The sequence below is a fragment of the Balaenoptera physalus genome (assembly GCF_965194825.1).
Source record: "Balaenoptera physalus genome assembly, chromosome: 7".
In the NCBI taxonomy this organism is placed as follows: Eukaryota; Metazoa; Chordata; class Mammalia; order Artiodactyla; family Balaenopteridae; genus Balaenoptera; species Balaenoptera physalus.
Window position 1 is genome coordinate 94,054,824 of NC_138886.1, and position 288,358 is coordinate 94,343,181.

Below are 288,358 nucleotides of genomic sequence, written 5' to 3' on the forward strand. Positions count from 1 at the left end.
GCACACACCCCTGGGCCTGCCTGCCTGCCTTCCTCATCTAAACAGAGGGCAGCTCTTCCTCCTGTCACATAGATCCACTGACTTTTCCCAGAGCAGCTAGACAGCCAGAGTTTTAGGGGAGTTCACTTACTCTTTTTTCTTTTTTTAAGGCCTTTTTTTTTTTAAATTAATTTATTTTAATTTTTTATTAATTTTTATTGGAGTATAGTTGCTTTACAATGTTGTAGTTTCTGCTGCACAGCAAAGTGAATCAGCTATACGTATACATATATCCCCTCTTTTTTGGATTTCCTTCCCAGTTAGGTCACCACAGAGCACTGAGTAGAGTTCCCTGTGCTGTACAGTAGGTTCTCATTAGTTATCTATTTTATACATAGTATTGTATATATATCAATCCCAATCTCCCAGTTCATCCCACACTCCCTTCCCCCCTTGGTATCCATACGTTTGTTCTCTCCATCTGTGTCTCTATTTCTGCTTTGCCACTAAGTTCATCTGTACCATTTTCTAGATTCCACATATATTGCTTACTTTTTTAAATGTTAGTAATCAATTAAAAAAATTTTTCTTTGGCTGCGCCATGTAGCTTGTGGGATCTTAGTTCCCAGGCCACAGCAGTGAAAGCACCAAATCCTAACCACTGGACCGCCAGGGAATTCCCAATAATCAATTCAAAAATTAATTTAAAAAAATAGAGTCGAGGTCAATCCATGAGCTGGTGGTTTGTGGCCTCTGCTCATACATTCTTTTTCGGGAACCGTGTTTGTTACCAGCTATAAAGCGGGGTTCTACAAAATCTACATGCTTCAGCCTAAAGCTTCCCACTTTCTTCCAGTCTTCTAATTTGGAAAGAATACAGGACGATGATAGGAGTCCTGGATTCTGACTTGGGCTCTGTCTGTCGCTGGCCGTAGGATTTTGGTTGAGTAGTTTCCCCTCTGTGGGCCTCAGGGTGACCCTTGGAGTCAATGAGTTTGAGAGCCCTACAAGCTCTATTAGCTCATGAGGCTGCTAGATCCCCATCCTCATCACCCTCTTTCTTGCCCTTCTTAGTCTCAAAGATCAATTCCCCATCACGATCAGTGACCCAAATATTTTCCAGATTTTCTCAGCTTAGGAGTCAGTTTTATTTGTAATTCTGCTTCTATCCAACACCCAACCAATTCCCTTGCTGCACATCCCTTGAATCTCCTTTTTTTGTTCCAGTGTTAACTGCCAATATCATTTCCTTACCAAACCATTGCATTTGCTCCCATCCCTACTCCAGCTTCTCCATCAAGCCTCAGCTCTAGAACTCTTTCTCCCAAAACAACAAACACAAAAATAATCTAAAAAGCAATTTGTGCGGAGCTTTTCCTTGGATGAGAATTTACAATGGTCACTTGTAATCCCCATTACTTATCACATCCAACCCCCAAGTTGCCTGCTGCCCTTGCAGATTAAGGAGTCAACTCAAGCAGTCATGTTTAATTCACTAGCTGGGCATGGAGGGAGGGTGCAAAGCTGAGCATCATGGTCAGGGGTGTGTCTCTCAAGCAGCCTCTTATCAGGATGTTAGGCATTCATACTCCAGGAGGAGCTGTAAATATTTAGGCAGTAGCTCAAATATGATAGTCTAATATATTACGGCTAACAATGATACCAATGTCAGGGGAGGAAAAAATGTCTCTATTTTTTTTTCTCATATCCAAGAAACAAACTGGGCAAATTCCCATTTATCCTTGGGGGATTTGAACCTTGGAGGCAGGACAAAATTCTCAAGTTTCAAACTTCTTGCCTTTATTTAGTTTTCCAGTGGTGAATGTATTGGTTTCCTAGGACTGCTGTAACAAATGACCACAAATTGGAGGCCTTAAAACAACAGAAATGTATGCTCTCATAGTCTGGAGCCTGGAAGCTGAATTCAAGGCATTGGCGGGGCCATGTTTCCTCCAAAGTTTCTAGGAGAGAATCTTCCCTTGTCTCTTCTGCCTTCTGGTGGTTACTGGCAATTCTTCACATCCTTTGGCTTATGGCAACACAAGTCCAATTTCTGCCTCTGTCTTCACATGACCTTCATCCTTCTGTGTCCAATATTCTCCCTTCTTTTAAGAACAGCAGTCGTTGTATTCGGACCAAACCTAATCCAGTATAACCTCATCTTAATTTGACTACATTTGCAAAGACCGTATCTCCAAATAAGGTCACATTGGCGGATAATGGGGATTAGGACCTGAAGGTATTTTTGTGGGGGACACAATTCAACCCAGTACAGTAAACAACCAGCACAGACTTTCCCCTAAAAGAATCACCCCTTGTACGGTATGTCCGGCATGCATAACCAACCCTTTAGAAAATATCTTCTACTGGGTTATAGCATAGCTGCACGGTTAGGATGAACTTTACACATCCTCTGATGCATTCTAACTCTAAATGCAGGCGTGAAAAGGGCAGGAGAAAGCAGAATTGATTTTTTTTCCTTTTTTTTAATTGAAGTATAGTAGATTTACAATGTTGTGTTAGTTTCCGGTACACAGCAAGTGATTCAGTTATATATATATTCTTTTTCAGATTCTTTTCTCATATTGGTTATTACAAAATATTGAGTGTAGTTCCTTGTGCTATATAGTAGGTCCTTCAGAACTGAATTTTTTTTTCCTCTGCACAACCAGAGGGAAGTTGTTCTATGGAACTTGGAAGTATATCTTAGCCACAATAAATGTTCTGCTACACAGAGTCTCACTGAGCATTGAGGAAAAGATCTAAATGAAGGATCCCAGCAATACACTGAGCTGAGCCATGAGGGACCTTATAAGTGAGAGACACCAAATGTAGGAATCCATTTGGTGCTTTATGGGAAGGTAAGGAATGGTGAAAGGCCGCAAGTGAGGAACAGGATGAGCCTCTGGACCAAGGACAAGCCTACCCACACTGGTTACAAGTGGCAGGTGTGTGACAGACAGTTCTTCCAGCAGATGTGAAAATCCGCCTTGAAAAGAAAAGACGAGGTGATCCTGAACCGGCATTAGTGGGTCCCATCTGAGTGTTTCTTAAAATAGTTGACAGCTGAGAAAGAGACTAAGGTCAAGACACACTCTGTAAATTGACCAAGATGGATTCTAAGAACAGATTAGCTTGATCTTTCTTCATTAAAGTGATGAAAACCATGTCGGGAGCCTTAAAACACAAATGGACTGGTCTAATAAAAGTGACACAATAAAATGAAATTAAATATGTACTGTGACTCTTGTGCCTACATTTTCTTGGGATGGTGTTCAGATCTTCTTCAGTACCAAGGGAGAGATGGCTGGTGGTCTGACCATGGCAGTGACCAGCAGGGGGCAGAGTCCGCAGATGTAGGTGAAAGTTTGAGAGCCATACATTACTTCAGGAGCCAGATGCTTCTCCTGGAGACTCTTTCCAGGGCTTTAAAATATGCATGGAGAAAAAAGTTTTGAAAAGAGTCAGTGAAAATGGCTGACAAGGGAACTTGTTTCTTGGCAAGGAAGTTGTGGAGAAAATTTATATTTCTAGTTGGAAAAAAAATCATGCCATAATGTGTTTAAGTGCAATTTTTAAAGTTAATTTTCTGAGAAGACAATGTTCCCTTAATGTAAGACATTCTATATCAGACAGGATGTAAACACGGCTGGGAACTGACAGGGTTAGAAATCTGAATAAGATACGGCAATGCCTGGTAATGAGAGGCAGGGTGAGTGTGGCATAACGAAGAAGCAAGTTGCCAAGGAAACAAGCCGCTAAGTGGAACGTGGCCATATCAAGCACACCTACCACGTAAAGAGAAGGGAAGGAGACACACTGGGTGGCCAAGAGTTCTCAGGAGGGACCGTTAGGGTGGTTCCACATGAACTATCTGGCACTAGAAAGAAAGCCAAAGGCTGTCAAAAGCCACCAGAGGGAGGAATAAAATTCAAAGCTTACTGGGTATTTTGAACTTGGCCTTATTCATTTGTCATTCATTTGTTGGTTCATTCCAACGAACACTGATCAAGTGCTTTCTGAACACCAGGCACTGTGCTAGGTAGTGAGGCTACAGAGAGCGATGAGACATAGTCCCAGGCCACAAGCAGCCTGCTGTCCCTAACTGCTCTCTGGGGGAGCAGGACCTAAACACTGTCCTCATGTCCCGCTCTTAGGAATCAAGCTTCTCTCTGCCCTGTAGCTCTGGTCCTAATCTAGGGTGTCTGCCAAGTCTCCTTCCTGACCAGGTAGCATCCTTGCCACCCTGCCTAGGATTCCAGCTCCTTCTGAACTGACCTTCTTGGCTTCCAACCCATCCCCATGGCAGGTCCTTACACCTCCTGGCAGCCTTCGCTGCCCAGATATCCGTGCGTTCGCTCTGAACTCCTCCCACCGCCTCCTGCTGAGCTTTCTCAGAACTTGCCTGGAGTGTCCAACTCCTTTCACCACGCTGGTCCCCCCAGCTCAGTGCATCTTCTCCATGGGTTCTTGAATGCAGTCCTAGCCTTCACTTGGCATGCCTGTTCTTGGCTCTGGCTTTTACATGTGACACTCAATAGGGATGGTACAGTGACTCACAGTAAATGCTCACATTCTAAGCTCTTCCCCAGCCCCATTCCTCTATATATCAGTGAACAAAACTTCCAGCTTCCTCCAGTGGGACCCAGCAACACTTCCTCCTTCTCTGTGGCCCCTGTTAAACATCTTGTTCAGTTCTCAGTTATTTTCTCCTTTTCTTGTCACCCTCCCCTTAAAAGTGCCCTTCTGTAATTACAGTGATCTCACCAGGCTATTTTAAAATCTCCCATGGCCTTTATAATCTCTCTCATTCTGAATCTTCTTTTTACTACAAACCAGCTTTCCAGAGTAACTGACTTTTTGAGCCTGGCATTGATATTATCATCATATTATACTCATAACACTCATAATGTTTTATTGTCCACAAACTTCATTCAGTTCAAAGCAGTAAAGTAAGCAGGGCAGGTATCATCATTTCCATTTCATGGATCAAGAAATGGAGGTTCAGAGAGGTTAAGTGACTTTCCCCAAGCCACACGTTGAGAAGTGATGAAAACCACCTTCTCATTCCAAATCTCAGGCTCCTTGCCCATGTCATGTGTCCTCTGGTGCATGAAGCATAACTTCTGGGGCTCTGAGTCTTTGCCCACACCCTTCCCATCTTAGTCTAAGAATCTTTCCTTCTTAGTGTTAGACCATTGTCCTCCAAAGAATTTCAAGAAAAAGAAATACCAACTCATGCCTTCAATTTCCCCTCTTTCATTAGCTCCATGGCATAAAGGTAGATTCTAGGATCCTACAACTAAGATTCAGAAACCTTCATTTTTTCCTTCTTTGCCTACAAGAAAGAGGAGCAGGGGGGAGGAGGAGGAGGAGAAGGAAAAAACAACACAAAAACCACAACAAGAAAATCCTTTTTTCAGGAACTCCCTTGAAATCCCACCACTGCCGGCATAGTTCCACTCCTAAGAATCTTAGGAACTTTTTGACTCCTCTCCCTGTAACATTTTTATTATAAGCTCCCTGAGGGCTGTGTCTACATCTTCTTAACGTAAACCTCTCTCCCTCTCAGCAGACCTAGAGCCAGTAAATATTGATTGGAGGGGACGGGCCGTGCTCTTTTAGAAAAGAGAAAGCAAGCCGTCTTGTTACTAGAACTCCCCAGAGAAGAGAAGCCTTAAGAGCGAGTTGCATATAAGGTGTAAAGCAACTCAGAGTACTGTAAACCACTTAAGAAAAGAATGCAGGCCTTGGGAGGAGGGGGAGTGGAGAATAAAGAATTCCCAAATGTCTGCCTGCAGAGGGGTGAGCAGTCTCCTGGTGCGCGGATGGGAGGAGATGCCCCGTTGGAGTGGGTGGGGCGAGCGCTCACTCAGCCCCGCAGCCCAGTGAGGGCCGCACCTGCGCAGGACGAGGGTCAGTGACACGCCCGTCGGAATCTCGCTGGGTGATGAACAGGACAGGCACAAACACGGGGTTCGGGGGAGGTTCCAACGCTGCTCTAGACACCTAATAATGATGCCGAAATCTCGGCCTCTGTGTACCGGTGCCTAAGCGCATCTTGGAGACAGAGTTTTGGGTGAAGTAGAAAAGAATAGCTTTACTGCTTTGCCAGGCAAAGGGGGACATCACAGGCTCAGGCCTCAAAAACCATGTGTCCCAACCTGGGAGGATTTGGTGAGGAGTTTTATAGCAATGATTTAGGGGCAGAGTTGCTGATAAGGATCAGGGTGTGTGCAGGGCCTGCACTCCTTTAATCTGGCCTCCGGTGGTCTCCCGATGAGCTTCTCTGGTTCCTTTGATCTGGCCTCAGGTGGTCTCCTCCCTTGTCTCTGCATCCCCTCCCTTCCCTGATTAGCAACTGTTCAAACCTGCCCTTTGGAAGGTCATGGAGGCTGGAGTCTATTCCCTACAAACAAGAAACAGGGGACACAGAAAGGCTTCCATGTCCAGGAGCCCCAATGGGTCCTGCTCTGCTTCAATAAGGGCCTAATAAATGTTATATTAATGATCTATTGTGCACATTTATAGAAATCATTAAAGAAAATGCCAAAGGTTCTGTGTTCTTGTGGAGACTACATCCTATTCTAAGGCAAATACTGTTAATACTTCCTTACCCCAACAGCTTGTTTTGGAAAACTCCGTTGGCCCATAGAGCCACAATGGCCAGTCCCCAGTGAACCTCCACTGGCTGATGGCCCTGGCTGAGCCAACCTCTGCTTTTGCTGCGCTGTTCCTTTTCCTAGAATATACTTCCTTCTCTCCTCTGCCAGGTGTGACTGTCTTCATCAATAGGATTTTAAATCCTTTTCTTTCAGCGAGCCTTTCCAAATTCAGACGCTTTCCTTTAAATCCCCTCAGCCACGGTACATTAATTTCAATTCACCAAGCCCATCGTGAAGGTCTGCCCTGTGTAAATCATTGTGCTGGTGTTGTTTGGGGCACAAGCTGTTAAGAAACTGTCCCTGCCCTCAAGGAACTTTCAATCATAATGCAGTTGCAAATATTTTGTATAACAAATATAACATAGTTATTTTATCGTGTTAGATTATTGTATAGGCTGAGTTAAAATGTGGGCAAATATATTTCACAACTGGCCATTTAGATTTTTACAAACTCCCCTGACACGCTATGGATAGCTCCTGAGATAAATGCCGTCCTGACCCCTGAACACAAATAATGGTTTGCTGTAGTGTTGATTTTCATTCGTGAATTATTTCTCTCTTCTTCCTCCATCACCATAATCTTCTTTGTCTTCTCTTCCCAAGATGAATTCATTGAGCACTTCTTTGTGTTACTCACTGTACTGTTGAGGGACAGTGGCAGCCAAAACTGAGGGGTTTGGTTTGTGTTCTATAAACAGTAGGTGTTTAATAAATGATAGATCCACTGCCTTTATTTCCTTTTAACTTGTCCGCAGATATTCTCCAAAAAGAAGGAAAGGGAGTGGGTTTGACACAAAGAAATCTAATGAATCTATTGGTGGCTTCAGGGGGGTTCGATAGTAGGTAAGTGAGAAAGAAGGCAAAAAAAGAGTAAAAGCAGGTGTAGGGGAGGGCCACAAGAAGAGGATGAATCTGACCTTCCATATCATCTCAGTTAATCCTTTCGCCTCTTCCCTGCCAAGGAAGTATTAGTAATTGTTCCCACCTTACCAGTAGGGAAACAGGCTCAGGAATGTCAAGCATCCAGATCACCTGGTTCAAATCCAGCTTTGTGATTTTAAAGGCAGTGACAGGCCGACACTCTTTCCCCCACAAGATGCTGTCTCCTCTCCAGTGGGCAGGCAGAGGGGAGAGAAAACACTGAGAGAAGAGGGTCCCAGGTGTAGCTGGTAGATGCTGCCATTGGGACCTGCTGGATCTACAGGCGTCACTTGAGAGCCAGGCTCTGCTCATCCCCCGTATTTCTGCTTGTGCCCCTGCTGACTGCTCACATGTGCCAGGACCCAGGGCCACCATGCCCACTGAGCCCTCCCCAGGCCCGTGCTAATCCCTCACCCTGTGCCTGCTCTCACTCCGCCCTTCCGGTCTTGGCTTCCATGCTCCTCCAGCTGCCAAAGGAGCTGGCATTACCAAGCCTGGTGAGCTTTGCCACAGAAGGAGAACAGTCAAGACTTCGGCAGTCTCTGGGCAGCACACTGTTTATTATTTCATCATGACACTGTTAGCAGTAATCTTAGCTAGCCCATGCTGACCACACAGTATGGGCTTTGTAACCCTCACAGCATCCTTGTGCATTAGGAAGATACTATTATTCTCATCTTATAAATGAAGACGCTGACGCTTAGTAAGATCAATTAAACTGCATGATAAAAAGGAGCTCAACTTCATTAGCACCCAAGAAAATGCAAATTAAACCTCCGATAAGATAACTTGGAAAAGAATCAAATTAGCAAAGTTAGTACGTTGGACAATATCTCATGTTGGTGAGAATCTGGAGCAACAGAAACTCTTCCACTCTGTTATGGAGGGCATACATTTCCACTTTGGACAAGAATTTGCCAGTATCTAACTAAGGGGAGAATGCGCCCACCTTTGGACCCGTCAGTTCCACTCCCCTTCACTCAAGGCATATACGTTAGGGAAGCACTCAGTGAGCACAAGGAAATAGGTACAAAAACGCTTATAGCAGTGTTGTTTATGATAATGGAAACGACCTAAATGTCCATCAACAGGAACATGGGTAAATAGATTACGGTGTGGTCATACAAGGAAATACTGTATAGCAATAAAATGGATAACTAGAGCTAGACCTAGCAAAACAAATAACTCCCAAACATGTTGACTGCAAAAAAGCAGAAACCAAAGAATACGTACCAACAAACAAAGAAAAAACCAACACATACTATATAATGCTTTTATGAGATTTAACCACTACAAAACAATGCTTAGAGATATGTACACATATAGCAAATATATAAAAGATGTATTGTACATGGGAATAAAACACCAGATTCCAGACACTGGTTACCTTGGGGGAGGAAAGGGAAATGAATAGAGAAGCACACAGGGCTCTTCAGCTGTACTGGTAAAGTTTTCTATCTTAAACAGGATAATAGGTATATAAGTGTGATTATGTTAATTTTTTTGCTTTTGGTATGTTTTGATAAATTCATAATGTATTTTAATTTTAAGAATTGTTTAAGGCCTCACAACTAGGAAATAGAAGTTTAGATCCCACACTTTTTTGCTTCCCAGTACATCATACTGCCCATCAGAGGAAGGAGTGAATATTTAAAAAAAAAAAAAAAAAAAAGCTACTAATTCCATCTAGTCTTTGGACAGACCTTGAGAATGCAATTGTTTAGTGACAAAGGGACCCTTACTTTGTATACCAGAGGCAATCCTGAAAAACAAGGTATTAAATATTAATAGCTTGAAATCATGTTTTTCCATTGCCTTATGTCATTTATTTAGAACTATGTTTCTACAAACATTTTCATGACAAAGCCTAAGGAAAGCAACAAAGGGATCCCCACATTCATTTCAAATGATTTTGTTCATGTAGAGTCCTAAGGCTATTTCATTCTCCCAAAGAGATCCATCAAATACCAGATAATGAGTCAGTAGTCTTCATTTAAAGCCCCTTTACACTAAAATACTCCACAAAATTTATCCTTATTTTGTTGAAAGTTCTCACTTAGTTCATCAGTATCAATTCAGGAACTTAGCAGGAACTCCTCCATGTCCTCTGATAATTATCCATTGAATGCCCATCAGTTGGTGCTCTGATAGATGCTGGGGAAATAACAGTGGACCAGACAGCCCTGCCCTGAACGAGCTTTCAGTTTCCTGGGGGAGGCCAACAAGTAAAGCAGGTAGATATAGTACAGTTGGGTGTGGTGCTGTGATGGGGTACGTGGTGGCCTTGATATGGAGGAACAGAAAGTGGGACTTAACCCTATGGTGTTGGGTCTGGGGAAGCCTCTGAGTGAGGGTGATATTTAAGCTGAATTCTAAAGGATGAGTGAAAATTGGCTTCTAGATAAAAAAGTAATTTCATTCTTTCTTTTCAGAGGATTCAGTCATCTTATTGTCGAATTTTTTCATCAACCAAAGTGGAGGAGAAAAGTCGTATTTTAAGGTATCTCTTACCTGAGAAAAAAGACCTGTGATTCTTCCGTAGATGTATTTCATCATCCTTTTTACTGTGTGTTCAAAACGAATCACAACTGAGTAAACTAGATTCCTACCATCCTTTGTCAAAAGTGTGACTACACCCCAGATCTAAGTGAGTAAGTCGGGGCAGATGTGTCTGCAGTGAGAACATAATTGCCCTGATTTTACTGCATGTTTTAAAAATCCCTCTTGGCCTAGTTACCCAGGAGAAGGAATATAAACTCAGCTTCTCTGCACACCCAGAAGGTTCAGAGCACAGACCAGGAAGCACAGGGGCCGGAAGGTATCACTGCAGCATCTTTCAGCCACGTTGACTCAAAACAAAGCCATAGAGGCTAGTGAAATTGCAAAACTGGCAAAACATGTAGATTTCATGAAGTCAGTGGAAATGATGTTAGAGAAATGTTGAAATCACAGGAAAGCCATGGTGAAATAGGTACCTGGCAGAGCAGGACCAGAAAACAACTGGAAAAAAAACCCCCAAAAAACCCAGAAAAAGAAAAAGAAAATTGACAAGGATGATGATAATATGTGTTTCAAAAAGAAAGATTTGAATGTCAAAAGACTAAGAGAAAACTGTTGAAGCACTCAAATGTTTTTTAAATGACCATATCTATATTATTCTAAAACTATGTGAAATAAGCTATCAAATAATTTTCCTGAAAAATTATACCCAAAGCAACATGATTCATTTTTCATTCCATTCTAAGTTCTAGAATATGGTTGCCTTTACAATACATAGATTCATTTCTTCCAGATAAAGTCCTAATCGGTTTATCAATTTTGACTATAAACTTGCACTCTCAGTTTTAAGTAGTGCCAACCTTCCTCAATAACAGCCTCCCTCTGTGTTACCAGCCTCTTGCTCAAACTTGATTCTCTAGGCCTCTGTGCAATGTTTCCTGACGCCTCAGAGAATAAACCTCCAGCTAGCCCAAGGCCTGCTTCAACCTGGAAGGCTCATCCAAGTGTTCTGCGTCAAGAGGTCTTTTATCAGCCTGCCCTTTGGCTGAACTGTCCTTGAGTCTGAGGTCACTTTGAAGTCTTTGACCTTGACCATGGACTCTTTAAACACTAAGGAAGAAAGAGATATGCTAATTCCATATGCTGTCAGGGAGGAAAACTTTCTCTGCCCACTATCCCTTACTGACAGCACCGGGTTCAGGAGGGGGCCTGTTTCCTGGTCCCATGTGTGGAGTCTTCTGTTGTCCCTCTGGATTTCAGTGTGATGACTTCTCCCTTATAGGGTTCACGCTCCACGGGGGTAGGCGTGCAAGTCTGAAACAGAACATTTCATTTTTCTCTTGTGGCTTATTGACTTCTTGAATTCAAAGCTAAGTTCTGCTCCCTAAGTGAATTGTGAGACCAAAAATGAGCCTTGTGAATTTATCATGTGCCTCCCATGCCCTGCCCTTTCACAGAAATTCCCGGCGACCTCGGGTACCGGCATTGCCCCACTCTTTCACTGGGGTTGATCTGCATCAGACAAAGGCCCAGGGAACACTTCCTAACAATCATTCCTTCCAGTGCAACTTTCACTGGGGCCTCTGCCATATCCTCACACATTGTGTTCTATAACCACCTTACAGGCTTTTCCAACATTCTACCTTTTCTTGTAGTTTCAATTCTAGGTGTCTATATTCCCAGAGTGCTTTGTTGTACGTCTCCTAAGACTTTCAGCTTTTTGTTTCAGATTCTAGCAATCTGTGTGTGTGTTTCCTCATTTTCCTGATAGTCCCCGCTTGTAACAAGCCTTCTACAGAATCTCCCATCTGGAACTATACCTCTTTGGTGGCCAACTGTGTAGCAGAACCCTGGATTCAGCTAGAGTTAATTCAGTGCTTGAGCAGACTTTTGAAATCAGGACTTTCTAAACAAAGGGATTCATAAGAAGTAAGTAAATCCTACTGTTTGTCAATGTGGACACAAATTCACTGGCAAGTCAAGTAATTGTAAACCACAGTGGTTAAGGGCCTGGGCATGTTACTTAAAACTGTGCTTCAGCTATAAACTGGGGATCGTAATAGCTCCTAATTTATAGGGGGGTTGTGAGGATTAAATATATGTAAAGCATTTAGAATAATGCCTAGCATATAAAAGCTCTTAAAAAATAAATATGTGTGTGTGTACGTTTGTGTACATCTGTCTTATTTTGACCACCAAAACTAATATATTGTAGTGATCAACCGTGTGGGCTTTGGAGAAAGGTAGGTCTAAGTTTGAATTCTAGCTTTGCCATTTACTGGCTGTAGGAAACTGGCAAGTTAATAAGCTCCTCTGAGCCTACTCACTCACTTATGAAATGCAAGGAATAAAACCTACCTCACAGGCACATGAGATTTCCCAGATACAAAGCATTTCCTTCGTTCATTCAGTAGATATTTACTGAGCACACACAAGCCCCAGGTATTTTGCCAGGCACAGAGGATAAAGCAGAGAACAAGACAGAGACCGTGTCCCTACAGTGGAATTTGAAGCACACTGATCACTTAGTGACTAGGAAGACCCCTGCCCTCTGTGCACAAGTCCAAGCCTCTGTCCACTTTCTGTGTCTGGTTGGATGCTTTGCTGGACTTGCATCTTGGCTCGCTATCGACTCAGTCCTTTCCTTCGCCCTGGATCCTGCCATCACCTTGAACATCGACACGGGGTAATGAAGCACCAACTTCCCTTGGCTGCCACCCAGCCCCTGGACATTGTAGTTACCTGGAGCCAATCCACACCTGAAACTTTAAATTAATTTAATACCCCACTCTCTGACCACATCCCCCGTTTCAGGTCTTAGTCTCATTGTTTTTTCTTCTCCTGGTTTATTTTTCAAGCCCAACTATATGTATGTACTTAAATCTAATGTGACCATATAATTTATCATCCAAACTGGGACACTTCTGAGAGTGTAAAGGGTACTAAACGTAATTAACAGGTAAAATTCAGGACCATCCAAGCAAACCAGGATTTGTTTCCACTTTCCTTCAACCCTTCTCTTGCAGACAACGTAAAGAGTCTTGCTTTTCTCTTTTCCTGTTGGTATTTGCACTCGGCAAAACCCGTGGCATATTTCAGTTCAAGCATCAGCCTCTTCTGCAGCCCCTGGAGAAAGTGACACCAGTGGGCAGATATTTGTGCCATCTGCCTTTGTGCTGCATGTCCCTCATCAGCACCCCCATCTCCCTGTTCCAACAGTTCCTTCGAAACCTTTCTGTTTGTGGCTTTCATCTGTACTTGTTTGTCTCTCCTGGACTCCTTCCTGGGGACTGATGACTAATACCAGTGATTTAAGCGGGACCGTCAAGCCCGGGCCCCCCCCTCCTCATTCAGGGGGTGGGCTTGCTCCACAAGCCGGCAGGTCCCTCGGAGGATCCCTTCCCTGAACCCAGCTGCAGGCTCAGGGGTGACTCAAACCAGGTGAATCGGCATCCTTCCAAGCATCCTTCTGCCAGGGCCATGCCTTCAACCATCATGGCATGCCCACCCTCTTTTTTTTAACCTAAATATCTCCAATGGATCTTCGGTAACTCAGCCCAGGCAATCATTAGCCCAGGGAGCTTTAGACCTCTCTGCCACATCCAGTATCGTGCTTACCATTTTCTGTAATTATCTGTCTATCTCCTCCAGCAGACTCAGGGTTGGTCTATTGCTCTGTTTCTCCAAAACAAGTACTCAGTAAATACTTGATAAATTCCTATTAAGGGTGGAAGGATGCTGGTGGGAAGGAGATCTCTAGTTGAGCTCCTCTCCTCTTTGTGTCAGTTATCCTGGCCAGAGCTGACTCAGTTTCCCTCATCCTCTTTTGTTCTGCTTCAGCACTGATCTGCTCCCCAGGTTGCACCTGCCCTTTGCACTTGTCTAAGAATCCCTTTCCGGCTGCTCAGTCACTGTACTAGCAATGCCACGAGGCCCCTCTTAGCCTGGCTGGTCACTCTGGTCACACTGACCGTCAAATGTCTCTGACCTGACTGGCCAGGTCTCACGTGCACACAGCCTTCCTCTTCATCTGCTGCTGAGGCTCGGGACGGGCAGGGACCGATTTCCTGCCAGGATGGCTGTGGGCTGTTAACCACTCCTGCCCACACCGCCACCTCAGACACAGACTGACCCTCTCTGGGGAGGCTTTTGCTGCCCCACACTTCACAGTCTTCCCCTTTATAGACAAGTTGACAGGAATCAAAGACAATTTAAGTTCTGGTCTCAAGCCTTGCAGTACTTTCAACCTTCTAATCTTTTCTTATCCTTAGATGTGGTTACATAAGCTCTTTAATGCTAGACCCAGGTCTTGTCCATCTTTGTACTGTCTATTGCCCCTGGCACTGTACTCTATATACATTTTAGAACCTCAGTAGATGTTCACGGTGACGAAATAGAAAGGTGACGGCACTCGTTCTGCAGAATGTTAAGCCTTCCCTGCATTATTCCAGAGTTTGGCTGCACATGTTTTCTAAGCAGACTTACCCTGCAGCTCTCAGGAAAAGTAGTCACGTGGCTTCTCTCTAGTGGCAAATGGCAAACTCCATCTCCAGTGTGACGTGCCCAGCCCTGACACGGGCATCAGCATCTGGTGCAACCAGTGTATAATGCTCAGAGCTTATCCTAGTGGTTGGGTCCAAAGTGGGCTTCTTTCCCAGGTATCCAGGATGAGTACAGTGATGACAGGGACACCATCCTGAGTTTCCCAACTACATGCATACCTATTTCTTTTTTTTTTTTTTTTTTTTTACTTATTTATTTATTTTTGGCTACGTTGGGTCTTCATTGCTGTATGCGGGCTTTCTCTAGTTGCAGCGAGCGGGGGCTGCTCTTCGTTTTGGTGCGCGGGCTTCTCATTGCAGTGGCTTCTCTTGTTGAGGAACACGGGCTCTAGGCGCACAGGCTTTATAGTTGTGGCATGCAGGCTCAGTAGTTGTGGCTCGTGGGCTCTAGAGCACAGGCTCAGCAGTTGTGGTGCACGGGCTTAGTTGCTCCACGGCATGTGGGATCTTCCCAGACCACGGCTCGAACCCGTGTCCCCTGCATTGGCAGGCGGATTCCTAACCACTGCGCCACCAGGGAAGTCCCTGCATACCCACTTCTTAGAGGACATTAATGCAGCATAAAGCTCACAGGAAGACCAGGATGAAGTATCAGAGGGTTCTGGGTTGAACAAAGTAAGCAGGTCTCTTATCTTCTCCGTGTTCTCCTACTTTTCTTCTGATCTCACTGGTCAGCTTTCTCAGGCTCCTTGGCTGGCTCCTCCCCTCCACCTCTCCTCAGCCTCTGAAGGTTGGCAGCCCCAGAGCTCTTTCTCAAGTCCCCTTTCTTCTCTGTCTACAGTCTCTCTGGTGGCCTCAGACTTGTGTTTTTAAATAAATGTAGATGCCAGGATTCCTAAATTTTACGTCCAGCCCCAATGCCTCCCAATTTCCGCACTCCTTTATCCAAGTGGCTAACTGACCTCTTCACAGGGAGGTGTAATTAGCATCTCAAACAGAACTAGAACTTAAGCACCCACAAACTATAGTTGAAAGAGAAGTAGGATTAAAGCTCTTTGAGCCCAGGGACTGCTGTCTTAGTTACACCTATATCCCCAGCACCTGGAATATGGAATTGTATCTGGTCCTTAACAAACATTTGTTAAATGAAAGATTTCTTGACTGTAGGACTTTTTAGAACTTTTTAGATGATATTGGGCAATAGAATCTCCTGAGGGTAGCATTATCTAAAATCACTTGAAAGCTTTCTTAAGGAGCACCTAAAAGAGACTAGGATCCTGAGCGCACACCTTTGGAAGACTGATCTGGGTGGGGACATCTTTTTCCCCCAGTACAGGCTGGCCAAAATTAGACGAGCACACCCCGCCAGCAGTTCTTCCCATCTTGGTGGGTTCACAATCAAATAGAAAGGTTTGAGGGTAAAACACTGTGAGAGGCTATCCTAAGTAAAACAGGAAACATGGATGGCACCTCACCCAGCAGGGTGCTGGTGGTTTACTTAGGTAGATGGGAGCTCAATTTGAGTTCATAGTACTTAATGATGATTGTCACTGTGATGAGTTTATAGACAAAAATGAGAATTATATCGCGATATGATGTGCTATGAATAAATATTAATTGCAATCACTATACCCGCATGATTGCAGAAATGTTTTTGGTTAGCTGGTCAGGGAAAAGAGGAAGCTTAAAATTGATAGAAAATTTACCTGTATTGTCTGCAGAGAGTAAAATGCTAGGATGCTAGATTTCTCTGAGATTTTTAAGACCATAGACAAGAATCCTGAACCCCAAGAAGTTACTAATACAATGTTGATCATGGAGGCTAAGATACTAACATAGCGATAAAGACAACAGAACTTCCAAATACCAAACAGCAGACACTGACCTAACACCAAACGGTCCAAATGAGCAGCGACTCCCTGAGAATGAAATCCATTCCTGGCTGGTGAATTTAGAGGTAGGTATTCAGTACCTGGTGAACTTCAAGGTTCTTAGAGGTCCTCACAGGACTGAGCTCTCCAGGGGACTATGAATCACTAGATTCAACAGAGGTGATCTATAACATGGACATTTGCACTTTGATAATGTTTTACTATCCACCAAATGTTTCCATTTAATCCTCAAAATACCCTGTGAGCTATTTCTCAAGAACAATGTGAGCACATAATTGGTCATCAATAAGTATTTACTGGATGAACATTGAATGGTTAGATAAAACATGAAAAGAGAGTACTTAACAAAGTCCCTGTATACAGTGATGTACTGGTAAATGTTGACAACCCACCTTCCCCTTTTCTCATCACTCCTAAAGCCCTGATTTATAGCACTTGCCTATTTCTGTTGTGTAAATGCTCTCACCATGGCTGATTTCAAGCTACTGACACCACTGAAGGAGGAGTTGGGAAGGGATACATAGAAGTGTCTCTCATAAGCCAAAATGAGCTGGCTCCAACATATGTATCGCTTTTTGCAATTACTAGCAATCAATCCGAGGAAATCAGAATTACATGGCAGCTGATGATATGAAATTATTTTCTCTGAGCTACCACATTGAGAAAGACATTGACAAACTGTTATTTCGGAAATGGAGAACACCCGTTTCAAGGACTAGATCAGCCATCCATTTAATTTTATCTTATCTAAAAGGCAAATTATGCTTATGGTTGCAAAGGCACAAGCCAGTTTAAAAGCTTTGGCAGCAGTATTCTGAAACCATGCATTACTCCATGAAGTTATCCCTGCTTCTCTAGAAAATGCAATGTGACCCTAATTTTCCAAAATAGATTGGGTTGCTTATTACTGAAAAAAGAGAAAAAGGGATGACTTGAAGAATGTCTGTGCTTCCAAATTTTGGTAAAAATTATAATACCCTAAACAAACAAAAATTCTAGGAATAATAAACCATTTGAGTTTAAAAAGTTTTTGTTTTTGTTTTTTTTGGTAAAGAATGAGTAGTATGTAAGTTGATTTTCTTCTTTCAAAATGTACTTGAACACCCAAGTTGCTGTTACCGTGGCCCTCCATGTGCACAGCTGGTTGAGTACATGGATAGAGAGGGCCAACAGTATAAGGGACTTGAGCAGCTGTGGGTTTTGGTATCTGCAGATACTGAGCACCAAACCCTATGGATACCGAGGGGCCATGTCCTTTTTTTCCTTCCTCTTTTATTTTTCTTTCCTGAATCCCCCAACCCTCTTCCTTAAGTGACTTTTTATATTGAATTGAAATACGTATTTTATTATGTAACATTTATCAAATAAATTTTGAGGTTTCATCTTCTGATTTAAATTTTTTCCCTTAAGGATCCCCTGTTTAAATATTAAAATAAAGTAAACAATTCCCTGAAGCTGTCAAATTGCATTACAATGTCATTTCTGTCCTTTGAAATTCCTCACAATATCCGTTAACAGTGATAGCTGCACAGCATGATGCCAAGTTTCACTAAGTAATAAAATCGTGGATAAGAATCAAGTTCACAGACAACCCCACTGTTTGGGACGAGGCAAGAGGCAATCTTCTGTGTAAATTTATTTCAAGTCCTTTCTATGACCTCTGAAACTATAGTCTTTGCTCCTTCCATTTGCAATTTGTTTATTTATCAAACGCCTACTACATAGGAAGTACTGGGAATAAGGAAGTAAGTTCCTCAAAGAACTAAAATTCTAGCCAGGAGACCAGCTGAGTTCTGGGACTGACAAACACTGGCGTGTCTCTACAATCTGTGCTTTGGAGTCCAGAGTGGCAAGTGATTAATTTTCTTGGGAAGGATAACAGAAGAGCAGGAGAAATGGTATGGGCCTTTCCTGCTTGCCTTCAAACTCTTCTCCTCACTTACAAAGAAATCTGAATATTTCAAATGAAAACCAAAGTAAGAGCTCTAATTACCTCATGTGAATTTAAAATCTAGGATTCCTAACAACTCTTTTTAACTTTAGCGTAATATTTTCCTTCTATGAAATTATCTTCGCCTAATGGAGAGAAAAAAGGTCTGAAACATCTCCACACAGTCCCCCAACCTCATTTGATTCATTTTATTTGATACTTTTTCCACATCAACACTTTTTAAAATAATGCATTCCCCATGATTTGAGTTTCACAATCATTTTCTTCTCTTTTCTTGCTCTACAGAGGTCTCATGTACAGCGGGAATCAGAAAGGTCTTATCACACACCCTGGCTCTTACGTTTACTTACCGCTCAGCCCAGGTAAAGTTACTTAATCTTGCTGAGAGTCAGTTTCCTATTCTGTAAAATGGGGATGACAATATCTCCCACATGGCTTGTTGTGCAGGTTAGGTAAAATAATGAATATAAATTACACCAAATACAGTGCCTGGCAGATAGTAAGTGCTCAGAACAATATATTATAATGCAACTATTATTTATTGTTATTGTAAAAACAATAATGCACTAGAATACCTAAAAAGTTGGTATCAGAAGAAAATATTGAGAAACTAAAATAACTCACAAAATTGATAGTGAACTCCTAAAAAATGATGTTGGCATTAATTTTGCCAATAAAATACCCAACAACAATTTGAAAAGGAGAACTGATGAAGCCAGTCATTCGGTGATCTCGGCATATTTTCCCTACAAGAGGAAGACTTAGGCAAAGTCAGTCCTTTAAATACAGTCTGTCAGGGGTTCCCAGTTAGTCTAGTGTCCCTGCTGGTGGGCAACTGGTACTGACAGCCTGGAGCAGGCTGGTCCTGGATTCACTTCAAGTGTCACATGATTCATCACCCAGTTCTGTCGGTACTATCTCTCCTAAGTCAACGCTTATCTGTTCCTCCCTTGGATTACTACTACAAGTGTCATGAATAAACTAGCTGCCATCAAGGCCTCTCATTTAGATTTTTTCCCCAAACCTAGTTCAGAATAACTTATCTCCCATTAACTCATTTAACTCAATCTTTATGGTTTACGTTATATGGTTTATTGCTTAAGCATACAGCTTTTGTAGTCAGATAACCGGAGTTGATGTTTTGGTCCTGCCATATACTAGCTATGTGACATGACCAAGTTGTTTAATTTCCTGAAGCTTCAGTTTCCTAATACTTAAAGTGGGGAAAATAATACTCCCTCGCTCACAGGGTTGTTACAGTGACAGAGCCCCTAGCATTGTGCCTTGCCTTCAGTAAAAGCTCAGTAAATGTTAGTATTGCTGTTATTTACCATGTGATGTTTAGAAATACATGGAAACCTTATAGCCTCTACCTACCTGTCACCTGTCAGTGTCAATATTTACAAATTAACTCCCAGCAAAATAAATTGCAACCTTAAATATTTTGACTGAAATACAGTATATAAAGAATTGTGGCATCCTGAGAATTTAAAGCATTCTAGAGCACTTGTTTACTTAATCAAAGCTTTAGGAAGTGGTTAAAAAGGATGAATCTTATCTAACAAACTCTGAGAATCCACAAGCAAAAAATTTTCACAAGACATTAGAGGAGAAATCAGAGACTACAAGACCCAAACGAAATGAATCGGAAAACAGCCAGAGAACTTTGGAAAAAGAGAAGTATATTTTAAAATGGAAAGAAGACACAGAAGCCTTAGAACTAACCCAAGGGTTACAAATTCTAATGGCTACACAGCCGGTTTGGGAACATTAATGAGTGAAGCCTGTAGGTGAAAATCAGAAAGGCTGCCTCTGTAGGGCTTGGCCATCCAGCTCCGGCCTGTTCTTACCATGTGGGATTGAGGGCACACGGTGCCCCGCCTCTCTCCAAACCCAGCAATTTAGATGGTTTTAGTCTGAAAATTCTGATATATTACTGTATGTAGTAAAGTGAATTTTTAAAACTGTTTAAAACACTGCATGAGCTAAACAAACACTGGAAAATGCAAGACATATTAAAAGAACAAACACCTCTTTTTTAACAACTGGATTATAACAAAGACTTGGAGGCCTTTATTATAAATTCGGTCATCAAAGGCGGAAAGCAAAGAGACTGAACTGATGTTTATTGACCTCCTACTGGTGCCTTACGTTTTAAAATCTCATTTGACTCTTGCAATCTGTTGGGGAGAACACACTGTTGTCATTTTCCAGATGAGGAAACAGACCAAGGATGATAGAGAAACTTGCTCTTGGCCACACAGCTAGGAAAAGGGAAGCCAAGGTAGAATTCATATTTACCTTGACCTCAAACTCCGCCATTGCTCTGGTGGTCATTAGAATACACCTTGCAGACCTTCAACGACAGGGAGCTTGATGTTTCAAGGGACAGTAGTTGAGTTCGAACTCCATCCTTTTGTCCGTTTGAGGACATGCCTCCCACTGCTGTTCTCAGCCAATGACAGCACGCCACATGGCTGGATGCAGGAGATGGCTCAAGGGCTGCTTGTAGGCCTTGCTCAACCTTTCTTGGTCTGTATAGTACTCTAGGATGTTTCCACCACTTGCTTTTCTCCCTCTCTCCTTCACTGGGGCCAGGCTTGAACTGCAGGCTGAGGGCTCTCCCAGCCTTTCCCGGGCTCCCACCCATTTTCTCTCCCAGGTGTTTAAAAAAGTCACACCTTTATCCATCTGGATGGCTGCTTCTCACAGGACCCTGACTAACAGCAATTGTCAAAAGGCCCACAGGGGCCCTACACTTGCCTGGGAAAACCTGACTTGGTCCATTAGGAAACCTGATAGACACCAATCTTCAAAAGAAACTGCATCCATCCAATAATGACTTTTTTCTTTGACAGCTGTATTTGTTCATAACCTCTTCTAACACCCTGTGAATATGTTAACCAATTGTATGTGACAACGCCATCACCAGCATCCAGGAGCAAGTGACAATCCAGCCCGTGTTAACAGCCCACTTAGCCCCAACTCACCTGGTCCTGCTGCTTGATCCGTCTGTAAATATATTCAGCAAATGGTTTACGAGGAATAAACTTCCCGTCTCCTGCTGTGACATTGAAAACTCCAGCTTCATACACCACTTTGCCTCTTGAAATAGTCACCAGGGGCACCCCATGGCACACCATGCCCTCAAAGATGTTGAAGTTAACAGCCTGATGATGAGTTTTTGCCGAAATGGTCCTGACGTAAAAACAAAGATGTTCCCGATCATTACCAGCTCATTTGACAAATATGAAATATTAAAAGAATGACTTAGAAGAAAATTTAGCAACTCTATTAAGCCATAGCTTTATCACTGGAACAAGTGACTTTAAGGATAGAACATAGCATTAACATTTTATTGCAAAGTAATTACATTTTCTGAGAGAAAAACCCAGTAGATCACTCTTTACGGTGGTTAATAAGGATGGAGCGAGTGGAAGAAGGGCATTGTCTCTCGTTTATAATTTTAAGTTATTTTTATGTATATGTTTAAAGAACAAAATATTAATTATAAAATATTTCAAACATAGATTAGTATGATGAACACACTGACTCAATACCCACTCCACACAATTTTAACTTTTGCAGACACAGTGGAGGTTTCCTCAATACCTCCCTGTCCCTCAAATTCCATCCCTGTCCCTCCCTTCCCAGAGGCAATCGTTAATTGGTAGTTATCGTATATGGTCTTTATTGTGTTGAGGTAGGTTCCCTCTATGCCCACTCTCTGGAGAGTTTTTTTTTTATCATAAATAGGTATTGAATTTTGTCGAAAGCTTTTCCTGCATCTATTGAGATGATCATATGGTATTTATTCTTCAATTTGTTAATGTGGTGTATCACATTGACTGATTTGCGTATATTGAAGAATCCTTGCATCCTTGGGATAAATCCCACTTGATCATGGTGTATGATCCTTTTAATGTGTTGTTGGATTCTGTTTGCTAGTATTTTGTTGAGGATTTTTGCTTCTATATTCATCAGTGATACTGGTCAGTAATTTTCTTTTTTTGTAGTATCTTTGTCTGGTTTTGGTATCAGGGTGATGGTGGTCTTGTAGAATGAGTTTGGGAGTGTTCCTTCCTCTGCAATTTTTTGGAAGAGTTTGAGAAGGATGGGTGTTAGCTCTTCTCTAAATGTTTGATAGAATTCACCTGTGAAGTCATCTGGTCCTGGACTTTTGTTTGTTGGAAGATTTTTAATCACATTTTCAATTTTGTTACTTGTGATTGGTCTGTTCATACTTTCTATTTCTTCCTGGTTCAGTCTTGGAAGGTTATACCTTTCTAAGAATTTGTCCATTTCTTCCAGGTTGTCCATTTTATTGGCATAGAGTTGCTTGTAGTAGTCTCTTATGATGCTTATCCCACTACCGGGCATATACCCAGAGAAAACCATAATTCCAAAAGACACATGCGCCCCAATGTTCAATGCAGCACTATTTACAATAGTCAGGTTATGGAAGCAACCTAAATGCCCATTGACAGACGATAAAGAAGATGTGGTACATATATACAATGGAATATTACTCAGCCATAAAAAGGAACGAAATTGGGTCATTTGTAGAGACGTGGATGGACCTAGAGACTGTCATACAGAGTGAAGTAAGTCAGAAAGAGAAAAACAAATATCATATATTAACGCATATATGTGGAATCTAGAAAAATGGTACAGATGAACCGGTTTGCACGGCAGAAATAGAGACACAGATGCAGAGAACAAACGTATGGACACCAAGGGGAGAAAGCGGGGGTGGGAGGGGTGGTGGTGGTGGGATGAATTGGGAGATTGGGATTGACATATATACACTAATATGTATAAAATAGATAACTAATAAGAAACTGCTGTATAAAAAAGTAAATAAAACTTTAAAAAATTCAACATAGAAAAAATTATACCTTCAAAAGGAAAATTATATCTTGAATTTCTTTCCCTTGTCTGTGGCAAAACTGGAAATTTGAGGACAATAAAAATAACAAAATATGTTGAATATAACCTCAGCATATTTTGTCATGTATTTGCATAGTCATCAGTATTCTCAGTAGTTTATTAATACTTTTCAATCTTACACAGTATGAAATGACTTCTAAGCTGGATATTTGGAAATACTGGGTGTTCGCCTTTCCCTAAATCACATTAAATGGAAAAGGAAAAAGAAAATCTGGCAGCAGTGGATCAGACAAGCATACTCTGAAGTTTCTACAAGCGCTTGCTCTCAGGAATGGATTAAAGAAAAGTGCTTTGCTAAAAATCCCAAGGCTAGGTCAAAGGAATAGCAGCTAAAAGCTCCCCTGAAACCCTAATCTGGAGGGGCGGAGCTGGGAGACTCACTGTGGCGCCTCCAGTGGAAATGAACGACACAACGCTGACCTGGTCCTGGGTTCCAGAATCCTGTACCCAATTATCTGTTTGGTTTCCACTCCTTAACACATCCAAACAGAATTCTTGATTTTCCATGATGACTCCAGCCCACACACTCGAGTTTGCTCCTCCCTTGAGTTTCTCATCTCAGTAAATGACACCCCCAGCCACCTTTCCTCACTCCTCAAACCATCATCAAGCCTGTTGGTTCTACCTCCAAAAAATAAATAAATCCCAAACCTGCCCATTTCTCTCCCCCTCCATCGCTCCCACCGAGTCCACGCCACCATCATCTCTCATCTGGACGACCCCCAACACCTCTTACTGGCCTCCATGTTTCCATTCTTACCCTCCTACACTCCTTACCACCCCCCCACAAAGCTGCTCAAATGATATTTTAAAAATGAACATCAGATCAGGTCACTTTTCTGCTTGAAACCCTCCAGTCTGTTCCCCAAGAGACAAATAACTGTAAAAAAGCCCAGGTAATAATAATCATGAAAAAGAATCTGCTCCCAATGAGAAATACCAGCATGGAAAAGAAAAAGAAGATTTTCCTGTATGTCAGGTAGATACTTTATGACATTCTAGTTCATCTTTATGACACCTCTTCAAGGTAGAGAGTATTTTCTACACTTGACAAGTAAATAAATTGAGATTTAGAGAGGTTAAATAACTTGTCAAAGGACCTACGACTACTTTGATGAAACGGGAATCTTTTCATATTTTTTAAGTTAACATACAATAAAATTTACATTTTTAGTGTTAGTTCTATGACTGTTGACCCCTGGATAGATTTGTTATCCTCACAACATTCAGGACACAAACAGTTCCATCGCCCCCCAAAACTCATACCATCCCTGTGTAGTCATAACCTCCCCCCACGCATAACTCCTGGAAATCCTTGATCTGTTCTCTATCTCCAGAGCAGTCTCTTTTCAAGAATGTCATGTAAATGGAATCATAGAGTATGTAACCTTTTGAAGCTGACTTCTTTCATTTGGCATAACTATTTTGAGATTTATCCAAGTTGTTGTGTGTATCAATAGGTCATTCCTTTTTAATTGCTGAGTAGTATTCCAATGTATGAATACACCACAGAGTGTTTATCCATTCACCTACTGAAGGACATTTGGGTTGTTTCCAGTTTTTGATGATTATGAATACAGATATTATAAAGATTCATGTATATGTTTGGTGTGAACGCTTTTCTTAGTGTAAATTCCCATGAGTGGCATCACTGGGTCCCATGGCCAGTGTATGCTGCACAAAAAGAGCTTTCAGTATCCTTAGGAACCAACTTACTGGTACAGAGAAACATTTAAAAGGTTAACAAATAGGAGGCAGGTACAAATACAACAACAATCATTTCAAACACTAAGGAGGAGGGAAGAGTACTGATCAAATAGTAAGTAATGTCATTAAAGTAGGAAAATGAATAAAATAGTTAAAGGGTTACTAGGTATAGAATGAGTTATGATAAGTTATGAGTTGGTGATGAAAGATACAAACTTAAAGAAAATAAATCTAGGAAACAACATAGAGGAGATTTAGACCTTCAGGCTAGAGTGTCGTTTTATGACCATCACAATCTCTCTTCGATACTTCCATAGTCTGGGCTACTGCTTTCCTGCATATCACAGTTACACTGATGGCAGAAGCTCTTGGGCTTATACTGTACAGTGTTATATAAGCATGTCTGGACAGATGTATTAGTAAGGCTGCTATACAGAGAAAGTAAAATGCATAATAATTCATGCTGAAATGGTTATTTACATACAAGAATGGGAGGCAAAAAAGGGAAAACCCTAAGACATAAAACTTTATTTTTCCAAGCAGGAAGTTAAGAGTTACAGATGCTGTTAGGAAAATAATCTAACAGAAAAAATAAGTTCTATACACAAAAATTGCCATTACGATACCTAAACTTTTGAAAAACTGAAGCATAACAATTTCCCAGTGATTACTCAATGGAACATTGGGCTTCTGTGAAAGACTAGAAATAAGAATACACTGGGGAAGCAAAGAAAATGATAATTATATAATTTAAATGGAAAAAAAGTTACAGAAAGCATGGGAAAATACATATGCATGTGGACAAATGCAAAAGGAAATATACAAATTAAAGTGCTTGGGTGGCCTAGGAAAAAACAAATAAATATGAAAGCAAAAGATCTGTGACAACAAAATATCAAATCAGATTTCTCTGCCGCAGCCAAAACAAAGGCCATTTTTTTGACTTTCTCAGCATTGGGGTTAGCAAGAGAAAGAAGGCAATTAGGCAACATCTAAGTGATTCTCTATAATAAGGTATTATGTCAATGAGGTCAAATTAACACAAAATGTAAATTCTCGGCATTATCACCAGCAGCAAAAAGAATGTGCTTCCACTTTCACATTGGAAGGTGTCTGACAGGGTGTCATTCCTCACCCAACTTTTTCCTTCCAGCCAGAGCTGCGAGTCTCCAGTTCTTTAGGAACTTCCACACTTCTGAGTCTTCCTTTTCCCTGGGTGCCCTTCTCACTGCTCAGATATGCCCCCTCCCTGCCCCAAGACTCTGCTCAAAAATCCTGGTCCCATGTCAATCATATCTCAATAAAGCTGGAAAAGAAAAGAAGAGAAGAAAACAGAAGAGAAAAGAAAGGAAATGAAACAGAAACGAAAGGGAAGGGAAGGGAAGGGAAGGGAAGGGAAGGGAAGGGAAGGGAAGGGAAGGGAAGGGAAGGGAAGGGAAGGAAAGGGAAGGGAAGGGCCAGCTTCTGGTTCCTAGAAGCTGACCCTGACAACCCACGGCAAAACCTTGCATTTTCCTCTGTGTTGTAGCATTATCTGAACCAATTGTAATGATCTCTTGATAATTACAGTGTTTTGGAAATAACAGAACACTAACTTACATGGAATGTAAACATCCAGTCCTAAAGTTCTGCTGTGTACTTAGCATTTCTGGTGAACTGTACAAGCTCATTAGTAATAAATAAATAAATAAATAAAGGAACATTGTTATAATTATCATTCTTAGTTGTATCTTATCCAGTTAGATGAAACATTTGTTTATTGATACCTAAAAATACTTAGCAATACCAATATTATCAACACGATTAAGTCCGCAGCTAAGTACTATTACACCATGTCCTGGATGGTAATGCTCAAATACAGCTGTGTAAGAGTTTGCCCAAGGTTCATACAGCTTGATATTGAAGGAACCTCTGACAGGTTGGAATCACTGCCACTTTTTGAGCATACTGGTGTATCTGTAACCCCGTCATAAGAAGATGAAAAAAAGTGTGGTACATTTTCAATATTTGTTTTCAACAAAAAATAGAATGCAATATCATCATAAGGTTTATAAAATTATTACAAAATGTATTTAACATCTATTCATTACTAGTGCTGTATGGGAGATGTGGTCCATTAGTGGAATGAACACAAGTTCAAAGTCACACAACTGCCTTTCTAAGGACACTTGCTGTTCCTTTGAACATGCTTCCTCCAAGGCAGAGGCCTTCTGTTCTAAGGCAGAAGCCAGAACATGCCTTCCCAGGCCCCTCTGCAGCTGGGGCCCGGTCATGTCGCCTGGTCTCCTCCAAAATGGTGCCCCAGCACCGTACTTTGCAGGGCAAGCTGGTGACTCAGGAAGCAGGTGCTGCAGGATCCATATTGGTGAAGGTAGAGATGGGTCAATCCTGTTTTTCAGGCCAGCTGTGACAGGGGTTCAGCACTAGGGTCCAAGCCCCGCCTCAGTGAAGCGATCCATGGCAACTGAGCCCAGGGGCAGCGCTGGGGCTCTCTACTGCCCTATGGTAGGCCTGGGGCATTGGCCCTGGCTACACAGCCTCTCAGCCTGGTCTTCTGGCCCTCTTGGAGATCCTCTGAGTCACCCAGTTCTTTTAGTACATTCCTCTTTTGTTTAACCACCTAGCGCAGATTTCTCTTGGTTGCAGCTAAGAACCCTGCCTGATCCATCTTTTTCTTTCAATCATCTTAGAAGAAAGCAGAACACACGTCTGGGCTCTAACTAGAAGGGATTCAGTCAATGGGCTAACAGGTCACCGTCCTAAGGTTCAGCAACACTGTGAGATAAATTGGAGCAGGTGACATGGAGCTTTGCAGTGCATTTCAGCCACACACGTGATCCTATTCTGAGGGATGCAGTGTAGCAAGCTCTGTAGTTCCATCCCTTAGCATACACTCTCCCTTCTTCTGGTTTCAGCATTCCCCCAGTTTTTCTTTAAGAAACATCTCTCCCCCATTGGAGATATCTGGCAAGATGGTTAGGCATGGTGCCCTATTCTTCCCTAGCCAAGAGAGGGGGAACTGCATTGTTTCCCGGGAATTTGAATCTTTGGTAGAATGACAAAAAGAAATGTTTTTTTAAGGGATTGGAGGGTGCATCCCTGAACACAGAGCAATTCTGCTGCAGGCTGTCCAGGGCTGCCTTGGACTCTGTCCTTTCAAAGCCTGGAGCACTGACTATTCCTTTGATCTGTGGGCACCCCATGGCCTTCCCACAGAGTGTGGTTTTGCTCATCTGCGTGGAAGTTAGTTGCTATGGTTTGCAACCAAAGATGCTGACTGATGAAGACCTTGTCCTCTGGAGAGTAATTCCTGTAATGAAGAGCCCATGGATGTCTCCAAGGCACAGGTCAAAAGGTCTGCGACTCAAAAAGAAACCAGAAACTATTTTCCACCAAATCTGTCCACAGAACAGATGCGAATGTGGGGCGGTGCTCTGATTCCACTCATCAGTCAAACCAAAGAGCTGTGAGATTCATCATCAAATAGTTTTCAAATTTAACAATATGACAGTCAGCTCAGGAGAGTAGAGAAATACCTTCTCTCTAATTATTGACTGGATGGCTAGGCTGTTGGCCTGTCCTGGTGGTGACAGGAAGGATAGGAATGATTAAAGCCTTCCCGTCTGGTAAGTGAAGCTGGGGTTCCTGGGCCATTAACTCTTCATTAGCAGATTCTCCGTGGTCACCCTGCCCCAAGGGAAAAGCTGCTCTTTGTCAAACTCGCTTTGAGCCTGTATCAAACGGGCACATTTCTCTGCAGAGGGGTGTCAAGGTTGTCTTACTGAGTCCCAATTATACACATCTCCAAGGCTCAAGCCGACAGGAAAGCGGAAGCCTTGAAGATAACATTAAGCTATTTTTCACTGTGTCAATAACTTTGATACCACTCACATCACAGCTGCAGAAAAACATTCTGTCCCTTTGCAAATAGCTTCCTATCAAAGAGCTGCGTGCTCTTACAGATGAGAAAATCACTGAAGCAAAATAGCCTGTGGGAGACTGCCCGTGTGCATTCAAAGAGAACACTGGGGAAAGGAAGATAATTTCTTAAAACAATGTGGGTCTTCCTGACCCCAGAGAAATGACTTGTTTAGGTATTTTGTTATACTGCCTCCAACTCAGCCACTTTGTCCATGGCATGGATGGATCCTTACCAGGTTGCCATGAGAACCAAAAAAAAAGGTTGAAAGAATCATATCAGGTCTATTAGTGGCTTCTTTAAAAATATACCTCATCTCTCTACACTGTGTTATATGACATCTTGTATATTCAACATGAAGGAATAGTAACCATTTAAAGCTTCCCAACAGCACCATGCAATAGACAAGGATGATGAGACACAAAAAGGTGAATAACTCACCCCATGTTACACAGCTAGTAAGTTCATGCAGCTCAGATGAGATAAAAGGCTGGGCTCTTAAGCACTAGACAGTGTTGCCCCTTGAAAGCTCTATGAGAAGCTACTTGGAAAGCATGCAGTCAGTGAAAACATTCTTCATCCACCAGAAAACAAATGGGAAGCAGCTCGTTCCTTACTTCCTAGTGTTTCTTAGTCTGTCTTCTGTTTAGCGGCAAGGGATTTAGGATGCTATTAAAAATTCCTTAAACTGAAATTGGTCATTCTCCATGTGATCATGATGGAAAATATTTTTTTGACGTGTGCTCCCACTGTCTATTTCAGACTACTTCTTCTGTCAATTTCTTGGATGTGACAAGTTATATAAATGGGGAGCAAAGCAACCACATCTCTGGAAATGCTAAGTGGTGCTACTTCAAGTACATTCTCATTATTAAGCAAAGTTGCTGCTCACTGCACCCATCAATCTTCCATCCTCGATGCAGACTTCTGCACCGCCTCCCACAGAAGAGAAAATGGGAACTGCTTCAGCCACATTATTAAATCTAAATTGGACAATAACTTGGAACTCTACTGGTGCTACATGGACAACAAAACACTTAATACAGGTTCATAATAATGCTGCCCAAGCACTGACTTAAAGAAATAAACCCATCGGGCAAGCCGGCTATTTCGTCCTTGGAGTTATGTCATCCAGGTCATGGATGGTGGTGCAGACCATGGTTAGATAAACTGGATTTAGATTCTAGAAAGTTGACCTTGGAAATAGGTCTCACATCTTTCACCCCCTGTGCCTTGCACAGCACTGAGCAAATAGAAGGCATTTTAGATACATATTTGTTTATCTAAAAATAAGTTATTAGCAAATTTTGACATTACTACTTAACATAAATATTTCATGTTCTATATACCAGTTTTCAGAAAGTGGGGAATTAAAAATAATTTAGTGTCTTGAAGGAAGAGGAGCTGAATGGGAATCAGCAAAAGCTAGCATGATACTAGGATGTATGTCCTATGAATATTAAACAGATAAGTTCTTATAGGTGAGGTATGATTATTAGCTTTCGGAAGGTGAGGTTGTTGGCCTAACATATTGGTAAGAGTTAGAAATCACTTTCTGGGATGGGGTGTGGACTTGGTCTTGTAATTACATTGTCACCCTTCCTGGGAGGCTGCCTTGCCCTTGGCAAGATGACATTGTTTGACAGACTATCTAGGGGCACAACTTGGGCAGAAAAAGATGTGCGTTTTCTACACAGGAATACAATGGGTAAAATTCACACACTATCCTTCTTGCAAACCAGAGTCGGCCAGGTATTTATGATTATGTTCAGCTCTAATACCATATTTCAGGAAGAAAGAAGACTTACTGGACTATAAAGGGAAGTCAGTAGGGTTCTCAATAAAGGGATGGAAAAGAGAACGCTGGATCACGTAAATGTCTGGGGCACTTCTAAACTTTACTCTTTTTTTTTGAAACGAAAAAGATGACCTATTTTCCTTCCATCCCTGCTGAGGAAAATAAAAAGAGGTAGTGAGCAGAAATGCTGGCAGATGAAATGTAGTTTGACACTGGAAAATAACTTCGTGACAATCGGGAGTGAGGTGTGTTAGTGAAGAACAAGAGCAAAGTCTGCGGCCAGGAAAGAGATCCGTGGACACAGGCGGCCAATGAACTGTGTGAAATCCACCAGGATGGGCTACAGCACCTCCTCAAAAGTCAGAGAGAATTTCCGGCTTCGCAATCCTAAGAACAGAGCCCTGGCCTCCAGCATTCCCGAGAAAGTGATGAGGCAAACAGAACGTCACATGATTCTATTTCCAAGTCACTTCAATTAGGGGCCCAGCAAGTTCCAGGTGTGGTCAATGTCCATTAAGCTATATTCTGGGTTCTTCCATGTGCACGCCTCACCTAATCTCTCAAGCACTCATTATCTCCATTTAACAGACGAGGAAATGGAGACTGAGAGGGGTTGAGTAAATTGTCCGAGTTACACAGGAAGTATGCGGTCGGGAGGAAATAAACACGGGCAGGCTGAACCCCCATTCCACCCTCCTTCACCACACTCCACCATCCGTGAGCACCCCCTGCTCCAAGGATGAAAGCACTACATTCTTAACTCATTAAAAAGGTTACCAGAGACAACATGTTAACCGCTGGGCGGTAGGTATGCCTTCCTTCCCTGCCTTTTGGGGCAGCTGTAACTTTGCAGTGTTTAAGAGATTAGTCAACAAGTCAACCAGGCCTGCTCTGGATCCCAGCTCTGCCCTCTGCAGCTGTGTGATTTGAAGCAAATGAATAACCTCTCTGTACCCCTCAGTGTCTTCACCTCAAAACAGATAACCACGTGGATAATGACACCCAGGCCTCAGAGGGTGGAAGTGAAGCAGCGGCCAATGTGCAGCTCCAATTATCTGTGGGCTCATCTGGCGTGAGGAGCCACTGGGGCTGAGCCTGGGCCCAGTGTGTGTTTGGGTCCATGACCAAAGTTTGACATCCACGCCACACCAGCAAGGGCAGAGGCAACAAGAACAGGCACTGGTGTCACTCCGTCCACCCTGTCGGGCCCAGCTTGCGCTTGTGGTTCCACCTTGTCTCTGCACTTCCCACTGGACCTCCATCTTCCCCTCCCGATGGCCTGACCGCTGGACTTCAAGCTCCAGCATCAGATGCAAAGACAGCAGCCTTGCAGACACTGATCAACCAGCTCCTACAGTTGTGAAAGGTCAAATCATATATACATACATGTATGTGTATACCTATGTATATATACATGTGCACATATATCTACACATACACATATATGTATATATGCATGTGTGTATACATCTGTATCTGTATCGATATCTGTATCTCCAGGTGGTTCCACTTCTCTGTTTGAACCCTGACTGATATATCCTGGATGGGGTGCTTCTGGGATTGTTCCTTGCAGGCATCTATCTCTCTTTCCTTGTCTCTTGCTTTGACATTTTCACTTGCTTTTCTTACATTTGCTAATAGCACCTCAGTGGCTAAGAGCCATGGCCCAGCCATCTATGATGAACATGACAATAATAAATAATAATATTCAGTTGCAGCCTCTATTTCCTGCTTGCTTATTTGTCAAACCCTATGCTAACATCTTTTCACACATTATTTTATTTAATCCTTACAATCCAATGGAAGCAGGGTTTTTTAAATACCTATTTTATAAATGAAGAAATTGAGGCTCAGGGAAGCTGAGTAACTCACCTAAGATCATAAATAAGGTTCTGTGTGCCTCAAAAACAAAGCACTTAACCATCATGTATTGCCTCCCACTGTAAGTGATCCATCCAGAACATGAGTCTGGAGCAAAATGCACATTTATATGAAATTTTACCCCATCTTCTTCCAGAAACACTAAAGCACCTTAAAAGGAAAACAATGTGAGGTAGGATAATTAGGGATAAAAACAGAGCAGAGAAACTCTAGAAAAGAAGCTGGTACCAGGCACCTGTGGGTAGTTGAATTTAAGTCTATATAGGAGATTAAACTCACTAGCATAAATTTCTATGCAAAACCTTTCCCACAAAATAGGCAACCAAAGAATGAATCAATTTTAAGGCATACTGTCATGTTTTATTTTAGACCTTGGGTACAATTTATTCTCATAATTGCCAGAAACCACAAGTGAGGCATGGACAGACTAGGAGGCTTGTCATATATTTAGGAATTAGAAATGCTCTTATATAAAAATAGAACAACAACTTGGGTCTTCTATCATACTGCTGAAAGCCATGCTTGGGTCACTAAACTCTTCTTGTCTCTGGTTTATCACTTAAATAAATGAGGTAGAATTACTAATTAGGCTTACAATGTTACCATAAAGAAAGTTAGGTTCTAAGAAATGAGCTTCCTAAGTCCAGAATGATAAGAACACTATTTCACAGCTCTGACCTACCAGCCATACACAACTCTATTTGCTTCCAGCTTGAGGCAAAAAAGAAAATGAAATGAAGTCAACTTGGTGGAACATTGTAGAAAATCTCTATCCATCTATGTGTTTATCTCATATTCCATTCATTTAACATGTATTTATTGATCACTACTCCATGCCACACACTGTTCTAGGCACTGGGGATGCAGCAGTGAATAAAACAGACAAAAATCCCGACGGGAACTGACCTCACACTCTAGTCAAGTCTATTTCTGAATTTGCAAGGACCTCTTTGTTATAAATATGACTCTAACATATGAACAAGGTCAATTTTTCAATAATAATAACATGCATATAGGTCCTTACAGTTTATGCAAAACACTTTCATGTAACTATAGCATTTATTTCTCAAAAGAACCTGGGGAGTTTGCAAGAAATAAGACAGACCCCTTTAAATGAAGAGACAAATAATAACACTTTACCAAATGAAAAATGAACAAAGGACATGAACCGATATTTCTTCGTAAGGAAAAAAACCCAATGACTAATAAACATGGAAAAATATTCAACTTCCTTAGTGCTCAAATATATGCAATTTGTAGCTGAAAGGTAAAAATTTTTACCTGCAAAAGTAACAAAAATCAAAGGGAAAAAAAAAAGATTGTACCCAGAGTTGGTGAGGAACCATGAGGAGGTAACCACATACGCAGAGAACCCTTAAATGCATATACCCTTTGATATAGTAATTCTGCTCTTAGTAACTCATCCAATAGAAATAATCAAAAATTTGGATTTAAAATAGCAAAAGAAAAAAAAAATTTTAAAACTGTAAAAAGTAATCCAAGTTATAACTAAAATAAAGAAATTAGATAGAGACCCTTCTCTGGAGACCACTGCCCCACAGGGTCAGACATCCAACACTGATTAATGGCCCTTTGCAATGTGACATCTAAGGGGCATTTTACCTAAATTGCAGGTACAACTGCACCCCACTGACACGCCAATCGCAAACTAAATGTGCAGAAGTGGATATGCATAAACAGGAGTGAAACTATGATTGACAAAACAAACTGGAATTCTGGAACTATTGTTGATTCGTCTAAGCTTTTTTTTTTTTTTTTTCTATAGGTTCTCACTTTATAAAAGTCATTTAGGGCTTCCCTGGTGGCGCAGTGGTTGAGAGTCTGCCTGCCAATGCAGGGGACACGGGTTCGAGCCCTGGTCTGGGAAGATCCCACATGCCGCGGAGCGACTAGGCCCGTGAGCCACAATTGCTGAGCCTGAGTGTCTGGAGGCTGTGCTCCGCAACAAGAGAGGCCGCGACAGTGAGAGGCCTGCGCACCGCGATGAAGAGTGGTCCCCGCTTGCCACAACTAGAGAAAGCCCTCGCACAGAAACGAAGACCCAACACAGCCAAAAATAATAAATAAATTAATTAATTAATTATTAAAAAAAAAAAAAAGTCATTTACTTTGACACCTCCCTGCTAGGTAGTAAATCTCTCGTGTCTTACCACTTTGTATGTGATAATGATATTAATGTTGCTTAAAGTTTTACCATATGCCATGCACCACGTTGAAGGTATTATCTCCTTCCAACAAGGCCCAGAGCTTGGCACTATGATTAGCATATCTACATTACTGTGGGTCTGAGGGGAAACTGAGAATTGAAAAGGTAACTTGTCCAAGGTCATGCAGCTAGTATTTGAGATTTGAATCTAGTGACCCACTTCTGCTCTGAATCCCATGCCCCTTAACTACTGTGCCACACACCCTGACCTTTTACCTTATATTATAGTTATTTGAAGAGTTTTTAAAAAAATTTTATTTAATGTGTCCAATCAGGTCCTAAGTTATATAAGGGGAACACATTTCTCACTCAACTCTGAGTATGATATTTTGCACCCAGTTGGCACTCAATAAATGCTTGGGTCATAAATGAACAAAGCTGCAGTTGTTTTGAAGTCATTTCTGACTCCTTTACCTCATTCAATTTTCAATCTTTCTCCTGGTTGTTAGGAGAACTTTTCCTCCCTGGGGGAAAAATGTCTTAAACCAATTTTTTCCCCCCATTTTCCTTGCCATCATCTTGTTTGAGGCCTTATCCCCTCAAGCCAGACTCCACCAATAGCCTCCTGACCATGCTTCCAGACTCCAACCCATCCTGCCCACTCATAACCCTAAAATACTATTTAATCAAGGTTTCCCAACTGATGAGCCCGGATGCAAGATTGAAACTCTGAGATCCCAGGGTGACCAGGTGTGGGCAGAGCTCATAGGCTAGTCACCTTTGACCAAAAGTATTCTCCCAGGTGACAAGCAGTCATTGAGGATTTGTCTGGACATGAGACTTTCAGTGCTATGGGAAAACTGGGAAGGTTCCAGGCAAACCAGGACAAGTTGCTTTTGCTATATTCTCCTCCCAGTCTCCAAATCCCTTTCTCTTTAGTGCCGTGTACTCTACAAATAACCATTTTCCACTTATGCCATGTAAAAATAGGGAGGTACAGATTTAGATCAATTCAAATCCTCACACAAAGACATTCAATAGCTCGTGCTGCCGAAGAGAAAAATCTTCTGTACTCAAACTACCATTCAAAGCCCTTGGCAGTTTGGCCAGGACTAATCTTGTCTCCAGCTGCCTGCCACCTTGACCCCTCTGCCCAGCCTCCTGGGTCTCTTGATTGCCCACTGAATTATCTTTTCCATTTTCCCTCATTTATCCCTGACTTCTCCATCTGGAGGGCTTTACTGCCCCCGTCTACTTATCCAGAACCGTCCCCAAGGATTCAGCTAGGTCAAAGCCCTTTCCCAAGCCCAACCCAGTCTTCTGTGAAGGCTTGATGACCTCAACTCAGGACAATTATTTGGACCACTCATTGGTAGGAGTCAAGCACATGAGACCCTCCCCACTTCTTGAACTGATGTGTTGAGCGCTTCTAATTTTCCTCTTCCAAGAGTTATCTTATCCTTTCCCATGTTTATATCTTGTCTGTCCAACCAGAATGCAGCCTCTTTGATGGTAGGTGTTAAATCTTATATTTATGTCCCTCACAGCACTTAGCAACGCTATTTCTTATACAGAGTGAGCACGCAATAAATACATTTGTAGGTAACCGGTTAATATTTTCTCCTCCCATCCCCACCATGCGAGGAACTCAGCAACCCTTCCGCACAGATAAATGCTCCTATTTTCTGTGTGTGGCTAAACTGCCTTTTCATTTTTCTGCCTCCAGACTCTTAGCTTTCCTTAAATGCCTGGGTAGGAGAATAGAACCAAGAGCAAAGTATAAACATGTCCCTCCTTGGTGATTAAAAAAAAAAAAAAACGGGCAGAATCACATTGGGGTGGGGTGGGAGGAGGGGAGACAGGAAGGAAATATTATATCAGAAATGTAAAGAAACCACCGTTAAGAAATTTTGGAGAGACAGAGAGAATTCCAAATATAGGAAAAGAGATAGAGAAAAGGTAGGGAGCAAAGGGCTTCACAGAAAAGAAGAAAATAAATAAAATGAAGCTGTCTGTGTTAGAATGTGGCCAGAGACGCCTGCAGGAAGGCCTGGCACAGACGCCAAGCTCTGCGTGGAGGGGCAGCCTGCGTGACCCCCTCCAGAAGGCCGCCGGGGAGGTCGCTGCCCAGTCCCAATTACAGGACTGAAGGCAGGCACAGGGAACTGATGGAGATTTTCCTTCAGGCAGCATCATCTCGGCATAAAAAGCAAGACTGATCCATTTCTCTTCCAGCCAAAAAGAAATCAAGTTGGACAAAGGAAATTAGGCAATAGGTTTAATGTGACTCCAGCTGCCGCTGCAAAATCAACTTAATGTACCTTGACTCTCCTTCCCCAGCTCTCTCTGCTTTGCACAGCCCGCTCTTCTGGGAGGGCACCGAGTAGGTGTTCTGCAGGCACAGGAAACCTTTTAAATGGAAAATGTCCACTGTCCTCTGGTGTCCAAAGAATCCCCCAGCCAGCAGGATGTGCTGGGAAGTGATCCAGGAGCACTGGCAGATTTGCAGAGACCTATATGCCAAGTGCGCACTTGTCACCGAGGACAGAGCACGCAGTCTGCTGCCCTGCAGCCCAGCGAGGAAGCTCTGACCTTGGACTCAGGGATGCTCTGCTCAGCACCCCCAGCTCACCACTCTGCATAAACCTACATATATATACACATATATAGATGCGTATATATGTACATATAAACTTCATCTCAGTTTATACATGATAAAGTGGGGAAATCAGGGCCAACATGTATGTTTATGCAAAATACGTGAGGCTGTAACCAGAGGCCCTGATGAATAGGAAATCGTTATATGTCTGTGTTCATGTGTCTTTGGTTGATGCTAATATTCTGTATCTCAGGGATTGGGGATGCAGTTAGAATAAGAAAATAGGTACAAAGCCAGGTGTACAGGTGGATATTTGCTGTGTCACCTCAGGGGACAGGAAGGGATCGGAAGCCCAAGTTGTCTAACCCCACTTCCTACCACCCACACCCCATCTCCACATTCCATCCCACTCTGTTAGTGACAGCGGATCCCTGGAATGTCAGGCTCGCAGCTAACAAAACAATGACTGCAGCCAAAAAGCAAAAGCCACCACCTCTCCACTAACCCTGCCCCTGCCACCCAAGTAAGGAGTGAGATTATGCCTCACTTTTGTTTTCAGCTGCCTACTGTGGTCTTTGACACATGGCAGGGGTCCAATATATGGTTCTTAATAACTGAACAAATGAATGTGGGACAAGATAAGAGGTAATAGAGACAAATGGATCGTTCTGCATTTACTTACAAAGAATCGAGCAATTTTATATCTTTCTACTGGCAAAAATTTGACAGCATTTGATGTCAAACAAATCAGGGACTAGACAGATGTCCTATAGAAACTCTCACACATGTATACAAGGATGTACACACTGTCTGAAACAGTGAAAGACTGGAAACAACCTAAATGTCCACCAGCATAGGAAGATATATAATCAATCATGCTATATTCATAAAATAGAATACGATACAGCAGTAGAAAGGAATGAAACACCTACACACATTTCGACATGGTTAGGTGCCAATAAACATAATATTGAGAAAGTTGCACAATAATATATATGGTACAATACAATCCATATAAAGCCAAAAATACACAAAATATATTTATTGTGTATATACTGTGCTTGGGAATGCACCTATATATATATATCGTACAAATAGGAAGAAATGCATGGGAGTAATAAACATCAAATCCAGGATTCAAGGTATTTATTGGGGGAGGGGAGGAGATGGGCTTGGGAAGGTTAATACACAAATGTTAACTGCATTATTCTTTGTGACTTCTGTTTATATTAAATATTGCATCTTTGAAGAATTATGGACACTGTAAATTACTATCTGCTCAAATGGACTTAAAAGTGTGAAACAAACAAACAAACAAACAAAAACCATTTAGCATAATCCTGTTATCTTAACATAAACACCAGAGAAGGCCCAATATGTTTTTATATTATTGACTGAATAAATGTGATATTAGAACTCCACGCAATTGCTCACATTTCACATTTTTAACCTACAAATGGCAATTTCATAAGGTACATCGCAGAAATAAATGTCATAAAGGAAATGCAAAGTTCTGCATTTAGTTATAAAACCAATCAGCCTCACATGTTCTTGCTCTCGTGCTATGACGAGCAGAATCGGATCCAGTTCTGGGACTTGCATCTTTGTAGGATGTGGACAAGTGTGCGTCAAGAGAAGGGTGAGCAGTAGTGTGGTCAGGACATTGGGATTCTGCTATCATGGACCTAAGGATCCACTGAGGGATCTGAGGATGCTTATCTGGTGATGGGATGACTTATTGGAGCCAATGTCTTTCTTCAAATGTTTGACTGGATGAATGAATGAATGAACAATTATCTGAGAATGTAGATACATTCCTCATAGCTTCAGAGGCCAAATATGTTAGCAGCTGGAAGGAGGGAATTTTTAATGCAACCAAAGTAAGAACATCCTAACAATTACAACCATCCCAGGAAGGACTGAACAGTTTGGTTAGGTAGTTAAGTTTCCTAAAACTAGTACTAATCAAGCAGGGCTACAGAGAACTCTGTTTGGGGAGTTAATTGGACTTTGAGTTCCAAACCCTTCTCTCACACTATGAGAACCAGTGCTTCTTAAACCTGAGTGAGGAACAGAATCCCCTGGGGGGCTTGTGAAAACACAGGTTGCTGGGCTCCACCCTCAGAGTTTCTGAGACAGCAGGCTCCGGGAGGTGCCTGAGAATTAGCATTTCTAATACATTCCCAGCTGATGCTGATGCTACTGGTCCAGGGACCACACTTTGAGAACCGCCCCCTTTTCTTTTTTTTTGGCCGCACCATGCAGCATGCGGGACCTTAGTTCCCTGATGAGGGATTGAACCCGTGCCCCCTGCACTGGGAGTGAGGAGTCTTAACCACCGGACTGCCAGGGAAGTCCCAAGAACCCCTGTTCTTAAAAAAAAAAAAAGTAAATTAGCTTACATTAAGGTTTTTTGTTTTTGTTTTGTTTTTTGAGCTTTGTTCAGGCCATTAGAAAAGACTGTGCTTCCCTAAATTACTCACTGCCTCCAAATAGACTTCCAATTGTGATCGCCCTCTAAAGAGAACAATGCATAGTAACTGATGCTTTCTCCAAAGGCCTTTGTAGGAAGTCGTGCTCTTTGCTGTGCTTTAAGAATATAAGGACACTGGGATTCTTTTCAGGTACTGACACGAAATTTCCCTCCATCCATTTTCATTCCATCTTCTGACCCCTCCATAACCAAGGGCCCATGTTTTTAAGATAACTGGCCAGAATTAGAAATGAGTCTGGGACCAAAACACAGAGTCGTTTAACCCACAAAAGGATCCAATCTGGCTTAAGCCACATTCATGGCCAGGCCAGGTCTGGCAATGTTACTGGCCACTGACTCTGGAACGTATCCTTGTCAAGTACTGCTTTGGGGAAGGAGAAGGAAGAAGTGCCAGAATTCTTTTTTTTTCAACTCAGAGGGAAAAATGTAAAACCTCGATCTTGGACGTGTTTCCGAAGCAGATAAACAAAGCCCAACCAAAATTTTAAAATCACATTTGTTCACTGGCCCGAGACAATTAATATCTGGTTTAGTCACTCAATAAATAATTATTGAGCTGCTATATATTCCTGGCACTGTTTTGGTACCTAGGGATACAGTTGTAAATAAGACAGGCAAATGCCAAAGACAAAAAAATTTATAACATATGTCAGGTAGGAAGAAAAATAGAGCAGGTTAGAAAAGCCTATGCGTTTCATACAACCACCTCCCCTTGGTGCTTATTTGTTACCCAAATCCTAATGCTTAAAATAAACTATGCTTACTCTGGCAAAGGCAAATTGTCAACGATAGAATATGGGTTACTGTGGTCTGTCCCTAAGCCGTTTTTCCTGTATCATTTGAAGAAAATTGCAGCTATTAGTAGTGAAGTCCTTGGAAATCATTTCTAGTTCACTTGAAAGGTTCAGCTGCATAAGAACATGTTTAAATAAACAACCTGGAATAAATAGTGGTTAAAATTTCACCCGTATGTAATCAGCAAGCTAGCTTTTTTCATGCATAGTCCAAAACTTTTTTTTTAAAGCAAATGTCTTCTGAAGGTCACAAAATGGATCTTAGGTGGTTTGTTGAAACTGTTTCACTGCAAATAATTTTTCAAAGGAGTCAGCTCTGGGCGCACATGAGTTCTGATTTAATCAGGTTATCTTAGCCTAAAGAATCCACTAAGCTCCTTAATTTTAGTCATTCTTGCTGCAAGTTGCAGATGTGTAAGAAACACAAGAGATGGAGCGTTACATGAAATATAATTTTAGTCCTGTTTGGTCTGAAGTAAGTCATTACTGCTTTTGAATCACTATTATAGTTAATAATAGCTCCCACTTATTTGATCAATTGATCATCTACTGACACTGACCACCTACTACTACTGAGCATCTACTGCACGCCAGGCACTACTGAACATTATGTACCACACATTTCAGATATTTTGTTTTTTATTACATTTATTATACCAAGCATTTTACGTACACTATCTTAAACACAACAATGCTATCAGATAAACGTCAATCATCATCAACATCCCTATTTTACAAATAAACAGACTGAAATTCAGAAAAATTAAATAACATTCCCAAGGTCACATCCAGTTAGTATGTGGCACACAGAGTAGGAATTGAACCCCAAAGCCTTTTTCTCTTTATGCTCTGGTTCTGCTCCTGCCCCCAGCAGCTGAGAAGGTGGGCTGGATTTTGTGTGGATTAGCAAAAGTCATTTATTCCTCAAGAAACTTTGCTATCATTTGCCAGAAAATTGTCAAAATTACTCTATAAATCTATGGTAACTACTATGTGGCGGGTCCTCGGATAGCTGTGCAAAAGCAGAGCCTTGGTCAACCTTCACCTGACGCCATGCTGCCCCCATGAACGTCTGCAAGACAACCCGGTGAAAAAGCATGGCATCAATCGTCTTCATTTCCAGCCACACACGTGGTACAAGGCCTGGGTCTCTCTCCCCTCCTCCCACATGACGTGATGGTGTGGGTTTGGGGACTGGGAGAGGAGTGAGTTATAAACAGTCTTAGAAACAGGCATTAAAAGCAGAGTTTTCAGGCTGACCAACATTTACAAGCAGAGACACGGTAGTTGTGTTTATGTGCCTGTGTGTGAGTGCGTGCTAGCATGTGTGTGTGCAAACGCTTCTTTTGAGAAGGAAGATGATAGTGTACAAGTTAGTTAAATGATACACGATGTGCAACTTCAAGGGAAAATGCTTAGTAGCTTCCGTGAAATAGTCACTGATAACATAGCTGTAATAATCAGCCACAGTCATCACTATTCACCAAAGGGCACCTTACTCCCTATTTCTTCTTTTTCCCCACGTCCCACACTCCCCACTAGCCAAGGATGAAATAGTCATTCTTCTCCTTTTCACACACAAGGCCCTCTCTAGAACTCAGAGGGGCACTTTCATTAAGCTGCAAGTCATTACTCTTCTCTGAATATAGTTAAATTCATTTATCTCTATCTTCAATGAGAAAGGGAAGGAAATTAAGCAGGAAAGACAGCACAACGCCTTCAAGAATGGTGTATTCAAGGTCGAAGCCTGCCATAATTGAGTTAAAAATAATAAACGAAAATAACTGTGAGCAAAGTATGCCTGCTTTGCAAAATACAGTCCAGCCTAGAAGTCTTCATTAAATGTTCCAGTGCACACAGTGTGTTAGCTGTGTGTCTGTGTGCTTGAGATTCTGTGAGATACCCTACCGCTCACAAATAATGAAAAGGGACAGTTGCCATGGTAACTAAGTGCTATTTAATGAATGCAGAAGAACGGAAGCTCATAGGATAGTCTTCAATTGCCAGAACATGAGTTACTGCTGCTGCTATAGGCTTGCAAGTAACTCACATGCCATCTTCTCTAATAAGGTTTTTAACAAGTTGGCCAATTTGACTGGTCTCTGTATTTACCACCACATGATACCACAAGATTCTGTCTTGACACTACATGAAAATCATAATCCTGATTTTGTCCTCCTGACTCTAAGCTCCAAGATATCCTACAGAAATGGGCCAAACATTTAGATAGGCAATGTGTCCTTAAATTTCAAGCTCTGACCCAAGTAGTGATGTGTTAGGGCACATACCTCTGTCACAAGCAATAGGCACTGGCTCAATGGGCCATCACACTGAATACAGCAGACTCTTTTTACTTCCAAAAAAGGTGAATGCTCCATATGCACCAAATGCAGTTTGTTTTGATTGTGCAATGACACAGAAGAGCTATTGCAGTTGATTTTTGCAGGAACTTTTTACAGGCTAGTAACGTCTTAGGTAACCTTTCAACAGGGTGTCCAAACCTTCTCTACAGACGCCCACTCCCAATCCTCTCTCAGCATCCAGCACCACATGTCAGATCCCTCACCCTGGAATCACCCGGCTTTTTATAAGTTTAAAAGAAAAAGAAACATGGCTGCACTGCCTATCTTTCCCTTGACCTCCTTCAGCAACTTTAATGCAGTCCATTTTTAAGGTTACAGATTGTGTTGCAAGCATACTTCTACATGCCATTAATAAGTAATGAGAATTTAAAAAAAAAAAAAGGAAAACATCTATGTTCCATGAAGCCAAACATCATTAGCAAACGCATCCATCCTCCAAAGGCTGGCTTTTTCTTGCATAACCAGAAGCTCGAATGGCCTGGTTGGGGCCCTTGGCTCAATGTGGGCTGTGGGCGCCCCCTTCAGGCTCTGGGGTGAAATGCACATTGCTGTCATTTGACATACTAACTAGTTAGTCAGCAGGGCAATTAATTGCTTTTGCTAAAAACCTTTCAGGAAATTTCGAAGGAAAATTCTGTTCCAACTCTAATGTTGTGGTCAGACAGAAAGCCTTCACATCACCAGCCTTTAGCTAATATTAAAATTAGGTAAAATCAAAAGGAGTATCTTGCAAGAACAAAAAAACCTACAGATATATCGATTTGTTCATTGGATTAAATGACGCTTCTTCACTAGATAAGCTCTTTTTAAAATTGCCTGTGTCTGTAATGAACAAGATTAAAACTGGAGATAGGCAGCCCGCGACCTCCTCATCCTCCCACTCCCTTCCACAGCCTGAACCTGGTCTTCCTGCTTGTAATCCCCGGCCTTAACTGCCTCCACCCAGACCCTGCTACCAATGCCTCAGTCTACCTCACCTCCATGTTTAGCCTTGACTCTCAGGGTCAGAAGCCTCATTTCCCCTCCTCTCTAATGTGACCCTAGGTCCTATGCCAACGACTGCACTAGTGCAAGAATGATCTTTCCTCGCCGGGCTTCCGTAGCATCTTGTTTCTGCCTCCCACGGGATACCCTTAACACATTCCTCCTGAGGCTGAGACCCTTTGACTTTCTCTCTTATCTCCTCTCCATAGACTGTCAGCTTCCCAAAGGCAGGGCCTGGCTCTTGTACAACCTTGATCCTCATGCCTGGCTCTCAGCGGTGCTCCTTGCTGACTGAATGAAAGAAGCAGGAAGATAGCCCTCTGTTAACTTCATTTTCTTCTCTTATTTATTGTAAGAGCTGCTTAAAAAGCTAATTGCGCCCCAACCTCAAAAATGAAGGGGACAGGGGCTTCCCTGGTGGCGCAGTGGTTGAGAATCTGTCTGCCAATGCAGGGGACACGGGTTCCAGCCCTGGTCTGGGAAGATCCCACATGCCGCGGAGCAACTGGGCCCGTGAGCCACAATTACTGAGCCTGCGCGTCTGGAGCCTGTGCTCCGCAATAAGAGAGGTCGCGATAGTGAGAGGTCCGCGCACCGCGATGAAGAGTGGCCCCCGCTTGCCACAACTAGAGAAAGCCCTCGCACAGAAATGAAGACCCAACACAGCCATAAATAAATTAATTAATTAAATTAAATATGTATTAAAAAAAAAGACAAGTGAGAAAAAAAGAATTAAAAAAAAAAATGAAGGGGACACAAGGAAAAGAAGACCCGTGAAGCAGTTCTTTCTTCTTTCCATAGAGAATCTTTTCTCCTTTATTCATCTTCATTTCAACAATTATTGATAATTTGCAATACGTTAAAAGTGTGAGAAAATGCTATTCTTCTTACTTTTCCTCTCACTATAACTGTCGTTGAATAAAATCTTTCCAATTTTCCTTTATGTCATTCCTTTACTTTTCCTCAGCTTTATTGAACTGTAATTGACATATAGCATTGTGTGAGTTTAACGTGTTGATTTTTTTTAAAAATTAATTAATTTATTTATTTATTTATGGCTGTGTTGGGTCTTCGTTGCTGCGTGCGGGCTTTTTCTCTAGTTGCAGAGAGCGGGGGCTACTCTTGGTTGCGGTGCATGGGCTTCTCATTGCGGTGGCTTCTCTTGTTGCGGAGCACGGGCTCTAGGCGTGCGGGCTTCAGTAGTTGTGGCTCGCGGGCTCTAGAGCACAGGCTCAGTAGTTGTGGCGCACGGGCTTAGTTGCTCCGAGGCATGTGGGATCTTCCAGGACCAGGGCTCAAACCCGTGTCCCCTGCATTGGCAGGTGGACTCTTAACCACTGCGCCACCAGGGAAGTCCCTAATGTGTTGATTTGATACACACTTACATATTGCAAAATGATTACTGACAAAGCACCTCCATCATGTCACATAATTACCATTTCTCTTTTGTGGTTAGAACATTTAAGATCTACTCTCTTAGCAACTTTCAAGTATATAATAGAGTTTATGCCACGTCTTAATCACATCAATCTTCCATGCAGTGTGGAACCTGTATCCTTCTCACTCACCCCTTCAACATTTATTGTGTTTCTACTCTGTGCTGAACTGGGTCAGACTCTGGGGATGTAGAATCAATTAAAACATAAAACTAGAGCATAATACCCCACTCCTTAAGTGTGGGCTGTGCATAGTGACTTCCTTCTAAAAGGTACAATATGGAAAGGGGAAGAAACGACTAATTGTACAGTGGAGAAAACGGATGCAGCTGATCCAGGTCAACAACGACAGTGAGAAGTCACGTTGATAGTAGGTACCCTTGAAAGGTTGTGATGAAAATAGTACTTTGCCTCTGTGGTCTTCCTCCCCAAACCCATAACCCCAGGCTAACATTGAGAGAAACGTCAAAACAAAAAAAAAGAAATAGACATTCTGCAAAATACCTGACCAGAATTCCTCAAAACTGTCAAGGTCATCAAAAATAAAGTCAGAAACATACAGAACAGACTTGTGGTTGTCAAGAGGGAGGGATGGAGTGGGAGGCTGGGATTAGCAGATGCCAAGTGTTATATACAGAATGGATAAACAACAAGGTCCTACTGTACAGCACAGGGAACTATATTCAGTATCCTGTGATAAACCATAATGGAAAAGAATATAAAAAAGAATATATATATATATATATATATATATATATATATATATATATATATATATATATTGTGTATAACTGAATCACTTTGCTGTACAGAAGAAATTAACACAACATTGTACATCAACTGTACTTCAATAAAAATAAAAAAATAAAGTCAGAAAAATTCTCAGAGACCAAAGGAGCCTAAGGAAACATGACGACTAAATGTCATGTGGTGTCCTGGATGAGATCCTGGAATGGAAAAAGAATATTAGGCAAAAACTAAGAAAGTCTCAAAGTATGAACTCTAGTTAATACTAACCTATCAAAACTGGTTCATTCATTGTAGCAAATGTATCGGAGCAACGTAAGATAATCATAACGGAAACCCACTGTGGGGCATTTGGGAGTCTCTGTGCTAACTTTGCAACTTTTCTGTACATCTAAAACTATTCTGAAACAACACGTTTATTTTAAAAAATGGAATTAGACTTCAAGAATGTTAACGAGGGAGAAAGACAGTGAATAAAGGCTGTGACGCAGTGTGGTCGGTGGGCGTGCGGCATTCCAGAGAACGCAGTCTGCGAGGCGAGGAGAGGCAAACCGTCATGGAGGTGGGGGAGTGGCTGGAGACAGGGGGAAGCTATGGGTGACGTGCGGACAGTTAGCGAAGGCTTAAAACATTGTCTCGCACCAGACAGGTCCTCCTTGAGGTCATCAGCATAAATTTTGGCCAGGAACAGCCAGCTCAGATGAGCAACTTTCTCCTAACAAGCAGGCCAAGAGTAGAGACGGCTGGTGCTAGAGATCGACCTGGATAAGGGATCAGCATTCAGTTTCTGTCAAATTCTCTCTTTTGATATGAACTATGATAAATGCACTTTCTCCTTGTCCAAATATGTATTCCTTTTCAAAGGTGAGGGAGAAATGAAAACACTCAAACTGTCCGGTCTAATTCCTAGCAAGGTGGAGAGCCATGGGAAGGCCATTCCCTGTGGATCTTCTTTTTAACCCTACACCTGGGTATCTCCAGCGGTACCAGCCTTAAGTCTCCTCTGCTGTTGTAAAGTCTGAGGACAACACCAGCTCAGGTGTAAAGCATTGTCTTCCTTAGACAACTGGACAAAGAAAAATGACCTGAACTCCAGGTTGTGAATAATTCACTTCCTTTACTTACCACATATATTGTTGCTTGGAGGATATTTATAGGCTGTGATTATGTCTCTTTGAGTCATGTTTTCAGACTATATCAATTTAGACCACTCTCTCACCAGTGTTAGCTACTGATTTCTATAACATTCTTTGTCCTCCTTTTCCTAGTCAGTTGTTTCAGAATAGCCCGTAATGATCCAGATGTTTAGTTCTTATTCTTTTTTAAGGTCTATATATTACCTGCTTAATTTCCTTCATTTCTAGCCTAAGAATAACTAACTTAAGGTCAAGCTAAAAAGCCTCTGTGCTTTTAAGTTTCTATCACTTTCGCTCATCGGTTCTCTAGTATTTCTTATATAATATCTTTCCTTCACTTTGTAACAGTAATGATATCAGAAAATTAAATATTTACATTTTTATATATGTGTCTTTTAGTTAAATGATACATACTGGCATGTGATTACTAGTGCTGAGTCTTCTCTATTGATGTCTGCTTATTGTGTATAACTAAGCGCTAAGCATAAAGAAAACCAGCACAGCCCAAGAGCCTGATGTGTAGATCCTGTTCCCAGCTCATCAGTGCCAAGCTGGAGAACCCAGGCATGTCATTTAAGGTCTCTGAGTGTCCGTCCACTCTCTCATCTGTAAAATGAGATATTAATCATTTTTATGCCTACTTCCGAAGGTTTTTGTTAGAATCTCATGAGAAATGCAAAAATGTTTTGTCACCTTAGAAAGTGTTACACAAAATTACTAAGGTTATTTTATATTTATCTAGTTTGGCTGGAGGCAGATGAACCATAGGGTTCTATTTCTCTGACTCTCGGAGACTTTTAAAAAACTGGAGACCTTTTTGATTTTCTTTTCTTGTTTTAATGTCCTTTTGAAACACGCAGAAATATTATCTTTACTTGGGAGGATGTGTTGAAATGATCTAGCCCTCTTTGGATTTCTTTGACTTATATCTTGCTTCTCCAACCCTTTAAGAATTTTCTCTAAGCCACCGTCAGAATTTTTTACACTATGCTTATTCATCTTTTTCAGTGTGAAAACTGCAGAATGTGAGAAATGGGATAGAAGGGGTGGTTGAAGAGGAGGCTCCATAGAATAATGAATCTGGAAGAATACAGGCATACCTTGGAGATAGTGCAGGTTTGGTTCCAGAGCACTGTAATAAACTGAATATCATCATAGAGCAAGTCACATGAATTTTTTGGTTTCCCAGGGCATATAAAACTTATGTTTATACTATACTGTGTCTATTAAGTGTGCAGTAGCATTATGTCTAAAGAAACAATATACATACTTTAATGAAAAATTATTTTATTGCTAAAAAGTGCTAACCATCATCTGAGCCTTCGGCAAAGTCCTAATGTTTTTGCTGGTGGAGGGTCTTGCCTGAATGTTAATGGCTGCTGACTGACCAGAGTGGTGACTGCTGAAGATTGAGGTGGCAGTGGCAATTTCTTAAAATAAGACAACAATAAAGTTTGCCGCATCGATTGACTCTTCCTTTGACGAAAAAATTCTCTGTAGCATGCAGTACTGTTTGATAGCATTTTACCTACAGCAGAACTTCTTTCAAAATCGGAGGTAATCCTCTCAAACCCTGCCTCTGCTTTATCAACTAAGTTTACAGGATATTCTAAATCCTTTGTTGTCATTTCAACACCTTCACAGCATCTTCATCAGGAGTAGATTTCATCTCAAGAAACTACTTTCTTTGCTCACACATGAGAAGCAACTTCTCATCCATGAAAGCTTTATTATGAGATTGCAACAATTCATTCACAACCTCAGGCCCCACTTCTATTTCTAGTTCTCTTGCTATTTCCACCACATCTGCAGTTACTTCCTCCACTGAAGTCTTGAACTCCTCAAAGTCATCCATGAGGGTTGGAATCAACTTCTTCCAAACTCCTGTGAATGTTGATATTTTGACCTCTTCCCATGAATCACGAATGTTCTTAATGGCATCTAGAATGGTGAATCCTTTCCAGAAGGTTTTCAACTGACTTTGCCCAGATCCATCAGAGGAATCACTATCTATGGTAGCTATAGCCTTATGAAATGTATTTCTTAAAAAATGAGACTTAAAAGTTGCAATTACTCCTGATTCATGAGCTGCAGAATGGGTGTTGGGTCAGCAGGCATGAAAACAACATGAATCTTGTTGTGCATCTCCATCAGAGCTCTTGGGTCACCAAGTGCATAGTCACTGAGCAGTCATATTTCAAAAGGAATCTTTTTTTCTGAGAAGTTGCTCTCATCAGCGGGGCTTAAAATATTCAGCAATATCCACAGATGTGCTGTCATCCAGGCTTTGTTGTTCCGTTTAGAGAGCACAGGCAGAGTAGATTTAGCATAATTCTTAAGGGCTCTAGGATTTTCAGAATGGTAAATGAGTACTAACTTCAACTTAAAGTTACCAGCTGCATTAGCCCCTAACAAAAGAGTCAGCCTGTCCTTTGAAGCTTTGAAGCCAGGCACTGACTTTTCCTCTCTAGCTGTGGAAGTCCTAGGTGGCATCTTCTACCGATATAAGGCTGTTTCATCTACATTGAAAATCTGTTGTGCAGTGTAGCCACCTTCATTAATGATCTTAGCTAGATCTTCTGGGTCACTTGCTGCGTTACCTTGTGCTTTTACGTTACGGAGATGACTTCTTTCCTGAAACCTCATGAGCCAACCTCTGCTAACTTCAAACTCTTCTTCTGCAGTTTCCTCACCTCTCTCAGCCTTCATAGAATGGAAGAGAGTTAAAGCTCTGGATTAGGCTTTGGTTTAAGGGAATGCTGTGGCTGGTTGGATCCTCTATCCAGACCACTAAAACTTTCTCCGTATCAGCAATAAGGCTGTTTCACTTTCTCATCATTCGTGTGTTCACTGGAGTAGCACCTTTAATTTCTTTCAATAACTTTTCTTTTGCATTCACAACTTGGCTAACTGTTGGGTGCAAGAGGCCTAGCTTTCAGCCTATCTCAGCTTTCAACTTGCCTTAATCATTTCTAGCTTTTGATTTAAAGTGAGAGACGTGAAACTGTTCCTTTCACTTGAACACTTAGAGGCCACTGTAGGGTTACTAACTGGCCGAATTTCAATATTGTTGTGTTTCAGGGAACAGGCAGGCCCAAGAAGAGGGAGAGAGACGGGGGAACAGCCGTTTGGTGGAGTAGTGAGAGCACACACAAGTTCACTGTCTTACAGGGGCTCAGTTCGTCCCCAAACAATTACAATAGTAACATCAAAGATCACTGATCGGACTTCCCTGGTGGTCCAGTGGTTAAGACTCCGTGCTCCCAACGCAGGGGGCCCAGGTTTGATCCCTGGTCAGGGAACTAGAGCCCGCATGCCACAACTAAAGATCCCACGTGCCACAGTGAAGATCCCATATGCTGCAACTAAGACCTGGCCCAACCAAATAAATAAATAAATTAATTAAAAAAAAAAAAAAATCACTGATCACCACAACCAATGTAATAATAATGAAAAAGCTTGAAGTATTGCAAGAATTACCAAAATATGATGCAGAGACACAAACTGAGCAAATGCTATTGGAAAACTGGTGCTGATAGACTTGCTCCATGCAGGTTTGCCACAAACTCTCACTTAGTTAAAAACATGGTATCTGTGAAGTGCAATAAGGTATGCCTACATAGACGTCCGTTTACTACAACATAACCCTTAATAGACTTTGAATAAATGCCTATTCAGTAAAGGTAGAAGGTCTTATCGTATCCCTGTTTGCACACGTACGCGTGCATGCACACACACACGCAATGTTAAAGTATGTGGGATTTTCTCCATTACAGCTGCAGAGTTTATGAAAAACAGAAATCAGGATGCAGGTGTTGTCTGTGCCAACATCCTATAAGGAGAAATTAACAAAGCTTCAGCTTCTATTGAATACTTTTCTGAATTGGTGGAATCAGCCAAACCTGCGATACTCACGTAGAATTATGGAAATTGGAAACAAAAAGCCGGAGTCTACTGGGAATGACAGGCTCAAGATGAACTCAGCTGGAAAATTTGGCTAACTAAAAGTGACATCCTTTGTGCTGGAATTTTTCTATCTGGAAGCTGCAAGAAGGCTGTAATTATTTCGAGTTTTCAATGCAGCCCTTTTCAAACTAAGCCTTTCCTTTTCTTCATTGCTCTGCACCTTTCCTCCATGTGAACTCAGGTGTTTGCCAAGCACTGAAGTGGGAAATTCATACTGGTTTTATACACACATGCATTTCCAGGGAATAGGAAGCAACACAACTTTTGCATTCTCTATGCCAAGGAAAACAAAAGAATGTTTGTACATCAAAACCTTTATCTTGTGCATAGGCTCAAAATACCTGAGCCTGGCTAAATAAATCACCTAATAAGAAATGGCTGATTAAGGCCAATGAAAATTTCTTTGCAAGTTAGTGCTTTGTCTCCATGGAGAAGCCAATACAAAAACTTAGACTTACCTTGTGGCTTTTGGGTCCCAAATCACAATGTCAGCATCTGAGCCCACAGCTATTCTTCCTTTTCTTGGATACAGATTAAAGATTTTAGCTGCATTTGTGCTGGTAACTGCCACGAACCAGTTTTCATCCATTTTGCCACTGTGCTGTAAAACAATTCAAGGAAGAAAATACATTTCTTTTCCTGATAAATGATAAAACACTAAAAATCTCCTGTCAATCAAAGTATAAGAATTTTCTCTCTTAGAACCAAATAAAACTGCATCGAATTTCTTATATCGTGAAGCCAAACACATCTGTGAATACTGATAAATCTTAAACAATCATAATGATAATGATGGGGATGAATGGGGTTATATATGGAAGCCTGAAGACAATTTTTCAAAAACCTATCAGCTTAACAAAACAGCCCCATTAATTTTTCCCATTCTTTCCAAAATCACACAGACAAGAGCTAAATATTGGTAACAATATTTCCAATTCTTGTTTAAAGTTTACTACCACCACCTACTACATTTATAATCTGGGCCTAAGATTTATGAGATGATCATGTAGACATTATATGGAATATTATAGAGTTAAAATGAGATGGACCTATAATTCAGGTGACACGCTTTTAGAAATCAACTAAGAGGTTCAATTTTGTGCTACTGAAATTTACATGAACCAACAGTCATGGACAGTCTGCTATAAGAGATTTTAATATGGACAAACTTCAGTGGGATGTGATCCCTCTAAAATGATTTGTTTTTAAATGTTGAGAATTTATCCCTATGTACATTTACATGGCAAGAGCATCCTTAAGGTTTATTTAATTATCAAAGGGTCCCCATCTCATAAAAACATTAAGAACCATGTCCTGAAAGTAATTTTCCCCTAAATAAACCATCTGAATGTTTCAGAAAATAACATAGGCTCCTGTATATTATGAAGAAGTATCTGATCACTTGAAAGCCATTTCTACACTTTATATATTATGAAAATCTGCTGTAATGAAGGTACTCATTGTAATTCACACAAGTTCAAAGTGAAAGGTTGGACTGTTATCAAGAAAGTCTAAGCAGAGAGAAAGAGAAGAAAAGTCATCTGGGATGCTTAGAATTAGGGTAGAGGTAGCAGGGGGTGTAGAGGACAATTGGTAGAAGATAGGGCTGTAGAGATGTTTTGAAGATCCTTGCATGGAAATTAACTGTTCAAATATCATCCAATAAGTAATGCTGAAAATTAAAGGATTTTAGAGAGGAAAGTAGCATGAACAGACCCTGGTGTTTGAAAGGCAACTCTGGTCTTAGAGTATGGGATAGATTGTAGTAAGCCAGAGAGTGGAGGCAGGGGCACCAGCTGTGAGACTACTGCAATGGTCCAAACAAGACATGGGACTCAAAGTAGAATGGTGGACATGATGGTGGAAATAAGGAGGCATTTTGGAAATAAAATTGACAAGACCTGGTAAAATATTAGAGCTAGAAGTCAGGGGTATGTGTAAGGGATTCTGAGGTGTGAGATGTGATTAATGTGCCATTGAAGGGAGGGGTTCTGAGAGATGGGTGAGAATGGCATGACAATGGGGACCTCAGGTCTTACCAGGCAAGTCTCCACTGCTGATCTTTACAACTACACTTGTCAGCTGGCTGGATAGGCTAACATATGAACATTTAGCCATTTGATTCTTCTTCGTCCTCAGGTAGAAAATTTTAAATCATGAAATTTTTTAAAAAATCTTTCTATATTTTGGATTATTATTTATGTAACCTCATACAGCAGTTTTTAAAACATAATATCCAAAAGTTCTTTAAAAGGGATATCTACATTTTTCTATGAAAAGGAGGTATGAACGTAATAAAAATTCTTCATGTCCTTTCAATCATTCCAAGTATTTGTATCAGTGACACATAAGGAACTAGGATTCAAAAACATGGAAATCAAGTCGAAGTGCTATTACATTTCAAAGATTTCAAGAATAATCCTCTAGGTACCCAATCTAAATTTATCCCCTAATGTCTGCATCATGGTGCAAAGCATCCTCTAAACCATGCAGAGAAGAAAATTGTTTTTCATTATTATCTTGGGGGATGGCATGGTGGTGCTGATACTGTTGTATTCCCAGTTTCCACTCTAGTGAAAACAATCAAAAAACTTCTCTATGAAGGCTTTTGCCACTCTGGTCCTAAAATGGGCCAGATTCTGGCTGAAAAATCAGGCAAAACAGACTGAATCCTGTGAAACTCACCACGCCTTTTTCCCATGTTACTGACATCCGGTCCTCAACACCATTCACTCCATTGGGAATCTTAGTAAAATCATCCTTCCCAAGAGCTTTCTGGCAGGTGTTGAAAGTGCAGTGGTCAGACCCTGTTATGGTTAGATCACCACTGTAAAAGAGAAACACACAAGAGCAATAGGGGTGAGTAGATAGAATATGTCAGGAGGAAGCTACCATAACCTTCCCTGGTCTCTGGACCCCATTCTCAACTGATAGTCAGAAAACTGCAATGGAGAATGAGCAGCTTTTTTCAAGTACATATTTCACCCATGCCTGTCTCTATTCCAGGAAACACTTTTGGAGAATAATACTCTTACATGAAGCATGAGGAAGGATCGTGCTTGGGTCAGAAAAAGTGGGTTCTAGGCTCCATCACCTATTGGTTATATGACGATGAGTTTGTCCAATGCTCAGTTTCTCATCTAGAAATTGGTAATTATATATACTTGATGACAAGTATTCAGGATCACTGGCAATAACATAAGTGAACATTTCTTGTGAGTACAGAACTACACAAAGATGAACCAGGGTGATTCACATGAACAGAGGCAGCCCCTGGCCACATGGCAATGTTGTGATGAGCAGAGGTGGGACACTGGCTGAGGATGTTGAGGTCACGAGCAACAGGAATTGTGCTTTGACCTGTGAGTCACCTCGGGGATGTAGAAGGCTGAAGGAGGTAGGAGCCTGAAAGGAAATGGCAAGTGAACTCTTGGACAGTCTGTGGTGAAAAGCTCTTTGTTAACCTGGATCTGAGTATCCGTGAATGGGGAATGTCTGAATGTCCACGAATGGTGTATTTCTCAAGAAAAAATGATCAAAGTGTCTCCCAAAACAGCATCTGAAAATAGTTTGGATGGCCTTTCATGGGGATAACCTGCTCAGAGGGTAGGATTTTGCCTTTCACCTCTCCAGTGGCTCTGCCCTAGATCATCATCTCTTGTATCTATACAACAAGCACATCTGGTTCCTGGGTTATATCAGCATAGAAAAATATTCAAGACTATTCTGTACGATAAAAATGGGGCATATTGAAGAGACCTGGTCCTAGGCAGCAAGAGATAGAAAAGACAACGAAAAAATCAGAGCAGAGGAAAATTTCAGTAAAAATGATCTGATTTCTCTGTGGCCAGGAGAGATTTTACACCACATCATAACACAATTAAGCCAATGCTTTTGGGTCTCCAGATGAAGGATTCCCCAGGGCCTGTGAGATCAAGTAGAACAGAAGACTGGGAGGTCAATGGAAGGTCCAGACCTCCATTTGCAGCAACATGGATGGACCTAGAGATTATCATACACTAAGTGAAGTAAGCCAGACAGAGAAAGAGAAATAGCATATGATATCGCTTATATGTGGAATCTAAAAAACAATGATACAAACGAACTTATTTACAAAACAGAAATAGACCCACAGACATAGAAAACAAACTTATGGTTACCAAAGGGGAAGGGAGGGAGGGATAAATTAGGAGCTTGGGATTAACAAATACACACTACTATATGTAAAACAGATAAACAACGAGGACCTACTGTATAGCACAGGGAACTATATTTAATATTTTGTAATAATCTATAAGGGAAAAGAATCTGAAAAAGAATATATATATATGTATATATGTGTATAACTGAATCACTTTGCGGTACACCTGAAACTAACACAGCATTGTAAATCAACTATATTTTAAGAGAATAAATAAAGATAAAACTTTTAAAAAAGATGAGGTTAAGGCTTATAGGATTAAGTAACTTCTGTACAGTTAAATTACATGCACTCAGCATAGATGGGGTGGAGAAGGTAGGGTCCGAATCCAGGCATTTTGACTTGAGTGGTCCTAACCTCTACACTATACTATCCTGATGACAATGATCATATGGTCATACGGAGTCCAACCACACTATATCTCTGTTGCAAGTAGATTGATCATCTTTGCACACACTTAAGGTATAAACCTCCTCTAAAAACTTATGTTAAATAAAATAACACTCAGATAATAAAATTGTAGCCAGGAATGCATATTTATAAAATCATGCAAATGAGGCCATCAAAAGCACACTATGTTAGAAAAGTTAATAGCTTGTAGTGAATTTGAATTTAAAATCAGGAGCCTATCTCTGATTAGGATTTGTCAGCATAATAGATTCTTTGGCACCAACCTGCTCATATCCAAGCAGTCATGAAGGAGAGTGCACAGAAAGGAGAAGCTGGCATCCCAATTACTTCACTCTGGTTAACCAGATGCCAGACTTTAGTTAAAATCCTGATACACAACTGAAATGCACTGATTTCCTCAGAGTCCTGACCGTGGATGGCCACCAGCTGCCTGAGTCATACTGAGTTGGAACGTAGCACCCTATTACCTCACAGATCATTTCTCCCCAAAATGAGCCATCTTCCTCCAGTGAGCCTAGGGATTTGAAAAACCCTGAAAGCAAGGCTGCTTGAAGCCTAACCAACTTTGCCTCTTATGTAACCTAGCATCAAACTACTGTTAATAAAAGTTCTCCTCCAAGAACTTAGCCACGGCTAATATCCTTCACTTTCACGATATACACACATTAGGTGAATCCCACCCCGTTTCTTACTGTCCTATTCCCAGAAAAGAGGAAATGCCGTTAGTATCTCCTTCTGGTGTACCGAACAAGAAACAATCACTTTTAACATGAACTAAGAGGTAATGCACTATTTACTGGAGAGATAACAGGACAGGCATGGTATTGTATTTGCAGGTACAAAGAGACCTTCCTATTCCAAGAGAACTTCTTATGGATGCTTGGACAATGAAAAACTCAGATTCTTGATCTGCAATCGCTTTACAAGTTGCCAACTCAGGATTTTTCCTGGTACTTCATTACAGAGGAAAGAGTCTAATCACATGTTCTGTTCAATCATTTGGCCCATCAAGGTGGTATGGGAATACAGTTCCAAAATTTCTACAATTTTAATAGCTCTCAGGAAAAATTAAAAGTGTCAGCATCTACCAGGAGTTTGCCAGGACTCTTTTGAAACCAGATGACAGGTAATTTCCTTGGAAGGGCTTAGCACCTTTAAAATATGACGTGCCACTTTTTTGGTATATACAACAATCTCTTCGTTAACAGGGTTATTTTCAACTGTCTCCCCATTAATTATCTGTAAGTACTTAAAAAAATGAAAAAATAAAAAAGTAAAAATTTCTAACTATTCTTCCCTGTATTTCACAATGGTTCTAAGACATTTTTCAAAGGACTAAACAGCATGCAAGCTGTAAAAAGGAAACAAGGGGCCTGGATAATACATCAATTGAAGAATCAAACTAGATTAATTCAGCATAATGGCGGGTTCTGTTAGATTTGGGCCAGAAATAAAGTAGTAATAAACATATCTAATGTATGTATAGCACTCTAGAGTTTGCAAATACAGCTTGAAGATCATATACCTTACTTGACCTTCATGGCAACCCAAACACTGATTTGACAGACAAAGAAACTGACACTCAATAAGACTAATTTCTCTATGACACAGGGGTAGTGAGTGGTACATTAGAATTAGAATCCTAGTATACTGATAACATACCATACATACGCAGTATGTTAGTAGGAAAAGTATCATTTTTCATTTCTTGGTAAAGAGCATGTATTTTTAGAAGTCAACCATAAGATCTGTGGACATGGTTAAGCAATTTTCCAATTTCACTTACTGGTTTGATTTGCTACACTTAACAGGTTAGTAATGAAAAGTCCTAAATCTGTCCTAGTCTGATACTCTCCTGATTACATTCGAGACCAGACGATTTCAGCAACTCCTGGGAGACAGTACATATCCATCATTAATATCCTCCCACTGTCTCAGCAAGTTTCACATTATGTTGTATCCTGTCTCCCCATACGTGTTCTCTCCTTCTTTCTCCATCCTTTAGCTCAAAACCAAAAAAGAGTCTTCACTTATGATGCAATCTCCCAGTTAAAGGAGTTCCGCTCTCTGAGACATTGTTACGACTTCCAAATAGTGAAACATGTCAAAGCAACCAAAACTACGCCCCATCCCTGACCAGACAGCCCATTGTTTATTAGATGAAAGTGACAGAGCAGATGTCAACATCTTGTCTGAATTTGGGAGCAGCATGTAATCAAGTCATGGGATCTTTTAGAAAAGGTTGAAAGATGCAGAGAAGCTGGCATAGGTGCCCAGGAGTGGAAGCACTGCCTGCCAAACAGAAGGCCAAACGCTTTTATAAAAATAATTTCTCCCAGCTAGAAGGATAAAGTAGAACCTTCCTGGGCTTTGCTTGCATTCAAAATATTACACTTACAAAGAAAGAAAATAATTGAGAAGGAAAATATGTAGAAGCAGCATAATAAAGTAGCTCACACAGATTTAGGTTCAAATCCTGATCTTGCTTTTAGTTGGTGACCTTGTGCATGATAAGTCATTGCTCTTGGTCTCAGCTGTTCTCATCTATGAAATGGGATCATAAAGTCCCTCTAGTGTGGCAATTTTGTGAGGATCAAACAACTTAACGTATACGAAAATACCTAGCATCTTCCTGGGATCCTGCAGTCACTTCATGTTATGAGCTGAATTGTGTCCCTTGTCAAAATTCACATGTTAAAGTCCTAACCCCCAGTATCTCAGAATGTGACTGTATTTGGAGATAGGGCGCTTTAAAGAGGTAATTAGGTTAAAATGAGGTCATTAGAAGTGAGCCCTCATTCAATACGACTGGGGTCCTTATAAGGAGAGGAAATCTGGACACACACACACACACACACAGAGGGAAGACAACGTGAAGACACAGGGAGGAGACAGCCCTTCCAAGCCAAGGAGAGAGGTCTGGAGCGCACGCATCCTTCCTTCAGTGCCCACAGGAAAACCAATGTTGCCAACACTTAGGTCTTGAACTTCTAGCCTCCAGGACTGTAAGAAAATTAATTTCCGTTGTTTTAAGCCACCCAGTCTGTGGTACTTTGTTAGAGCAGCAAACAAATACATTCTACAAATGTTAGTTTCCTTATGGTTACACAATTCTTTTTTTTTTTTTTAATCTTTTAAAATGGGCAGTCTTGAACTGCTTTGCAGTTGGACATAAGGTAAATCATCTTGTTCTAAATTTAAAGGACAAGGGATGTTCGGATGTTCATGCACAAGAGAGAAAAAAGGAAGCCTGAGATTCAAATCCACCTTAACTCGGGCACACATCAACCCTTTCTTAGGAAAAGCACTGGTTACCAAGCATCAGCTCATAGTACTTGCGTGAGATTTGGTTTTCTCTCTTCAGCACCAACAAGCAGGGGGCAGTGTGACCACATGGGCAGAGAGTGGCCTCTGTGTGGCCCTTTTTCCCTGTTAGTCCCCAAATACAAAAGAAATACGCTGTGGGGGGGGGGGGGGCAGAGTTTAAATAAAATGGAAAATAGGACATCTAAACCTCTCTGTAAGAGAAGTTTATATTTTACAGCAATAAGCCTAGAAAATAAAGCTTTCTACAACATGGAAAACCAAAACCAAAGCAAAGCAAAGCAAACAAAAACCCCCAACCATCATGTAGCCCAGTTCACTGTGAGCTACCTGAGAACCAAAGTTATCTTAATCATTTTTGCAAATCCAATGCCAAGAGCACAGTGCCAAGCATATATTAGATGTCCAATAACTTGGTTTTTTATGAAAAGCATAAAGAAAACATTTTATTAATAAGTTCAAGTGAGAGTCATATTTATCCCCTAAAGACACAAATATGGATATAAAATAGAATTAGCTTTATTAAGGTAAATTAAAACAAGTTAAACAGGGAACTAAAAAAAAGTACTGAAAATTTCAGTCATTAATTGGTAAACAAATTTATTATAACAGATATACACCAAAGAGAGCATCAAGTAAGTTGCTGGGAGAAATCGCCACCATTCTGAGCAAAGCACCAGAAAAGTAATGAATCCATATGCATGCAAGTTTTACTGGGAGGTGGGAAGGAGAGGTGAACAATATGTTTTTTTAAACATTATTAATTCCATATGTCAATACACGGCAGAAAAGGAACATCGATACCCAAAGCTACTCAAACCAAAGTAAAAAATACCTCTGCCACTGAAACAAATGACATATATTGACACATATACTATTTGGACAAAGACTAGAGTACAGTGAGTGAGAGAGGTCTGAGAGTGGTAGGTGGGAACTTGTATATGAGATACAATTTCAGCTGGTTTGTCCAACTTTATACTGGGGGTATGGAGCAAGGGAGGGGGGATTCTGCTTCTGGAAGAAAAGGATAACACCCTAGGGACAGCCTTCTGATTCCTTTGCCTCATTTTTTGCAAAAGTGGCTTCTCACAGTAAAGATGGGAACTAACCTAGTTACTCAACTTAGATTAACTGAGACTTGAAATAAGCATGAAATTGAAATTCCTTGCAAACGGTCAAAGGCAACTCAGCTTTCCATGGCTTGCATGTGAAAGCTTTCTTCTTTTCCCTGTAACCTGCTTTTCACTTTTTATTGCAGGTGCTGAATGCTAAAAGGAAATATCATGGTAGGGAAACCGCAGGCTTTGAAAGAAAGTTGATGGACTGAACATGCATTCCCGTCTCTTGCTTCCCAGTTCACATCAAACCCTGGTGAAGATGTACAACAGATGAACAAAATCCAAAACTGTGCTGAGAATAAAAAGAGGAACCATGGCCGACCAGAGGTTATGACAGATTGTAGGAAGACAGAAAGCTGATGGGATGGCAATGCTTCTAAAGGAAAGTAGAAGCAGCTACAGCTTGAACTCAAACGAGCAGAAGGGTCATGACAGACATTCCTCCTGGTGTGGGGAAGGGGATGAGTTGGGGCAGTTAGCCCTCATCCCACCCTCTGCCTGGGGAACAAAGCTTTCTAAGGTGGTGCTGATGCTACAGAGTGAAGCTCACCTGAAAACCGAAGCTCACCAGTGACCACGCCCCATTTACATTCACAAAGTTCATAGTCTCATTGTTGCTGCTCTCATTTGGGGGCGGGGCCTGCTCAACAGCAGAGGGAATCCACACCAGCTCCTTACTCTAATCACCTGAACTGTCCAGTCATGAATACAGACAGCCCAAGATCACCAGACACTTCAAGAAAAAACAAACAACATAAAAAGAAGGGCCAAGATGTTTAAAAAAAAAACTGAAAAATTGACTCAGCAAGAAACAAAGATAATCCAGGAAACAGAATTAAAAAAAAAAAAAAATCTGTTAGTATTCTAATGAGGTCAAAAAGATCTCATCTATTGAAGGAAAAAAATTTAAAAGTAAGCAACTGTAGGAAAAAAAAAGAGCTATCAGAGAACAAGTGTTTTCTTGGAAATAAATATATCATTACCAAAATTAAAGTTTATTAGAAGGAAAGAAGAAGTAAACAAAATCCTTTCCTAAAATACAGAGCAAAAAGCAGGTTTTTTTAAAGGTGAAAGTAGTTAAAGGACATGGAGGCTTAGTTCAAGAGGTCTTATACTGGAGTTCCAAGAGAGGAACAGAGAAAATTAATATGAAGGAAATAATAGAAGAAAAAATTTCAGAATCAAAGATCAGCCTTCAGGGGCTTCCCTGGTGGCGCAGTGGTTAAGAATCTGCCTGCCAATGCAGGGGACACGGGTTCGAGCCCTGGTCTGGGAAGATCCCACATGCCACGGAGCAACTAAGCCCGTGAGCCACAACTACTGAGCCTGCGCGTCTGGAGCCTGTGCTCCGCAACGGGAGAGGCCGCGACAGTGAGAGGCCCGTGCACCGCGATGAAGAGTGGCCCCGGCTTGCCGCAACTAGAGAAAGCCCTCACACAGAAACGAAGACCCAACACAGCCAAAAATAAATAAATTAAAAAAAAAAAAAAAAAAAAAAGATCAGCCTTCAGATTAAACAGACATCTGAACATGAAGGTGAATTTTTAAAAATCCTACTGCTAAACATAGTCTTAATATAATTTCTGGAAGTCTAAAATGAAGAGGAAATATAAAAATCTTCCGGATGGTGAAAAAAATGACAAACGGACATGAATTTTATTGGCATTTGTCTATGTATCAGTAACACTAGACGCCAGAAGAGAATGAAATGGTGCCCTTATAATTCACAAGGAAGTAATTCTGAACCTAGAATTCTATGTCCATTCAAGTTGCAAACAAGCTTGAGGACAAAGAATCAGAAAATTTACCTTCTAACACTCTTCCTTTAAAACTCACATGAGAGGGACTTCCCTGGTGGTCCAGTGGTTAAGAATCTGCCTTCCAGCACAGGGGACACAGGGAACTAAGATCCCACATGCTGCAGGGCAACTAAGCCCCGATGCAGCGAAATAACTCACTAAATAAATATTTTTTAAAAAAATCACATGAGAGGGGCTTCCCTGGTGGCGCAGTGGTTGAGAATCTGCCTGCCAATGCAGGGGACATGGGTTCGAGCCCTGGTCTGGGAAGATCCCACATGCCGCAGAGCAACTGGGCCCATGAGCCACAACTACTGAGCCTGAGCGTCTGGAGCCTCTGCTCCGCAACAAGAGAGGCCCACGCGCCGCGATGAAGAGTGGCCCCCACTTGCCGCAACTGGAGAAAGCCCTCGTACAGAAACGAAGACCCAACACAGCCAAAAATAAAAATAATAAATAAATAATAAATACAAAATTTAAAAACAAAAACATAAAATCTGGAAAAAAGTTGAACACCTATATATCCACTGCAGACTTTACAATTAGTATTAAAAAAAAAAAAAATTACATGAGAATCTTCACAGTAATTCAAGGAAAGGGGAGAGATGGGATCCAAGAAACAGTATATCCAACCTAGGATTCTGTGAAAAGAAATCCAAGGATGGCATCTCTACAGCTTGGAAAGTATAAAAATAAAGCAGAAAGCCAAAAGATTCTCCTCCTAAAAAAATATCTCTGCAAGAAGAGCTGATTCATTTCAATAGAAGCTGATTCCATTCAATAGAAGGTATGAGGTAGAAGCTAGAAAATCTTCATGATATAGAAGGTGTACATGTTTCTTTTCTGAACCTATATTCAAAAGAGCTAACTGGAAAAATTCCAAGCCCAAAAAAACTTTACAAGACAATAATGGTCTAAATATGTAGCCAATTAAAATAAGGCATGCCGTTAATCTTATGGGAGTGTAGGAAAGGAAACCCACTTCACCTTGACACTTGGCGATGGCCTCTCCAAGAGTTAAATGACATTAGCTTTCACTCTCAAGTTAGTGATATAAATTCCTCTGAGGTTCTCTTCTCCTGAATTGTTTCTACCAAGAAGAATATTTCCACAATCTTACTTTATAACAGTTCTAAATTTTAGACCTAACCTATAGACAAAGCTTGAAAGACCTGATTCTAGTTCTAAAGCCAACTGAAAATGCGGTAACTCCTGTCCATGTAAAGATAATAATACGGCTGAAAGAAGTCGGGAGGGGGCAGAGAGGGTGATGCTGGGCCTCTCAATTCCTTCTCAGCCTAGTAGAGAATAAAGAGATACCACACACAAAAAATAGCCAAAATACATAAATTTAAGTAATATTACCTGAAGTGAACATTTACTACTAACAAAACTCAGGAGGTGAGAGGTAAGATTTATGTAGGCTAGACTGTTCTTTTTTCATCACTCAGAGTCAAGTGATACTGTCAAAAATTTATAAGTCACTACTTACAAATTTATGGTTTAGAAATTTGAAGGAAACCACCAAAAAAACAGACATGGTTAAAAATTGCTAGTTCCAAGGACTGAGCTGAGAGAGATAGAAGATGTTTACTCTTCACTTAATAGATTCTTGACCATTTCCATTTCTGGAATGTTTTCTCCTTTTAACAATGATAAAAAAATAACAAAATGATGGCAATATTTTAAATAAATCTGTTAAAAATGTAAGGCCAATAAACAAAACCAATTAAATATAAACTTGGTATCTGCATTTCCCAACTCTGTAAACTGATTTCTTCTGGAACAGGGTGGAGGGTAATAAAAAATGTGGGCTTTGGAGTTGGATAGACTTGAATTTCAGGTTTAGCACGTACTAGTAAAGTGATCATGGGCTTAATTTACCAAACTTTTCCAAGCCTCAATTTCATCAGTCACAAAACAGTGAAAAAATTTAGCTTGAAGCATTGTTATGACAATTTAAAAAAAGATTGTATATTACAATGCATTGATGAGATAATCTATAATAAAACTTGAAATGAGATAAAGGATATATTAAAATATGTGCCAAGCACATATTAAGCACTCAACAAAGTTAGCTGTTATAATCATTAACCCTCAGGTCGCTATCTTTGGGGTATATAGTTGGCAATTCAACAATAAAATCCAAGGTAATAAGAGCATTGTATTGCTAGGCAACTACAATAGAGACAGTTACTAATCGGGTATCTTTTGTGCCTCCTGGGGCAGTGAGTCTCAAATTCAATACGCATAGGAATCACCTGGGGTTCTGGTTATAAGGGCACATTCTGATTCAGTGCATCTGCGATGAGGTCCAAGGACCTGCATCGCTAACGAGCTCTCACGGGATGTCAGCACTGTGTTCCAGGGACCACACTCTGAGTGGCAAGGCCCTAGATGATGGAATGGGCTGGCAAAGGTATCTACAGATGTTCATATTACAAATCTATAAGGCTGAATTTTTTCTTCTTTAAACAAGATAACAATGAATAGATGTATCTTGCTCTTTTATGTTCAGAAACTACGTTAGATGATAAATGCATACAGAGTAGAGGGATCTTCTATAAAAGGTCAGTGTGTCCACCAGCTCTTGTCACTCTGTACTCCCCATGGATCTGCCCTTGGATTGGCTGACGCAGTCACCATGTGAATGGATTGACACTGCTTGACCACCTGTGAGAGGTCACATGCCAGCGATGGAACAACCTCTCGTGCTAATTTATTCTGGACCTCTGCTGCCTCGGAAAATTGCGCGTTAGAGTATTTTCACAAGTGTTATTACGGTAGATCATTTGGGCTGACATTTTAAGTATTTCATGTTTACAACCCCTTTGCAAAGGGATTTAGCAACGTCCAAAAAGTAGATATGCACTTGCCCTTTGAACCATTTCCAGGTTCTCATTTCTAGGACTCTACCCTGAGGCTACCCTTTTGTGGGAGACACAATAATGGTGCCCCAAAGATGTCCATGTCCTAATCCCCATAGCCTGTGAATATGTTAACCCTACTTGGCAGAAGGGACTTCACCGATGTGAGTAAATTAAGGATCTTGAGATAGGGAGATTATCCTGAATTAATTAGGTGGGTTCAATGTCATCCAAGGACCCTTAAAGTAGAAGAGAGAGATCAGAATAATGCAATGTTCTCCATCCACCATTGCTGGCTGTGAAGATGGAGGAAGGGAGACAGGAACAAAGGAATGTAGGTGGTCTCTAGAAGCTAGAGAAGGCAAGGAAGGGCATACCCCCTAGAGCCTCCAGAAGGAACACAGCCCTGCTAACACCTTGCTTCCAGCCCAGTGTGACCGACTGCAGACTTCCGACCTCCAGAGCTATAAGATAATAAATGTGTGTTGTTTTAAGCCATTAGGTTTGCTGTAATTTGTTACAGCAGTAATAGGAGACTAATACACCTTCCACAAATATGAAATAGCATAGGCATAGGACATCACTGTGGTTCTATTTGTAACAGCTAAAGATTGGAAACGACCCAAATATCCATAATTAGAGACTAGTTGAACAAATACAGTGGCATGCTCTGCACCTGTAAACAAGAATGAGGAAGCTCTCTATACCTAATATGAGCTGACCTTTAGGACATATTTTCAAGTAGGAAAAAACAAGATACAGAACACTATGGATTTTACCTTTCAAGTAGGAAAGAAAGAGAAATAAAAATATAGATATGTTGCTTTTTCATAAAGAGAAACACTACAGGGTAGGCCAGAAATAAATTAATAAAAATAATTACTTATGGGGTATGTGATGAAGAAGCTAGGGAAGGAAGCAAGATATCCCTGAGAATATATCTTTTAATATATCACTTTGACTTTTGGGCCAGGTACACGTTTTACATATTCAAAATATAAAATTATATTTAAAAATAATTTAAAATAAAATTAAAATATTCATATTTAATTTTAATAGTTTTCTGCCTACGATTTACATTCTAAAACCTTCCCTAGACTTACTCCGCTGCTAATGGAATTCTATCCCAATGCAAAATAAATACTCTAATCGAGAAACTGTTTCCTGACACAACTGGCAAAATCACAGATTGCTGGTGGGTTAAGATTGACCATTTCTGCTGATTTTGCTGTTTGTTAAACCATATTCTGACATTACGGACCTAACTGACAGGCTATGGGACACACGGTACACCACTTACAAAGCAAATAGAGAAAACCAATTTCATAGAGCTAGCAACGGCGCCATCTGGTGGCAAAACCTAAAGCTATAACTTAAAATTGAAGTACAGATTCTTTTTGAAGTGGTATGCTCTTTTATACTGAAATTATACTATATGTGGGGAAAAAAAGCAACCAGAAATGGCTGGTAGTAAGACCTTATTAACTCCTGTGTGAAACTGAGGTGACTCTTAGTACACGATACTGATATATTACATTTAAAAATCCATTTAGCTTGCACAAAATCCTTATTGAAACTCAAGCAACAAGAAGCAATTTTGAAAAAAATTATTTTAGTGTCAATTATAGACATGCCAAATCTATTTTCATAGTTTTTAAGATCCATGTTATAAAAATGCAGCCAGTTTCAGTTTAAAAAACAAATAGCCAGGATGATTTACACAACGATTTCTGATTATCCAGGTTCCTAAAAGTGAGAGATAGAAACCAGTACCACATCCCAGAAGGGTCTAAAGTACTGAATAAAACACACCTCATTTGTTTTTCATTCTTCCTTTCCCAGTACTGGCCAATGAATAAAATTATTTCCATGTTCAATTCTTATCAAAAATAGGAGATTTTCTCTTTCTTTTAAGATGACTGTTTACATATAAAATTACACTATAGAAGTGAGGCAATTAAGCAATTTGGAGTAAACATAACTTTGCTTTAAAAATCTTAAAATAATTGTCATAAAAACACTATTTGGATAATTGCTTCAATCGCGCCAACAACCAAGTTGCTGTGAGACGAATCAATTCGATTCAAAAGAAATTTGTGGAGCACCTACTGTGTGCCCTGCCTGACCCTGATTCAGGTACTGGAAGGGCTAGCGGAGGTGCCTAAGAGCCAGGGAAGCTTCTGTAAAGTTCACTGGAGAGTTGGCAGTTAGTGGTGTGAAGGGCGGGGTTTGCGGCTGAAGAGGGCAGAAACAGACAGACGTGTAAGACTGCGAGAACACAGAAAGGATGCTAATAAAAAGGGAGGAAGAATCGTTGGGATTGGGATTGACATATATACACCAATATGTATAAAATAGATAACCAATAGGAACCTGCTGTATAAAAAAATAAAATTCAAAGATTCAAAATAAAAAAGAAAGAAAAGTTGTGGAAATTCATGGGCAACTTTCTGATAAGCAAAAGCAGGGGTTGGCGTTATTTTACCTTACTCTTCAGCTAACAGTACTAGTTGTAAGCGAGGCTACAGTTCGGGAATTACCATCCCTCCTGGCATCTGCTATCACCCTTGCTGCGGACTTGCTCATCACGTGCACGACGCACAGAGGGCAGTTCACGGCGCCAGCTATGGTGACGGCTCTCAGCGTGGCCTCTGCCTCCACCGCTTCTGGGCGGCTCAGCTCATGGCCCTCGGGACCCGTTAGCCCCAAAGCCAACATCTTCTTCGCTCCCTAAAAAAGGCAGCAGGAACATGCACACCGGTGAGAAAGGTTTACTAACGACAACTCCCATAATTTTGTTGTGAAACGAATGCACTGCCAGGCTTTTATTTTAGATCTAATAGGTATAGGTGTGTGTGACTGTGGCATAGACAGTGTGTGTTTTGGGTAAAAATAATCTACTACTCTCAAAGCATGTGTTAATTTTTCATATACATATTTCACAATCAAAATATTTTGATTGAAACGGTGACAAAGATAATGAGGTCTGTTCTAATTACAGTCTTTGAAAAGTAGTGTCCATATTTAAGACTTTTTATTGGTTCAGAACAAAATATAATAAAACAAAGTATTCTAGTCCCCCATATTATATCCTTGATGAAGCGACTCATGCTATTATGTAATTAGTTCTACGTTTTACTGATTCATTCTCTTCACTGCCTCCTCCCCCAATCCACGGAGTGATATTAGACCAGTATTTCCTCTCTCCAAAAGTGTTATTCCTTCCTTACAAAAAAGGCAGGAAGTCAAGACTCAGAGTGTCAAAATCACTCGCCTGGTGTCACACAGCTAGGACGCGGAGGAGTCCAGTTTAAACCTGGTGTGTTTGAGCTTACAGCTCATGCTTTCCTCTTATCAGCCCCCCTGCGCACCACACCCCCCCCATCCTGGCCATGGGGCCTCCATCTCACTGACTTTAATGGGAAGTGAGCCCAGGGAGAGAGAAAGATCAGCTAACATAAAGGGTAAGAGACAGCTCTTTAAATCTTGCAGATGGTGTACCCTTCGGGCATTAATAATGGAACTAACATGAGAAATATCATCTAGATTCCTCCACAGCACATTTTAATACCCAGTTTCTGAAAAGAATGGGGCTTTAAACAGCTACCTAATGCACTGCTTTAGTCATCAGATTTCACCGATGTCCACACTTTGGCATTCTGAACCAGCAGCTTGAGCTACCTAAAAAAAAAAAAATGCTAGGGACACAAAGAAAAATATTTGTGTTTTTAGAATAAACCTTGTCTGAGATCTAATAACTGATTTGAAAAAGGGAACTCCTCATTCCAATACATATACCACCTGCAAAAAACTCAGAGCCAGGCAGCAAGTAATTCAAGTCACGTGTTTCCAAGCCACATAAAATTAGTTTCTGAATTTCCTTTCTTCCAATCCATTAAAAGAATTTACCTACATGGGGCCAGTCATCCTCACCTTAAGTTATGGCCATTTTCATTTCTGTGGAAGTTCTGGAAGGCAGTTACTTACCTCTGCAATTAGGTCTCCATTTTCTGCATGAACTTGAGCAATTGCTCCAATTTCCTTGCACCGAGAGAAGACCTTGTACAGCTCCCCATCTCTCAGCATGTACAGATCTTTATAGGCCATAAACATCTTGAAGGAGTTCACACCTTTATCTTGGGTAAGGATTTTCATTTCTTCTTTAACCTAAAAGGGCACAAAAACCACAACAAAATGTCACTCTTTAATTTAAAGATAATATCAGCATTCTCCAAAATCTTGCATTCAGAAGAAAATGAAGTAAAATAAGGACATCAGTTGAACTCCAGAAAAATGTAATTAAGGTCTTGATCTTTCCCCTAGGTTAGACCTCATTTCATGTGATGAATTGCTGTTGCTACGATACTTTTATTTTTTTATTTTTTTAAAATTATTTATTTATTTTGGCTGCGCTGGGTCTTAGTTGCAGCAGGCGGGATCTTTAGTTGCGGCATGTGGGATCTAGTTCCCTGACCAGGGATCGAACCCAGGCCCCCTGCATTGGGAGTGCAGAGTCTTAGCCACTGGACCACCAGGGAAGTCCCTACGATACTTTTAAATCATGAAAGAGTTAATAGTATTTCCCCCAAATACTTCATTGTTATACTTGATGAAATTCTCAGCATCTATCTCCTGATGAGAAGAAATTATTCTAGAACATGAAAACAAAGCCACTGGCAGCAACAGAAGCAATTGTGTCTCTAGAAGGAATCAGAGCTAATGCGAAGTAAGGGTTTGGGGTCAAATCTGAAACCTACAGGATGAGTTCAGAGATGAAGGTAGTGGAAGATGCAGACTGAGCCACTGGCAGCTCCTGGGAGTTGAGCGACTCTGGACCTGTCAGAAGCCTCAGGAGCCTTCTGGGTTGCCAACTAAAAGGTTCTGATCAGGTTCTGATCACCGATTCCAATGTGTGGAGGTGGGGAGGTTCCCCACCCTCACCAAGCAGCTCTCCAGACACCAGCAGGGGGGTATCCTACAATTAAACTCAATTTTCACACTATCTACCTGCACCAGGTAGACTGCACTGGATTCCACAAGTTAAGCGTTCAGTGCTATGGGGTGTCCAGGTTGTTACCTGCACTTCTGACCAACTGGCTATAAGTCAGAGCTTCCCACAACCCCCTCCATGGGTTCGATTAATTTGCTAAAGCGGTTCACAGAACTCAGAGAAACATTTTACTTACTGGATCACCAGTTTATGATACAAGGAAACGATAAAGGATATAGATGAACATCTGGATGGAAGAGGTACATCACAGGGCAAGGAATGGCGAAAGGGCACGGGGCTTGAATGCCCTCTCTGAGAGCGCCACTCTCCCCAAATCTCCATTTGCTCACCATCCTGGAAGCTCTCCAAATCCTATCCTTTTAGGTTGTTGCGGAGGCTCAATTACACAGGCATGATTGATTAAAGCATTGGCCATTGGCAACTGATCCAGACTCCAGCCCCTCTGCCCTCCCCGGAGGTCAGCTGGCTGGGACTGCAATTTTCAACCCTCTAATAATACAGTTGGCTCCTGGGTCAATCAGCCCCCATCTTTAGGTGCGGTCTAAAAATCACCTCTTTAACATAATAAAAGACACTTTTGTTGTTCTCATCACTTAGGAAATTCCAGGGGTTTTAGGAGCTCTGTGCAGGAAATGGGAACGAAGACCAGACATGCATTTCTTATTATAAATCGTAACATCACACCAACGGTAAGGGACAAGTTCAGATCAAAACTAGCTTAGTAATTGCCCTTGCAGGTCCAATTCTAGTCTCATCAAAGACTAAAAACTTCAAAGGAAAAGTCAGAAGACTTGATCAAATAAAATTGCTTGAATTTCTACATGTTAAAACAAAAACCCACACACACATACAAATAAATATATATATATAACATAAAATATAAAACAAAAATATACAACAAAACATAAAAATGTATAACAGACATAGGATTATAGCTTTTAGTTAATAAAAAATTTAAAAAGAGTTATTGCTGTTTCTACTTGCTAAGAAAAACCCTAACATTCTAGGTAAAAAATGTTACAGTTCAAACAGTATATACAAATGACTAATAAACATGGAAAAAATGTTAACCTTCCTACTGATTAAAAAGTACAAAATAGGGACTTCCCTGGTGGCACAGTGGTTAGGAATCCGCCTGCCAATGCAGGGGACATGGGTTCGATCCGGGAAGATCCCACGTGCCGCGGAGCAACTAAGCAGGTGCACCACAACTGCTGAGCCTGTGCTCTAGAGCTCGTGAGCCACAACTACTGAGCCTGCGTGCCACAACTACCGAAGCCCGCGTGCCTAGAGTCCGTGCTCCACAACAGGAGAAGCCACTGCAATGAGAAGCCCACAGACAGCAATGAAGAGTAGCCCCTGCTCGCCAGAAGTAGAGAAAGCCCGCGTGCAGCAACGAAGACCCGACGCAGCCATAAATAAATAAATTAATTAATTTATTTTTTAAAACAACGCAACTTTTCCCTACTGAATCAGTAAAGTTTTAAAAATGACAATATCACATATTAAGTTACTCACTTCCATCACTATTTATTCCTTTACTAATTTTCCTTACTTTCCTCCATGGCGCTTTATCACCTGGCATATAATATAGTTACTTGTTGATGGCCTGCCTCCTCCTCTAGAATTTCCACCCCATAAGAGCAGGGCCTTTGTACAGTTTGTCCCTTGCTATATCCTAGAAGAGTGCCTGGTCCATAGTGGCCACTCAATAGCTTTTTGTTGGATGAATAAATGCATGAAAAGGAACGGCAAACACCAAAATGTTGAGAGTGGTCATCACTGAAATGATGGAATGGGTTCCAAGGTACATTAAGTGACAACAGCAAAGGTAGGACTTGGGATAGTGTGCCTCATTTTTTTAAGCTTCAAGTTCATATTTTCTACCATGAGTCTCTTATTTTTTATAGTCAGAAAAAAAATGCTTTAAACATTGTTGGAATATTCACACGATGGGGTTCCCAAAGGGAATTATAATCTGCATTGCTCAGATGAAATACCTATTACTCCCTGAGTAGAAGAGCCTTTCTGAAGGTGACCTCGTTAAACGTCCCTGTCATCCACATCCATACCCATGGGTAAGTCTCACTATACTGTATTGCTCTCGCACCATCAGCACCACCTGGGAGCTTGTTAGAAATGCAGAATCTCAGGCCCTGCCCCAGACCTACTGCTATGGGTTGACTGTGTCCCCCCAGATTCATATGTTGAAGTCCTAACCCCCAGTACCAAATGTGACCTCACTTGTGTAAAAAATTAATAAATAGAAACCTCAATTAAGCGGATGTCGGGAGACCAGAAGGGGGAGCTCTCACACCTGCATATCAACACAGGGGAAAAAAAAAAAAAAAAAAGACTCCTTTCTTAGCAAGGGCTCAGCCAATGAAAAGTCACGGGCTCTTTGTTTACTACAGCCCTCCCAGCTTCCTTTCCCCCTCTATGAAAGCCTGCTCCTTCCCTTGCCCTGCGGGGACTTGCACGTGGCTGGCCAAGCTTGCAGACCCTGAACTGCAATTCTCTGCTGATCCCAAATAAACCCATCTTTGCTGGAGAAATACCCAGCAGTCTATTTGTTTCAGGTCAACATTTGGAAATAGGGGCATTGCAGATGTAATTAATTAAGATGAGGTCAGGGCTTCTCTGGTGGCACAGTGGTTGAGAATCTGCCTGCCAATGCAGGGGACACGGGTTCGTGCCCTGGTCTGGGAAGATCCCACATGCCACGGAGCAACTGGGCCCGTGAGCCACAATTACTGAGCCTGTGCGTCTGGAGCCTGTGCCCCGCAACAAGAGAGGCCGCGACAGTGAGAGGCCCGCGCACCGCGATGAAGAGTGGCCCCCACTCGCCGCAACTAGAGAAAGTCCTCGCACAGAAACGGAGACCCAACACACCCAAAAATAAATAAAAATAAATAAATTAAAAAAAAAAAAACCTTTAAAAAAAAAAAAGATGAGGTCAGCAGGGTGGACCACAATCCAATAAGATTGGTGTCTTTAGTAAAAGGGGAAATTTAGACACACACACACACACACACACACACACACACACACACAACATCATGTAAAGATGATGGCAGAAATTCAGGTGATGCTCCTACAAATCAAACAATACCAGAGATTGTCAGGAAACCACCAGAAGCTGGTGAGAGGCATGAAAGAGATTCTTCCTCACAGCCCTCAGAAGGAACCAACACGGCCAACACCTTGATCTCAGACTTTTAGCCTCCGGAACTGTGAGACAGTACACTTCTGTTGTTTCAGCCACCCAATTTGTAGTTCTTTGTTACAGCGGCCCTAGCAAACTAATACACTTACTGAACATAATCTGTGCTTTAACAATATTCACCAGGTAATCATTTGCATATTAAAGTGTGAGAAACGCTGGTAAGGGCAAACATCTTCACCTTTGCTCTATCTTATAAAACAAGAGAGGGAGGAAAGGAGGAAGCGAGAAGGGAAAGAAGGAAGGGAGATAGAGAGGAAGGATGGGAGGGAGGGAGGGAAGAAGGAAGGTAGGAAGGTAGGAAGACCCTAAAAGCACGAAAGAGATAAGATGCCTCAGTTAGAATGGCGTTTCTGGGGAAAAATTAACTTTTTCTCTGGACTATAAACCTTGCTAGTATGTTTGCTGAACTATCTGTTAAAGACTGATTACTTGTTTTATATTAACTTGGTGTCTACAGTCCAAATTTGGGAAGGAAGGAGGGACATAAGTTACATGGTAACTTCAAATAAAGTCATCCCGTGAGCCCTTTCTGGCAAAACGAGTTCTGAATTAAGTTCAATGTGGAAAAACATGTTATTGATTTAAACCACAAGTAAAAGTTTCTTCCAAAGTACACATACATGTTTTCACGGGAAAAAAAATAAACATATTTTAACATCTCTCAAAACTGTCTTTTCTGTCTGAATCATGTTATCATTTCTGCCATGACCTAAATAATTAGCAGATACGGAAGGTTGTGTAAGCTCTGTTTTGAAATGCTTTGACCAGGTGTTGATGTTCGCAGAGCACCAGGTTAGTGCACAGCTGGGAGAAGGCCTTGAACACATTCCCAGTCTGTCGCTTCCTTGGTTTTTTCCCAGATATTAAAAACATTTCTAACTAAAGTTCTGATCTGTGGGAAAAGACTGCTTAAAAGCGTCCTGTATTGTTGAAGTTGAGAAGTCCAGTACTTTTAAAAATTACATTTAAAGTATTTACAATTCATGAGTTAAATATTAGGAAAGTCTTTTGTGAATGAGTATAAGGGATTTATCCTACCACCTTCATATGCTTTAAAATTTTTTTTAGTTTTCTAAATTGATAATACCTCACATGATTCAAAATTCAAACAGTACAAAAGAGTATGCAATGAAAAGTCTTCCCTCCAATTCTGACCTCCAGGAAGCAACCAACATCACCAGCTTCTTATGTTTTGACATTGCCTGTTCCTTGATCTTTGCACAGAGCAAGGACTAAAGGGCTAAATGGAAGAAACTGGACCCCCCAGTGGTTCACCTGCTCACTCCACCATGTCACCGCCACATGAAGGCTGTAGTCACAGCAGACTTTGGGATCAGCCCAGCTTCGCCAGGTCTCGAAGGCCTCGATGAGGGAGTGAGTGGCCTTTGTGAGGAATGGCGAAATCAAGGATCATGGTGGTGCCTCCTGCCAGGGCAGCCTGGAATCACAAGAGAGTTTCAACAGGTTAGCCAACAGTTTTCTAGTTGAGTCATTTATCTCCTTGAACAACATGCATTTGCAAGCACTCGGGCAAACTTGATGGGTCCAGGAAATTGCACAAAGATGCTGCCTGTTTAAAAGATCTAGAGAGACATGAATAGATGTCCCATAAATTAAAGTTTGAAGTATTCAAAGAGCTGGAATTGCTTCTGCAAAAAGAATGACACGTCTGATGAAATGAAAATGGCTTTGACCAAAGAAAATAGTGAAGGCTGTAAAGAAAAACCAAAATGGAAAAACAGAGACGATTCAAACATTTTTCTTCTCAAGAAAACATCATTGTACAATCCATTTCATTAGAATCAATCTTGGTGACCTGTTATCTCTAACTACACTGTGTTCCACACAGAATCCTGGGAGACTCACGTGATTCCCACCTCGCCTTCATTCCCCACAACCAACTGGTGACTCCTTAATTCTCAGCTGTCCCCTCTAATCCATCTCCAATGCTCTGGTCTTAGTGTCACCCCTCAGCTTGATCTTTATGTCCCCAATTTTGCTCTTACTTCCTCCAATGCAAACCCCTTTTTGCAATTAGGGGGAAATTCCAAAGCACAGATGGGGCCCCTTGACTCCAAGACTTAAAACTGAATGCTTCTCACTGCCTCTGGAATAGCGTTTAATCTTTTTAACATGATCTACAAGGCCCTGCGTGATCTGCCTCGAAGCTTCTATTTTCCCTGGCATGTTACACTATGTTACATTACAACTGGATTAAAAACTATTAAGTTATTAAATCACGTCTTTGACTAATTACTGGCTTTGATTTTATTTAAACTAAGATTAAAAGATGGTTAAATGTGGTTTTAACTGCTGTGTTCAGACAATGTAGGTGAAAAAAAAAAAACATAGGCAGGGATATACTAGTGCACTGGTTAAGGGCACCGACCAAAGAGGCTTATTGGTTCCAGGGCACAGCTCAGATTCAGCACTTATCAGCTATGGTACTCTGAGCAATTCCTTAACCACTTCCTTCCCTCCTTCCTTCCTTCCTTCCTTCCGTCCTTCCTCCTTCCCTTCCTTCCTTAATTCGTTCCTTCCTTCTTTCCTTGTACAGTATTGTTCTGTACATTCTGCACATTTGATCCCCAGAACTTATTCACCTTATAACTGGAAGTCTGTGTCCTTTGATCAACAGCTCCCCATTCCCCCCATGCGCCCCGTCCCCAGCCCCTGGCAACCACCATTCTACTCTTGGTTTCTCTGAGTTTGGTTTTTTTAGATTTCACATATAAGTGAGATCATGTAATATTTGGGTTTCTCTGTCTGCCTTATTTCACTAAGCACAATGTCCTCAAGGTCCATCCACTTTGTCACAAATGGCAGGATTTCCCTCTTTCTGGATAATATTCCATTGTACACATACACCATATTTCCTTTATCCACTCATTCACAGATGGACACGTTAATTTATTTATATCTTGACTATTGTGAATAATCCTGCAATGAACGTGGGAGTGTAGACAGCAATTTCTTAACCTCTGTGTGCCTTTGATTCCTAACCTGTAAAGTGAGGACAATAATTGTACCTGAACCATAGGGTTGTTGGGAGGATTAAACTGGGGTGACGTATATAAAGTGCTTAATACCGTGTTTGACTCACGGTAAGTGCTTCATAAGCTTCAGCCCACAATGAGTGATGAGCCTTTGCACCACTGCTTTAGAATCAGGCATTTCCCCACTTTTCATACATTGACTCATCTCACCACCAGAAACATGGTCATGTTACAACAAAGAAGGGAGTGCCACCAGCTTCCCTCCCAGGTCTGCACCCCTGTCACCTTCCCCCCCACTCACAGGCCCCCAGACATGCCGAGTGCTCCCAAGGTCCCAGCTGCTACATGAGCTCTATTCTAGCTCCTTGTTCTTGCTTACCTCAATGGATTTTTATTTGTCCTTAAGTCACTTGGTACCACTCCAACTCTTTTTGCTCTCAGAAATCTCACTATTTGTACAGGATCCTGTACTTTATCTTTCGATAACAATTGCCTTATGCATGGCAAAACAATGCATATTTGCATTTCTTAAGAAATCCCTATTGGTATAATGACAATACCAGAAAAAATCCTTTAGGCTCTATATTTTTATTCGAATGCAGATTAACCTTCTCACCTTCTTCCTTCTAAAATGTCTTCTGACAGATATCCCTTGAGGCTGAAGGGCATTTTTCTAATAGAAAGTGCTGTTAATTAAAGTGTTGGAAGAAAGTACTTTTTTAGTGTCTACTGAACTAGAAAATCAAGCTTAAAGAGCAATTCTTTCCATATTAAATGTCTATCACATGCAGGATGTGGGGAAACTAGATACAGTGCTGGTAGAAATATAAATAAAATGATGCAGCCACTTTGGAAAAGAGTTTGGCAGTTCCTCAGAGAGTTACCATATGACCCATCAATTCCACTCCTAAGTATATACCCAAAAGAAATGAAAACATGTCCACACAAAAACTTGTACACAAATATTCAGAGCAGCATTATCCATAATAATCAAAAAGTGGAAACAACCCAAATGCCCATCTACTGATGAATGGATAAACAAAATGTGGTATATTCATACAATGGAATATTATTTGGCCATAAAAAGGAATGAGGTTCTGATTCACTTGCTACAACTTGAATGAACCTTGAAAATATGATGCTAAGTGAAAGAATCCAGTCACAAAAGATCACATATCATATGATTCCATTTATATGAAATGTCCAGAAGAGATAAATCCATAGACAGTAAGTAGAATAGTGGTTGCCTGGAGCCAGGGGGGTTGGGGAAAGTTGGGGTGATAGCTAAAGGGTATGGGCTTCTTTCTGGGGAGATAAAAATGTTCTAAAATTGATTGTGGTGATGGTTGCACAGCTCTGTGAATATACTAAAGAACATTAAACTGTACACTCTAAATGGCTAACTGGTATTGTATATCAATTACATCTTCATAAAATTATTACCAAAAAAATGTCTACCCAAGTAAGCCATTACAGGGAGTGAGTGGGCTGTTACACACAATGCAATGAAAAGTCTTCCCTCCAATTCTGAATTCCAGGAAGCAACCAACATCACCAGTTTCTTGTGTTTTGACACTGTCCATTTCTTGATCTGCCCATTTCTTGATCTTGTACAGAGCAAGGACTAAGGGACTAAATGGAAGAAACTGGACCCCCCCAGTGGTTCACCTGGTCACTGCACCATGTGACACACTAATAATCAGACACACACAAATAATCAGACCGTCTAGAGGGGGAGACAGAAACATGCACAAACAATTATAATCAAATAATCAGATGGTAATAATAGGTAGCAAGTACACTTCCATAGTAAATGTGGTATAGGAATTGCTAAAGGGAAGTTAAAATTGCTAAGCTCCCTAGAAGAGGAAAAGACTCCTGGGAATTCAGAGGAAGGAAACAGATCAGAGGAAGCTGGGATTTGAATTAGCATTAGGACATAAATGTGCAGTTGCCGATAAGGATAATAGTATCTAACTTGTAGTGAGTGCTTATTATGTGCCAGGAACTATTCTGATGTCCTAAGTGTTTTAACCATCTCATCAGCTCTGCAGCAGGTCGTATTGTTAACCCCTTTTCAGGGTTGAGGAAACTGAGAACAGCACCATGAAATAACTCCCCACATCTCACAGCTAGAGAGTAACAAAGGCAAGATTGGACGCAGGTCATTGGGCTCCAGAGCCAGTGCTTTCAGTAACCGTTGACAGCAGGGGAGAAACTCTGAGAAAAGGGTCCGTGAGGAAGCATCAGCAGAAAAGTGGTAAAGGGCAGAATCTACATGCAAAAGAGAAACAGACTCACAGATAGAGAACACAAACTTGTGGTTATCAAAGGAGAGAAGGAAGATGGGGAGGGACAAATAAGAAGTATGGGATTAAGAGATACAAACAACTATGTATAGAACAGATAAGCAACAAGGATATACTGTACAGGACAGGGAATTATACCCATTATCTTGTAATAGCCTATAATGGCGTATAATCTGCAAAAACACTGACTCACTATGCTGTACACCTGAAACCAACATACTACTCTAAACCAACTGTACTTTAAAAAAAGATGACTGGGATGTGTGAAGCAATGGTTCCCAGAGGGCAAGGCAGTGGCTGGCTGGCTGCGGGGGTGACGGGAGTCCAGGAGCTGATTTTGGCTGGAGTGACTGAGAGGTGGCAGATGAGGGGACAGAGGAGGGCAGCCGATCTGGTCTTTGGAGGGAGCATGAATTCTGCGGAGAGCACCCTGAGCATGAGGTGCTCAGGCACATGTCCACTCTGTGTGTTTGCAGACAGAGAAACGCAGCCCCGAGCACAAGAGCACTCAAACGCAGGAGAAAGATGTGGCAGTCACCTTGCAGAGGAGGCCAGAGGGGTCCCAAGGTCAGGGGAAATAACCAGAGAGACAGAGACGCCATGGCAACATGCTCCAGAACATACCAACCCTTAGCAAGAAAACAAAACAGGTCTGAGCCAGTGGCTGTTTCTGGGTGGAGTGACTACAGATCCTTTGAATTTTCCTCTAGTTCAATTTTATTTTCAGTAGTTGCTACATTTTCTATAACAAAGCCTAACTTTCAAAAGAAGAAAAAAATAAAGATTTTACATATATGTGATACAAATCCAGGTATGCATGCATATGCCATATAAATTAAGTAGTTCAACTTCGATGGGCCTCTTATGAGACTGAAGATGTGATGGTCAAATGGCCACTTTTTTTTTTTCTTTTTAAACTACAGCAAATTGAAATTCCTGGGGCTATCATTTAAAAGCCCATAAATAAGGATTTATCACAAATGCTCTATCTCCCTAATGAACAGTAAAGGAGCAACCACTTGTCTTCTTTGGTTTCTTCTTGTTCTGTTTCTCCTCCCTAATTTCCTCCTTCTCCTCACCCTCAAAATGGGAACAGATCTAGAAAAACTATAGTGCCTGGGACAGGACAGCCTGGGCCAATCCTAGGCAATGGATTGAAAACGGAACCTGTCTTTTTCCAAACCCCTGGGGCTTTATCCATCCACCTGCCGCAGGGATCCTGGCTGCTACCCTGGGACCTGGCAAACAGTGGCCGGACAGTCAGCGCCCCAGCCTCCTTGGAACCTCTTTCTTCCTCCTGCCTCTTCGGTTCTCTCTGGTTATCCAGGGTCCCTTGGCTGCCCAAAGTTATCTCAAATCCCTATTATTTCAAGATCTGAAACGTTGCCTTCTTTCCACTGGATCCAGGGAGCCACGTGCCAGAGCTGCAGTTCTATAATCCCAATTAGAGGGGACACCAGGAGCTGTGAAGGAGACCTGCCCCTCCCGGGAAGTATCTGCCTCTTGAAAGAAGAGCTTGTTCAAATGCCCAGTCCTGGGTTAAGCATCTTACACACGTTAGCTCATTGAACGAAGCCTTGCTACAGTCCTGAGAGGTAGAAATTGCTTTTCTTATTCTACAGTTGACGATAATGAGGCTCAGAGAGGTCAAATGACTCTCCAGGGTCTCACAGCTGGTAAATCCTCATTGGGAACATGGAGGAGGATACAGCTTTGAGCAGGAGGTCTTACATTCAGCCTACTCTGGGCCTCAACCCTATGCAGGCCATTCCCCCTTATCCCATCTTCCATTTAGTGTGATCTGACTTCCAGCCTGTTGCCCCAGGTCATCAGTGAATCATTACTTGGAGAAAGGCATAGGTTGGTAAAATGAATCAAGCATTTAGGAAACCCAAAGCCATACCAAAACAAAACAAGTCCCATCAAATTATAAATTGTAAATTCACAAATGAGACGCAACTTCATTAAGCTCATGTGATGTTCATCACTGCGACACCTGCCATTGAAATAATGCGCCCCTAGAAGAGTTACAAGGAAAGGCCCATATCAGTGCTTCTTGGCCTCCACACACTTGTTAGCCATGGGATAATTAACTTTATCCAGCAAACCAACTCAGCAGAACATCTCATTCCTAGCTCACCTTGGATATTTTCAGTATTCATTGAATTGCTTTTAACATCAGATGCTTCTAGATTCACTTCACAAAATGTTCACCAGGATCAACATTTGAAGAATGAAGAGAGTTTAGGGGAGGGAGAACCAGTAAAGGGTGAAAATTTCTTTCATATTTTTATATAAAACCTAATTGTTTCCTTTGTATTTATTGCTGATTGACTTCTCCTTTATTTGTCAGGTAGCCAAACAAAATGCCTTTGCCTTTTCTAATCTTGGCTCATAAATCAGTTCTTTCAGCTCCTAATTACTTTGGCTGTTCTCCCTTGAAAACCTTCCAACTTGTCTAAAACCTTGTCTTGAGGGGAAAAGAGCATGTGCTGTCTTACGTGAAAACGTGATAGAACATAAATTGGGATAAACTCTTAACCAACAGTGGGGTCATAATATGACAGAACACAAGACTTTATTTAAGACTGTATTAGGTTGTAAATCATTATTGAAAGCATCCCAAGGATTTTCTTTCCTTTTATGGGGTCACTGAATTTTCATTTCTAAGCTCATCCTAGAACAAGTGACTTTGTTTCCCTAAAATTTATCAGAGGACCTGCTCGACCCAAATAAAACAAAAAGAAATCCAACAGTACCTTTGAGCCTTAGGGAGAAAAACACGTGGCTGAATTTTCAGACTTCTCATAGTCACTAAGACTTATGAGAACAAACTTCATGATCCCAGTTTACGTTCCAACTCTAGAAGCATATCCAGCTTTGTAAAGATGTCCTCCACAGTGCCTCTCCACACTCCTTGCCTCCCCAAATGTGAAATATTCATCACACCATCACCCATCCCACTGTGCAAACCACAGACTCAAGAGGCACCCTTGACGTCTACCTGTTCCCTTCCTTACATCCCCAAATCCAATCCATCAGCAACCTATCCCTTCCCCTACATACTCCATGAGTCTCCATACTTCCTGCGTCCGCACCTCCGTTGCCCTGTGCCACCCTCATCTTCTGACTAGACTAGACCAGTTAGTCTGGGCCACTTCCAATCTGTTATTGACTTCCCTCTGCTCTCACGATGAAGAAAACAATTATTACACAGCCCATAAAGCCCTGCATGATCTGAGTTCCTTTCCACCTCGGAGAGACAAGTCACCCATACTCTTCTCTCCCTGTCCCCTCTCTACCTAGTCCAGCGACTCTTAACCCTGGCTGCACACTGGCATGGTCTAGGGAACTTTTATCCTGCCCCCCAGAGATTCTGATTTAGCTGATGTAGTTTCATCTCCATAGGCCCTGTGCCTGTTACAGTGCCTAGTACATAAATACTCTTTAAATGTTTAAGGAAGAAAGGAAGAGAGGCCAATGAATGTCTCCCAGAAATTATGAGATGGAAGAATTAAGATGGTTCACTTTTCCAACAGCAAAGTGGGAAAGCTGCGCAAGTTGCATATTCATGTGAAATTTTGTTTCTCAAAAATATTGCTAGCCCTGGCTGTGCGGTTTCTGAAATCCTTCTATGAAAATGTTACTGTAGAATGTAGACTCTGAGCACACTTGAAAGCTGAATGCTCAGTTTTGTCCCAAGCCCATTACCTCATCAGCGTTAACGAGGACTTTTAACAAAACAGAATTATAGCCTATTTCTATATCTATGCCTCCAATAATTTCCTGTTTTTATAAAAAGATTATGGTTTGTTTTATTTTAAGCTTTTACGTGTGAACAGATCCTCAGGGCTCAGGAACGCATGACTCTCACTATAACATGAAATTCCTCTATTAGATGCAATGAAGCATAACAGAAAAATTGCAGTGTCCTCCCTCAACTGTCACTTGACATCTGAGAAAAAGCACAGAACGGTGTTGAGGAGAAGGCTCTGGGGAGTTGCTGAGGCTCACCTATTGGAAATGCAGCCCAGCGATGCCAGCAATTATAAATGGTTACTAAACACAAGGGGAAATGCCAGATCAAAAATTGTTCACTCAAAAATAGTCACAAATTGTCCAAGTTAAGTCTACAAGTCCAAAAGTCCACTGTATATAATTTATTATTAAAGCCAAGATAAATTAGAACCCCATATACCTCCAGTCTGTCTGCCATTGCAAGCAAAGACCACAGTTTTCATCTCTATAACCCCAACCATAATGCCTGGCTCGTAGTGGGTTCCCAAGAACTATTTGTTGACTGAATTCACGGAACATAACTATCAACTTGAAAATTCCTTAGCTTAAGGTTATTCCATATTAGACGGCAGTGACAAGGTCCAGAATGTGCCACCGCGGCATAAAAATCATTTTGAGCTGAAGGCATTTGAGAATAGGCTTTTTTTCCTGAACTCCCTTAGCTGCCTAAAAGCAGAGCTTTTCAAAAGAACTGAATTGTCATAAATGCCTTTCCAGGAAGATGACTCTTACCACCTGAGACTAGAAGCCTGCACTGCACCTAAATAGACCTCGTCATGAACTATCGTATCTCCATCTATTCCCCTAAGAACCCACTGGTCTTTCCTAAAAGTCATTTGCTTTTCCATAAGTGCCCTTCTTCCCCTCCCCTTCCCTTGTTAAGGTGATATAGAAGCACCAAATTCTAACTGCCTCCTTGAAGCACATTTTTCTGTGAACTTGCACTGCATGTACATGAATTTTAAAAATCTGTCTTTTCTCTTGTGAATCTGTCTTTTGTCAGTTTAATTTGTGGGCCCCCAAAAACTGAACATAAGAGGTTAGAGGAAAAATGTTTCTTTCCCGACAGCAACGTCAAGGAAACCTTGAATCCTGACTACCCCTGTCAGACACTGAAGGCATGCAGTCCAGATAAATGAGGGAGAAAACAAGCAGTGGAAGTGAAAAGCCTGCAAAACTCAAGTATGAAAACTGAAAGAAGGCAAGTCCCAGATTCTGTAAAATTCAGTGAAAGGATTCCTAACACACAATACCTTCAATAGGCCGAAAGCCCTATTTAATGTCAAGTGGTTGCAAATTAATCTTTGAGGTGGTTTTATTTTCTTCCTCTGATTAGTGCAAAGATTAACTTTGTAATCAGTAAATAGCCACTGAAGGAAATGACAGAATTATACACTCTTACAGCTGGAACATGGAAGTTATTAACACAAGAATGTTCAAAGCTCAGCCTTGCAAGCAATTAAAGAAATGCTTGTTTAAAAACATTACGAAATTCTATGTTTTTCCTATTAAATTAGCATAGATTTTTAAAAAGTCAATATCCACAATTAGCTAGGATGCAGTGAGATGGGAATTAGGATGTACTGCTGTGAGGGGGGCATAAATTGAAAGGCAATTTGGATGTATGTTAGACTCCTTTAGGATGGATCTAACACTCACTGGCCCAGGCATTTCACCCTGAGGGGTGATTTCTCCGTCAATCATCAGGAATCTGAGTGATGAATTACGTCACAACATTGTTATGCACAAGCCAAAAAAAGCTGGAAACCACCAAAATGTCCAACACGAACAAGATGAGAGTGGAGCTGTTAACAGTTGGGGAAACAGAGGATGAAAAATGGGTCGAGCACTTGAAGTTTGAGGCGCCTGTGGGACATTCATTGTCGATGGGCAGAAATGGAAGCCTGATGCGGAAGAGATACAAGACCAGAGAGAAAGATCTGGGACTTAGCCTCGGAGATGTCAACAGGCCACAGAAATCACGTTCTCTGACAACAGTGAAGGCCGTGGGGGAAAGGTTTAACGAACAAGGTTGATTCCAAAGTGTACGCACCAGTTAGTAGAAGGAAAAATGTTTATATGTGCCCCCAAAAAGAAAAATCTGAAAGGAAAATGTTAAAAGCAAAATGCTGAAATTATAGATGATTTATATATTATTTTTCTTTATACTCTTCTGTATTTTCCTTTTTTAAAAAAAAAAAAGCAGTGTCTTCATTCAACTATGTATGATCAGCGAATATAATGCTCCAGCATTTTCCTGAATGATAAATATATGTATTTTTCATTACTTAGAAAAAAAATTTAATCCGAGATGTTCTAACTATTGCCTTGTTTTACAGATTCGGAAATGCTGACAACACCAGTAGAGGAAGTGACTTGCCCAAGGTCATGCAGTCAGCATGCACAGCTTCTGAAAACCATCCTGGAGCGCCAGCAAGAAACAAAATAAGGGATTTGGTTTGTAACCAAGCTCTCTGAATCACAGCTCTTCTACCAGGTGAGGAAGCTCTATAAATACAACCATAAATATGTGCTTAATCATGTACCTTCCACTGCCTTATTATAAGTAATCACCTCCATGGCATTTTACCAAAATGTTCCAGAGCAAAGTATAATTTTCTCTCTTGATAATTTTGAGGACTTTTTGTCCTTTACAAAAAAAAGTGTTCTGCATTTTCTCAATTAAAAAAAAAAAAAAAAAAAAAAGATCCTTTTGCCAGCTACTGATGCTGCCAGGTTTTCAATGTGAGTCCACCCACGCCAAGCTGTATCTATGTCTGAATACAAATACGTATATTTGAAGACTGGCCAAGTCCTTTTAATTCATTCTCTTATCACAGGATGTAGTAAAAGCAAAGTCGTATTTCCTTCAAGTTTATCTAATTTTCAATACCCATTTGAATAAAAAAGTCCCACTGTCTTTCACGATGGATACTGAATTACTGCAAGACCACTGTACATCCAGTCTAGACCAACAAAATGAAATATGATTTCTTTAAAGCAGAACGCTATTTCCATTACTTATATCAGATGGAAAGCTTTTACCTGTAATTAACTAAATCAATTATAAGCTTTAAACCTACCTCTGACACGAATTAGATTTCCAAAATATGTAACCTTTGGTTGACCTATATTTCATTTTTAAAACTGGGGTCCATCACAATCTAGTGATCAATACATAGACCACCACAAATAGTATCCCTTCTGTTTGTCAGATATTATAAATGATTAGCATTATGCTTGCAGGAAGCACACAGCTATTGGTCTAACCTTTGGGGGCCCATCTCCTGAAAGCATGATATATCGTTCTTACTTTATGGCTTTCTGTACTTAAGGTACCCATTTCTGTAGCCTTAGGGATGATGTGGCTATAAATGCACGTATAAATGTCTCACAAACCCACACCATGACATGTGTATTTATTTTGACAACCTTAACTGCCTCCAGTGTCGGGAAGGTAAAGAAGGGCTAGTGTATTTCTGAAAGATGACTTTGCTCTGTCTTTGACAAAAGACTTCTCACAGTAACACACACCTTACATTTACAGCTTTTTCATCTACCTACTGCCATTCTGACGAATCTAAACATTAGACTTTTTTTCAATCATCATTTCAGAAAGGAAGAGAACCTAGTAGGTAAGAGCTCTAGGGATGGCAGGCAGTCCTGAATTTGAAGAGCCACTCTACCACTTACCAGGTGTGCGACCTTGGGCAAGTGACTTAAGTTTCAGTTTCTTCAATTGCGAAGAGTAGACAATGGCACCTGGGATTGTTGGAAGACAATGCACAGTTTAGCACAGTGTCTAGTACATAGCACGGACTTGATAAAGTAAATGTTACTTAACAGTATTCATAAGATGTTTTTCAAGTTTGGTATATAGTATGATGAGCATTTACAAAAGACTTCTTTGTCCCTGTTTCCCCAAACCAGAAACTCCATCAACATTGCCTTGGGAATTATCGTGAAGACTCTAGAAAAGAGGACAAAATAACTCCACAATGCCCTTCTTTCAGAACTCAGGCCAGTACTTTAATGCTCATGTTTATCTGTATTTACCTGGCTGGTTCCATTTTACGGAGCCTCATCTGTTTGGGGGATGGGGATGTCCTGGGATTCAACCAACCAATTTTGCAGTAGACTTTTGCAACTTGGCCCTTTTGTGAGTACTGTTTAATGTTCCACGTGAATTTAGTCTTTGCTAAATCTTTGACCTTATCTCGGACCATATCATTTTCCGCTTGTGATCCTAAGCTCATGAAAAACATGTTTTCCTTTAATGTTTTGACAACCTTTAAGTACAGAAACGCCTACAGAATCAACTGGTGAGTAAGTTCTTTCAAATGGTGAGAACAGACTATATATATATATATATATGCTACAAAAACCTGCCTTCTAAGTATGGAACCGTAAATCTCTCCACACTGGAATCCCAGAATGGCCAAGAACAGATAGAAAACTAAGAACCACCTCCCAGGGTCTTGGGGCATGCACAGATAAACTTGAGAATGAGAAGGAATGTCCTGCCCTGGCAACATTCTAACCCCTCTTCTTGGCTGCTTCATCTGGAACCCTGATCAGAGAAAGGGAAATAATGAGGGGGAATAACGCTAGTGGGTCTGGTGACTGATGGTCAGCCATAGCAGCAGGTCCCCACTTGGCAAACGGGGGTGTCAATGGAATGCCCTGCCATCAGCAACGCACTTAGTGAATGACGAGTCTGTGATAACAGAAAGTGCCTGTACTATAATTGAATACAACAGGTTACAAAACTTTTGTAATACAGGTACACACATTCATACACACATGCACAATACAACCTCAATTATGTAAAATAAAGCATATGAAAACCATAAAGACAATACACCAAAACATGGGTTGTCACTGACTGGGAGATTATGGGTAATACTTTTCCTCTTTCTACTTTCCTATTATTTTTTTCCAATTGTCTATAATCGTGTATTGCTTGGATATCTAAAAAAACGTATTTTAAATGTCAACATAAATTCAATGAAATTTAGCAAATTTCACGTTTTAGCAAGAGAGAAAAATGAATACTCTTCAAAACAGATAACGATCCTTCCTACAAACGACTTTGACCATTGGCCTAATGATAAAGGTTGATAATTAGTAAATAGGAGGACGCTTTGCAAATGTTGGCGTCAGCAGCCTGCCCCAGACCCCTCTCTCTGGGTCAGAGGGTTCTTTTTTCTGTGAAACATTCTGGTCTATCCTAGAGGGCTGGGGAACGTGGAGGGAGAGAGGTGTAAGGAGAGTAAAACGGTTAGAAATCGGTTGGGTAACGGATATATCCTCAAAACTGCTCTGAAAGTGTTTGCAGCCTGTACCTGCACTAAACAGCCCGATCTGTTTCACACACACCAGGGCGTGGCCCACGAGGAAAAACCCGCGCATCCGTGAGTGACATTTTAGACCTTAAGGGTATCGATACTTCCACTTTGCAAGGAGCCCTTGCTCCTTTGGCTTGGCCAAAGCCGGGCTGATACCACCGAGGAGGGCCACCTAGAAGAAGGAAGCTCAGCGTGGGCGCCTTGACCCCGCTCGGGTCTCCGCGGCTCGCTCCCGCCCCCTCAGGCCCCCGCGCCTCGCTCCCGCCCCCTCAGGCCGCCGCGCCTCGCTCCCGCCCCCTCAGGCCCCCGCGCCTCGCTCCCGCCCCCTCAGGCCGCCGCGCCTCGCTCCCGCCCCCTCAGGCCGCCGCGGCTCGCTCCCGCCCCCTCAGGCCCCCGCGCCTCGCTCCCGCCCCCTCAGGCCGCCGCGGCTCGCTCCCGCCGCCTCAGGCCGCCGCGCCTCGCTCCCGCCCCCTCAGGCCGCCGCGCCTCGCTCCCGCCCCCTCAGGCCGCCGCGCCTCGCTCCCGCCCCCTCAGGCCGCCGCGCCTCGCTCCCGCCCCCTCAGGCCGCCGCGGCTCTCTCCCGCCCCCTCAGGCCCCCGCGCCTCGCTCCCGCCCCCTCAGGCCGCCGCGCCTCGCTCCCGCCGCCTCAGGCCGCCGCGGCTCGCTCCCGCCCCCTCAGGCCCCCCCGCCTCGCTCCCGCCCCCTCAGGCCGCCGCGGCACGCCCTCGCCCCCTCAGGCCCCCGCGCCTCGCCCCCGCCGCCTCAGGCCCCCGCGCCTCGCCCCCGCCGCCTCAGGCCGCCGCGCCTCGCCCCCGCCCCCTCAGGCCGCCGCGCCTCTCCCCCGCCCCCTCAGGCCGCCGCGCCTCGCCCCCGCCCCCTCAGGCCGCCGCGCCTCTCCCCCGCCCCCTCAGGCCGCCGCGCCTCGCCCCCGCCCCCTCAGGCCCCCGCGCCGCCGCGCCTCGCTCCCGCCCCCTCAGGCCGCCGCGCCTCGCTCCCGCCCCCTCAGGCCCCCGCGCCTCGCTCCCGCCGCCTCAGGCCGCCGCGCCTCGCTCCCGCCGCCTCAGGCCGCCGCGGCTCGCTCCCGCTCCCTCAGGCCGCCGCGCCTCGCTCCCGCCCCCTCAGGCCGCCGCGGCTCGCTCCCGCCCCCTCAGGCCCCGGCGCCTCGCTCCCGCCCCCTCAGGCCCCCGCGCGACGCCGGCACGAGCCGGCCCGGCCAGACCCCGGGGGGCAGCCTCAGAGGCGGCTGAGGACTCGGCGGGCATCCCGGGGTGCAGGGCGCGGCGAGGCGGGTACCTTGGTGCCCTGGTGGAAGTCGTCCACGGACCGCGACCCCATGAAGGGGAACTCCATGTGCGTGTGCGTGTCGATGCCGCCGGGCAAGACCAGCTTGCCGGGGGCATCTAGGACCCGCAGCCCGGCCGGCGCGTCCCCGGGCGGCAGCAGGTCGCGCCCCAGCGCCCGCACCAGACCGTCCTCCACCAGCACGTCGGCCACCTGCGAGGAGTCGTCGTTGACCACGCGCCCACCGCGTATCAGGAGCCGCGACGGCGCCGCCATGGCGAGGGGCGCACACGCTGCGGAGCCGCCCTCCTTCCGGCGGCACGGGGCGGGCGCTTTGGCCGGGCTCCGGGTTTATCAAGGACCCGCTGCGAGGGGGTGGGGGAGGAGCGGCTCCACCCCCGGGGGGCTGGGCCTGCGCGAAAGGCTGGGGCGGGCGCAGAGGTCAGCGGGGGTCTGACCTGAAAGTTCCGCCGCCCTGAATCCAGGTGTACGTCCAGACCCTGGATGTACACCGAGATTTTTTCCCTTCCAGTCATTGGAAGGGAAAAATCTTGGAGGCACTTTTAAAGACGAGGGACGTTTGTTTTCCTTTCTAAGAAAAGGCACTTTGGGGAAAGAAATCCACCTCATTTCTTCCCTTCATGAAGAGTGTGTCTGTACCAAAACGCAGAGAGACAGGCAGAGAGAGAGAGGAATGGGAGGGAGACAGACAGACACCACCAGCAGCAATGAAAATACCCACGCCCCGAAGAACCACTTGATCTGGATTTCCTTTTAAATATTCTTAACTATGTGAGGAACAAAGATAAATGACATTCTCGTCGTCAAGGAGCTAAGAGCCAACAGTGACACACATACATATTTCAATGGATAACAATAAAGAAACCAGAAAATTCTACCTTCGAGAGAGGCTAAAGATACGAGTTTAGAGGAAAGGGGGAGTTTATTTCTGCCTTGAAGGAAATTAGATATGGAAGATTTCACAAAGAGGTATCTGAAGCAGGACGCAGAGGACGTGGACATGGAGAGAGGAGGGGTGGGAAGAGGGACGATGCTCTGGGTGAGGGAACAGCTGGATAAAGGCACCAAGAAGGTGATGGCAAGTTGAGTGTGACCTCCACGTGGTCAAGCTGAGGGGATAGGGTTGGACAGCTGTGGACCACCCCCTTCCTCCCAGGTGAGAAGGATGAAGAGAAGACAGAGGAGGAGCCGTGAGAGAGAAGGGAGCTCGGGGAGCCCTGCGTGGGGGAAGACGGCAATGCGGGATTTCAAGAGCACCGAGATCGAATGCCGCAGGAAGCGTGGGGAGCGTGGTGGACGCATGCTGCTGCATCGTCTATTCTCTTCCTCGTTCTGCCAACAATCACTGGAGTTTCTTTAGCAGGAAATCCTCCCTGTGCATTCTCAGAACACTCGCCTGGGTGGAACTGATGGGACCTCCGGCTCTGGGACTGATCTGCTTATCTAAGCACTTCCCATCACAGCAGGAAGTCCTCACGGCCACGGTGATGTGTTCGGGGATGACACGGGTCCCAAGAAGACTACCTGTGCTCAGTGAGAGCTGATCCTAACTTGTGTTAGGTTGAGCAGATGAGGGGCTTTCTCTTTCCTGCTGGACTTGAATCCTGGAGGGAGTAAAAGACAACAAGGGACTAGTCCTGTGAACAGAGCCAACACAGAGAACAGGAAGGAGAGATGGAGAGGAACTGGGTTCTCATGACACCGTTGGTGCTCCTGGAACCAGCCATGCCTGATGTCCCCTCTTTCAGACTCTCCAGTGTTTGCTTCAGCTGGTTTACTTTGGTTCTTTTGTCCTTTTCAACCATCAACTGACAGAGGATGGGAAGGTACTTCGAGTTTGGGGAGTAGGTGGTTGGTCACATGTGACCTCGGAGATGGCATTTTTAATAGTGGAATGCAAGGTGTTATTATTATCAAATTTCCTCAAGTCTCAGATCACACAAACCGCAAAATGATTAAAAATTAGGAAACATCAATAAAGTGCCATAGATTTGGCTGTCAAGCCAGGAATAAGAAGCCCAAGAAGGTTATGCAATTATTGTCCAAAGACCATTGTGTAAAGATGAAAAGAATAATACTAAATATGCAACTCTGCCAAGCTACACACATAACAGCACTCTAGGAAAGTAAGATTGGGTGTCAGGGTGGTTGTGACATCCTTTCTGAAGCTCAGATGATGATTTCAAAGGTTTCTTTATCTCAGACACTTTATATCACAAAATGCCCTGTAACACAATGCAGCATAAACTCTCCACATTTAATTAACTCAAACTTGATCAGAAGAGGGGATTTGTAGAATGTCACTGAGGCAGGAGGAAATAGCTCATTGAGATTCACTGACCGCACAGAAGAGAGTGTTGGGTAAGTTTAAGGAGAAAAGCCAGCTCGCAGAAAGAAGGTGTCTTCCCCCTTTCTGGCCACCACTGTCCAGACACTGGGCATGTCTAGATGCCGGATGTCGTCCACCAGCTTGCCGAGTGGGAGGCGAGCAAACGTGCTCAGAGGGGAAGCTTGTCCTCAGAAACCCCTCACCTCCCTTTTCTCTGCCCTACTCAGCCACCTCTGCACCCAGACACACGGGCCCTCAGTGGGCATGAAACAAGTAATCCCAGACACGATGATCTTGGCACTGGAGGAAGGCGGGAAGCAAGCCTCCTGCTGTTTTGCCTTCTTCTTGCTGGAGAAAGAATCAGTTTGATTAACTAACACACCAAAGTGTGTCTGAGGAGCCATGACTCCTTAGAGGACTCATTTTAAAGGAGGGTTACAAAGGTTGTGAAAGCTTAACCCACAGAAACATGTCTACTTTGAAGTGTAGGTGAGAGCAATTGGAAAGGAAGGCCTTCCCAGCCCTGACTGATGGTCTAAAGGGACAGAAAGGCAGAGCAGAAAAGGGTGACTTCCTTCACTGAGCAGCTCAGGGTTTTGGGGAAACAAAGCCACCAGGCCCAGGTGTATTTAAGTCCTCTGAAGCCCTGGAGTCGCTGAGTTTGCTTTCCCTACTCTCCTAACCCACCCCCACTCCTACTCCAGGCCCCTGTGGCTCTGAGGGGATTTCAGGGTATTGTTTCCTCTGGAGGAAAAGCTGTCCGTGGGGCAGAAAGAGCAGACAACGAGGGTGTGTGAGCCAGAGTGAGCAAGGAGAGAGGGGGCAGAGCCGGGCGTCTCCAGTGCGCCCCAGCTGGGGGCTCTGGGCAGCCCCAGTCCCCTGACCCTCGCTGGGATCAAAGTCCCTGGCAGGGTGATGAGGTTATACCTGAATCAGCGATAGGAGAGGCAGGTAGGCAGCATGGATGGGAATTAGGCGTCTAATCCTGGCTCTGATGCAAACTTCTGGTGTGAGTCTGGGCAACCCACTTACTCTTAGGGCCTCTCTCTCCTCAACTGAAAAATGAGGAGCTAAGTTGACAAGAGCTCGTAAGACCCAGCCTTTGCACTTTTAAAAGTCTTGTGATTCTGTGAACAGGGACAAGACGCCCATCCACGGAGTGCCTGGCATAGTCCTAGAGCTAAACTCTTCTCAGGTCTAGGTAAGGGAAATGGAGACCAAGAAGGACTTGCCTTCTAGATTTGGGGCTCTTTTATTTCTGGTCCCTCCACTGAGGCAGAGGGGATGTGCTAGGAAAGGGTGCCAAGCACAGAGTGTAAATCCAGATGTAGGTCATGGGGGGACGATGCTTGGTGGGACCTTTCGGTCATGAGCAGGGACAACATCTTTCTCTCTGGCAGCCGGCAGTGGTCTCTGTAGGACCAGAGAGAGAAAGCTGGCCACTGCACAACTCCAGAGGGCACTCTTCCCTGAACCTCCCAGGCAGAAAGAGGAAATAATAGCCCTGAATAACAATACCAGCATCGGGAGCTAAGGTTTATTGAGTACCTGAATCAAGTCAGTACTGGGCCAAATGCTTCACATGCCTTATTTTACTTCGTCCTCCGCAACACCTCTTTGAGCTAAATACTATTTCCCTGTTTAACAGATGAGCCTTTTGAGGTAAAAGGACCTGCTCAAGGTCACCTAACAGTAAATGCTGGAGGTAAGCCTTTCATTCCGGAACCTGTCATTTACTCATTATGTGAGTCCAAACTCTAAAGCCAGGTTCAAATCCTGGCTGCATTTGGGCCTCAGGTTACGTACATGGATGAGCGTAATCCCGGAATGAACTCCTACATCCATCACTCTTTATACCTCGAGCACTTGTGACATGGGGCTGCAAAGCTGCTTCAGATTGTTATCTAAATATTGGGGAGCTGGTCTATGTTTTTGCTCAGATAACTAATGTCATGAGGGTTTAAAAAAAGTGCTCCATCCTGTAACAAACAAATTTAGTGAGTCCAGATCTAATATACCAATACTGACCTGCCTTGGGGGAAAATTTTCAGGACATGGCACCTAGATAATCCAAGATGATCTCTTCATTTCAATAAATCCTTAACTTTGCCACATCTGCAAAGTCCCTTTTGCCATGTAAGGTAACTTTCCCAGGTTCCAGGGACTAGAAAGATATCTGGGTATCTTCGCGCCCCGTAATTCAGCCTATGACAGTGCCTATCAGTGTCCCCCCTTGAACAAAAAGACGCTGCTTTCTCAAGGGATGGCCTAGGAGCACCAAGCTCGGCTCAAAGGTTTCTTCTGCCCTTTCTGCCAGCAGCACTAATGTATGCTTCCAGAAACTCTCTTGCCCCTTGACCTCATGCGTACTGTGCCACGGTTTCCAAGTTACTTTGAGCTTTCCTAGCAAACTATATTTCAGCAGTGAAATAATACTCAAGGAAATAGAGGAAGCGCCCCCTTGATTAGAAAAAATGTAATAAAGTAAAATTAAAAAGCTTGTACTTTGGAGCCAAATTGATCTAGATTTGAGTTCTGGTTTTATCACCTATCATCTGTGGATTCTTTGGGTTTTTTTTTTGGCTGTGTTGGGTCTTCGCTGCTGCGCACAGGCTTTCTCTAGTTGCGGCGAGTCGGGGCTACTCTTCGTTGCAGTGCACGGGCTTCTCATTGCAGTGGCTTCTCTTGTTGTGGAGCACGGGCTCTAGGTGCGTGGGCTTCAGTAGTTGCAGCATGCGGGCTCAGAAGTTGCGGCACGCAGGCCCTAGAGCACGCAGGCTTCAGTAGTTGTGGTGCGCGGGCTCAGCAGTTGTGGCTTGTGGGCTTAGTTGCTCTGCGGCATGTGGGATCTTCCTGGCCCAGGGATTGAACCCATGTCCCCTGCATTGGCAGGCGGATTCTTAATCACTGCACCACCAGGGAAGTCCACATCTGTGGATTCTTGGTTGAGTTTCTTAATGGTCCTAAGCCTCTTGGTTTTTTTTTTTTTTTGGGTTTGTTGTTTTCTTTTGTCTGTTTGTTTTGTTTTGTTTGTTTTGTTCGTTTTTTGAATAGTGGTAGCAACCCATTAAGGGCTGTACACTTTAAATGAGATAATTCATGTAAAGCCCATAGCATAGTGCTTGTTAGATATTATTTTTAGCAAAACCAACTGTTTCATTTCTCTATGCTAGCATTTTCTTCTTATTAATAGTTTCACTTTTTAAAATGTGAGATCCACAAGCTTATGAAATTATTTTACTGATCTTGAGAAGAACTTTTTCCAGCTTTATGGAGATGTAATTGACACATAACACTGTGTAAGTGTAAGGGGTACATGTAATAATTTGATATATGCATATATTGTGAAACGTTTACCACAATAAGGTGAGTTAACACATCCATCACCTCACATAGTTACAACTTTGTGTACGTGTGTGTGGTGAGAATATTTAAAATTTACTCTTCCAGCAACTTTCAAGTACGCAACACAGTACTGTTAACTCTAGTCACCAAGCTGTATATTAAGTCCCCAGAACTTATTCATCTTATAATTGGAAGTTTGCACCTTTTGACCACCTTCACTCATTTACAGCCCTGCCCATGACAATCACTAATCTGTTCTCTGTTTCTATGAGTCTGGTTTTGTTAGATTCCACATATGAGTGAGATCATATGTGATCATATGTGGTATTTGTCTTTCTCTGATCTGTTTCACTATGAGCATAATATCCTCACCGTCCATCCACGTTGTTGCAAATGGCAGGATTTCCTTCTTTTTTTTCTGAATAATATTCCATTTGTTGACCTGAAACAAATAGACTGCCAGATATTTCTCCAGCAAAGATGGGTTTATTTGGGATCAGCAAAGGATTGCAATTTGGGGTCTCCAGCCATGGCAAGCCACTGGGCAAAGGAAGGAACAGGCTTTAAGAGAGGGAAAAAGAAGCAGGGAGGGCTACAGTGAACAAAGAGTGCATGGCTTTTCCTTGGCTGAGTCCTTGCCAGGAATGAGGAGGAGTCATTATTCCTGCGGGGCTCTGCTATAGGTGCAGGAGGTGAGAGCGCCCCCTCTGGTCTCCCAGCTGTATTTGATTGAGGTTTCTGTTTATTAATTTTACACACACACACACACAAAATATATATATATATATATATATATATATATATATATATATATATATATATGCCACATTTTTATCCATTCATGTGTTAATGGACACTTTTATGTTTTGGCTATTGGAAACAATGCTGCAATGAACATGAGAGTGCAGAAACCACCATCTCTGAGATTTCATTTTGAGAAAGTTTTATTTTTTTAAGAGTCAAGAGTAAATCATTAAAAAAATTACTTGGACTTTGCTACACAGACCAAAGAGGGTTTGAATATGCATTTTATATATTTAATTTCTTAACAAAAATTAAAGTAAAGCACATAGAGCAAAATCCATCTTTTCAAGTGTACAGTACTATGAATTCTGACAGAAACACGCTGTCATGTAACCACCACCACAATCAAGATAGAAGATATTTCCATCACTCAGAAAAGTTTCCGGGTACCCCTTTGCAGTCAATCCTCTTCCCCCAGCCCTGGCCCCTGGCAACCACTGATCTACTTTCAGTCTTTTGTATTTTGTTGACTTGAGACATGGAAACAAAGTAAGTTGCTGGGTATCTTCTGGAGAGTTCAACTTCGGTTCTGCCACTTAGTAAAACTCTTCCTATGCCCTGCTGTTGATGCTGTCAAGGTCTAAAGCTGAAAAGATTCAGAGGCGGACCTTACTAGGATTTACCTCAACTTTTCCAGGAATCCTGGGAGGTCCTGAGCGTGACCACATTTGGGGCTGAAGCAGGGACAGCAGGTGCCGTTCTGGAGCCCTCATGACACTGTTTACAGTTATGTAGACAGGACAGTGTCGAGACTGATGCCCCAGATGTTGGAGGCATCAGTGTAAAAGGAAGACCATAAGATAGAGAGAGACAGTAGTCAAGGTGCTGCCCCTTTTACCTGCACTTGTCCCACCGGGGCCCACACCCTCTGAATTAGAACCTTTCTGTCTCTGCACTGGCTGTGCCATCTCATTTTATACTTCATTTCTCTAATATAACTGGAAGGGACTAGATTTGTATATCTTCCTTCTTTATTAAAACTTTTGTTCATCTTAAACAAAAACGTCTTGGGAGAAACTTACTGTTCTGCTTGCTGTGAGAGGTATTTAGTATTAGACAAGGCAAGCACAGTGAAAATGTGATTTAAGGTCAAGGATAATACCAACTACCCGTCTGTTGTGTAACTGTACTTAAGGGCACTAATCTGTGAGCTTCTGGAAAATGAAAACTGCATGGTATTTATTTTTGTATTCAAAGACCTATCACAGACCATGGTGACGTCTAAGAAGAGTTCACTGTGTACCTGATGTACTTCATTTCTAATCCTCAGAACAAATCTGTGGGGTAGGTCTTATCCTCTCAAACATCAGCAGAAGCTTCAGGAAGTGCCTTTCTCATTGGGATTGGAAGCAATATGACTCTTTGCTGTATTATATTTTCACATTGCAAGGATGTGGAGAAATTGAAACCCTCATACATTGCTGGTAGGAATGAAATGTACAGTTACAGTGGGAAGTGGTTTGGCAGTGCCTCAAAAGTTAAAGAGAGTTACCCTATGACCCAGAAATTCTACTCCTAGGTATATACCCAAAAACTTGTACATGAATGTTTATAGTAACATTATTCTTAATAGTCAGAAAGGAGAAATAACTCAAAAAAACATCATTTGATAAATGGGTAAACAAAGTGTGATATATCTAGTACTGTGGTTGGTTCTCAGGAAGTACTCTAAACATGGATGCTTATTTTCATTCCAAATCTAGGAAAAGGTTACGAAGAATTGCTTTGTGCACTTGGCTAACATCTCTAATGGCAACTCATGAGCTAGAGAAATGGAAATTATGTTGTATGGTGAAATCTCCATCGAAAACAGCAATAATGTAAGTTCCAACCCAAGGAAAGTAATAAGAACCCAGTGAAGCTGAAATTTACACAATGCACAATAACAAAGTCTATATTTAAGGTAAGTAAAAACTAAATCTAAAAGCCAAATTAGATAAGGAATTTCTATGCTCCTTGAAATCAGAGCTCAGCAGATGAGAGAAGTATAAATATTCAAGTGAAATATGATCCTGTAGTGAAATTGAGAAAAGTTTTTTTAATATTGTTTGTTACTATAATTTTTTAATAGAAATCACTTCTCTGTATGTCTTTTATTTATACTCGCTCAACATATGTTACGAAGTCCATAGCTTGTAGCCACATCTTTCTTGGTCTGGGGCTCTATGGAAGTTCACCATTTTGGCCTTTTTATAATAAAATAAAGACGTCTGTGCCAAGATGCCACTCTACCTTTGTTTAGTGAATCTACTTTTCATTGAGATACAGCCATAAGTTGCCCCGTAATCAAGAAAACAGGAGAATGATTACTGTAAGAAATATGCTCTTAAAGAAAGCTCTACTAATATACAAAATGCATAACACTCAGTGGAGGGGAGCTCGAAAAAAAGGTCCTTTTTATTTGAAAATGAGTCTGTAATAATCACAATTAAAATTTATTTCAACCTCTTATTTCTTTCTTTAGTTTAATCCTTACAGTAACCCTCAAGCCTGGATGTTAGCCCATTTTTCAGATGACACAACAAGGCTTACTGAGATCAAGTGATTTATTCAGTTATAAAACTCCTAAAGTAGCAGAGCCAGGAGTCAAACTGTTATGTGTCTGACTTCAGAGTCCATGCTTTCCCACCACACTCTATTATTTCTCCTTAGTAAAGCTTACATATCCCTTTTTTGGAGGATATTAAGCTTCCTTGGGCTTTAGCCTCCCTCCAGCACGTGGGAAAATCCACTCCAATTGACATCTCAGTATCGTTACTTGAAATCACTCTGTAAATTCTTTTCAAGGCACTTCATGATCAGTAAACCATATGTGCCCTAGATTAGCATACGGCAACTTAGTCTTGTCATGTTCTAGCACTGGTTTCTAAATTTTATTAACTCTCAAAACCCTTTGTTCAAATGAAATCTTATAGGAAAGCCCAAGACATAAACAGAGTTGCTGCTGGAAGAGAGCAGGGTGAGCAGTGCATTGATAACCTGACCATCATCAACTGTAGCCACATTTATCGTTTACCGAGCACTCACCTGACACTATTTTAACTCACTAATCCTCATTAACTCTCATTTAATCCTCCCAACCACTGTTGTTATTCCCAACTTAAGAACCCGCCCATGAGTTAGGCATGTCTTACTCCGTGGGTGACGGAGAAGCCTACCACCCTTGCTTCATGGAACCGGGAAGTTGAGGGAGCCAGGCCAAGGCTGGTGCAGTTGCTCAGAGACATCAGGCTTCTTTTATCCTTTCCCCAAACCCTTAAAATGAGGCTTCTCTCCCTCTGGATGTTGAGGATGCACATTTGCTACAATGGAAGAACTAAGTGGTCTAAAAATTACCAGGTTCTAGGAGACCTGTGAAGACTTTTCTCCAGATTCAGTCACTGTGGTAATTTCCTCAGGCCCCAAGCGCAGCACGATCCTGTTTCCTGGGTCTTGGAGCTCCCTTCAACTCATCACAAGCGGGCTGCTACTGCTTTCTTCCCCCTCTTTTCTTGCTCCCCTTTTGACTTTGAGCTGCCGGTTCACTTCCACGATGATCCCAGGGGAAGCGGCTGCATTCAGAAGCACCTGGGAAGCACATCTTCACGACCTTTGGAAACCATGAATCATTTCGGACTTTTCACATACAAGATCTGATTTAATTCAAGCTTCAGAGATGTTCTCTGTTTAACATTCAGACAATGACAAAAATAGCAAAGATGTAGTCCTTACAATGAGCCAGGCACTGCTCCAAGAGCTTTACATACATTAATTGAATCTTCCAACAGCCCTATTATCCCCATTTACAGATGAAGAACTTAAGTACAGAGTGATTAAGGGACTTGTTGAAGATTGCATGATAGGAAGGAGCGGGACAGGCAATGTGGCTCCATTGTTTTCATCCACGATGTTGCCTCTAATAAATTTTAAAATATTTTACAGGTTATGATAACATGTTGAAATAAACTTAGCTGAAAAATAACTAATTGTTAACATTCATCAAATGCCTAAACATGCTTATCTAAATTTGCATCAATGCTATGATTTCTCATTCGAATATGCTAAAGCAAATTGTTACACTACTGTATTTCTAATCAACTAAGATATGCACAATTCATGTACGTGACGTGACAGAGGAGCTCATTTGATAACCTTTTGGCAAATGAGCTTCTTACTGGGACTGTAGCACTGTTTTTCTGCTTAAAATATTAATTCTGGCAACTTGGTGTTTCTTACGTATCAGGCACTGTCCTGGGGTCGATTACAGACGTCACAAATTCTTTGTTACATCTGCTATGGAGAGTGGAGTCTCTCTTTCTATGGAAGCTGGGTTGGCCTTAGTGATTCGTTTGACCAACAGAATGTGGCGTAAGTGACATTTTGGGCCTTCGGAGACTAGCTCATAAGAAGTTTCTGCAGAGATGTCTATCAATTTTTAAACAAGGGCCCACTTGAGTAAAATGAGTCCGATCAAGTTGCTGTCATCTTCTGCCTGGAATTCAGCAGGGTGAGAGGGAATGGCCAAGCAGCTTGAATGGAGAGCAGCAGCAGGCAGGTCACCGCTGTCAGCATTACTGGGTCTGTGGTAGGGACTCGACAAACACCTTGTGAAGTCAATCTGCTCGTTCTTCCTTTATTCTTTTAACCTGTCGTATGCATTTATTTCCAGCTTAACGGTGGATGCCGGTGGTAAGCAGTAGTAGCAGCCAAACCCCCAAGAGCTTGTTGGAAGACTGCCCTCATCACGTGCTTATGTTCTCAGTCCTAGTAAGTGACATGACCTGAGGGGGGGATCTTGCCCCGGGAGCTCGTCTGACACAGCCCCTTGGCTCCCCCTCTCTTCCTTTATACCAACACTGGAGCTCTGACAGACAGATGGATAAGACAAGACAAAGTACAGGAGGGAAGATCTAACTGATACATGATAAACCTGAGTAATATCTATTAAAATCTATATCCTGTAAACCGGGAATATACTTTTTTAAAGTGATCCTGGAATATTTTAAAATTAAGAAAAGACAATAAACTCTCCACAGTAAATAGAATACACATAACATTCTCTGATCCTGATGCCAAAACATGACAACTAATAAAAGAGTCAGAAAACAAAACCACTACCCACACCAAACTGCCATTATCTGGGGGAAAAAAACAGCAAAGAAAAAGGGAAAAAGCCTCCTTTTATACAACTTGTCGGTTAAGGAGGAAATAAAAACTGAAACTGCAGAACACCTAGAATATAATAGTAATGACAACACTAGTTCACCTAAGTGATTCAGCTTAAGCAGTACTCAAGTCCACACCTTAAATCTCATATTAATAATTAAGAAAAAATAAAAATGATTAAACTGAATGCTAACTCAAGGAGTTAGAAAAAAAACAACAACAAAATAAACTAAGGAAAGCAAAAAGTAGGACATTTAAGGAAATCAATTAATTGGAAAACAGAAAAATAACAGAAGAGACGTTCAAAGCATACCACTTGGGGGAAACAAGCAAACAAAAACAACAACAAAATAGGTCAACCATTAGCCATCTTAATTAAGACAACAAGGGAGCAAGCATAATACATAGTAAGGGGGACAGAGCCATATGCAGAAAAGAGGAGGGTAACTTTGCTCACCTCTAGGCAAATGAACTTGAAAACATGGACAAAATGGATGGTTGATGATCCTAGCTAAGACAGAAAAACTACACAGACCAATTACTGTAACAGATACTAAAAGAGCTGTCAAAGAGCTATTGCCGAACATCCACCAGCACCAGATAAATTCACTGAAATTTTAAGGAAGAGAAAATTCCAATGCTGTGCAAACTGTTCCAGAACTCAGGAAAAGGAAAAACATTTCCAATTTACCAGCATAAAATTAATAACAAAACTTATTAAAGATAGCGTGCAACACACACACACACACACACACACACACACAGGACTAACTGCACTGATGAATACAGATGCAAATATATTAAATAAAATATGAAACATAATCTGGAAATATATTAAAAGAATAATACATATGGTCAAGTAGTTTATTTCAGGAACGCAAGGATGGTCCAAAATGACAAAATATATTAAAAGGTCAAAGGAGAAAAATCGTATGATCATCTCCATAGAAAATGAAAAGGCATGTGATAAAATTCAATATACATTCTTGACTAATTTATTTTAAAATAGGGATCAATGGATACTCCTTAACATGATTAAATGTATATATCTCAACCCAGTTCATTATAGCCAATATATTTTAACATTATTCTAGAAGTACTAGACAATGCAATCAAGACATAAAGAGGTATGCAAACTGGAAGACATGACTGTATAACTGGAAAACAAAAGAATTAACTGAAGTACTATTACAAACCATAAGAAAATGAGAGTCTGGTAGCTGGGCAGAAAATTAACATAAATAAGTCATTAGCTTTCATATATACTAAAATCAGACTAAATTATAAACAGAAAGGACTTCCTTAATAATGGTAACAAAAATAATAAAATTTCTAAGAACTCTTGAAAAACATGTACAAGATCTCTGTAAAGTAAAATGCGAAGCATCTGTGAAGGAAACAACAAAAAAGACTTGAACAAATTGGGAACCATTTTTGGATAGGGCACCATGGTTTAGATAGAAGCTTTAACATGATAATGATGTCAAATTTCCCCAAGTTGACCTATAAAAGTAAAACTGTCCAAAAAAATAAATGTACAATGGATTTGTTTTGTGGAACACAAAGGGTTGATTCTAAAGTTCAAATGGAGAAATAAGCAAGAATATTTGAACATTTAAAAATTACTGTTATTAAAACAGTGTAGGACTGGTACAAAAAAAAAAAAGGCAAGTCAATTGAAGAGAATGGAATTAGAGTCTAGAAATACATCCACATAATATGAAAATCTGCAATACGATAAAAGGGCCATTTCCAACAGCAAGGAAAGGACAGATTTAATAAACAGCCTTGCAGTAACTAGGTAGTTACCTAGGAAGAAAAACTGGAGCCTTAAATTCAGGATAGATCAAATTTTTAAATGTGAAAAGTCAAATAACAGAAATACCCAACTGTACTTTTAACATTCAACCAGTAGCAGATACACTTTTTCCCTTGAAAAAAGGTGCAGAAAAAGAATGCATAGTATGTTACAATTTGTATTACATCATATAGCATTTATCCATATAGATACATTTATGTATCTATATGGTATTTCTGGAGGGTATACAAGAATTTGGTCTTGGTACCTATTTCTTTGAAAGGGAACTAGAAGATGGCTGTCAGGGATAGGAGAGAGACTTAATTTTTTTACTGTTTTAATCAAGAAGATGTATTAGTTAATTAAACAAAGAAATTAAAATATATGTCAGAAAACAAAAACAAAAAACCTATACATAATAGTATATAATTAGTAGGACCTAAACAAGGTTAATTTGGTAACCCAAATTCTGCCAGTAAAATATTGTATAGGGGTCTAAAATGTATCTGAAAATAATATAAAAAGAGAACTGATATAGTTACTGACTCTTATAAGACACATCAATTAAAGGCAAAATAATGTCCAGGTCCTTAGGGATTTTTTTACCCTTGAGAACTGGTGTAAGCTACTACTTTACTATAAGGGAGTTAAGAAAGACATCCCCTCTTTAATTTTTCTTCTAGACACACTGCATATTTCATGGCCTGAAATTGTATATGCACCAAATGAACAAAAATAAATAGAAACTTTGATTTAAAAAGTACCTCAAGGGCTTCCCTGGTGGCGCAGTGGTTGAGAGTCTGCCTGCCGATGCAGGGGACACGGGTTCGAGCCCTGGTCTGGGAAGATCCCACATGCCGAGGAGCAACTGGGCCCGTGAGCCACAATTACTGAGCCTGCGCGTCTGGAGCCTGTGCCCCGCAACGGGAGGGGCTGCGATGGTGAGAGGCCCGTGCACCGCGATGAAGAGTGGCCCCCGCTTGCCACAACTAGAGAAAGCCCTAGCAGAGAAACGAAGACCCAACACAGCCAAAAATAAATAAATAAACAAAGTAAACAATGCCTTAAAAAAAAAAAATTCTTTAAAAAAAAAAAAAAAAAAAAGTACCTCAAGGCAATACAAAAAAAAGAAGTCATTTTAATTTTTGATACATATTAAAACATTTCAGTCAGTTCTTCCTGACAGCATAACACGACAAATACACAAGACCTCAAACATGCTTTAAAATGACATTCAGCAAAGTATTTAAAATTTAATAAATAGCAATAATCATACACAAATACATTTTTCATACTCAAACATTAAGCTACTAAAACAGACAGCTAAAGAATAAATAAATGGGAATTGACAATAAAAAAATATGCGGGGTTTTGCAATTCATTTTACTTAAAAAAGGGAGGTGATCTGAATGATTTCTTAATTTGCTTTTCAACATGTAGCATGATCCTCCCCTTATGAATAAAATATATTGAAAAAATCACTTTCTTACTATAATGCAGTTTTTAAATACAACAAATAAATATGAAACTAGCAAAGCAACCTCAAGTTGTCATAAAAATGCCCCCTCACGCCCCCCCCATAAGCTATGGAAATATATAGTCATTATGATAGCAAATAATAGTATTTAAAGTGATAGTGCTTCTGCACTAAACTCATCTGAGACCTTGATATGATTTTAGTGCAAATCCCTAGGGTCCAATACAAGCATAACCCTGTATCAGGGAAAGACATTACCAGTTGGAACTTATCTTGTACAATTTTTGTACATATTTTATAAAGTTCAAGATTTAATGCATAGTAGAATATCTTCATCCGCTTAATTCTGTCCTTAAATAGAGATAAAAAAAGAAATGATTTGGGCTTTTTACCATTTGGTTTGTACCATATTAGAGTATTAAAGTCAACATTAGAAAATTTATAAAAGAGTTTTGTTTTTGCCATTAATTTATCTAACTCTATCTAAATTTCACATCATTGCATGTTAAACATGAGAAAAAATTTTAGACAGTTTTTTTCCCTTTGACAAGCTCATATTATGAAATCTAATAATGTTTAGACAGATGTTATACAAATAAAAACAGGTGAGAATAAGGACTTTTTCTCTTTTTATATTAACCACCTTAACATCTAGTATATTAAGTTACAAGATGTATTGGCAAAAGCATAAAGGGTTCAATTAAAAGAAGGTATTATTTTGAACAAAGAAACGTTTTAACATAGGATAGATAGAAACTGACAGTCAAATGAGTTTCTGCAGCCATATCTCTACTGCGAACTACAGTACCAGGATGAAAACAATTAGAAACAAATGGAAGAACATTATTGAACAATCTGAATACATAATGCATTTTTAGCTGCTACAATAGTAAACTCTAAAGTTTATAGAGTTACAGGTGTTTAATTTAACCATGCAGGCTAACATATGATAGTGAGAAATCACCCTGCATCTTTTTTCTTTTTAAATTAAAACTAGTTTAATTGTAAAGTTCCAAAACAATGAATGGATATTGCTGCAACTTGTATCCAATCTCCCTGATGGGATTCGTGTACCTAACAAAGTAACAAAGCTTCATCATCACTCGTTTCATTTTTCAGCGTTGCTTCTAAGCAAGAGTCTGATATCTGGTCAGTGTGGACAATACCGCAGCGCTCACAGGGGCCATCGCGATTACTTGGTCTTACTCCAGGGTCTGCTGCACTATATGGTTGTCTGAACCTTTGCCCTTGATCGGAGGCAAGATCAAGAAGAGGTCTGGAACAGTCATTCGCGTCAAAGTCTGAAGCTCCTTCAGAAACTGGACTCAGCATTTCGACATCATCATCTTCTTCTCTTCCATTTACCCCATTATCAAGTTGTCTCAAAGGGCTCTGGTTCTGACTTATGGAGCTTGATCGCCCTAATGTAAAACGTACCCAACGTAGCCCCTGAGTCATACGACTTAGCGCACTTGTGAGCTGGTGACGCGCCGGACTCACACTTGGGGGTTCCGCACTTGTCACATCCCGTCCGGTTTCTGTGTGACCACCTCGGGTATTCTGAGTGGAGGAACTTCCACTTGCTCCCACTGTTGCTTCTACCGCTGTTGTGGGAGGGATTTTTTGAGGCAAAGGAGCTGCAACCCCGCCAGATGCTCCTACCGTATCTCTTCTCTCATTTTCTGTGTCTGTGTCGTCAGATTCCACAGAAAACAAACTTCTGTGAGTATGATTTCTTTCAGGTTCTCTGTTGGTACTCTGACTAGGGGCAACCTCATCCCCATCTGCTGAGACCAGAGCCAATGACCCTGAATGGAGTGATCTTGCAAAATTAAAAATACGATTCCAGATGTTGCTGGATCTGCCTGCCATAAGAAGTCTGATTGAAGTAAATCCAAGCTGAGACCATACAGCTAGCCTCAGGTTTTCCAAAACAGAAGCCTGCGGAAAGAAAGAAAAGAAAGAAAGAAAGAAAGAAAGAAAGAAAGAAAGAAAGAAAGAAAGAAAGAAAGAACGAAAGAACGAAAGAAAGAAAGAAAGAAAGAAAGAAAGAAAGAAAGAAAGAAAGAAAGAAAGAAAGAAAGAAAGAAAGAAAGGAAGGAAGGAAGGAAGGAAGGAAGAAAGAAAAGATCTTAAAACAGCTAACAACGAGGTATTAAGATGGAAAACACCCTTCTATTCAGCATGTGTTGTGGATGAAAGTTCTATTACTCATTTTACGGTCTATGGAGGATGAATTAAATTCTCTCATCGATACAGGTTCACCTCACTCCAGAATCTAACCTATAACTTGAACCACTGTTCACTGTGTTTAAGATTTTCTCGATACTTCATTTTATATATGAACTTTAAAATGATGTTTAATGCCAATTACAACAGCAATTTTATTTCAAAACTTCACATAGTAATCCAATCCTAGAAATGCACCAAAGATGGAAAATAAAAGTATTTGATACTTCTTTAGCTACGAAGATAGAAGAGTCTCTACAATAATTCTCTAAATGACCTAAAGAAGTGTGAAAACTAGGCTGTTTGTTTTTTTGTTTTAACACAGCACAAGTTAGACTTGATTTACAAGGATGAAACCTTCCAAAACATGTAAAAATTATATCTCACAGTTGGTTCCAAGGATTTGTTGAATGAGTGGATATTGAGGATATCCATAAATTGAGGATATCCATAAATATTTATTATAAATAAATACAAATTTATTTATATTGTCATAAACAAAGGAATTACTGTATTTGTAATGCAGCACAGGAAACAAAAAGCCAAAGAAATTAACTTGTTTATAGCCCTATTCAATGGTATCTGAGACATTTGGGTTCCTTCTCAATCTTAAAGATTTAAGTCTTGGGCTTCCCTGGTGGCGCAGTGGTTGAGAATCTGCCTGCCAATGCAGGGGACACGGGTTCGAGCCCTGGTCTGGGAAGATCCCACATGCCAAGGAGCAACTGGGCCCGTGAGCCACAACTACTGAGCCTGCGCATCTGGAGCTTGTGCTCCGCAACAAGAGAGGCCGCAATAGTGAGAGGCCCGCGCACCGCGATGAAGAGTGGCCCCCCTTGCCGCAACTAGAGAAAGCCCTTGCACAGAAACGAAGACCCAACACAGCCAAAAATAAATAAATAAATAAATAAATAAATAATAAAAATAAAGGAATTCCTTTAAAAAAAAAGTCTTTAAAAAAAAAAGATTTATGTCTTATTTTCTACAGCTTCATGTTAAACATAAATTATAACCTTATTCTTTGAAAATTGGTGATTTTTAATTAGTGCATATGGGAGGTGACCATATTGCCCAACTGAAAGAAAAATCATCTAGATTTTCTTTTTTCTAGATGAATGACTATCGGAATTAAAAAAAAAAAAAAAAAAAAAAACTACAGTATTTACAAAAACAGTCTTTAAGCTCCATCTAGTGGTTACAAAAAGGAGTAATCAAACTTGGAATAAACACAGCTTTCATCAATCTGGCATTTAGTATTTAAAATACAGTATTTCCAAGAAACAATGGTGAATTGATATACTCCCTTTCAAAAGGTGATACAGTTTCCCTCCGCCAAAATGAATGGCTCTTGCCTGTCCCCCCACAGAAAAAAGGAAGGGAAGAGAATAAGAAGATGTGATAACATATGTTTTCCATCTCTGTTTGTGACTGGTATTGAAGTAAATCCAAGCTGATACCGTACAGCTAGCCTCAGGTTTTCCATATAGATTTGTGATTTCCATATACACCCTTTGAACATAATCCCTGGAATATAATTCACAGAAAGCTAAGAAGCTACTATCACAGGAATATTTCATAGTCTAGCCTTAGTAAATAACAGATTGCCAATAAGAAATCTGAATATCAGCACATAAAATTTACTATATAAATGAGTAAGAGTTTTCACCAATTGGGAAGGTAACTATAAACTAACTGAAAAAAAAAAAAAAAAAGTGGCTCACATCCCTATGAACTCCATAGATTTGGTCCTCCTCATTTGGCGTTCACGTTCTAAGGCTTTGTGTGAGCACTGTCATTAAATCCAGCAATGAATACAAGGCTCTTCAGATATCCTCCACTTTTATGCAGCTGCCACCCACAATGCCTTCAGCACACTTCAAAGCCGACTTTAACAGTATAGTCTGTCAGTGAGATGAAGCTCTCTACTGGCTTCAAAGTCTGTTTAATTAAATGATTGCCAATTTAACATTAGATTCTACAAGGGGATCTCATGATTGTTTTAGGAATAATTTTATATACTTCTTCCATTTATGAAGCAGAAGAAAAGGTTTCTTCAGAAAGGATCGCTATTTTGAATGAGTTGGTAATCAGAAGATTATTTTTCTTTTTAAAAACAAATAAGGAAATTTGATAATTTATTACCAAAAGTTTCAAACATAAGAGTGTAATCTCATTAACTGAATAAAATCGAGTTTACCATTTGCAAACATATTTTATTTTAAAACTTTGTTGAAGCAGAATTCCCTCACAAGGGTAAATTATAACCCTACAAAAATGCTGTAGTAGGTAGTAAAGAATTGAAACCTTACCCAAAGTGAGGTCTGACCTTTGCCCTTTACTTCTGGGATGAGACCTCAGACCTTGGAATGTCAGCTTTGACAGGAGTGTCATTGCATGGAGACGTGGGCCAGCCAGAGAGTAGCACCGCGTTTTCGGTGGAGGCTCTGGGCCACACCAATGTGATGTAGCGTGGGAGAGTTGAGTCAGCAGAATCAGTCAACCTCTGGAGAGGCTAGAGACTGGGATCAGCCACGTGTGCAATTAATCATGCCTATGTGATGGAGCTCCAGTAAAAACCCTGGACACCGAGTTTGGGTGAGCTCCCCTAGTTGGCAATGTTTCGTGCATACTGTCACACACCTGTGTCGAGAGAATAACACTGTCCTGACTTTATGGGGAAAAGACAATTGGAAGGGTCGTGTTTGGTACCCTCCTGAACCCTGTCCTACGTGTCTCTTCCTTTGGCTGATTTAATCTGGATCCTTTCCCAGCAATAATAGTTACACCAGCTTATACTATTAAGTAAAACAGCTTTCAATGAGTTCTCAGTCCTTCTAGTGAATTATCAAACCTGAGGATGGTTTGGGAGCCCCAGAACTTAAAATTGGTTTTAGAAGTAAGGGCTGTCTTGTGTGGACTGTGCCCCCTCTAACTTCACAGTTGACTAACCTCTTGAAGGTAGCCTCAGGATATAGGGGTGGGGTGATACATGGTGGAGTGGGTGGATGGAATTAACCATCCTCTGAATTCCTACCTAAGAAGAACCCTTCCCCATGGCAGGGACAACAATATATAAAAGCCACAATGTAGGTTTTTCCTATGTTGCACACAAAATTCCAACCAGTGGAAGTTCTGAATTACTTACTTAGCAAATTACATCAAATTCTCACAAAGATTTCCTAAAAGACTCAAATAAGATGACCCACTGTAATTGGAAACCTATTTAACAAAAAGGAAACGGTCTTTCATTTTGAACAGAATTCAATTACTGGGAAAACAATGTTCATCAATTTTTCTTAATTCTGATACTGGGAACAACTTTTAGAAATGATTCTGGATGAATTTACATTTTAAATGTAGAAATCCTTAATGCCCTTAAGAACCCTGGGCACAATTGTAAGCACTGAAAAAGAAATTAAAAAAGAAATTGCAGGGAACTATATGTGATATCTTATAATAATCTATTATGGAAAAGAATCTGAAAAAGAATATATATATATATATAACTGGATCACTTTAATGTACACCCGAAGTAAAAAATCACTCACAAAAATTTAAAGAATTCAGAAACATTAATAAAGAATGAGTTACTATTTAAAGAAAATGATATGAATTTTTAAGCACTGTAAAATCCAGCTGTGAAGAAGTTTTCTCTCAAGTCAGGTAGAAATGTTAACTTAATTTCAACAACTTTTATTTTAATCTAGCATGTTACTAATCTATTGCTAAGCATATCAACTTTAGTATTTCTTTTTAAATCTTTGAAATAGTTCAAGTAGAAAATAAGCTGTCAAACTTTACTTTTGAATTTTAACGCACTAAATTATCCTAAACAGTAAAATGCTTAAGAATCACCTAACCAAATCAGAAGTAAAGAATGAAAAGTATACTTCTGAATTTGTTAAAATACAATGAAACAATTAGAGTTGACCCTTGAACAACATGGGCTTTAAATGCACGGGTCCACTTATATGTGGATTTTTTTCAATAGCAAATACTAGAGTACTACATGATACATGGTTGGTTGAATTTATGGATGTTGAGCCCCAGACACAGAGGTCTGACTATAAAGTTACATGTGAATTTTCACCTGCACGGAGGGTGGGTGTCCCTAGCCCCCTCGTTGTTCAGGGGTCAACTGTATAATTTCAAATCCTCCATATATTTAATTCTTAACTTGACTGCAAAAATTCTGACACAGTCAAGGATACTTTACCATTATATACAAGTATAGATTTCATTTTAAGAGGTACGGAAAGAGAAATAATAAGTTGCAACATACCTGATTAGGTGGACAAACAGGAAAATCTTCAACTGGTGGAATTAAACCCTGAGCAATCAATTGTCCATAAGAGGGAGGAGCTTCTCTTCTTAACAATTCTGCTTCCACTCTGGACAACTGTGTTTCAAATGATCTTTGAGAGAAACAGGGGGATAAAAAGGATTAAAAAAAAAGGCAAGCCAAAACAGTAATTTTTAAATTATCAACAATTAAAACAATCTGAATTTTAATATACTTGTTCATTTGTAAAGCTTACTTAGCCAACATTTGATGAGTATCTATACTACCCTACACTGAGAACACAAAGATGAAGCAGACAGTTTAGTCTCATGCGGTTTTACACTAGGGGTCTGGATCACTAAGTTTTAATAAATTAGATATCCCCATAAAAGATAAAAGTACTAGATCTTTAAACCCCTAAGAACATAGGGGCTTGAGACTTGAGGTGAAAGTATTTGAAAATTCTTAGAAGACACTTTATTCATCAAGTCCAACACATTTACTTTTCAGATAAGGAAAAGAGTGAAATGAGTCACCAAAACCCTTTCTGGAATAACTTGTTCTTAAACTCAAGACCTCTGGTCTTCATTGTACTCTTATGTTGCAATGTAGTAAAACATTTTCTGGCCATTTATACTGAACCAAAGATAAGATGCACTTGGTTATTGTGATACTGTGCATCTATTCTTAGCTGTCTGGTATGTGACTTCTTTGTTGTATCTATCATTTGTAATTCTCCTGGGACTGACGGTCATGGTCTCCACAGGAGCTTTCTAGAAGGCCTCTCTGCCTTCAGCTTCTCCCAGGTCCAGTCTCTCCTCTACCACACAAAAGACAGCTCTCCCTGAAGGCCACCCTTTAACGCCGAACCACTTCTTAACTGAGATCTTCGACTTTTATACCACTTTATTTTATAGCTCTTACAACATTTATATTTTTTGTCATCTAATTCTACCCAACAGTTCCTTCCTTCTAACTGTAAACTGCCCATGAGATTACTCCTACGCATTTCTCTATTCACCTGTATAATGCTTTCAACACAGAAGGTTCTCAAATATCTGGAATTGTTGAATTAATATTTATAAAAACCGAGGTTAAAGAGCAACCACCGAGAATTACAGCTTGCAAAATTCCTGTAAGACAGATTAACCTGAAAACAGGAACTGATAAATACTGATTGGCTTTTCTCACCTCATAACTCTTAGTATTTATTTGTTTTTTAATGTTCTTATTAGGTTTTTGAGTCATAGGCTTTTCATAGTCATTTTATAAATCATAAGAAGTATTTATTTCTCAACAATATAACAAAAATATATTGCTAATCTCATTAAAAAAAAAGTGTTGTAAATATTTGGGCCACGCTTTTACTGTAGAGAGCATAAGCACTATAGTTTTGTCTTGATACTGACCTTCGTTCAAACATTCTCAGAGAATAAAGCTTACAAGTACATCCCAAGGCAATGAGCAGTAACAGGCCACAGATATGGCTCCCTATGACGGCTGCAGTTATGACTCGGGTAGGCACGATTACCGGGCAATTCTCCTCGTCGCTGCCATCGCCACAGTCGTCCTGAGAGTCACACACCCAGCTTTCAAACACACAACGATTGTTTTTACAATGAAAATTTCCTGGCTGGCAAAAAAAAGCAGTGTTTTTCATCGGAGCCATTTGGGCAATGATTCTGGTAGTTGCAGCGATCAGAACGAGGGTAACAGACGCCGTTCCGGGAACATGGGAACTCTTCCTTTTGGCACATGGTACAATTGATTTCATCCCTTCCGTTTGGGCAATGCCAATACCCATCACAGCGCTGCTGCGCCGTATAACACCCCCAGTTCCCTCCGCAGGGTATTTCCCATGGCAAACAGAAGCCGTCTACTTGGTAAGTAGCATTAAATCCCCTGGCAGCGTTGACTTTATCGGCACAGAAATGTACCCTTATCTGTCCAGAAGAAGACACGACAGTGAGAGGCGCATGAGAATCAAAAGCAGTTAACACACGCAAAAGCTTGTGTGGAGTCTCCTCTAATCCATCGTATATTTTGACATAATCACCATAACCAGTACCATCAAGTTTAAAGTCAGTGAAGCGTAAGATGACTTTGCGATGATCACCAGTGTCTATTAACCAGGTACAATTGCTTCCAGGAGGATAAAAGTCTGGATAATTGGGAGAATTAAAAGTACCATAAAAATATTTTAACCACTGCCCGCAAGTTGGCACATCACAGTCTATCTCATCTCCAAGGTCAAGGCAGTCAATGTTCCCATCACATTTTAAAGATTCGGGGAGGCAAGTGTAAACTTTGGTAAACCGAGATAGGCACTGGAACTGGCTGTAAGCACAGGGTTGGAAAGCGGCCGATGTTGGAGGATTCACTTCTTTGGCACAGATCTCTTCATCAGAACTATCTCCACATTCGTCCATGTTATTGCATTTCCAGGCTGCTGGTATACACTTTCCATTACCACAACGAAACTGGTCACAAGCACAGTTTGGTTCCTCAGATTTCCCTGGGAGGACATTGGGAGGAGGGAGATGGAGAGATAAGGAGGAAAAAACATACTCTTTAAAGGGTATGTAACAGCAAGTGGCATTTTTATCATAAATGTTGATTAGCCCAAATGATAGTTGGGCTTGATCAAAAATAGGTTAAACTCTAATGACAAATTAATATTGGCTTACTGATTACTCAACAATTTATTAAACACTTATGATTTGTTCCATGAAGATCTCTACAGCTGATCTAAAGAGAAAAGACCAATCCTGTTTTTGCAGAAGCTATTTTACTGCAGAACATTTAGTAAAGTGATGTAAGATATATAAGTTAGTAGGATGTATTGCCTAAGAATTTCAAATACTCTATTGTATAAACATTTTGCAATGAAGAAAAACTCCTCTATAATAATCACCTTTTCAAATCCAGTTTTAATATTCTTTTTGAGTTGTTTATATATATATTATATATATATATATATATACACATACACACAATATTTTGCTTTGTGTATCATAGCATATTTTACAAGCCCCTTATTTAGACTCAAATTTTTGCTAAGATTATCATAAGTTAACTTTATTCTATTTCTAACATTTCATGTAACCACAACATGGTACTTCCATTTTATAATTTCTATTGTTTTAATACAACTGCAAAATATTTTATGAATCTGAGCTAAAGGTATAAATTTACTCAACAAAACAGGAGGGGGAAGAAGAGAGAAAAGAATTGAAATGTTTATAGAATTCTGATTATCTTAGTGGACTACCTTAAATATATAACAATAATGAGGTAGGGAAAGAAAACCAAACATTAGATTCCTACAGTCCACACTGATGATGTCGGCCAATGCTTACCTCTCCATTAACAACTTTTATTTACTGGCAAATAGGTGACAGAAAATGTGCTTCAGCACCTAAGTAAATATTACAAAGACTGTGCTTTTAATAAAAAAGAGAAAAAGCAGCATATGTTGCTAAAGGAGACCATGTAATTTCAGAAAATGTAAAATGATTTTCAGCAAAAATTTACATAACTCTAATGCTCTGAGTTCTTCATATTTGTATGATCTGCTCACTCTTTTCGGATAAAGTTTAAGAATTAGCATAAGAAGACTTCTGATACTACAAACTACGAAAGTGAAATTGATTGTCTTTTCTTTGAAGGTGTAAAGACAAGGGTAATGCACACACAAAAATACATTCTGAAGTAACTTGCAGGATACTGGTAAACACTTGAGGGGAAAAAGTTCCTTTTAAAATAAACGTATTCAAAATATTTAAAAAGAAAACTGACCTTAGTTTGTAAAATTAATCATTTTATTAGGATTATACAAAATGCCTTTTGGAGACTCGGATCTACGGCACCTGAACCTTTAGCCTCTAATTCCTCAATCTCAGCTGCCTTGAGGATTGAGTCACAATTAAATGGACATTGTTTAGAAGGCGAGTCCCAAAGTGACTGAGCAGTAAATACTATAGAATTCTGTTCCATATCTTTCTTCCTATTTAAAAACACACCTGAAAAGTATGCCAGTCTGAAACCCTTCCTAGAGATACTGTCATCGGAATGGAACCTGATCCAGACGTGGTCTTGTGAAGAAATATATGGTGGTGGGATTGTAGAACCACAGGCTCTGTAGCTTTCAATATTCTTGTATGTTTCTATCGTCAACCAGTCCAAACTGCATCTTCTGGACCCTTGAATATCAAAATCCTGAAAACTACAAATAAAAAGTCAGAAAAGGCTACTGAAAAGGAAATTTTGGAAAAAAATTTCATTAATAATACAAAGTAACTGAGGACTTTATTATAAGCCTCCATATATTCACTGATTATCCTGGCTCTTCTAGGCCCACGACTATATCATCAGCAAATAATAATACTGCTTCTGTGTTCCTAACATTTACATCTCTTTCCCAGATTCCAGAACAATACCTCTTCATAAGTAACACGAAATTCCAAAAAAACGCTAAAAAACAGGAGACAGTTGGCACGATGTTTCTTTTTCTTCTCCCTGTGTGTGTTTAGGAAGGACCACTTCTAATTCTTAGCACCCTAAATTGTTCTCTGTTTGAACCACTCCATAATTCGATGAACTGAAAGACATAGAGGAAGTCTGCCTTCTCTAGATTAGACTGGTTCATCTGCTTGCTTAATGAGTTTACAGCTTACATTTTCAGGAGAGCAAATAGCAAACCTGAGCCAAGTAAAAAAGTTAAAAATGAACAAACAAAAAACTTCTTCAGTGAAAAGTCCCTGAGTTTGGGAATACTTTTCTACATAAATGATTTATAACCAAACGTTATCTTGTGGTTCATAAAATATGGGCATGAATAAAGGGCAGAAAAGTCAAATAAGAAGCACATACAAAATTAGCCAGTGCTATGAAAAAAGAAAAAACAAAATAGCATTTTCTACTAACATGTCTCACCGAAAAGTGAGATTCCTGCCTTAAGCCAAGTGATGATAAAGTTAATTATCCAAGGATTACTGTACCAGGATATTTCCTCTTTAAATATTCTGGGGGCTTCCCTGGTGGCGCAGTGGTTGAGAATCTGCCTGCCAATGCAGGGGACACGGGTTCGAGCCCTGGTCTGGGAAGATCCCACATGCCGCGGAGCAACTGGGCCCGTGAGCCACAACTACTGAGCCTGCGCGTCTGGAGCCTGTGCTCCGCAACAAGAGAGGCCACGATAGTGAGAGGCCCACGCACCGCGATGAAGAGTGGCCCCCTCTTGCCACAACTGGAGAAAGCCCTCGCGCAGAAATGAAGACCCAACACAGTCATAAATAAATAAATAAACAAATACTCTAAATATTCTGAGTAACTATAACAAAGACTGACAATTTGACTGCTTCCAGTTTTTCACTATTATGAACAATGCTGGAATCCTTATACATGTTCTCTCCACACACACATAAGCAAGTATTTCTCTAGGACAAATTTTTCTAGAAGTAGAATTGCTAGGTCAAAAGACACAATTCCACTTTAAATTTGATAGCAACACTGAGAAAAATGTTTATACCAACTCACAATTCCACCAAGTGCGTATGAAAAAGCACCTTATACCCCACAACTCTGGCAAAATGCAACATTTTATTTCTAAAGATTTGTTGCCAGTTAGGTGGATAAAAGGGATTTATCATTGTTCTAGTTTGCATTTCCTTATTTACTGAAATTGAAACACTTTTTCCTATGTTTTAGCTATTTCTATTTCTTTTTCTGTGAATCACCTTGTTATATCCTTCGTACCTTACAATTTGTTCTTATTTAAGAGCTCTTTATATAGTATAAACGTGTATCTATTTGGGGCATGTATGTTATGCAAGATATATGTAGATGCACTCAAACCCTCATTCTCTCCAATAGTTGGTGCTGTCAGTCTTTCTTAATGGTATCTTTTACTGAGAAGTTTTTTTTTTTTTTTTAAGTATAGTTGACTTACAATATTATATTAGTTTCAGGTGTACAACACACTGATTCGATGTTTTTACAGCTTATACACCATATACAGTTATTATTGCATATTGACTATATTCCCCTGTGCTGCACATTACATCCTTGTAACTTATTTATTTTATACATAGTAGTCTGTACCTCTTAATACCCCTCACCTATCTTGTCCCTCTCCTTGATCTCTGTATCTGTGAATCTGTTTCTGTTTTGTTATATTCGTTAATGTGTTTTATTTTTCAGATTCCATATAAACTGAAAACATACAGTATTTGTCTTTCTCTGTCTGACTTATTTCACTAAGCGTAACACCCTGTAGGGCCATCCATGTTGTTGCAAATGGCAAAGTTTCACTCTTTTTTTATAGCTGAGAAATATTCCATTATATCACATCTTCTTTATCCACTTATCTGTTGATGGATACTTAGGTTGCTTCCATGTCTTGGCTACTATAAGTAATGCTGCTATGAACACTGGGATGCATATATCTTTTCAAATTTTTTTTTTCATTTTCTTTGGATATGAAGAGTAGAACTGCTGGATCGTCTGGTAATTCTATTTTTAATTTTTTGAGGAACCTGCGTACTGCTTTCCATAGTGGCTGTGCTGAATGGGAGAAGATATTTACAAATGATATGTCCAATAAGGGGTTAATAATCCAAAATATACAAAGAACTCATACAACTCAATATCAAAAAAAACAAACATCCCAATTAAAATATGCACAGAGGATCTGAACACACATTTTTCCAAAGAAGACACACAGATGCCAATAGGCACATGAAAAGATGCTCAACATTGCTAATCATCAGGGAAATACAACTCAAAACCACAATGAGATATCACCTCACATCTGTCAGAATGGTTACTATCAAAGCCATGTTGGCAAGGATGTGGAGAAAAGGGAACCTTTGTGCACTGTTGGTGGAGACGTAAACTGGTGTAGCCACTATGGAAAACAGTACGGAGATTCCTCAAAAAATTAAAAATAGAACTACCATATGATCCAGCAATTCCACTCCTAGGTATTTACTGGAAGAAAAAAAACACTAATTAGAAAACATATATGCACCCCAATTTTCATTGCAGCATTATTTACAACAGACAAAATATGGAAGTAATCAAAGTGTCCTTTAATATACTTTTTTTTCACACACACACACTGTATTTTATTTTTACAAGAGATAAATAGACTGACACCAAGCATTGTACACAGATGACCACAACAAAAGCAACAATGATTGCAATTACCAAACATGAAACACACTCATACTATGTCATAATATTGACATTCAGTCCAGTAATCCTCCACTGTAACAGCTCCTTTACTTTGCAGTGAAAATTGATTTGTATATTCTTTGCCTCTGAGTCCTTGTGGGATTTTTTTTTTTTAATTCAGACAGAAAGTCACAAAAATTATACTCATCCTCATCAGTTCACTCAGTCCCATGTAATTAATTTTTTTTTTCATCTTGATCTTTTGTTAGCACTTTTATGAGTTCATCAGTTTTTCATTAGAGTTCTGAAAATGCTTATTCATTCAGTTCAGCAGTACAGTCAGTTACCAGAAACCTGTACCTGTCAGAGTCTTTTCCATGAATTTCTTGAAGATGAAACCCTTTTATAGGAACATATTTGCAAAATCATCAGAGTACACCCAGAACTGTCTGTAAATGACAAAAGACTTAAAAATGACCACGGTTAAAGATTTGATGAGAGTTCATAATAATGCAGTTGACAAGAAAATTAGTTATTTCTGAGATATACATTTTAAAGTAATAACTAGGATTATTACTTATAACATTATACCAGAACATATAAGATTTTTAGAAATTTCATGTAATGTCTGAAACATTTATATTAACATATTTCCATACAAATACAAATATAAGATTTTTAGAAATTTCATGTAATGTCTGAAACATTTATATTAACATATTTCTATACAAATTACCCAATGAAAGTTTAGTATTAGTTGTTTTGTTTGTTTTTTTATACTGCAGGTTCTTATTAGGCATCAATTTTATACACATCAGTGGATACATGTCAATCCCAATCGCCCAATTCGGCACACCACCATCCCCACCTCACCACAGTTTCCCCCCCTTGGTGTCCATATGTCCATTCTCTACATCTGTGTCTCAACTTCTGCCCTGCAAACTGGCTCATCTGTACCATTTTTCTAGGTTCCACATACATGCATTAATATACGATATTTGTTTTTCTCTTTCTGACTTACTTCACTCTGTATGACAGTCTCTAGATCCATCCACGTCTCAACAAATGACCCGATTTCGTTCCTTTTTATGGCTGAGTAATATTCCATTGTATATATGTACCACAACTTCCTTATCCGTTCATCTGTCCATGGGCATTTAGGTTGCTTCCATGACCTGGCTATTGTAAATAGTGCTGCAATGAACATTCGGGTGCATGTGTCTTTTTGAATTACGGTTTTCTCTGGGTATATGCCCAGTAGTGGGATTGCTGGGTCATATGGTAATTCTATTTTTAGTTTTTTAAGAAACCTCCATATTGTTCTCCATAGTGGCTGTATCAATTTACATTCCCACCAACAGTGCAAGAGGGTTCCCTTTTCTCCACACCCTCTCCAGCATTTGTTGTTTGTAGATTTTCTGATGATGCCCATTCTAACAGGAGTGAGGTGATACCTCATTGTAGTTTTGATTTGCATTTCTCTAATAATTAGTGATGTTGAGCATCTTTTCATGTGCTTCGTGGCCGTCTGTATGTCTTCTTTGGAGAAATGTCTATTTAGGTCTTCTGCTCATTTTTGGATTGGGGTGTTTGTTTCTTTGATATTGAGCTGAATGAGCTGTTTATATATTTTGGAGATTAATCCTTTGTCCGTTGATTCGTTTGCAAATATTTTCTCCCATTCTGAGGGTTGTCTTTTCGTCTTGTTTATGGTTTCCTTTGCTGTGCAAAAGCTTTGAAGTTTCATTAGGTCCCACTTGTTTATTTTTGTTTTTATTTCCAGTACTCTAGGAGGTGGATCAAAAAAGATCTTGCTGTGATTTATGTCAAAGAGTGTTCTTCCTATGTTTTCCTCTAAGAGTTTTATAGTGTCTGGTCTTATATTTAGGTCTCTAATCCATTTTGAGTTTATTTTTGTGTATGGTGTTAGGGAGTATTCTAATTTCATTCTTTTACATGTAGCTGTCCAGTTTTCCCACCACCACTTATTGAAGAGACTGTCTCTTCTCCATTATATTTTTGCCTGCTTTGTCATAGATTAGTTGACCATAGGTGCGTGGGTTAATCTCTGGGCTTTCTATCTTGTTCCATTGATCTATGTTTCTGTTTTTGTGCCAGTACCATATTGTCTTGATTACTGTAGCTTTGTAGTATAGTCTGAAGTCAGGGAGTCTGATTCCTCCAGTTCCATTTTTTTGCCTCAAGACTGCTTTGGCTATTCGGGGTCTTTTGTGTCTCCATACAAATTTTAAGATGATTTGTTCTAGCTCCGTAAAAAATGCCATTGGTAATTTGATAGGGATTGCATTGAATCTGTAGATTGCTTTGGGTAGTATACTCATTTTCACAATGTTGATTCTTCCAATCCAAGAACATGGTATATCTCTCCATCTGTTGGTATCATCTTTAATTTCTTTCATCAGTGTCTTATAGTTTTCTGCATACAGGTCTTTTGTCTCCCTAGGTAGGTTTATTCCTAGGTATTTTATTCTTTTTGTTGCAGTGGTAAATGGGAGTGTTTCCATATTTTCTCTTTCAGATTTTTCATCATTAGTGTATAGGAATGCAAGAGATTTCTGTGCATTCATTTTGTATCCTGCAACTTTACCATATTCATTAATTAGCTCTAGCAGTTTTCTGGTGGCAGTTTTAGGATTCTCTATGTATAGTATCATGTCATCCGCAAACAGTGACAGTTTTACTTCTTCTTTTCCAATTTGTATTCCTTTTATTTCTTTTTCTTCTCTGATTGCCGTGGCTAGGACTTCCAGAACTATGTTGAATAATAGTGGTGAGAGTGGACATCCTTGTCTCTTTCCTGATCTTAGAGGAAATGCTTTCAGTTTTTCACCATTGAGAATGATGTTTGCTGTGGGTTTGTCATATATGGCCTTTATTATGTTGAGGTAGGTTCCCTCTATGCCCACTTTCTGGAGAGTTTTTATCAGAAATGGGTGTTGAATTTTGTCAAAAGCTTTTTCTGCATCTATTGAGATGATCATATGGTTTTTATTCTTCAATTTGTTAATATGGTGTATCACATTGATTGATTTGTGTATATTGAAGAATCCTTGCATCCCTGGGATAAATCCCACTTGATCGTGGTGTATGATCCTTTTAATGTGTTGTTGGATTCTGTTTGCTAGTATTTTGTTGAGGACTTTTGCATCTATATTCATCAGTGATATTGGTCTGTAATTTTCTTTTTTTGTAGTGTCTTTGTCTGGTTTTGGTATCAGGGTGATGGTGGCCTCATAAAATGAGTTTGGGAGTGTTCCTTCCTCTGCGATTTTTTGGAAGAGTTTGAGAAGGATAGGTGTTAGCTCTTCTCTAAATGTTTGATAGAATTCACCTGTGAAGCCATCTGGTCCTGGACTTTTGTTTCTTGGAAGATTTTTAATCACAGTTTCAATTTCATTACTTGTGATTGGTCTGTTCATATTTTCTGTTTCTTCCTGGTTCAGTCTTGGAAGGTTATACCTTTCTAAAAATGTGTCCATTTCTTCCAGGTTGTCCATTTTATTGGCATAAAGTTGCTTGTAGTAGTCTCTTAGGATGCTTTGTATTTCTGCGGTGTCTGTTGTAACCTCTCCTTTTTCATTTCTGATTTTATTGATTTGAGTCCTCTCCCTCTTTTTCTTGATGAGTCTGGCTAATGGCTTATCAATTTTGTTTATCTTCTCAAAGAACCAACTTTTAGTTTTATTGATCTTTGTTATTGTTTTCTTTGTTTCTATTTCATTTATTTCTGCTCTGATCTTTATGATTTCTTTCCTTCTGCTAACTTTGGGTTTTGTTTGTTCTTCTTTCTCTAGTTTCTTTAGGTGTAAGGTTAGATTGTTTACTTGAGATTTTTCTTGTTTCTTGAGATAGGCTTGTATAGCTATAAACTTCCCTCTTAGAACTGCTTTTGCTGCATCCCATAGGTTTTGGGTCGTCGTGTTTTCATTGTCATTTGTCTCTAGGTATTTTTTGATTTCCTCTCTGATTTCTTCAGTAATCTCTTGGTTATTTAGTAACGTATTGTTTAGCCTCCATGTGTTTGTCTCTTTTACGTTTTTTTCCCTGTAATTCATTTCTAATCTCATAGCGTTGTGATCCGAAAAGATGCTTGATATGATTTCAATTTTCTTAATTTACTGAGGCTTGATTTGTGACCCAAGATGCGATCTATCCTGGAAAATGTTCCGTGCGCACTTGAGAAGAACGTGTAATCTGCTGTTTTTGGATGGAATGTCCTATATATATCAATTAAATCTACCTGGTCTATTGTGTCACTTAAAGCTTCTGTTTCCTTATTCATTTTCATTTTGGATGATCTGTCCATTGGTGTAAGTGAGGTGTTAAAGTCCCCCACTATTATTGTGTTACTGTCGATTTCCTCTTTTATAGCTGTTAGCAGTTGCCTTATGTATTGAGGTGTTCCTATGTTGGGTGCATATATATTTATAATTTTTATATCTTCTTCTTGGATTGATCCCTTGATCATTATGTAGTGTCCTTCCTTGTCTCTTGTAACATTCTTTATTTTAAAGTCTATTTTATCTGATATGAGTATAGCTACTCCAGCTTTCTTTTGATTTCCATTTGCATGGAATATCTTTTTCCATCCCCTCACTTTCAGTCTGTATGTGTCCCTAGGTCTAAAGTGGGTCTCTTGTAGACAGCATATATATGGGTCTTGTTTTTGTATCCATTCAGCCAGTCTATGTCTTTTGGTTGGGGCATTTAATCCATTCACGTTTAAGGTAATTATCGATATGTATGTTCCTATGACCATTTTCTTAATTGTTTTGGGTTTGTTTTTGTATGTCCTTTTCTTCTCTTGTGTTTCCCACTTAGAGAAGTTCCTTTAGCATTTGTTGTAGAGCTGGTTTGGTGGTGCTGAATTCTCGTAGCTTTTGCTTCTCTGTAAAGCTTTTGATTTCTCCATCAAATCTAAGTGAGACCCTTGCCGGGTAGAGTAATCTTGGTTGTAGGTTCTTCCCTTTCATCACTTTAAGTATATCATGCCACTCCCTTCTGGCTTGTAGAGTTTCTGCTGAGAAATCAGCTGTTAACCTTATGGGAGTTCCCTTGTATGTTATTTGTCGTTTTTCCCTTGCTGCTTTCAATAATTTTTCTTTGTCTTTAATTTTTGCCACTTTGATTACTATGTGTCTCGGCGTATTTCTCCTTGGGTTTATCCTGTAAGGGACTCTCTGCGCTTCCTGGACTTGGGTGGCTATTTCCTTTACCATGTTAGGGAAGTTTTCGACTATAATCTCTGCAAATATTTTCTCTGGTCCTTTCTCTCTCTCTTCTCCTTCTGGGACCCCTATAATGCAAATGTTGTTGCGTTTAATGTTGTCCCAGAGGACTCTTAGGCTGTCTTCATTTCTTTTCATTCTTTTTTCTTTATTCTGTTCCGCAGCAGTGAATTCCACCATTCTGTCTTCCAGGTCACTTATCCGTTCTTCTGCCTCAGTTATTCTGCTATTGATTCCTTCTAGTGTAGTTTTCATTTCAGTTATTGTATTGGTCATCTCTGTTTGTTTGTTCTTTAATTCTTCTAGGTCTTTGTTAATCATTTCTTGCATCTTCTCAATCTTTGCCTCCATTCTTATTCCGAGGTCCTGGATCATCTTCACTATCATTATTCAGAATTCTTTTTCTGGAAGGTTGCCTATCTCCACTTCATTTAGTTGTTTTTCTGGGGTTTTTTCTTGTTCCTTCATCTGGTACATAGCCCTCTGCCTTTTCATCTTGTCTATCTTTCTGTAACTGTGGTTTTTGGTCCACAGGCTGCAGGATTGTAGTTTTTCTTGCTTCTCCTGTCTGCCCTCTGGTGGTTGAGCCCCAATTCCTCTCTCTTTAAACATAAAGTGATTGGACTTAAAGCAGTGCTTAACGTTTACTGGTACTATAATCCTTGTTCAAAATTGCTCTGTGGCATAAGCCACAATGCAGTGAATTGTTGACACCTCCAAATCCCAGGGAGGCCCCTGAGTGCTCTCTCAGGAGGAAATTGAGGTCAGGTGTATCTGATGGCCTGTGTGCTCTCTGTGCTCCTGGTGATATGTGGGGGCTTTCAGGTGAGTGCAGTGGGTAGACTCATGGACTCTTAGTCTTGGCTGGGGGAGACAGCACTGGCGGGTTTATGTTTCCACATTTGCCTCCTTTTGTGTTGCCTTTCTCCCAGTTGCATTTAGCCTGATGAGAGGGAAGGAGGAGATGTCGGTAGCTGGGCAGGTGGTTCTCCAGGAGCAAATGTCAGGGATGGTTGTGTGGGCAAGATCCCTAGGCCCCGTCCTGGCAATCTTGCTGTGCACTGAGCAGTCCAGATGAATCGGGTCCTTGACCAGAAGTCCATGAAACTTTTGGCAATCTGGGCAAAATTTGGGATCTGAGGATGGGCTCAGAAATTTCAGCAAGGATTTGGCAGTATCTTACCCTCGGGCTGTTTAAGAGCCCCTGGTTTTGAATGGCATGAAGCACCAGAGAGCCTTTGATCACATTCTATACAGCTGTCCTGTGTGTGGCCCTCCAGCAGCAAACCTTCTCTGCTGTGACCTCAGGGCAGGCCCCATCCCCCCCGCCCCGAGGCTCCTGCCCTGTGCAACATGAGGGTGTAACGCAGACTGCTTGTCAGTGCTTGGCTCCTGGCTTGCCTGACGCAAAGGATGGAGCATCTGTTCACCTTGTGCTGGTGCCCTTCCCAGAATCAATGGGCTCACAGCCCAGACACTTATGCTGAGTCTGGGGGCAGCTGTGCCCTGAGAAGCCATGTCTTGTCACTTGGCCCAGGGAGCACCTACTCAACGGAGCACACTTATCATACGGGCCTCCTGCTCTTGTGCCCTCTTGTTTTGTTCTGAGGCAGGTGGTTGTGATGGCCAATACTGTGGGGTCTTGTGATCTCAGAGCAGACACTGGAGGCTGACTGACCCCACAGAGGTGGACAAGGATGTGGGCTCAGGCGATGGGTCCTTTCTTGGGTTTCTGCCTCTCCTCCCTGACTCCTGACCCTTGCTCTCAAAAGCTCACCTTTCTGTTGTAGTTGCCTCACCAGGGGGCAGTGACGGGCTTTGCCCTGCTGAACTATACCCTCGAGGTAGGTGGCCACAGCCTGGCTTGTCACACACTGGGGAAATCCTACACTGGGGAAGTCAGGATTGTGCCTTGCTGGGCTTGGAACCCAGTTAGAAAGGTAGATGGTGTGGGTCTGAGGGACTGATGCCCCAGCCCCAGGGCAGGTGAATTCTCCTGGGAGAGGTTGCCCATGGCCCCCTTTGGCCCCTCGACCCTGCAGAGGTGCTGATACACGCCCCCTGCAGGCCACACCCTCTGTGCATAGGATCTGCCCCAGTATCACATGAGAAGCCGAGGCCAGGAGCCTCGCTCTCTCTGAGAGCAGCTGGTCATCCCACACTGAGGGGCGTCTTCTCGGACACAGGGCACATAGCTGACCTGTAACTGACATATGGACTCTTCCCTGGGCTTTACCCCTGAATTTACCTCCATTCTTGTCTCCTGTCTCACGGCCCCTGCCTTTTCCCCCAGACACCGGAGATCTCCAGGCTTGGGTGGAGTATGGCATGTTGTCAAGCTCAGTGGTGTCCACCTCACCAGCCCACTGGAATCAAGCCCCAGGGAGCCTTTGAGAGAGCAAGACCAAGGACTTTAAGAAGACTACGGTTAATGTTAAGGAGCAGAGATTGTAAGATGAGGAATTTCACTAGTGTTTTTCAATCCGTAAGAAGAAGGAAATAGAAATTGCAGAATTGAAACTTGCACAGACATCAAGAAATAATAGTTTACAGGCCTCAAGAAATAATAGTTTAACAAATGCCTCATTCACAGAATCAAGGAAATGAGCACCATCCACAGGGTGTGCAAAGGAGGTGCCTAATCCCAGGAGCAGCATGGCCACGGCTCGGCTGAGAGCGAGGCATGTGCTGGGCAAGCTTTTGTATGTAATGTTCACCAAAGGGAACCTTGCCAGTGATACCAGGGAAAGGCTATCATGGTGAAGGCCCACTCATCTCCACCACCCTCAACTTGAATCAAAGTATTGGCTGAAGAAACAGACTTGACAGAGACTTTGGCCACCTGGCCTGGGTTCTCCCTACAAAATGTCATGTTCCTCCAAGAACAGGGCAAGGAGTCACAGTTGTCCGAATCACAGACGGCATATCTTAACGGTACAGCTATTACAAATTTGCACCTTTGTTTGAAGGGAATTGTTAAGTGGTGGGTAGGGAGTGATGTGTTCCAGGGAGGATTTGGGCCCTCTGGCTTGCAGGTGACCCTCTTATCAGACAGGGCAATTCTGCCAATAACTCATCACTGCCTTCATTCCTCAGATGGTAGGGATACAAAGGGATTAAAAGGGGTGCGGGCAGAGGACAGCCCTCACTGACAGCACAGAGCCATCACCTACTGTCTCCTCAACTCCTCTGCCCATATAGCCACCGAGGGTGCCAGCTGCTTGCGTTCACAGCAGCTGTTGATAGCACACCATCATCCAAGGAGTTCTTGAGCACCAACTTTGCACTACTCAGCAGCATAATGGAGAAATCAAGGATGGTCCATGGAAATAGCTAAGGGTCTTGTTTTGGGGCAAACGAGCTTATTCTGCAATATGTGCTTCTTAGTTAATTGGGGTTCGAATGTCCTTTCTTGTATGAAATGATGTTGATAATGTTTGAAAAATAAAAGGTTGGCCACCCCATGAGAAACTATGCTTTTATCTGAGTGGGGTTGGGGAGCAAGAGGGATTAATGAAAATTTTGGTTGTTGAAGTAGTGACAGGGCAGGGCTAACTTGTTCAAGACTGCCTCCCTGAAGGAGGAAGGCCGACCTTCCTCAAGACTTCATGGACACTACCGATAGCCAGGGCTTACGGCTGTCATAGCTGGTGACTCAGCCATGGGCCTACTGAGCAATACAGCTGCAACCACAGCTTGGCTCAGCCCTGACCAGCAGGAGAGAGGCTGGGCCTCCCTCAGCCTGACTGCTCGTTCCATGGAGAGGGACTGGACCTGGGTCCTGTGTGTCCCAGTGCTGGTCCTAGTTCCTGCCCACACGGGACCTGGGCTTCCCTGATTCTGCAATATAAACACCAGAGCCCAAAGTTTGGGTCCCTCTCCTGGACCTTGGATCCCTACTGGATCCCTGTGTGCTGGCCCAGAACAAAGTGTGCAGTGGGGACCCACAAACTCCCCACTATTCCTGTGACTGTGAACTGCCCCTGATAAACATGGCTCCAGCAGCCAGGGTTACATATTTTTAGGGAACTCTCTTATGGTTACAAGTGCAAAAGACTGAGAACTACTATGTAAAACTAATATTTGAAAACTTCACTCCAGTGATATTTGAAGAACCTCTATAAAATAACTAAACAAACATAATTGCATTTTATTCCACTGTGTCCAAAGTCTAAGCTTTAAATTGTATAAAAATGAGAACGAGAAGTAGAATGCCTCCAAACATTTGGAAATTAAGATGCACACTTCTAAATAATCCATGGTTAAAGAGGAATTTCAAGGAAAATTTTTAGGATAAATAGAACTGAGTGAAAATGAAAATACAACACATAAAATGTGGAAGGATCCAGAGAAAACATTCTTAAGAGGGAAACGAATGGCACTAAATGTTTATAATAGAAAAGAGGGAAGGTCTCAGATCAATAATCTAAGCTTTCACACACGGAAACGGGAAAACAATTGCACAATAAAATCAACACATGAAGAAGGAAGCAAATAACAATACATTCTGATCAACTGGAGTCTATTCTCGCAACACAAGCTTGGTTTACTATTCAAAAATCATCAGCGTAATTTGCCATATTAATAGATTGAAGAAGAAAATCTACATGGCCACATCAATTAATGAAGAAAAAGCATTTGATGAACTTCAACACACATTCATGTCAGAAACTCTCAGGAATAGAAGGGCTCTACTTCAACCCAGTAAAGAATATCTACAAAAAACAGACAGTGAACATCATACTTAATGGTGAGAGAATGAATGTTTTCCTCCTAAATTCAAAAGAAGGCCAGAATGTCCTCTTTCATCTCTCCTTTTCAACTTAATACTGTAGGTACTAGCCAGTGCAGCACGGCAAGAAAAAGAAAGAAAGACACACAGATTAGAAAGGAAGAAATACTACTGTCCATACACATGGATAGCATGACTGTCTGCATAGAAAATCCCAGGAAATCTCTAAGAAGCAATTAATAAGTGGCAATTACTTTAACAAAGTCTCAGGATACAAGATCAACACAAAAACATTAGTCATATTTCCAAATATTAACAATGAACAACTGGAAACCAAAACTAAAAACACAATGCCGGGGCTTCCCTGGTGGCGCAGTGGTTGAGAATCTGCCTGCCAATGCAGGGGACACGGGTTTGAGCCCTGGTCTGGGAAGATCCCACATGCCGTGGAGCGACTAGGCCCGTGAGCCACAACTACTGAGCCTGTGCGTCTGGAGCCTGTGCTCTGCAACAAGAGAGGCCGTGACAGTGAGAGGCCCGCGCACCACGATGAAGAGTGGCCCCCACTCGCCACAACTAGAGAAAGCCCTCGCACAGAAACGAAGACCCAACACAGACAAAAGTAAAAAAAGAAAAATTTAAAAAAAACCAAAACAACACAATGCCATACACAATGCTTCCAAAACATGAAATATTTGATTATAAATATTTTAATAGAGGATCTGTATGATACAACCATACAAGACCTAAATCAATGGAGAGACATATCGCATTCATGGATTGGAAGACTCAACATAATAAAAGGTCAACTTCCAACAGAATTTTTTTGTCAACATGGACAAGCTTATTCTAAAATGTATGAACAAAAGGTAAAGGCAAAGGAACCAGAATAAGTAAAACAATTTTGAGAAAGCAGAATATAGTTAGAGGATATTAAGACCTACTGTAAAGCTATAAGTAAGACAGTGTGGTATTGGTGGAAGGATAGATACATGGTTCAATGAATAGGATAGAGAATACAGAAATAGACACATGCCAATACAACAGTTTTTTTTTTTTACATAAGTTAAAAAGCGATATAAAAAGCAAAATCTCTAGTCCTTATAATAACCCTAAAAGGAACACAAATCTGTTAAATGACTAAGCAAGACCATACAGTTAGTGGCAGCACCAGAAGCAGAACACAGGTCTACCTACTCTTGCTATGACTGAGCCTCTTCCTCTACATCTCCTAAATGTCACTCTGAGTTGAAGAGGGGAAAGAAATGGGAGACCACCGTGATGCCACATCCCTGTGCTTTAACAAGTATGTTTCCTTTATATACTGGACCATCTATTTCAGATTTTATTTGAAGCAAGTTTTGGCTTGCTTCAGTATGTATTTCATTTTCTATTTATTACCCTCTTTCATTCATGGCAGACAGGCTCTAGAGGTCCTGAGAATGTCTGAAACAAAGAATGCTATAAAACACCTTAGTAACTCTCGAAAATGCTAAGTGGACCCTGAATCAAAACTTCAAGTTTCAGAGAACTTACAGCCACTAACGATCTGCAAAACAAACAAATAAACAAACAAACAACCCCACACCCTAGCAACTCTCAACCTTGGATCAAACTACAATATGTTGGAAGAGGTATTACTGAAAAGAGCTTGAAAGGGCAGCCTAAAAGGCAGAGGGTACAGAACATGGGCCATGTCCCTGTAAAGGGGACATGGTTCATAATATTGTGAATCAAGGGGCTGGTTCACAATACTGGTTATGATGTTCAAAACTGTCAATCAAAGAGAGGTGCATTATTATATATCTGCTTGTTGCTATTGCTTTTCTGATTAGAAGATACAGAGTCACTTTAGGTAACTTCCATTTAATTTAATATTTATTTTCATTTTATATCCAGGTCACATTTTCTACATTAAAATATAATCATGCTGACTCCCCCCACCCCCTATACCCTCAGAGAAAAAAAGTGAAGAACTTTACACAACTTGAAAGAAAGATGGAATGCACAGAGAAGTTGCTACTGCACCCAAGTAACAAAGAACACAGAGAGACCAAACAGTAGACATGTCAGAAGTGCACAGAAGACAGCTCAGGGCGCGCAGCAGGAAGGAGGAGGAATTAAAAGACTAAAGCTTTTAAATGCTATCACTTGTGCCACAAGATTACCCTGAAAAGGCAGATAGGTCAGAAAGCAGGACCAAATAGGGGATTTTCCAAAGGCTGCTATCTAACAGAGTTTAAAATAGCCATAGATTATATATATATATATAAAAGTTTCCATACACAGAAGAGCTTTCTCTTCCCCACCTTGCCTTTAGCATCCGGTCAACACTTTAGAAACTTAAAACCACTGTTAGCATGTCCGAATGTAGAACCGATATAGGTTTTTTCTTTCTTAAAAAATTGTATCCCAACTCTTTCCAACCAAGAATTCTATTAATTATTTTCATTATGATTCCTCTGCATGGAAACCCAGTAAGGGATCATCAAGACAGGGCATCTCACTACTATCAGATCAATGCCAGTTGGGCAAAAGCTGCATGATTCTGTGTTACTCAGAGGGAGGGAGAACAGTAAGACACAGGAGTTGAAACTTATCCGCACCAAAGAGGAAAAGGAAACTCCTTTTCTAACCTATTCATTAAATAGGAAACAGCAGGTGGACAGGAAAAGCCATCTGCTTAGAGCAGACCCAGAGGCACACCAAAGTCTAAAAACAAGCTCTCAGGAAAGCGTCTCGGCTCGGAGAGGAAGCGTCTTTCAGACCCTATCTTGTCCCTAGTTTGGAGATCAAAGCATTGTAACTTCAGATAGTGATACTCTGGAGGGGGTGGACAGGGAAGGTCTGAGAGACCCACATAATGAGGACACTAGGCAGCTAACTACACCACTACGTACAAATACACACATCAGTAAGAAAACCTCACCTCCAACCCTCAGCTACTTTAAACAAAGCACTGCAGTTCCAGGTTTTCGGAACAGGGGATATTTTAAAGTCTGTTAGCAGTTTAAAACATTGCAACACTGGCACAATATGTTACCTATTCTTTGTTTTTAATTACAGGGTAACACAGTAAACTCCAACACAAAGGTGGGGATGGGGGAGTGCAAAAGGAATAAAGAAAACAGAACCAGTATTTCACAAGAGCATCGAGCCAGCGATGAAGTAGCCCCTAATGCTTTGCAGAGTCTCGAGGGTAGAATTCGCTCAAGGTGCTCTGAGGGATTCTCTTCAGCATTTCTTTGGGGAAGATTCGGAGCAGTTGCCAGCCAAGGTCCAAAGTCTCATAGACAGTGCGGTTTTCGTAAGGACCTTACAAAAAATTGAGATTAGATGAATAAAGGCCAAGTACTTCCAACTTATCAGCGTTATTCAAAATTTATTGTTATGGGTCTAGCACTGTGAGCATGAAGTATAAAAAAGAAACACAAAGCAGTCAGGTCTCCCAGGACTGGATGTGACCAAATGTGGAAATGAGGGTCTAGACAGTAAGTACCCCTGGGAATCAGAGAAAAGGGAGAAAGCCCGCAGGCGAGACGTTGGGCGCGTGCGTGCGTGTGTGTGTTTAACAACGGGTGGGATCTAAAAACACTCCACGGAATAATGGTAACTAGACCCAGAGTTTTGTCCAGAGAGTAGTGAGAAAAGCAGTTTCCCAGCAACACAGGCTGACCTGAAGGAGGCTAGTACAGATACTTAGAAGGCCTTAAATGCCAATGAAGCACCTGAATAGGTCCACGTGAAAGTTTTCAAACTTGCTATTGCTATTATTATTTTTAATAGCAGCATCATTCTTATCCTGCAAATAAATCTCATTTTTTAACTAAGGAGTTAGAGTGGCTAGAGTTCTGCATTCTTTTCTCTACCAGAATAATTTTTATTTTTTTAAGATATTAAGGTAATGCATAAATTTTTTTTTTTTTTAGAAAACCCAACAATCATATGTTCTGGGGATTTTAATGTTACTTAAAAAATGTATCACACAAATAGAAAAGTGCACAAATCCTAAGGGTGCAGCTGATGCATTATTCCAAAATAAACACATCGTTTGTAAGTATCACTGAGGTCAAAAATAGAGTTTACCAGCATTAGCAGGGGTGGCAGGGAAGAGACCAAACAAAACAGCTTGAAAGTCCTACACATGCTATGTAATAAAAACCATTATAGACTTTTTAACAGAAGGATAATCAATAAAATTAATACTAAATTTACCCCGGCAATGGCACATAGAGAGTCAGGGAGACTGGTGAAGATGCTGGCACTAACGGCCAAGGATGATGGGACAAAGGTCTGGACTAGGTCTTGGGACACAAAGAGTGGTCAGAGGTCAGCAGCTTCAACATCGCCCAGGAACTTGTCAAAATACAGGCTCTCTGGCCCCACCCACACCTACCGAATCACAATCTGCACTTCAACAAGATCCCTGGTAGATTCAAAAGCATATTCAACTTTGAGAAACACTGGCCTAAGTTTTTTTAATAGGAATGAAAAGAGAACAGGATAAGATGTTTGAAAGGAGAACAATGCAAATTAGCAAATATTTGATGACTGGAGAATAAATGAAGAGGCTTAAGAATGCCCAATTCCTGAGCTTGGGCTAACTAGGGTAATGGTCATGCCAGAGGTAGACAGAAATTGAAAAGGGAATTGCTAGGCAGGTGGTCAGTTGGGAAAAGACTTTGGTTCTCACCACGCTGAGCCAGAGAGGATGGTGGCATAAACACAGGCTTCCTAGCTGGAGATGTGGGATTAGAGCTTCAGAAAGAGGGTCAAGGCTCATACATAGCAAGTTAGTCATCAGCATAGGGGAAAAAAGCACAGAAAGAACAGGTAATTAAGCCTTTGGGAACATTAACAATTAAGAAGCAGGAAGATAAGAAATCAGGAGGATGAAAACAGAGGGACTGGGAAAGTCCAAAACCCCCAAAGCCAGAGGAGAGCATTGCAGAGAGGTTAAGAGCGAGGAGAAGTGGCAATGGAGGTAGGAGAGCAGAAGGCCGGTTGTAAGGAAGATAAAAAAATAAGACAGGAGCTAAATAAACGGATAAAGAAATTGAAGGTAGAGGGGAAGGAACCAGAGGGCTAAGAACGAAGACATGGCAGGCGGCTGGAAGAACCTCTTCTCTAATCAGAAGGAAAATTGTATGGAGACCAATGTAAATTCTCTCAGACTAGGAAAGAAGTCCTCAAAACTACATATGATGCTGTTTCTATTCATAGGAAAATAGTAATCTTACCCTGAGCAATGAAGTTCCTCTCAAACTTCTGCAGAAATTCCAAGTAAAGCACATCATCTGAGGTAAGAGCTTCTTCTCCAACTACGGCTTTCATGGCCTGCACATCCTTACCAATAGCATAGCATGCATACTAAAGAGAAAAAAAGGTTTACATGAACCTTTATAAATGGTAACGGTACTCTGGGCATTATAAGTGTATTGCTGTAGCTATCTTCACAGTATTTCACATTATTTCCAAACATAATTCACATATGCAAGTATTGGAAAGACTTTATTATACAGCAGTCTCACTAAGGAAGGAGTCTTCAGGCATGCAATACATAGACATTACTAACACTCTACAAAAAATACACTCCCTGAATATATCAATGAGCTTCCATTTTGTAGAGCATTTAAAAATCACAACTTACACAATAGGAGAAATCCATCTCTAAATTCTATTCAAAAAAAATATCTGGGTTATCAGTAGGTTTATTTATCATGTCTACTTTAAGGTCAAATGTATTTTTCTTTAATTATGCTTGGTATACAATCTCAGGACTATAGAAACCAAGGATTTCATAGAATATACACAGCTGTATCCCTTAGCGTTCTGGTGATTGCCTAATATGTTAAACAAAAAATTAGTTAGAATAGTCTTTCAGAAATACTCTATAATAAAGGTTACTAATAAAAACTTAATCGTCTTATGCCTTTTTTCTTTAAAAACTACCTCATACAGCATTAGAGGTGGGTTTCAAGCATGTGATCTTTAATCTTTGTCATGAGCAGTTATCCTTATGAAAAAGACTGTTTGGCTCTAATGAATGTTTCTGTATTCCAGTATTCTATATTATATATTCTATATTAAAATTCTACTTTGATGGGGGGAGAAGAAAAGTGATATGGAAGAAAGACAAGAGGTATAAGACAGCAGCATGAACTGAGAAAGTATTCATTTCTTTGAACACAATCCTGGAGAAAACATACGTACCAGCTGGTTAGATACATCGGCGTGATCCTTTCTGGTCATACCTTCTCCAGTAGCAGACTTCATTCACTGAGACAACGAGGGCAGCACATTAATAGGCGGGTAAATCTTGGGTAAAAGGGGAAGGGGGAAAATATTATATTTAAGTACAAAATTCAAGCTTTACTGGTAGTAAAGGAGGATTTTGAAACTAATTTTTATTGCTTAAATTGCATAAAACTGCTACATTTGTTTCCTAGATGATTCCTAATATCTCTTCCTGGTAAGAAAAGGAAGTCAGAAACATTTTACAGGTTAAGATTTCTTTTTGAGAATCAAATCCAAAAAGTAAAATCTACAAAACAGTACAAGATTCTATTAAAAAACTGAATTTTCAACATCTGCCTACAATAGCAAATCCAAATGGTCTTCTGAACTCTGACTCATAAAATCACACATAAAAAGATTAACAATAATTTCACCTAAAAGCTGGTATCAGAAGCTGGCATCTACTAAAGAACCGATAAAAAATCTGTTTTTGATTATTCAGTCTTAAAAAAGAATGAAATCTTGCTGTTTGCAACATCATGGATGGACCTTGAGGGCACTATGCTAAGTGAAATAAGCCAGACAGAAAAAGATAAATACCATATAATCTCACATATATGGGACCTTAAAAAACAAACAAAAAAATGTCAAGCTCACAGATAGAGAACAGACTGGTGGCTGCCTGAGGCAGGGGATGAGTGAGCCAAATGGGTGAGGGAGGTTAAAAGGTACAAACTTCCAGTTATCAAATGAGTAAGTCATGGGGATGGAACTTTCACAGCATGGTGACTATGTACGTTAATAATACTGTATTGCATATTTAAAGGTAGCTAGAAGAGTGGCTCTTCAAAATTCTCATCACAAGAAAAAAAGTGCTGTAACTATGTGAGGTGGTGGATGTTAAGTGGACTTATTGTGGTGATCACTCTGCAACATATACAAACATCAAATCATGACATTGTACACCTGCGACCAATGTAATGTTACGTCAATTATACCTCAATTAAAAAAATGTTAACAATAAAAGACAAAGAAAAAACTCTGAAAAATCTGTTCTTGTATTAATAACAAAAGTGTGTGTGTTTAACAACGGGTGGGATCTAAAAACACTCCACGGAATAATGGCAACTAGACCCAGAGTTTTGTCCAGAGAGTAGTGAGAAAAGCAGTTTCCCAGCAACACAGGCTGACCTGAAGGAGGCTAGTACAGATACTTAGAAGGCCTTAAATGCCAATGAAGCACCTGAATAGGTCCACGTGAAAGTTTTCAAACTTGCTATTGCTATTATTATTTTTAATAGCAGCATCATTCTTATCCTGCAAATAAATCTCATTTTTTAACTAAGGAGTTAGAGTGGCTAGAGTTCTGCATTCTTTTCTCTACCAGAATAATTTTTATTATTATATATATTATTAGTATATGTGACCTGGAGGGAGTCACTCACTCTTTGAGACTTTGTTACAGGGAAGAACCAAATCTGACTACACGTTGCATCTGTTTCTTTGACTTTAACCTTTGCCTTCCGCTGCTTTTGTTCACTAAAAGGATACTGTCTGTACATAATGGCCTGCCTCGGGGAACCCTGTTCCTCTGCCTGAATGTTAAACCAAAGTGCCTTTGTTCAGGGAAACATACGGACTCTGTCCACCTGTGGATGGCTGCAATTAAAAAGAAATTAACACATCCCCTCCCTGAGGCTGGCCATTCCAGGGGATATTCGCAAAACTTATGGCCCTTTTACTTTACCTCCTCATCTCCTCCCCATCTCTGTGCTATAAAACAAACTGGCATCCAAACCCCCATAAGATGGTTATTTTGAGACTTTAGTCTGCCGTCTTCTCGGTCTGCTGGCTTTCCGAATAAAGTCGTATTCTTTCCCTCAATGCGTCATCTCTGATTTATTGGCCTGTCGTGCGGCAAGCACAGCAAGCTTGGACTCGGTAACAACCTTAGTTTATCCGGATGCGGGTGCTTTGTACCAGGTGAACTCTAAAGTTTTCCCTTCTGTAGATAAGTTTACCTCAACACGTTCCAGAAGGTAAAAGAATAATCTCTCCTTCTGCTTGATTAAAGTAAGCAAACATCGACCTAAAGTGCACTTAAAATATTTGCTTTCCAGACATTTATGTAATATATTCCGCCATGAAAATCTCAAGTTGTGGTCAATGTGTTGGAAAAAGTATGCACTTAATCAGTATTTCCAGTCTGGGTTTATGGCCTCTTGGTGGAAGCAAGTCAGGAGAGTCAAAAGCAGGAAGAGATAACCATCTCCGTGTGTCCCACCACCTTCTCCTACAGCAAGAGGGAACCCACCTGACCCATGGCTGAGCACGACTACACCACACAGGAACTCACAGCGCCTGGCCCTGAAATAATCCGAAACCCAGGGCCAATGCAGATCTGTGAAACTGGGTCCTAAATGCTGCTTTTAATTGACATGCTTTTGTTATCTGTATTGTTTAGACAGCTGCAACGTAAGCATGATAGAAATATTATTGAAATCAAGTATTTTTCAAACACATTGCTAAAGTTATAGGCTTTTACTTTTTTTTTTTTTCCCTCCTGCTTGAAATATTATTAATCTAGGATGGAACACAGCTCACCCTTCCTGTGCACCAAAAGTACAGCTCAAGTTTCGCAATACTCTTTCTTTCCCAATCTTTCTAAATGATCAGGAAGAAAACATTTTAGAAGACATCTGGGAACACATCTTTTGCTGGCAAAGATGTTGAAAACAGAGAAAAAGTCCGAAAAAAATTACTTCCAATGACATCAAGACCGTATTTTGACATTGTTACCGACCAGGGTTCTTGGCGTCCTTAAACAATAAAAATTGATCAAAGGCCAGACAAGAAATTCAGGCAAGGCTTTATTGGGGCCCCTGCTGCAGCAGGGGGGAGCGAGAACAAACAACAGGTTCCTTTGCTTGCGTGCTCCCTAAGCGGGGGCGAGCTTGCTGCTTATATGGCAGTGGTTCCCAAACCTTTTTGGCACCAGGGACCGGTTTCATGGAAGACCATTTTTCCACGGACCGGCAGGGGGTGGGGTGGGGGGATGTTTCAGGCAGTAATGTGAGCGATGGGGAGCAGGAGATGAAGCTTTACTCGCTCCCCTGCCGCTCACCTCCTGCTGTGCAGCCTGATTCCTACCAGGCTGCGGCCTGGGGGTTGGGGACCCCTGTTATATGGCGTGAGGGCAGGGGTGTGTCCAGGGGTCGGGCCAGAAGGGTGGCTTAGGTGGTTTACCCACCGCTTAGGTGGTGTTGTGTGCAGGGGGCACGTGCAGTACCCTGCTTTTGCTCTGGGATCTTCAAAAGTGGCAGTTGGGTTTTTTGGTCTCTTTGTATCTTTTGTCCAGAATTTGCCCCAACTGGGCGTGCACGTCGTTATTTTTAGTCCCATACAGTTTCTTTGTTATTTTGTTGCTCGAGGAGAGGTGTGTCGAGGTGCAAGCACTGCAACACTGCAGCAAAGGGCCCCAGGTCCCAGCAAAGGGCCCCAGGTCCCAGCCTGTCTCAAAATCAATATATGGCTGTTGAAAACAATACTAGAACACTGCAAATAAAAGTATGTTATTTGATACATGGCACAAATTTAGTTCTGACAAATGAATTGGCTTCTAAACTTCAAGAGTAACACAAAAGAAGAAAATGAAGTATGGTTAGTGTTATTAAGGAATGCCTCAAAGGAGTGCTGGGTAGTGGGCATATTCTATTAGCAGCTTCAAGGAATTAAATAAATTAATGAAATTAAAGGAATTAAAGTATTTAACTGTGAGGCTAGACTGTTTCAGGACTACTGGGAGAATAGCACTAACCTAGTGGCCTCCTGTATATATTGAAAATAGTAATATGCAAATTGGGTCATTTGTACAAAATTTAGGAAGATTTCTCATTAAGAAGTCCCATTGACTTAAAGTGATCCCAATATGTGTTTAGTTCAACATTAAACTACTTCAAATGGTAGGGAATTCCTTTAACCTACTGTTATGTTGAAGCCCTAACCCCCAGTACCTCAGAATGTGACTGTATTTGGAGAAAGGGTCTTTAAAGAGGTGATTAAGGTAAAAGGAGGCCATTAGGGTGGGTCCTAATCCAATCTGACTGGTGTCCTTACTAGAAGAGGAAATCTGGACACAGAGAAGCACCAGGGAAGTGTGCACACGAAGGAAAGACCATGTGAGGACACAGCAGGAAGACAGTCATTTGTCAGCCAGGGAGAGAGGCCTCAGAAGAAACCAACCCTGCCAACACCTCGATCTGGGACTTCTAGCTACCAGAACTGTGAGAAAAGAAATTTCTGTTGTTTAACCGTCTGAATGTGGCATTTTGTTACTGCAGCCCGAGGAAAATAATACTCTTAGCTTCTGGATTGGCCTGTGGTGGCCTTGCTGAGTGACTTGGATCGGTGAGTCCCTTACGGCTCAGCCACAATCCATTATACTCATGACCCTCAGGGTCTCACAAGGTTTGTATGCTAGGTGGGTGCCATGTTCGCTACCACTCTCTAAGTCTGCCTTATTTCCAAAGTAGTTTAAGTTTCTCCTCAGACCATCACTGACCAGTCTAGTTCTGGCAAGCAGAAGGCACTCGGTGGCATTGTTGAAATTCAGGAAGTTTTCAAGTTTAATTGTGTCTGCCAGTTGAATTCCCGGAAGAGTATGTGTCTGAGAAGGACCACGATGGTACCTCCTAGCTAGCTCAGACCATCCTTAACCACATTCCACACCGTCCGTGCCTAACAGACACTTGTTCACTGACTCAATTTTCAGGGCCAGTTGGTCATTTCTAGCCTTTGCATTCTTTCTAGCGCAGGCTCCTTGTTCTCTCCTGTAGAGAGGGCCAGTCCAGAGGGGTCCTCTATGAGCCATCGCTCTTAAGGACTCAGGGAAATTACCCTGAGTCCTTAGTTTTGAAATGTGGCATCACTTATTTTTGAAATGTGACAGATTAAGCGCCTTACTAGGGAATGACCATTTCTTAGGTAATGAATGAAGGGCCTTGGTCGTGCCCTCCTCGGGAGCAGAGCCTCCAGAGCTTCAGAAGGACTTGGTGTGTTCTGTCCACCTTAGCGCAGGACCATGCTGGTATTTTCATGTAAGAAACTAAGGGTGTTAAATCAGATCATCTTATTAAAATAATAGAATATAAGATTGAAGGTAAGAAAGACTGAAGGAAAGGAAGAAAAAAAAATCAGAACCAAAAGAGATAACAGTGATAACATCGCAGGCCTGAGTCACCATCCTGAGAAAGGCTTGCTGGTGTCTAGGCACCTGAAATTTGGGAGGGCTTTCACCACTCGCAGAATTGATAAGAGTGGCTCACTGCTGCCTAAGATGTTTATGCAAACAATGTGGTTGGTGCTGAACACTTGCTTTCTTTCTGGAATCTGGGATTTTGATATGTACCAGGGAGAGGGTGCCTACATGACCATCCCCCATAAAAGCCTGGGCTCCTAGGCTGAGGCTAAGCTTCCCTGGTTGGCAACATTTCACACATGTTGTCCTCATGGCTGGAGGACTTAAGCGTGTCCTGTGTGGTTCCACTGGCAGAGGACTCGAGGGAGCTTGCCTCTGGTTTCCTCCAGACTTTGGTCCACTTGCCTTTTCCTTTGTTGACTGTACTTTGTGTCCTGCTGCTGTAATAAATCACAGCTGTGAATATAACCCTAGGCTGATTCCTATGAGTCCTTCCAGTGAATCATGGAGCCTGGGAGTGGCGTGGGGGACCCCAATACAGGAGTGATCACGGAGAACTGCCAGAGGCAAAGAACCCAGAGTGGAATGCAGCCTGGAGACATTCCCTATAGGACACAAGTCACCTCCATGAGAACTGCACAAAACAAGCTCTTAACATAGCGTCCTCCTTTCCACCTGTCACAGATGGGCCTTTCATAATAACAGGAGATCTGTTCTGCATTTCCACACTTTCAAGTAACAATCACAGGTCACAGGAAGACGCGTGACACAACATACTTATATATTCCAAGCGCTTTATCTAGTAACAGGGCAACTCTACGAGGCTTTCTCAAGATTTGGCTCTTTCGGTGATTTCATTGCTTCTGAGAATGAGATTATTATCTTGTGCTCAATAAAACATACAAACAGATAAATGTGTTAATGTCTTTACTAACTGTTAGATTTGGGTAGACTAGTATAGGCTATGTGTGGTAGGATTAATTCTTAGATTTGCCAAAGTCCAAAAGAAGAGAACCAGGTAAGCATCAAACTTCACACTTGTCATCACAAGAAAAAGAATGTGTAACAATGTGAAGTGATGTTTGTTAACTAAACTTATTGTGGTAATCATTTCACAATATATACATACATCAGATCATTATGTTGTACAATGTCATGTGTCGATTACGTCTCAATAAAACTGGAAAATAAATTTCACGCTAATGGTAGACATCTTGAACAAAAATTCCATTTTTAAATAATTTGTGAGGAAGAGTGAAAGCCACTGAACAACTAAACCCTTCTGAGACATTCCGTATGGATTTTTAACCTCTTTCAAGAGGCTAACTGTCCATTTTAATATTAAGGAGAAGTAGACAATCCTGCAACAGTGGAATGAAAAATTCCTCCATTCAAAATTTTCTTCTCAAATCAGAATATTTAGATTTATCCTACACTATGTTTGTAAGGGAAACATACTTACTACCACAAGATTTTGCTCTCATTTACGCAAAAAATAGTAGCTCTCTTACAGTGTTTGTCATAATTCCGATTTCAGAGGAAGTGTTAACTTAAATAGGATTTAGCCAAATATGTTTAAAAATAGGTCAAGATCGGGACTTCCCCGGTGGTCCAGTGATTAAGACTTTGCCTTCCAATGAAGGGGGTGCAGGTTCAATCCCTGGTCAGGGAGCTAAGATCCCACATGCCTCAGAGCCAGAAAAACAAAACATAAAACAGAAGCAATATTGTAACAAGTTCAATAAAGGCTTTAAAAATGGTCCACATCAAAAAGCTCTTTAAAAAAAATATGTCAAGATCAAACAGCTGTTTTTAAACTAATTGTGTATTTAAAGCTGTTTTGGTAGTTTTAGTGACAAAATAGAGATGCTTTTTTCTCAGCATTTTAAATTTGAGTTAGCAATACTGTTAAACCAAAATGATTAGGGTCATACGGTTCACACTGTAATTTCAAAATTAACTCTTACACAAGAGAAGTTAATCTTAGAATAGGACAAAGAAATATATATTTGAAAACTAAGTTTAAGTAAATGTGAAATAAGTCCTTTGCAGCATATAATTGCCATTTCCTAAGAAAAGTAAAAGGCTGTGTGTTAGTCAGAGCAGAGGTAAGACAATTCTCCATGGGTTTCTCACATTTCTGCACATCTTACAAACAGAAGCACCGACAGCCCTTTATTCTCAGCTATCTTTCCAAGGATGTTTAGATAGAAAACAGCCTTGTAAGATAATGTCTTCTTCCAGAGGTAAGGGCAAGCATGCTTACCTCCCAAAAGACTCTGATTCCCTGAACTCTTGTATTATAACCCACTGTGTGTGCAGGCATCCATCTGGGCCTGTCCACACAGCCCCTGTGTGACTCAGGGTCAAGGAGAACCAAGGCAAATATTCGGATGCCCATGCTGGCTGCAGTGGTTTATGAGTAACCAAGTAAGTAATAGAGTCCTTTGTTTCTGACCCATAAGTCTTCTGTCTTCTACCTGCATCCATGGAAAACGGCAGCTTAACTTGTTGCAAATAGGGCAAAATCTCAGATACTCCAAAGTTCTGGATGGAAAGATTAAAGTTCATCTCTCAGAAGACTTACTATAGAATGCATATGGAAAGGTCTATGACTAAATAATCTATTTATTTCAGGTCACTATGCAAACATTTATATATTTTAACATATTGATCTGCTCAATATGTTAAAATATATATGTATGTTTGTGCTCTTTTGTTTTTTATTGATGCATGATTAGAAATTCTTCTTTGTTTCCTTTTTAAAAATGGTATGTATTGCATTGTTTTTTGATAGAAAATAACAATGAAAAAAAATGTAGTCTGTGGTCTTACTAGTCAGAAAATCCCTGGTGACATAAAAAATAAATAATAGACATAGGCACACTTGGCTAGAAAATTCAAATAGTACAGAAAAGCTTAAAGAACACAGAAGCCACTCTTTCCAACCCAGCACCAACTTAACCATTTTTATGGTTTATTAAAATTGTTTGGGCTTCCCTGGTGGCGCAGTGGTTGAGAGTCTACCTGCCGATGCAGGGGACACGGGTTCCAGCCCTGGTCTGGGAAGATCTCACATGCCGCGGAGCAACTAGGCCCGTGAGCCACAACTACTGAGCCTGCGCGTCTGGAGCCTGTGCTCCGCAACAAGAGAGGCCGCGATAGTGAGAGGCCCGCGCACCGCGATGAAGAGTGGCCCCCGCTCGCCGCAACTGGAGAAAGCCCTCGCACAGAAACGAAGACCCAACAGAGCCAAAAATAAATAAATAAATAAATAAATAATTAAAAATGAATATCTGCTTAAAAAAAAATTGTCTTTTACTTCTGCGTTTACTACTTCCCATAAATCCTTTCTTTTCAGATTTTCTGGTAGGAAACTCCACAATCTAAGACAGGGAAGGCATCAGGTTCCTGGTTTAGGCACGGCGGCCACCATCCCTCTGCCATGAGATCCTTTTCATCATTAACAATGTTCTAGGGAAGCTGCAGCTTAGGTTCCAGGCACTGGGGGAAATGTAAGCAAATACTTCCTCTTTCCTCTTCCCAACAGGGAAGTGTGCTGGGCCCACAAGACTCCAGTCCCTGTCACCTGGGGACACCCTCCCCTTTTCTCTTCCAAAAGGGAAAGAGAAAAAGATCTACCATGGCCATAGTTAATCTTCTGAAGAGCAGATCAGGAGCTTATTTTTGCTTTAACCATTTAGAAGCAGGATCAACTGAAGTCACTATTGTGAACTGATTACCATTCATTTTAAATTAAAATGTGACATAATAAAAAGCATGCATCTCGTTAACTATATGTCACATTTGCTCAGCTCTAAATTTTGCTACACCATATTCTATTCATGTAATTTCAGTCTTTGAGTTTGTTTCTGCAGTAAAATTTCCACCTACATAAAATTTTACAGAATTGAAGAAACATGTTATGTGTACAGCCAGATCTTTATCATTTCGAAATGTTTATATCCATACTTCAGTATGCTTTGATGATCTTATTTTTAACCTCAGAGTACAGGTTGGACTCTTTAGATATGCAGATTAATCTATGATCTTGTGATTTCAGAGTCACAGGCAATGATGGTATCATTCACCAACCAATTGCTAGTGTCAGGAAGCAGACTTTTCTTCTGTCCTATTAGGTTTAGTAATTAGGGGCCTGCAAATTAAAATGACAAAAGATAGTTTAACAGGAGAAGAAGTTTATTCATATATATGGGAGCTAACAAGAGAAGTAACTATCTTACTAAATGTTTAAAGTTAGAGGTTTATATATCTAACTTAGCAGAGAAAAGGAAAGTGGAAGAAAGGACTTCTATTCTTTTTGAAGAATAAATGAAAGATAAGTAATTTTGTGATTATTTTGTGTCTGCACGTTCAAGGGGTCTTTCCTTCTTCTATGCGAATCTCCCCAGAGAGGGGATTTGTGGTAGGTTTACTCTTGATTTCTCTCCTGGGAGTAGACCTGTCTTGAAGAGGGAATCATAGAAGCCTCATTTCTCAGAAATGTCTGCTTTTAGTCAAATAAGGAAAGCTCTTTCTGCATCTGTTGATTCCCAAATGTTTTGAGCTTAAAATAATCTCCATACCAACTCTGAGGGTCCAACTGGGTCTCTAGGCATTCCTCCCTATATGTCCTCACTTGTAATGCTGTGAGGCAGTGCCTACTCTACCTTGTACAGATAAGGAAACTGGCTCAGAAGGACTCAGTTACCTGCCCCCGGTGAACAACTAGCCACTTTCAGAGCTGGATTATTACAAGGGACATCTGAATCCATAGCCCAGCCTCTTAGCCCTTTGAGACATGATCACTCAAGAGATGTTAGAGGGCTTCCCTGGTGGTGCAGTGGTTAAGAATCCACCTGTCAAGGCAGGGGACACGAGTTCGAGCCCTGGTCCGAGAAGATCCCACATGCCGCAGAGCAACTAAGCCCGTGGGCCACAGCTACTGAGCCTGTGGGCCACAACTACTGAAGCCCACATGCCTAGAGCCCGTGCTCCGCAACAAGAGAAGCCACTGCAATGAGAAGCCCGTGCATTGCAACGAGTAGTCCCCGCTGGGTGCAACTAAAGAAAGCCCATGCGTGGCAACAAAGACCCAACACAGCCAAAAATAAAATAGAACAACAACAACAAACGTTTAAAAAAAATAAGAGAGATCTTAGAGCTCATGTGATCCAACCCTCTTTATGCTATTGAAGAAATTTGTTTACGTCACTGTCAATCACTAAATGGGGGGTGTTGGACAATTTTCTCAGCCCATTTGTGTCCCGGTTTTTCCATCTGTAAAATGATTACAGTATTCACTTCAGAAGCATGCTTTGAGGAACAGTGCCAGGCACATAGTAAGTGCTAAGTATCTGCTCTTATTATTATTTACTTTATAGACATCAACACATTCTTATAAAATATTCCAAGACTAAGTGTACAGAGTAAAACATGTAAATCATCTCTTACCCACCTGCCCACCCTCTTCCCAGGGGTCACCATCAGTGGATGTGTTTCTAGTCCTTTACCATCATAGTCATACATATTTTTAATCTGTGCACTCATGACCTGTCTTCATGCATTTTAACAGAAATGGAATCATATTTTGCAAATTATTCTCCAACCTCCTGTTTCCATTTAAACCACTCAAGTCTTATAGATCTTTCCATGTCAGAACATCTCAGTGTTGCTCATTCTTTTTTAACAGCTGCATGGTGTTATACTGAATGGACTTAAAATGATGTACCCTTCTGATACTGATAAGCTTCTAGGCAGTTGTGGGGCTTTTGGTTTTGTTTTTCTCATGTAGCTAGACAAGCTCTTAGTGATTATAGACATGTGGAAAAGCTAAAGAGAGCATGTTGTTCCAGAAAAGTTCACATTAATATACAGCAGAGACTCTTCTCTCATGATCGGCTTCCTGTCTCTCTAGCTCTGATAGATAATATCATCTAAACAAACATTTGGGTTTTTTTTTTACCCATTTCTAGTGGGGCTGCACTTTTGGTTCCCTAACAACTTGCAGCTTCTGATCTGGGCAGAGTGAAGAACAAAAATAAAGGTGATGGTGGAGCTTGTGCCTAGGATGACACCCACTGGACTGAGATAATGAAACAGCCACTGAATGAGGCACGTTTGACCCTGGGGATGTCAGAGGTTTCTAAGGGAGCTTTGAATGGGCTAGTATCACAGGGTCACTTTTTAAAAACAGGTTCTACTTAAGTTGGACTGCATCTTTCTTTCTACCATCCTAGTTTCCTTCCAAACCAACGGGATGACAGACCATGCTACAATAACATGAACATGTCGGTTTACATGAGGGAGTAGGGAGTTTACCCTTATCTGGGGAATTCTGAAATAGAGACTCCTGGAGGCACTATTTCTACCTGAATGTTTTGCACACTGCTAACTAATCACTTCTTCACTGCATGAGAGAGGAGTTTTTCTATGTACCATTTCAAATCAGAATCCGATGGTATTTTACCATTAGGCAACAAAAGATCATCAGTTTCCAAAATTTAGTGAAATTTATAATAATTGAAAAAAATTTTTGTGCTAGCAAAAGTATCCAAGAGAGAAGAATCCAAGCCAGGAGCAAATATATTATCAAATTATTCATGAAATAATAATGATAATGATGTTGTGTGTTTGTGGAGAGCTTCCCATAAATGACGCCCTGAGCCAAGCACTTGGCTTAGATCACCTCACTTAATTGTCTCGACAGCGTAATCACTCTCACCTAAATATGAATTCAATCAGTCTGACTGGTTGAAATGCAAGGAAGAGTTCACTGATGTTCCCTGGTTTATAAAGAAAACTGCTTGTTATTACTTCTCTTCTGGATTATTTCACAGACATTAGATCGAAGTTTCAGAAGAAAATTCCCCATTTTAGTTTAGCAGATCTTCCCATGTTTTTATCATGTCTTAGCTATAAAAATTTCAGAAATGCAAATATATAATGTAATATAATATACTCTTTACAAATAAGCAAAAGCAAAGATTTATCTCATTCACAAAAATGCTAAAAAAGCAAGATAGCAGAATTAATGCTTTAAACTTAACACCTGACTACTACAGGCTACTACAGATGAATAAACGTCTATAGAAGACAAAGTACAGGGACTCCCCTGGGGGCGCAGTGGTTAGGAGTCTGCCTGCCAATGCAGGGGACACGGGTTTGAGCCCTGATCCACGAAGATCCCATGTGCTGCAGAGCAACTAAGCCCGTGCGCCACAACGACTGAGCCTGTGCTCTAGAGCCCGCAAGCTCTGCAACATGAGAAAGCCACCGCAATGAGAAGCCCGCGCACTGCAACGAAGAGTAGCCCCCGCTCGCCTCACTATAAAGAAGGACTATATGATGAACAGCATCAAATTTATAATCACTGGGCAAACCATGAGGTACGATTTGAAATATACTAGAAATGGTCAGTGTCTTTCAAAATATCCCTTCTAGTCTTCCCCATAGTGTCGAAGGGGCCACCATGGCATTGAAATATTGATTTACTGTGAATCTCAAAGACTTTTCAATCTTAAGAAGTGTCTTTCTGAAATGGAGCTACCCTTTGTGGCATTCTTTTTTTAAAAAAATTAATTAATTATTTTTTAAAATAGATCTTTATTGGAGTATAATTGCTTCACAATACTGTGTTAGTTTCTGTTGTACAACAAAGTGACTCTTTTAAGTCAGGGTCTCTCATCCGTTTATTCATCCAACAATATTACTTGAACCACAATTGCCAGCAGGCGCCGTGTAAGGCTCTGAAGAGGATGGGAGACAGAGGCAGAGCTTTCCTAGGAAAGCTCACATTTTCACCTCCTTTATTCTCACCTGAGAGCAGCTGACACAGAAAGAGCAGGAGAAAATGTTGATGTCTGAGTAGGTAAGAGGGAACGGACAGAACACTCTCTTTGACCGCCTTACTATGAGCTGCCATGGGCTGGCTCTGTGGACAGAACATAAAACATGTGGCAAGATTGTGCTGGGGTAAGTGGTTTCTACATGGACTATTTCTAAGACAGTGTTATGCTCTTACAATTTCTCACTTTCATTGTATAACTGTCTCTGCTCTGAGTACATTTCAGAGAAAAATCTTAGGTGAGCATTCAAGTAAAGCAATGAAAATGTACTGCAGTGTGATCAAGCGGGTATTTTAGCGATTTATAATTATGCCTCTAACATATAAAATGCTCTACACTTCACAAGTTGGACTTGTTAGGAGGCAGATAAATTCATGAATGTGTGCAGTCTCTATTATATTTCTATCCTGGACTATTTTTCTTAAAGATTTTTATAGCTGCATAGGAGGTGATTTTAAGAAAAATACTTTTTTCATGTTAAATACTCACTACAAATATTGTAGGAATATTCAAAGATAGAATTCTTCTGTTCACCTCCTGTCTTGAAGAAGCTTTTACTTTGTGTTTCTGAGTGACATAAAGTCTCTTTGACTTTGTGTTTGACATAAGTGTGGTAGGTGTCCTGATACAAGGATGGCATTTTCGGTTCCGTGCCTGTCTCTCAAAGGTTCAATGAAGCACAGAGGAGCAGGTGACTTCCTTACTGTTTCTGTGTGGGCTCTGCCTGTCCCATTACTGAGTCTGCCTGTCATCCTCGTGCAGATGGGCAGGCAGTTTACAGGCCCCATGGGGTCTGTGTCCTGGCTTCAATGTTGGACCCATTAGGAGAGCCCTGGGGGACCACATGAGTTGCCCGCAGGGTCCTACCTGAGCTCAGGGGAGCAAAGGGGGAGATTGAGGGCAGTGAGAGCTCTCAGCACCGCTGCCCCTGGGCTCCCTCCCTGGAGGTAGTGATGAATGCCCAGACCTAAGAGCCTTCTGTCCATGTTTGCTGCACATATAAACTTAGTGAGGCAGTGATGAATTTGTGGAGAAAACAATATTTTTTTAAGTCCAAAGAACTAAATTAGAGTCCCTGACCTGTTGTGATTCCAACTTTGTATACATCTCTTAATCTCCATGAACCTCCATTTTTCTGTGCAAGAGAGAGGTAACAGTGATTGCCCTGACTACCTCCACGATGGAAGATGTATTGGTGTTTTACGTACAATGAAAAACTATACAGGAGTTCCATGGCCGATGGTTTGTAGAATGAGGCAAAGTAGAATAAAAACAGTGACAGAAGGAACAAAAACAGAAAGACGGGGTGTTCTTTTCTTTTAAACAATAATGAATTCACTGAGGAGTCTGAAAAGTTCCAGGAGCTGGGTGCTGCAGAGCCCAGCGGACACCATGGAAACCTCAGCGGGATGTCCAGTGTTTCAATGTTGCATCACCGTTAACTAATAGGAAGCCAGTTTCCTCTCCCTAACTTTCGGAGAACTAAGGATTGTATATTTTGGAAAATAAGGTTGAAAATGAGAATAAAGAGTGAAGATGATCGGATTGTAAATTTTTTTTTAATTTCCTATTTTCCTGCTGCCTCAACACCCAGGGGACCAGGTGCGTGGGTGTGCCCAGGCTGGTTCCTGCCGCAAGATTCCCTTTTTGCCCTCCCCGACTGTGACTTAGACATTCCAAGAAACAATGAAATCTCCTCAAGCCTTGTTTCTGCTCCATCTAGACTTGCCCAAGGTCCTCACTCTCTCTCGACTCCCCACCTGCTAGGTGGCTGCTGAATAGTGAGGTGCGCCCTGTCTTCTCCTCTAGGACCTGTGAGTATAATAAACCCTGTAATTTCTTCTGCAGAAATATTGCAGTGGCCCTTAAAGACCCTACAAGGGGGACTTACTCCCCCATTTACAATGATACTGGCAGCAAATGGAATTTTAATTCCAAATGTATGTAGTTTGGGAAAGCTAGATGATTTCCTATACAGACTATCTAGAAGGTTCTGTTGGCTCCTAGACACCCAATAAGCTATTAAAGAGTCTGCTTCCTGGACCTTGGCTCACAATAGCTCAGTTTCTCAGGCCCCATCTTTATTTTCATTCTCCCCATTTACACTGGCGCTTATGACTGTCAGCCATGGTTTATGACTAATAAAACCTTATTGTGTAAAATGCACTAGAGTGAGGACCTTGCACAACAGGTGATTTAGGCATAAGAAGCTATCCTTCTGCTATATTCTTTTAAAATACTGAATCATTTTTTAAAACATGAATTACAAGCTGTCAGGGATGTCAGTCATGTACACGCAGATATGCAACTAAAACTGTGCAGGTGTATCCCTCAGATTGTTTAGTGCTTACAATTTATTTTTGAAAGACATTTTGTGCTAAGTGAATGTAATCTAACATATAATTTTGGTATGTTTTACGAAAGGGACAATCATACTTCTCATTATTATCATTTAATTAATACGAAAAGAGTTAGTTTGGCTTTTGCTCAATTTTGAATGTGATTTTTAAATCTCATTTTATTAATTGAGATGAACTATAGAACTATGGGGGCTTCCCTGGTGGCGCAGTGGTTGAGAATGCCTGCCAATGCAGGGGACACGGGTTCGAGCCCTGGTCCAGGAAGATCCCACATGCCGCGGAGCAACTGGGCCCGTGAGCCACAACTACTGAGCCTGCGCGTCTGGAGCCTGTGCTCCACAACAAGAGAGGCCGTGATAGTCAGAGGCCCACGCACCGTGATGAAGAGTGGCCCCCGCTTGCCGCAACTAGAGAAAGCCCTTGCACAGAAATGAAGACCCAACACAGCCATAAATAAATAAATAAATAATAAATAAATAAATAAAATTAAAAAAAAAAAAAAGAACTATGGTATATCATAGTATCAGCAATTCAGAAATCCTCAATGCAGTTTAACTTTCAACCTGTTCCAAGAGGATTTAAGGGCATCATAATGTCCCAGGGCTGTAAAAATTTGCTTGTGGATGTAGTAACCATACGCTTATCTCACATACAACTTTTCAGTCTTAGAATTAATGGTTTTTGTGAATTAAAAATTATTCTGCAAAAATTAGCATAACTGTCCTTGCCTTTAAGCATCACTCTGGTGAGCTGGTATTAGGAATAATGAGAAGAAACTTGTATCAACCCTGCCCCCCACCACTGGTTAAACTACAATATGCTCTATACACCGTGAATCACTTCTTTTAAGAAAGTTATCTTATGAGATGGCAGGTGCTTATACCTGGAAATGTAGAAAATACTTCACTCACAACGTTTACGGAGACTAACTGATGAGGAAACACCCAAGGCAGAGACAAATGAGACGGAGCTGTGCGCTCAGGGATGCACGGGCTGGGATGCAGGAACTGAAACTAGCACCAAGTGGCCCCTGACCTGACGTGATTCTGCAGGGAATTGCAGCAGATACGTTTGCTGGGAAATCAGGCAACGCTCAAGGAGGAGGAGGCTGCAGATTTGTAATTTAATAACGAGGAATTTAAACTGTTGCCACAAGAGGAGGGGCATCTCTGGTAGAGCAAACCTCCATGCAGAGTCCTGGACTTGGAAGAAGGCGGTATACTCTCCGGACAAGCAGGATGCTGGGTGGAACTTGGCTGAAGTTTAGGAAACAGGATGGTGAGAAGAGTCTGGGGAGTCAGGTCAGGGCCACTCTGTGAGGGGCCCTGAGTGTGAGAGTAAGGAAGGGAGACCGCAGTCCCCAGGCAAGGGGGTGCCCAGGGAGGCACGGGGGAGAGGGGGGAATATGCCCACCTTCTCTGGGGGAAGATGCCTCCCCCCTCCCCAGGCCCCACAGGGGTGGGAGGCGAGGCTGGGGGATTTGCTTCAGAACACAGACGGGAATCTATTGTTATAGACTGTATCTGAAATGAAGAAAATTAGTAATCAGTAATGAGTTAAAATAGAGATCATTTCATTTGGAATTAGACAAATCCTTAAAAGGTGCTACATACACGTGGAAGCTCATTTATCTTCTGGTGCTGAGTCAGGTTTTGGTTTTAGTTTTGTTTGTTTTCCCTTTTTTCTAACCAGCCACAATGAAATCAGGGCTGGGGTAGAGTTCTCAGTAGCAGTGACTGCATTCCGGAGGGAGGGGCAGTGAGCAGGGTCGCACCTCCTCGCCTGGATGCAGCTCACCGAGCTCTCAGGGAGGAGGGCGAGCTCCCTGCCGTCTTCCACGGTCCCGAGCCCTCGTCCTTCTCCAGCCCGAGGTCAGAGAGGTGAGCGATCCCTCCTTCCTCAAGGGCACAGCCCTGCCTTCCCCTCCTCAGGAGTGTCTCCTGGGATGAGCCCTGGGTGTGGGGCCCTGAGAGGCTGCCCCCCGGCAGCTCCCTGCAGTACTAAGGGCTCCTCCCAGCGTTTGCCAGCAGCTTCCGTGCTGGTGCTTGTTAGGGCCGCTGGGCTGGGAGGACGTGACCCACAGAAATGTGTCATTTAGTGAATCCACAAAGTGGCATCACTCAGCCCGGGTTGTTAGGATCACATCCAGATGGCCCTCAGGAAGCATCTGATAGAAATTGGTAAGTGTAGGTCACCTGAAATGGACCTAGAGAGAGGAGATCCTGGGGTAGGGAAGGGCTTAGGGGACGGCAGAGCCAATGATAGCCAGACACAGGATAAGATAAGGCCTGGTGGGTCAACAGGGAGACATTAGATGAAGTCATTAAGGGAGCTCAGGGTCAGGTCTGGTTTCTAACTGTGATACTAATTTTTTATCAAATCAAATCCTGGCCATGTACTTCCTATGTGGAGTGAAGGCTGCCTTAGAAACTGGCATGTTTTTATATCTACAGTACTTCTCTCACTTCCTGAACAAGTATTGGCCTGGGAGCACGTCAGTACCCTTTATTTTTGTGGGGTGTCCAGGCATGCAGTGTTCCATTTCCAGCAGCATCGGGAGAGACTGACACCACCCTCAGCAGAGGGAGCAGAGCTGTGTTTGAGGGGAAGCATCTCCAGTTATACAAGGTCAATTGGTTCTCTGTAAAAAGTGACAGTGTCCACGTGCAGTCCTAAGGGCCCTTTTATCCATCACACGTGACAGGTTGGCAGAGTAAAGACTCTTTTCTTCCAGCAGTGACGAGAATATGTTCCTGTTTTTAAGTACATAACCAGAAACAGACTAAAAAGGCATTATAGAAACTATAGAAATGAGTCAAAGATCTACAACAACCAAGCGAACGCACCATCAAAAAATGTCACATTTAAAAGGGTAGGAAACCTGTGGCATTTTTTAGTCACTTTTTAGTGCAGCTTGAGGAAAGTGGCAGCCAGATCCCCAGCCCCCTTTTGCAAACCTGAGAGAGAGCAGACTGATCTGCAATGTTCTAACCTGTCTGTGGGCTGCCTAAGCATTGGTCCTTTGACACCTAACTCAGAGTTCAGACAAACAAAAATGGCTCAGATCTCAGAATAAGGGAGCCATGGGAAGCAGCGGGTATGATTTGTAAAAACGGTTGCAAAGGTAACTATAGACCCACAGACACCAAGGACAAGAGATTACTGATTGAGGAGTACAATAGGACAGCTAAGGCCCCAAGAGTAAGCAAGAGTGAGACTCTTAGAAAAGCAAGACATTTAAAAGCAGATGTATCAATAGGAGAACTGGGGAAAAAAAACACACGCACTGGTCCAGAGACAACACAGGTCTGAAAAGACCCTAAGACATCACATTAGGCTGATTACAAAGGTCTTCCCCTGTGTAGAGCAAGTATAAGAAGACTGGGAGAGGTGGCTGTTTTTTAAAATGCCCAGTTTTCAACAAAAGATCACCAGGCAGACAAAGAAACAGTAAAACTAGGCTCATTCAAAGGAACAAAATAAATATCCAGACACCATACCTCAAGAAACAGGTTTTGGACTTACTGGAAAAAGATTTTAGAACAACTATCTTATGTATGCTCAAAACGTTAAAGGAATACACCAACAAAGAACTAAAGGAAATCAAGAAAACAATGAAATGAAAATGAAAATGAAAGCACAACTTAACCAAAACTCATGGGATGCAGGGAAAGCAGTACTTAGAGGAAAATATAATGTAAAAGCTTACATTGAAAAAGAAGAAACATATAACAATCAGCCACCTAACCTTACACCTTAAGGGACTAGAAAAAGAAGAACAAATTAAATTGAAAGCTCAAAGAAGGAAGGAAATAATAAAGATTAGAGCAGAGATAAACAAAGAGAGACTAGAAAAACAATAGAAAAAATCCATGAAACCAAGAGTCGGTTCTCTGAAAATCAACAAAATTGACAAATCTTTAGCTAGATTGACTAAGGAAAATAAAAAAAAGAAGACTCAAATAATTGAAATCAGAAATAAAGACAAAGACATGGCTACATATTTAACAGAAATAAAAGGATTATAAGAGATTACTATGAACTGTACACTAAAAAACTGGATAATCCAGGTGAAATGGATGAATTCCTAGAAACACATAACTTACCAAAACTAAATCAAAAAGAAACAGAAAATTTGAATAGACCTAGTAAGGAGATTTAATTGGTAACCAAAAGTTTCCTGGCAAAGAAAAGCCTTGGACCAGATGACTTCATGGATGAATTCTACCAAATATTTAGAAGAACTAAGAAGAACCAACACCAATCCTCTCAAACTCTTACAAAACTTAAAGGAGAAGGAACACTCTCTAACTCATTCTGAGGCCAGCATTTCTCTGATACCAAAGCCACATAGACACTACAAGAAAAGACAACTGTAACCAACATCCCTTATAAACAATGCTGCAAAAATCCTCAACAAAATACTGGTAAATCAAATTTAGCAGCATATTAAAAGGATTATGCACCATGACCAAGTGGGATTTATTTCTGGAATGCAAGGGTGGTTCAATGTATAGAAAACCAGCAATGTCATATACAGTATTAATGAAATGAAGGGGAAAAGCACAGGATCATCTCAACTGATACAGAAAGAGCACTTGACAAAAGTCAGCACACTTACATGATAAAAGCACTCAAGAGACTAAGAATAGAAGAAACTACCTCCACATAATAAAAAGCCATATATGAAAAACCCACACTGAACATGATAATTTTTGGTGAAGGTTGAAAGCTTTTCCTCTAAGATCAGGAACAAGACAAGGATGCTAGATTTTGTCACTTCTGTTCAACATAATACTGGAAGTCCTAGCCAGAGAAATTAGGCATGAAAGACATCCAAATTGTAAAGTAAGAAGTAAAATTATCTCTGCAGACAACATGATTTTATATGTAGAAAACCCTAAAGGTCCACCCCCCCCCCCAAATTGTTAGAACTAATCAGGGAACGATGTTTCGGGATACAAAATCAATACACAAAAATCAGTTGCAATTCAATACACTAGTAAGGAACAATACAAACATAAAATTAAGAAAGCAATTCCATTTACAACATTATCAAAAAGAATAAAATACTTTGGAATAAGCTTAGTCAAGGAGGCAAAAGACTTGTACTCTGAAAACTACAAAACATTGCTAAAAGAAATTAAGGACACAAATAAATGGAAAACCATTCTGTGTTCATGGATTGGAAAACTTAATATTTTTAAGATGTCAATGTTTCACAAAGTGATCTACAAATCATTTTCAACAAGGGTACCATGTATTCAGAAAGGACAGTCTTTTCAACAATTGGTGCTGGGAAAATTGGATATTCACATGTAAAGGAATAAAATTGGACCCTTACCTTACACCATATACAAAAATTAACTCAAAATGGATCAAAGTCCTAAACATAAGACCTAAAACTATAAAACACTTAGAAGAAAACATAGTATAAAAATTTCATCACATTGGATTTGGCAATGATTTCTTGGATATGAAACCAAAAGTACAGACCACATAAGCCAAAATAGATAACAATAGAACATATAGCTATAAATGCTTACATTGAAAAAGAAGAAATATCAAAACATAACAACAGAATTTAAAACTTGGATACATCAAAGAACATTATCAACAGAGTGAAAAAGGCAACCAATGGAACAACAGAAAATATTTGCAAATCATATATATGATAAGGGGTTCATATCCAGACTATATAAAGAACTTTGTACATCTCAACAACAAAAAAATCAATCTGATTTTAAAATGCACAAAGTACTGCAATAAACATTTATCTAAAGAAGATACACAAATGCCCAATAAGCACAGAAAAAGATGTTTGTTAGGGAAATACAAATCAAAACCATAGTAAGATACTACTTCACTCCCTTTAGATTGGCTATTTTTTTTTTTAATGGAAAATAAGATGTGTCGGCAAGGATATATAGGAAACTTCGTGCACTGCTGGTAGGAATGTAAAACAGTGCAGCCACTTGCAAGACCATTATGGCAGTTCTTCAAAAAATTAAAAATAGAATTACCATATGATCCAGCAATTTCACTTCTGGGTATATATCCAAAAAAGTTGAAAGAAGGGTCTCAAGGAGATATCTGTAAACTCATGTTCACAGCAACATTAGCCACCATAGCCAAAAGGTGGAAACAATCCAAATATCTACCAACAGATGAATGGATTAAAAAAATCTGGGATATACATACAGTGGAATATTATTCAGCCTTAAAATGAAGGAAATTCTGACACATGCCACAGAATGGATGACCCTTGAAAACATTACATTAAGTGAAATAAGCTAGTTACAAAAGAACAAAAATTATATGATTCCACTTATGTGAGGTATCTATTCAAATTTCTAAAGCCAGTAAAATGGTGATTGCCAGCACCTGGAGAAAGAAAGCAAATGGGGAGTTAGTTTTTAATGGGTAGCAAGTTTCAGTTTGGGACGATGAAAGAAGTTCTGATGGATGCACTTGGAGGGCATTGTGCTGAATGAAAGAAGTCAGACAGAGAAAGACAAACACTGTATGATATTACTTACACGTGGAATCTAAAACCTATAACAAACTAGTGAATATAACAAAAAAGAAGCAGACTCACAGATATAGAGAACAAACTAGTGGTTACCGGGGGGAGGGGGGCAAAAAAAGGGTGGGGAGTGGGAGGTACAAGCTATTGGGTGTAAGAGAGGCTACAAGGATGCACTGTACGACACGAAGAATAGAGCCAATATTTTGTAATAACTGAAAATGGAGTGTAACCTTTAAAAATTGTATAAAAAATATACACAGTAAATATTAGTTGTTTTACCTCTCAAAAAAATTCTGAAGATGAATAGTGGGGTGATAGTGACACAACAATGTGAGTGTACTTAATGCCACTTAAAATACTTAAAAGGGTAAATTATATGTTATGTATATTTTACCACAAGAAAAATTTCAACAAAGTAAAAGTGCATTTTCATTTAGGTGAAATGTTAGCAATGAGACCCAGACTGATACAATGAGAAACAGAAAGTTTCCTGCCTATGAACTCCCTGTGGTAATGGGAAACTCTACTCGTCCCAGCCACTGCTGCAGATCTCCTGGGCACTCTGGGTGGGTGCCACCACGCCCACCCTCAATTTCATGTCAGTGACACAAAGCCCATTGCGACTGTACCTTGTTTGGTGTCACGCGGTGGCAGGACAGGACAGAATTTCTCAGTTCTTACCAGGGAATATAGTCATCATCAACTTCACACAGTGAGAGTCTCAAATTGCCCACAATCTTATCTAGCTCTTGCCAGCAGGAACACCTTTTTTATCTTAAGGTAATGAACTCTGAATCATTAATACAAATCAAGAGCTGAACGACGGAAAGTTACACACCCATGATTCAATCAAGATAAACGCCGAGAGGCCACGTGCTCCCACCCCCTGTGATTTGGATGCTTATATTACCCAGCTATGATGAGGGAGCCAGTTCTGACTGAAACTGCTTCCCACTGAAAACGGGTAGCGGAAAGTCTCCCAGGAGATTGTCTGTTAGGCAGCTTCCCCACTGTTTCTTGGGGAACACAGTGCAGTAAACAGATCATCTCAGGGGGCTGTCAAATAGACAAAACAGGAGTGAAGGTAACAAAATCAGCCCTTAGCAAATAACGTAAACTGGCATTAAGAAGAAGAAAATGGTGATTGAAAGAAAAGTGTTACTTGAAAGTAATAAAGCCAAAATCAGGAGAAAAAAGCAGAAAGCAAAACCAAAGTAAGTGTAAATGAGAAAATAAATTAAAATGAAATTTGAAAATGACCTAACAACTTTCTAATAGAGAGAAGTGAATCTAGTCAAACTCTTCAGGCTCCAACCTGGAGGCAGGTAAAGTGAGGTGTGAACAATCAAGGCCACTTGCTTCTGTTCTGCAGGTGACAGCTGAGCTAGGACCCTTACCTGTGCACCTCTCCCCTGCATCCTCCTTTCATCCTTTCTCCCCTTCCCTGGTTGATTCTTGGCCTAAGGTAGTTCTTGAGGACCAGGCATTGGGTTCAGATCGATTTAGGGAATAATATACATCTTGATGCATCTTGAGGGCTTCCTATGACTGAGGAAAGGACCAGTAAAGGACAAAGACTCAGCAAAAACTGATGCTCAGAGAGGTTGTGTCCAGATAAGAGGGCAGAAAAGCAAAGCCTGGCCTGGAACTGCTCTGCCTCTAATTTCCCTGAACCAAGACGCCCCAGGTCCTGAGCTGAGCAAGTCCACACCCCTTTATGAAGCAGGGAATGCGTTTTGTCCAACGCTGAACTCCTCATCGCTGGCTTCCAAACCTGGCAGGAACATCTGTGTCTATTCTACATCTCACTCCCAGTAGGGAGACAGAATTCACAAAGGCACCAAACAATCCAGCATCTTTGTTTCTATGTGGAACCTTGAGCAAAGATGGCAGATCCCTAAGTACAGAGCCACAGCCTGGGCTGGGACAACAGCAAAACCACAGCACATAGGTGTCCATTCAGGATCCTGAGGTCAGCAGTTCTCCAGGTCATTTCTGACCACTGCCCTTGGGTGCACCCTCACCTCCTAAACCCAGCCCTAAGGTGACCCAGACTTGCCTCTGCCCCACCAAGAACACGATTGCGTTGTAAAGTCTTCCTCCCTCTCATCCCCTCTTTCTTCTGTGTGCTCTGGGAATCTATCTCACTGCACGTAATTAATCATAATAATAAACAGGAAAATAAAGGGCTACTTCAATCATACCTTAGAATATTCCAGAGTAACACAGAAATTGACCATTGTGTAACTCTGAGCCTCAGTTTCTTCGTCTGTAAAATGAAGACACTCATGGAGAAAGATTAAATGATATGATGCACCTGAAATGCTTAAAACCATGCCTGGCTCACAATAAACACTCAGTAAACGTCAGACACCAACCATGGTTCTTCACCTTGACACAAACTCCAGCCTCCCTTTCTAGATGCCACTCCTTGTAGTACTCAGGGGTGTTGTTTGCTCATTTTCTCACATTCCATTTGCCATGGTGTCCAGAGCATTTCTTATCAATTTCTCATCAATTCCAGATTAATCTTCTTCTTCCCTTACAAAAAGTGGGCACAACAAACAAAATGAGAAAGTGCCTCTTTTCCTTTACGATAAGCATCGTTTGACTATAGCCACCTCTGTCCTTCCAGGCCACTGTCATGTTCACGTTGAGATATATTGGAGTTCTTACTCTGGAACCTGTGAATGTGAACTTATTTGGAAATCTGGTCTTTGCAGAAGTCATCAAGTTAAGATGAGGTCATGACAGTGGACCCTAATCCAATATGACCTGGGTCCTTACAAGAAGAGAAGAGACATGCACAGAGGGAAGATGAAATAAAGACACAGAGGGAGAACACCCCATGACAGTGGAGGCAGAGATTGGAGTGATGATCTACAAGCCAAAGAACTCCAAGAATTACTGACAACATCATAAACTAAGAGAATGACCTGGAAGAGATTCTCCCGAGACCCTTGCCCTGCCCATGCCCTGCCAAGACACTGATTTTGGACTTCCAGCCTCCAGAATTATGAGAGAATAAATTTCTGTTGTTTTAAGCCCCTCAATTTCCAGTACTTTGTTACAGCAGCCCTAGGAAACTCATACAGGGAGAGATTTAATTCCTTTCAGTTTAAAGGTGCCCTGTACTGTTTGACAGGGGAGGGTTTTCAAAAGACCCTAGATATCACAGTCAGGTTCCTTTAATAAGTGACTCATGTATTTATTATTTATTTCATCTAAGGATAGAAAACTTATTGGCGATGTAATTCACTGACCATTTCACTTATTATGACTTGGGTATATATGGATGAAAAAGTGTTACCACAGTAATTTTGCATTCCATTCTGACGATATTTTTTGGTAACTCTCAAATTTTCTTCCAATATGTAGGAGCTTTTCCTATGTCTGAATTTTCCATCAGTGGGCACTTTAGCTAATAAAGCATTTGCTGCAGCATACACAAGAGCTCCCCAGGGATCTCTTTCCACTGCTCAAGTGATTTTTCTCTTCTCTCTCTTCTAAAAAAGAAGGATACTGAATCATTAAAATGTTCAAAGCTCTGAGAGGAAGATAAGCCATTCAGGTTGAATGATTAAGAACATTAAAAAACACAAAAGAGAAGACAGGAGTTCAAATCCAAATAAACTTCATTTGTCTAATGCACATCAAACATTATTTATTTTGAACTTCTCTCCCTTGGCCATAGCTGTAGTGTGAGGCCAAGTTCTGGTATTTCCACCACCTGCCCTTCTTCTTTCTTATGCACAGCTCCTTCTAGAAAAATGCCCTGACCTTCGACTCTTCTTCAAAACTGCTCTTCCTTAGCTCTTAACTGATCCCTCCTCAAGGACAAAGTGAAAGGTAGAGTATGCCAATAAAATAAGCAGAGGTTTTCAAGCATACCACAGGGTAATTGGGAAAATGACTGGAAGATGAGTCATGTGCTTCAGGTCCGGAGCTCACCCTATAGGTATTTAGGGTGCATGGCAGACAGATGCACTCCTGTCCATGCATCCAAACCAATGTAATATCATCTCAGAGACAGCTTATCCTTTTATTTTATTTTATTTTATTTTATTTTAATTGAACTGATTGATTTTATCCTTTTTTAAAAAATAAATTTATTTATTTATTTTTGGCTGTGTTGGGTCTTCATTTCTGTGTGAGGGCTCTCTCCAGTTGCGGTGAGCTGGGGCCACTCTTCATCGCGGTGCGTGGGCCTCTCACCATCGCGGAGCACAGGCTCCAGACGCACAGGCTCAGTAGTTGTGGCTCACGGGTCCAGTTGCTCCGCAGCATGTGGGATCCTCCCGGACCAGGGCTCGAACCCGTGTCCCCTGCATTGGCAGGCAGATTCTCAACCACTGCGCCACCAGGGAAGCCCTAGCTTACCCTTATATATGCCAGAAGAAAGCCACCTCACCATAAAACTCTTAGAAGAGAACATAGGCAAAACATTCTCTGACGTAAATAGTACCAATGTTTTCTTAGGTCAGTGTCCCAAGGCAATAGAAATAAAAGAAAAAATAAACAAATGGGACCTAATCAAACACACAAGCTTTTGTACAGTAAAGGAAACTATAAACAAAATGAAAAGACAACATACGGACTGGGACAAAATATTTGCAAATGATGCAACCAACAAGGGCTTGATTTCCAAAATATACAAACAGCTCATACAACTCAATAACAACAACAACAACAAAACCCAATTGAAAAATGGGCAGAAAACCTAAATAGACATTTCTCCAAAGAAGACAAACAAATGGCCAACATGCACATGAAAAGATGTTCAACACTGCTAATTGTTAGAGAAATGCAAATCAAAACTACAATGAGGTACCACCTCACACCAGTCAGAATGGCCATCATTAAAAAGTCTACAAATAACAAATTCTGGAGAGGGTATGGAGAAAAGGGAACCCTCCTACACTGTTGCTGGGAATGTAAACTGGTGCAGCCACTCTGGAAAACAGTATGGAGGTTCCTCAAAAAACTAAAAATAGAGTTGCCATATGATCCTGCAATCCCCCTCCTGGGCATATATCAAGAGAAAACTATAATTAGACAAGATACATGCACCCCAATGTTCATTACAGCACTATTTACAATAGTCAAGACATGGAAACAACCTAAATATCTGTCGACAGATGAATGGATAAAGAAGACGTGGTACACATATGCAATGGAATACTACTCAGCCATAAAAAGCATGAAATAATGCCATTTGCAGCAACACAGATGGACCTAGAGATTATCATATTAAGTGAAGTAAGTCAGATAGAGAAAAAGAAATATCAGATGCTATCACTTCTATGTGGAATCTAAAATACAACACAAATGAATTTATCTAGGAAACAGAAACAGACTCACAGACATAGAGAACAGACTTGAAGTTGCCAAGAGTGAGGAGGGCTGGGGGAGAGATGGATTGGGAGTTTGGGATTAGCAGATGCAAACTGTTATATATAGAATGGATAGACAACAAGGTCCTACTGTATAGCACAGGGAACTATATTCAATATCCTGTGATAAAACATAATGGAAAAGAATATGAAAAAGAATGTGTATATATACATAACTGAATCACTTTGCTGCATGGCAGAAATGAACACACCATTGTAAATCAACTATATTTCAATAAAATTGATTTTTAAAAAAGAAGAAAGTCACCCAAAAAGGTTTTTCTGAAGTTGAAATAGTACTTACTCTTATCTATATCATCTAAAAGCCTGTATTAGGAATATATTCACTGTGGAAATGACTTAGAATCTACTTACATGAAGGAAACTTAAGTCTAAATCCCAATTTGAGCTGAAAATCTCAAGTAAGTAATGAGCATATTTTTATATTTTTTATGTTTAATAAAAAGGCCATATAAACGGTTTGACTTCTAACAGTTAGTACACAGATCTTATATTTGACATAATTTAGGTCGAGTGTATAATTTGGGAAACAAGATCAGCACAAAAGCACCATGAAAGAGAAAAGACGATAACTGAAAGCATTCCAAACACCAGCACAGAGAGACTGAGCGTCGTATAGTTCATGGTCATCCAGAAAGACATCTGAGAAACGGCACCATATTGGAAGCTGTTCACGTGGCAGAGACACGGCTTAGTGAATACTGCCTCGGTTTCCCATGAACCTCCCTATGTGCTGCAGGTAATGCAAAGGGTCCAGGACGGATGATGCTGCAGGCAGTGGGCTGCCTTAGAGGATCAAGCACCACGCTCGGGGGATTCACTGCTCGTGTAATGAGAAGATGCAGACCTGCTCCTTGCCTGGGGGAGGCTGGCCTCTCATCTCTCAGGACTGCTGTTTCTCTAGCACACCCTGAGAATGGCCTGGATAAAATGCAGCTAGAGCCTTCACTCTTAGCCTATCTAGAAAGAGCACACAAGCACTCAGGGTCCATGTGGATTGCATCTCCCCACATATCTTGAGGCTATTTCAGTGGGTAAGGGAACCAAATAAAAACACTATTTAGGGGAGGATGCAGAGAAATTGGAACCCTTGTGGAAATGCAAAATGGTGCAGCCACTATAAAAAACAATATGAAGGTTCGTCAAAAAAAGTAAAAATAGAATTAGCATAATAAGCTCCAGCAATTCCTCTGCCGGGTATATGTCCAAAACAACTGAAATCTGGATCTTGAAGCGATATTTGTATACCCATGTTTATCACAGCATTATTCACAATAGCCAACAGGTGCAAACAACCCAATTGCCCGTAGATGGATGAATAGATCTCTTAGTCCATTCAAGTTGATATAACAAAATACCACAGACTGGGTGGTTTACAAACAATAGAAATTTATCGCTCACAGTTCTAGAGGCTGACAGTCTGAGGTCAGGGTGCCAGTAAGTTTGGGTGAGGGCCCTCTTCTGGGTCTCAGACTTTTTTTTTTTTTTAGATTTAATTTAATTAATTTATTTATTTATGGCTGTGTTGGGTCTTCGTTTCTGTGCGAGGGCTTTCTCTAGTTGCGGCAATTGGGGCCACTCTTCATTACGGTGCGCGGGCCTCTCACTATCGCGGCCTCTCTTGTTGCGGAGCACAGGCTCCAGACGCGCAGGCTCAGCAATTGTGGCTCACGGGCCTAGTCGCTCCGCGGCATGTGGGATCTTCCCAGACCAGGGCTCGAACCCGTGTCTCCTGCATTGGCAGGCAGACTCTCATCCACTGCGCCACCAGGGAAGCCCTGGGTCTCAGACTTTTGTTGCATTCTCTCATGTTGGAATCAGGTAGGGATCTCTCTGGAGCCTCTTTATGAGTCACTAAGCCCTTTCTTAGTGGAAGACTTAGTCACTTCCCAAAACCCCCTACCTACTAATACTATCACCTTAAGGGGTTAGGATTTCAACGTATGCATTCTGGTGGGATACAAACATTCAGACCATAGCAACTGATAAACAAAATCTGGGATATACATACAATAGAATATTATGCAGCCCTAAAAAGAAGGAAATTCTGTCATGCGCTATAATATGGATACTCAAGGACATTATGCTACTTGAAATAAACCATCACGAAAGGACAAATACTGTATGATTTCACTAATATGAAGTATCTAAGGTAGTCAAAATCATTGAAACAGATAGTAGAGAGATGCTTGCCAAGGGCTGAGGGGATGGGGAGGGAAATTTGTGTTTAGTGGGTTTAAGTTTGCTTTACAAGATGAGAAAGATCTAGAGATCTATTCCACAACAATGTGAATATACTTAACACCACTGAACCGTACACTTAAAAATGGTAAGGATGGTAAATTTAATGTTATGTTTTTTTACCACAATTAAAAAACTATTTTGTATTTCCTTTGCTTTTTTTCCTCTAATCCTTTCAAAACCTGATATTGAATTGAACAGCAATATACGCATGTAGTTTAAAAATACCATTCATCGCGTACTCATGGCATATCTTTACCCAGAATGAGAAATGCTATTAATAATTTATCTTGTATGCTTCCAGAAATAGTCTAATTATATGTACATGCACATATACGTATATGTTCATCTTGGAAATTTCTAATGGAAGCACAATAAATACATCCCTTTTCCTAGCTGTAAAAAAAAAATGTTTCTTAAATCTCATTATGAATAAATGTATTTGATAATCTTGTACACATGAAACTTATATAATGTTTTAAACCAACGTTACCTCAAATAAATAAACAGATCAATTAATTAAATAACCTCATTGTTTTCAAAGGAATGAAATCCATATAATACTATATTATTCCATAAAATGGAGTATCGTAATTTCTTTGTGTTCACCTATTGACAGAAAACTGGATCTTGACTGTAAACAATGCACTTAGTTTTCTTACAGGCACTTTCTGTGCACCTCTGAGTGTTCCTGTGGGACTAACTCCTAGAAGTGGAATTGTTACTTGGTGTAGACGATATATTGACAGGACTTAAAAGCATTACTCCTTTTGGGCTGTCATCTTCAGCGCTCTAAATAGCGGGTGCTTTTGAACACTTAAGTTTATAGAAATTGTCCTCCAAGGACGTGCATAATGCTGTGATGAACATGGGTGTACAAACATCTCTTCAAGACCCCGCTTTGGGTATATGCTTTGGGCATATCCCCATCTTATGCCATTTTATGCTCCTACCAGCACTGTCTGAGAGTGCTTGCTTCCCACGCCCTGAGGAAGAGGATCCCCATCCTGTATCATCACTTTATTCACCTCCAACATGAATCCTCTGTACTGTGCTAAGGTGGTTTGAGTGTGGGCCCTGCAGCCAGACAGCTAGGGTTCAAATCCTTGTTACATCACTAACTAGTTCTGTGATTTGAGGATAGTGAACTTGAACTTTTCATGCCTCAGTGTCCTTTTCTGTAAACTGGGCATAAGAGGGCTGTTGTGAGGATGTGTTTAATAAATATGTATAAAGCGCATGAAGCAGTGTCAGGCACTCACTAAGTACTCAGTATAACACTTCTTATTGGTTTAATAGTTTTCTTTAAATTGATTCTCTTTTTAACCTTAGTTTTATGCTAAATGCTATGTAATAATATCATAGATCAGATGTATACTATCTATATCTTATTCTGAAAGACATCAAATTACATGCATACATTTAAAATGAAAAGAAAGTTTTTCTAGGACACAGTTTGAAAAGGACTGTCCTAAGCAAGAGTATTAGCAAAGGTTTTGTGGAGTTCAAGTGGGAGAGGTTACATTGTGTCACACTGATGTTGTAATTTTCATTTCTTCATACTGAATCCATACATCATACCTTAAATAGATACAAAGTGGACTAGACCAGGGGTAAGCAACCTAAACCCAGAACCAGCTGGCTGTGTGGCTTTTTAAATAAAGTTTTATTGGAACACTGCCACACTCGTTCATTTACATATTGCTTCTGGCTACTTTCACACAACAGCAGAGTTGAGCAGTCACAACAGAGACTGCATGGTCTACAAAACCAAAAATATTTATTATCTGTCCCTTTATAGAGAAAGTTGGCTGGCACCTGGTCTAAACCAATATTTCTCTCTGTCTGAGACCCTTAAACATGCTTGAACAGCATCCAGCTTCTCAACTGCTGCCCTAGTCTTAGCCACTCTGAAAGTTTGAGGTTTGCTGATCAGAAATTCTCAACATCTCAGAGTTTTGAGACTGTGATATTAATATTAAAAAAAGTACTCAAAGCCTGTCTTCCTGTTTTGCAAAATTTTAAAATTTCATCATTGCTTTTGTCTATACAAATATATAAAATGTGGTCTGCATCAAAGGCAGAAAATTGTTCTAACTGTTAAGTGGCATAGGACTGCAGAGTGCAGAAACCATAGGAGTTATCAAGGGCTGTGAATACAGCAGTGCTCTAAACACTCCACCTCTGCTGTGGGCCATTTTCGCAAGATCCCAATTAGTGTGGTACCAAACCACTTGAGTCTTTTATGTCAAAACAACAGACCCAGGAAATCACCCATGAATAGCCTGAAGTACATACCATATCTGTGCCTTCTGTACATTTACATTATGTGTGCAAATTGTAGAATTTGTAGACTTTGACTGTCGTTCCCTATGAGACCCACTATTAGTACAACATCCTATGAAGCTAAGCTGCCAGAACGGCAGTCACGAGGAAGAATTTCCATGAAACCCTGGTGAGATGCTCCCTGGGCTGTCCTGCCTTCCACCTTCCCAAAACTTGGTTCTGCAGCACTTCCTTTCAATGAGTCTGCTGCCGGAGCACCTTTTTTGGTAAAAATTCACTTTTTCCATCATTTACTTCTCTTGATCAAAAACAATACTTTTGCCATCTCCCAAATGAATAAAAAAGTTTACTTATAAAGCTATTTCCCCCACAACTCTGCCATACTCTGTTCATATTACTGTTTAAGATTTACCTTTTTCATAAAATATATCCTAATTTCCATATATCTCTAATAACACCACTTCTGGAACTACTTCATTCCAGGAAAAGTAAAACTGTAATTTGTAAGATGTCTCAAGAGTTGCTATTTATCCTGCTGCATATTTAAAATTCTACTCACCACCACACCCCTCCCTCCCAACCTGATAACACCTGGCAATTCAAATGAGCAAAATCGTTACTTTTGCAAAGCAATAAAGTAGGTACAAAGGATATCGGGATAAACAAGCTGTAGTCCCTGATGCCAGAATTGATGTGAAATAAGCACGAGGTGAATAAATATGGCAAAAGAAAAGTAATACTTGAGAAATAAAAATGAAAAATCCTAGGAGTAGAAAAAGAAGGGCGTGTCTACACAATTTTAGTACAGAGTAGAAGGGATTTGAGTGAAGGTTTTCAAGTTGGGAAGGAGTGTAATCGACAAATGGAAGGAAGGACGCTCCACACCCACCGAATGCAGCTGGCCCTGGCAAGAGGCAGTTGTTACTGGATCCTGGCTTTCCAGGGACCCATCAGCTACTTTGTGGTAGCAGCTCAGGTGTCTCATTCACTTCTCTGCCTCAACCTTTTCAGCTGCTCTGAGAGTTTTCGACAGACCAAATCCAGCTTTTATCTCTATTGTCACTGAGACCTGCAATGAAGGGCAAATGGAACCACCTCTCTCTCAGGTTCAGTAGGGCATCGTCCTTGTACAACTTTGTGGGGAAGAAGTGTTAAGCCTCTTGTTACACTTAGGCTTGGCACCGAAAGGCTCCCATCACACAAGCAGCATCACACAGTTGGCTAAGTTTTAACTTAACTAACCATCTGGGTTGAGGTCTGTTTGAGAACAGCAACTTTTCCTTAACTCAATCTAACAACTCCTTATTGAGAATCTGTTATAGGCCTGGCCCTCTGAGGAGATTAATCCCTGACCTAATGGCTCTCAGAGCCCAGAAGGGGGAGACATGTACAGAAAATTCAACTGTGGTCCACAATGGTAAGTGCAATCAACAAGACTGTCCATGGTACAAAGTCGCTGCCTCGGGGATCAATGCGCTTGACGTAATGAGGTGAATGGTTAGGAAGGAGAGGGCCGTGTCCCTGACAAGGCCAAGTACATGGAAGACATCGATACACAATCATTGAAATGCTGCTCCTATTCTGCCCAAAACCACCCAGTCTCAGAGCCAAACTTGAAATCGGCAAGCCTGGAGCTGGCACAAGCCTCAGACAGCCAAGGCACACTCTGCAGACCCTTCTTTGCAACCTCCTACCTGATGTGGGGCTTGGCTCTGTTGAGTCATCAACTCATTAGCAATAAATGTATTAACCTAGACCTGAAATAAACCAACATATATTTAAATGACTGAATTAGCAGGAATCTCTGTCAAGAGAATTTCCGCTCCTTCTACCAATAGAGCTTCACACTTAGCAGAGTGTCTGCTTCCTTACATACAAACCCTCCTTATCTCTGAGTCCAGTTTTTCTTATTATGATTTGACACTGTTCTTATCCCTCTTTATTCTGAAACTACACAGTCATATGATCTTTCTATTTATACCAAGTAAACGTCATTCTTTTAAACCTGAATCCAATATTCTTTATTAATTTGATTATGCAATATTTCAAACATCCCCCCAAAACAGATATGCATGTACTGATAATCTAGATTTATTTTAACAAGGTAAATATTTTGCCATATGTGCATCAGCTCTTTCTCTTAAATAAATGAAGTGGTGCAGGTATAACAAACAGTCCCCTTCCCAACCCCCATGCTTCCAGTATTTCCGTGTCTTTTTTCTGCCCTGCAAATTTGGGGTCACCTTTGTTGCTCTCTTAGAGCACTGTGAGATTGTTGTGAATCTTTCAATACAATATTAATTAGCCTTATTAATTAGTCTACTTGGTGTTCTAGGTTGGAAATGATCTAGAGAAGAACAAAGGTTCAAACGATTTGCTATGTCTATTTTATATTCATTTAAGGACCTACTGCAACCTATTTTTTCAAGGCGAAAGAAATCTATTAAATAGAATTATTTATACTAGAACTTATGTTTATTTCAAGTAATTTCTTTTCTTATTTTTCTCAAATATATTTTGCCAGTCCTTTCCTAGAAGAATGCCTTTTTCACACAAAGGGCCTGCATAGGAAGAAAAATGCACTTAAATTCTAAGTTTAATTCAATGCATTTTGAATAACAATTTCCATCTTAAATTCATAAAGGATACAACTTCTGAATTAGAGTTCTGATGAGTTTTTAATATGAAGAATAAACTCCTAATGAATGCAGAGTATAGCGATTCAGGAAATATTATAGTTCTCAAAGATAGGACTAACTTTAACCACTTGATTGTTATTCACTAATAACAATGAGAAAATACCTGGGCTCCGCCCCCCTAGGTTGGTGACCATCAGGGAGAAAGAGGGTGTCTTGCAGTCAGAGGGCACTGGAGCAAGCTTCCTGAGGCCCTGTTACAGAGAGCATCACCTGTTCAGGCTAACACGTGTGTGGGATAAGCTGCATCCTACAGCAGGCGGCACAGTCTCCTCTGATCCAGGCAGCTAGAGGATAGTTAAGGGGCAAAACAATTTCCCCCACAGATGGGACTTGGTTCATCCCAGTCAGTGCTTCTCACAATCTAGCTTGTACTGGAATCCCCTGCTCATCTTGTTAAAATGCAGATTCTATTCACTAGGTTGGGGTGGGGGCTGAGATTCCATATTTGTATCAAGATCCCGGGTGATGCTGCTGGTCCGTTGGTTACATGTTGAGTAGCAGGACTCATAGCAATCTAGGTCCTTTAATTCATAGAGAAAAAGGGAAGGCGAGGAGTAGAAAGATAAGATGTATACGAAGAGGAAAGCAGAGAAATAGAAAAGAAAGCAAAAGGTCATGGAGAGAGAGTGAAAGAGAGAGAGAGAGAGACAAAGAACAGGAAATTTGATAATATGGCCCTCCCAGCATCCCTCCCTTCTAAGTGCCCCCATTAGGGTGGACATCAAGTCTTTACATGGCCCCACCCCCCAATCCAGGGGCTTCGGTGCTAAGTGTAGGGTGGCCTGGGAGCCGTCCTGATCAGATCAGCTCTTCACAGGTGGTGAGATCTGAGACTCCCCTCAGCCAGAGCCAAGTAAGTCCGAGCATTTCCTCAGATTTTTGAACCAATATAGGAAAATGAATGCCAGAAGCTAATCCACAGAAGGCATAGGACAGGGCTGCCTCTTAGTTACAGCCATTCCAGAGACCCAGCTAAATCCTCCCCTTCTCCGTGTGGTCGGATTCCCAAATTACCTAGACTGATTCAATTTGATTTTCTAGAATTTGTAACAATACAGATAGAAGACGGATATAGGGGAAAATGGAGAGAGAAGAGAGAAATAAGGAGAAAAGTATTTAATGAAAGGTGAAAAAATAGATAAGGAAAGAATAGAAGGATAGAGGAGAAGAGGCAGAAATAGTAAGGAGATGAGAATGAAGACAAAGTATTGATAAAAGAGAAGAAAAAACACCCAGGAATTGCAGGAGGAAAGGTCCCCATGGCCAATAGGGACCCAGTGGTCCCTGGGCCAGATAAGCCTCAACAGAGGACACCATTGCAGTGGACACCATTAGGCACGGTCTCCCGAGAGGAGAGGTGGGTATTGGCCTGGCTCTCATTGAGTCAGCCCATTGTTCCCAAACAACTGGAACGGGGAGGGAGAAGAGACAGAGTCAGGGCAGGCAGGTGGTCTGGGAAGGACAAGGCTTGCTATAGGGTCCCAAGAAGACCAGATAGGTGCCCAGGAGGGTGGTGATGGAGCTGCCCCAACACCCCTCTAGAATACTGCCAGCGCTCTAGGCTGCCCACTCACGGACCTCTCCTGCCCACCAGGGATGCTCACAGACCCAGACTCAGAGCAGGACAGTGGTTGGCGCCCACACCTCTCCCCAGCCCGGTCCAGAGGCCCCCAGGGAGCTCAGAGCTCACATTAGCTTGCAGGTAAGAATCCTGGTTCGCAAGGGCTGCCCCACAAAATTCTTGTAATGAATCTAAGAGTCACAGTAGATTGATGTAAGTGTTGGCTGACATATTCTCAGGGAAACAGTAGAAAATAAACATTAGTGAGCTCTGTCAGTGATCACTGATCTGCTGCACTGCTCACTGCAATGCTGTTCTATGATCCTCAGCGTCCTAAGACTGGCCACTTCCTGATTTAGTTGGGCTGAAGTTGCAAACTCATCTTCTAAGTCCTATGGACGTTTAGCACCAAGCTTGGTCAAGCCACCTGGTTTACTAAATGACCGATATAAACCATGATTGTTCACATCGTATAGGAAATGCACCCCTTCTAAACTTGTTCAAACAGTGATACTTCTTCCACTACATTTCAAGTGAGGACATTTACTCTGCACATCAAAAGAGTTTGTATGTCCTGAGATGTAGTGCATCCCTTGGTGAGAGATGGTGATGCCTTTTCTGTCATGTAAGACACATGCCTATATTTCCATTTAAATAAAACCCTTTTGGAATGTATTTCACAGATCTGAGTATTTGTTTAATTTTTTGGGTTATTTTCACATAGAAATCCAGTTCAGCCATGGAAGCAGTCACTCATTAAGAAAAAATATTAAAGTGGAACATATCACCAGTGAAGAACATAATTTCTTTTTTTAAGAAAGTCAATTTGGATAACTAACCGTCAGTAACTGGACCTGCAGTCCTCAAATCCCTTAGTAAAAGACTTTGTGGCCAGCCATGTCTCAATTTTATAATTTTGAGAATTTAGAGAGGTATACATTGCATTTCACATATTAATTAATATTCCATGGCAAACATGTGGCAAAGCATATGGACAACTTGCCCAAAGTAACATAAGTAAAGATCTTCTGTCTTATTATCATCTCATGTCCATTTTCAGTAAGGAGTTAGGATTGACCTTTTTCTGAGAGTTTTCGGAATTTGGAAAGAGTTAACATGTATTAGCGGACAGAGTTAGCACAGACAGCAGATAGACCCAGAAGAACAAGAAAATTCACTTAAAATAATTGTGACAGGGAGAACATCCACAAAACTTTTAAGGCCAGAGAAGGAGTGCTTGATTTGGACTTTCTTATAAAAGTAGAAGGAGGCTTCCTGAGAAGGAAGCCAATACACAGTCTTTCTTGCTGGGGGTCAAGGTTACATCAGCGAGACCACAAGCTGGGGACACTGCTGTGGGTGAGAGCTACACTAGTGATGGCGGGGCAGCAGCCTCTCAGGGGGGACACCTGTGACACACCAACTGCGAGCAGGTGCTCAGATACCCCTGCAACATGACTTCATATGACTCTGGAAAACATCTTCAGATCCAATGAGAAATGTGTTTGCTAGGAAAGGATACCAAATGCAGAAAGAAAAAAAACATCAGAGATGTATAAATACAGTGGGGTGGGCAGAAAGGCCTCAAAGATGTCCAGGCCCTAAAGAAAGGAACTGTGAATATGTTACTTTGCATGGCAAAAGGGACTCTGCAGATGGGATTATGGTTAGGAAGACTGTCCTGGATTACCCAAGTCGATCCAGTCTAACCACATGAGCCCTTAAAGTAGAGGACTTTCTCCAGCTAGAAGAAGAGGAAATCGGAGAGGTGCAGCAGAAGGAGAACAAGAACAAAGAGCGATTTAAAGATGAAAGGGACTTGACCCCCTGCTGCAAGAACAGGCCACACAGAAAGCATAAGGGATGTGGGAAACCTCTAGGAGCAAAGACCAGCCCCCAGCTGGCAACCTACAGGAGATCAGTGTCTCAGTCCTACACCCACAGGGAAGTGAGTGAGTGTGTATGCAGAAGCATCAGGAGCGCAGTCCTGACTGCTGCCCTCTGAAAGGCCTGCTTGCAAGGCTGGCCCATTCCCAAGACTCTAATGATAAAGGTGGCTTAGTGTGCCTAATGTTTGTTCAAACACTGTGGTTCATACTCAATACCTGCCTTCCTTCTGGGAGTCTGGGATTTTGTTACATGCAAGGCAGAGGGTGCCTACATGACCAGCCCCCAGTACATGAGTTCACCTGGTTGGTAATATTCCATGTGGGTTTCTATAACTCACTGCTGGGGGATTAACTTCCCTGGGAGAGGACTGTAGAAACCTGGGCCTGATTTCCTCTGGGCTTCACCCCAAGCACCCTCTTCCTTTGCTCATTTTGCTCTGTGTCCTTTCACTGTGCTAAATCATAGCTGTATGACTACACACTGGTCCTGTGAATCCTCCCAGCAAATCATGGAACCTGGGGAAGGTTCTGGGAATCTCCAGACACCTTGAAGGACAAGTCTTCCCCAGAGCCTCCAGGAAAAATGCCTTAAGCAGAGAACCCAGCCAGGTCTACTGTACTTTAGACCTACAGAACTATGACATAATAACTCTGTCTTGTATTAAGTCACTAAATCCATGAAAATGTGTTAAAGCAGTGATAGGAAATTAAGTAAATGGCACCATGAATAAACATATTACTTTCACTAATGAAGAGTATAATATCTCAAGGACATTTTTTAAAATCTTAAATTCATTCTCAAGTTAACATCAGCAATTCATATCTAAAACAACCACGTGAAGAAGGGGTAGAACCTCTGGTAAGGTGTATGGTTGATTTTTAAGAGCAGCTGACATTTTGCGAGAGGTCTGGAAAGCAGCCAAACCAGCCCAATCTTTTTAAAGAAACTGTGAGTATAATGTCAGAATCATCAACTAGTGTGATTTACTGCTGTCAGTGCCAGTTGTGTATAGTCGGGCCCAGATTAGGAGATGAATTCACTTAACCCACGGTGGTGCGCGCAGGAGATGTGAGGATCTTCCACTCATTCTTTTTAATTCAGCAAACATTTACCAACGTGCTCGGCCCCAGGCACCATGAAGTGCTGGGGACACAGGGAGGGAGGCAAGCTCAGCAGGAGTGTAAGGCAGGCCACTTTACCCATGTTTATTGTGTGATAGGATGGATAGGATTGAGGGGTCCACTTCTGTCCTCACCTGCATGATCTAGGGTTAATAATGCCACTATATTCTTGACCCTACCTCCCCAACGGTGCCTGACCTTTAAAGAAATCAGCAGAGGGTGATGCTTACATATGATTCCTCTCCAACCTGCTTCACTAAAAACAAGAATTGTTAGAGTTGCTCAATCAAATGGGATTGGAGCGGGGCGAAAATATGAACCTTAATTAATACAATGAAGAATAAGTAGGCATTAACTATTAGTTAACTAATTTTGAAAAATAACATTTAATTTTGAACAAAAGTTCTCTATGTAAGTAGATGTTTCATTAAGCTTTAACTTACTTAAGCAATATTGACCTTAACCCTGCTTTGGACTTGGTGTTCTTAGAATAAGCACAACATTAATATCTGCTTCGGATCATACACATGGCAATTACTTGTTTGGAAACCTTAGGTCAGCCAGCCCTAAAAACACTCACATAGCCCTTCCCACTTTGTTCTTTTATCTAGTATTAGACAACTAACTAGTTTTTCTTGATTCAATTTGCATCAACATTTATTGACTAACTAATAAAAGCTCCAGGGATAAGAAATTAAGTAGACCACAATCTATTAAGTTATAATAAGTTACAGAGTTCTAAGGAAATTCAAATGAGGGCAGTTTGTTACACAACAAATATTATCATTTTTTTGCCTGTTACTTTTATAGATAAGCTATGTGCTAAGACATAACGGCTTTTTAGCTGACAATTTTCTTCTTACTCTGACAATTAAGAAAAAAAAATTTCTTAAGTTATACAACATTCTTAGCCTAAATTAAATGGAAGATACACTGTGTATTTTTTATTGTGGTAAGATATACATAACAAAAAGTTTAGCATTTTAGCCACTTTTAAGTGTACAGTTCTGGACATTAACATTCACATTGTTGTGCAAACATCACCACCTTCCATCTCAAGAACTTTTTCATCTTCTCAAACTGAAACTTTGTCTCCATTAAAACACCTGCAGTCCATTACTCCCTTCCCCTGGCTCTTGGCAACCATCTAAATTATATTTTTAAGAAGAAGAAAAAAGTAATTTCTTCTCCACCTGATGAATCTTCTTCAGGCCACACCCCATCAGCCAATTGCAATCCTGCTGCAGACCTTTAAAACACTCTACTTTTAGAGCTTCTCATTCAGAGCAGACTGTGATTTAAAGATATGAAATGCTAAATACAGAATAAATTAAATAAATTTTAATATTCAAAAAGTTAAGCAAACAAAATTTAATTCTTCTAAAAGAAGCATGGATATGTAATCAGAAGTAGAAACTATGTCACCGATGTAAAATAGTTATGATTCCAAAGAATCCTAGGGATCTATTGTCCATAAATTACAAGCGGCCACATGATGCCCAAGTTCCCGTTGGAGCAGGAACTCAACATATCCCTCAGCAAGTCCTCCACAGAGAGACTCTCCATTACATCTATTTTTACATGTTCAGGGTCTTTCAGAAATTTCAGTTTATCAGAGGGCACAGAGAAAATGAATTTGCTTTATTTAAAAATGCTGAGGCAATATAAACTATTGTGTTTGTTATCAAACAAAAATAAAATCAGTCGTATGTGACTTATTTATTCCTTAGACTTCACACTATTTAAAGGAATAATGGGAAGACATTTTCAATATTTCCCTACATTATAAAATTGTTTTACTTATTTCATAAATTAGCCATGGACGTTGTATTCTGGAACGTCACATGTGGCTTACATTCAGTGGAAACATTTTCAAGTAACTTAGGAGGCTCTGGTTCTATACTTGATCTGACAGATGGGCAGCAACATGCAGTAACTGGCATAATTCATACTCCGACAGACTGCTTTTCAATAAAGCACATACCCAGATGCTTTCCTCTCGTCGATATTGCTTCCAGTTCCTCCCGCCATCGCTGAACGTCAGGAGGTAGCTGGTCACCCAGTCGGAGCTCCCGTATCCTCCCTGGGTGGCCACAGCTGTGACCTCCATTCTTTCTCCAAGGTCAATCTGCAGCCACTGGTATTTATTTGACACAAGGGGAGACCAGCCACCAGCTCCTTTTTGTGGGAATAAAAAGAAGAAAACTGGTAAAGACAGAGAAATCTTTGAAATCTATATTAACCTGTAAGAATGGGGTCATAAATAAGATTTATGAAAATCATAGTTTCAAATTCTGCATTATATAATGCCTCAGAATTATACAAACACACTCACATACACACACACCAACACAAAATAAAAACACAGGTTAAATATAAATGGATGAAGCCTATATTAATTGTTTTGTTTCTTAGTTCATAACCCCTGACTCTCTGGTATTGGGGTGTCCCGCTAAGTGAAATTACTTAATGTAATAGGTGGACAACTAAACACCATGCCATTACATCAGTGCTTGGAACTAGTGTCGTTCCTGGCTTCAATGCATGACTTGCCCTTTGTTGGACATAAACAAAGGGCAAACTTTCCTTTGTTGGAAAATAACAAACTTTCCTTTGTTGGAAAATAAAGCTAGAAAACCTTAATTGTGGATTCCCAGCATGAGGAAGTACAATGTTGAATGTTGGGATAACAAAGATGGCTATGGCATAGTCCTACACTCATGGTGCTTACAGACTCATAGGAGAAGCAGACATTTCAAAGAACAATTTGAAATGCAATATGGGAGGGGTGGAGGTGAAAGTGATTTCTGTGCAGGGAGGGAGAGTTCTAAAAAGTCAGCAAGGAGGGTGAGCGAGAACCCAGAGGAAGTGAATGGGGAGGAGTTTCTCAGGTATTCAAGACAATAGGCGCAGAGTGGAAATTACTGTGCTTTGTTTTCTCCAGTGCCTGTGAGACACCGAAGAATTAGGGATACCTGTGAATGTATTATTGATATATTTTGTTCTTCTAGTTTAACAGAAACATGAGTTTTGAATTTGGATTTAGATGTCATATTAAATTTTCTGAATTTAAATTATTATGCAATATAAAAATTGGGAAACAGGTTTGAAATGCATTCTGGAACTGATATTTTGCTAATTATCCATGTCTAGAAAACACAGTGTCATGTAAACAGTCCTTAACACAAAAAAACTAGCTTTAAAAAAAATTTTCCCCATTGTCCTGACATCTAATTTGAGGCTCTCATAATAAGGTCTGACACTTTAGACAACATTTATTATCTTTTTTATTAGGGGCTATTATTAACATCCATGTCCTGTTTACAAAAGCTGTTATGACCAAGTACATGTCAGGAGGTGTGTGACATGGTTACAAGACAGCTCAAAGGAAAATGGAAGTGGAGCGCTTACATCAGGGTGTGGAGGTGAAACTAGCAAGTGGGCACATCTGTTGCTTCACTATGTCCTCTGCTAATGGCACTACGTGTATAACCCTTAGCAAAATTTAAAGCTCACAAATTCTTTAAAACTCAAATTCTTTCTAAGATTTCCTCATTTCCTGCAATCTTTATTCCAAAATTCCAAAATTTCCTCTCAACCACAAGCACAATGTCTTTTCCTTTGATCCACATCTTAAGCATGCCACAACTCTGGCTGTTCTGTAATGCATTATTAAACTTTTTATTTTGAAATAATTTCAGATTTACAAACGAGTTGCAAAGATGGGATAGGGAGTTCCTGTCTACTTTTTACTCAGTGTGTCCTAATGTTAATATCTGACATCACCATGGTATTTTGATCAAAACTAAGCTATTAACACTGGTAAAATGGTAACAAAACGACAAACTTTCTTTTGATGTCTCCAGTTTTTCCACTAACTAACTCCCTTTTTCTGTTCCAGAACCCCACATTGCATTTAGTCACCTTGTCTCCTTAGTGTCTTCCAACCTGTGATAGTTTTCAGTCTTTCTTTGTCTTTAATAACAAGATTGATCACCACCCAACACCTCCCTGCTACTTCTACTGATTTGTGCAAAGGTCCCATCTAATGTTTGATGAATGATAAGTCCTTCTGGGTTCTAGCTGAGGGTTAACTAACAGTCCCAAGTAACATTACTCTGCAACTGCCTGTAATTTTATAATAATTGCCAAAAGAAGTCAGAAATTAGGTGTTGGCATTTAGCTGATCATTTTAACTTAAAGGTTCTACATTTGAAGTTTTATATGAATCAGTTTCAATCTCTGCGAAACTGCTAAATGTCCTGTATTCTTAGTATCAAGGTTGTAAAGAATGTACTGAAGATACTTCTTCTTTTTGCATTTCACAATCTTGCTCTGTCATCTTTAATCTCTCTTGAAGCGGGAAGTACCATCAACACGGGCACCACATGTACAGAAACGCAACAGAGTAAAAAGCGTCAGCATGCTTCCAGCATCTGCCCTGGGACCAGCCTCTCCCACAGATGCAGCCACGTCTCTGTCAACCACTCTTCACCATCTGCAGGTAATCAACCTTGAACATTTCATATTCCTTACCTGTGGTGAGAAGGTGCTACTGGTATGCAAATTAAGCTATCTGATTAAGTAGGTACTCTGATAAAGTAATGAAACTGCAGAATTCCCTGTGCTGCAAAGCAATTCATTTCAGCTGGGTAACACAGCCACGGCGTAATCCCCAGACCCCTGTAGGGTGATGATGTTGAATTACTGTGCATTCGCCCATGCACGCAGTCCACCGGGGTAGATGCCCTTTTTTCTAATGACTGGAAAAAGTGGGAAATGCACAAATGTAACCTGAGGACTGTTAGGGAGCCCCGAACAGTTTTACTGACGGGTAAGGGAGATCACTGCTCTGTAATGGAAAACAAAACAAAATACACTGAAACAACATTAAAGTGGGTACGCTTGAGCACAGCCGCCCCACCAGCTCTTAGCTGCAGAGCAGTGGTTCTGAAACTGATCAGCCTGCATTATTCAATGTTGCAAATCTTCAGTAAATTCCCCCTGGGAACCAACACCCCCTGAAACACAGCCCAGGGATTTGCAATTACTGTTTTGGAGTCACCAGTGCTGAACCCACAAGAAAGGCACTTGCCCTCCCACCCAGCTCTTCCCCTGACCACACCACAGACTGTCTTTTTCCATTGTCACCGTCCTGTCTCCTGCCTCAGCCCCTTAGTTGAATGAAGTGTCACAATTCATACAAAGGAAAACATGTCCAGAGGGTCTGACTTGCACAGAACAAGGTTCCACAGCTTAGGACACTGAACACAAAACATCCCTCCCAGCAAAGTGTGATAGGTATGCTTTAGGGCTGCAATGAGAATTCAACAAGAAGCTGTGTTAGAGCATCTAGCACAATACTTTCTCTCCCATACACGATCGCAAGACGGGAGACAGTCATGGTGAAAGAGGGGTGACATCCAGAGTGTGGGGCATTGCAGTCTTTTCATTACTGAATGGCCCGTTACCTGCCACTTTATACTAGATAAAGGAGAGAAAATGAGGAAAGCCAAAACTTGTCACAAGCATGTGATGTGTTCAGGACCCTTCCAGATGCTCTAAGTGCTACCTCACAACTCCTCCATGCACCCGGCAAGTGGGACGGGTGTTACAGACTCTGCTTTGCAGACAAGCAAAAAACAATCATTTTAGGTTCGGGTGAGGGTATTTTATAAAAGCTTAGCTCCCTTTTCATTCTCTACCCCTTCTAAGAACATATCCCTGTGATTTGTCAGTTATTCAGTATTGTTTGCTTATCAATACCAGACTGTCTTTTATATTGATACACTGGCAGGTATATTGGAAGGTTTCTGTCTCTAGTTATGCCTGTGTGATTGTTTCCCCCACCTTTCGTTGGCTCAGACACAGGCAGTGACTTGTGTCTTTGGGGAGAGGAAAGGCTGAACAGGAAACTCTCAGCGAGGGCCTTAATTATTCTGGTCACTGATCAAGATGAAAATGACCCCTGCCCCTGGTGGCCACGGGGCATGCACTGTCATAATGAGTGTCAGCTTTGTGTAGAGGGGGAAATTACCCAGAGGTGGAAATTACCCAGAGGTGAAAAGGAGAATAGCTCATGCCTTCTTCAAGTTGGAACAAGGTCCAGAGCAGAAAGATACCCAAGGGAGCAAAGTCAAGTGGGATAATCTGAAGTGAACAGACTAACCTATCTCCAGGGCATCTAAATGTCCAGCAAGTAAATGACTAAATTGAAATTGTAACCAAGGGAAGTTTCCCTCCAAGATCTTCATTACATTGTCTCAAATGGGAGCTCATCAAGCTCTGTGTATTTCTTTCCTCACTTAAATGCATCTTAATTCACAGAAAACTCATTCCAGATTCCAGGCGGGGCTGGCTGAGTGGGGAGAGGGTGAGATAAGCAGGAGTAACAGATGTTCCCAGGAAAAAGGGGCCATAGGGCGGCAGGCCCTGGGGATGCTCCCTGACCATCCCACTCAGAGATCTCTGGGATTTATATATTGGTGTTTTTGTCACAACCCTGCCTACATTGCTGAGGGAAATTTAAGCATTTGCTCCAGCTCTGATTTCTTAAGGAGCAATTCCAACTATCTACATATACCATTTCTGGCTATCAGGATGTAAAAAATGCAGAAATCCTCCCTCTGGACCTGTCTAGGTAACCTCTGATTCCCTTTCTGCTGTGCTTCCTGCAGTCTGCTAGCAGCCTGAGCAGGAGACAACAGGTAGCTTTCCAAAAAGTGCATCCATAATGAAAAAATCACAGAGCTGCCTAATTGTAAAACAGATTCCTGTACTAAATGCAGACATACCCTATAATGGTTTTGTAAACAGACAATTTAAAATTAAAAAAAAAAATAAGTGTATACTTGTTAATTTGTGATTCAAATTAAATGCCAGTGATATTAAAGAAAAAAAGTACAGTGTGACTGTTCACACGTGACTCCCTTAAGTTCTGTGTGCAGTGTCCCGAGGGACAACTTTCAATGCCCTTGGCAATTAACATTCATCGCTGCAGCTCTTTCTGCATAAAATAAACAAAAATCCATTGCTACTGTGTGTTTTGTTTTGCTTCTCTCATAGACACACCTGACCAAGTTTTAAAGAAACACACAGTAGCGAGGCATTCAGATCTGAGTTGATCTCAGGCTTTGCAGTTCTTATGTGTTTGAAGTTCTGTATTGACAAGACTATAAGATGATTTTGCTAATTTCTCACCTTAGAAGTAAAATACGAATTGCCCAGCAAGCCTATAAACCATCCGAACATGTACTAAGTACCTCATTCATGACTGAATAAAATGTATGACCAAGTTTATTTGTGCATCTCCCGTGAAATCTTCATGTTTATGAGCGATGCAGCTCTGAGATCTGGTCTAATTCTATAAAAGCATCATTGTGCATCTTTCAGAGGCCCCCTGAGTTATTCAGAACAGATATGATTCCAGATCATTCTTGAGGCCACTCAGAATAGCTGCATCTCCCTCTGATATGTAGAGAACAGTGGGGAATCCAGGATGCCCAGAAAGGCAGGAGGCCAGGCGTTCTGCTCCAAGGCCCCCACCACTTCCCAGGGACACACCGTTACTCTTCTTAAGGCAATAGCTCCTTTTTCTTTTTAATTAAATTCAGTGTAGGATCATGTCAGGAAATGCAAGGGTGACATGCTTAGAAATAAAACCATGAGTACTAAATTATCCATCCATACTTGACTGCTCAGTTAGCCAGAAGCCTTTGGAAAAAAAGTCCATTGATGGTAAAACTTACATTTTCTTTAGTGATGTTATGTAGCTGAATTCATTACAATTTGTAAGGACACTGTGGAAGCCTTGGATAAAAAGAGATATGTACAGACGAGCTGCTATACAAAATAGAGTGGTAAAATAAGAATGCAAAAAGATGAGGTCTGAGCATCACAAAATGTAAATACTACTGACAAAGGTGCATTTTTTCGGGGATAGGCATTCATCCCCAGCAAAGTATGGCATTATTTTGTGTCGGAGAAAAGCCTGATCCACTGGATTTCCTTGGAGGAAACATGGCAACAAGGGAAGAGTCTACTGCAAGGATCACAGGACAGAGAGAACAGGGAACCCCTGAAATACCATCTTCCAGTCAGCCCCTAGTCCAGAAGCTCCTCATTAATGTTCAGAGCAAAGGTGGGAGTAGCTGACCACAGGGTCCACTGAGATATTCCATTAGCCTTTGTCACTGGCTGTGGTCTTCCTGGACCAGTCTCTGTGCCACAAGTTAAACCAGAAGTTCAAGACTCCTGTGTGCTTTGATCATTAGTGATCCCAGATGCCTCATGAAAGGTTGCTAATTGAACCTCACCCCTTTGGCAGGATTGAAGGTCACCTCACTTGGTATGTCTTTCATCAGTGACTCCAAACAAAAAAAAGGGAATATCCCTACAAGAGGTAATGCAATTGCATTGGATGAGTAAAGCAATATGTGATGGGACAAAATATATCTCCATAGGGATGCCAATAATATTTATTAAAAGTGGAGTAAACAAAGACATCATGGTGTATGTCAAGGATACATACTGTTAAATAAATAACTTTCATGAACATTTCTGTATATTATACATGATACAAAAGTGAATTATTTTGGAAAAGAACAGAGTAGAATTTGCTAGACAACTAGTTTTGAATTTGGATAGTGCTTAGAAGGGCTTCCACATACCTTTTGGGAAGTTGCCAAGTACGTCATAGGCAGTACTTACTCTTGGAAAAATACTATGGCAAAATTGTGGCCACCATAAGATACTTACTGGGCAGATTATAAACACAGACATAATTTTGCAAGGATAAACTGTTGTGTTTTTCATTCCTCTCCGGTAAATCCTGTTAGCCAGTGATCATTATCCCATGAAGCCCTAGAGAAGCCAGGGAGGGCAAAGACCAACTAAGAAAATAGGAAACAGGACGTGTGATGTCTCCCTCTTTGGCAGGAACAAGAGATGGGAACCCAGACGATCGTGGGAAAGAGAGGAAATGGAGGAAGGGTAAAAGGTGGTGGGAGGGTGATTCAGGCACCTTACTCAGGAGCGAAGTCCCAGGGGGATCAGAAAAGTGAGAGGAATAAGCAAGCTGTGGAAAGGCTTTGTCTTGGCTTCCATTTGGAATTTTGGGAGATCACCTTGTAGGGGGCTGTGTAGTCATTACTAATGGTTGCCAACTATTTCCCTTCTTCTACCTTCCAAGCACTTGGAGGATTGCGATTTCCACGCCCCCTGGTCGTTTGGTGGGGCTATGTGACCAGCTCTGGCCAACAAGCTCTGAGTGGAAGTGATAGGTTACTTCTGGACTAAACTGCCAGGACAAAACCATTTCATGAACTTTTTCCCCTTGGCATGGTGAACCAGACTGCCCACAGGCCATCAAAAGGGGGCACAGAAGTGAGATGAGAGTCTGACTGGATCTGAACAGAAGGTCAACTTGGTAAAGGCAAATTAAACCTGTAACCAAGGCTGCTCAGGCTGGAAACCAAATGAGACTCATGGTCAGGCTTCAGGGTGGTAAGAAGTGACATCGCAAAGATCCCGGAAGGAACAATGACCTGTTCCCTGGGAACACAGTCTTACCAAGCGGTAAATCCGCCACAGGCTTCAGGAGCAGGTGCCAAGTAACCCTCAGCGTTAAAAGCAGACAAACTCCCTTCAGCAGATAGCAAGGAGCTGAGCCCCAACGTGAGAAGCCCCACCATCCAGCTCCATGAGGGCACCAGCCCTTCTGTAAACCCAAACACTGTCTTGGAAAGAAGCAGGAACAAAGAAATCTGAGCATCCCTGGAAGATGTTCACCCATTCAAAAGAGTCCACTGAATCCAAAAGAGACTGAGGATTGCCTTATTCTGGGGGTAGTGCTATAATTTGGGCTACTTGGTAGAGAGAAATGACAACATTGCCTCCCTGAAGGTTGTTGACAACGCTGAAAAACACGTTTGGTTTGTTCTGGTTTGTCTCATCTAGCATCTTAGGTTCTATGGAGGTAACCTGGAGACTCCAGACCTTGAAAAGGACCATGGGAAAACCTGAGCAGATGAGTTCTGTGTGACAACTGTACGGCAGGCTCTGCACGAACCCTGGGATTTGGGGGCTTCTCCTCTCACATGCTACCATCATGCCGTGATTTAATAAAGTTGCATGGTCACCAAGACAGTGCTCTGTGCTTTAGTACATGGGTGTATTTTACATGAATGCTATTACATTTGGCCTGTCCACTGCACTCAATACCCACAGTTGCATCTGCAGGATCATTTGTTAAGAAAAATCGGAAAAAGAATGTGTCTTGGCCCTAATAGGTCTAAAAACTTTTAGGAAGCACAGATAAACAGAATGAAAAATCTGACATCCAGAGGCAAAAAGTCCCCAGTACATTCATATGCCTTTATAAAAATCTGGTTTGCAAGCCCTTTTATTGCCATCTGAATTGCTCAGACTAGTATTTGGGAATACTGACCAGTTCTACCAGGCACCTAGCCTGTGAATAAAAGATAGAAATACTGGAGAACTACGATTTTATGAAAAAATATGAGGGACAAGTTTATTATTATAAGATTTGCATCAAACATTTTTGATGTATTCAGTAATATTCTGATTTATATCAGGAGTTGATATACGTCTAGATATTTTAAATTATTATTCACTCTTTCCATTTTCTAACATTTCTTTGTAAAAAACAGTGAATTTTACATCACAGCTTATTTGGGATATTGCAGAGTCCAAATAATCAGACGTTCCAGGTTATAAGAAAATATTTAGTGTCTGATGCCCAGGCCTAAGCATTTTCTGCTAATCGAATCATGTGTATTTATTTCCTGCTAAAACCTGGAGTATTAACTTGTACTAGTAAATGTACTTCCTAAAGTGAGAAATAAATATCTTAACGCTGAGAATTGTTGCTAATATGCTCAGCCATCAATTGTATTGGGAGCATTAGACAAAATCTTTCCTGGCTCCACCAACACATAAGTCTGTTGTGAGGAAATATGATCAATGTCTCGGTACGGGAAAGGTGAAGAATTACAAAGAGAAAAGAAAACATCCAGTCAGTTCAGCTTGTCTCCATCTACTTTCTGTTTGCAATACACAATATAGTAATCTGATATGCCATTTTTGATCAAGTTAAATTTAAAGCAGTCTCATTTGCGCTGTCAGTGATGAGTGGCTTGCCGCATTAGAGGGCGTGATTTTCAACATCTGGGCCATGAATGGAGTTGTCCCTCTTTCTGGGGATGATTGTTTATGCAAGCACTTTGGGGGAACAAAAAAGGAGAACAAAATGTGTGTACACTTCCTCCTAATCAATCTCAATCAGCTCTGGCCAGACCACTCATCTCACCACCATGCCTGCGGTGACTAAAGAGGACACGTCACGTGGCTAAAAAGAACATGTTATCCGGAGTTGGAAAGCAGCATCTGAGATGCTAAAGCCAGTTTCATGAAGGGTCACCTACAGTAACAATAATTGTAAAAACAAAAGGTTATTTTCACATGCAAGATCTAGAATGAAAGTCCAGCGTGGTTTACTCTAAGGTAGTTTTTTTACTTTTGGTTTTGGTTTTTTAACTTTTGTTTTGAATAAACTTGGATAAACTGCATAAAGTTCCTTTAGGAGATTTTTGAGAAGAAAAAAATGAAGTCAATATTATAGCATGTTCTTATTTAGAATAATACACAGATTTCAGCAATCTTGATTTTATATGAGAAATATTAGGTCACTTGTAATTCTAGGAAATATCAATTTAATATTGATGGAAACAAATTCAGCTAATATGAATAGTCAAACCCAATTTGACTGTAAAGATGTAAAGCTTCAAGAACTTTACATTTTTATGTAATGGCATCAATTTTCTTGAATAGGTACATGAATACATGTACGTGTCTGTGGTTTACCCCTTAAAAAAAAATCCATCAGTTCTGAAAAATTATACATTCAGGTATTTCCAGTAATTTGTGTTTCTCTGTATAAAAAGGTAAGGTGTATGACCTCAGAGGGGATACTTTGTTAAATGTATTATCTGGAACCCAATCCCAGACTTCAAAATGGGAATGCTAGAGGAACCAGACTAGAAATTTCAAAAGTAAACTCCAGGAGCACTTAGTCCAATGTTGAGTGATGATACTAGCCCATTACTATCTCTACAATAACCAACACTTCCATTAGGGAGCTCACAGAAAACACTGGCAAACAGGTGGTAACATGCTCAGGAATCATGGTTTTCAAAGATGCAAGGTCTGCATCTCTCTGCTTTGGCCCACCTGTCCCTAGAAACGCCTGGATCCCTCCTAACTTCTCTGCTCATTCCTCTTAATATCCTTCATAGACTTCTTTCTTCTATTTATTGCAAAGTCTTTTCTAAGAAATATTTTACTACTTTTCATAAATTAATAGAAAACAAAATAAATACATAAACTGCATAAGTAAAAAATATGTAAAAGAGAACACATGAAATGTGCAATAAGTTCTAGTCAATTAATTAACATTTGTTATGTGTTGAATCAGTGAAGTACTTTAAAATCATAAAATGCCTTAAAGTTTGAATTATTTGGCTTTGGGGGGTTATACAGTGGGTCAGATTTATATATATGCACACACATACAATCAAAAATTATGTATAGACTATTCTCTTACTACCTTTATGTATCAGGTAGATGAATTGATCAGCTGCTATGTATAAAGTTCTTGGTGGAAGCTGTGATATTTGGGACATTTCTAACTCTTAATGAACATTCTAGAAGCGCAATGACTTATGGGCAAAATAAGAAACTAGGGGTGTAAGACAGACCGCCTTCTTTAAAACTTCCAAATACCACAACACAGACCAAGGAAATTTTAACCATACAATCAGGGAGTCTAACATGATTTTCCTCACTAGATCATACACAAAATATTCCAAAAAAGCTAAAACTACTATATATGAAGAATCATCGCCCTCATTATATTCATCCACATTTCATACTATCCACATTTTACATCATAATCATCTAAACTAAAGTGAACTAATATGTTCTCCAGCATTTACCAAGGCAAAGGAAATGTCAATAAAGACTCTGGGATGCTGGCTTTAACAGAAAACACATATAGATAATCCTTCAGAAGGAATATTGATAAATTGTGCTGTCTAAAGCATGCTTTAGAAATGGGTCTGAAATCAGGTGGTAATATCTAGGGATATTTAGTGAAATGTACACTATATGCAATCAGAGTAGCAACAACCATGAAAAAAAAAACCCTCATCAGTTGATTGCCACTCTTAAAATAATTAATTTAAATTTGCAAAGAGAGTAGTTTAAATATAAAAGATAAGCTTTGTACTTACCATTTTATAATGATGGCTTATAATATTCTGAGTTATTAGTTTTTTAATTAAATATAATGGAAATAAGTTCATCTTAAGCTTCAGGATTTTCCCTTCTAATGTTTATAAACTTCCCAGTGCCACCATATTGATAGCACTGGAGGCCTGAATCATAAAGATACTCTACACATGCAAATTAGAAACACAACACACAAGCCCCTCGGGCCTCTTTAAACTAATTAAATATGGCTTATTTAGTTTTTACAATTTTAGGGAAACCACTGGAAAGTTTAGATGTTAAGCTGATATTAGAATAACCACCAGACCGAAAATGGGTAATTTGATAACTGATCTCATTGAAATCTGGTTTCAAGGAGAATATATTTTTACTGGGGTGCTAAAAATGATTATGAATGATGCTTTGAGGAGTAAATATCTGGCCACAAAATGCTTTTTCCTGGGAAAAGACCATGAAGGTGGACAATTAATGGACATGTCTTCCCATCCTGAGCTCATTGAATTTCTTCACCTGTGTTCTTACTCTTCCCTGCCAGTTGATTTGATCACTTACTAGGTTCCCAAATTTGATCCTTAAGGACACAGTAAAGTTCAAGCTAGACTTTAACTCTGATCTTAGAAATGTCAAAGAAAGGGAGGAAAACACTCAATTCCTTAGTAGTATCTCCAGAATTTACAGCAGTGCGTTTACATGGGACACAGTTAATTTTCACTTTTACTTTCTGAATTCATCTTTCATTTAAAAAATCTATCCCTTAAAACAGTAGCAAAACAAAAGCAGAAATAGAGACACAGACGTAGAGAACAAATGTATGGATACCAAGGGGGAAAGGGGTGGGGTGGGAGGAATTAGGAGACTGGGATTGACATATATACATTATTGATACTATGTATAAAATAGACAACTGATGGGAACATACTGTATAGCACAGGGAGCTCTACCTAATGCACTGTGGTGACCGAAGTGGGAGGGAAGTCCAGAAGGGAGGGGCTATCTGTACGGGTGTGGCTGATTCGTTTTGTTGTGCAGTGGAGGCTAACACAACATCGTCAAGCAACCGTACTCCAATAAAAGTTAATCAAAAAAGTAGCAAAGCATTTGAATTTGAAGTGTATGTATTCACTTATTTAATCCACTGAATTAGTATTTGTGCAATAGAAGAGGTAATTCACTCGACAACATTCAAGTAGCAAAAATGGACCTTTCCAAAAAGTAAGTCATTAACTCCCTTCCCACTAATAGGAAGGGAATCTTTATTTTCAGTAGCAGCCTTCACCTGGTCTCCTCCCAGGCCAAGTCCTGGGAATGGAGTCATTTTCCCATGACATCCTTTGGCAGCTTCACATCTTGCAAACATCAGGCTTCCCCAGTGGCCGCAGCACTGGCTCCTTCTTGTGTTGTTTTAGTTATTCATGACCAGCGCACTTGACTGGTCACCCTTCTGTCGCCGGTCCTAAAACTAAAAAGGGATGATAACCCTGGAAAAAATCTAGACTCCAATCATTCCCTTCTCATAAATCTTACTGATGATCATTTGCTGGCAATCAATAGGGAAGGAAGATATCAAAACAAACCAAACAATGGATCGAAAGCTAGCAGAGGAATACTAGCAGATATGATGAACCTGCTGCTTTCTTCAGTTTCATTAAACTCAATATAATTAAGTTTTGACCTATAAGAAGGAATATGAACTAAAAATGAAAATAATTCTCTCTGCGAAAGAATCAGGGTGGATTGACAAGAAGACAGCTGCAGACTCACCATCTCTGCGATTAAGACTTGCAAAGCCAGGGCCGTGGCTGCTGGACTGCTCTGAGGAGCTGCTGAAGGAAGCCCGGGGCAGGGCAGACGCCAGAGGAGCGTCACAGCTATCTGGGGGGAAACACCACGTGCGGGTTAATACACTGATTAAAGCTTTCCTGTCCTCTCTTCCTCTCTTCTTCCTTCCCTCTTACTTTCCTTTCCTTCCTATTTCCCTGCCACCCTCCCTTCTCTTCTTCCTTAATTTCCTTTCTTTTTAGTTAACAGGCTAGGAAAATGCTAGAGCCTGTGGCAAACATGGTACTCGTACCATGGCCAATTCAAAGCTATCAACGTGATATCACTGACCAGGAAGTTGGAAAAAGAATAATTATATAGTATTTTCACCACGCAGACACAAGGTATGTAAATAACCTCAAGAGCACTGATAACAGCAAGATGACATAAAATAAAGTAGGAAGTGGTGAGTTTTCAGAATGTATTACTTTTTTTTTAATATGATTTAATTAATTATGTTTATATAATTTAATTTTTAATAATGATTGTATTTTCATGCAAAATTCATGAAAAGTTAATGATTGGCTCTTGCTAGCTGCTAAAAATTGGTTCCAGCACATCACTCCTAAATGGGAAAATATTAAAAGTATTTCCTTGAAAATCAGAAAGAACACTTTCACAGACACCACCGTTTCTACTGAACATTGCACTGAAAGTCCTATCAGTACGTAAGAGAAAATTTAAAAATTAAAAGCACAAAATTGGATAAAAAAGAGCAACCGTTATCGTTTCCAGATGATATGATTATGGAGGTAGAAATTCTGAAAGTCATTGGCTAGCTTAACAATTCATTATACAAAAGCTGATAGTATTTCTAAACTTATCCATAGTTAGAAATTAAATTAAATAGAATAGCAAATACTAACAAAACATATAAAGTATCTAAGAATGAATCTTACAGAATTTGTAGGACATTTATGGAGATTATTATAAAAATTGTATTGAAAGACATTAAAGAAAAACTACATAAATTCAGACTACAATGATTGCAAATAGGAAGACTACTTTTAAGGTACTGGTTTTCCCTAGCTTGATCTAAAGATTCATTAGAAGTTCAATCAAAGCTCAGGAGGGTTTTTCACAGAACTTGAAGCAGTGAACCACACAGCTCAGGGGTTCTTAACATGTGGTACAAATATGATATAGGGGGTCTGTTGAGATGAATAGAAAAAAATTACATCTTTATTTTCACTAACCTCTAGCTAAAATTTAGCATATTCTTCAGTCACAAATGTAGACAAACCAGACTATATTCACCAGTGCCCGTGCATATGTTACCAACATAAGTTACAGATATTTTAATAGCAATCGTTGTCCAAGACATCTAGAAATATTGTTTATGGTCCCCTTTACTTGAAAATAACAGTATTTATTAAAGTCACCACTAGATCTTGTTTTTGAATGCACTAATAACTAAGAAGACACTATGTTACAATTTCTAGTACATTGATATCAGCATTTCAATATAACTATTTACTTTGTAACCCTATGTATACATTTTATGCATTTACAAGCATTGCTGTGAGAAGGGGTCAGGCTTCAGCAAAGTGCCCGAAGGGTCCTTGGCACAAGGAAGAGCAAAGAAACACCCGTTGTGAGTGTGTGCACTGCAAGTACAAAGCTGTTGAGACATTACTGGGGCATTATTAGCCATTCAGAAAATTCCAGAAGATTGGGATCATCCACAATCCACAGTCAGCTGTGCTAACTCGAATGTTAACGTGACAATTTCTCAGGGGACAATTTCTCTGCCTGTTGAGCAGACCAGGCCTGCATCATTCCCCCTTTAGGTAAAGGGGTCCCAGGGATCTAAGTAACCTGCTCAAAGTCACAGAGCTGGTTGAGGGTAAGTGAAGATTATCTCCATCAACTGTTTAGCTTGGGAAGCCTGCTCCTTTCCCAGTCTCCCCCACCCCCCCCCCCAGCACGGCTTCCTTTCTGAGTCTCCCCAGACGCTCCCCACTCAGTCCCCTCTGCTCACATCTTTGTCATCTCACCGTATTGGGGTCTCTCCTTTCTGGGCTGGAAACAGTGAGGACCAAGTGTAGATTCTGGAGCCAGACAGGGTGTGGGCATGACATTTACCAAGCAGCCTACTCTTGGGAAGTCACTGGCCCTCCCTAAGCCTCAGTTACCTCATCTGTACAATGAGGATGTCACACAACTGAATCACACACCTGGACAAAGGGGAATCACACAATTCATAGGGTTTCTGTGAGGATTAATAGTGTTTGCTTTTATTATTTTCAGTATGGTAAGACAAGTCATCACATAAGCTTCTTCCAAATATTCTATAAGGACGTTTTCCCTATAGAGAGATATAGAAGGCAGCATGCAACGTTCCAAGCCATATTCTCAGTTTTTATTCTTTCCTCAAAAGAAGGCATATGAATCTTAGTCTTTAAAAAAAAAAAAAAAAGAGTAAGATGTACTCGCTCTTATGAAGTCATCTTTGCCTTTGAGAAACAATTTTAAAAGTGATCATTTTCTTTACAACCGTAATTGGTTGTTCCAATTCACTTCCACACAGTCAAATTTGAGAATGCACGTGATCAAAAAACGTGACCATGTCCTATAAGGTACTTGGAAAAGAGCGGCTCTGTGTTTGGACAGTGTTTTCAGTACATTCACTGTGTTTTTAACTAAATTACATTCAAGTAAGGTGAAGTCTCAGATGCCACCCAAAAATCTCCTTAACCATTGTTTTCAATCTGAAATGTCTATATTTTATACTACGATTCCTGGAGCCAAAATTGTTAAGACACAATTTAATTTTCTTTTTCTGGAATCATTAAAAAATATTTGATTTCCACTGAATATTATTCTTATCAATAGTCTGATACATACTATTTCTATCCAAAAAAAAAAGATGAATCCTGAAATGCTTCAAAGCTACAACAATTATTCATAAATAATTGTTTTTAACAAACGAGATGGCAAAACAACTGAAAAGTACAACTATTTACCACTTAGGGGGAAAATGAGGTGAGTACAAGTAATACTCTTGTAAGAATTAACAAATGAAAATAGACAGATAATATTACAGTTCAATAGGCTAAAGCAAGTTTATTTCTCTTCATAATAACACTCATATTAAGAAGAAATTATTCTATGAAATAATCTCAGTTTTGAAATGCACTTATTCCTTCAAAAGTTCAAATGTACTCAGAAGCTCAAATGTTCTCAGAAAAGCTTAGGAACTCTAAAGGGAAACTGATGATCCATTGTAACGTGTCTTGTAGAAAATACAGACACACCGTAATTGTTCATGATTTATGTGTGATTCAGATCAGAGTGCTCGGAACAGCCTTGTGTGCATGCTTCTAGAATAAGTTCTTATGTATTAAATGAGCAAACATTGGCTCAGTAGTTGTACCTATTGTAACATCATTTTAATCAATAGCCTATTGTTTGTCCTGACAACAGAACAGCTTTATACTGAAATTATTAAACAATATTTCAGCTTCTGTTTTTAAAAATTATATATATATTCTTTTCTCCAGGTAAAATCTTAGAAATTTGGAACTTCCCATAGCTGGGGAAAACATAGTTGCCTTAATCCTCTCAATCTAAGTGACACTATCTGAGTGTTTTCCAGACCCTTGACCTCCTCCTAAAACTACTTAAATCTACCCCCTCCATAAATAAAAAACAGTCCCAGACAAACCTCTTTGGATTACTACAGCTCCTTGGTGATGCATGCTCTTAGTTTCTTCAGAACTTTCAAATCCAGTTTATACACAACTGTATATAAATGGCATCTTTTCAATATGCATTATGTTCTAAAGTAGACTAAAAATTCCTCAGCAAAGAAAATGTCACTTTACTGAATTCATTGATGAGCTCTAGTAGTTATCTGGTAGCACCTTTAGGATTTTCTATGTCTAATATCATATCATCTACAAACAGTGACAGTTTTACTTCTTTCTTTTCCAATTTAGATTCCTTTTCTTTTTCTTCTCTGTTTGCCACAGCTAGGACTTCCAAAACTATGTTGAATAAAAGTGGTGAGAGTGGACATCCTTGTCTTGCTCCTGATCTTACAGGACATGCTTTTAGATTTTCACTGTTGAGTATGATGTTAGCTGTAGGTTAGTTGTATATGGTCTATATTATTTTGAAATATGTTCCCTCTAGGACCCTTTCTGGAGAGTCTTTAATCATAAATAGGTGTTGAATCTTGTCAAAAGCTTTTTCTGCATCTATTGAGATGATCATATGGTTTTTATTCTTTAACTTGTGGTGGTGTATCACAGCCATTGATTTGCAGATACTGAAAAATCCTTGCATCCCTATGATCAATCCCACTTGATCATAGTGTATGATCCTTTTAATGTATTGTTGGATTTGGATTGCTAGTATTTTGTTGAGGACAGATGAATGGATAAAGAAGATGTGCTACATATATACAATGGGATATTACTCAGCCATTAAAAAGAATGAAATAATGCCATTTGCAGCAACATGGATGGACCTGGAGATTATCATACTAAGTGAAATAAGTCAGACGGAGAAAGACAAATATCTATTAAAAAATTTAAAACAATAATTCAAATAATTATTTTAATAATATAATAATAACCTTCCAAAACAGAAAGCACAAAGTCCAGAGGGCTTCCCTGGTGAATTCTGCCAAACATTTAAGGAAGAAATCATGCCATGTCTCCATAATCCCTTTTAGAAGATAGAAACAGAGGAATACTTTTTAACTTATTCTATGAGGCTAATAGTACCATAATACCAAAACCAATCACAGATATTACAAGAAATGAAACCTACAGACCAATATTTCTCATGAACACAGATGCAAAATCCTCAACAAAATATTAGCCATCAAATCCAACAATGTATAAGAAGAATTACAGGGAATTCCCTGGCAGTCCAGTGGTTAGGACTCCATGCTTCCACTGCAGGGGGCCCGGGTTCAATCCCTGGTGAGGGAACTAGGATCCCACAAGCCACACGGTGTGGCCAAAAACAAAATAATAAAGTAAAATAAAATAAAAATTTTAACAGATTTTTAAAAAATAGAAGAAGAATTACATACTGAAACAAGTGGAATTTGTCCCAGGTATTCAGGGCTGGTTCAACATTTAAAAATCAGTTTATGTAATCCATCACATCCACAAGCTAACAAAGAAAAATCACATGGTGCTGTCGATAGATGAAGAAAAGCATCTGACAAAATCCAACACCCATCCATGGTAAAAACTCTTGGTAAACTAGGAATAGAGTTGAACTTTCACAAATTGATAAAGAATATCTACCGAAAACTTACAGCTAACACCACACTTAATGGTGAGAAACTGGAAACTTTCCCCACTAAGATCAAGACTAGGCAAAGATTTTCCCTCTCACCACTCCTTTTCCACATCCTACTAGAAGTCTTAGTTTATGCAATTAGACAAGAAAAGGAAATAGAAGGGATACAGATTAGGAAAGAAATGTCTTTGTTATGGATGACAAGATCATCTATGCAAAAACTCCTGGAACTAATAAGTGGTTATAGCAAGGTCACAGGATACAAGGTTAAAATACAAAAGTCAATTGTTTTTCTATATACCAGCAATGATCAAGTGGAATTAGGAATCTGAAACACTATGCTATTTACATTAGCACCTAAAAAATATAAAATACTTCGGTATAAATCTAACAAAATATGCATGAGATCTATATGAGGAAAACTACAAAACTCTGAGCAATTAATCGAGGAAGAACTAAATAAATGGAGAGATACTCCATGTTCATGGACAATACTCAATATTGTCAAGATTTCAGTTTTTCCCAATTGATCTATAGATTCAAGGCAATCTCAATCAAAATTCAAGCAAGTTATTTTGTGGATATCAACAAACTGATTCTAAATTTTATGTGGTGAAGCAAAAGACCCAGAATAGCCAAAACAATATTGAAGAAGAACAGAGTGGTAGGAATGACACTACCAGATTTCAAGACTTACCATAAAGGTACCGTAACTAAGACAGTGTATTGGCAAAAGAACTGACAAATAGATCAGTGAAACAGAACAGAGAGCCCTGAAGTAGACCTACACAAATATAATCAATTGACCTTTGACAAAGTAGCGAAGGCAATACAATAGAGCAAAGATAGTCTTTTCAATAAGTGGTAATGGAACAAATGGACTTCCATAAGCAAAAACATGAATCTAGACACAGACTTTTTACCCTTCACAAAAATTAATTCAAAATGGTTCACATATCTAACTGTAAAGCACAAAACTATAAAACTCCTTGAAGATAACATAGGAGAAAATCTAGATGAACTTGTGTTCTGCAAAGACTTTGTAGATACAAAGCCATGATCCATGAAGAAAAGAACTGATAAGATGGACTTTATTAAAATTAAAAATTTCCGCCCTGCAAAAGACAGTCAAGAGAATGAAAACACAAGCCATAGGATGGGAGAAAATATTTGCAAAATACACATCGAACAAATGACTTTTATCCAAAATATGCAAAGAACTCAAACTTACCAATAAGAAAACAAACAACTCCAATTAAAAAATGGTCCTAAGCTGACTTTAACAGACACTTCACCGAAGAAGATACACAGATGAGAAAGAAGCATATGAAAAGATGCTCCACATCATATGTCTTCAGAGAAATGCACATTAAAACAACAATGAGATACCACTACACTCCTATGAAAATGGTCAAAATCTGGAACACTAATGACACCAAATGCTGGCAAGGATGTAGAGCAACAGGAACTCTCATTGGTGGTGGGAATGCAAAATGGTGCAGCCTTTTTGGAAGACTGTTTGGCCGGTTCTTACAAAACTAAACATATTCCTACATGCAATCCAAAGTCTGTTCCTTGGTATTTACCCAAAGGGGTTGAAAACTTATGTCTACACAAAAACAGGCACAAAAATGTTTATAGCAGCTTTAGTCATTACACACCAACACTTGGAAGCAACCAAGACACCTTTAGTAGGGAATGGATAAACGAACTGTGGTACATCCATATAGTGGAACATTAGTAATAAAAAGAAATGATCCATCAAGCCATGAAAAGACACAGAAGAAACCCAAATGCATATTACTAAGTGAAAGAAGCCAGTCTTTAAAGGCTACATACCATACGATTCTAGCTAGATGATATTCTGGAAAAAACAGAAGTGTGAAGCCAGTAAAATGATCAGTGGTTGCCAGTGTTTAGATGGGAGAGAGGAATGAATAAGAGGAACACAAGGGATTTTAAGAGCAGTGAAACTATTCTGTACAATAATATAATGCTGGATACATGTCATTATACATTTGTCCAAACCCACAGAATGTACAACACCGAGAGTGAAACATCAACTATGGACTTGGGGTGACTATCATGTGTCAGCACAGGTTCACCAATTGTAAACTAAAAAAAGTATCAACACCACTCTGGAGAAGGATGCTGGTAATGGCAGAGGCTAAGCATGTGTGAGGGAAGGGGGTATATGGGAAATCTCCGTACTTTCTGCTCAATTTTACATAAACCTAAAACTGCTCAAAAAATAAAGTTTATTTTTAAAAAAGGGCAGGGGGCCTTTCTGTTTATCAACTACCCTGAGTATTCACTTAAAAATAAGTGCTATGATTTAAATAACTTACTGAGAAAGAAGAGAAACTTTCAGGGTTTTCTTCCCCCAGTTATACCTCCTGGAGCCCATTTATAAAACTTAGTTCTATCCCTTCATGGTTTTAAAATTGTGCAAGGGTGTGTGACTCTACCAGCCTTCAGTGGAATCAAATATCTGGAGGGAGAATGGCTGTAGTTTTTCATGGATTGTCCTGCTTCAGCACCCTAAGCAGACAAGGATTTAGATCTGTTTTAAAGGTCACTTTTAATTATCCCAATTATTATTCACTCATGACTGCTGAAAAATTATATTCGACAAAAGGAACAGATTCCCAGTGGTGGGAGTGTTTCTAAAATTATAACTTGTGCCAGTTTAATGAATCATACTGCTTCTCATACAGGAACAGCACTTTTTTTTTTTTTAAAGAACCACTATTTATCTTTATTTCTTCAGCTTCCATCACAGTGCCTGGCACATGGTAAGCATTTGATAAATGTTTGCTGAATTAAATTGATCACAATTCCGAGAGCAACTTTCTTAAATCTCCATATCTAAGTTATATTTCAACCCTGACATATATTGAGCTTAAAACATCGAAACAGCCAAGTTCATCCTAACAGAAAACTCATGCGGTCTTAATTTCCAGGCTGGGTGTGGGGTAGGTATGTGATAGTGGGACCCAGGAAAATATAGATAGAGAAGAGGGGTTCTCACTAATAGGAAGGGACTGCCAATGAAGTATTCACTTCAGAAGGCATTCTCATTCCTGCTTAAACAGGGCATGTCAGTAAAATTCAGCAATCCAACACACTCAGATATTTTTCAAAAATAATTCACAAATGGAAAGATGAGAACATGTCTGTGTTAGAAGTAACATCTCTAGATTTATCAAGATTGTATAATTTTGTGCAATGAAATTCAGGGGAGAAATAGACACAGCAGTTTTTCAGACACTGATACCCAAGGGGCAATTCCCCATCCCTGCCCCTGAAATTCTGATTTAGTGAGAGGATTTATTTGTGTACTTAAGGCAGACACATTCTGTTCTTCAGAGAAGGAAATGTACAACACTCGGGACAGGAGCTGAGAGATCTCTGCAGTGGATGAAAACCTCAACTGTGCCAGGAGAGACCCTCAACGTGGCCACCAGGAGTGTGCACTAAATTGCAGTTTTCATATGAGTAGCCCTGGTATCTGTATTATGTTCTGTGGTTATTAAACCAGAATTAGAGAGTTGGGCAGTGTAAAAGACATACTTTCAAAAATCTGAAGCCCTATCACGCTAGCGCCCAGAAAGATGCACTTGGGAAACTCAGCTGTTGACTCATATTAGTATTGATATTACTTTAAATATTTAGTTTAAAAAGAATTTCACTATCCATAGCTCACTAACTGGAAAACTTTCTTGCTTGTATATAAATCTGAAATATCCATTTAAGGGGCAAAGTCTAATATTCCACACAACTTACTCAAATTGTTGAAATAGTCACAGAGCAATGAAATATGCAGTTTTGGGGTGATGTCAGTATCATGATAGTGTGAATCGTTCCTTTTTTCTCTCTCTCCTTTGATTTACAACTATTAGGACGTCCATAGCCAGAAAAAAAAAAAAAAAAAGCACCTATGCACAGCATACAACGACATCCAAGAGATCCATCCACCTGTGCATCCAAAGTGGGTGGATTGGACCATGGAGTAGGTAGCAGGGATTGAGGTAAGTGGCTGCAGAGCTGGTGGCAGGAGGCTGTGACAGCACAGAAGGCGGCTGCTGTTCTGGCAGCGAGCCAGCACCACCTTTCTGGCAGAGGAGCTGGAGGATGAAGGCAGTGACTGGAAGTCTGCCCAGCCACGTGTGTTACAGCTGGCGGGACCAGTTGCTCTCTCTGAGGAGAGACTGCAGTGAATGGGCAGAGGGAAAGGAAAGGTAAGTAGACAGACAAAGAGAACTGAAGTCAAATGTCTCCTGCTGTCCGCCCCTGGAGGCAAGGGGACCGACCACCCAAGGACCCCTGGGACACCGCCGCCATCCCAACTTGAGGATACCTCTACCAGGCCATGGACACCCACAAAGCCCCAAGTGCTAAGTACACACACCTCCCCCCTGCGCCCACATTCTGCCACCACGCGTTGTTTTTGTTGTTGTTGTTTTTGTTTTGTTTTGTTTTAACTGTGTGGGTTCCCAATCTTAGAAGCCGCTAGTTAACGCTGGTAAGAGAAACCAAAAACTTGTGCCATAGCGCCACCTTCTGGAAAGGAAGGCTCCTAGCTACCAACCTGTTGCATTCTTAGGATCAAACTAAACAAAGTCTTACCTAAATAAAAATGGTGTTCCATTTTTTATTTAGGGAATCATGGTAATACGGTATCGCAAAAAAAAGAAAGACAATTTTCCAGTAGCCAAACCCAAAGGTATGGAATATTGTGATCTAACTGATAAAGAGTTTTAAATAGCTGTTACCAAGAAATTCAATAGAAAACTCATAAAGGCAATGCAATGATATTAGGAATGAAAATAACAAGCAGAAGGAATACTTTACCAAAGAGATTAAAATTCTAAAAAATAATCAGACAGATTTCTGGAGCTGAAGAACTCAATAAATGAGATAAAGAATGCATTACAATGCACTGGAAATAGAGCAAATCAGGTAGAAGAGGAATTAGCAAGCTCAAGGATAGAAATATAGAAATAATTCAGGTGGAAGAAAAGAGAGAGCTAAGATTTTTAAAAAGTGAAGCCTATGAGAAATATCTGATTCTATTGGAAAGGGAAACGTAAGAATAATGGGCATCCCAGAAGGAGAAGAGAGTGGGAAGGGGACAGAGTTTATTTAAAGAAATAATAGCTGAGAAATTCCCAAATCTGGGGAAGGGATGAATATACAGATCCACGAAGCTAACAGAATATCTTGTTATCTCATCACAGAAAGACCTCCAAAACACATTTTAATGCAGCTGTCAAAATTCAATTATAAAGAAGCAATTTTAAAGGCAGCCGGGGGGGAAAAAAAAAAAAAAAAAGACAGCAACCTACAGAGGTAGCCCCTTTAGGCTACAGTAGATTTCTCAGCAGAAACTTTGAAGGTCAGGAGATAGATAGTGGAATGACATATTCAAAATATTGAAAGATAAAAATTTCCATCTAAGAATATGTGGCAGTTATCCTTCAGATATAAAGGAGAATTAAAGCCTTTCCCAGACAAACTAAAGCTGAGGGAGTTTACCACCACTAGACCTGCCTTATGAGAAATGTTGAAAGGAGCTCTTCAAGCTGAAACAAAAAGACAAAAGTACACAAAACTCTGATTAAGAGGATAAATACTCATAATTAGAATACTGTAAATCTTTTCTAGAACACTATATTAAATTCTTAACTATAATATAATGGTTAAAGGAAAAGAGCATTAAAAATAGCTATAGATACTACAACTTGGTAATGAAATCACAGCATAGAGATAATTTCTAACATTAACAATATAAAAGGGGAAGAGTAAGCAGATGAAACCTTTATAGGTGAATGAAGATAAACTGGCATCAGCAGGAAAGGGGCTATTTTACCTGTAGGATGTTTCATGTAAACTTCATGGTAACCACAAGCAAAAATCTAGAGCAGAAACATAAACATAAAAAAGGGGAGAGTGAGCAAATCACCATGGAAAACCACCAACTTATAAGGGCAGACAGAAAGAGAAGAAAAAAGGAACAACAGAGAGACAAAATAAGCAGAAGGCAAAAGATAAAATGGCAATAGTAAATTCTTACATATCAATAATCACCCCTAAATGTAAGCAGATTGAACTCACCGATCAAAAGGCACATAGTGGGTGGATGGCTGAAAAAACAAGGTCCAACTCTATGCTCTCTACAGAAGACTCATTTCAGCTCTAAAGGCACATAGGCTCAAAGTGAAAGGATGGAAGATGATATTCCAAGCAAATAGAAATGAAAAGAAGGTGGGTATAGCCATCCTTGTATCAGACAAAACACACTTCAAGCCAAAAAAGGTAAGAAGAGACAAAGAAGGTCAGTAAAGGGGTCACTACATCAAGAAGATATAACAATAATAAATATGTACGTTCCCAAAACCTGATCACTGAAATATACAAGTATGTAATCATAGATATTAAGGAACAAATAGACAACAATGCAGTAATCGCAGGAATTTCAATACCCCACTATCAGCAATGGATAGATTGTCTTGACAGAAAATCAACAAAGAAACGTTGGACTTGAACCACACCTTAGAACAAATGGATTTAATAGACACATATAGAATATTCCATCCAACAGTAGCAGAACACACATTCTTCTCAAGTGCACATAGAACATTCAGGCTGGATCATATGATAGGTCACAAAACAAATCTTAGCAAACTTAAGAAGACTGAAATCATATCAGCTATCTTCTGTGACCACAATTGGTATGAAACTAGAAGTCCACAACAAGAGGAAGATGAGAAGATCTACAAACATGTGGAAAGTAAACCCACGTCTAAACAACCATTGTGTCAAAGAAGAAATCAAAAAGGAAATAAAAAATATCTCAAAACAAATGAAAATGAAAACACAACATATCAAATAGCATGGCATGCAGCAAAAGCAGATCTGGGTAGAAAGTTTATAGCAACAAATACATTAAGATGTTAGAAAAATCTCAAGTAAACAACCTAACTTTATACCTCAAGGAACTAGAAAAAGAAGAAAAAATTAAGCCCAAAGGTAGCAGAACTAAGGAAATAGTAAGTATCAGAATGCAAATAAATGAAATAGAAACCAGAAAAACAATAGAAAGGATCAAGGAAACTACAAAATGTTTCTTCAAAAAGATAAACAACATTGACAAACCTTTAGTTAGACTCAGGAAAAAAAAGAAGAGTCAAATAAATAAAATTAGAGATGAAAAGAGAAGACATTACAACTGATACTACAGAAATACATAGAATCATAAGAGACTACTATGAACAATTATATGCCAATGGATTATACAACCTAAAAGAAATGGATACATTTCTAGAAACACACAACCTACCATGACTGAATCAGGAAGAAATAGAAAGTAGGAACAGACCAATAATGAGTAAAGACACTGTATCAGAAATTTAAAAATTCCCAACACAGAAAACTCCAGGACCAGAAAACTCCCCTGGATAATTCTATCAAACATTTAAAGAAGTAATACTAATCCTCCTCAAACTGTTTCAAAATATTGAGGGGGAGAAAACACTTCCAAACTTGTTCTATGAGTCCAGCATTACCTTGATACCAAAGCCAGATAAAGATACCACAAGAAAAGCAAACTATAGACCAATATCCCTGATGAACATAGGTGCAAAAACTCTCAACAAAATATTAGCAAACCAAATTCAAGAACACATTAATAGAAGTATATACGATGACCAAGCGGAATTTACTCCTAGGATAAAAGGATGGGTCAACATATGCAAATCAATAAATCCAACACATCACACCAATAAAAGAAAAAATAAAAATCACATGATCTTTTCAATAGAGAAAGAAAAAGCATTTGACATAAAACAACATCCTTTCATAATAAAAACCCTTAACAGACTGGGTATAGAAGGAACATACTTCAACATAAAGGCCATGTGTAACAAACACAAGGGTAACATTATACCTGATGGAGAGAAATGGAAAGTGTTTCCTCTGAGACCAGGAACAAGGCAAGGATGCCCAGTCTCACTATTCTTATTCAATATAGTACTGGAAGTCCTAGCTAGAGCAATTATGCAAGACAAAGAAATAAAATATATCCAAATCAAAAATGAAAAAGTAAAACTGTCATTATTTGCTGATGATATGATTGAATATATAGAAAATCCCAAAGAATCAGCCAAAAAACTATTGAAATTAATCAACAATTTCAGTAAATTGGCAGGATACAAAGTCAACGTACAGAACTCAATTTCATTCCTCTACACTAATGATAAAGCATCTGAGAAAGAAATAAAGAAAACCATCCCTTTCACAATAGCATCCAAAACAATAAAATACTTAGGAATAAATTTAACCAAGGAAGTGGAAGATCTGTACAATTAGAACTGCAAAACTGCTGAAAGAAATCAAGGACACCAACAAATGGAAAGACACAAACAAAATCAAAGTAATTGAAGACACAAACAAATGTTCATGGATCCAAAGAGTTAATATTGTTAAAATATCAATAGTTCTAAAGCCATCAACAAATTGAACATAGTCCTCACCAAAATACCAAAGGCATTCTTCACAGAAATAGAAGAAACAATCCTAAAATGTGTGTGGAACCACAAAAGACCTCAAACAGCCAAAGCAATCTTGAGAGAAAAGAGCAAAGCCAGAGATACCACACTTCTGGATTTCAAGCTATACCACAAAACCATAGTAGAAAAACAGTATTGTACTTGGGGGGAAAAAAGACAAATTGACCAACGGAACAGAATAGAGAGCCCAGAATTAAACCCTGGCATATACGGTCAACTAGTATTCAACAAGGAAGCCAAGAATACCCGGTGGAGAAAGGATAGCCTCTTCAACAAATGGTGCTGGAAAAATTGGAGAAACATATGCAGAACACTGAAAGTAGACCCCTATCTCACACCACTCACAATAATTAACTCAAAATGGGTCAAAGACTTAAACATAAGACCTGATGCCATAAGAATCCTAAAAGAAAATGTTAGGGGAGAAGTTTATTGATATTGGTCTTGGCAATCATTTGGTGGGCATGATGCCAAAAGAACAAACAATAAAAGAAAATAATTAAAACATGGGACTACATCAGACTCAAGAGCTCCTGCACATCAAAAGAATAAATTAATTAACAAAATGAAAAGACACCCCACAGAATGGGAGAAAAAGTTTGCAAACCATTTATCGAATAAGTGATTAATATCCAAAATATATAAGGAACTCAGTCGACTCAATAACAAACAACAAACAATCTGGTTAAAAGATGGGAAGAAGAAGTAAATAGTCATTTCTCCGAAAAGGACATCAAAATGGCCAAGAGACACATGAAAAGATGCTCAACATCACTAATCCTAAGTGGACTGCAAATCAAAATCACAGTGAAACATTACCTCACACCTGTGAGAATGGCTATCATCAAGAAGACAAGGACCAACAGATGCTGGTGAGGATGTGGGAATGTAAATTAGCCTAACAACTATAGAAAGCAAGATGGAAGCTCCTCAAAAAATTAAAAGTAGGTCTATCGTATACTCCAGGTATTCCACTTCTGGGTATACAGCCAAAGAAAATGAAAATAGGATTTTGACGAGATATACGCACTCCCATGTTTATCACAGCATTACTCACAATAGCCAAGATACGGAAACAACCCAAAAGACCATCAGTGGAGGAATGGGTAAAAAAATATTTGGTATACATACACCGTGGAATGTTATTCAGCCATGAGAAAGGAAGAGATCCTCCCATTTGCTACAACATTATGCTAAGAGAGTAAGTCAGATAGAGAAAGACAAGTACTGTATGATGTCACTTACATGTGAAATCTAAAAGTTAAACCTGTGACAAACAGAATAAAACGGTGGTTACCAGGGACAGGGACAAGAGGGATGGTCTTTAAGGGTACAAACTTGTAAGAATTGGTAAATGAGCCATGAAGATCTAATGAACAGTATAATAAATAGACAGTAATACTGTACTATAATTATATAACGTGATCATGTGTATTATAATTATATAATGTGATATTACTTCAGCAATCACATTAACAATATATAAATGTATCAAAGTAACATACTGTATACCTTAAACATATGCAATGTTGCAAGTCAAATTTACTCAATAAAAAAGTGTGCAATTTTATATTTTTCTGTTCATACATTGTTCACGTGAATTACCAAATTACTGTAATTGCCAAAATCACATAATTTTCTTCTACAAATGTTGCTGCTATATAAGTTGCTTCATGGAGCAAGGACCTAATAAATTTTTTTTTTTGTTTAATTTATTTTTGGCTGTTTTGGGTCTTCGTTTCCATGCGAGAGCTTTCTCTAGTTGCGGCAAGCGGGGGCCACTCTTCATCGTGGTGCACAGGCCTCTCACTATCGTGGCCTCTCTTGTTGCGGAGCACAGGCTCCAGACGCGCAGGCTCAGTAGTTGTAGCTCACAGGCTTTGTTGCTCCGCGGCATGTGGGATCCTCCCAGACCAGGGCTTGAACCCGTGTCCCCTGCATTGGCAGGCAGATTCTCAACCACTGTGCCACCAGGGAAGCCCCCTGATAAATATTTTTTGAGTGAATAATTTATTTTGAAACTTCAGAGATTTTTTTTATCCTTCAATTATCTCCACTAAAAATTGGAAACAAAATTATGTATTTCTTTCTGTATTATATGATTGTAGAAGAGTTAAAAACTGCTGCACAAATTTTTTTAAAACCTGTGATGAACATGAAAGGGTTAGATGTTCCTTTATATTTACAGGAGTGCTTCTTCTACAAGTCCATATAACTTTAAAAACTTACAAAATTTAACAAAAAAATAACACCTATACTATAATATTTGATCCATAAATACTATAACAATTGTTAAAATTTTAGGACAAGATTTAAGTTACACAAGAAATTTTTACAGTATGTTTGGTAATTTGGGCATTTTCATTGGAAAAAATTTAAAATAAAATAACCAACATATTCCAAAGCTAAAGATTCACTGTTTTGTGGTAGAATGAGAAAAGAGAATACACATCATTGCAAAGAAATGTGTATTTGGTGCTTTAAATATTCAACTGGGAGTTTCAAAAAGCTTGTCTAACTAGGATAAAACTCCATTCATACGCTGTCTTGCAATTTGGAAATACTTTCCTTTTGTCCATCCATCTCTCCTCCTCCCACCCTCTCCTTCTTCCTTGTCTTCCTCCTTTCCTCTCTTCCTTCTTATCTCCAAGATATTCAACAGGGGACAGTTGTCAAAAAGATGTTCATAGCTAAAGGCAGCAAGTACAATCAATCCATTCAAAGCACAAGTACCAGTTAATGATCCCTCCATAAAATACCGCTTTTCTCATTTTGCCAGAGGGGAAAAAAAACAAGACAGTAACTTCTTTGTAGAGTTCCAAGAATATACACAAAATATATAGGGGAAAAAGGAAAATTTTATATTTTAGAAGTTGGATCCAAATGACACCTAAAGTTTTAAAACAATTAATTCCTGGTAAATATTTTCAGGTTTAATCTACTGAGGTACACTATTATAATATAGCATTGCTGTTTAATGTAATGTTTACCTAAAAATTATTTAATTATTAATAGCAACAGTTCACTGAAAACTTGGGTCTCTGACCAAAAAATTTCCATAAAACAAACATTATGTTTAATTGTTCATGTTTATTCAAAAATACAGGCCACTGCTGTTACAAGAGTAGAAAACCCAATCATTTTAGGAAGTGTGTGTGTGCGCGCGCATGCACACGCATGCGTGCACGCACATATTTAACAAGTAAATAAAAAATTAGATTACTATTGAATAAAGCAGTGCATTCTCAGGTATCTCATTAGATACATATATAAAGATAAAATAACTATTTGGACGTGAAAACAAAGACTATTACAAGAGACAAAGAAGGACACTACATAATGATCAAGGAATCAATCCAAGAAGAAGATATAAAAATTGTAAATATTTATGCACCCAACATAGGAGCACCTCAATACATAAGGCAAATGCTAACAGCCATAAAAGGGGAAATCAACAGTAACACAATCATAGTAGGGGACTTTAACACCCCTCTTTCACCAACGGACAGACCATCCAAAATGAAAATAAATAAGGAAACACAAGCTTTAAATGATACACTAAACAAGATGGACTTAATTGATATTTATAGGACATTCCATCCAAACACAGCAGAATACACTTTCGTCTCAAGTGCTCATGGAACATTCTCCAGGATAGATCATATCTTGGGTCACAAATCAAGCCTCGGTAAATTTAGAGAAAATTGAAATCATATCAAGTATCTTTTCCGACCACAACGCTATGAGACTAGATATCAATTACAGGAAAAAATCTGTAAGAAATACAAACACATGGAAGCTAAACAATACACTACTTAATAACCAAGAGATCACTGAAGAAATCAAGGAAGAAATCAAAAAATACCTAGAAACAAATGACAATGAAAACACGATCACCAAAAACCTATGGGATGCAGCAAAAGCAGTCCTAGAGGGAAGTTTATAGCAATACAATGCTACCTCAAGAAACAAGAAACATCTCAAATAAAAAACCAAACCTTACACCTAAAGCAATTACAGAAAGAAAAACAAAAAAAACCCCAAAGTTAGCAGAAGGAAACAAATCATAAAGATCAGATCAGAAATAAATGAAAAAGAAATGAAGGAAACAATAGCAAAGATCAATAAAACTAAAAGCTGGCTCTTTGAGAAGATAAACAAAATTGATAAACCATTAGCCAGACTCATCAAGAAAAAAAGGGAGAAGACTCAAACCAACAGAATTAGAAATGAAAAAGGAGAAGTAACAACTGACAATGCAGAAATACAAAGGATCATGAGAGATTACTGCAAGCAACTCTATGCCAATAAAATGGACAACCTGGAAGAAATGGACAAACTCTTATTAAAGCACAACCTTCCAAGGCTGAACCAGGAAGAAATAGAAGATATAAACAAACCAAACACAAGCATTGAAATTGACACTGTGATTAAAAATCTTCCAACAAACAAAAGCCCAGGACCAGATGGCTTCACAGGGGAATTCCATCAAACATTTAGAGAAGAGCTAACACCTATCCTTCTAAAACTCTTCCAAAATATAGCAGAGGGAGGAACACTCCCAAACTCATTCTATGAGGCCACCATCATCCTGATACCAAAACGAGACAAAGATGTCACAAAGAAAGAAAACTACAGGCCAATATCACTGATGAACATAGATGCAAAAATCCTCAACAAAATACTAGCAAACAGAATCCAACAGCACATTAAAAGGATCATAAACCACGATCAAGTGGGGTTAATCCCAGGAATGAAAGGATTCTTCAATATACGCAAATCAAACAATGTGATACACCATACTAACAAATTGAAGGATAAAAACCATATAATCATCTCAATAGATGCAGAAAAAGCTTTCAACAAAATTCAACACCCATTTATGATAAAAACCCTCCAGAAAGTAGGCATAGAGGGAACCTACCTCAACATAATAAAGGTCATATATGACAAACCCACAGCCAACATCTTTCTCAATGATGAAAAACTGAAACCATTCCCTCTAAGATCAGGAACAAGACAAGGATGTCCACTCTCACCACTATTATTCCACAGCAATCAGAAAAGAAAAAGAAATAAAACGAATCCGAATCGGAAAAGAATAAGTAAAGCTGTCCCTGTTTGCAGGTAACATGATACTATACATAGAGAATCCTAAAGATGCTCCCAGAAAACTAGAGCTATTCAATGAATTTGGTAAAGTAGCACAATACAAAATTAATGCACAGAAATCTCTTGCATTCCTATACACTAATGAGGAAAAATCTGAAAGAGAAATTAAGGAAACACTCCCATATACCACTGCAACATAAAGAATAAAATACCTAGCAATAAACCTACCTAGGGAGACAAAAGACATATATGCAGAAAACTATAAGACACTGTTGAAAGAAATTAAAGATGATACAAATAGATGGAGAGATATACTATGCTCTTGGATTGGAAGAATCAACATTGTGAAAATGACTATACTACCCAAAGCAGTCTACAGATTCAATGCAATCCCTATCAAACTACCACTGGCATTTTTCACAGATGTAGAACAAAAAATTTCACAATTTGTATGGAAACACAAAAGACCCCAAATAGCCAAAGCAATCTCGAGAAAGAATAACGGAGGTGGAGGAATCAGGCTCCCTGACTTCAGACTATACTACAAAGCTACAGTAATCAAGACAGTATGGTACTGTCACAAAAACAGAAATATAGATCAATGGAACAGGATAGAAAGCCTAGAGATAAACCCAAGCACATACGGTCACCTTATTTTTGATAAAGGTGGCAAGAATATACAATAGAGAAAAGACAGCCTCTTCAATAAGTGGTGCCGGTAAAACTGGACAGCTACGTGGAAAAGAATGAAATTAGAACACTCCCTAACACCATACACAAAAGTAAACTCAAAATGGATTAAAGACCTAAATGTAAGGCCAGACACTATCAAACTCTTAGAGGAAAACATAGGCAGAACACTCTATGACATAAATCACAGCAAGATCCCTTTTGACCCACCTCCTAGAGAAATGGAAATAAAACAAAAATAAACAAGTGGGACCTAATGAAACATAAAAGCTTTTGCACAGCAAAGGAAACCATAAGCAAGACGAAAAGACAACCCTCAGAATGGGAGAAAGTATTTGCAAATGAAGCAAATGACAAAGGATTAATCTCCACAATTTACAAGCAGCTCATGCAGCTCAATATCAAAAAAACAAACAACCCAATCCAAAAATCAGCAGAAGACCAAAACAGACATTTCTCCAAAGAAGATATACAGATGGCCAACAAACACATGAAAGAATGCTCAACATCATTAATCATTAGAGAAATGCAAATCAAAACTACAATGAGATATCATCTCACACCAGTCAGAATGGCCATCATAAAAAAATCTACAAACAATAAATGCTGGAGAGGGTATGGAGAAAAGGGAACACTCTTGCAATGTAAATTGATACAGCCACTATGGAGAATAGTATGGAGGTTCCTTAAAAAACGAAAAACAGATCTACCATATGACCCAGCAATCCCACTACTGGACATATACCCTGAGAAAACCATAATTCAAAAGGAGTCATGTATCACAATGTTCACTGCAGCTCTATTTACAATAGCCAGGACATGGAAGCAACCTAAGTGTCCATCGACAGATGAATGGATAAAGAAGATGTGGCACACATATACGATGGAATATTACTTAGCCTAAAAAAGAAACGAAATTGAGGTATTTGTAGTGAGGTGGATGGACCTAGAGTCTGTCATACAGAGTGAAGTAAGTCAGAAAAAGAAAAACAAATACCGTATGCTAACACATTTATATGGAATCTAAAAAAAAAAAAAAAAAAAAAAAGAATGTTCATGAAGAACCTAGGGGCAAGATGGGAAAAAAGACGCAGACCTACTACAGAATGGACTTGAGGATACAGGGAGGGGGAAGGGTAAGCTGGGACAATGTGAGAGAGTGGCGTGGACATATATACACTACCAAATGTAAAACCGATAGCTGGTGGGAAGCAGCCGCATAGCACAGGGAGATCAGCTCAGTGCTTTGTGACCACCTAGAGGAGTAGGATAGGGAGGGTGGGAGGGAGGGAGACACAGAGGGAAGAGATATGGGGGATATGGGGATATATGTATACGTATAGCTGATTCACTTTGTTATAAAGCAGAAGCTAACACACCATTGTAAAGCAATTATACTCCAAAAAAGATGATAAAAAAGATGTCCATATTTCCAAAAAAAAGAAAGATAAAATAGCTATATGGTATTATTTTCACAAGGTACAACTAAACATTTCTTTAAAAATTTTTCTGAAGAGGGTGTTTTTTTCTCTTTCTGTACAAAACTTCCAAACTGTGCTGGTGTACAGCACTCATGTCAAATAGAAGGTGAAACATTTTAATTCCGCAGCAAGTGGAAATTAAAAATTCACAGAATTTGTTGAATTATACCAGGTATGGAAATGGCCTTCTCTTTCGTAAACCTGACTATATGTATATTATACATAAGACTACATATAAGCATTGTATAAGATTATAGAACTTAAAATTAGTTTATAAAAGATACAAATCTGTTAACCTAAAAGGAACTCCAGATTTTTATAGAAAATTCATGATAAGATCCAATTTCATTCTATTTAAAAATCTGAGAAATCGACAAATATTTTAATCAGTTACAGGAAAATGTTTCAGTTATTTATCAGCAACAATAATTGGTGAAAGTTTCTATGTATAATAATAGTAAGATGTTAAGGACATGAATTATATTGTGTCACCCAAATCCACCCAGTGGTGCTACTCATCATCCTTAACAGTTTTCACAGGTCTGCTTCCGCAAGCCAACAGTAGTCTATAAAAAAAATAGATTGGGTAAAAAAATCCACATGCTTAAACAGCCTCATACACCTATTCTAAAGTACAAACAAACTTTCACTGTTTAACCAAGAATATTCTCACTATCAGATGAAAGAACAATGAATGAAAAAACATGCAATCATAGTAAAACATGAAACAGAAAACAGGACTTTTTCTGAGGAGGAAAATCAGTTTCATGATTTTGAAAAGCACACAAAATATCACATTTAATTTATTTTCTACTGATCATCCTTCTATTTATAACGCAACACTTTATCTCAATTTTTAAACAATGTCCATGGTTAAATTCTACTTATGTCTCAAAGAACATTAGCAAGATTTTAGTCTCCCTCTTCATCCTCTCCACTCATGTTTTACGATGGTTTAAATAATAGTTTCTAGTAAAAAAGTTATTTTCCTTCAGAACTTATACTTGTTTCTATATTTCTTTTGGCTTCTGGTATTACAGCTCTGCTGAAGTTAAACTAGCTCTCCATCCATTATAGCAAATAAGTTTATATCATTATTTTTGGTGGTTTAAAATGTGACCATGTTTCTAGGTATTTTTTTTTTAATTATTGTTTTCCATTAATGTAATTCAGCACAATATGAGCTTTTATAAGTGAGATACATTACTGCTTTTCAGTTTTAAGAAATTTTATTTTTATGTTACTAATTCTTTTAAATTTATTGAAACTGGTTTTATGGTTAAGTAAAAATGTAAATATTCCACATGTAATTGAACAGCCTGCATAATATTTTCTTACTATTATATATATATCCTTAAAATCAAAGTTGGAAATAATTTATTCAAATCTCTATATCCTTATCACTTCATTTTATTTTATTTTATGCTTATTTGTCTCTTTTTCTCAGTTATTTTCTCCTCCCCTCTCTTCTTGCTTTCTGTTGAACAGACTGAAATCTACCCCCATCCCATTCCATTTTTCCTACTGGTTTGAAATGTGTATGTCTTATTACTCTTCTTTAAGTGGTCATCCTTAAAATTTTACACTGCATTCTGCTGAACAATTTAACAAAGCCTAAAATTAAACAAAATAATGCAGGGACCTTAGAATGCTTTAAGTCTGGTAAGCCTTTTCCAACTATATTTTCAATTGTTCACTTAGATTTATCTTGTCTTCTCCCTTTGAATTCCATCAACTTCATAAAGATGTTGTTGTACAAACAGCTTTATTACTGTTCAAATATGTGATTATACCTGAGGACCTGCCATTTGTTTCTAGCTACTAGATTATAAGTACTCATAACTGCCCTCTGTAATAATTTTCTTTCTTGCTAAGTATATCCATTAACACTTCTTTAGTGAAGGTTAATTGGCCTTAAATGCTCTTTGATTTTATATTTCTGTGAATGGCTTTATCTTACCTTCATTCTTCAAAGAGAAAGAAAGAGAAAGTCAATGAGTCTACAATTCTTGGTTGGTAATTATTCCCTCTCAGAAATTTAACAGTTCTTGTCTCTGATTTTGTTTGTTTATTTGGTATACTTATCTTTTATCTGCTTTTAACATCTCTTGATTCTGGTGTTCTACAGTTCCAATATAAAGTGTTGTTTTGGGTGGGAATTTATTTTCCTTTGTATCACTAGGGATTTGAGAGGTTTCCTGAATCTGAACATTGGTGACTCTCTTCAATTCTGGGCAATTCCCATAGATTATCTCTTAAGTATTTCTTTTTCCCACATGCTCTTCCTTCTAGAACTCAGATCAGATACTAAAATCAATCGCTTTACCCCGTCCCCTAACCTGGCTTTCATATTTTCCATCTCTTCATCTCTCTGTGGTGCATGCTGGTTATTTATTTCAAATATGTCTTCTAATTTGTTGAGTCTCTCTTCACCTGTGTCTAATCTGCTGTTTCAGCATTCACTAAATTCTTTATTTCAGTGATTACATTTTTCATTTCTCAATACTACTCTTTTTCAATTCTACTTGATCATTTTGATAGTCCCTTATTCTTTCCATTCTTCTAATCTTTTATTTCTTTATACATATAAAACAAATTTTATATCCTAAATCTATTTCAATATATACATTTATTTTGGTCTAATTCTGTAGTTTATTATTTCTGATGATTCTTCCTCTTGCATTTTATGTTTTTATTTTTATTGTGAGCATATGTTTCCTGGAAATGGATCTGTAAGAGCCTAGATGACTATATTCAACAGGAAGACAAGACATGGAGAGAAAGTGCCAGAAGTAGAGGGAGGGGTAACTGAAAGTCCTGATGGAAGAATGCCAGTGTAGCTAGATGGTGGTTGTAGTTTAGGGTCAGTTAAAGGAGGGACTAGGAACAGTAAGTGAAGGGAAGGGACCTTTCAAGGAATAAATGTGTGTGTGTGTGTGTGTGTGTGTGTGTGTGTGTGTGTGATGTGAGGGAAGATTCGAAAATCTTTACCCAGAAAAGCAAGATCATCAGGTAAGTGGTCTTTAGAAAGATTATTCTGGCAACAGGATAGCAAATGGATCAGAAGGAGGTGAGGTAGAGACAGGAAAATCATGAAGACGACAATAGTAAATGCCAGAGATTTAGAGGGTTTGAATAAGTCAGTGATGGGATGACTGAAGAAAAGGGGACATGAGAAAATTCAAGAGATGGGGCTAAACCTAACCTTTCACAATCAAGCAGTAATGCTCTCTTTCCAAGGATCCACACCAAAGTTTTCATACCCATTCTAAGTGAGATGACATTCCAAAGCATACAAAATATGTTTGACTTGGACACTAACACTCATTTCACTATCGTAAATGTCAAAACAACCCATATTGATGGTCAGATACTATATGTCTTAGAAGATTTCATAAAAAACAGCCAGATAACAAGCAGTATATGTTTCAGCAGCATATTGTCTTGATCTGGGGAGTCCTTTTCAGCTAATGGAAAAATATATAAAACCGATAGAAGTCAAAGTTGCTAGTGACAATTTAATCCAAATAGCTTAATCTGAAAAGCTTTATTGCTTAGAGAGATATAATATTACAGAAAGCTGAAACATATCAATGTACTGTTAGAGTTTCTAATTCTATGACATAAACTTATTTTTAAATATTCTTCTTTTGTAATATTGTCTTAATCTTGCAGTATTAGTGATAATACTTTGAATAATGGAAATACCCAGTATAAATGCCTTTCCCTAAAATTGCTTATCTGATTATTCTACCCAAAGTCATGGACCAAAGTCACATTTCTGATTTTACACTTGAGATCAACAGGAGCAATAGTAATGGCTAAAATTCACTGAGGACTTACTATGTTCCAGGCATTATTTATATATATTAATTAATTTAATCTTCATAACAAGTCTATGAGATGGGTTATAATTATTACTTATATTTTTGGAGACAAGGAAGCTGAGACACAGAAAGGATAAGCACATTACCCAGGGTCACACAGCTGGCATTCATCAGTGGAAGCAGAAACCTAATCCAAACATTCCTTTCATAACCACTCCACTCCACTGCCTATCTGAAAGTGTGACTCATTATGTTAGTACATCTTGTTGAATTTTATAGTTTTATGCTGTTTGAAGGAGTGCTGCTGGAATCATCTTCATTTCTATACCTCCACTGGGCCCTTCTATGTAATTCTGAAAATACGAACGATCTTTGTTTGAAAATAGAGGTAGTCTTTAAGTGATAGCATGTGCATTTTGTCATGCCTTTGAGCTAGCTAGTCATAAAACTTCTCAAAGATAGTAACAGGTTTTGTTGACAATAATGGCCAGCCATAAACAGACTCAGAAATGCCTCACCCTAGACCAGGGGGTCAAGTCTGCAAGCACAATGGGAGCTTCCACTTGATGTTGCAGGTTACTGGACACAGAGTCCATGGTTCTCACTCCCAGAGGCAGCTGCGACCCAAATGAATTTAGCCTCATGGGTGTCAAGGAGACAACTGGACACCTACACTGAAGTGCAATGGCCACCTGTGCACCTGCAGGCCCTCTGCCCTGATGTGCAGTGAGCCTTTCCCACCTGGATTAGATGCTGCTTCAAGTTATCAGGTAGACACTATGAACCAGGCTTGTGGAGAATGCCAATTACACACTGCCCCCAGGCACCTCTGTTTCAGGCTCCTCCTGAATATGGAGCCTTGCTGAGATCAGACTTGATCAAGATCTCCCTAGATAACAGTCATCTTGCCTAATAATACCTGCCAGAAGGCCTCCTCTTTGCTGCTTGTTGGTCTTTGGTAGTTCCCCTGACACCTGGCCTTTTCAAGCTCTCCCTCAGGGCTTCCCAGCAACTTTTAGAACAGGCACCATGCTTTTTATCAAAGCCTTGGGTCAGAAATTATGTCAGGCATTTTCCTACTGGAAGAAAACAAAACACTCAAAATCAGCCAATGGATCCTTCCATGAACAAATCAGTTGGCTAGTAGAGAGCTCAGGGATAGTCACATAAAAATTCATTTTTATTAGGCCACCTAAAAAATGATTATAAAATACACAGGGGGATTCTGCAGATATTCTATATACTTTCAAGGTAGCATATTTAAAATAGATTAATTTCTCCATTTATTTGGTACTTACTGAGTACCATCAGCAAAGCACTGCAGGAACAAAGAAGCGTGATTCTGTTTTCAGGAAGTTTAAAATCTGATTAAGGAGGGAGACATGTAACCAAGCATCTGTTCTATGAAGCCAGTAAGAGCCTGAAAGCTAGTGCTTTTCATAATAGATGTTAAACTAATTACCTAAATGGATTGTGCATTTTGCTTTCTTGTCAAAGTGATGCAGTCAAAGCACCTGGTCAAGGATCAAGTTGCAATCACTTCCTGGCTCCACCACTGGTCATGAGGGCCAACCTTTCCTGTCACAGTAGCTGGATAAGAGCAGTCACAACACAGACAAAACAGTGGAAGTCAGATCTGGGGATCTTGCTGGTTGTTTGGGGAAAGAGAATCATTCACCTTTTTACTTATCCAACAAATATGTATTGAGAACCCACTGTCTTCCAGGACCATCCCTGTGCTCTGGGGATTAGGAAGTAGGAATAACAACAAAAAAGAAAGAGGAAGTCTCTGCTTTCTTGGAGCTTGAGTTGAGGGAATAAACAAATAAATACATGCTTAGTGCTTCAGGGTAATAAGGACCAAAGTCCAAATAGAGGAAAGCATTCTCTCTACCACTGTGATCAGGAAGGTCGACCTTGGACATGGAGCTACCAAGCAGATTCCTGCCTGAGCATCAAGCTGACACTGGGAAGACAGAGCGGAAACATGAAGAGAGGCTGATCCTGATGGCACAGCCTCATCTGGATCTAACCTTGCCTGAAATGCAATGATGTGAACCAACAATTCCCCGTTTTGTTGAAGTCACTTGCCAATACCCCAGTCCTTCACACTCCCATTTCTTATTACTCCACATAGAATCAAACAACCATTAAGTCCTGAAAGTGTTCTTTGTGTGCAGTGTCACGTTCTCATTCTCACTGCCATCCTCCCACTTCAGTCCCTCTTACACCTGGGACATGGAATAAGAGTGGAAGACCTCAGGGGGATGGATCCCACAGGAAGTAGTGAAGGAGGAAGGACACCTCTTTGGCTGGCCAAATCCATGCAAGTCAACCCAGGAAGTCATTCGGCATCACCTCCATCTAAGAAAATGGAAGAAGATGCTCATGAAGGCTCTGGGCATGTTGATGCTGGGGGTTGGCAAGGAGGCCTTGGGAGGGTGGGTAAGCCAGTCTCATCCCTAGGGAATTGGGATGGTGATTAAGATACAATATATGTCCTTTTCATGCTCAAATGCGCAATAGCCTGCAGGATGTATCTCCCCACTCCTGCTTCACCTTGCAGCAATATTCATGAGGAAGAGGAACTTTCCCTAGGCAAACATGCAGCCTATCTTCCAACAAATGAATCCCATCACTTAGAAGAAGAACAAGTGAAATCAGTCCATAGCGATGCAAATCTCCCAAAGATCAGGTTTTCAGGTTTCTTAAAATAGATCAGTAGTTCATCATGACAAAAGAATAGTAAATAATTATGATCCAAAATTTATTCTTATAAACGGGAAAATCAATATTATGTTTGTTAACCTTGTACCATAGTTCAAAATAGATCATTTGACTTACCTCTAATAGGTAATTGACTCTGAGACCTGTCAATTCTACTGTGTTCTATGCCAGAAAAAATATTTTTCAGAAATGTTCCTTGTCACTTTAAGAAAGCAAAGAGTAATTTGGCGTTTGCTCCCTTAAACTCTCTTATACATACCTTAACTAAACTCTAGTCAACATATCCTCTTTCAGTCCCCCAATTTTTTTAACCCCTCGCAATGACGGCATGGTTCACACCACAGAAAAGGATGTGCTCTGAAATGTCAAGGCTCACAGGTTTTCTTATCAGAACTTCCGTGAATCGAGACTTCCCTGGTGGAGTAGTGGTTAAGAGGCCGCCTGCCAATACAGGGAACACGGGTTCGATCCCTAGTCCAGGAAGATCCCACATGCCGCGGAGCAACTAAGCCCACGCACCACAACTACTGAAGACCTTGCGCCTAGAGCCCAGGCTCCGAAACAAGAGAAGGCACCTCAATGAGAAGTCCGTGCACCACAACAAAGAGTAACCCACGCTGGTCGCAACTAGAGAAAGCCCGTAGCCTCAGTGCCGCAATGAAGATCCAACACAGCCAAAAATTAATTAATTAATTAAAAAAAGAAAACTTCCATGAATTAACACAACGTTTCAGAGAAGCCTAAGAATCACAGACACACAGCAGCTAGCCAGCTTGATGACATTACACAGCTATATTTTTCTTTTTATGTTGTATTATACTTTTGGTGTATAGCAATGTCCTTATTCTCAAGTTTCTAATCATCAAAGACACAGCAAACGTAAAGCTATATGACAAATCCTTAATTTTGATAATCTCCAAACATTTGAACAGATGTCTATAGAAACATATTATTTTTCTTACATCAGCCAAATCTGAGACTTTAAAATAGTTAACAGTTCTTAAAATATTTTCTTCCATAATAGTTTATATTAAAATTACTTTCTTTGACCTGAATCAAATTACTGAATTATTTTCGCATGCTAATCAGATTCCCTTTATTATATCTACTCGCCTTTAAATCAAAATCCTACCAGCCATTCCTTAGAACTGTGTTAACAGGAACCAGGACCTGGGAAGGCCTCAGAGGCAGGTTAAGTGCTGCTGGTTCTAACGGTGGCTGCATAGCAATATCCTAGAACACAAAACACCTCCGACACGTGAAGGCAATAGTTTCAACTGGGGCTCAACTGGGTCAGGGCAGATGTCTTTGTATTTCCTGATTGCTCACATGCTCAGAAATCCAAAGTGGAGAATATCCGTTCTGCATGGTAACAAGTAAGAAATAGCTCAATCCCACGTAACTGGATCGTCACCTAATCCAATCTGAGCCTCTCTTACAACTATTGACAGTGGTTTTTAATTCCTTCAGCAGGTCTCTCTACCCAACCAGCCTCCCTTAAGACACACAAACATACGTACACACACATGGTTCATTCTGCCACTTCTCCCACCAATTCACCACTCCGAGGAAGAGTGTATTTAGCTTAACTTTATCAAGCTCTTTGGCTGCCTGAGGATTTATAAATGTTAAAATAAAAACTAATCACAACCTTGAGAACTGCAGGTGGCACCTGGTCTTATGTCTCAAGGCAGCAGGTCGCTCCTGCATCATCCAAGCAGCAATGTCACTGCTTGCTCCTAAGCTCCAGAGAAACCCTCTGTTGGGTCTCGAACACCCCAAGTAATGAGATGCTACTGAAACGATCATGTGGGGACACTAGGTCTATGCCACAGCGTTCAGTGGCTTCTGAGGTTATCGAAACTGCCACTGATTCCAAACAAGGTTCACCAGCCCCTTCCTCCCACAGTGGTCCAGTGAACACGTGGCATAAAAATTCCTTCTCCACAGGTGACAGCCACTAAGGCCAGAGATGGAACCACAGGTGATACAACTTAGGAACACATAAATTTAAATATCTGATACACCATTTACCATATCCCTAAAATGACTCATCCGAAAGGATCATATTTGCCAGTTTCAAAAACAAACTTTTTTCAAGTTTCTCTCCATGAGTTAGCTATAACTAGCACATCCTCCATGAGTATCTTTTCCTGATGTACTACCGAGTAAAAACTTAATAAAAGCCATAGCCTAGATAAAATATATCATTTTTTCATTTGTGATTAACAGCCTTGGAGGGAGGTTTTTTTTTTAAACTGGTCCATTAAACGGCCATATATTTAAATAAAAATTATATAGTTTCTAACTTTAAACTACTCAAAATTGCAAGTACTTTATGTTTCAATTCTATTTCAAATCAGTACACTGAAAATACCCATTACCTGGAAACTAAGGAGAATATTTTTATTTTTTATGGCGAGCCAGACTCCCTATATTACTATTGAAAAGTAAAGTTTCTAATGAACCAGAAAGGAAATTTATTGTAAAGCAACACTCAAACTAAGCACATGTATTATCACACAAGGTTATGTGTACACCTACCAGACATGTGCAATCTCTATGTCAAAGCATTATTTTCAAAAAGTTAAAAACACAACACGTACAAATATAGAACAAATGCATGCCAAAGAATCATAAACTCATTAATGACTAATCCAGTAAAAGAGCATTTTGAGAAACTAGGAATTTACAGGCATTTATAGAAGAACATTAGAATGAGATTGCTAGGTTACAAAAAAACTGATCAATGTCTGAATCACTTTGCTGTACAACTGAAACTAACACAATATTGTAAATCAGCTCTACTCCAATATAAAATTAAATTAAATTTTAAAAAATTAAAACAAAGGAAAGGTGAAGAAAATGTGTAGATCTAATCTTGCACATTTCTGTAAGTGATGATTCAAACCCCAGAAATCACGCACGCGCATATATGTATGTGTCTGCAGAGTTCACACCAAACACAAAAGAGAACTTGAAATCAGCACACGTCACAAATAAAAGACAAGAAATCACCTTCCGATGTTCAGAAGTGTGTGGACCCTCATATGTGTAAGTGCAGACAGGCTGCCTAGGAAAGTAGATTCTAAGTGAAACTACACCCTTGGCAGTTCCTGACCAAAGTCTTCTGTTTTCCTGCACACCTGGGAGCAGTCTGTGCACTCAGGATTCCCTACCGAGAAGAGGAAGGATCAACTCACCCCACCCGAATGAAATCCTTTCTCAATGCTCTCCATAGATCAAAACATGACTCCATTCATTTTTCTTCTTTATTCAGCAGTTTTCTCCCTGTAAATTATTTCTGCGTGTTTTATCTAAATCTGGGAATACATTTAACTTTACTCTTGTAATGGGAACAGATTTATCATTAAATCCTCTGAAAGAATACTGTGAATCAAATAAAATAGTATTTCTATTAGGAGTCATTTTTCCCATAAGCCCCCAGGCAACAAATCCTGAAGAACAATTATGGATAGACAGACTGCAGGGAGAAGAATTGTCACATGTGTGATAAAAAACACACTGCACGGTGTCTTTGCAGTTTATCTCTGATGAGCTATGTTCCCTATAACTAGCCCTTGGAAGCCCTGGTTTTAACTACCAAAGGATTATGCATCTAATTCCATAAATCTCAGCTAGAGAATAGTCAGCCTCATATTGTTACCCGAAAAACTAGGTTCGCCTCTTGGTGGGTGTCGAGCCAAAAGACACAACCAAGACAAAGAGTGAGAGAAGGAAGGATTTGTTACTTGCAGCAAGTAAGTAGAACACCAGGGATCTTTCCCAAAGCAGTGTCTCCCCAAACAGCAAAACTGGGGAAGTTTTAAGCTAAGGGTACATGTATATTCATGAAAGGACTTGGGAGGTAGGCAGAGCCCAGGCTTTAGTTGATTGAAATCCGGAGGATCAGAAAAGGTCAACGCCATCATCCCTTAGGTTCCGTTTGACCTGGTGCTTGAGTGCTTCAGGCTAATCTTTACCATGGAAACAGAACTGGAAGTCTTTACAATTGATACATTATTACTAGTGCTACTTCTCTTGCCTGATAACAGTCAGCATTCTTGTTTTCCCTTAAGCTCCTTAATTACTGAGACCTGTTCAAGGGCAAGCACTCTGGCCAGGCTTAGATCACAAAATGGCTTGTACAAAATGAATAGGTGTTCTCTTATGTCCAGAAAGCCATGCCTGGTTTTCTTTCTCCATAGACCCCCTACCTTATCTGCTTATAATATTTCTTTCCAATTCAGCCCATTTCAACCCAGGAGGACTTTTGGGGACTAACAAACACTGGTATCTAAGATAGAACAAACCACAACTAAGAACTTGAAGTATAAAAGCAATACTGCATGGTATTTCCAAAAGTGCTTAATAAACATTTCACAGGATTGCGCATAAACAACACACTTTTCCTGACATTCTGGCACAAGTAGAATCAGAGAGGCTTAACGTTAAAATGAAGTGCAGAGTCAGCTGTCCAGCATTCTACCCAATTCAAGCACCACAGTCTCCAATATCATCTTGCACACATGTCCACTGATGGCAGCAGCTGAGGTGCATACATACAGAGAAAAGGGAGATTCTAGAACTTCCTTCTATCATATCACAAAGAAGGATAAATTCACAGAATCAACTACATGAGTGTCCAGGAAAACAAATTCTTTTTTTTTTTTTAATTTTTAAATTGAGATATATTATACCCTTTAAACAAAATTTCTAATTTTATGAAAGGCATAAAAGGTCACAATTTTTCTTTACTTCTTTGGGGTAGGAAGAGGGAGGCAGAGTTGAATGTATCCTTAAAAGTCCTTTTCTAATTTAAAATTAAAATCAACATCTGATCTTGACCTAAGAATTTTTCTATTGAGGTATAATTGACATAGAACACTATATTGGTTTCAGGTGTACAATTCAATGATTTGACATTTGTGTGTATTGCAAAATGAACATCACAGTAAGTCTGGTTACCATCAATCACCATACACAGTCACAGATTTTTTTCTTTCTTCTTGTGATGAGAACTTTTAAGATTTACTTGCAGCAACTTGTAAATATGCAATACAGTATTAATAACTATATTCACCATGCTATACATTACATCCCTGTGGCTTATTTATTTTATAACTGGAAATTTGTACCTTTTGAACCCCCTTCACTCATGTCACCTACTTCCCACCCCCATCCCCATCCCCCCAGTCTGGCAACCAACTATCTGTTCTCTGTATTTATGAGCTCCTTTTTTTTCTTTTTAAGATTACTCATATAAGTGAGACCATAGGTTATCTTTCTCTAACTTATTTCACTTAGCATAATGCTCTCGAAGTCCCTCCATGTTGTCACAAATGGCAAAATTTCCTTTTTCTTAATGGCTCAATAGTATTCCAGTGTGTGTATCACATTTTTTTAGCCATTCACCCATCAATGAACACTGAAGTTGTTCCCATGTCTCAACTATTGTAAATAATTCTGTAATAAACATGGGTGTGCATATATCTTTTGGAGTTAGTGTTTTCATTTTCTTTGTACAAATACACAGAAGTGAAATTGCTGGATCATATGGTAGTCCCAGTTTTGATCTTTTGAGGAAACTCCATGCTATTTTCCATACTGTCTGTACCAATTTACATTCCCACCAAGAGTGCACAAGTGTCTCCTTCTCTCCACATCCTTGCCAACACTTGTTATTTCTTATCTTTTGATGCTAATCATACAAACAGGTGTGAAGTGATATCTCATTGTGGTTTCGATTTGCATTTCCCTGATGATTAGTGACGTTGAGCATCTTTTCCTATACCTGTTGGTCAACTGTATGTGTTCTTTGGAAAAATGTCTATTCAGATCCTTTGCCCATTTTTAATTAGATTGTTTGTTGGCTATTGAGTTGTGCGAGATCTTTATATATATTAGATATTAGCCCATTATCAGATACATGATTTGCAAATATTTCTCCCATTCAATTGGTTGCCTTTTCATTTTGTGGATGGTTTCCTTTACTGTACAAAAGCTTTTTAGTTTGATGTAGTCTCACTTGTTTATTTTTACTTTTATTGCCTTTGCTTTTGGTGTCATATCCAAAAAATCATGGCCATGACCAATGTCCAGGAGCTTACCGTATATGTTTTCTTCTAGGAGTTTTATGGTTTCAGGTCTTAAATTCAAGTCTTTATTCCATTTTGAGTTAATTTTTGTATGGTGTAAGGTAATAATCTAGTTTTATTCTTTTGCATGTGGCTGTCCAGTTTTGCCAACACCATTTGTTGAACAGACTGTCCTTTCCCCATTGTATATTCTTGGCTCCTTTGTGATCAATTAAGTGACCATATTTGTGTGCGTTTATTTCTGAGCTCTCTATTCTGCTCCATTCATCCACGTGCCTGTTTTTATACCAATACCATACCATAGTTTTGTAATATAACTTAAAATCAGGAAGCATGATGCTTCCAGCTTTGTTCTCTCTGAAGATTGCTTTGGTTATTCAGGGTGTTTTGTGGTTCCTTACACATTTTAGGATTTTTTTGCTCTGTTTCTGTGTAAAATGCCATTGAAATTTTGATAGGGATTGAATTGAATCTGTAGATTGCTTCTGGTAGTATGGACAGTTTAACAATATTAATTCTTCTAACCTATGAGCCACAGAATATCTTTCCTTTTATTTGTGTCTTCTTCAGTTACTTTCATCAGTGTCTTATAGTTTTCAATGTACAGGTCTTTCACCTCCATGGTTAAATTTATTCATAGGTATTTTATTCTTTTGATGCAATTGTAAGTGGTGTTGTTTTATTACTAGCATATAGAAATGCAACCAATTTTTTATATTGATTTTGTATTCTGCAACATTACTAAAGTTGTTTATTAGTTCTAACAGTGTTTTTTTGGTGGAGTCTTTAGAATTTTCTATACATAATATCATGTCATCTGCAAATATTGACAATTTTACTTCTTCCTTTCCAGCTGGGTGTTGCTGATTTCTTTTTTTTTTTTGCCTAATTACTCTGACTAGGATTTCCAATACTATGTTGAATAAAAGTGGCGAGAGTGGGCATCTTTCTCTTATTCCTGATCTTAGAGGAAAAGCTCAGAGTATGACATCAGCTATGGGCTTCTCATATACGGCCTTTATTGTGTTATAACCAATTTGATTTTATTGCACAGAATTGAATCTAAATTCAACCATAAGCATTTTAATGATTATCATTAAAAGTCTTTTTCAATTGAAAACAAGACTGAGAACTTGTAATAGTGCTGGATAATTAAAAAAATACACCCTTAAGGATTAAGTTTATTCCATAATTCCAGTGATATTTTTTTAGGCTGAAGTACTGATGAATGAAGTACTCCAATGTAGAGGAATCTTGAAAATACTCTGAGTGAAATTAATCAGTCATAAGGAACCAAATATTATATGAGCCCATTGATATGAAATGTCAGAAAGGACAAACCTATAGAGACAGAAAGTAGATGAGTGTTTGCTTGGGGCTGTGGGAGATGGGAGACTTGTAGGCTAGAAAAAGAAAGATTTCTTTTTTTGGAAATTGATAAAATTTCCAAAATTTTTTTTATCAATACAATTGATAAAATAGATTGTGGAGATGAATGCACAACTCTGAGAATATACAGAAAAAACAATTGAATTGGACACTTTAAGTAGGTGAATTGTACAGTAGGTGAATTATATCTCAAAGCTGTTTTTAAAAAGGAATACAGAAACTCTAGAAAAACACTGAATCCATTGACATCTACTTTACCACACTATTCCAAATAGAAATGTAACTGAAAAATGGGAGTTCAAAAACATAAGCAGCAATATCCGTTATTTACTGCCATAATAATGCTGTGAATCAACCAGAAACCTCAGTGGCAGACACCACTTTACTGAGCTCAGGGGTCTCAAGACCACACTCTTGGCTCAGCAGGTGTTCTGGTCTCCTGCGCACCTGCCTTGGGGAGGCTGTTGTCCGCTGATGGAGAATGGCCCCATCTGAGATGACTGGACTTGTGTATCATTGCGCAGTAAACAAATCCAGGCACCTCTCACCGCGGTGGCACAGAACTAAGAGAAGAAGCAGAAAAATACAAGTCTGTTCTGATCTTCGTGTGTCACATCAGCTGGCATTCCATTGACCGAAGTAAATCTCATAACCTAACTCGGGATCAAGGGTCAGGAGAACAGATTCTGCCTCTTCAGTAAAAGGAGCTGAAAAGCCATGTGGCAAAGAGGGTGAATCCAGGAGCGTGAAGAATGAGGACCATTTAGACCTCAGTCTCTGCCCAGCACAGGGTATTTGTGATGGAAGAAAACTGAGCAGAAATTAAATATTTGCCATCTGGCAGCTTCACTTTGTCACCATTTTCACTTAAAATTGTATCAGAGGGCTTCCCTGGTGGCGCAGTGGTTGAGAATCTGCCTGCTAATGCAGGGAACACGGGTTCGAGCCCTGGTCTGGGAAGATCCCACATGCTGCCCAGCAACTAGGCCCGTGAGCCACAACTACTGAGCCTGCGCGTCTGGAGCCTGTGCTCCGCAACAAGAGAGGCCGCGATAGTGAGAGGCCCGCGCACCGCGATGAAGAGTGGCCCCCACTTGCCGCAACTAGAGAAAGCCCTCGCACAGAAACGAAGACCCAACATAGCAATCAATCAATCAATCAATCAATTAAAACAAAAAAAGACTCCTCATTTCCTCCTCTTCCCCTTTAAAAAAGAAAAAAAAATGTATCAGAAACTTTGAAATATCTTTCTGTTTCATCTTGATTTAAATAATAGAAACATTTAACATTTTTGTAATTTAGCTCAAATAATGGCTGCATAATTCAAGTAGATTCAAAAGCAAATAGAATCTAACTTATAATAGCAAGTTTTGATATAAATGCCACTGGATGATACTGTGAGTATGTGACGTGAGCTGGATGACTTGCTTTTTAATTATAGGAACTTTTAGCTTTTCCAAAGATAACTACTTTTTAAAATGCTTTTCTAGATGTTCTTGTCTTATCACAGAAATACATTCTTATATGTACATGTATAATTCGCATAGAGAAGTGTTAATAACAACTCCCTACACACACACACACACACACACACACACACACACACACACTTCCATTGCTCTATTGTTATGTCATTGACATAACTGATGAAAACTAGTTTCCTTCATGTCCATACACACATTTATAGGATTAGGTTCATTTTCCTTGTATTGTAATTACAATATGATGTTATTCCTCAGCTTGAACTAGATTAAAATTTTGCATTTGCATTTTTCATTTCCATGTGGAAAATGAAATCTTATTTTTGCCTGTCAGTCTAAAACCACTTTGAATCGTAAATTGGTCTCCTATGGTAAACCTTTAAGACCTCTTTTTTTTGTTGCTGTAACCTTTTCTACATGGTGGACTTTATTAGCTACATAAATTAAATAACAAATGCCCACCTTATTGAGCTGGGTATGCTTTAACCCACAGGCACAAATCAAAAGAAAGAAATGATTATAACATTAGAGTTAAAAAACAAAAAGCTTTGGTTGATTTTTTTGTAAAGAATGGTTGAAAAGGAACCTAAAGTCGTTCCTTTATTTGAAGGCTTAAGTAATTGTACCTGCCAGGTAATAGACGAGAGGGAGGCCTCTCACTTACCACCCCCTTTTGTGTGTTTCAATTACTGGGAAGGTTAATGGTGCTGAACAGCTGAGGTATGAAGGCACCTTTCATTATCTTCCCCATCAGAAGTCCCCAGAGCCCGTTCACCTTCCCTCGTGTTTATGGGAAAAGACACAGTGTTCTCTCACAGCCCAGAGTACATGAGAACCAACTTCTCACAGCCTAGCAGATCTTTGCCAACATTTTCTGGAAAATAATTCTGCCCCTTTCAGAGCCAGCGTGCAATGTAATTTGAACTCAAATACCAACATCGTTTAGAATGACTGAAATAATACCTTGATCTTGTGACTTGTATAGTCTCATTCTTCTAAATTTTAACTTTAATGATGCTTATTTATTAAGCAAGTACAGAGTATATGGGCAGAATTTTTCTTTGAATATTTTATATTGAATGAATTGAAATAATTGGGATGTTAAAGGACTAGGGGATGATAATGAACATGTATGCACTGAAGCATTTACTCTGTACTAGGTAGGTTCTCTTCTGTATCATATCCCTTTAAGACCCCTCTTCTCTGAATATCTTCCTCCATGTTGACTCCATCAGGATTCACTTACCTAGAAACAATAGGTAACCTGTGACCAGGGCAGATGTTCAGGGAATGGAAAGGAAATTACGGCTCCACCAAACCTCTCTTGCACAAGTACAGATGTGTTTGTATTTAGCCTGAGACAAAAACTTTGTTCCTTTTCCTTCATTATTGTTCCTAACATGCAACAAAGGCAATTGTAGGAAAGGCAGTGTGGCCCTAAATTCCCCCTCAGCTGATCTTGAAGAACTTCAGACATTTTCCAAAGAAGATTTTGATCTAGGGAAGGACATCAAGCTCCAAATTAAGGTGGAATATGTGGGAAAAAGGTCACTGGGATAGGGTTGCCAGGTAAAATACACCATGCCCAGATAAATTTGAATTTCATATAAATATATAGTTTAGGAGACATACTTACAATCAACAAATATAAATCTGGCAACCTAACATTGCACTGCACGGTATAGATGGCAGATGATTTTAAAAAGGAGGGTCATGGGGATATAAAAAAAGAATGTGAAACTCAGAGTTTTTTCTAGGGTAAGGGTCAACAAACTGGCATGAGGTCCAAATCTGCTTTGTTCCTGTCTAAACAATGTTTCATTGAAACACTGCCACACCCATTCATTAAGTACAGTCCAAGGCTGCTTTCACTCTGCAGTGGCAGCGTTCAGTAGTTGCAGGCCCACAGAGCCTAAATATTTACTATCTGGCCCTTTAACCAAATAATAAAAAATAAAAAGTCCCAGTTAAACTGCTAAAATTACAATTGTCATTCTAAATACTCACTATTGCCCCTCTCTGATGAAAGGCTTCTTTCCATAGGCATGCCTGATATTATAAAGCTGAAAATATGTAGGCTTTTAAATAAGTAATATTATTCTACTCAATGGATTTAAACATAAGGCAATATTGTCACTTCAAGAAAAATAAAAAGAGCTTTGAGAATTGTTTCCATATGTCCACATTTGTGTTTCACAGCTCCAGACCACATAATGCAAACTTTCATTTCTCAGCAAAATGAAGCAGAGAATATTACAAAAGACTCAGCAATGTCAAATCCAGCCACCAGTTAGATCTTCCAATTTTCAGTACAACATTTCCTGCCAGATGTGGCTCAATGTGGCTTAAAGAAGCAATTGTTTAATTCTCATGTGGAGAACTATTGTTCTGGAAGAATGAGGGCATTATAGGATTAATCTCCAAGTAGTAAGAAGAAAAGCTAGGTTTACAAACTCTGTATGACTCTGTATGTGCCAGTGAGTAGCTGGAAGTAAGCGTTCTATTGGAAGAGAGGATTTTGTTCCTCAGGAAACCAACACACTCCTGGGACCCTGGGTTGAAGCCATTTGATGGGTGGATAGCATGAGAAAGGTCTGGCAACCAAAGTCACCCCATGCTGCTGATGCAGACAGCTGGCAGAGACAAGATAAAGTTCACACAGTCACTTGAGGCTTTAAAACCTAGTCTGCAAACGAAAAGTAGAGAAGAAAATTCTATTTCTAATCTACCAGTGAAAGATGTGCATTTCATTTTCAGATTATGAAAGTATCGAAGGAGAAAGGCTGTGCTGTCATGAGTGACAGTGCTTCAGCCGCCAGGACTCCAATCAGAGGCTCAGTGATAAGTGAGAGTGAGCCCAGACTACTGCCAATGCCATGGCCAGATACCGAAGAACACACGGGGAGGGGTTTCCTAATTGTGTATGGTAAATAACCCTGCATACAAATCCTCCAAGCCACGATCTGGGTAGTGTATTAGAGCAAAGAAGTAACAAAGAAAACAGGCAGGTTGACATTGAGGAGAGAGGACCAAATCAGTTTCAATAGACTTGAGGCTCTGTGGACCTAGGGAAGGAGAGGGTACAGAGCCCAACAGGATAGGAGACAAGGAAGGCGTTGGAGCTCTGCTCCTCACCAGAGCTCTCTAAATCTCAGTATCCACATTTTTTAAAAAATTTATTTATGTTTATTTATTTTATTTTTGGTTGCCTTGGGCTCGTGGGCTTTCTCTAGCTGCGGCAAGCGGGAGCTATTCTTTCTTGCGGTGCGCAGGCTTCTCATTGCGGTGGCTTCTCTTGTTGGAGAGCACGGGATCTAGGCGCGGGCTTCAGTAGTTGTAGCTTGCAGGCTTAGCTGCTCCGCAGCATGTGAGATCTTCCCAGACCAGGGCTCGAACCCGTGTCCCCTGCATTGGCAAGCGGATTCTTAACCACTGCGCCACCAGGGAAGCCCTCAGTATCCACATTTTTAATATGAGAATAAAATCACGTGTATTTTATAAAAACACTTCCTGGAAAATGATCATGGCTAGAAATATCATGAGACTTCAATAAATGGCTTATATTTATAATTACTAACAGAAATAAATACAAGAATCTAATAAGAATATGTTTTATAACCTAATGCATTTTGGATCACTCATTTCTATCCCAAAGATTTAATCTATACCATCGTGGTCTCTAAGCCGTAGTTTATATTATGTTTGCCACGAGTTGCTGTGACCAAATGTTACTGTTTTTAGTCCTATAGTTCCTGTAGTTTCTTGTTGCAGTGTTACAAACTAATGTTTCCCAAAAGTAATTTTTGTATGAATAAACAAAAGTGAGAAGCACTCCTATGAAGCCCTTATTAAATATTAAAGGATAAACAGTTCTAATTTAAAAATAAAAGAATTATAATTTTAAGTGCAAATTTGACTAATTGTGCTTTTCAAAAGCTACTGTCAAATATTTTTCACAACAGTAAATCTTAAGTTATGATAAAAAAATTCCTTGTGAAATCACACCTGACAAAATGAACCCTAATTAAGTATAATATCTCCTATCTAAACACATTCTTAAATAATTATTTCAATTTAAAATAAAGAAATTATCAGATTGGGTTGGAATTTGTCAGTTGGTTATCTCTCCATGAAGCACCGCTAAGTTTTTTAAACCTCCATCAGCGAGTGAGAGCACCACCTTGGCAGAATCTTAGCAGTTATCAGAAGCAGGAGTTGTGGGAACATATTTACAAGATTAGGGGTCTGAACTCCAATGGTTTAAGGTGGATTTTCAAGATGGGAATCTGACTGGGTTTGGGCAAAACTCATGACATAATAGTTTTGATTTTGTGCTACAAAGGCAACTCAGTAGAGAAAAGATCGTCTGTTCAACAAATAGTCCTGGAGCAATTTGATCCTTGTGTAAACAAAAAATAAATTTTCATTCATATCTCACACTTTATACAAAAGTTAGCTCAAAATGGATTGTAGACCTAATTGTAAAACCTAAAATTATACAACTTTTACAAGAAAACATAGGAGAAAATCTTTGTGACCTTGAGTTAGGCAAATATTTCTTTGATATGACACTAAAATCACAATACATAAAAGAAAAAATCAATCAACTGGACTTCATCATGATAAAAATGTCTGCTCTTTGAAAAAAGCATTCACAGTTAAGAAAATCGAAATAGGAGCCATGGATTGGAGAAAATACTTGTAAGTAACATATTTGATAAAGAACTTGTATCTATAAAGAACATAATAAAGAACTCTTAAAACCCAATAATAAGATTTGAACAAACCAAGAAGAGATTGAATTAGTGATCAAAAATATCCCAACAAAAAAGTCCAGAACCAGATGACTTCACTGGTAAATTCTACCAAACATTCAAAGAAGAATTAATACCAATCCTTTTCAAAATTTTCCAAAAAATGAAGTGGAAACACTTTGAAACTCAGTTTAGGAGGCCAGCATTACCCTGATACCAAAACCAGAAAAGGATGCCAAAAAAATAAAATCAATAAATGGCTCATATAATGACTAATAAAAATAAATACAAGAATCTAATAAGAACATGTTTTATAACCTAATCATTTTGGATCACCCATTTCTTTCCCAAAGATTTAATCCCTGATGAACAGTAAATATAGATGCAAAAATCCTCAACAAGACATTAGCAAACAAGATTCTACAGTAATTAACAGAATCACATACCTGAGCAACTGGGATTTATTCTAGGGATGCAAGGATTGTTCAATATCCACAAATCAATCAATGTGACACACTGCATTAACAAAATGAAGGATAAAAATCATATGACCATCTCAATAGACGCAGAAAAAAAGCACTTGACAAAATTCAACATTCATTTAAGAAAAACTCTCAACAAAATGGGCATAGAGGGACCATACCTCAACATAATAAAGGGCTTATATAACAAGTCCACAGCTAACATCATACACCATGGTGGAAAGCTGAAAGATTTTCCTTTGAGATCAGGATCAAGACAAGGATACCCACACTTTTATTAACCAAGGAGGTGAAAGACCTGTACACTGAAAACTATGACATTAATGAGAGAAGTTGAAGAGGAAACAAAGAAAAAGATATTTTGTGCTCATGGGTTGGGAAAATTAATATTGTTAAAATGTCCATACTACTCAAAGCAATCTACAGGTTCAGTGCAATCCTCATCAAAATTTCAATGGTATTTTTCACATACATAGAACAAAAAATTCTAAAATTTGTATGGAATCACAAAAGACCCCAAATAGCCAAACCAGTCTTGAGATAGAAGAACAAAGCTGGAGGCATCATGCTCCTTGATTTCAAATTATATTATAAAGCTATAGTAATCAAAACTATGATATATATTGGTATAAAAAAAAGATACATTGATTAATGGAACAAAATAGAGAGACCAGGAATAAACCCACATGTATATGGTAAATTAATTTGTAACAAAGGAGCCAAGAATATACAATGGGGAAAGGACAGTCTTTTTAATAAATGGTGCTGGGGAAACTGGACAACCACACGTAAAAGAATAAAACAAGACCAGTGTCTTCCGCCATACACAGAAATTAACACAAAATAGATTAAAGACTTGAATGTAAGCCCTGAAACCAGGCTTCCATAAAACTCCCAGATGAAAACATAAAAAAAATCCTTCTTCACAAGGATCTTGGCAATGATTTTTTTGGATATGACACCTAAAGCACAAGCAACAAAATAAAAAACAAACAAGTGAGTCTATATCAAATTAAAAAGCTTCTGAGCACCAAAGGAAATAATAAACAAAATGAAAAGGCAACCTATGGAATGGGAAAAAATATTCGCGAACCACACATTTCATTAGGAGTTAATATCCAAAATATGTAAGGAACTCATGCAACTGAATAGCAGAAAAGTCAAATAATCCAATTAAAAAATGAACAAAGAATCTGAAAAGACATTTTTCCAAAGAAGGTATTCAAATGGCCAACAGGTAGCACATAAAAGATGCTCAATATCACTAATTACTGGGAAATGGGAATCAAAACCACAAGGAGATATCACTTTACACCTGTTAGTATGGCTATCACCAAAAACATAAGAGATAAGCATTGGCAAGAATGTGGAATAAAGGGAACCCCTCTGCACTCTTGGTGGGAAAGTAAATTGGTATAGCCATTGTGAAAAGCAGTATGAGGTCACTCAAAAAATTAAAACTGGAACTCCCATGCGATCCAGCAATTCCACTTCTGGGTTTTTAGACAAAGAAAATAAAAACAATAACTCGAAAAGATATATGCACCCCCATGTTCACTGCAGCATTATTTACTATAGCCAAGATATGGAAACAAAGTGTCCACTGATGAATGAACGTATAAAAAAAAGTATATATACACAATGAAATATTATTCAGTCATAAAAAAAGAAAGAAATCTTGACATTTGAGATAACATGGATGGACCTTGAGGCCATTATGTTAAGAAAAATATGTCAGATAGAGAAAGACAAATACCATATGATCTTACCTATATGTGGAATCTAAGGAAAACAGAAACAAACAAATAAACAAAACAATGTTATAGATTTAGAGAACAAATTAGTGGTTGCCAGAGGTGGGGAATGGTGGTATGCATGAAATAGGTAAAGGGGATCAAAAGGTACAAACTTGCAGTTATAAAATAAATAAGTCATTAGAATGTAAACTACAGCACTGAGACTATAGTTAATAATACTGTATAGCATATTTGAAAGTTGCTAAGAGTGTAAATCTTAAAAAGTTGTCAATACAAGAAAAAACAATTTTGTAACTATGTATGGTGACGGATGTTACCTAGAATTATTGCAATGATCATTTTGCAATATATACAAATTTTGAATCATTATGTGTACACCTGAGACTAATATAATGTTGTGTGTCATTATACTTTAATTTTTTTAAATAATAATACAAATTTAAAAACCCACCTTTTGAAAAAGTGGCCAAAAATTTTGAATAGACACTTTACCAAAGATATATGTAACACAATTTAGCACATAAAAAGCTATTCTATATGATAGTCATTAGGGAAATGCAAACAAAAGTCACAATGGTATTCTTCTACACACCTGTTAGATGGCTAAAATTAAAAAGATTAATGACAGCAAATGTTTTATTTATAATGCCTAACCTGGAAACAACACAAATATTTATCAGTAAGGGAAAGGATAAACAAATTGTGGTAAATCCATATAGTAGAACAGTCGATAATAAAAATAAATACATTATAAATAAGTGCAAGAATGTGGATTAATTACATGATAATTATGCAGTGGAAGAAACCAGGCAAAAAACAATATATACTGTATGACTCTATTTATATAAAATTCTCTATGCAAATTAACCTGATGTCTAATGGCATCATGTCTAATAGTCAGTTGATGGGAAGAGCAAAGACGGGTGGGAGGGCAAGTTTATAAAGGAACAATGAAAATCTTTGGGGAGGGCTTCCCTGGTGGTGCAGTGGTTGAGAATCTGCTTGCCAATGCAGGGAACATGGGTTCGAGCCCTGGTCTGGGAAGATCCCACATGCCGCGGAGCAACTGGGCCCGTGAGCCACAACTACTGAGCCTGCGCGTCTGGAGCCTTTGCTCCGCAACAAGAGAGGCCACAATAATAAGAGGCCCGCGCACCGCGATGAAGAGTGGCCCCCACTTGCCGCAACTGGAGAAAGCCCTCGCACAGAAACGAAGACCCAACACAGCCAAAAATAAATAAATTTTTTAAAAAAATGCCACCTCAAAAAATGCCACTTTGGCATAAATATGGTTTTGAGCTGAAAGCAATTGAAAATCAGCAGATGCAGGAAGAAATCTTCCCTCCCCTTTTCTCCCTAAAAGCAGGGCATGAATTTTCCCTGAGACCGAGGCCCCCTCTCCCGAACCAGGAAGAAGAGAGTGACTCTTGTCACCAAAGGTGGAGAATGGGCACTGAGGTGAGTCGACATAAACAAACCTTATGAAAATAGCGCTTATCTCCCATCAGTTTCCCCATATATTTCCTACTCACTTTCCTCCAAACCCCCTTTCCTTTCTTAAAAATGGAATATAAGCCCCCAAGTCTAACTACTTCTTTGAGTTTCACTTCCTTCCTGTTGGACTCTTTCACACAGAAAATATTAATTAAAATAATTTATGTTTTTTCTTCCATCATTCTGTCGTTTGTCAGTTTACTTTGCAGGCCCCTACGAATAAACCTAAGAGGGTAGAGGAAAGAAATTTCCTCTCAGACATTAGCAATGAAGGGGAAAAAATGTTTTAGTGGTGACATGGGAATGAACTTTGGAGTTGGTCAAATCATCACAATGGTCACATCAGTCATCTATGCTGAGCAACCCTCCCTTGGTATTCTTGTCCTGCCTCTATTTCTCATGATATCTGGTAGCACTGCAGTGCCCAGGAATGTAATGAGCTCTCTCCAAAGTGAGGCCTATATGCAGATATTATTTTATAAACTATTTCCAGAATCTTGTTCAAGGTAAAACCATACAATTCATGTTCTAAGTTCGAAGGCAGCTCAGCTCACAGAGAAGACCTTTGAGAAAGCACAACATGCTTACGGGTCTCTGGCATGGTATCAATGTCAGCCTCTAGACTGTGTCAAAAGCAATTCTGCACTCCCTCGTATTGACCAAACATGGGTAAAATACCTCTTCTGGTGCTTCCTTCTCTCTGATGATGTAGCTACCTGGGAGCCTGTAAGAACTCACTAATACTATGCTTTCTAAGAGCAGTTTCTGCTCTCACTCAAAATTGTATAGTTTTTCTTTAATCATGTGGATAGCTTCAGGATTAGTTTTTTGGTTTTTGGTATTTTTTACAATGGGATAACTTGATAATATATCTGAGAATACCCTTCCCAGTAATTCTAGTCTCCTTGACATCAGTAAGATACGGAAGAGAAAAACCTTTGTAAAATGGTGTTAAGGAAAATTATCCAAAAGCCTGAAAAAAACTAAAGGGACGTTTGCCTGTTCTTTCTTAGTTATGCTAGGGTTTGATTATCAGGCCTGCCTGCGGATTATCTGAATCTCTAGGCATGTACCTTTGCATCTTTGTTTAACTTGTTATTTACTATTGATAAAGGTATGGTGTAATTCTGAAGGGGTTGATGTTGATTTGTACCTTGATTTCTGTCAGATAGCAATACAAACAATGTCTGTTCAGTAGGGATGCAAATGATTCCTTTCTGATGGAAAATACCATTTCCAAAATTCAGAATGTTAGCTGATTTTCCCTACAGAACATGAGCTATTTTTTATCTAAAATCAGTAATCCTATTTAAGAATTCTTCCAGCTACTATAAAAGCTTCTACCCCATTTAGTTCTTTTGAATCAGCACTACCATCATGCCAGTTCTCTTATTAATGGGTTCATTAAATCTGTGCCATATACTCATTTTACATTTGCATGAGAGTCATGAGTTTAATTTATGAAAATGATACTTTGACAAGGAGCAATTGTGAGTAGCACAATATGCACCAGTCAACAAACCATGGGCACACAAAGTAAGGGCTACCTGCATGGACATACACACCAAAAAAACTGGTCACTTTCAAACAGTATCTCTGCTATCTTTTCCCTGCTTTTATTTGGGTTCATAAGAGCTCAGATTTCCCAATATCTAGTAGATATGTTAAGTTTCTCTGTTAAAAATATGTAGGCTTATATTTGTTTTAAGCTCATATATTATTTTTAATCAAAATTTTGGACTCTGCCCTTTTCCATAGGATAGTTAGTGCCTAGTGATTTGAGGGTGGGTCTGATAACAGGCTCCTATCCAAAGCTGAGATTTATTCTGGGAAGTTTAAGCCTGCAGCTCCATACTGTAGGTGTCCTTACACCTACAACACTGAGGTGTCCTTACTCACCACCACCTCCCTGCCCTGCTTGTTCCCGCTGTCTGCCTGGAGAGAACCCTGGGGAGAACCTCCACCACTGCCCCACTCTTCCTTCTTTTTGGTCTTCCCCCTTACTTGGGGAGATTGCTTGTATACTTCTGCTTTTCCTTTTCCCTTCCCTTTGCCCCTCTTTTACCAAGTCTAATCATACTCCTTGGATGGGACTATTTCCCTTGCAATCAACTTCATTGCAATTGTTTTGATTAGTGGTTATTGGCACCATTCCCCTATCAAAAAGAACTAATCAAACACCTGACCTGGTGGGTGGGGATCAATTCCACTACGATGAGCAAAGGAGAGCTGAGAGGACACTGATTTCATAAATGGACTCGTGAATGTTTTAGTTATAAAGAGTTTTGTGTCCCTATACCATTTAGTAATTGTAGGCCTGTGAAACTGAATTTTAAATTAACCAAAACTCTGCATTGTTCAATTCAAAGGATATGTTCTACTTACTATTTTGTACCAGAACAAATGTTGAACTGGCACCAAAGATGAATGACACATCCTACCAGCCCTCAACGAGGTCACAGTCCAATGGAGTTGATAGGCATGTACATATAACACGCAAGATTTCTTTTATAAATATTGCAGAGGTATAAACCAGGTGAAATTAAGGCATAATTAGGGAGAAACACATGATTGAAGAATCTAAAAAGGCTTACTGGGGGCATTACATTTTATTTTATTATTATTTTATTTTAATGAAGTCCTGTTGCATTTTATATTGAGTTCTATGATCCATTTAATGTATATGAAAAGTGTAAGGTCTTTGTCTAGATTCATTTTTTTTTTTTTGCATGTAGCTGTCCAGTTGTTCCAGCACCAAAATTACACACGGAGAAACAGACAATCTCAATAGGCCTATATCTATTAAAGGATTTGAAACTATAATTAATAACCTGCCAAAAAGAAAGCACTAGGGCCAGATTGGTTCACTGGTGAATTTTAACAAATATTTTAGGGAAAATGTAAGCTTATTCTCTAAAAATAGAACTAGAATGAATACTTTCTCATTCTATGAAACCAGCATTATCCTAACACCAAAAGCATACAAAGCATTACAAAAAAAAGGAAAAATTCAGACAAATGAATATAGTTGCAAAAATCCTGAACAAAATATTAGTCAGTCAAATCCAACTATGTATGAACAGAATTATACACCATGGGCAAGTGGGATTTATTCCAGGTATACAAGGCTGGTTCAACATAAGAAAACCAACTAGTGTAATTCATCATATAAACAGGTTAAAGAAGAAAAACTATATGGTCCTATTAATACATCCAGAAAAAGCATTTGACAAATCCAGCATTCATTCATGACAAAAACGTTCAGTAAACTAGAAATAGAAGGGAACTATTGCAACTTAATAATGAGAATTTACAAAACACCTACAGCTAATATAATATTTATTAGTGAGAAACTAGATGCTTTCTCACTAAGATTAAGAACAAGGCAAGGGGGCTTCCCTGGTGGCGCAGTGGTTGAGAATCTGCCTGCTAATGCAGGGGATACGGGTTCGAGCCCTGGTCTGGGAAGATCCCACATGCCACGGAGCAGCTTGGCCCGTGAGCCACAACTACTGAGCCTGCGCGCCTGGGGCCTGTGCTCCGCAACAAGAGAGGCAACGATAGTGAGGGGCCCACGCACCGCGATGAAGAGTGGCCCCCGCTTGCCGCAACCAGAGAAAGCCCTCACAGAAACGAAGACCCAACACAGCCAAAAATAAATAGATAAATAAATAAAAAAGAACAAGGCAAGGATATCGCCTCAACACATTTTTTCAACATTGTCCTAGAATTCACAGCTAATATAATTAGACAAAAAAAGGAAATTAAAAGTATATAAATTGGAAAGGAAGAAATAAAACTGTTTTTGTAGATGACATGATCATCTATGTAGGAAATCTCACAGAATCAACAAAAAACTTTGAGAACTAATAAGCAATTATAGCAAGGTTGCAGGATACATTTTTCACATATACAAATTAATTGCTTCCCTGTACGCCAGCAATGTACAACTGGGTTTTGAAATTAAAAAACACAATATCATTTACGTTAACACCCAAAAATGAAATACTTAGGTATAAGTCTAAGAAAATATGTGTAATATCTATATGAGGAAAAACTACAAACCTGTGATGAAAGAAATCAAATAATTTAAACAAATGGAGAGATACTACATGGTCATGTATAGGATGATCAAAATTGTTAAGATGTCAGTTCTTCCCAACTTGATCTACAGATTTAATTAATCCCAATCAAAATCCCAAGTGATCTTGTGGATATTGACAAACTGATTCTAAAGGTTATAAAAACCCAGAATGGCTGACACAGTATTGAAGGGAGAGAACAAAGTTGGAGGATTAACATTACCCAAAATCAAGACTTACTATAAAGTTAACAGTAATCAAGACAGTGTGGTATGGGCAAAAGAATAGACAAATAGATCAGTGGAACTGAATAGAAAGCCCAGAAACAGACCAAGACAAATACAGTCAACTGATTTTGACAAAAGAACAGAGGCAATATGATGAACAAAGATAGTCTTTTCAACAAACAATGTTGGAATAACTAGACATCCACATGCAAAAAAAAAAAAAAAGTGAATTTTGAAACAAACCTTACACCTTTCACGAACATTAAGTTAAAATAGAGCACAGACCTAAATATAAAACACAAAGCTATAAAACTTCTGGAACATAACATGGAAGAAAATCTTCCAACTCTACAACACTCTGGAAAAGGCAAAACTATGGAGACACTAAAAAGATTAGGGGTTGCCAGGAATTAGGGACAAGAGAGGAATGATGAACAGGTAGATTACAAGAATTTTTAAGGCAGTGAAACTATTATGTATGAGATTGTAATGGTCAATACATGTCATTATACATTTATCCAAACCTATAGAACGTACAACACAAATAGTGAACTCTAATGTAAAACTTAATTAACAACAATCTATCAGTATTGGTTCATCAATTGTAAAAATGTACCACTAATGCAAGATGTTAATAATTGGGGAAAAGGGAATGGGGCGTTGGCAGGAGAATAGAATAAATGGAATCTCTATATCTGCTTAATATTTCTGTAAACCTAACACTGCTCAAAAAAAAGTTTCTAATTAAAGAAAGAGTGGCAGAGAGAGTTGTAGATTTGTAGCAAAGTGCTGATTCATGAAGGTTTTAGAGATTTAACAAAAATGCAGTAAGTGATTCCTTAGGGCTAGGAGGCTTGTGGGGATAGTAGGGTGATAGGTATGGGATTTCTTCTTGAGGTGACAAAAATGTTTTAAAATTAACCGTCGTGATCACTGCACCTATCTGTGAATATACTAAAAACGACTGAATTTTACACTCTAAATGGATGAGTTAAAATCATATGTGAATTATATCTTAATAAATCTGGCTAAAAAATTAAATGGCCTAGATCTGTGTCAGTAAATTAAATAAACAGCACTTAATAGTTTTTCTATAGCTGAAGTGTATGCTGTAAGGTTCTAACATATGACTTCTTCCCAGGAAGTCAATAATGTTTAAAAGTATAAAATTTCAGAGTTAATATCAGTTTTTTACAGATTTCAATGACAAGAGAATCACAGATGCAAGGGCCAAGAGCCATTAAAATAGTTTCCTTCCAGATCACAGACTAATGAATAAGATTTCCAAATGTCAATATTGATGACACGGAAAAGTATACACTATTAATTTGGAGTGAAGCTGTCAGCATTTCTTTCTGAATGAAAACGATTACAAAACCCTCTTCCCCAAACACACACGTACAAATGCCGAAGAGTGCATCCTCCTTCGTGAAGCTACCAACTCAGCAGCCTTCAATGAAGGGCATACAAAAGATGGAGCGCACTACAGATATCCATTGTTGCCACCACCTCAGTAACAGAGGAGTGGCTTTATCATCGGAAGTAATCGAAAGAAAGAAAGAACAGATGGACGTCTGGTTTATGGGGACTCACACAGTAAGCGTCACCCGAGGTGGAGGGCTTGCCACGCATAGAAATTAGGTGTTAGAAAGAGGGAACATGAGCGCAACAGAGAGGAAGACGGTTTGGAGAAGGGATACTCAATTATTTTATTCGGTTGTTTTCTTTTGTGATATATGTCTGACAAACTGATTGCACAGAATCGCATTCTCTTACTGAGTGAAACTAATTAGTGTAATTATTTTCAATTGAGGCTATCATAAAAAAGCTGAAGAACTCGGGGGCTTCCCTGGTGGCACAGTGGTTTACATCCTGCCTGCTAATGCAGGGAACATGGGTTCGAGCCCTGGTCTGGGAAGATCCCACATGCCGCGGAGCAACTGGGCCTGTGAGCCACAATTACTGAGCCTGCGCGTCTGGAGCCTGTGCTCCGCAACAAGAGAGGCCACGATAATGAGAGGCCCGCGCACCGCGATGAAGAGGGGCCCCGGCTCGCCGCAACTAGAGTAAGCCCTCGCACAGAAACGAAGACCCAACACAGCCAAAAATAAATAAATAAATAAATTAATTAAAAAAAAAAAAAAAGAAAACCCCAAACATGATAAATATCAATACAAAGAAAACCAAGCCTGGGCACATCATACTCAGATTACTGATGAGTAAAGATAAGGAGAAAATCTTTAAAATATCCAGAAAATAAAAGACACAACACATACAGAGGAACCAAAAAAAAAAAAAAAAAAAATGCTGAAGAACTAAAACCAAAAAAAATGATTTCTTTTGATTCTTTTAGAATATCCTATGAAAACCTAGCTTTTAATAGGGACTTTAGATCGCTGTTATTTGGGGTATTTTGTACACTCTCTTCTATAGTTTCTAATTCACCTCTGTTTCATCAAGTGAAAAATCATATTTCATTGTACTTGTGCTCCATTTGTTCTCCATATAACATCTTCCCACCCTTGTTTTAGTATTATCTAAGATCTTGGGAGATTTCAATCAAAAACATGTGGATGATTTTGGACTCTAAGCTTGGAGCATCCACCAATTATGTTTGAATTCACGAGACTGAAATAGCTATTGGCAATAGTGTAACCAAGAGAGGAGATCCCTTCTTACACCTCACACATGTACATTTCACATGAGTGCCTTTACTGTAGCTTTATGACAAAGATGTTTAACCACTTGGCAATTAAAAAAAAAAACAAAAACACTTTGGTGCTCTAAATTCTTGTCATATTCTTCAAACTTATTGTCCTAAAAATATTTGTATAAACAACTGAATTTCAAAGGCATATTTTTAAAAGCTTTCTTATTATATATGCATATAGATCAACTTCTTAAACACTGTAAGCTGTAAGATGGAAGAATTTCTGCATCTAAGTGCATGCTTCTTTTCTTAGACATATTTGCACAATCATTGCAGGCTAAAATTGATGGTGCTCCTGAATGCAAGTTCTCTATAAGGTAAAATTCATTTTCCTGTACTTCATTCCTATAATCTATAAATATTGAAATGAGGTAACTAGAAGGTAAGTTCATTTAAAAATTTAACTAAATTATTTTTGTAGCACATTGAATATTGTTTATTAGCATATATATTTTAAGGCACTGACTTACATAGGAATGATTCCCAGGGTGAAAACATGTATGTGATGTTTTAGAGAATAAAACAAAATTATTTTTATAACATATGTATATATATAAATGCATATATTAGCCAATATCCATTTGGAAACCTTTATTCTATTCAAACTTAATACTCCACTTCCAAAAAGATATGTCCATGTAAAGTTGATAAAGTTCACCTCTTAAAATATGTCTATGTTTAAAAGAAATAAAGGTGCACTATACACCAAATTCTGTTATTTAAATTTGTATTTCATATATAAATTGGACTACACTGCATTATGTAATACTCCATAGGTAGTGAATAAGTAATAAAAAGAAAAATAGTATTTATCTAGATGATATGATTGACCGGAAGGTATGTCCTGGATTATTATAAATATTTCAAGACGAGGAGGATTATCTATAAAACCTTTTTCATCTGAAGTCCTGGGTCTTATGATATAGATAGAACTTTATCTAAACATGTAGAGTTTCCTGATTTCCTTTGAAGAAATCAGTAAGAAACTCTTTGAAAAGAAGAAAAAAACAAAACAAAACAACAAAAGCAAGCGGCAAGTTAAAACAGTTTATGTTGCTCTTTGTTTTACTAGATCTTATTTAATTTAAAATCAATTTGAAATCTCTAGTAATATGTAATGTTTACTTAAGTAGAAGCAATTAGACAAATAGTGTTTTCAGTACAGATGTACCCAGCCACTCTGATAATTCATTTTAAAGACACCTTAAGATAATAGGCTGAGATTTCCAAATAGATTTAGTTACAGGAGGGCTGGCTAACAAAGTCACTTCTAAAAGTTTGTGCCCTGATATTACAAACACCAATATAAAATATTGCCTATTATCTTTAGATCTCAATTTTGCATTAAGTTTTGGATGTACAATTGTAAAAAGCAACTTTATAATTCAGTGGTATTTGGGGGCAAACTTAATAATATTTATTCCAGAAAAATATATAATGGAAGCAAAAAATCTCTATTCAATTGGAATTTTAAAATTTTAGTCACAAAATTAATAGAGGCACATAGTTTAAAAAGTCAAATAGCACTAAAATGTTTACTTTGAAAATTAGCTTTTCACAGAAGCTGTGGAACTTGGGCAAGTTCCATTTAAGAGGATAACTCCATTAGAATAACACTTTCATCTTGACTAAATACAAAGAGCTCTAGAAGGCAGACCAAGTAGAGATGCACAATTTTTAAATATCAGGTCCTAGAGGATGCTGTCCATTCAAGTTGTTTTATCTTCAAAAAGACAGAGAATAAGAGAAAAAAAAAAAAAGCCCATGTTTTTGGCTATTTAGAAACATTACTCTCGCCCTGTGTAGACTCCTCCTGACTTAAAATTTCCCATTAATTATAAAGATTCATGTCAAAACATGGATAATTTCTGAGATGTCAAATGTTTCAACCAAGTCCTGTATGAGAGTATGTCTTATGCCAGAACCTCACCCAGGTTGACCCCCCCCGCCCCTCCCCCCCGTCTGACTAATTTACTACTGAGAACCAGTTGTAAATAGAGGAAAAATGTCACTGTATCCTTTTGGGGAGAAGATCTTTACCTTTTTAAAAATTTACATACAGTTCTCATTATTTTATCAGGGCTTAAGAATATTTCATTTTTGTTAGTTTTAAAGTCTTGTCTGAAAAGATTACTTGAGTTCTTAAAACACCTCTTAGGAATAAAAGGTTAGCGATCAAAAGACTTGAGCAAATGCTGGTGTTCGTGATTTCTTGTTGGTAGCCTAAATCCCATCCTGCTGGCAAACTCCTCTTTAGAATTTCTCAAATGATGGGACAGCACTAAAAGAACCCTCTACCTTGATTTATGTAGTAACAAATTTCAAATATGGGTTTGAAATACCTTGCTTCTATATACATCTACACATACAAACAAACACCTCCCAAATATTCGAGAGTTAAGGAAAAATCCAATTGGTCAAATTAGCTAATCTAGACTATAATAAGATTCATTCACCATTACTTCTACTGCTACGAAGGATACTGTCAAATGAGATTAGCAAGCAATGATCAAACACAGTTTGTGTACCCTCTATGAATCTTTAAGTCTGCAAAGACATTTAAATATATACTTGACACTTGAACAACTATAGTAGCCATCTTTGCGGTGATCAAGGACTCTATAGTATCTAAAATGTTCTTAGCCATGCAAATTTACATAGGTACTTTGAATTTACTGAACTTTTAATCAGAGTACTAAGCACATCTAAATAAAACAGAGGCTGAAAAGTGAAAACTAGCATTGACATTTGAAGAGTCAGCCAGAGACCCAGACGAACTGAGCTTAGAGATATACTCAATTCAGAAAAGGCTATCTGCCTGGATATTCAGACATGGAGCACCTCAGAGCATGTGACTCTTAAAAAAGATGCTCAGTATGAAGAACATGATACCTCTGTGGATTTCAGGGAATAAAATACAAACAGAAAATAAAGAAATATCAAAATAACTGATCTTGCAATATCCTGTAATCACAACTAAGGAGACAAGAAAGGCAGCACAGCACTCTGCTTCTCTTCTAAGGGAAGGATTTTTGAAGCCATGTTTCCTTTAAGGAAGAGTGACCTCTGGTGACTTTTTAATTGCACCTCAGTGTACTATGTTAAATTATTCTACAATTCTTTTATACTAGCAATTCATTTAGTACTACATTTTTAATTTCTTAGCAAAGTGATAAATGCTTTACTGCAGGACCTAAGGATTTCATGTAAATGCCCCCATTTTAATTAATTCATGGAAATTGTGCCCAAAGCTAAATTAAAATTCCGTCTGAAACACGGGGCAGTATTTTCTTAAAGGAGACTAAGGCTCATTTTCAGGAGTGACTCATATAATATGGCATTAAATGAGCTGATACTAAATGATGACAACACAAACTTATCACAGCCTCGGGGCATATCTGGATGAATGCTGGAAGGGTAACTATTTGTACAATATGCTTTTCACTTTAGCACAAACTTCTGGTAAGGGCAGAGTTCCCCAGCCCAACCCACCCCCAGCAGCAAGGTCGGTTTCTAACATGCCTACTAGCACTTTCTTGAAATGCATAAGAGCTTGCCTTACTCCCTACAACCTGATTTTTAAAAAATTCTTGAGGGGGATGGGGTGATTGTCTGTTTCAGGCTAATCCCTACCATGGAAACAGAACTGGAAGTCTTTACAACTGATACATTATTACTAGTGCTACTTCTCTTGCCTGATAACAGTCAGCATTCTTGTTTTCCCTTAAGATCCTTAATTACTGAGACCTGTTCAAGGGCAAGCACTCTGGCCAGGCTTAGATCACAAAATGGCTTGTACTAAATTAATAGGTGTTCTCTTATGTCCAGAAAGCCATGCCTGGTTTTCTTTCTCCATAGACCCCCTACCTTATCTGCTTATAATATTTCTTTCCAATTCAGCCCATTTCAACCCAGGAGGACTTTTGGGGACTAACAAACACTGGTATCTAAGATAGAACAAACCACAACTAAGAACTTGAAGTATAAAAGCAATACTGCATGGTATTTCCAAAAGTGCTTAATAAACATTTCACAGGATTGCGCATAAACAACACACTTTTCCTGACATTCTGGTACAAGTAGAATCAGAGAGGCTTAACGTTAAAATGAAGTGCAGAGTCAGCTGTCCAGCATTCTACCCAATTCAAGCACCACAGTCTCCAATATCATCTTGCACACATGTCCACTGATGGCAGCAGCTGAGGTGCATACATATAGAGAAAAGGGAGATTCTAGAACTTCCTTCTATCATATCACAAAGAAGGATAAATTCACAGAATCAACTACATGAGTGTCCAGGAAAAAAAATTCTTTTTTTTTTTTAAACTTTTAAAATTGAGATATATTATACCCTTTAAACAAAATTTCTAATTTTATGAAAGGCATAAAAGGTCACAATTTTTCTTTACTTCTTTGGGGTAGGAAGAGGGAGGCAGAGTTGAGTGTATCCTTAAAAGTCCTTTTCTAATTTAAAATTAAATTAAAATTAAAATCAACATCTGATCTTGACCTAAGAATTTTTCTATTGAGGTATAATTGACATAGAACACTATATTAGTTTCAGGTGTACAATTCAATGATTTGACATTTGTGTGTATTGCAAAATGAACATCACAGTAAGTCTGGTTACCATCAATCACCATACACAGTCACAGATTTTTTTCTTTCTTCTTGTGATGAGAACTTTTAAGATTTACTTGCAGCAACTTGTAAATATGCAATACAGTATTAATAACTATATTCACCATGCTATACATTACATCCCTGTGGCTTATTTATTTTATAACTGGAAATTTGTACCTTTTGAACCCCCTTCACTCATGTCACCTACTTCCCACCCCCATCCCCATCCCCCCAGTCTGGCAACCAACTATCTCTTCTCTGTATTTATGAGCTCCTTTCTTTTCTTTTTAAGATTACTCATATAAGTGAGACCATAGTTTATCTTTCTCTAACTTATTTCACTTAGCATAATGCTCTCGAAGTCCCTCCATGTTGTCACAAATGGCAAAATTTCCTTTTTCTTAATGGCTCAATAGTATTCCAGTGTGTGTATTACATTTTTTTATCCATTCACCCATCAATGAACACTGAAGTTGTTCCCATGTCTCAACTATTGTAAATAATTCTGTAATAAACATGGGTGTGCATATATCTTTTGGAGTTAGTGTTTTCATTTTCTTTGTACAAATACACAGAAGTGAAATTGCTGGATCATATGGTAGCCCCAGTTTTGATCTTTTGAGGAAACTCCATGCTATTTTCCATACTGTCAGTACCAATTTACTTTCCCACCAAGAGTGCACAAGTGTCTCCTTCTCTCCACATCCTTGCCAACACTTGTTATTTCTTATCTTTTGATGCTAATCATACAAACAGGTGTGAAGTGATATCTCATTGTGGTTTCGATTTGCATTTCCCTGATGATTAGTGACGTTGAGCATCTTTTCCTATACCTGTTGGTCAACTGTATGTGTTCTTTGGAAAAATGTCTATTCAGATCCTTTGCCCATTTTTAATTAGATTGTTTGTTTGCTATTGAGTTGTGCGAGATCTTTATATATATTAGCTATTAGCCCATTATCAGATACATGATTTGCAAATATTTCTCCCATTCAATTGGTTGCCTTTTCATTTTGTTGATGGTTTCCTTTACTGTACAAAAGCTTTTTAGTTTGATGTAGTCTCACTTGTTTATTTTTACTTTTATTGCCTTTGCTTTTGGTGTCATATCCAAAAAATCATGGCCATGACCAATGTCCAGGAGCTTACCGTATATGTTTTCTTCTAGGAGTTTTATGATTTCAGGTCTTAAATTCAAGTCTTTATTCCATTTTGAGTTAATTTTTGGATGGTGTAAGGTAGTAGTCTAGTTTTATTCTTTTGCATGTGGCTGTCCAGTTTTGCCAACACCATTTGTTGAACAGACTGTCCTTTCCCCATTGTATATTCTTGGCTCCTTTGTGATCAATTAAGTGACCATATATGTGTGCGTTTATTTCTGAGCTCTCTATTCTGCTCCATTCATCCATGTGCCTGTTTTTATACCAATACCATACCATAGTTTTGTAATATAACTTACAATCAGGAAGCATGATGCTTCCAGCTTTGTTCTCTCTGAAGATTGCTTTGGTTATTCAGGGTGTTTTGTGGTTCCTTACACATTTTAGGATTTTTTTGCTCTGTTTCTGTGTAAAATGCCATTGGAATTTTGATAGGGATTGAATTGAATCTGTAGATTGCTTCTGGTAGTATGGACAGTTTAACAATATTAATTCTTCTAATCTATGAGCCACAGAATATCTTTCCATTTATTTGTGTCTTCTTCAGTTACTTTCATCAGTGTCTTATAGTTTTCAATGTACAGGTCTTTCACCTCCATGGTTAAATTTATTCATAGGTATTTTATTCTTTTGATGCAATTGTAAGTGGTATTGTTTTATTACTAGCATATAGAAATGCAACCGATTTTTGTATATTGATTTTGTATTCTGCAACAGTACTAAAGTTGTTTATTAGTTCTAACAGTGTTTTTTTGGTGGAATCTTTAGAGTTTTCTATATATAATACCATGTCATCTGCAAATATTGACAATTTTACTTCTTCCTTTCCAGCTGGGTGCTGCTGATTTCTTTTTTTTTTTTTTTTTTGCCTAATTACTCTGACTAGGACTTCTAATACTATGTTGAATAAAAGTGGCGAGAGTGGGCATCTTTCTCTTATTCCTGATCTTAGAGGAAAAGCGCAGAGTATGACATCAGCTATGGGCTTCTCATATACGGCCTTTATTGTGTTATAACCAATTTGATTTTATTGCACAGAATTGAATCTAAATTCAACCATAAGCATTTTAATGATTATCATTAAAAGTCTTTTTAAATTGAAAACAAGACTGAGAACTTGTAATAGTGCTGGATAATTAAAAAAATACACCCTTAAGGATTAAGTTTATTCCATAATTCCAGTGATATTTTTTTAGGCTGAAGTACTGATGAATGAAGTACTCCAATGTACAGGAATCTTGAAAATACTCTGAGTGAAATTAGTCAGTCATAAGGAACCATATATTATATGAGCCCATTGATATGAAATGTCAGAAAGGACAAACCTATAGAGACAGAAAGTAGATGAGTGTTTGCTTGGGGCTGTGGGAGATGGGAGACTTGTAGGCTAGAAAAAGAAAGATTTCTTGTTTTGGAAATTGATAAAATTTCCAAAATTTTTTTTATCAATAAAATGGATAAAATAGATTGTGGAGATGAATGCACAACTCTGTGAATATACAAAAAAACAATTGAATTGGACACTTTAAGTAGGTGAATTGTACAGTAGGTGAATTATATCTCGAAGCTGTTTTTAAAAAGGAATACAGAAACTCTAGAAAAACATTGAATCCATTGACATCTACTTTACCACACTATTCCAAATAGAAATGTAACTGAAAAATGGGAGTTAAAAAACATAAGCAGTAGGGCTTCCCTGGTGGTGCAGTGGTTGAGAATCTGCCTGCCAATGCAGGGGACACGGGTTCGAGCCCTGGTCTGGGAAGATCCCACATGCCGCGGAGCAACTGGGCCCGTGAGCCACAACTACTGAGCCTGCGCGTCTGGAGCCTGTGCTCTGCAACAAGAGAGGCCACAATAATAAGAGGCCCGCGCACCGCGATGAAGAGTGGCCCCCACTTGCCGCAACTGGAGAAAGCCCTCGCACAGAAACGAAGACCCAACACAGCCAAAAATAAATAAATTTTTTAAAAAAATGCCACCTCAAAAAATGCCACTTTGGCATAAATATGGTTTTGAGCTGAAAGCAATTGAAAATCAGCAGATGCAGGAAGAAATCTTCCCTCCCCTTTTCTCCCTAAAAGCAGGGCATGAATTTTCCCTGAGACCGGGGCCCCCTCTCCCGAACCAGGAAGAAGAGAGTGACTCTTGTCACCAAAGGTGGAGAATGGGCACTGAGGTGAGTCGACATAAACAAACCTTATGAAAATAGCGCTTATCTCCCATCAGTTTCCCCATATATTTCCTACTCACTTTCCTCCAAACCCCCTTTCCTTTCTTAAAAATGGAATATAAGCCCCCAAGTCTAACTACTTCTTTGAGTTTCACTTCCTTCCTGTTGGACTCTTTCACACAGAAAATATTAATTAAAATAATTTATGTTTTTTCTTCCATCATTCTGTCGTTTGTCAGTTTACTTTGCAGGCCCCTACGAATAAACCTAAGAGGGTAGAGAAAAGAAATTTCCTCTCAGACATTAGCAATGAAGGGGAAAAAATGTTTTAGTGGTGACATGGGAATGAACTTTGGAGTTGGTCAAATCATCACAATGGTCACTTCAGTCATCTATGCTGAGCAACCCTCCCTTGGTATTCTTGTCCTGCCTCTATTTCTCATGATATCTGGTAGCACTGCAGTGCCCAGGAATGTAATGAGCTCTCTCCAAGGTGAGGCCTATATGCAGATATTATTTTATAAACTATTTCCAGAATCTTGTTCAAGGTAAAACCATACAATTCATGTTCTAAGTTCGAAGGCAGCTCAGCTCACAGAGAAGACCTTTGAGAAAGCACAACATGCTTACGGGTCTCTGGCATGGTATCAATGTCAGCCTCTAGACTGTGTCAAAAGCAATTCTGCACTCCCTCGTATTGACCAAACATGGGTAAAATACCTCTTCTGGTGCTTCCTTCTCTCTGATGATGTAGCTACCTGGGAGCCTGTAAGAACTCACTAATACTATGCTTTCTAAGAGCAGTTTCTGCTCTCACTCAAAATTGTATAGTTTTTCTTTAATCATGTGGATAGCTTCAAGATTAGTTTTTTGGTTTTTGGTATTTTTTACAATGGGATAACTTGATAATATATCTGAGAATACCCTTCCCAGTAATTCTAGTCTCCTTGACATCAGTAAGATACGGAAGAGAAAAACCTTTGTAAAATGGTGTTAAGGAAAATTATCCAAAAGCCTGAAAAAAACTAAAGGGACGTTTGCCTGTTCTTTCTTCGTTATGCTAGGGTTTGATTATCAGGCCTGCCTGCGGATTATCTGAATCTCTAGGCATGTACCTTTGCATCTTTGTTTAACTTGTTATTTACTATTGATAAAGGTATGGTGTAATTCTGAAGGGGTTGATGTTGATTTGTACCTTGATTTCTGTCAGATAGCAATGCAAATAATGTCTGTTCAGTAGGGATGCAAATGATTCCTTTCTGATGGAAAATACAATTTCCAAAATTCAGAATGTTAGCTGATTTTCCCTACAGAACATGAGCTATTTTTTATCTAAAATCAGTAATCCTATTTAAGAATTCTTCCAGCTACTATAAAAGCTTCTACCCCATTTAGTTCTTTTGAATCAGCACTACCATCATGCCAGTTCTCTTATTAATGGGTTCATTAAATCTGTGCCATATACTCATTTTACATTTGCATGAGAGTCATGAGTTTAATTTATGAAAATGATACTTTGACAAGGAGCAATTGTGAGTAGCACAATGTGCACCAGTCAACAAACCATGGGCACACAAAGTAAGGGCTACCTGCATGGACATACACACCAAAAAAACTGGTCACTTTCAAACAGTATCTCTGCTATCTTTTCCCTGCTTTTATTTGGGTTCATAAGAGCTCAGATTTCCCAATATCTAGTAGATATGTTAAGTTTCTCTGTTAAAAATATGTAGGCTTATATTTGTTTTAAGCTCATGTATTATTTTTAATCAAAATTTTGGACTCTGCCCTTTTCCATAGGATAGTTAGTGCCTAGTGATTTGAGGGTGGGTCTGATAACAGGCTCCTATCCAAAGCTGAGATTTATTCTGGAAAGTTTAAGCCTGCAGCTCCATACTGTAGGTGTCCTTACACCTACAACACTGAGGTGTCCTTACTCACCACCACCTCCCTGCCCTGCTTGTTCCCGCTGTCTGCCTGGAGAGAACCCTGGGGAGAACCTCCACCACTGCCCCACTCTTCCTTCTTTTTGGTCTTCCCCCTTACTTGGGGAGATTGCTTGTACACTTCTGCTTTTCCTTCTCCCTTCCCTTTGCCCCTCTTTTACCAAGTCTAATCATACTCCTTTGATGGGACTCTTTCCCTTGCAATCAACTTCATTGCAATTGTTTTGATTAGTGGTTATTGGCACCATTCCCCTATCAAAAAGAACTAATCAAACACCTGACCTGGTGGGTGGGGATCAATTCCACTACGATGAGCAAAGGAGAGCTGAGAGGACACTGATTTCATAAATGGACTCGTGAATGTTTTAGTTATAAAGAGTTTTGTGTCCCTATACCATTTAGTAATTGTAGGCCTGTGAAACTGAATTTTAAATTAACAAAAACTCTGCATTGTTCAATTCAAAGGATATGTTCTACTTACTATTTTGTACCAGAACAAATGTTGAACTGGCACCAAAGATGAATGACACATCCTACCAGCACTCAACAAGGTCACAGTCCAATGGAGTTGATAGGCATGTACATATAACATGCAAGATTTCTTTTATAAATATTGCAGAGGTATAAACCAGGTGAAATTAAGGCATACTTAGAGAGAAACACATGATTGAAGAATCTAAAAAGGCTTACTGGGGGCATTACATTTTATTTTATTATTATTTTATTTTAATGAAGTCCTGTTGCATTTTATATTGAGTTCTATGATCCATTTTGAGATCCATTTAATGTATATGAAAAGTGTAAGGTCTTTGTCTGGATTCTTTTTTTTTTTTTTTGCATGTAGCTGTCCAGTTGTTCCAGCACCAAAATTACACACGGAGAAACAGACAATCTCAATAGGCCTATATCTATTAAAGGATTTGAAACTATAATTAATAACCTGCCAAAAAGAAAGCACTAGGGCCAGATTGGTTCACTGGTGAAATTTAACAAATATTTTAGGGAAAATGTATGCTTATTCTCTAAAAATAGAACTAGAATGAATACTTTCTAACTCATTCTAGGAAACCAGCATTATCCTAACACCAAAAGCATACAAAGCATTACAAAAAAAAGGAAAAATTCAGACAAATGAATATAGTTGCAAAAATCCTGAACAAAATATTAGTCAATCAAATCAAACCATGTATGAACAGAATTATACACCATGGGAAAGTGGGATTTATTCCAGGTATATAAGGCTGGTTCAACATAAGAAAACCAACTAGTGTAATTCATCATATAAACAGGTTAAAGAAGAAAAACTATATGGTCCTATTAATACATCCAGAAAAAGCATTTGACAAATCCAGCATTCATTCATAACAAAAACGTTCAGTAAACTAGAAATAGAAGGGAACTATTGCAACTTAATAATGAGAATTTACAAAACACCTACAGCTAATATAATATTTATTAGTGTGAAACTAGATGCTTTCTCACTAAGATTAAGAACAAGGCAAGGGGGCTTCCCTGGTGGCGCAGTGGTTGAGAATCTGCCTGCTAATGCAGGGGATACGGGTTTGAGCTCTGGTCTGGGAAGATCTCACATGCCACGGAGCAGCTAGGCCCGTGAGCCACAACTACTGAGCCTGCGCGCCTGGAGCCTGTGCTCCGCAACAAGAGAGGCAACGATAGTGAGGGGCCCACGCACCGCGATGAAGAGTGGCCCCCGCTTGCCGCAACTAGAGAAAGCCCTCACAGAAACGAAGACCCAACACAGCCAAAAATAAATAAATAAATAAATAAAAAAGAACAAGGCAAGGATATCGCCTCAACACATTTTTTCAACATTGTCCTAGAATTCACAGCTAATATAATTAGACAAAAAAAGGAAATTAAAAGTATATAAATTGGAAAGGAAGAAATAAAACTGTTTTTGTAGATGACATGATCATCTATGTAGGAAATCTCACAGAATCAACAAAAAACTTTGAGAACTAATAAGCAATTATAGCAAGGTTGCAGGATACATTTTTCACATATACAAATTAATTGCTTCCCTGTACACCAGCAATGTACAACTGGGTTTTGAAATTTAAAAACACAATATCATTTACATTAACACCCAAAAATGAAATACTTAGGTATAAGTCTAAGAAAATATGTGTAATATCTATATGAGGAAAAACTACAAACCTGTGATGAAAGAAATCAAATAATTTAAACAAATGGAGAGATACTACATGGTCACGTATAGGATGATCAAAATTGTTAAGATGTCAGTTCTTCCCAACTTGATCTACAGATTTAATTAATCCCAATCAAAATCTCAAGTGATCTTGTGGATATTGACAAACTGATTCTAAAGTTTATAAAAACCCAGAATGGCTGACACAGTATTGAAGGGAGAGAACAAAGTTGGAGGATTAACATTACCCAAAATTAAGACTTAATATAAAGTTAACAGTAATCAAGACAGTGTGGTATGGGCAAAAGAATAGACAAATAGATCAATGGAACTGAATAGAAAGCCCAGAAATAGACCAAGACATATACAGTCAACTGATTTTGACAAAGGAACAGAGGCAATATGATGAACAAAGATAGTCTTTTCAACAAACAATGTTGGAATAACTAGACATCCACATGCAAAAAAAAAAAAAAGTGAATTTTGAAACAAACCTTACACCTTTCACGAACATTAAGTTAAAATAGAGCACAGACCTAAATATAAAACACAAAGCTATAAAACTTCTGGAACATAACATGGAAGAAAATCTTCCAACTCTACAACACTCTGGAAAAGGCAAAACTATGGAGACACTAAAAAGATTAGGGGTTGCCAGGAATTAGGGACAAGAGAGGAATGATGAACAGGTAGATTACAAGAATTTTTAGGGCAGTGAAACTATTATGTATGAGATTGTAATTGTCAATACATGTCATTATACATTTATCCAAACCTATAGAACGTACAACACAAATAGTGAACTCTAATGTAAAACTTAATTAACAACAATATATCAGTATTGGCTCATCAATTGTAAAAATGTACCACTAATGCAAGATGTTAATAATTGGGGAAAAGGGAATGGGGCGTTGGCAGGAGAATAGAATAAATGGAATCTCTATATCTGCTTAATATTTCTGTAAACCTAACACTGCTCAAAAAAATAAAGTTTCTAATTAAAGAAAGAGTGGCAGAGAGAGTTGTAGATTTGTAGCAAAGTGCTGATTCATGAAGGTTTTAGAGATTTAACAAAAATGCAGTAAGTGATTGCTTAGGGCTAGGAGGCTTGTGGGGATAGTAGGGTGATAGGTATGGGATTTCTTCTTGAGGTGACAAAAATGTTTTAAAATTAACCGTCGTGATCACTGCACCTATCTGTGAATATACTAAAAACGACTGAATTTTACACTCTAAATGGATGAGTTATAATCATATGTGAATTATATCTTAATAAATCTGGCTAAAAAATTAAATGGCCTAGATCTGTGTTATTAAATTAAATAAACAGCACTTAATAGTTTTTCTATAGCTGAAGTGTATGCTGTAAGGTTCTAACATATGACTTCTTCCCAGGAAGTCAATAATGTTTAAAAGTATAAAATTTCAGAGTTAATATCAGTTTTTTACAGATTTCAATGACAAGAGAATCACAGATGCAAGGGCCAAGAGCCATTAAAATAGTTTCCTTCCAGATCACGGACTAATGAATAAGATTTCCAAATGTCAATATTGATGACATGGAAAAGTATACACTATTAATTTGGAGTGAAGCTGTCAGCATTTCTTTTTGAATGAAAACGATTACAAAACCCTCTTCCCCAAACACACACGTACAAATGCCGAAGAGTGCATCCTCCTTCGTGAAGCTACCAACTCAGCAGCCTTCAATGAAGGGCATACAAAAGATGGAGCGCACTACAGATATCCATTGTTGCCACCACCTCAGTAACAGAGGAGTGGCTTTATCATCGGAAGTAATCGAAAGAAAGAAAGAACAGATGGACGTCTGGTTTATGGGGACTCACACAGTAAGCGTCACCCGAGGTGGAGGGCTTGCCACGAATAGAAATTAGTTGTTAGAAAGAGGGAACATGAGCGCAACAGAGAGGAAGACGGTTTGGAGAAGGGATACTCAATTATTTTATTCAGTTGTTTTATTTTGTGATATATGTCTGACAAACTGATAGCACAGAATCGCATTCTCTTACTGAGTGAAACTAATTAGTGTAATTATTTTAAATTGAGGCTATCTTATAAAAAAGTTGAAGAACTCGGGGGCTTCCCTGGTGGCACAGTGGTTGACACTCTGCCTGCTAACGCAGGGGACATGGGTTCGAGCCCTGGTCTGGGAAGATCCCACATGCCGCGGAGCAACTAAGCCCATGGGCCACAATTACTGAGCCTGCGCGTCTGGAGCCTGTGCTCCGCAACAAGAGAGGCCACGATAATGAGAGGCCCGCGCACCGCGATGAAGAGGGGCCCCGGCTCGCCGCAACTAGAGTAAGCCCTCGCACAGAAACGAAGACCCAACACAGCCAAAAATAAATAAATAAATAAATTAATTAAAAAAAAAAAAAAGAAAGCCCCAAACATGATAAATATCAATACAAAGAAAACCAAGCCTGGGCACATCATACTCAGATTACTGATGAGTAAAGATAAGGAGAAAATCTTTAAAATATCCAGAAAATAAAAGACACAACACATACAGAGGAACAAATATATATATAAAAAATAAATAAATAAAAGCTGAAGAACTAAAACCAAAAAAAATGATTTCTTTTGATTCTTTTAGAATATCCTATGAAAACCTAGCTTTTAATAGGGACTTTAGATCGCTGTTATTTGGGGTATTTTGTACACTCTCTTCTATAGTTTCTAATTCACCTCTGTTTCATCAAGTGAAAAATCACATTTCATTGTACTTGTGCTCCATTTGTTCTCCATATAACATCTTCCCACCCTTGTTTTAGTATTATCTAAGATCTTGGGAGATTTCAATCAAAAACATGTGGATGATTTTGGACTCTAAGCTTGGAGCATCCACCAATTATGTTTGAATTCACGAGACTGAAATAGCTATTGGCAATAGTGTAACCAAGAGAGGAGATCCCTTCTTACACCTCACACATGTACATTTCACATGAGTGCCTTTACTGTAGCTTTATGACAAAGATGTTTAACCACCTGGCAATTAAAAAAAAACAAAACAAAACACTTTGGTGCTCTAAATTCTTGTCATATTCTTCAAACTTATTGTCCTAAAAATATTTGTATAAACAACTGAATTTCAAAGGCATATTTTTAAAAGCTTTCTTATTATATATGCATATAGATCAACTTCTTAAACACTGTAAGCTGTAAGATGGAAGAATTTCTGCATCTAAGTGCATGCTTCTTTTCTTAGACATATTTGCACAATCATTGCAGGCTAAAATTGATGGTGCTCCTGAATGCAAGTTCCCTATAAGGTAAAATTCAGTTTCCTGTACTTCATTCCTATAATCTATGAATATTGAAATGAGGTAACTAGAAGGTAAGTTCATTTAAAAATTTAACTAAATTATTTTTGTAGCACATTGAATATTGTTTATTAGCATATATATTTTAAGGCACTGACTTAAATAGGAACGATTCCCAGGGTGAAAACATGTATGTGATGTTTTAGAGAATAAAACAAAATTATTTTTATAACATATGTATATATATAAATGCATATATTAGCCAATATCCATTTGGAAACCTTTATTCTATTCAAACTTAATACTCCACTTCCAAAAAGATATGTCCATGTAAACTTGATAAAGTTCACCTCTTAAAATATGTCTATATTTAAAAGAAATAAAGGTGCACTATACACCAAATTCTGTTATTTAAATTTGTATTTCATATATAAATTGGACTATACTGCATTATGTAATACTCCATAGGTACTGAATAAGTAATAAAAACTAAAAATAGTATTTATCTAGATGATATGATTGACCAGAAGGTATGTCCTGGATTATTATAAATATTTCAAGAGGAGGAGGATTATCTATAAAACCTTTTTCATCTGAAGTCCTGGGTCTTATGATATAGATAGAACTTTATCTAAACATGTAGAGTTTCCTGATTTCCTTTGAAGAAATCGGTAAGAAACTCTTTGAAAAGAAGAAAAAAACAAAACAAAACAACAAAAGCAAGGGGCAAGTTAAAACATTTTATGTTGCTCTTTGTTTTACTAGATCTTATTTAATTTAAAATCAATTTGAAATCTCTAGTAATATGTAATGTTTACTTAAGTAGAAGCAATTAGACAAATAGTGTTTTCAGTACAGATGTACCCAGCCACTCTGATAATTCATTTTAAAGACACCTTAAGATAATAGGCTGAGATTTCCAAATAGATTTAGTTACAGGAGGGCTGGCTAACAAAGTCACTTTTAAAAGTTTGTGCCCTGATATTACAAACACCAATATAAAATATTGCCTATTATCTTTAGATCTCAATTTTGCATTAAGTTTTGGATGTATAACTGTAAAAAGCAACTTTATAATTCAGTGGTATTTGGGGGCAAACTTAATAATATTTTTTCCAGAAAAAAATATAATGGAAGCAAAAAATCTCTATTCAATTGGAATTTTTAAATTTTAGTCACAAAATTAATAGAGGCACATAGTTTAAAAAGTCAAATAGCACTAAAATGTTTACTTTGAAAATTAGCTTTTCACAGAAGCTGTGGAACTTGGGCAAGTCATTTACCTGTCTGTGCTTCAGTTTCCTCATCTGTAAAATGGGGATAATAATATGTCAGATTCACAGAGGTGCTGTGAGGACTAAATGAATTAACGCATGTGAAAGACTTGGTACAATGCCTGGCCATAGCAGGATCTTTATAGATTCAACTATTATTATTACTGTTCCCACCCTCAGAAGTAATCGTCTCGATTCCCATAAACAGTCTCTGTCTCTTTCAGAACAGAATGTTTCCTCCTACTCTCAATTAAATGTAAATCTGTTTGAGGGGAAGCACAGGATATGCATTCATATTTAGTTGAAGTTAAAATTTCAAAATTTGGAACACATCTACCTGATTCCTTTTTCTCATCCTTCTTGATAGAATATGGAATGTTTGTTTTCCTGTTTATCTAATCCAAAATATTCAAAACACTTTCAAGGTCTGTAGAGAACAGACTTGTGGTTGCCATGTGGGGGGGTGGGGGGAAGTACTGGGAGTTTGGGATTAGCAGATGCAAACTAGTATATATAGGATGGATAAACAACAAAGTGCTACCATATAGCACAGGGAACTATATTCAGTATCCTGTGATAAACTGTAATGGAAAAGAATATGAGAAAGAATGCATATATATATATATATATATATATATATATATGTGTGTGTATATATATATATACGCATATATATGTGTGTGTATATATATATATACACACACATATATATGTGTGTGTGTGTGTGTATATATATATACATATATATATATAAAACTGGATTACTGTGCTGTATAGCAGAAATTAACACAACATTGTAAAGTCAACTATACTTCAAGAAAATAAATTAAAACAGAAAACTCTTTCAGGGTCTGAATAATAATCATCTTTCAGAACTGAGCCTGAATTTACAGCTGGACTTACACATGTATCTTTCTATCTCAAAATAGATTTTATAGAGGTAAGTCATTGTCTCAGTTTTTGTCATTACTTATAAGCTTATGTTTTGATAGAGTTTATATGGAAATACCATGTGGCATAACTGCCTATTTCACACCCTACGAGGTGGGAAGGGTATAAGGACTCATCATCATCGACCCAGATTCTCATCTGATTCAACTAATTGGCATTTCAGTCTCACAAGCAACATTTGAAATTTTTATTGCAAGGAACTAATGGGATGAAGAACAACACAAGTAATCAAATCAAATAAAGGCATCTGCTGGAGTGGGATCCCAGGGTCCCACCCCACAGCTTTTTATGGAGAATTTTGTTTTCATGGAAAGGCCAGAATTCCCTAGGGGTGGAGTTTCATGATCAGAAAGTAAAGAAAAACCTCTATGTATTATTAATATCAACACACAAAATAATACAACTGCATTACACATTTCTCAATTTAGAATAAGGATAGCATGTATGAACATGTTTTGGGAAGGTTATTGAAATTCTCTAAATCACTTTGGTATCCTTAAGTTTCTTAAGGCATTTATCAAAACTCCACAAGAACAGAACTCTTCTTTGTTGCTTGAGTCAATAAAAATCTGACTCAACTTCTATTTTAGGTCACAGATTTTTAATGGAGTAAACCAGGATTTCCTTCGTAATGAAACTACAAGGCCTGCACTATACTGCAATTCAGTAAACTCTGAATTATAAATGCTAAAATTCCTTTTGACAGTAAGGAGTAGCATGATTCTTTGTTGGGAGCAACATTATTGGACAATTTTTCTTAAGAAACGGAGAATTTATTAAAGCATCTTATGGGCTCACAGGATCAATAAGAGGCTGAAGGACTGGGCTTGGGAAATAAGTAGAAACCAAATACCCCTGGATCAAGGGTGGGAGTGGGTGTGGGGGCAGGACCATATTTGCCTTTTGGTTGGACCCTGCTGCCCCCTTTATTTTTGCCTGTTCAGGACCAACCAAGAGCTAACAATCCTCTTATTTTTAGTTTTTTTTGAGGAACCTCCCCTACTTCTGGGTATATAGTTAATGGAATTGAAATCAGGATCTCATTAAGATGTCTGCACTCCTACATTCACTGCAACAATATTATTCACAATAGCCAAGATGTGGAAGCAACCTAAATGTCCATCAACAGACGAATGGATAAAAGATATGTGAGATATATATAATGGACTATTATTCAGTGTTAAAAAAGAAGGAAATCCTGCCATTTGTGACAACATGAATGAATGTGGAAAAATTATGCTAAGTGAAATAAGTCAGACACAGAAGGACAAATACTACATGATACCACTTACGTGAGGGATCTAAAATCGTCAAATCACAGAAGCACAGAGTAGAATGGTGGTTGGCAGGGGCTGAGGGGAGGGGGAAAAGAGAAGGTGTTAGTTAAAGGGAACAAAGTTCCAGTTATGCAAGATGAATAAGTCCTAGAGATCTTCTGTACAGAATAGTGCCTCTGGTTAGTAACACTGTACGTGCTCTTAAAAATTTGCTAAGGGGATAGATCTTACGTTGTGTTCTTATCCCAAAATAATAATAAGAAGAAGAAGAAGAAGGAGAAGAAAAAGGGTGGAAGTAAAGAACAACAACCTGCTTAATACAGAGTGCAGGTCACAGCCCCACTCTCATCTGCAGGTGAAGTGGTTTCCACAGTAGCAGGAAACACGCTGCCTCTCAATAGGAAATCACATCTGGGTTAATTCCGCAGAGTCAGGGGCGGGTGGGTGCTGGACAGTCGAAAAATAACAAGCACAGTTTCCCAGATTTACATCTATTCATGCACATGAAACAGGCTGGGACCTGGGAGCCTTTGCTGCAGTGCTGCAGTGCTTGCACCTGGACAAATGTCTCTTAGAGCAACAAAATGCAAAGAAACTATAAGGGACTAAAAATAACTGTGTGCATGCACAGTTGGGGCAAATTCTGGACAAAAGATACAGAAAGACCAAAAAAGCCCAACTGCCACTTCTGAAGAGCTAGAAGCAAAAACGGGGGTCGGGAGCAAAGGCTGGGTTCTGCGCATGCCCCCTGCACTCAGCACCACCAAAGGGGTGGGCAGACCACCTAAGCCACCCCTCCGGCCCAACCGCGGGACACACCACTACCTCCCCCCCATATAAGGAACCAGCTGCCCCCATCCCCACCCCCAGGAAGCGAGCAAGGGAACCTGTTGCTTGTTCTCGCTCCCCCTGCTGCAGCAGGGGTCCCAATAAAGCTTTGCCTGAATTTCTTGTCTGGTCTCTGATCAATTTCTATTGATTAAGGAGGCCAAGAACCCTGGTCAGTAACATACACACTTCAAATTCCAGAAATTGTAAGTCTTGCTGAACACAATTATCTTTCAGATAAGGAAGGGTACCACCCACTCACCAAAGGCAGAAAACCTCAAGTCTCTGCATCCAGCCCCAATCCTAGGATCTCTGGATGTTGTCTAATCCTCCTCTAAGACGGTCACAGGCACATCTACATCATCAGAAACCCACAGAGTAATGGTGAATGTAACCATCACTATAGTGGTCTATATAAAATGGTCTGACAAGGGAAAGGGATGGGGGAGGAAAATGAGTTATGGAGCATGGAAGGAAACATGTGTAGGCATGTGCTTCTGCATCATTCGTGATACTGTGACGTCCCTCAGCCACTCTCTGCTCCATGGTCACCTTGTTCTCAGCCAGCACTAGGCTCATTGGTGTCTTCACTTGGTGACATGATCCAGACCTTCATTTCTGAAGGAACTGAGACCTTCACAGCCCAGCCAATGTGGTGTTGTTGCCTCTTGAATTTTCATAAGCTATAGATGTAGGGAGGCAGGACACAAGATCCCTTTGATCATCAGAAAGGATTTCTCCCACCCATCTCATAATACTTTTTTCCCAGCTTGCCTAGTGATCAGCAGAGCCCAGGATGCCAGGGGCAGCATCAGCTTTAATTCAGGGAGCCACTGTTGTGCCAGCTGGTGGACGCATCCCTCCTATGGGTCAGACCATCTCTAAGTAATCTGAGTCGACACTTAGTGACAGGAAGAAAAGGGTTTGTAAGCAGGTCATTAAATGGTTCACAAGTGAAAGTGGAAGTGGTCACTAGTTCAGAAGAATAGTCAGGTCCTATAAAACAACGTGTCATAGAAATGGTCAAGATGTATATATACACACTACTATATATAAAATAGATAACCAATAAGAACTTACAGTATAGCACAGGGAACTCTACTCAATACTCTGTAATGACCTATATGGGAATAGAATCTAAAAAAGAGTGAATACATGTATATGTATGACTGATTCACTTTGCTGTACAGCAGAAAGTAACACAACGTTGTAAATCAATTATACTCCAATAAAAATTAATTAAAAAAAATAAATGATACCAATCAAAAAAAAGAAAGATGTGACCCAGAGTACTGCTTCTGCCACTGAAGAGCTCTAGCTCAGCTGCCCTGGACCCATCCATATAGCTGGACAGGCCATTGCTCCTGCCTGCTGTGGTGCCCCCCTCCCCCAAGAACTCCACAGCTGCAATCACAACAATAAAATCCGACTGCTTCTTAATCTTTTCCCCACTTGTTCCTGACTCTCAGTCTTGGGTTGCAGGATCCCAGTGGCCGAGCCCAAGGTTCAGGCCCTCACACTGGCTGCCAGAGGCACCAAGAAGGGGAATCTGCTCCCTTCATTCATTGTCATTCTGAATGAGTTGATACACCTAATTGTTGTATTTTCATGTCTTCCCAGAAGAAAGCTGTCAAGGAACAGCCTATTGTAAACAAACTCTATTTAGAGTATAATTGAAGAACCAAATTAAAAAAAGAATCCTAAGCTTCAGTTAAATCAATAAATAATAAACACATACATACATATGTACATACATCAAAAGAAGAAGAGAACGTAACAGTTTATCCTCCAACTGACACATGAATACATTCCTTACTCTCAGCAGGTTCATAGAAGCAAACAGGGACCCCTGAGAGACTCAGGCCCTGTGCTCTCATTTTCCTTTTTAGTGCCGATGAAACAGCCTCCAAAGTGCTCACATGGTTAATTATTGGCAGAACTAGAGTGACGATGCCACACTAAATATTGAGCTTCCTGGGAACACCATCCAAGCCTTACACATCCACCGCAAGTCACACGGTGCCTGTCACATAGTAAGCCCCAAATATTTTGTACTAAATGACCAAGTCCACACACTTTCCAATATATTAAGCTTTATGTACCTCCATTAATAAGCATTTCACAGTTAAGGATTGAATTTTAGACTTCCATTCCCCTCATCTCCTTAATTCCATGCTAACTGAAAGATAGCACCTTGAGAACACAGGAATTCTAGACATTCTGGTGATTCAAGTCATGTTGCAAAAGCAGAATTGTTGCAGGTTTTTTTCCTTCCTCAAATAATACTTGGCACAGAAAAAGCACACGGATGCAGCACACTGCATTTTCCCCTGCCAGCAGCTCGCTCATGGAGCATCTACTCATGAAAACACAATTTTTAAAATTTATTTATTTATTTTATTGAAGTATAGTTGATTTACAATGTTGTGTTAGTTTTAGGTGTATAGCAAAGTGATTCAGTTATACATACATATATATATATATGCACATATACATATATATATTCTTTTGCAGATTTTTTCCCATATAGGTTATTACAAAATATTGAGTGTTTTCCCTGTGCTGTACAGCAGGTCCTTATGAAAACATTTTAATACCCACATAGATAACCACTTATAGGTATTACAAGGATACCATTCAAAATAGGGAACAGTAAGTGACTCCTTCACATTAGGTCAGGCAGAGTTTGCTCATTTACTTTTTAAGTGGTTTTTATTGATTTTGTTTTGCTTTGTTCTGTTTTATTTTGCCTAAGAACTAGTGGGACAGAATCATTGAATGCGTAAGCTGAAAGAACTCTGGACCAGTGCTCTAATGGAACAGATGAAGAGAACTCACCCAGAGACCAAGGACCTGGCCAGCACTCCTATCCCAGGGCTTTATCACCACCACACATGGTCTCGGGGGCCACGTTCATTGAATGCCTACCACTTGGTCTATATCATATTTGATTTTACAGAGAAATAACAGTCACCTTTTCCTCCCTATTGCAGAAGGTATTCTTGTGACTTTGAGAGTGAGAATGCATTTAAGAAACATTTTTAAAGCACATCTTTCCAAATGCGAATATGAATATGTGGATGTTTTTGGTCTTGTACATTCAATAATATGAAACTACAGTGACTGAAAGAGTATAACTAAAGTAGGAAAGAACACTCTCTTTTCTCCCTAAAAATGTGTCAGAATCATTGCGCTTATAAAAGCCTGGAATCACAAAAGTCATTGATGAAAAATATGATTGGGATAGCTCCAATTAGATACTTTCTAAAATAGTTTTCTTTCCTCTTTCTCAAGTATTTTAAGCTACAGAGAAGCTCCTTAACTGTAATAGGGTTCATTGAAGACTGACTCTTCAGAGCTGAGCAGAGCCCAGGCTGCCCTCAAGCGCATGTGTGGGAGAGATGCTCTCAGTTCAAGGCAGGCTCTCTGTGCCCTGAAATCTGGCTAAAGCTGCACAGTGCTACGAAGACAACTTGTGAGGAAAGAGCGGGGAGTGTGCAGGAAAGCAACAGAGCCTGGCTCTCAGGGAAGATCACGGTACAGGGGCCAAATAGTCTGGGTTGGGCCTGGTCCCCAGTCCCCAGCAAACTTGGAAACACCACGAAATCACTTCAGAGTCTCTCAAACAATATGTCACTGTGAAGTCTTTAAATTCTATACCAGCTCTGTAACTCTTTATTTTCATCGCTTAATCCAGCGGTCCCCAACCCACTGTGCGAGGCCTGTTAGGAACCAGGGGGCACAGCAGGAGGTGAACAGTGGGTGAGAGAGAGAGAGAGAAGCTTCATCTGTTGCTCCACACTGCTTGCATTACCACCTGAATCACGCCCGCCACTGTAGCTCACATTACTGCCTAAACCATCCCCCCTGCTTCTGTGGAAAAAACTGTCCTCCACGAAACTGGTCCCTGGTGCCAAAAAAGTTGGGGACCGCTGGAATCGGTTTGCCACAATTTACCATGTAACCTCTTGTAATTCTCATTAGGTTTCAGCAGCTTTGGACTTGTCACTTACTTTGACATCGGAGCTCTACAAAATTGTCTAAATTAATGAAAACTTCCATAGAGCATGATATCACGTATCTTAAGAGACTGCCTTTCTGTTAATGTTATTCATTGGTTACTAGACTTATCTACCTGTGGTTAACCTATCTCAAAAGTTAGCAAATATTATTCAGCAGAAACGAATGTTTCTAATACAGTGTGTCAAAAATTACATTAAATTTTCCCCAAGATATAGTCCCTAATACAATTTTTGCTTCTCTTATTATGTTACAAATGATAAAATGACTGCCTGAAAGTTGAAGTTGTCTTGAAGAGTTTAGCACCCTCAAAAAAACACTTCTATATAGACTTTTTCTTATTTGAACACATTACTTTTTTTAATGATTTCTTCTGAAATAATTATAAACTGACAGGAAGTTGCAAAAATAGGACAGTAAAGCCCCAAGTAATCTTCATCCGGTTTTCCTAATTGGTTACATTTTATCTAACAATAGGATACTATCAAAGCTGGGAAATTGACATTGCTACAAGGTATATGTGTGCCATATTATCACATGTGTTGCCACCACCAAGATCAAGATACATAACTGTTCCATCACCACAAAGATCTCCCTCCTGTTACCCCGATATATAGTCACACTTACCTTCCTCCCACCCTGGCCCCCATGCACCATCCCTAAAACTTGGCAACCACTTATCTGTCTCCTTCTTTGTCATCTTGAGAATGCTATATAAATGTATTCATATAATATGTGACCTTCAAACACCAACCTCAAATGTTGGCTTTTTTCACCCAGCATGTTTTTTGAGATCCATCCAAGTACTTGCATGTATCAGTAGTTAATCCTTTTTACTCTTAAGTAGTGTTTCATAGTATTAATGTACCACGGTTTGTTTAACCATTCACTTATTCTAGAACATTTTTTTTTTTTTTTAGAACATTTTTATTGTTTCTAGTTTGGGACTATTACAAACAAAGCTGCTAGAAACAATCATGTAGAGATATTTGTATGGACATAAAATTTAATTTCTCTGGGATGAACGTATATGATACTTTTGAACATTTTTGGAAAACCAGTGTATATAATTATGTTGTTCTGTTGCTTCTTATGTCACTGAAAGAAAAGGATGAACTTGGTGATTTGAACTCCCAGCTCAAGTGCCACATAAATGACCATGTGCCCTGAAGGAGACCACTGTCTCCTGTAGCTACAGGGCTGGAAATCAAGCACAGAACCTCATCGTGCGACTGGTTGAATTACAATGCAAGTTGAACTCCCAGTTTTGAAGGGCATCTACTGTTGAATCAATGTGAGGGCATTGATTGGGAAAGAACTGGATCTTATAAGTTGGGATGGGGACCCGTGGGAAGATCCTGATGAAGCTGGGGATACTGAGCCCCTAAACTGTGATGAATCTTTTATCACCAGTGGTATTGGCCTCCCCGGCCCCAGCAGAGATGGCTTCCTCAACCCCAGTGGAAGCGGCCTCTCTACATACAGGGTATCAGCCTTTCCATCTCCTGAGGGGATTAACCCTGCATTGCCTGAGGAAAGGGTCATAGCCTCCCCTGACGCAATTGTCATGTAACATAATTATTAGTCTCCTCAGGACTCACCCCTACCACCCCACCTTACATCTGGACCTTTAACTAGACTCAAGCTCAGCAGGTCCCTAAAGGTGGGATACAATCTGTGACTCATGAGGAAGTGCATTACATTCCAAAATAATGACTTCCATTTTCTAAGTTACACAGACAAAATCTTGGGAAATGTGTGGGAATAAGTACTAAAGGTGTGGGAAAATGGAAGAAGGAATTCCTTATAAGGTTGAATGAGGCTGAATGTATGGGCTCACTAAATAGGGCTTCTGCATTTACTGTTGCAGCTTGAGGAATTAGAAGGGGCTCTAGCAGTTTTGTTGGTTGGTTGGCTGAAACATAGGCCAAAAGGTGGCCCCCCATGAGTACCCTGGAAATGCTGGACTTGCCTCAGTTTAAGCTAGAGAAGAACTTCAGAGGCTTAGGGATAGAGGAATGTTAGAGTAGATTTGTCACTTAAAACCTGCTCACCTGACTGGGGGGTTCCAGAAGTTTTACCTTCCATCAATACTGTGAGGAATAAATCTATGAGAGGATCCCCAATATCCTTTGTGGACAAAGAATGTCACCTGCCATACCAGTAAACAAAGGATCTTGCAGCCACCAAGCCACCAGCCACTGCAGCCACCCCTGATAGTGCACCCTGAGGGGATTTAAGATGTAGAAAAACAGGATACTGGCCCTAGATAGTTTAGGTGCATATCAAAGGAATAATTTTATTAAGCCCAGATTCTTACATCTTCCCATACATAGAAAAGTGTTAAAATCGTTAACTTGAGATGTCTGGTTTTCCTTTAATTAGCAGGAAAGTTTTGATGTTTGATTACTTGGGTTTTTTTTGCAAAACTCCTATATATTCTGTTTCTCTTTGGAACTGTCCCCAGAGCTATGTGAGAGGCTGTATCCCAGGCTTAAGTCCTCAGTTATGTTCCAAAGGCAACATAATTTTCAACTTTTAAGTTGCGCATTTTTTTTCAGTTGACACCTTGAATACTCTATGGTTGCTTTCTCTGTAGATCAGACCTCACAGTGGGAAATGCAGTCACTGCATTGGGAAACCTAAATGCAAAGAGGGTAATTGAATCCTGAGGTGGTAGGGGCCAAGTGACAATATTCAACCACTGAAGGCAAAGTGGACATGGTTACCTTAATGTACAGCAGAGTCAAAGCAGCAATCAGAATAGTCTGACTCATGCTGACTTATGGTGTTGATTAATTGAACATGGTGTTCCTAGAAGTGAAATAGATAGGAAGCCTACTAAATTTGTACTTATCTGTATAAGCAGAAAAGTTCTAGGTCAAGTGAATAAAAGTCGAACCTAAATCATAAAAACAGAGAGTCACATCCCTTCAATACATTCCTAGACATGAGCCAGTTTATGGATCCCGAACCCCTGGAATGAAGGAGAGGCTGGGCCCCATTGAGGAAGGACCCCAGTGCACTCTGAAAGTTTATACTGTCAATTCTTGCCCCAGCCTTCCCCAGAATGATGTTTGGCATTTTACCAGAGTAACTGTGCATTGGGGAAAAGGAAACTATTAGACCTTTTGGGGAACAACTGACTCTGGCTTTGAAATGATACTAATTCCAAGAGACCTAAAACATTGCAGGGGCCCAAAAGTCAGAGTAGAGGTTATGGAAGTCAAGCGACTAATGGAGTTTTAGCTCAGTTCTGTCTCACCATGGGCCCAATGGTTCTCCAAACCAATCATGTGGTTATTTCTCCAGTTCTGGAATGTATACTTGGTATAGACATATTTAGCAGCTGGCAGATTCTCCACATTTGTTCCCTGACCTGTGGAGGGAGGGTTATTATGATGGGAAAGACGAAGTAAAAGCCAGGAGAACTGCCTCTACCTAGGAAATCAATAAATAAAATTTAATACCACATTCATGGAGGGACTGCAGAGTTTACGGCCAGCATCAAGGACTTGAAGGAGGCAGGGGTGGTGATTCCTACAACATCCTATCTGGCCTGTGCAGAAGAGAGATGGATCTTGAGAATGACAGTAAATTATCATAATCTTAACCAGGTGGTGACTCCAACTGTAGCTGTTGTTGCAGATGTGGTTTCATTGCTTGAGAAAGTTAACACTCACCCTGGTAAATGGTATGTAAGTATATGGATTTGGTCTGGAAAATGCCTTTTTATCCATCCCTGTCCATTAGGCCCACCAGAAGCAGATTGCTTTCAGCTGGCAAGGCCAGTAATACACCTTCACTGTCCTACCTCATGAGTATATCAACTTTCCAGCCTGATGCCATTATTTAGTTTGCTAGAAAATACACCTGACTCTCCCTTCCATAAGATATCACACTGGCCTATTACATTGCTGACGCTATGCTGGTTGGATCTAGTGAACGAGCAGTAGCAACTACTCTAGATTTGTTGGTAAGGTATTTATGTGTCAGAGGACAGAAAATAGATAAGACAAAATGCCATGGCCTCCTACATCAGTGAGATTTCTAGGGGCCCAGTGGTATGAGCCATGTCAAGATATCCCTTCTAAGGTGAAGGATAAGTTGTCGTCTCTGACACCTCCTACAGCCAAAGCACAGGCACAGCTCTTAGTGATTTCTTTGGGTTTTGGAGGCAACATATTCCTCATCTGGATGTGCTACTCCAGACTTTTTAATGAAGTGACTCCAAAAGCTGCTAGTTTAGGATGGAACCCAGAACAAGAGAAGGCTGTGTAACAGGTCCAGGCTGCAGTGCAAGCTGCTTTGCCACTTGGGCCATAAGATCCAGAAGACACAATGGTGTTGACATGTCTGTGGCAAATAAGGATGCTGTCTGGAGCCTTTTGAAGGCCCGCATAGGTGAATCAAAGCACAGGCCTTAAGAACTGTGGAGCAAGGCCCTTCCATCATTTTGGTAACTAGTCTCCTTTTGAGAAACAAGAGGTCTGCTACTGAACTTTGTAGAGACTGAACACTTAACCTTGGGCCATCAAGTTACCATGTGACCTGAGCTGCCCATCATGAACTAAGTGGTATCTTAACCACCAAGCCATAACAGAGGACATGCACAGCAGCACTCCATCGTCAAATGGATATGGTATATATGTGATCAGGCCAGAGCAGGTCTTGAAGGCACAAGTAAGTTCCATGAAGAAGTACCTCAAAGGCCCACAGTCCTCACTTCTACTACACTACCTTTTCTCTCCCAGCCTGCACCTATGACGTCAAGGGGACTTCCCTACTATTAATTGACGGAGGGAGACTCAGGCAGGCCTGGTTTACAAATGGTTCTGCACAATATGCAGGCACTACCCAAAAGTGGATAGCTACTGCCCTCAGCCCCTCTCTGAGACATCTCTGAAGGACAGTGGTGAAGAGAAATCCTCCCAGTGGGCAGAACTTGAGGCCATGTACCTGGCTGAGGGAGAAACACTTGGAAGGAGAAATGGTCAGACATGCTGGGTGGTCAGGAACTGAAAAAAGCATGACTGGAAAGTTGGTCATAAAGAAAATTGGGGAAGAGGTATGTGAACAGATTTCTCTGAATAGTTGAAAAACATGAAGATATTTGTGTCTCATGTGAATGCTCAACATCAAAGGGTGATCTCAGCAGAGGAGGATTTTAATTATCAAGTAGATAGGATGACCTGTTCTCTGGAGACCAGTCAGCCTCTTTCCCCAGCCACCCCTGTCATTGCCCAATGGGCTCATCAACAAAGTGGCCACGGTGACAGGGACGCAGGTTACGCATGGGCTCAGCAATATCGACTTCCACTCATCAAGGCTGACCTGGCTACAGCCACTACTGAATTCCCAATCAAAAAGAATCAACCAGCAGCAGAGACCAACAGTGGGCCCTCAATATGGTGTTATTCCCCGGGTGATCAGCCAGCTAGTCAGTGGCAGACTGATGACACTGGACAGCTTTCATTGTGCAAGGGGCAGGATTTTGTTCTTATTGGAATAGACATTTGCTCTGGGTACAGATTTGCCTTTCCTGCATACGTCACTTCTGCGTAACTACCATCCATGATCTTACAGAATGACTTATCATTGTCATGGGATTCTGCAAGCATTGCTCAAGATCCAGGAATACATTTCACAGCAGATGAAGTGAGGCAATGGGCCCTTGGAATTCACTAGTCTTACCTGAAGCAGCAGGCTTGATAGAATGGTGGAATGGCCTTCTGAAGACTCAGTTACAGGGCTGGCTATGTGACAATACCTCTGCTTGTCCCAGGGCAAGGTTCTCCAGAGGGTTGTATATGCTCTGAATTGGAGTCCAATATATGGTCCTCTTTCTTCCATAGCCAGCATTCTCGGGTCCAGGAATTTTAAGGGACAAAAATGAGAATAGTTATTTTCAACTCTTCAGTATTATCCCTAGTGACCCACTATCCAATTTTTGCTTTTTGTTCCTGTGACCTTATGCTCTGCTGGTCTGAGTTCCAAAGGGGAAAATGCTTCTACCAGGAGACACAGCAATGATTCCAAAGAACTGGGAGTTAAGACTAACACCCAGCTACCTTGGGCTCCTCATGCCTCTGAATCAACAGACAAAGAAGGAAAGGAAAGTGTTTGTTGATACAAGGATACTACTTGAGGACTACTCTTCCACACGGAAGTAAGGAAAAGTGTATCTGGATATAGTAGATCGCTTAAGGCATCCCTTAGTATTACCATGTTCTTTGATTAAGCTCAGTGGAAAACTGCAACAACCCAGTCTAGGCAGGGCTACTAATGACCCAGACTATTCAAGAAGGAAGGATTTGGTCACCCACCAGGGAAGAACCACGATCTGCTGAGGTGCTTGCTGAAGATAGAAAGAATACAGAATGGGTATAAGAAAGTAGTTACAAAGACCAGCTATAACTGACCACTTACAGAAACGAGGACTGTAATTGTCATGAGTACACCATTTTTTTTTGCTATGAATATATTTGTGTTAAGTGTGTATTTGTTTTTTCTCTCTCATATTCCCTTATTATGTAACATGAGTTGTATTGATTTTATATCATAATATGGAAGTACTCTTAATTTTACATTATAGTACTTTAAGTTATATCACAAGGATTTACCTCCTCTTCTGGGGATAGGGTTAGTGTATTTTGATTGGACTCAGAATTGTTGTATCATATTAAGTGGAATTAAGACCTTGTTATTGTCTTATTTGGGGATTAAGTAAGATTTGAGGAGCTGCATATGGGTGTCATGTTGACACAGGGTCGACTTGTGATGATTAGTTTCATGTGTCAACTTAACTGGCTATGGGGGACCCAGATTAAAAATTATTTCTGGGTATATTTTGTGAGGGAATTTCCAGGTGAAATTATCATTGAAATTGGTGGACTCAGTAAAGTTGATTGCCCCCCCCCCCAGTGTGGGTGGACATCATCCAGTCTGTTGAGGGCTTGAATAGAACAAGAGCTGGGGGAAGGAAGAATTTGCCCCTTTTTCCTGCCTCATGGTGTGAGGTGAGATATTTCATCTTCTCCTGACCTCAGACTGGAATTTATATCACCACCTCCCCTGGTTCTCAGGCCATTGGACTACGATTGAATTATATCACTAGCTTTCTGGGGTCTCCAGCTTACAGATGGCAGACTGTGGGATTTCTCAGCTTCCATTATCATAAGAGCTAATTCCCTGTTACAAACACATGCATGTATTCTATAGGTTCTGCTTCTTTGGAGAATTCTGACTAATACAACATGTATCCACCACTGTAATATCACACAGAATACTTTTACTGATCTAAGAATCCCCTGTGTTCCACCTATTCAACCTACTCTTCCCTTCCTCCTCCCAAACCCCCAACAACCACTGATCTTTTTACGGTCTCCATAGCTTTGCCTTCTAAAATATCATATAGTTAAGAATTATACAGTACGTAGCCCTTTCAGATTGGTTTATTTCACCTAGTAATATGCATTTAAGTTCCTCCATGTCTTTTCATGGGTAGCTTATTTCCTTTTATTGCTGAATAATATTCCATTGTATGAATGTGGAACAGGTTTTTGTTTGTTTGTTTGTTTGTTTTTAATCCATCCATCTATGGAAGGGCACCTTGGTTGCCTCTAATTTTTGGCAATTATGAATAAAGCTGCCACAATCATTCATGTGCAGGCTTTTGTATGGACGTAAATTTTCAGCTCTTTGGGGTATATACCAAAGAGCTTGATTGCTGCATTTTATGGTAAATGTATATTTACTCTCTTATTAAACTGCCAAAGTGTCTTCCAAAGAGTCTGTACCATTTTGCATTCCCTACAGCAATCATGAGAGTTCCTATTGCTCTGCATCCTCACCAGCATTTGGTGTTGTCACTGTTCTGAATTTTTGTCCTCTTCATAGCTGCATAGTGGTTTCTCATTGTTGTTTTAATTTGCAGTTCTCCAAACACATAAGGTGTTGAGCATCTTGTCATATGCCTATTTGATATTTTATATCTTCTTTACTGAGGTGTCAGTTTAGATTTTTTGTCCACTTTTAATCAGGTTGTCCTCTTTTTTTAGTGGTAAGCAGTAAGTGTTCTTTGTATATTTTCATACCAATCCTTTATCTGATTTGTCTTTTACAAATTTTTTCTCCCCATCTATGACTTGACTTCCCATTCTCTTGATATTCATATCTTTTTTAAGTTTTTTTTCTTTTCTTTGTGTGTTTATTTTGAATAATGTATATTGCTTTTTGTTCAGTTAACTAATTCTTTTCTGCAATGTCTAATCTACTGTTAATTCTATCCAATGTACTTTTAATCTCAGCTATTTTAGTTTTAATCTCTAAAACTTTGATTTGCTTTTTTAAAAATACCTTCCTTTACATGTCCAATCCCTCCTGTAGCTTCTTGAAAATATGAAATATAATTATAATATCTACTTTAGTTTTCTTGTCTACTAATGCTTTAATTTTTCTATTTCTGGGTCAGTTTTTATTAGGTTTTTTTTTCCCCTCATTGTGGTTCTATATTCCTGCTTCTTGATATACCTGGTAATTTTTTTATTGGATGACAGTCACTGTAGATTTTCCTTTTCTGGTGCTAAATATTTTAGTGTTTTTGTACATATTCTTGAACTTTGTTCTGGGATGCAGTTAAATTACTTAAAAATAATTTTATCCTTCTGAGTCTTGCTTTTAAGCTTTTTAGGTGGAACCCAAGTAATGTTTAGACCATGTTAAGTTTTTCCCCACATTTCAGGATTGAAAACTATTCTGAATACTCATGTATTAAACAGTTTTCCATTCTAGCTGGGAAGACCAGGCTTTCTTTTTTTTTTTCCCTTTGTGAGTGTTAAGAACTTGTTCCTTCTGATACATCCAGGTGGTTCTTTCCCTGCCATGAGTAGTGTTCTTACATGCATATGCCCATCTGTACTCATAGGCCTCTGTAACCTACTTTCCATTCACCTATCCTGCTTCTCATCCCTTCATTCACTCTTCCACATTCACAGTGGGGCTTGTTTAATTTCTAGAACAAGCCTGGCTCTTTGCACACAATTTTTATTGCTTCTGCTTAGAATGTGCTTCCTCAGCCTGGCTTGACTGGCTCCAAAATGGCATTCAACTCTGAACAGGAATATCACCTTTTCTTATGCAAGGAAGGTTCCCCAATTTTCTCTCAAACACTGTTTCTTGCCTTCAAATCATTTTGAGATTCAAAAAAACTTGTTCATGTGTTTTTTAAAATTTTGCTTTCCTAGGCTATCTTACCCAGGAGTTGATAACTACATGGGGACAGAAACTCTAGAAAAGAGATAATTTAATGATGAGCTTTCTTTATTCGTCATATTTTATACTGTTAGAAGAATGAGGCTATCAACTGAATTCTGTCCCCCCAAAATTCATATATTCAAGCTCTAACAAAGTGATGGTATTTGGAGATGAGGCCTTTGGCAGGTAATTAGATTAAATGATGTCATGAGGATTAGGCTCTATTAGTGCCCCTGTAAGAGGAAACCAGAGAGTTTTTTCTGTCTCTCTCCACCATGTGAGGACACAGTGAAAAGACAGTTGTCTGCAAGCCAGGAAGAGAGCCCTCACCAGGCACTGAATTGGCCAGCACCGTGATCTTAGACTTCCAAGCCTCTAGAACTGTGAGTTGTTAAAGTCACCAAGCCTATAGTATTATGTTATGGCAGCTTGAGCTATAAGAGTACTAAACGGAAGAGACATGGAGGAACCCTAAACACATATTGCTAAATAAAAGAGGCCAAACTGAAATGGATACATACTGTATGATTTCAGCTATATGACATCCTGGAAAAGGTAGGGCACTTAAACTATTCTGTATGATACTGTAATGGTCAACGCTTGTCATACATTCGTCAAAACCCATAGGATATGCAACAGAGTAAACTGTAATGTAAACTATGGATATTAGTTAATAGGAATGTATGAATTTTGGCTCATCAATTGTAAAAAATGCCCCACACTAATGCAAGACGTTAATAATAGGGGAAACTTTGGTTTGGGGAATAGATGTGAGGGGGTGTATGAGAACTCTATACTCTGCTCAAATTCTCTTTAAACTTAAAACTACTCTAAATATAGGCTACCAATTTATTTAAACAAAATAAATCTAAGTTGCCTCATCATATTGTGAGGTTATTACCATCTTACAGTTTTTCTATTTGACCTACTTCTTTAATGTTCATTTCTATCTTCTTTTATCCTTGTAAAAAATATATCAAATGTTTTGTACTGTTTCACCTCCCAGCCTATTATCTTTTTAGTTATATGTCTTTCACAAACTTTCATTGGAAACTACATTAGATATCCTTGACTTATTACACTCTATGCCCATTACTATTTTCACCACCTCCCTAGTAATGCTTGAACCTTGGCTATGACCCATTGTCACCTCTGGACAAATAGTTTCTGCTCTATTTTCTGTCTTCTGTCCTTCTGGGCCACTTCTATCTACCATCATTACCCAAAGAACTGACTTTACAGATTCTATATGCCAGTGTGTAAGACTTGCAGTGTTTTAAGAAGTATCCCAACTTCATGATGATGATTTGGGGTCATTACCAAAGCACTCGGGATCATACATACTATCTTAAGGTAGTTTTATAGGACAACGCACATTGGTATTTTCCTCCTATTAACAGACTAGGAAACTGTGGGTTGATCTGCAGCTATTTTGATTAAGAAAGCAGGATATGAACTCTGCTTCTTTGCTGGGGTACTTGGCACTGCTCCTTCTCTTGCTGGGACATATTTTGCGCCCTTACAGCCTGGCATCTAGGCGTCCTGATCAGACTAATGTTTGGCTTCATTGGATACGTTGACCAGTCTGATTGATATTCTGGTACATACAGGGTACTTAGTCATGGTTGCTCACCTCTGAACCTCAGCTTCATCACCTGCAAAGTGCAACTAATAGCACATCCGCTCTGTGGGGTTTTTATGGATTTGGCAAGCGTCATAGTGCCTGGCACGTGCTAGAGACTCAGGTGATGCAGTAATTACCCAAATTTGCATTTTCAGTGGATCCTTCCCACCTGGAGAAGGTGACTCACGGCCTTGGGGGAGGAAGAGCAGGACAAACAGCAAGGGCAGCAAGGGCCAAGGCAAGGAGGTGAGAACTGACATGCAGGGGGGCCTCATGCTGGTATCACCAGAGGGCCCAGAGTGAGCAAGGATGTGGGGAGAGACTGGCCGGTCAGTAAGACCAGGCCAAGAAGGGCCGTGTGAGGGGGCTTAGCTTTTACCTTGTGGTAGAGGCCATCCAAAGGAGAAAGTGGAAGATGGGTAGGTATAGACTTCTCCCTTAGGAATTGTCCTCAGGGTCTGTTTATCTCTTGGCAGGGTCCGTTCAATGAGTTGGCCCCTCCAGCACATTCTAGAGAGGACTGGCCATGTCTGACCCTCTGGAGATACAGCCCTGACCTCCTGGCCACCTCACTGAGGAGAGGGCTCATGGGGGAATCAGCCTCACTCTGCATCTGTCCACCAGTCCTGCACCCTGGACTCCAGGACCACTCACTTGCAAGAGACACATCCAGCTGCCAGAGGAAGTGACATTTCCTGACTCATCTGGCTAAGAATGAGCAGAGTATTGCTGACCATTCCAGGGGAGTAGCTGCCACAGAAGATCAGGATGGGTACAAGCCATAGAAGGTCAGAAGGAACAAAGTCAGTCCACGTGGGAGTTCACATGGGCGCCTCACAGTCACCAACATGCCCTCGAGTTTCCCTTCCAGCCCAACACACACTCCACCTGCCCACAGTCGCCTGTGCCACCATCACACAGCCCCACAGAGCTCCAAACATCCTCAAACACACAAACTCCCTACCTATAAGCAGATGCCTGTGTGCCCAGAACCCTCCTGCTCCAGTATACATGCACTATAAACCCCAATAAAATCACAGCCACAGTCTTGAATACAAAAACACACCCCCAACAGCCCCCGATAATCCAACACCTAAATCCTCATATCCCACAAAAATCCACCCAACCCCATATAACCCCCCAATGCAAACAGACAAACCCTTCAACAATAGCCAAATACATTCAAACCAAACTCACATACTTCTTAATATAAGACACAACCCCCCAAATCCAAATATAACACATACAGTCCCCCCACAGCTGTGAACATCCATGTATGTACAATGCCTCAGAAGCTGAGACAAACACAAAATACCATCAGAGAGACACAATGTTTCCAACCTTCTCCTAAATATTCCCCCCAGAACACATGATGAACTCACACCCCCAATACAAACATACACCCATCTCCCTCTTGAGATACTATAAACAGCCTCTGTCACATCCCCTGATTATACACACACAGCTAGCAACCCCAATTTACACTGACAACCCCAGTCTCTGCAAATTCCTCCACACCAAAAATACACTCCCTAAACTCTTACCCTACAGGATGAGCATATGTATAACCCCTATACTCTGAATACACGCAGATCCAACACACAAAACATTAAAATGCATACCCCTACCTCTTCTCAAATGCCTGCATACACAGCCTCAAAACACCCAGAACCAGCCCCACCACCCAGCCGCACCATGCTACACCAACCGTACACTCATAAAGGCACTCAGGCCCCTCATCTCTCCCCAGATCACACATACACAGTCTCTACACAGCTTTACTATTACCCCAAACCGTCCTATACCCCAAACATACATCCATGAGTTCCCCACACAGCCCTAACCCATGACAGAGGCAGCTCTACCAGGGGCATCATGGCACCCCGAGCGGGCAAATGCCGCTGAGGTAAGTGCCTCCTATGTTGCTGCAATTCTTGCTGCTGTTGCAAATCATCCCTTGACCCCACCGAGGCTGACTGGGACACCCTAAATGGGAAGTGGCAGCATATGAGTCAGGGAAGAGGAAAACTCCCTTCCAGGTATTCCCTGTCACCATCCACTGCACCAAAACATCGGATGACCAGCATGAACAAGAAACAGAGACATGTAACTATACCATGATAGAAATGCAAATTTTTCTAGAAAAAATTTCTCCAAGGGAAGAGGGAGAACTGTGTTCCCCCTAATTATAAAGCCATGCTGTTACAATTCAAAGAAACGTCAGATACAGTACAACAGGCATTGGACTGCATCCATGTTGTAGCTAGATATGAGAAAGATAATTTTTCTGAAGCCCCAAATCTCGCTTGCCAGTAAAGGCACATGGGCGCCGCTGCCCCACCGGCCGGGAACCCAACAGAGGACCCTTAAGGGATATAGGGGCTTCTGGGACCCTTACTGGTCTCCACCAAGGGGTGGTGCTTCACACAGCTCCATCCTTCATGGGATGACTAACAGACCTCCCTGTATTGGCAGCTCTGGAGATCGGGGTCCCTAATGGCATAACCCTGGGACAGCCCAAGCACAAGGTAGAAATTTTTGCTCAGGCGTTACAGACTCTTCAGCAGACTGGAGTGATGGGCAGCTGTCACCTCTCCGAATCCTGTACCCTGACCTCTGCCAAGGCCTCTGCCTTAGGGACCTGGCAGATCCCTGGAGCATGGCCCTCCTCTGGGACAACTGCCCATATACTTATCTAATTATCCTTGGGACACACATAAACAACTTTTCTTATGGCTCTCATTGACAACTGGAGCTCAAATTACAGTGCTTCCTGGGAAACCCTTCAATTATAAGCAAGGGCCACACGTTAGATTACAACGCATAATAGTCAGGGGAGTAGAAAGCATTCAGCTTCCATTGAATGTCACTACTGAAACAATCTTTATTAAAAATCTTGTAGTGGTGGTGGCCCCTTTGGCCCTACCCTTTCCCGTTACAGCTATGGATGCCTTGATGTACCGCAACGCCATTTGGAACAAACCCAAATCCCTGGTCTTCCTGGTGGAAGCTGAATATTGGGAGCCCATAAGACTGCCACCTAAGACAGCAAATATCCCCCAATAACATGTATGACAGGGGGCTGTGGGATTGCAGCCCAAAATTCAAAATTTATGACAAGAAGAAGTCATTAAACACACCATTTCTCCTTTTCAATTCCCCCATTTGGCTGCTATTAAAGCCTGCTATTAATGAGTGGCGCCTTATAAGCAACTATGGAAATATCAATGCTGATCCCCACTATTAAGGCTCCCATTTCCAACACTGTCCAGTTAATTAAGGATATCCAAAGGGCTCCAGGGAATTACTTTGCTGTGACAATCTAGCTATTATGTTCTATTCAGTACCAGTTATTGAGGAGTCCCAGCTGCAGTCTACTTTTACTGCAGAAGGCACCCAGTGTGTCTTAACCTGTCTGCCTAATCTTAACAGCCCAGCTATTGCCCACAGTCTTTGCTGGCAAGACCTGGTGTCCCCTTGCACCGTCTGGCACTATACTGATGTTCTAATCCAGAGCCCCTCAGGAGATTGGTGCACGAGGCCCTAACATGGTTGGTGACCCATCTATAACATCCAGGTGGGCTACTGCCCCACAGAAAATTCAAGGGCTCTCCACAACTATTACATTTCTGGGCATTAACTGATCCTCTAAAAGCCAGGAAATTCCTCTTGCAGCTAAACCTCAGCTGTTAACTATTCAGCCCCCCAACACACTATAGCAAGCCCAACTCGTCTTACTTAGGTCTCTTCACACTCCGGAGGCAACAAATACCACACTTGTCCATCATTCGTAGACCCATTTATGCAGCCACGTACAAACCCTCCATATTTTACTGGCGAAGAGCTAAACAATAAGCTTTATAGCAGGCACAAAGGTCAATTAGTCAAGCCCTCCCACTGGTTCCCCCTGGCTGCTCCTTCTGGGCTGAGAATGGACTATGTGTCCCGGAGCCTTTGGACTAACACAGCTCCTCCTAGCTGCCTGTGGGCTTCTGGACCAGACGGCTGCTCTCTACACCACTACACCCCCTCAGAACCGATTTGGGAACTGGTTCGTTGGTTTTGGTCTTGGTTTGGTGTGCACTGATGCCAGAGTTTGCTTGCGTCTTTTGCGTTTTAGTGTACACAATGGGAAATACTCCATCTACCCTGAAGGAGAGCCCTTTGGGGCCTATATTAGATAAATGGGTGAAACATAGCCCTGAGCCTATGACTAAGAAACACATGATATACTATTGTAATAGGGTGCGGACCCAAAACATAGGATCAGAAGGGCGGTAGCCCCTGAATGGCTCACTCAACTTTTATAGGATCTCGCAGTTACAAGTGTTTTGCAAAACAGCAAGCTGCACCGGCAGTTGTTCCAACTGCCCACACTCCCCCCATGCCACCATCATATTCACCACCTCCTGTTTCCCCTACCCACGGGGATCAAATAGAAGTTTCTGTGTTAACCCCCAGAGCACAGGAGCCGGATTTAGTATCACCATCTAAGACTCCACAGGCCACCCAATTTGGACCGGGAGCCACTTCCACAGCAGGGCAATTTCCCTTGTGCTGACAACCTATAAGAGGCCAGGCGACGCCCTTGGACTTGAGGCGTCTATTCTAATTTCCCCACAGGAGCCCCAGGGAACTTTGACAGTGGGGAACGAGTTGATTGACTATCCGATAGATACCACTCCTCAAACCCTCCCTGTTTATCTAAGAGGCTTGTAAATATTAAACAAAGGGGAAACAAAGTCATCCTAGGAAAAACTTGCCTGTATCTTTGAGATGCAAACGTCCTTTCTGGTCTTCTCCGGAACCCTCATCTCTGCCATCTTTTTAAAATGCATCTTTTTAAAAGAGGGTAAAGTAATTTAGAAATTGACTTATTAAGGATAAATAAAAAACCTAAGTGTCTTTTATGTAAAAATTCAGCCATCTAGACAAGTGAGTTTGATTTTTTCCATCTCTCAGAAACCTAATTTGAATCCAACCTCTTTTTGTAAACTGAGGGGTTTCACGTGGCTGTACCTGACTCCCTGCTGAAATTTGGAAATGACAACTATGACGTCTCTGTATGTTTGTGTCCTCGTATGTGTCTTTGTCTTTGGATAACATTGCTGAGGTGGATTTGTGGATGAGCTCTATTTAATTGGCTTAAAGAAAAGTGAGCACTTACAAACCAAACTATTCTAAATACAAGAGAAATTGAGCTAAATGAGCTTCAGGTTCATGTGAACTGGGAAATAGTCAGTATTAATTAAGACCGGGTACTAACGTTCGTTTGTTGATCTAATTAATATAGACATGCTGTTAGAGTCATCAACATTAAGTATAATACTTTTATTGTGCCTAGGTTTAATATAAGCTAAATAAAATCTTGTTATATCTATTGCAAATTTGTCAGCAAGGAAATAACCTGATGTGAAGAAACTTTTAAGGAAAGAAAATGCAAATGAAATAAGAGCTTTAGGTGAACTTTTTAAAATACTTATCTTTTAGGAAGGTCTATAAAATTAGTCTCTCCAGATATTTGACCACAGAATTGTGCTAAAATAAGTGACAGAAGGTTTATGGAAAGTGGACCCTGAAAAAAAGAGTTCTGTACGTGGTCAGGATTCACTAAGTTTAAAATAAGTTTAATTGAGTCAATAAATTTTAAAAGTAAGCTGGTGCAAAACTTGAATTTCGCTTTTCTCTCTGTTAAGAAGACAAGGTTTCTTAAGATTCTGGACTGCCTTTGATACCAGATTTTAAGTTTTTCTACCTTTTAAGATATCTGTTCTGTACTTGCCTTTGAAATCTTTTATTGTTACTTTGGCTAACTGAATAACTATTGTTTCACAGTGACATGTGATCCTATCTGACTGTTTGAAACCCTTTTCTTATTTTTCGGACAAAACTTCCCAAATCAAATTATAATGAAGTCCCTTTGACCTCTAGCTAACTTTGGGGTGCTTCAAAGGGCCCCTGAAACATCCCAAAGAGAGATATTAACTAATTCGGTTGACTTGGTATGTTGAATTACACGGGAAGTGTTGTCAAATAAGCAATAAATCTTCTTAGGTTACATTGTATGCCAAATGATACAGGTATTCTACAGATTATATGGAGTTCCTAAAATTTGGTATGTCCTGGTAAAATGTTACCAGTCAGAATTCTCTTTATTATCGGAAAGTGTTGCATGTCACCGCAGTAACTACGTTACTTTGTCAACTGCATCGTAATCAGATTTAAACGTGCCTTCTCTTTGTTTCTTTTCAAGTAGCCAAATGTATGTCTCAGCCCACTCGTCTTTGTAAAAATAGACATAGAAGTCTTTCAAATGCTGTTTTAGCAGGAAGTTACTGATGTGTATGTGCCTTTTACAGTGATTCTGTATATACTCCCCAGCTTCAAAAACACTTAGAACTGCTGCTGTGGTTTCTGGAAGAGTCAGTTGTTGGTTCCTCAATTACACCTGTGCAGCTCGGGTCTGAGTTTTTAAAGAATAGTTAACTTTTAAAGAAGTTTCTTTATCAATAGAGCAGTTTGAGTTATAGCCATGGTTTTTGCTGGGTTAACATTGGCTTCAGTTAAATCGTTTCAATTATAAAGTAAGTATAACTATGGTGAAGAAGCTTGTCTCATTTTTAAAGGCTGAATCACATTTTATTTCTTGAATTAATGCGATAGAAACGTCAAAATTCCGGACCACTGGAATATGCCAACTTTTTTGTTTTGGGGTTGTGTGTATAGATTTTGTTGTGCTGATTTGTTTGCTTGTTTTTTAAAGAAACTGAAACTGCTATGTCTGCTAGTGGAAAAAAATGCTTTGTTTTGCTCTGAAGATTCTGAAATTATTCAGGCATATCGTGGTTCATAGATTACAAGGAATAATGCTAGTTAAATGCCAATGAACTATTTTTACTCTTTTTATACGAAATGTACAAATTTCGGGGGGGGGTGATGGTGGCAGCGGTGCCTCTTAACTACCTTATGTAAAACACTTGAACATTTTCATCAATATTGCCATCATCTGTTTAATACTCCCAGTATATTTTCTCAACGTGTTTACCTAAAGTTGTATGGAATGACATAATACGCAATAAAATCTGAATTACACCCCCCCCAAAAAAAAAAGTGCATTCTTAAGTCTTTCGTCATTGTACACAGTTATGGTTTCACTCTGATGCCTTTGCAAAAATGCTTCCTCTTCAAGAAGATTTATAGAAGGGACCTTCGGATAAATACAAGTTTCTGGTTTTCAGACCATAAAGGTGAACTGGGTAAGATCTTGAAGAATTCTAATGGGAAACCTGATGGCTTCATAAAGCTGTTAACAAAAACGATTAGTTGCACATGACTGGGTAAACTGGTGACTATGGTTATAATTTGTATGGTTTCTATCTGAAAAATGACTGTTTTAAATCTGTGTTTTCCAGGTGTAAGCAAAACTCTCCCCTTAAACTAATTATGACTTACAGTAATTTGTTAAATTATACCCTTGTAAGCAGAATTGAAACATTTATCTTTTTCTCTCTACCTGGTTGATCCTGCCAGTAGCGTATGCCTGTCTCAAAGATTAAGCCGTGCATGTCTAAGTATGCACTGCTGGTACACTGAAACAGCGGATGGCTCACTAACTCAGTTATGGTACCTCTGGTCGCTCGCTATTGCAATTGGATTACAAGTAGTTATACTGATCATTGTTCTTTGTTTCCAGATTGTTTGCTCTTTGTGTCTCCCTGCTGCACTGTGTCTTTGTTCACGTTACTAGCTGCATTACTTATATCCTGTCTATTTTAGAAGATTGGTGTCTCTTACAGTACCCAGTATGTAACCAGGCCTCCAACAATACTTCTATGGCTAAACATCTTGAGGAAATAGATCACATTTATCACATAAAATAATTGTAATAGTGTGATTCTAGGTATGGGAGGAAGCAACAAGGGAAAATGTCTCCTGGGTCATAATTAGATAGAGGATCCAGAGGATCTTTAATTATCAATAGGGCCTAGTCCAAAAACTAGCACCTGGAGTGGCATATCAAGAATTCTCCCCTGACCTGGGATGAGCCTCCCAGCACCGTGGGACAAAATTTGATCCTGAAATGTCTCCCAAATATTGGTCAAAATCCTGACCAAGAGGAGAGGATCTGAGAAATGGAATATTGCCTGACACATCAGTCATTAGCGATTGCAGCCCTCCAACGTGAGCCGGTGAGCCCTGACGAAACTCAGGATATGAAAATATAGGATACAGGCCCTGGGTAGCTGAGGTACATATCAAATGAATGATTTCAGTGAGCCCAGACTCTTGCATCTTCCCATACATAGAAAACTGCCAAATTCCTTAACTTGAGATGCTGCTTCCCAGGCTTGGAGCTCTCAAAATTCCCGTCAAATAGATCATAACTCTCAACTTTTAGGCTGAGAATATTTTTTTAAGGCTACAGGTGTAAAGGAGACACTTTCCAGAGAGGAACAAACAAACAAAAAAAAACAACATTTGGAACACTGGCACCGATGGTGGACACTCCCGGAAAGTTCCATCTGACGAAGCAATTAGAAGGGCCGTCACCCCCTTTTTCCACAAGACTGTGGAATAGACATTGACAGTAGGGAATTGGAACAGGGAGGAGCCAAATCTGACTACACGTTGGATCTGTTTCTTTGACTTTAACCGTTGCCTTCCGCTGCTTTTGTTCACTGAAAGGATACTGTCTGTACATAATGGCCTGCCTCGGGGAACCCTGTTCCTCTGCCTGAATGTTAAACCAAAGTGCCTTTGTTCAGGGAAACATATGGACTCTGTCCACCTGTGGATGGCTGCAATTAAGAAATTAACACATCCCCTCCCTGAGGCTGGCCATTCCAGGGGATATTCGCAAAACTTATGGCCCTTTTACTTTACCTCCTCATCTCCTCCCCATCTCTGTGCTATAAAACAAACTGGCATCCAAACCCCGATAAGATGGTTATTTTGAGAATTTAGTCCGCCATCTTCTCGGTTTGCTGGCTTTCCGAATAAAGTCATATTCCTTGCCTCAACACCTCATCTCCGATTTATTGGCCTGTCGTGCGGCAAGCACAGCAAGCTTGGACTTGGTAACATCTTTACTCAGGACACGGTGTCACAAAATGGGACATTGTTTTCTGTTTGTTTGTTTTGTTTTTGTGTTTTGTGTTTGTTTTTGTTTTGGGCTGCGCCACGTGGCTTGTGGGATCTTAGTTCCTCGACCAGAGATCGAACCCGCGCTCCCTGCAGTGGAAGCTCGGAGTCCTAAGCAATGGCCTACCAGGGAATTCCCATGGGACACTGTTACCTTGCAGTCATGGTCCTCACCTTTGTGAGACAGAGGTAGTAGTGTAGCAGGATTGAGAACGTTGTAAAGTTTAAGATAAAGATTAGGTGGTGAAAGCAGGATTTCACAGGAAGTGAATCTAGTGATACTTGCAGTGAAATGTTGTCAATTCAGAGTTAAGAAGACTGTGGACAATGTGTGGAGTTTGCAAATAAACTTCATTTTCTAGAGTCAAATCTGCCAAGGCTTCCACTAAATTTGCAGTTGTGGCTATAACCTTAAGACAACTGAGATAGGCATAAGCAACTGACTCAAGTTGCATGCTATAATAGGCAAAAGGCCTATGTTTACTACCATGCTCACATAGTTCCGCGGGGCCTGATTATGCCATTCATGCACAAATAAAGTAAAAGGTTCTGAATAACCTAAAGTTAATCTGTTAGGTAGAGATCTCTTTGCTAACTTAAAAGGGCTAATATATTTTGCCTCCAGTGGAGATCTCACCTTAAAGTTTCTGGATCAACCTGAACCTGATCATTTGGGTAACCCTAAGGCAGGCAGCTCTTGCAGTGCTTGTTTTAGTCTTGTAAAAGCCTGCTTATGTTTATCTTCCCAAGCAAAGGATTCAGGGACTAAATCTTTAATAAGTTCATAGAGTGGAAGAGGTAACAGAGAAAATTTGGAACCCAGAGCCTGCAATAACCAGCTAAACCTAGAAATCCACAATGCTAGCACTTAGTTGTGAGTCTAGGAAGTTCGTGTATCAGCCTAATTCTCTCTGGAGATAGCTGAATTCCTTCAGTGCTTAGATTATGTCCTAGGTAATGAACAGTGTCTAGAGATAATTGTAATTTTTCCTTTGTGTTCTTTCTCAGCTAACTGTTGCAGCAAATCAATGGAATCTTTTATGCATGCCTTATGGAATCTTTACAGTAGCTGAGTACAGCAGGAGGTTATCTCCATATGGTAAAAAGGTTGATTTCTCAGGGAACTAGAGGGTACTTAAATCTTGGTGAGGTACTTGGGAGAAAAAAGAAGGGGTCCCAGTGAATCCTTGAGTCATAAAAGTGCAGGTATATTGTTGATTGTTCCAAGTAAAGGCATATAGATATTGGCTGTTGGGTCTCCGGGATGCTGAAGAAAGGTGAACAAAGGTCTCCAACAGTACACCATTCCAAGTCAGTTGAAACTTGTGACAGAAGGGTGGCTAGGTTTGGAACAACAGGAAAACAGGGAATGACTATTTTTATTAACAGCTCCCAAGTCCTGGACAAATCGCCATCCTGCCAGGTTTCCAACCAGGCAAGACTGGCATGCTGCAGGGACGAGTACAGGAATGACTACCTCCCGGGAAATTAAGTTTTCTACAATAGGTGTGAGACCTTGTATGACCGCAGGCTTTAATAGTTGTTGAGGAAACCTAGGGAGAGGTTTAGCTACATCTATCTGAATCTTTATAGGTTTGCATTGTTTTTATTCTTCTGATGTTAACACTGTCAGAAGTAGCCCCCAAATTTGCAGGCATCTCCACCAAATTAGAGAACTTTTGCTGAACTTCCTCTTTTGTGTCCAGGACAGATTGTAAGGAACATAAATAATCAGGTTCAGGTTGATCAGGAAATTTTAAGGTGAGATCTCCACTGGAGGCAAAATGTACTGGCCCTTTTAAGTTAGAAAAGAGATCTCTACCGAATAGATTAACTGGGGCTATATTGCATAGCAAAAAGGAATCTTGGTTGAGATAAAAATTCTCTCTGAACTTTATTAGGTACTCCCACTATGGAAACATCCTCTTGACTCAGAGGGACCTGTTGTTCTTTGAGGGTGGGATTTAGAGTAGAAAGCACAGCTCTGGTTAGGGCTAGGGCTAGGGTGTTAAAGGGTTAGGTAATTATGTTTACAGTTAGGGTTAGGGTTTAATGCAGATTTCAAAGTAAAATATGAGAGTGGGGTTTAAAGTAGAAAGCATAGCTCCAGTATCAACTAAAATTTGGCAGTTTTTCATCAATTTTCATTCTATTTTCCTCTGGGCTGTTTCAGGTAATTGCTGGTAATAGTTTACCAGAGAACCTCTGGAGTTCTGCCAACTAGGGGAGAGGGTCATGGGGGGGCCCTCCCTTTGAGACAGATATGAGAGCATTTGTGAAGAGTTTGCATAGGACCTGTGAGGACACCTTTTTTTCTAGTGTCCTCACTGATTACAAATGAAACATCAACTTTGGGTCATCGAATTGATCATGGACCCCTAGGAGGTTGTAATGGGGGGAGGCCTAGGTGTTATTTTGTGTCTCTTGCCTTAGAGCTGTTGTAACTGTAAGGCTATGAGCTTGGTGGATTTCTGTTTGTGATGTTGCTCCAAGGTCCTTTCAAAATGCTCAGCTACAGTCAGGAGTTCAGTCAGGCCTACAGCCTCCCAGCCTATTTTCTGCCCTTTTATCAATCCACTAATCTCAGAAGATAATCCATTTACAAAGAGGGCAGTTAAAGTAGGCTGAGTGGCCTTTTTATTGCTTGCAACCCCAAATGCTGTAAAAAGAGAGCCTACAAACTGGCTCTAAAGTCTTCCACAGATTCACCCCTCTTTTGTTTGTATGAGTGAATAACAGGCCAATCATTATTAGGCCAATTAATAATAGACCAAGTGTGAGCAGGGAAGATTTTAGGAATAGCTTATAAAAGGTTAGTTGTTATTCTGCAAGCCTTTTTAGGTTGAGGATCTTGAATATCATCCTAGGGATTATGTCATTTTGCTTCCCGCGTCCATTCTGGGGCTTCCCCCAGTCCTACCAACATGTGTACAAGCGGATAAAGATCTAGCAGTTTGGGGACATAGGCCGTGACAGTGACTCTAAATTCTTCAAAAAATGTTGGGAGTTCCTCCCTAGGTTTAGAGAATTCTTTGACTATAGCTCTCAGTTCAGTCTTTGACCAAGGGGTAAAGGACACCTGAGGGGGCTCACCTGCAACCTCAGCTAGTTTGACTTTAAATGGCAATTGTTAAATATTCTCTTGGGAATAGAAAAGTATTTCAGACAGAAAATGAGTAAAACAAGAGTACTCAGGTGAAAAAGGAAAGGGGGGGACAGTAGGAGTTAAATCTGCAGTCACATCCGTCCTATGGTCTTTTGTTTCAGGTACCTTTTGTCTCTGTAATTTTTCATTAGCTTTCTGTTCTAAGTCTCTAAAAGAAGCTATGTTGGAATCTTGAAACCTTCTGTAAACTTTTACATACCAATTAAAGCAGGCATCTCATTCTCCCTGTCCAATTTGGGAACCCTTGCTCTCCAGTGTTTTCCTCAAATGAACAATCTTGTCTAACTGGAACATTCCCCACAATGACCATTGTAATTCTAGATCAGTATTAGTATAATTTTGCCATCTTTCTAAATATCTACAGCCTCCAGGACCATAGTTCTCAAATATAAAATAAGCAGGTGTGCCAGAAGCTGGCATTCTCAACTCTTTGATGATAAAGGATCTCATTTCCTTAGCTAGCCTTTGTCAACCCAAAAGAACACACAAAAGAACTGCGCCTTAATATATCAGCAGTAACAAAGAGATGTTACTATGTCCTGGCCAAAAGAAGGCCTGGTATGCACCACCACCAATTCCCAGGGATCCCTGGACTGAGGAAAAAGATCCAACCAGCAAATCCCAAGGAATGGGGACTGCAAATTGATGCCAAACAAAATGGAGAACTATAGCCGCCACCAACAGTTCCAAGCATGGAAACTGAGGGCTGATGCCAAACAGATGGGGAAGTGCAGACTACACTGCCAGCAGTGCCCAATGTGGAATCCAGGGAACAAAATTAGGGGCTAGGGTTTACCACTCAAAAATATACTGGCAATAACCAAGAGATGTTACTGTGTCCTGGGAATTTCCATCTGAAAGGCTAGGGGTTTGGCCTCAGGGAGAATCCTCTACCAGCCAAACTGACCTGCCCTGTAAAGGAAAGCCAATTAGATTGCGAGCACAAACTCAATCAAAGAGAATGGAGCTCAAACCAAGAGGAGCTTACCAACAACCTTCAGGAATGGCAAGAAAGACAGTGAACTCAAAGGAGTTGTGGGCACCACACCTGTTTCTCCTTGTCCCAAATGTTATCAGAAATTTGCTTCAGATCCCATCACTGCCACCAATATATTTATGTTTTTCTTTTTAAAAAGATAAGCATTTAATCATAAAATCATCCTGTTAGCAAGAGGAATCATGAGAGTGG

The 288,358-nt window shown here is 39.9% G+C and overlaps 2 protein-coding genes, 1 long non-coding RNA gene and 1 pseudogene across 4 annotated transcripts in view; all 4 read right to left on the reverse strand.

The window, feature by feature from the left end:
- Positions 1 to 11,061: 11,061 nt before the first annotated feature.
- LOC309664496 (dihydropyrimidinase-like) lies at positions 11,062 to 89,395 on the reverse strand. Its single transcript, XM_082470012.1, is given in 10 exon segments — positions 11,062 to 11,378; positions 21,400 to 21,607; positions 51,809 to 51,951; positions 54,036 to 54,180; positions 54,182 to 54,260; positions 67,578 to 67,800; positions 69,058 to 69,237; positions 74,583 to 74,681; positions 74,683 to 74,745; positions 89,052 to 89,395. Coding segments are annotated over 10 exon segments (1,521 nt in total). The 5' UTR covers positions 89,316 to 89,395; the 3' UTR covers positions 11,062 to 11,261.
- Positions 89,396 to 103,599: 14,204 nt separating this feature from the next.
- On the reverse strand, positions 103,600 to 232,020 carry LOC309664382 (low-density lipoprotein receptor-related protein 12-like; annotated as a pseudogene). Its single transcript, XR_014268445.1, has 6 exons — positions 229,972 to 232,020; positions 174,993 to 175,186; positions 114,492 to 114,694; positions 111,879 to 112,984; positions 110,470 to 110,602; positions 103,600 to 105,899 (listed from the first exon to the last, which is right to left on the reverse strand). The product of XR_014268445.1 is annotated as a low-density lipoprotein receptor-related protein 12-like (transcript).
- Positions 129,483 to 140,204, reverse strand: LOC309664480 (V-type proton ATPase subunit B, brain isoform-like). The gene is made up of 4 exons (XM_082469996.1): positions 139,388 to 140,204; positions 133,840 to 133,944; positions 132,867 to 132,996; positions 129,483 to 130,941 (listed from the first exon to the last, which is right to left on the reverse strand). The coding sequence occupies exons 2-4, from the start codon at positions 133,900 to 133,902 to the stop codon at positions 130,802 to 130,804; spliced, it is 333 nt and encodes a 110-aa protein (XP_082326122.1). The 5' UTR covers positions 133,903 to 133,944; positions 139,388 to 140,204; the 3' UTR covers positions 129,483 to 130,801.
- A 56,277-nt stretch (positions 232,021 to 288,297) lies between the features above and the next one.
- LOC309664486 overlaps positions 288,298 to 288,358 on the reverse strand; it is a 10,917-nt gene continuing 10,856 nt past the window's right edge. The window contains exon 3 of the long non-coding RNA XR_014265812.1: positions 288,298 to 288,358. This exon is cut by the window's right edge and continues 914 nt beyond it. This is a non-coding gene — a long non-coding RNA (uncharacterized lncRNA).

What these genes read in the sequence shown, in the direction of transcription:
- LOC309664480 (XM_082469996.1), bottom strand. Translation starts at nt 133,902, where the DNA reads ATGAAGTCTGCTACTGGAGAAGGTATGACCAGAAAGGATCACGCCGAT. An exon ending in CCGATGTATCTAACCAGCTG is followed by an intron (nt 132,997 to 133,839) that starts GTACGTATGTTT and finishes TTTTCTCTTTAG; the next exon opens with TATGCATGCTATGCTATTGG. An exon ending in GAGGAACTTCATTGCTCAGG is followed by an intron (nt 130,942 to 132,866) that starts GTAAGATTACTA and finishes ATTTTTTGTAAG; the next exon opens with GTCCTTACGAAAACCGCACT.